The 205,367-nt window shown below is 37.0% G+C and overlaps 28 protein-coding genes, 4 long non-coding RNA genes and 1 pseudogene across 51 annotated transcripts; 10 read left to right on the top strand and 23 right to left on the bottom strand.

Annotated features, from left to right (window-relative positions):
- The first annotated feature begins 1,485 nt into the window (after positions 1-1,485).
- Positions 1,486-10,656, top strand: FAC1 (AMP deaminase, putative / myoadenylate deaminase). Of its 2 annotated transcripts, none has more exons than XM_086632409.1 (20): positions 1,486-2,303; positions 3,333-3,511; positions 3,648-3,855; positions 4,243-4,421; positions 4,543-4,594; positions 4,711-4,838; positions 4,939-5,118; positions 5,310-5,377; positions 5,464-5,606; positions 6,414-6,475; positions 6,920-7,033; positions 7,506-7,646; positions 8,360-8,512; positions 8,680-8,733; positions 8,813-8,923; positions 9,011-9,184; positions 9,265-9,345; positions 9,478-9,576; positions 10,005-10,111; positions 10,231-10,656. In XM_086632409.1, exons 1-19 carry the CDS (start codon positions 1,880-1,882, stop codon positions 10,071-10,073), a joined length of 2,619 nt encoding a protein of 872 aa, XP_086488535.1. In that variant the 5' UTR covers positions 1,486-1,879; the 3' UTR covers positions 10,074-10,111; positions 10,231-10,656. The 2 variants fall into 2 exon arrangements, with proteins under 2 accessions (XP_086488535.1, XP_086488534.1); XM_086632408.1 differs by having other exon boundaries at positions 1,491-2,303; positions 3,645-3,855.
- Positions 10,657-11,474: 818 nt separating this feature from the next.
- Positions 11,475-33,192, top strand: EMB2771 (E3 ubiquitin ligase). 2 transcript variants are annotated; one of them, XR_015224125.1, is made up of 37 exons: positions 11,475-12,457; positions 12,644-12,707; positions 13,653-13,737; positions 13,900-14,186; positions 14,581-14,686; positions 14,770-14,930; positions 15,450-15,637; positions 15,710-15,779; positions 16,177-16,347; positions 17,205-17,695; positions 18,033-18,489; positions 19,271-19,609; positions 20,150-20,233; positions 20,425-20,517; positions 20,616-20,675; positions 21,155-21,253; positions 21,412-21,552; positions 22,515-22,595; positions 22,967-23,038; positions 23,249-23,320; positions 24,064-24,157; positions 24,241-24,323; positions 24,479-24,535; positions 24,648-24,725; positions 25,022-25,143; positions 25,813-25,973; positions 26,517-26,593; positions 26,675-26,788; positions 26,885-26,986; positions 28,338-28,478; positions 28,750-28,923; positions 29,108-29,392; positions 29,478-29,617; positions 29,812-29,969; positions 30,773-30,851; positions 31,582-31,680; positions 32,317-33,192. XR_015224125.1 is itself a non-coding variant. In XM_086637936.1 (37 exons), the coding sequence occupies exons 1-37, from the start codon at positions 12,219-12,221 to the stop codon at positions 32,701-32,703; spliced, it is 5,490 nt and encodes a 1,829-aa protein (XP_086494062.1). In that variant the 5' UTR covers positions 11,475-12,218; the 3' UTR covers positions 32,704-33,192. The 2 variants fall into 2 exon arrangements, 1 of the variants encoding a protein (XP_086494062.1); XM_086637936.1 differs by having other exon boundaries at positions 29,329-29,392.
- A 2,421-nt stretch (positions 33,193-35,613) lies between these two features.
- On the top strand, positions 35,614-38,908 carry LOC147546705 (asparagine synthetase [glutamine-hydrolyzing] 1-like). The gene is made up of 13 exons (XM_086637933.1): positions 35,614-35,811; positions 35,950-36,088; positions 36,189-36,284; positions 36,399-36,540; positions 36,628-36,818; positions 36,923-37,084; positions 37,191-37,271; positions 37,357-37,578; positions 37,678-37,812; positions 37,900-37,980; positions 38,086-38,172; positions 38,248-38,355; positions 38,436-38,908. The coding sequence occupies exons 1-13, from the start codon at positions 35,732-35,734 to the stop codon at positions 38,661-38,663; spliced, it is 1,752 nt and encodes a 583-aa protein (XP_086494059.1). The 5' UTR covers positions 35,614-35,731; the 3' UTR covers positions 38,664-38,908.
- Positions 38,742-40,716, bottom strand: LOC147546704 (protein trichome birefringence-like 3). 2 transcript variants are annotated; one of them, XM_086637934.1, is made up of 6 exons: positions 40,418-40,716; positions 40,044-40,305; positions 39,803-39,974; positions 39,519-39,718; positions 39,247-39,405; positions 38,742-39,154 (listed from the first exon to the last, which is right to left on the bottom strand). In XM_086637934.1, the coding sequence occupies exons 1-6, from the start codon at positions 40,596-40,598 to the stop codon at positions 38,821-38,823; spliced, it is 1,308 nt and encodes a 435-aa protein (XP_086494060.1). In that variant the 5' UTR covers positions 40,599-40,716; the 3' UTR covers positions 38,742-38,820. The 2 variants fall into 2 exon arrangements, with proteins under 2 accessions (XP_086494060.1, XP_086494061.1); XM_086637935.1 differs by having other exon boundaries at positions 40,044-40,302.
- Positions 40,717-41,367: 651 nt separating this feature from the next.
- Positions 41,368-46,827, bottom strand: LOC147546703 (increased DNA methylation 1-like). 2 transcript variants are annotated; one of them, XM_086637931.1, is made up of 9 exons: positions 46,679-46,827; positions 43,077-45,537; positions 42,840-42,969; positions 42,671-42,759; positions 42,343-42,575; positions 42,153-42,239; positions 41,971-42,070; positions 41,664-41,872; positions 41,368-41,568 (listed from the first exon to the last, which is right to left on the bottom strand). In XM_086637931.1, the coding sequence occupies exons 2-9, from the start codon at positions 44,886-44,888 to the stop codon at positions 41,565-41,567; spliced, it is 2,664 nt and encodes an 887-aa protein (XP_086494057.1). In that variant the 5' UTR covers positions 44,889-45,537; positions 46,679-46,827; the 3' UTR covers positions 41,368-41,564. The 2 variants fall into 2 exon arrangements, with proteins under 2 accessions (XP_086494057.1, XP_086494058.1); XM_086637932.1 differs by having other exon boundaries at positions 41,368-41,580; positions 46,679-46,799.
- A 3,101-nt stretch (positions 46,828-49,928) lies between these two features.
- On the top strand, positions 49,929-52,037 carry LOC147546702 (PHD finger-like domain-containing protein 5A). Its single transcript, XM_086637459.1, has 2 exons — positions 49,929-50,053; positions 51,476-52,037. Exon 2 carries the CDS (start codon positions 51,513-51,515, stop codon positions 51,843-51,845), a length of 333 nt encoding a protein of 110 aa, XP_086493585.1. The 5' UTR covers positions 49,929-50,053; positions 51,476-51,512; the 3' UTR covers positions 51,846-52,037.
- Positions 52,038-52,442: 405 nt separating this feature from the next.
- Positions 52,443-53,201, top strand: LOC147546701 (uncharacterized). Its single transcript, XR_015223946.1, has 2 exons — positions 52,443-52,700; positions 52,811-53,201. It is a non-coding gene; the product is annotated as an uncharacterized LOC147546701 (long non-coding RNA).
- A 1,547-nt stretch (positions 53,202-54,748) lies between these two features.
- Positions 54,749-55,936, bottom strand: LOC147546700 (uncharacterized). Its single transcript, XR_015224124.1, has 3 exons — positions 55,799-55,936; positions 55,564-55,697; positions 54,749-55,338 (listed from the first exon to the last, which is right to left on the bottom strand). It is a non-coding gene; the product is annotated as an uncharacterized LOC147546700 (long non-coding RNA).
- Positions 55,655-57,778, top strand: LOC147546699 (protein ZW2-like). Of its 2 annotated transcripts, none has more exons than XM_086637929.1 (2): positions 55,655-56,362; positions 57,422-57,778. In XM_086637929.1, the coding sequence occupies exons 1-2, from the start codon at positions 55,655-55,657 to the stop codon at positions 57,428-57,430; spliced, it is 717 nt and encodes a 238-aa protein (XP_086494055.1). In that variant the 3' UTR covers positions 57,431-57,778. The 2 variants fall into 2 exon arrangements, with proteins under 2 accessions (XP_086494055.1, XP_086494054.1); XM_086637928.1 differs by lacking the exon at positions 57,422-57,778 and adding an exon at positions 57,160-57,304.
- A 1,908-nt stretch (positions 57,779-59,686) lies between these two features.
- On the bottom strand, positions 59,687-60,906 carry LOC147546698 (protein RESPONSE TO ABA AND SALT 1-like). Its single transcript, XM_086637927.1, has one exon. It carries the CDS (start codon positions 60,865-60,867, stop codon positions 60,142-60,144), a length of 726 nt encoding a protein of 241 aa, XP_086494053.1. The 5' UTR covers positions 60,868-60,906; the 3' UTR covers positions 59,687-60,141.
- Positions 60,907-62,769: 1,863 nt separating this feature from the next.
- Positions 62,770-67,204, bottom strand: ACX4 (acyl-CoA oxidase 4). 2 transcript variants are annotated; one of them, XM_086637919.1, is made up of 13 exons: positions 66,882-67,204; positions 66,189-66,281; positions 65,930-66,036; positions 65,675-65,752; positions 65,475-65,598; positions 65,299-65,372; positions 65,125-65,184; positions 64,884-64,993; positions 64,262-64,421; positions 63,914-63,990; positions 63,655-63,826; positions 63,249-63,341; positions 62,770-63,089 (listed from the first exon to the last, which is right to left on the bottom strand). In XM_086637919.1, exons 1-13 carry the CDS (start codon positions 66,907-66,909, stop codon positions 62,964-62,966), a joined length of 1,302 nt encoding a protein of 433 aa, XP_086494045.1. In that variant the 5' UTR covers positions 66,910-67,204; the 3' UTR covers positions 62,770-62,963. The 2 variants fall into 2 exon arrangements, with proteins under 2 accessions (XP_086494045.1, XP_086494046.1); XM_086637920.1 differs by having other exon boundaries at positions 66,189-66,473; positions 66,557-67,184.
- A 1,215-nt stretch (positions 67,205-68,419) lies between these two features.
- Positions 68,420-70,787, bottom strand: LOC147546696 (selT-like protein). Its single transcript, XM_086637926.1, has 4 exons — positions 70,508-70,787; positions 70,317-70,390; positions 68,769-69,087; positions 68,420-68,696 (listed from the first exon to the last, which is right to left on the bottom strand). The coding sequence occupies exons 1-4, from the start codon at positions 70,751-70,753 to the stop codon at positions 68,571-68,573; spliced, it is 765 nt and encodes a 254-aa protein (XP_086494052.1). The 5' UTR covers positions 70,754-70,787; the 3' UTR covers positions 68,420-68,570.
- A 166-nt stretch (positions 70,788-70,953) lies between these two features.
- LOC147546695 (N-(5'-phosphoribosyl)anthranilate isomerase 1, chloroplastic-like) lies at positions 70,954-73,973 on the bottom strand. 4 transcript variants are annotated; one of them, XM_086637922.1, is made up of 7 exons: positions 73,782-73,959; positions 73,137-73,193; positions 72,654-72,716; positions 72,137-72,510; positions 71,896-72,059; positions 71,598-71,807; positions 70,954-71,323 (listed from the first exon to the last, which is right to left on the bottom strand). In XM_086637922.1, exons 2-7 carry the CDS (start codon positions 73,144-73,146, stop codon positions 71,296-71,298), a joined length of 849 nt encoding a protein of 282 aa, XP_086494048.1. In that variant the 5' UTR covers positions 73,147-73,193; positions 73,782-73,959; the 3' UTR covers positions 70,954-71,295. The 4 variants fall into 4 exon arrangements, with proteins under 4 accessions (XP_086494048.1, XP_086494049.1, XP_086494050.1 ...); XM_086637923.1 differs by having other exon boundaries at positions 71,192-71,323; positions 73,502-73,903; XM_086637924.1 differs by lacking the exon at positions 70,954-71,323 and having other exon boundaries at positions 71,407-71,807; positions 73,782-73,973.
- Positions 73,974-74,689: 716 nt separating this feature from the next.
- On the bottom strand, positions 74,690-77,961 carry LOC147546694 (zinc finger CCCH domain-containing protein 66-like). Of its 3 annotated transcripts, none has more exons than XM_086637917.1 (2): positions 77,774-77,961; positions 74,690-77,189 (listed from the first exon to the last, which is right to left on the bottom strand). In XM_086637917.1, the coding sequence occupies exon 2, from the start codon at positions 77,113-77,115 to the stop codon at positions 75,004-75,006; it is 2,112 nt and encodes a 703-aa protein (XP_086494043.1). In that variant the 5' UTR covers positions 77,116-77,189; positions 77,774-77,961; the 3' UTR covers positions 74,690-75,003. The 3 variants fall into 3 exon arrangements, with proteins under 3 accessions (XP_086494043.1, XP_086494042.1, XP_086494044.1); XM_086637916.1 differs by having other exon boundaries at positions 74,690-77,177; positions 77,774-77,939; XM_086637918.1 differs by having other exon boundaries at positions 77,429-77,776.
- Positions 77,962-83,529: 5,568 nt separating this feature from the next.
- LOC147546693 (protein SMAX1-LIKE 6-like) lies at positions 83,530-88,035 on the bottom strand. The gene is made up of 3 exons (XM_086637915.1): positions 86,158-88,035; positions 85,685-85,931; positions 83,530-85,573 (listed from the first exon to the last, which is right to left on the bottom strand). The coding sequence occupies exons 1-3, from the start codon at positions 87,396-87,398 to the stop codon at positions 83,687-83,689; spliced, it is 3,375 nt and encodes a 1,124-aa protein (XP_086494041.1). The 5' UTR covers positions 87,399-88,035; the 3' UTR covers positions 83,530-83,686.
- Positions 88,036-96,255: 8,220 nt separating this feature from the next.
- Positions 96,256-100,084, bottom strand: LOC147546692 (uncharacterized). The gene is made up of 3 exons (XM_086636463.1): positions 99,023-100,084; positions 98,469-98,932; positions 96,256-96,909 (listed from the first exon to the last, which is right to left on the bottom strand). Exons 1-3 carry the CDS (start codon positions 99,185-99,187, stop codon positions 96,468-96,470), a joined length of 1,071 nt encoding a protein of 356 aa, XP_086492589.1. The 5' UTR covers positions 99,188-100,084; the 3' UTR covers positions 96,256-96,467.
- A 6,808-nt stretch (positions 100,085-106,892) lies between these two features.
- Positions 106,893-110,591, top strand: LOC147546691 (uncharacterized). Its single transcript, XM_086633954.1, has 7 exons — positions 106,893-107,510; positions 107,844-108,717; positions 108,944-109,223; positions 109,309-109,416; positions 109,557-109,835; positions 109,935-110,078; positions 110,230-110,591. Exons 1-7 carry the CDS (start codon positions 107,222-107,224, stop codon positions 110,404-110,406), a joined length of 2,151 nt encoding a protein of 716 aa, XP_086490080.1. The 5' UTR covers positions 106,893-107,221; the 3' UTR covers positions 110,407-110,591.
- Positions 110,592-111,110: 519 nt separating this feature from the next.
- Positions 111,111-114,299, top strand: LOC147546690 (uncharacterized). The gene is made up of 5 exons (XM_086673102.1): positions 111,111-111,869; positions 112,570-112,819; positions 112,897-112,978; positions 113,656-113,809; positions 113,884-114,299. The coding sequence occupies exons 1-5, from the start codon at positions 111,450-111,452 to the stop codon at positions 114,037-114,039; spliced, it is 1,062 nt and encodes a 353-aa protein (XP_086529228.1). The 5' UTR covers positions 111,111-111,449; the 3' UTR covers positions 114,040-114,299.
- Positions 114,300-114,340: 41 nt separating this feature from the next.
- On the bottom strand, positions 114,341-130,764 carry ESP4 (HEAT repeat-containing protein). 4 transcript variants are annotated; one of them, XM_086673096.1, is made up of 30 exons: positions 127,748-130,764; positions 127,359-127,665; positions 127,061-127,225; positions 124,971-125,440; positions 124,572-124,731; positions 124,193-124,285; positions 123,990-124,104; positions 123,725-123,893; positions 122,863-123,037; positions 122,590-122,718; positions 121,762-122,313; positions 121,022-121,630; positions 120,625-120,693; positions 119,970-120,086; positions 119,627-119,872; positions 118,542-118,589; positions 118,316-118,453; positions 118,021-118,173; positions 117,837-117,899; positions 117,630-117,737; positions 117,455-117,538; positions 117,323-117,370; positions 117,115-117,189; positions 116,857-116,952; positions 116,683-116,763; positions 116,520-116,591; positions 115,612-115,656; positions 115,434-115,517; positions 114,953-115,059; positions 114,341-114,870 (listed from the first exon to the last, which is right to left on the bottom strand). In XM_086673096.1, the coding sequence occupies exons 4-30, from the start codon at positions 125,183-125,185 to the stop codon at positions 114,720-114,722; spliced, it is 4,002 nt and encodes a 1,333-aa protein (XP_086529222.1). In that variant the 5' UTR covers positions 125,186-125,440; positions 127,061-127,225; positions 127,359-127,665; positions 127,748-130,764; the 3' UTR covers positions 114,341-114,719. The 4 variants fall into 4 exon arrangements, with proteins under 4 accessions (XP_086529222.1, XP_086529225.1, XP_086529226.1 ...); XM_086673099.1 differs by having other exon boundaries at positions 121,768-122,313; XM_086673100.1 differs by lacking the exons at positions 127,061-127,225; positions 127,359-127,665; positions 127,748-130,764 and having other exon boundaries at positions 121,768-122,313; positions 124,971-125,508.
- Positions 128,022-130,813, top strand: LOC147546688 (putative serine/threonine-protein kinase-like protein CCR3 pseudogene; annotated as a pseudogene). The gene has a single exon (XR_015239676.1). The product of XR_015239676.1 is annotated as a putative serine/threonine-protein kinase-like protein CCR3 pseudogene (transcript).
- Positions 130,814-131,411: 598 nt separating this feature from the next.
- LOC147546687 (phosphoinositide phospholipase C 2-like) lies at positions 131,412-137,068 on the bottom strand. The gene is made up of 10 exons (XM_086673101.1): positions 136,964-137,068; positions 135,395-136,015; positions 134,611-134,807; positions 134,299-134,434; positions 133,972-134,211; positions 133,580-133,815; positions 133,009-133,126; positions 132,480-132,632; positions 132,290-132,376; positions 131,412-131,915 (listed from the first exon to the last, which is right to left on the bottom strand). Exons 2-10 carry the CDS (start codon positions 135,719-135,721, stop codon positions 131,616-131,618), a joined length of 1,794 nt encoding a protein of 597 aa, XP_086529227.1. The 5' UTR covers positions 135,722-136,015; positions 136,964-137,068; the 3' UTR covers positions 131,412-131,615.
- Positions 137,069-147,018: 9,950 nt separating this feature from the next.
- LOC147546686 (F-box protein At1g11270-like) lies at positions 147,019-148,858 on the bottom strand. Its single transcript, XM_086638334.1, has 2 exons — positions 147,347-148,858; positions 147,019-147,050 (listed from the first exon to the last, which is right to left on the bottom strand). The coding sequence occupies exon 1, from the start codon at positions 148,783-148,785 to the stop codon at positions 147,448-147,450; it is 1,338 nt and encodes a 445-aa protein (XP_086494460.1). The 5' UTR covers positions 148,786-148,858; the 3' UTR covers positions 147,019-147,050; positions 147,347-147,447.
- Positions 148,859-151,538: 2,680 nt separating this feature from the next.
- LOC147546685 (putative F-box protein At2g02030) lies at positions 151,539-152,855 on the bottom strand. Its single transcript, XM_086635930.1, has one exon. It carries the CDS (start codon positions 152,853-152,855, stop codon positions 151,539-151,541), a length of 1,317 nt encoding a protein of 438 aa, XP_086492056.1.
- Positions 152,856-153,639: 784 nt separating this feature from the next.
- On the bottom strand, positions 153,640-155,410 carry LOC147546684 (uncharacterized). Its single transcript, XR_015223607.1, has 2 exons — positions 155,259-155,410; positions 153,640-153,835 (listed from the first exon to the last, which is right to left on the bottom strand). It is a non-coding gene; the product is annotated as an uncharacterized LOC147546684 (long non-coding RNA).
- Positions 155,411-159,226: 3,816 nt separating this feature from the next.
- LOC147546683 (uncharacterized) lies at positions 159,227-160,738 on the top strand. The gene is made up of 2 exons (XR_015224299.1): positions 159,227-159,594; positions 159,979-160,738. It is a non-coding gene; the product is annotated as an uncharacterized LOC147546683 (long non-coding RNA).
- A 4,928-nt stretch (positions 160,739-165,666) lies between these two features.
- LOC147546682 (putative F-box protein At4g38870) lies at positions 165,667-167,623 on the bottom strand. The gene is made up of 2 exons (XM_086673581.1): positions 167,263-167,623; positions 165,667-167,047 (listed from the first exon to the last, which is right to left on the bottom strand). Exons 1-2 carry the CDS (start codon positions 167,419-167,421, stop codon positions 165,794-165,796), a joined length of 1,413 nt encoding a protein of 470 aa, XP_086529707.1. The 5' UTR covers positions 167,422-167,623; the 3' UTR covers positions 165,667-165,793.
- A 1,169-nt stretch (positions 167,624-168,792) lies between these two features.
- LOC147546681 (phosphoinositide phospholipase C 4-like) lies at positions 168,793-172,946 on the bottom strand. Its single transcript, XM_086673575.1, has 8 exons — positions 172,210-172,946; positions 171,372-171,568; positions 170,993-171,128; positions 170,717-170,908; positions 170,420-170,631; positions 170,177-170,294; positions 169,502-169,741; positions 168,793-169,309 (listed from the first exon to the last, which is right to left on the bottom strand). The coding sequence occupies exons 1-8, from the start codon at positions 172,522-172,524 to the stop codon at positions 169,016-169,018; spliced, it is 1,704 nt and encodes a 567-aa protein (XP_086529701.1). The 5' UTR covers positions 172,525-172,946; the 3' UTR covers positions 168,793-169,015.
- Positions 172,947-174,147: 1,201 nt separating this feature from the next.
- Positions 174,148-179,246, bottom strand: LOC147546679 (E3 ubiquitin-protein ligase APD2-like). 3 transcript variants are annotated; one of them, XM_086673578.1, is made up of 12 exons: positions 178,970-179,246; positions 178,390-178,767; positions 176,594-176,878; positions 176,383-176,489; positions 176,172-176,297; positions 175,968-176,064; positions 175,719-175,793; positions 175,538-175,620; positions 175,159-175,305; positions 174,938-175,010; positions 174,507-174,861; positions 174,148-174,430 (listed from the first exon to the last, which is right to left on the bottom strand). In XM_086673578.1, exons 3-12 carry the CDS (start codon positions 176,847-176,849, stop codon positions 174,355-174,357), a joined length of 1,395 nt encoding a protein of 464 aa, XP_086529704.1. In that variant the 5' UTR covers positions 176,850-176,878; positions 178,390-178,767; positions 178,970-179,246; the 3' UTR covers positions 174,148-174,354. The 3 variants fall into 3 exon arrangements, with proteins under 3 accessions (XP_086529704.1, XP_086529703.1, XP_086529705.1); XM_086673577.1 differs by having other exon boundaries at positions 177,698-178,767; positions 178,970-179,214; XM_086673579.1 differs by lacking the exon at positions 178,970-179,246 and adding an exon at positions 177,698-178,273.
- LOC147546680 (protein EARLY FLOWERING 4-like) lies at positions 178,352-179,101 on the bottom strand. Its single transcript, XM_086673580.1, has one exon. The coding sequence runs from the start codon at positions 179,099-179,101 to the stop codon at positions 178,673-178,675; it is 429 nt and encodes a 142-aa protein (XP_086529706.1). The 3' UTR covers positions 178,352-178,672.
- Positions 179,247-179,686: 440 nt separating the features above from the next.
- LOC147546678 (smr (Small MutS Related) domain-containing protein) lies at positions 179,687-185,143 on the bottom strand. Its single transcript, XM_086673576.1, has 11 exons — positions 184,080-185,143; positions 183,350-183,375; positions 182,131-182,220; positions 181,957-182,039; positions 181,529-181,761; positions 181,069-181,145; positions 180,902-180,958; positions 180,709-180,776; positions 180,519-180,625; positions 180,347-180,408; positions 179,687-180,138 (listed from the first exon to the last, which is right to left on the bottom strand). Exons 1-11 carry the CDS (start codon positions 184,696-184,698, stop codon positions 180,013-180,015), a joined length of 1,548 nt encoding a protein of 515 aa, XP_086529702.1. The 5' UTR covers positions 184,699-185,143; the 3' UTR covers positions 179,687-180,012.
- Positions 185,144-189,290: 4,147 nt separating this feature from the next.
- On the bottom strand, positions 189,291-192,897 carry LOC147546677 (PKS-NRPS hybrid synthetase cheA-like). The gene is made up of 2 exons (XM_086635929.1): positions 192,486-192,897; positions 189,291-192,149 (listed from the first exon to the last, which is right to left on the bottom strand). Exons 1-2 carry the CDS (start codon positions 192,570-192,572, stop codon positions 189,291-189,293), a joined length of 2,946 nt encoding a protein of 981 aa, XP_086492055.1. The 5' UTR covers positions 192,573-192,897.
- Positions 192,898-194,781: 1,884 nt separating this feature from the next.
- Positions 194,782-197,473, bottom strand: LOC147546676 (DNA replication complex GINS protein PSF3-like). Of its 2 annotated transcripts, none has more exons than XM_086636753.1 (7): positions 197,264-197,473; positions 196,345-196,459; positions 196,177-196,248; positions 195,990-196,090; positions 195,686-195,778; positions 195,304-195,443; positions 194,782-195,220 (listed from the first exon to the last, which is right to left on the bottom strand). In XM_086636753.1, the coding sequence occupies exons 2-7, from the start codon at positions 196,387-196,389 to the stop codon at positions 195,114-195,116; spliced, it is 558 nt and encodes a 185-aa protein (XP_086492879.1). In that variant the 5' UTR covers positions 196,390-196,459; positions 197,264-197,473; the 3' UTR covers positions 194,782-195,113. The 2 variants fall into 2 exon arrangements, with proteins under 2 accessions (XP_086492879.1, XP_086492880.1); XM_086636754.1 differs by having other exon boundaries at positions 197,226-197,390.
- Positions 197,474-198,318: 845 nt separating this feature from the next.
- On the bottom strand, positions 198,319-202,492 carry LOC147546675 (GDSL esterase/lipase WDL1-like). Of its 2 annotated transcripts, none has more exons than XM_086636751.1 (6): positions 202,204-202,492; positions 201,866-201,943; positions 201,643-201,783; positions 201,343-201,419; positions 198,789-198,938; positions 198,319-198,694 (listed from the first exon to the last, which is right to left on the bottom strand). In XM_086636751.1, exons 1-6 carry the CDS (start codon positions 202,456-202,458, stop codon positions 198,481-198,483), a joined length of 915 nt encoding a protein of 304 aa, XP_086492877.1. In that variant the 5' UTR covers positions 202,459-202,492; the 3' UTR covers positions 198,319-198,480. The 2 variants fall into 2 exon arrangements, with proteins under 2 accessions (XP_086492877.1, XP_086492876.1); XM_086636750.1 differs by having other exon boundaries at positions 201,619-201,783; positions 202,204-202,442.
- Positions 202,493-205,367: the final 2,875 nt, after the last annotated feature.

Here is a 205,367-nt window from a genome sequence, read left to right as displayed (position 1 = left end):
TTAGATATTTAATATCACTTATGTGAGATAAAACAAACGAATATCTTAATGAGAACAAAATCAATTTATGAGAATGTAGTAATTCACTAATAAGAACATAAATCACCTAATTTTGAGATATAAGTTTTTGTCAAACTTTGCATGTTTAAGATCGTTGTGAACTTAATTTAAAATGTTACACATGACTGTTAATCTCTTTTAAATTCTTAATTGGAATATTTTCCCATCCAACATAATGTCCGAAAGATTCATAACCATAAAATCAAAATCTAATATAGAACCAAAATTAAGTTTTTCCAAGTCATAATGAGATGTAGCTTTTGGAATGTATTTCAAGAGCATATCCAGTGTAAAACTAAAAAGAATCTCAAATTGCCTGATTTGCTAAATATCGACTGAGATTCTCTTTTTCAGATGACGCTACAAAGATTTTAAATTCAACAGATATCTTCAGTGCAACATTTTAAAAAGTTAAACATTACTTAGGTGTCAATTTTTAGATGAGTAATTTTATTTTTAGTATTGACTGATGAACAAATTAAGAGCATCTCCAACCCAAGACTTATATCCTAAAAATTTAGGTAAGATAAAAGTGCCACCTAAATTATTTTGAGTTTTCACCAAGCCACTATTCAGTGCCGAAACTTAATTGAGTTTTTACCAAATTAATTTGTCAACACTTGGTTGATCAAGTGGTTGATGGTGTTGACATAAACTTCAAAATCCTGGTTGTTGGTTGTCCAAGTAGTTGACACTATTTTAATTTATCAATGACTTGTAACGACTAACTTAGATCGTAGTCGATTTCTCAAAAAACAAAATACAAAACATAATTTGAGTCTTTAAGATGTTGTGACAACATTTAATTTAAACACATCTAATAAAAACTTAATACTTTTTTGTTTGTTAGACTATAAAACTTAATATTTGAGATTTAATTTTGAGATCTCAATTGTCTACTCATTATTAAGTAAAAATGATCTATTTATGAAATAACACCTAAGTAATTTCTAAGTTCATAGGAGTATATCTTTACATTTGAGGTGTCTTTTGAATTGTGGATCTTTATAGTATCATCTAGAAAATATAATCTCGATTAAGACTTGACAACTTGAAAGTGAAACATTCAGATTTTTTTGGATATAGATGCTATATTCTCTTGAAAAATTCAATTAATGAGGTTTTTTTTTTTCAAATATTTTAAAATTAAATAATGTCATATAATCTTGAGACCAAATTGAGTTTTGCATTGTATCATCTGTCCATAAAAAAATAAAAAAATCTTCAAGTAGGAGAGCTTCTCAATTGTGTGCTCTTGCATTGGAGATGATCTAAGTTATAAGCATGACTGTTGATGATCTCCAATTTGGCCCACTAAATAGTGCAAATCTAGTGTATTGAAAAAGACATATCGAGACTAACACAATCCAAAGGTCAAAATCTCAATGTTCATTAGTATAGTTACAGCAACTAGTACCGAATCATGTCTCGTATGTGGGAAATTATAAAGTGGCCGTGTTGTCGCGGAAGAGAAGAAGATAAGCATTTTCGGATTTTCCCACCATTATATCCCTCCCCCAACCCACACCCCCAAAGCCATTAGCAGCAAACTAGAGAGAGAAAGAAACTACACATTACGGGAGCGAATATAAACATTGAGAGAGAGAGAAACTGAGAAAGCATCTTCTCCCACTTCACCCTCTCTCTCTATAAATAATAAACTTAACACAATCTCTTCTGAGAAAATCATTTTCTCTTGTCTATTTGTGCGCGAAAATCAGTAGGGTTTCTGCTTTCGATCAAAACCCATCAAAGATTCATTCACTCACTCAGTACTAGAAACAGAGAGAGAGAGAGTTTCTGAGTGATTGATCGATCAATGGACGCTTACGCTTTACATCTAGCCATGGCGGCTTTAGTCGGGGCTTCTTTTGTTGCTGTTTCGGCTTACTACACCCACAGAAGAACCCTAAATCAGTTACTTGAGTTTGCAAAGACTGTAGAGAGAGAAAGAGAGAGACAAAACGGCGTTGATGATGATGATGTTAATGAAGAAGAAGAAAGAGGCGATTCTCCTAAGCATTTTAAGAAGTATATTGAAAAGCAGCGAAAGACTAGTCATGGTCGTTCTAAAGGGAATGGATATTATCGTCGTCGAGTTTCTAATTCTTCACCTGATGTTACTACGATTGCATCCGCCGCCGGTGAAGGAGAGGTGAAACAGAATGGTCATTCATCAATCGATGATGATCGGAATTTTTCAATCCCGAACGGATTGGCTCGATTACGCAAGCTTAACGAAGGTATAATCTTTTCGGTGACTTCTATCTAGATTGAGATGATTAAAGTTTGGAGCTTTATGTTATATACTAAGGATTCCCTGAATTATTCTGTTTGTTGTCATTCTCTTAAAGTATCTAATCTCAGTCTTAATTTTGTTGATTATCAAGAGGGATTATCTAAAGCTCGTGAGGAGTGGGTTTTCACTGCTACTGAATGCTCATTATAGAAGGACCTCCTTATAAGGGGATTGTGCAATATTAGTGACATAGATAAATAAATGTAGTTGCTTTCCGTAAACAATGTATCTCCTGTGTCATATAAACTCTCTAAACCTTAATTAATTAATTCGAAATCGGTCTATTTCTTTTCTCACCGGAGCAAATGATATGTGGGAACCTAGGATTTTTGGAGGGTGCAAACATGACTCACTTGAGCTGTTTTGGTTATTATCTTCTTATTTGGAATGGTGTACTTGTATAAATATATAACTAGTTCTGATTGGTCAGTGATTACATTACTTATACATACTTGTTGTACCCAAATGACTTCATAATTTGCACACATCATGTGTAACCATGTTTACCAAAGAGTGATTTGGTAACTGTCCGATGAAAATTTGATAGAAGTTTCTCCACTCTTCATATGGGCGCATAGCATGATATGTGTATTCATAAGATCGACGAAACTGATAGTCATGGACTGCTTTTCTTTCTTTGTATATGTGTATATGTTTCCTAACTGTTTTAGTCAAGAAACATAAGTCCTATAACTCGAACAGGGGTAATGAATTCTAAATGAATAACCTTTAATTCACAATTTACAGCACAGTTTTTTCTGTTCTCTGGCAGTCTGGCTTGTGTAGTACTTATATTGTTTTTCATTTCATTGTGTGCTGTGCACTAGTAGCGTCCTCCACATTGATGACATCCCTCGTGGGTAGGACTTGATGTGTCATTACATCCTCTCTGTACTCTCTACTCTAAACAAGTATTTTAACTTCTGTGTAATATGTTAATGAGCACGCGGTTGATGAGTTTATGCTGATTCAGGGCAACCTGTTAGTCGGGTAAGCTCGACCGTGAGAGTTGGAAATAATGTCAGGCCAGCTTCTCCAAAGTCACCTGTCGCTAGTGCTAGTGCTTTTGAGAGCGTAGAAGGATCAGATGACGAGGATATGACTGATACTGCTAAACTGGACACCAGCTATTTACTTGCTAATGGTGATGTTGTAAGTTTGTGCTACGGTAGATTTTCTTAAAAAAATCTCATCTCTCCCTCCCTATTATGTTATATTTTTAAACTGAATTGTTATACGACAGCATGAATTATTTGATGAAATCCTATGTGAAACTTGCTACTAGCAGGGGGCAGAGGGCAAGCACGTGTTACAAAACATGCCTGATCACATTAACGCCACTGCGGAGCAAAATCCTATTCCTGCAGCCAGCATGATCCGGTCTCATAGTGTGTCTGGTGACCTGCATGGTGTCCAGCCTGACCCTGTAGCAGCCGATATTCTTAGAAAAGAACCCGAGCAAGAAACTTTTGTGCGCCTTAGAATCAGCCCAACTGGTAAATATCTATGTTACTCTGTGGTAATGGCACTTTTATGTTGCTTCCTATTACTATATCTTGAAGTCTGTATCGGCGAAAGTGTATTTATGCACATTTGTACATGCATTTCAAACTTTTTAGAAATATTTGTGAGAATGCGAGCATTATCTGCTTCCAGTACAGCTGATCAGCTCTACTAAGCTCATTTGTTATGTGACGCCTAGATGCTTCGCTGGCTTATTAATCATGACAAGTATTGAGAGAAAACATGAGGCGTTGAGGATTCATGCAATATAGGAATTTGAAGTAGGATGTAGTTAATCTAATGTTAAATCTTACATGCAAATTTACGCGTTGAGGAAAAAAATGTTGATTTGTTGTACTTCATTTCATAACTAATACTAGAGGTACCATCCCCTGACGAAGTGGAGGTTTATTTGCTTCTTCAACAATGCCTTGAGTTGAGAGAAAGCTATGTATTCAAGGAAGAAATTGCTCCTTGGGAGAAAGAAGTTATCACTGATCCAAGTACCCCAAAGCCCAATCCAAACCCATTTTCATACTCTCCAGAGGCGAAAACCGATGTGAGTGTATTACTTAGTTCCTTAATAATTGGACTTTATGTTCTGATTGTAATTTTTATATTTTGCTCCTTCCTGTCACTTTATTTTCCCCTCTTAGTAACCTGTCTTTTGTAAATTTCAGCATTATTTTCAGATGGAAGATGGGGTTGTTCATGTATATGCAAATAAAAATTGTAAGTTGTTGATCATCTTTGTTGTTTGCTTGCTTACCCTTCTTTTGTGGTTCAGTAACGCCTTTTTGCTTGGTAATGGTTTACCTAATGATATCTTCATTTATATTGTGTTTCAGCGACAGAAAAACTTTTTCCCGTAGCTGATGCAACAACTTTTTTTACTGATCTGCATCGTATCCTCCGAATAATAGCTGCTGGCAACACTCGAACTTTATGTCATCATCGCCTGCTTCTGTTGGAACAAGTAACCATTTTGCTTTTGTCTTACTTGAAATATGAACTTTTGTATGTTTAAAATGGTATTGCTAAAAACTAAGGTTTTTGTCTTATTTACTGCCATTCAGAAATTCAATCTCCATTTAATGCTTAACGCGGATAGAGAGTTTCTTGCTCAGAAAAGTGCACCACATCGGGACTTCTACAATGTCAGGAAAGTCGATACACATGTTCATCACTCTGCTTGCATGAACCAGAAACATCTTCTAAGGTTTATAAAGTCGAAGTTGAGGAAAGAACCAGATGAGGTAATTGATTGAGTTGTGTGTTGATATTTCCGAGTACTTTCTTGTGGTCTCACAACTTCACCGTGGAGTTTAAAGTATTTGTTCCAAGATAAGATTCTTGCGCCCTGTCAAAAAGTATTACATCCTAACTTTACGTTCTCTTACGAAGTTAGATAATGTTCTATAACCTTATTTTAAATCTTTTCTGTTAGGTTGTGATATTCCGAGATGGAACATATCTCACATTGAAAGAGGTTTTTGAGAGCTTGGATTTGACTGGGTATGGCCATTTCCTCTTCTCTGTCGTCCTTCTGTTTATTATGAGATGCTGGAAATAACTTGATACTGTGTGTTGGGTTTGGACAGATATGATCTCAATGTAGATCTGTTGGATGTCCATGCGGATAAGAGTACATTTCATCGTTTTGATAAGTTTAATCTCAAGTATAATCCCTGCGGCCAAAGTAGATTGAGGGAGATTTTTCTGAAGCAAGATAATCTTATTCAAGGTAAGTCCCATAATTTTTTCTTTTTTAAAAGGTTAGTATTTTTCGAAGAACATAGTGTCTAGAAATGACATTCTGGAATGAATATTTATCTCCTCTTGATGGTATCTCTGCAAAAGTATGCAGTGTGAATACGTAGTGAAAGAACACAGACAACACAGATACCAGCTTATATGACTCCCTCTGTGCTCGTAGATTGTTATTGTACTTGAGAGTTGCAAAGGCAATTGAGTCCCTAATCCATTGTCCTACACTGCTCTTACTTCAGTCCTCAATATGTTTCCTTTATCTGTTTAATTCCCTTGAATATTTGCGTTAATGTATGGTCGTTCTGATGTCCGAGATGTGGCTGCCAACACCCTTGGGCAGTCAGCACTCAGCAGAATTAACACTGCACTAGCTCTTAGGAGTTAGGAAGATCTTCTAGATCAGTAGATCTTTCCTATTTCAATTTAGAACATGAATGTTGCACTGACTGTAGCAACATAAGGCTTTACTGAAATTTAAATTATATAGAGCTTTTCGAAGGCCTTAATAGCAGACAATAGTTATGTATCAGGATATGATTGTAAAGAGAAAAAAGCGGGTGGAGTGGTGGGTGTGCACCCACATTCTAGTAAATAAGACTATATATACTCAATATTGTATAATGTAGTTATTTAATATACATTCCACAAGCTACTCAGTTAAATAAAAATAATAAGCAATATGTTAGTATTGATATTAAAGCTATGGTTATTTACTTATTTGAGAGACCAAGCTTTAACATCTAGTGGAGGTATCTAAAGTTTTTTTTTTCCTTCCTGACAGGTCGTTTTCTTGGGGAGCTGACAAAACAAGTATTCTCTGATCTGGATGCAAGTAAATACCAGGTACATCCTCAATTTCATATTTTAAACTTGCAGTATTAGGTAGAAACATGTAAAATATAATTATTATAAACATATGGATACAACATGAGAGCTAATGGTCATTTCGATATTTATTGGAAATTGGTATTGAAGCCCCAAGACGTATGAAGTGACCCATGCTTGAATTGAAAGAGTAAAGTGCTGACATCCGTTAAGCTCAAGATGTTTAATTGTTGAAATCTTTCACATTTACAATGAAGCTTTTAAGAGTAGACCCAGTTTATTATGTATAAAAGGGCATACCAGCAAGTTAACTTGCTGACAGTGTGTTGATTGGTGAAAAGAGTGGTTTTATTTACTCAGAGGTTATGTATTTATCATGATTGACCTATCAAGTCATCCTCTTCGATATCAGAAAGTTCTTCATGGTGTAAAGATTTCTGATGCCTGACTATGTCCATGCAGATGGCCGAGTACAGAATATCAATTTATGGTCGAAAGCAGAGCGAGTGGGATCAACTTGCGAGTTGGATAGTGAATAATGATCTACACAGTGAGAACGTCGTTTGGTTGATTCAGGTATTTTTCCTTCACAGTTTCTAGTTCCCAAATTTTGTGGTTGATTACTTCATATACTATTTTTTTTTGTAGTTACATATGTTTCAAATTTTAAGATGCAGTTCTTTCGCCTGGATCATCTTCACAAGTAACTCAATAGTTTGACATGCTGCATACCGTGATAAATTTAATACTTAGGTTCGATTTAGCTTTAGATGTTTGCACATAATAGGGTTTGGGTGTCACCTAAATGATGCATATATTAACTGTCAAGGCCATAGCTTGGCAAAGTTTGCTGACTACCGTATCTTGCATTTGCACTAACTTAAACATCATACCCCGAATGTACTTTGTTGGCTACCTTTTATTTATCTTTTAATCCAAATATTAGCAGGCAATTTGGTTTCACTAAAAAAGGAAGAATTTTTTGTCTTCATATGTTGGGTTCATATGCTTATAAAGTCATCCTTTTATTTTTCTCTTCTTTTTTCAGCTTCCACGATTGTACAACATATACAAAGAAATGGGTATTGTGACATCTTTCCAGAGTATGCTCGATAATATTTTTCTTCCACTATTTGAGGTCACTGTCGATCCAGATTCACACCCTCAATTACATGTTTTCTTGAAAAAGGTATCCTTTTTCTGTTTCACTCTATATTTCTGTACTTGTGTCAGTTACCATGGACTCTCCTTTGTGTACCCTGAATGCGTAAATTTATCGGTTGACAGTGTTGTACTCTTCAGTGTGAATATTATGATGTTGAAGCATAAGAAAGAATTAATTTTTAGAGGTTAAGGTAGACTTCAAGAGAAAGAGAGAAGATAGACTAGGAAATCACTGCAAATCTGATGTTCTTGCTTGTGAAAGGTTGAAATTGTATGATGCTATTCTCGAACTTATGGACTTGCAGTAGATTCATAATCTGAGTAGGAACAGCAAACAAATAACAATCAGAAATTGCGAATAAATTAGAACTCTTAGTGTCCGAGACTTGGAAACTTGCAAAAATAATGAAATTCCGTTAATTATGAATCCTAAATCACATAAAGAAATCAAAATATACTCTTCAATCAATCGTAATCCTGGAAGGGATTGCAGGTCACTGAATCCGCAAGTGGGCCTGGATAGGTTTGTATTGTGAGATGTCAGTTTTTGGTGTAAACCTAGTATGGCCATTGGTTTTGAAAATTGGTATATTTATAAGTTATATTTACGTACAAGATAACCCTTATAGAAAGTTTTCAGAATTCAGCAAACTTGTAAGCTTGAGTCAGATACTCGCAGGTTCACTATCATGAAAGTTATGAATTTAAATCCCGTCCTTTCTCTTTTTTGTGCTTCAGGTTGTTGGGTTGGATTTGGTGGATGACGAAAGTAAGCCTGAAAGGCGTCCTACGAAACACATGCCTACACCAGCTCAGTGGACTAATATTTTTAACCCGGCGTTCTCGTACTACGCATATTATTGTTACGCGAACCTCTACACCCTAAATAAGGTCATTTATTATGTTTAGTTATATTTAATGCTCAGAGATAGTATATGTTGTCAAAGGATCACATTTGATGACCTCTGTCTTCAGGATAGTCTTTATTTTATATTTCGACGGCCCACCTATATGAGTTATTTTTACACTTTAAGACATTTACTTTTTCTTATTGGCAGCTTCGCGAGTCGAAGGGCATGACAACTATCAAATTCCGGCCACATGCTGGCGAGGTGACTGAGCTCTTCTTATCCGCTAGTGAACTTCAGTAGTATGATTACCTGAGCCGTTTTTCGTGTTTCCTTTTGTCAGGCAGGGGATATTGACCACCTTGCAGCAACCTTTCTAACAGCTCATAATATTGCTCATGGAATCAATTTGAGGAAGTCTCCGGTCCTTCAGTATTTGTATTACCTTGCACAGGTAACCAACCTAAAATTTTGACAGTGTTCAATGTGGAAATTTATGGCACATAAATTAACTAGTTATGATGTCTATTCTGAATATCAGATTGGATTGGCCATGTCACCACTTAGCAACAACTCCTTATTTCTGGATTATCACCGGAACCCTTTCCCTATGTTCTTTCTGCGAGGCCTAAATGTTTCTCTTTCTACGGATGATCCCCTACAAATCCACTTAACAAAAGAACCTTTGGTGGAAGAATACAGCATAGCAGCTTCAGTGAGTGTTCTAACATCTGCTTCTATCTCTTCTTCAGGATCATTCAGTTCTGAAGTTTGAATTATGTTGTTTGCTTTCAGGTATGGAAGTTAAGTTCATGCGATCTGTGTGAGATAGCTCGTAATTCAGTGTACCAATCTGGGTTTTCTCATGCTCTAAAGGTACGCTGACCCCATGATACATGATATGGCTGACCCTGCAGAAGTATATTTAGCACCATATTGGTGCTCAGAAAGGTAGATGTTTGGTCAAGATTCTAACCGTTGTGTTTGACTTATATTTTCTCTGATCAGTCACACTGGATTGGGAGGTCATACTACAAGAGAGGTCCTGATGGGAATGACATCCACAGGACAAATGTGCCTCATATCAGGGTAGAGTTTCGGGACACGGTATGCACTCAGTGATGGCTTCTCTCCTATTATGATAATGGAATTCTGTATAAATCTTTCACCTAATAGCTATGCCACTTGGGGAAAGTGGTACATGTGCTATATCTGACACCAGTATGAGGTGTCGGAGGCGTTACAGCAATGTGGTTACGAGTATCTAGTTGTTTGTCCGACACGAGTAAATACGTTAGAGCAAAAAGTGCCGAACAAGGAGTCTAGTAATGCGAGCTGTGAATCATGCCTGGCTCCCTTAACTTGCTTGTTATCTTATTTTAATAATCAATATTCTACTTAGACCGTGTTGCACAACTGCAGCTTTCACTTTATTTCTTCTCTTAATATCCTGGCTTGTTTAAACCTATATAGATGTGTTTAAGTTCTTTTACTTGCATCTTCTGACGAAATTAACTAGTCATACTATTGTGTAGATCTGGAGGGAAGAGATGCAGCAGGTTTATCTCGGAAAAGCAAACATTCCTAAAGAAGTGGAGAACTGAATTGAAGATGGATGAATGATTGTGCACCTTTATCTGTAGTAAGCTTTTCTTCTGGTTCCTTCATTTTCCAGCTGCTAATCGTTTTATTACATCCACGACAAGATTCACACCGAGTTTTTAGCTTGACACCAAATACCGTATTGTCTTTTATGTGCAGAGAGTAAGGGCGAAGGATCCAAGTTCCTTGGTCATGGAGATTAGAGAGGGAGTTACTGTGGAGCCGGTGTTATATGGTTTGTTATCCCACACACTGGAGGAAACAACGACAAGGCAGAGAATGGCAAATGTGTACGATAATCGTGGCGTTAGGTTTAGAAGCATTAAGTTTATAATACAATCGTCTAGTTATAAGTTATAATATGACATTTCCCAGTAAGAAGTGGGGGGTGCTTAAACTACACATTAGCTTAAATTTATTATATAATGAGGGGTGCACTAGTCACTAGTATATCCCAGAACTGTAAATCTGCTTTCTCATGCAAGTACAAGAGCTTTTAGCATTGATTATGTGACCGGTTAACTTCCTTAGTATTTTTGATTCATAACTTTAATAAATGCAAGAAAGAGATGCTGTTTTTCTGAATTCCCCCAAGATGCTGTAGTTGGAATTTGGGCTTCGAGATCAATACTCTGGTGCTGCATGAACGATGAGACCAATTTCTGAGCTCAATATGCCTTAATATAACTTGTCAGTGGTTGTGAAGATTCTAATGCTCTTTTAGTATTTTCGATTTTGTTTTCCGTTTACATATGGTTCTGTTGTGGCCACATGTGTTGTCTGTTTGAGATTCTAGATAAAACTCCTGTCATGGGAAACCTCGGTACTTTTGAATCATGATCAAGTGAACAGACCAAAAATGAAAATGAAAGGAATATGAAACACACAACATAGATTTCTTGAGCAGTAAGTGAATTCTGGATCATGTAGTTTATTGAATACGGACGGGTATGATGTCTGCCATTATTGGACAATTTTCCATGGTATACTCTTCTTAATCGGCCGACAACTATTAATCACCACCATCGTATCGGCTTCAACAATGGAGAATTTTTCCACTCATTTCACTAATCGAAGGTTAATCTTTGCTGTAGCTTCAGCGTCTAACGAGCAACATGCCTTAATCCTACTAGTTCTCGCTGTTACAAAATTCCCATTACTGTCCCTACACTGCTGCTGTTGTCGCCTTTCCACGAGTGAGGGCCACATAAAAACTAAATTTCACTCCCGCTTTCGGTGCTTGCCACGCCAATGGCGTCTCTTCATTCTCCTCGATCATAATTTCTCTGTTGGTATCAATATCAACCGACTTAAAAGAATTATGCATCAGCTTTGCTTCATGGATGGTACCTGCTGTAGAAGGCTTTGTTCCTTCAAATATCCATTTATTTATTGTCTTCCATATAAACCACTGGATATAAAGTGTATCCACACTTGCATCTTCTTCTCATAATATTGTTAAGGTTAATACGCTTAAAATGCATCAACACTCATTAAATGGTTGTAATTCCATTGCAAATGCTATGGTTGTATATATAGGTTTTCCAATTCTTGTCATAGTACTAGGCCAGATACTACAAAATATTGATAGACCCAAACTCCAATCTTACTACAAGAATAGTTAAGAATGTGGAAGTATTCGGTCCAATTCGGAGCTCACAGATTTGTTTGGAAAAGGACCGAACCGAACCTAAATATTAATTCAATTAAAAAATGACCGACCATTTTAAACCGGGTTTTGTGGTCCGATTCTCACTGGTCTTTCGGTCTTTAGTTTCACCCCTAATACTGGACTACTCATGGTCCATGGATCCTATGCCTCTCCACGTGGGTTTTTTGTTCTCTCGATCAGCCCCAAAGGTAGTATCCGATTATCCGTAGCAGGCTATCGACTAACAATGGTCCGTGGGTAAAGGATTGGTCTGTTGGGGCACCGATCTTTGCCAGATTCTCACTCGAGCAGTCGAGCAACGCTGACGCGCGCCTCCGTGTATTTGTATTATTAAAACCCATTCCTAGGGTTTAACCGTCCAAGATTGGCGCTCATTTCCCTCACTCGAAACAAATAAACCCCCCCAAAAAAAAGAGCGGGAGAGATAAACAAGGGTCTGTTTGAAATCTCGATTGGCCAGAGTACACTGAGGAGAATGCCGACCAGTTCTCGGCATCTGACAGTGCTTGGGGAATTCAAGCCGTTTGGTTTAATCGCTGAAGCTTTGGATGGAAAGCCTGTCGAAAATGGCCACGGAAAATACGATTACTTCCTCTTTGATCCAAGAATTACTCGCGAAAGAGATTACATCTCCGACTACGATTCATCTGCTTCTTCTTCTTACTCATCTTCTTGTGATCAAAGTGATCACGAACTCTTCATTAGGGGAAACCGGTACTCTTTTTTTTTTTTTAATTCTTGATTACTATTGAACTCGGGTAAACCCTAATTTTGATCATTGGAACTCATGGGTTTGTTAATAACCACAAGGTCGAGTTAAAAAATTTGATTTTTTGACTGAATAATATCGTTTTTTAATTCACTTCAATTAATTAGTCTCGTTTGATTCACTCCTGACAGGATAATATGGAGTTCTGGTTCACGTGTTCAAAAGAGATACACCTCAAAGTCTCCTGTCATTATGGTATGTTTGTTGATTTTTCGTGCCCAATTTTTATTTTATAAACAATGCCTAGTGTACTGAGTCTTAGTGTCAAGTGCTTGAAGCTGAATGTTTTCTGATATTCTTAGTAAATTAGTTGTTTCATTTGATGGGTTCACTTCTTCTACTGCTCAAGAATTATGGTTTTTTTTGAATCATTTGAATTAATATAAAAAAGGAAAAGAACTGTACGAGGGGAGGAAGCTTATGTTACATAGCTAACCTCCCAGTTAAAGACAAAATTAGAGAACGAAACTTAAGAATTATGGGTTTTCACCCTTGCTTGGATGTTCTAGTCATAAAAGAAAAATATTATGGTCTTATACTTTTACATTCATATAAACATAGGAGGTTAAGTATGAAGCAGTTTGTTAATGAAATTACCACAAAATGAGAAAATTTCACAATCTCTCATTTGCCCAACACTCGTAAAACTAAGGGTTGACCGGTTGAGAAACATCATATCTCTGGTTTGTAGTTAATAATTATACCTTGGCCGAAAGGGTCCCTTATCTATTCTTTTTTGTAGTCAAAAGTCCTAGCTTCGAGAAATAATTTTGATATAGAATAGGAATGTTCTTAAAGTGGAGCAATAAGACTGAACTGTAACCGTGCCACTTTTGGAAGTGTTAGAGGTGATACTGTCGGTCCCATCCCTCAAACTTTCGTCTTTGGCTTACTACTTGTCTCCGAAAGCTGCGTATGTTATGACATTTGTATGAGAAGATCTTTGTAGTCTGAATTTTCCTTCTTTCACTTACTTACTTTCATTGTTTACTCTTGGTTATTGTCTGTTCCACGTGAATAATGAAGGCATTATCTTATCTGTTTCATTTGTTACACGTGTCTTTTATTGTTTGCATCATGTAATTTATCACAAAAGTGTGGAACATTGATTTCTGATAAATCTTAGTCATTTAACTTTAGGCAACCTGGTGTCGATTTGGAGCTGCTTCAGAACCAGTTCTTTGTGTTTTGCAAGTTGACACTTTGGCTATGTACAACACGTCTGGTGAGTTAATTGAGCGTTCTTTTGCCGCTTCTTTGACATGCATAGCTAATTGGATCTAGTGTACAAATCTCTGAATTGTGTGAACTGTGTCATTTTGCTACTTAATAGACAGTTAGAAGTTTCCATATACCAAATAATTAGTGACCTATAAAATTTATGCAGGTGAGGTGGTGAAGATTCCACTCCCTCCTACCATCACATCAATCTGGCCTCTTCCGTTTGGTTTAATCCTTCAAAAGGCTGTTGAGGGAAATCACCCAGCCAGTGTACCCTTTTCTGCTTCAAGCTCATCGTTTGGTGTACGAGGTTTATCCCGTCCAAAAAGAGAATCTGGGTACAGTCCACAACATAGTGCCAGTACACTTGATTCATTTGGTAATATTGGCAAGGAGGATGTTGCAAAGTTGTCGTCACACCTAATTTTGGACGACCTGACACAAGAACCTCAGGTACACACCTCCTTGTGATCGCTCCCAGCTCGCATGTCTATGGTACTCCTAATATTGATTCATCTTATTATATACTTATTTTCCTGAATATTGTTCTTCAGCTATGTGAATATGTAATTAGAGTCTGCTTGTTGCTATTCACCCACAGAACACAAAAATTGCTAGTTTACAGCTTACTAATGTTCCTGCCATTGTGTTAAGTACGTTAAAAAGTGCCTGCCCTGAATAATATTTCTGAAGTTAATTAGGCTTGTGGACTGTTTTCTTTGGACTCCAGAATCTGATATGGTCTTCTAACAAGACCTGCATGTTGTGTCTTTTAACAATACTGAATGTTGTAAATGTATCACTATCTATTTCATTTAAGTAATTATTTGACATATCACATTGTCAGGCGACCTTCATTGATGAAAGGGGCCAGCTGAGCATGATGAAAGATTTTGAAGAAAAAACTATTTGGAGTAATGATGTTATTCCTCTAATGGTGTCTTATAATAAAGGTTCTCAGTCCTCCAATCTAAAGTGAAAACTAACTTCAGCAGCAGTGGATGTTATTCTAATATTCCTCATTTTCTTTTGACAGGAAAAATGCAACACTCTGTGTGGCTGGTTGAAACCATTAATTCCAATCCCGAACCTTCAAAATCAATATCATATGAAGTGTTTCCTGATGGGGTGTTATCAAAGCAGTTCTCTTTGCGAAAGATATGGCATGGAAAAGGCGCACAACTTGCTGCTAGTAAGGTGCACCTTCGTCTGTACTATTTATGAAAAATTGTTTTTATTTTTTACAGCGATCAAAAACTCAAAATTCGTTCTAGCCTAAACTTTTTTTGGTTGGAAAGTGTTTTTTTCCCATTGCTATACTGTAGACGGGTTGATTCACTCCATATACGTAATGTACATTTGATTAGCAACATCCAATGCATTTAAGAGATCTTCCATGACAAAAAGCTGAGTCAATTGTGTCATTCGTTTTTCTCTAGACCAGCCCGTCCGTGTTCCAAATATGAAAAATATTGCACATAAAAAGGTCCTCTACAACATGATTGTATTTGTGTAGTCAGTCAGAAACACCAAAATGGATGCATGAGTTTTATATTTAGACTTCTGTTATTCACGTATATATTCACATCTAGTTGCAGTATCAACAAAGACTATACTCACATCTAGTTGCAGTATCAACAATGTCTTTTTCTTTTGATGACATGCACTGTTGACATCTTTATCTATCTCTCATTTGCATTTTATCAATTTGGTCAGGTGTTTCTAGCGACTGAAATTGATGGAGTGCCCATAATCTGTTTCCTTCTCCAAGAGCAAAAAATAATATTGTCTCTAAGACTTCAAATTGTTCATTTAGATAATGACATCCTCAGCGATATCAAGCCTGATATAAGCTGGAGTATCCCTGCAATTGCTGCTGCTTCTGTAATTGTGACACGACCGAGGTAAAATAGCAGTTATATTTCTCATCTTGTTCTTCATACTTGCATGTGTTCTTCATGCCATATTATCTGCAGAGTGAAAGTTGGATTGCTGCCATATGCGGACATCATTGTGTTGTCGCCGGATAACAATGTTCTTCTTTACGTAAGTTGTTTCCCTTCTATGCTTCTTTTCTTCCCACTTAATCTGTTGTGTAAAAGTGCCCTGCATATTCTATGAAGAACTCCGTGGTTCCAGACTCGCCATACAGAAAATATTAGTTGCTACTTACTAGGTAATTCTGAGTTTGTGAGATCAAATTTGTCAGCAGCCATTTTTACTACCCCTTATAAAGTCATCACTTAGACCCGTACCCATGTCGGACTGGAGATCATTTTTTGAACTTCTACCTGTAAATTTTGTTATTGATTCTTTACTTAGCTTGTGGCCATGGAGTACCTGTATCTTTTAGTGGTTATTGGTGATGTAATATACTTTTTTGTGTCAACGGTGCTTCTCTGGTCAGTTGCATTCAATTTGTCTTACATGTTAAACACTGCAGTCAGGAAAGCAGTGTTTGTGTAGATATCTGCTGCCATCGGGTCTGGGCAAAAATCCGTGTTCATCTAGTTTGAACCCTTCAGAATCGTCGATGGTTTGCAGTGACTTCAAGATTATTGGGTTGGCTGATGCTGTTGAAGGGAGGGTTAATGTAATTCTTAGTAACGGTCAGGTGTGTTATTCTTCTTCTTCCTCCAGTGAAAAGTATAACTCATTTCTCACTTGAAAAATAGAACTCGTCTGATATATAAGTTACCACGTGATATGCCTCCATGTTTTCAGGCCACATATAATAGTTCTAGTAGAGCTAGCTTATTGGTTCGTTCATTCACAGACGAATTATTAAGAGCTTTTATCACATGTTTTGTTGATAGATGGAGTTTCCACTTGTTACTAATGCAGCATGTGTTCATTACGTTGATTACCAAAAAAGTAGAACCAGTGAAGGCAGGAAAAATAAAATAGAGCCGATAGAAGAAAACCAGACCATTTCTTCATTTAATAAGTTTCTGGTTTGAGCTGGAAATCATAAATTGATCTTTGACTCGAGGGAGTTTATTACAAGATTTGCCTTGCAGCACGCTGCTTCCCCTTGACATCTTTAACTGCCTGTACATGAAGTAAAGCAATATCTTCACGATTTCGGCTGACTAAAGTTTTGTCTTAGTGGTGACAGCTATTTTGAGTAGCTGCTCTCAAGGCAAAAGCAACACTGTGTTAAAGTATATACGTAATCTTGAGTGTAAGCCTGTAAGGATTAAACCATGTTAGTAGGCGAACGTGGTATGATCCTCTGCCGGTCCATGGTTGATTGCACGTCACTAAGATATTTTGCTAATTATTAGTAATTTAGAAGTATTATAAGGGGAAACAACTATACAAGGTGGGGTGGTTCCTTTCCTCCCCTCCACCTATTGTTCAATATTAGAAATGTAAGAGTATTATATGGGCACATCTCATTGTAATTCCATCTTGGCCATTCTGCATTTCTTATCTTATTTACATGTCTGCCTTTGTAATTCTTAGCAGGTGTTTAGATGTGTGTTAAGAAGAAACCCTTCTTCTTCCTTGGCAAATGACTGCATCTCGGCAATGGCGGAGGGCCTCCAGTCTACTTTCTACAGTCACTTTCTTGTTCTTCTTTGGGGAGATGACAAAGCTGGATACTTGTCAAATGTTGGTTCTTGTGTTGATTCTGAGTGGGAGGCGTTCACTATTATAATAACACAGATGTCTAGAAAGTTGAAGTGCATTTCTCCAAAGAGTCCTGATGCAATGCTTCTCTCATCATGGGATTTTCTTATTAGCAGCAAGTTTCACAAGAATTACTGTAAAAGTATGTCCATTAGAGGATTTTCTTCCCCAAAATACCCTGGCTTGCTTGATATTGATGGTTCTAGTTCAAACATAGAGGGTAAACAAAGTGCAGATAAATCATTTTGCGCACAACTTCTGGTGGAGACTTTGGAGGCCTTACATGCTCTCTATGAAAATTTGAAATTGGATAATCTTCGCAAACAGTAAGCTCTGGATTAATAGTATTGAATTGTTATATCATTTTCTATGAACTTTATTCTCACATACTCCTGTGACTATGGAGCGTTGGATTTCATGAGACCAATAGGTGAGGAAGCTCCTGGCGTGTGTTGACTGTTGCTGAGTTTCTTCATTAACTACTGGTAGCAGCGTCAATAGCTGCTTAGGGTTTTTTAGGCAACCCTTTTGTTATTGTTATTTTCTTCTTTATCTTTCTTATGCAACTTAACGAGCAAAAAGGAGACCTGATTGGACTTGTGACATTCGCTACACTTTTTACTTCACACTGTAACTAATCTTTGGCTCTACCCACATTTTCAGGGACTTGGAGCTTCTAGTTGTTTTGCTGCATGATATAGCTGCTGCCGTGGGCGAGGAAAGCTATGTCGACTATTATACCCGTGATTTCCCTCATCTTTGCCAAAAGACTAGGACCTGTCAGACCTCCTTTTCTCCTAGAACTCCTCCAAGCTTATTCAGATGGTTTGAGTATGGTTTGCAGAATGGATGTTCTGCTAGTATTAATGATCTTCCACCTCTTATCTGCAAAGATGGATGTTCTGTGGTGAGCTGGGCCAGGAAGATAGTGTCATTTTATAGTATTATACTAGGTGCTAAAAGAGTTGGTAAGAAGCTATCCTCAGGTGTTTATTGTGACATCGCTCCAGGAGAATTCTCTACTTTAGAAGAGCTTACTGTCTTGGCAATGGTCGCCGAAAGATTTGGACTCCAACAGCTAGACTTACTACCTGCTGGTGTATCTCTTCCTTTGCGGCATGTGAGTCTGGCACCGAATTTAGTGAAGTATTCGTTTTGTTAATAATTATAGTGGAGTTTCTAAGGTATGCATTAAACAGATGTTAGCTTTGAACTCAACACTAAATGGTGATCCGAACATGTGATACACATCTGCGGTCTTCCATTCAGTTTTGCTCCCGCGATGGTTTAATTTTTTCTCGTTTTTACTAATTGTTGCTTCTCGTCCTTTCACTTCGAGTCTTACTGCTTATGCTCTTCTACTTTTTCAATATCCAGCATAGTAATAACTTGTGCAAATAAAAGTTCCAAAAAAATAAAATGTAATAGTTGGTAGTTGCTATTAGACATGGGTTAGTTGGTGAAGTCTAAGATATTGTGAACTTATAAGCTAAATAAGTTGAGTTACTTGATCCCATTTGGTGCAGCAATTGTTTTGGGAAATGTTTCAGGCTTCATATTTAGTACTCCATATTCTACAAATTTTAATTTCTCAATGACCCACAGATGCCCAATCTGTTTTGCTAAAGTCATATAGCTTTCGGTCTTTGTAATCCTTTTTCTTCTTTTATTAATTCAATTTGTTCATAAGAAAACATCGAAATATGTATTGTCACAAATAAGTTTTACTGGTTACGTACTATGATGGTTACTTGTTCACGTGGAAACTTTTTGGTTAGCTAAGAATTTTAAACACCAAAACATTTTACTAGGAAATTCTGAAACAATTCTGTACAATGCATGATCATACCAATATTTGTTCATTGTCTCACGAAAGAGACCAATCTTTATACCATGTATAGGCTTTGGACAAATGCCGAGAATCTCCTCCTACAGGGTGGCCAGCAGCTGCGTACGTGCTCATTGGTAGAGAAGATTTAGCATTATCATGTTTGGAGCACTCCGGCAAGTTCATGGATCTGGAATCCCAAACTAGTGTTAATTTAATCTCCATATCTACTCCTTACATGCTACACTTGCATCCGGTGACGACCCCTTCCTCAGTTTCTGATGTGACAAAATTGGATGGGTTGAGGAGTGAAGACACAGATTCCCTTGAGGGATCAATGGTGGATGGTATGGAGCATATCTTCAACTCTAGCACAAAGTTGCGGTACGGGCGGGATCTGCGATTGAACGAGGTAACTCTTGACCATCTTCTATTAGCGATCATTTCAGTTAGATGAGAAACTGATAGCTCAAAATTTCATTCATATGAATTATTAAAGGAGTAAAAAAGGGATGATAGGAAAAAGAGGGGTATACTGGTTGCTTGCACGTGTAATATATTTCTCAAAAGGCGTGATATTCTGAAGTAATTTTAAGTTTTTTTTTTGGATACATGAATAATTTATATTTTATGCATGGTTGTTTACCATGGAATATAAATATGCCCACTCACAGAAGGCAGGGATAGCTCCTTCATATAGACTTTGAGGATAACCTTTGGCCTATGTACTTGTCTTATCTTGGTTTCTTACCAAGCATTTCTGAAACGGGCTTTCTTTCATTTCAAATGCGATTTTCAGACATATTTATGGGTAGCAAACATGTTATCTGGTTGATACTTTACTGAAGACATTGCATTTTTCTGTTCTTTGTCGATATTGAATTTGAAATACTATCATCTTATAACTATTCATTGTACAATTACGTTGTAAGTAGGTTGATTTGTTCCCCAGGTTAGGCGTCTTTTGTGCTCGGCAAGACCTGTTTCAGTTCAAACATCTAGCAATCCAAGTGCATCTGATCAGGACCTCCAACAAGTATAGACCTTTTCTCTCCCTTTGAATGTTTTACATTTGTTTGGGATATTGCGAAGAATATTTGTTTGTTAAATGAAGTGTTGTACTGGTATATGCATGTGAAAAATTGGGACCAGAACTCCATATAGTTAGACTTTGTTATATCCTGTAGTTTCTCTCAAAAGCTTTTTTCTTGGTCTTCCTGTGTGAAGGCTCAGCTATGGCAGCTTGCACAAAGGACAACTGCTCTTCCTTTTGGACGTGGGGCATTTACGCTTGCCACAACCTCCACCCTTTTGACGGAGGTACTTTTCTATTGTTATCTACAAACCAATTACCACAGAACAAACTATAGTGCCAACATGGTATTCCGAAGAGATCCTGATTGTGTTAACTCTTGTAGGCACTTGTTGTTCCAAAGCTTGTCTTGGCAGGTCGCTTGCCTGCTCAACAGAATGCGACTGTATGTTCATGTTCACTCCATCTTTTGTATTAATGTTTTTTGATTTCCGTTTAATGTTTGGTTAGTAACTCACTTTAAAATGGCGGCAACTTACTTGCCATAAATAAGTTTTGTTTGGTTCATAACTCGCTTCAAGATGTAGTATTTGTCTTACTGCTATAAAAATTTTAAACCCTCTTTTGGATGCCTTATATCATGTTGTCGATGCGGTCAACGGCGAACCATGATTTATGAATTTTACAAGATAGAGGTAAAATTCGACTCTTGGTTTTGCTCATTCACATGTGCTGTTTCCATACGATGAAAAGGTGACGGATTATAGGTGTCACGATTAACCTGCCTAAATATTCTATTCATTTATTGAGGTTTATTCATCTGTTTGCCTCTTCTTTCTGCCATATTATATTCTCGTAATCTGTTTGTTGTCGGAGTAGTTGCTCTTTGTATGTCAATTGATTTCTTTCCCACCTTATGAACAGGTCAATCTTGATCCAAATATAAGAAACATACAGGAACTCCGATCCTGGCCAGAGTTTCATAATGCCGTCGCTGCTGGATTAAAGCTGTCTCCTTTGCAGGTTTGTTATAGTAGTCTCAATTCCGTTTTCTATCATGGTATACTGGTATGAAACATTTATCTGCTGATGTGTGCATAAGTTTCAAAAACATGTCTTATAATACGACAAACTTGTTAAACATGGGATCCGTAACTATATGGCTTGACTTGTTTTGGCAGGGAAAAATGTCTAGAACATGGATAACTTATAACAAACCAGAGGAGCCGAATGCTACTCATGCAGGACTCCTCCTTGCAATAGGATTGCTGGGACAGTTGAGTGTTCTTACTGTCACTGACATCTACAAGTATTTTTCTCAGGTATATATTCAATATCATTCTGTTGTCCCCAGTTGTGTTTTCCCGTTTTCTCTTTGTTTGGTTTTATTCAAGGTGGACTATAAATGAAAAGGTTACTGCTTGCACTTATACATGTGGAAATGGTTTGAGTGAAGTGGAAGTAATTACCAACAACAATAAAGGATTACATGCACGTGTTTTCCCGACATTGAATTTCATAGCTAAATAATACATATATAGCTAAAACGGAGTTATTTTGACAGGTTTGAGTGCTCTAACGGAAACTTAAATAGGTTCTTGGTTTTCAGGAAGTGAGTCAAAAAGAGAAATGTAGAATCTTTTTTCTAGTGTCGATCAGATCACTAATATACATGCTTGTGAAAAATTGTTTTTAAGGGTGTTACGATATGGCTTCATCAACGTGTGAGTTCTTTACGACAACCACCCTCTCTTGCCACTCATCCATCTTGGTTTTCCTCCACTTTCTCCAGCAAAGCAGTTTCTGGGGAACCAATCTCCATCTAGATAATCTTCATTCTCATTGAATTTAGTGAACAAGGAAATGATCCCTAAAAACTTTATTGCTCTGGTAATATACACCTGGTTCTTGTGAACCACATGCAACTTAGATAGTTAGATCTTAGCTAGAGATTTTGTACCAATCTATTGATCTTTTCAAAATTTGTGTTTCTAAAACATGTGATACAAGAATTTGAGTAAAGGACATAAATATCGCTAGTGGCTAGTTGGTCAACGAGTTGAGTATTTAACTTGTTCACGATCAGACGACAAGAATTGGAAACCATTACCTATAAAATAGTCATACCATTACCTATAAAATGGTACATGTTTCACTATCTGCTTTCCCTCTAATGTCGGCGAGAACTGAATTTAGCTTCTTCTTGTTTTAATTTTTTTTCTCGCCTTTCTGTTTTTTCTTATGTGTTTTTCATGATCAATTTTACCTTTTTTTTGCTCAATAGGAACATGAAAGTACGACAGTAGGAATGATGCTTGGTCTGGCAGCTTCTCATAAGGGGACTATGCAACCTGCTATATCTAAGGTAAAGGCTTGTCAAATTATGCTTGTCGTCTCATTGTAATTTACAGTTTCTTGTCGTTTTTTAAAATATACAGGATGAGATTTTGAGAGTACAAATATCACGACTATGATTTGATCAGCACAGTCTCTTCATTAAACTACTGGTGGTTTATGGTGTTCTATAGGTTTAGCACATTTTTCTATATTAGGCTATCCTGAGGGAGGTTAGAAATTATTAGTTTCATTAGTGAGGTAGAGATTTCATTTTCTGGCAAACAGGGACTATTTAAAGAGAATTTCAATATTAGTGTATCACTTACTATCACAGTGTAAAGTTGCCTGCTTAAGTAAGGCCAGTCAGTTAATGCTAAATATTATACTGTATTTTTGCAGTCTCTTTATTGTCATATTCCTTCTCGACATCCATCTATGTTTCCGGACTTGGAGTTACCAACACTATTGCAGGTAAGAAGCTCTCTATTTTCAAGATATCGTCACCAAAACTGTAATCATTTATCATAGGGGTCATTACCAAAAGGTAGCAATTTAACTGCGGTTTTCGGAGGCATCTTACTAAATTTTGCTATACCACGGAGGACTCTACTGAGAATAAGTTTACAATGTGGTTTCTGAAAGTAACATTGCTTTTAATGCTTCTTTTCTGTTAATCTCCAGTCGGCAGCACTCATGGCTATTGGGATTCTTTACGAAGGATCGGTGCATCCTCAAACACTGCAAATTCTTCTGGTATTCTTCATCCTTCTATGAGAGCAGTTTCAATATTTTTCATTTCAATTATATGTGCGATCAGAATTTAATATGATAAATATGATGAGAAAAATAATATGATAAATATAGGAGAAAATGAAGTAAGGAAAATGCTTTCGACTCAAGGTCCTGTACACATAGCCTCTGTAATCCAGCATAATAAGCACAAAAATGGAAATTGCCCAACATCCTGGTATGATAAATAAATAACTGTAACAACTAACAACTGGTTTCTGGCGATCAATTGTTAGTAACACGCATCACTATGAAATGAAGGTTGATAAAGTGGACATTGACAATATCAGGATGTCAATTCTTAAGGTGACAGATGGGACCTAGACAGTATCAAGTCAAGTTGGGATACTTACACTGATCTTCTTTTGGGCTAAGAGAAGGATTGGCATATAATTGGTGTCATGTAGGGACTTACTCATAGTTTTGAGGCCATGTTTACAGCATTTTTATGTTCAAATGTTTTTTCATAGTTTCTGGTGTGTGACCTACTAGTCTTTTGTTCTTATACATGTAATATCTCGCAGTTTAGTATAGTTGTTCTTTCTCTTGTACAAAAAACTGCATAATTAAGGTTGAGAAGTGACATTAAATAGCTACTCTTCCTAACATTGTGATAACCATTTGCTATGTAACTTGAACGTCGGCATTCCATGTCTTTTCCTTTTATCTGATTGCCTAGGATTTGTTTTTGTTTTTCACTTTTCAAGGGTGAAATAGGGCGAAGAAGTGGAGGTGATAATGTACTGGAAAGAGAAGGGTATGCTGTTGCTGCAGGGTCTGCACTGGGCCTCGTAGCTCTTGGTATGTATTATGTTTGAAAATTATGAATTATATAGGTGGTACCTGCTACTTGTAGTGCTGACTTAGTTGATCTTTCATTGAAGGACGGGGTGAAGATGCACTTGGTTTCATGGACAGTGTGGTGGATCGACTTTTCCAGTATATTGGTGGCAAAGACTTTCATAATGTATGATGTTGGATAAAATTGGTTTATTCAAGTTTTTTAACTGATTGGATTTAAACTGGATGCGAAGAGGGTCTCATCGCGTTTGTTTTCTATTTAATGATTTATTTATTTTAGACTTTCGAGTCTTTAATGATTCTGATTATTTCCTTCTTCAGGAGAGATCTTTTAACGCGGCACCTTCTATTGATGATGACAACCGCGGTGTTGGGCAGGTGAAGTAAACTGCATCAGAAGTTAACTCTGTGTAGTGTAGAGTAATTCCAGCAAGCACTTTTTGTCATTTATGATGTTGACGGGTATGTTTTATACTTTTGGTATGATTAGATGATGGATGGAACACCTATAAACGTCGACGTCACTGCACCAGGTGCTATCATTGCTCTAGCTCTAATGTTTCTTAAGGTAGGCTTTCTCGAAGTAAAGTATAATTAACAAGCGGTGCTTTTGACACGTTCCTTGGCATATGTTAGGTCATAAATTCTTTCTACTTTTAACAATTTAAAGTTCAACTCCCTCTTAGGCTGTATCGATTCTCATGTTTTTAATTCAAAAAAGAAAAAAAATATTATGCCTTATAAGTTTATAACATGTGCCACTAAGGAAAACCAAACTGCACTTCATAGCATGCAAACTCTCAAAATCTCCACAAAAGTGGGAGTCCTTTATTTATTTTTCTTTTGACCAATTTCTTTTTACAGACAGAATCAGAAGTTACTGCATCAAAACTTTCAATTCCCCAGACTCACTTTGCTTTGCAATATGTAAGACCTGATTTCATGATGCTTCGTGTCATTGCTAGGAATTTGATAATGTGGAGCAGGTAATACTAAATTACTAATACGATATATCCACTTCTTCTTCTTTCTATTATATTATAATTATAATTATAATTGTAGTATTATAGTTATTCTTATTCTTTGTTATTGTTATTATTAGGAGCACTGTGCTCTGAGGACGTAATGCGAAAATAGTATATTTTGAGCAAGAGGAAGAAATATGTATTGATTAAGATATCCATTGAAGATCCCTGGCATATGAACAAATAAAGATTAGAATGTTAAAAAAGTAACATCCCATTCCAACATGAAAGTAAACTTCCCATACGAAACCGATGTTTTCCTGTTGTTCCTCTCAGCCGCAAAGTAAATCAAGGATAAAACAACCACATAATATTCTCAAATCAATTTTCTCCCCCCTTTGAAAGACCCTTTTGCAGCTTCCAGCAAACCCCATATCACTGCATAAGGGATAAGAAATACAAACATTTCTTTTAGGAATTGATGCAGTATCTCAAGAAGAAACTACACTAGTTAGCATTGGATTCCAAACTCTTCTGAACCAGAGGAAATTTAGCAAGAAGCAATTTGTGGACTCATTAATTTTTCACATAATACAACTATTTTCGTTGTTGTTGTTGTTGCAAATTAGCCAAGTCTTCTAAACTAATAGTAGGTCAATGTTAGATATAACATGTATTCCTTTCATGTAGTGTTCAGCCATCCAGAGACTGGATTCAGTCCCAGATCCCTGAAATCGTGAAGACTTGTGTTACAAACCTTGGTGATGATAATGACGACACTGATGAAATTGATGTAGAAGCACTCGTTCAGGCTTATGTCAACATACTAGCTGGAGCATGCATTTCTCTTGGTAGGCCCTCTTCACGCACTACGAACTGACATACATGTATTTTCCTGTTTATGTTATAGAAACAAACGTCTGAATTCCTGAAAGTTACTGAATATGTTCATGTGGTAACAATAAAATCAGCGACATTTTATGCAGCAAACTCTTAGACAGTCAATGGACATGTTCTACATAGATGCCTTAGCTGTTGTTTGCTTAGGTAACACACATTGTCGGCGTAAGATGGGGTTGTCAATGGTGCACTGTATGTATAAGATGTTAATATTTGTTAAATAAGTGTTGGAATGTTCGAATGGGTTCATGTGTAAACCTTGTACGTTCATCACAACTCACAAGTATAGCTCGTTTTGATAATCCATAAACTTCTTGACTGGAAGCTGTTCAGCTTGTTTCTTTTCGTTAGCCATGAAGAATAATGGAAAGTGGAAGTAGTCGTGTATTACTCTTTGGAGCCCTATGTGAATTTTATGACATCTATTTACTGCTACTCCTCTTTTCTTGTTGTTGCTTGAGTTTGGAATTTATTTAGGTTCTGAGTTTTCGCAGGGTTGAGATTTGCTGGTACCAGAAATGGCAATGCGCAGGAGTTGCTTTATACTTATGCTATCTACTTCTTGAATGAGGTGCAACCCTTGCTCTGGCGTTGCTTTATTCTTCTGTTACTAGGCAAGTTAAAGCTTAATCCGAATCAATTAATCTTGCAGATAAAGCCTGTTTCAGCTACAAGTTCAAATTCCTTGCCTAAGGGTTTGTTGCTATACGTAGATCGTGGCACATTGGAGATATGCTTACATCTCATTGTTCTTTCTCTCTCTGTGGTAAGGAATTCATTTTGCTCTATGTTATTCTTTTGCCCATTGATTTTCCACAACAGAACCGACTTAGTTTCTTAAGCATCTATTTTGTGATGTTAGGTGATGGCAGGATCTGGACATCTACAAACATTTCGTTTGTTAAGATTTCTACGCAGTCGAGGGTCTGCAGAAGGGCATCCTAATTATGGTTTCCAAATGACAGTAAGTTTCTCTTTTTTTATAAATAGACACCTGGTCAAGATATCATAAGAGATGTGATTATATATAGTTGTCTAGGATCTTTTGGTAGCTGATAGGATTTACTAACACAAGGTAGCCCGTCTTAATGACCTAAACAAACAGCCTAACCACTCTTTTAATTAAGGGAGAGAGGAACAACCTTGAAAACATCAAGTTCCCCATATTTTATGGAGAAGAGGAAGAACTGGAGCTTCTCGTTATCCTTAGAGATTTCACGCATAGTTGAGATGCTGTTCTTGCAACCACATATTTTTTTTTTGCTTTTTGAACAAGTAATATTTGGAAATACCATCTTACTACTGATAATATTATTCTTTCCTTGGAAGAAACAGCCTAACACAATTCTGTGGTTCAGCTTCATGTGAGACATTTATCGTCATCACCGTAAGAGTGCATGCTTCTGCAGCTTCTCTTTAGGAAGAATATTAGATGTTTCAAAAGTGGTTCCAGGTGTCTCTATTCTTTAGCAGCAATACTTTGTAGAGTTTAGCCGTTTAGGGTAAGTTTCTTTTGACATAAGTAGTTGAGTTTAGGGCTGTCCTGGTTCAGCTTTGGACAAAGACAAAACTTGTCCATCAATTACAAAAGCTATACATGTACTCTTCTTTTTCCTCTAGCCGAGTCCAAAGTAACTCTCAGGTTACTGTGCAGTTGAACTTAACAGCTTTTATAGCAACACTTGTTAAGAATTTGAAGAGGTATCCTTGCCTTTTGACGAGTACTTTTTTTTCTTCTAGCTAGCTGGTCAGCCAGATTATAGCCGTTCAACACATTGTTCTCCTTTATTTCAAACATACTTCTCATGTAGCAGAAATGCGCTATAGCCCTACTTGGAAGAAACATATCTTGTACCTACTGATAAGTAATTGAACCTCGTATGTCGCCCTCAAATTTCAAAAGAATGAAGTCCAGTAGTGGAGGCTTTTACCTCTATATTAGAGGTTAGCCAACAAGCACTACCTTTCAGGGCTCAGACTTCCCTTCCCCAAATTTATGAACCAGAAAGTCCTAGAGTGAAACGCGTTTCCTGGAAGAGGAAGTGGAACATATGGCATTGTTTCTTTAGAAAGCCTTGGTTCATTAAGCATAGTACAACATTTAGAAGTAATAGCTTAATGTTAATTTCTTATAGAATTAAGCATCTTCAATTTCTGTTGGTGTTTAACATTATGGCATTATATATATATATTATATCCTTTTTTTATGCTTATTCATGTTTGGTTCAAGTAAGCTTAGCTATTTTTTTTTTTTGTTCATCTTTTAAACGGTATGGTTATTTATGGTGTTTCTTTATGCTTCATATTTATTTCAGGTGAGCTTAGCTATTGGTTTCTTGTTCCTTGGAGGAGGGACACGAACCTTTTCAACTTCAAACAGTTCTATTGCTGCTTTGCTAATCACCCTTTATCCACGCTTGCCTAGTGGACCAAATGACAACCGTTGCCACCTGCAGGTAGTTAAGTATCTCGTTCTAGAACTAGCGTCTTACTGAAATCCTTGGGCTCAGATGTACTGGTTCAAGGCTTTAATGGTACGAGTCCAGTTTTCTGGTTTTCTGAAGGGGACTAGCAAAAAGCCACAAATGATACTTTCAACAATTGTATCTTCACTTAATATATATATATATATGTATATATATATATATATATCTGTGTGTGTGTCTGTGCGTCTTGTACTCTTCAAGGCTTTTGTACCTAAATTACTGTGAGTTAAACTTTATCCAGGCATTCAGGCACCTGTATGTGCTCGCAACAGAAGCTCGCTGGGTGCAAACCATCGACGTTGACACAGGTTTACCAGTATATGCTCCTCTTGAAGTCACTATCGCTGAAACGGAATATTATGCAGAGACAAGCTTTTGTGAAGTCACACCTTGTATTCTACCTGAACGTTCTATTGTGAGTTGCATGCAATTCATTGCTCTACTTATTATATTTGGTGTTGTATGTGGGAGATGAAATTGTTTTCCCTCATTTTTATGCACGCTCCCTTCTTTCTCCTTTGAGTTCTTCCTTTTTCAGTCTTTTGACTCCTTTTTATGCTTTTGGGTTATGCGATGATATTGCACTAAATGTGATTCAGGATGAATTCTACTTGAAACAAACTCAGCACCAATAACTGAAATAGTAGCTGTCTAGACTACACTTGTCAAAGAAAAATAAATTAAAATAACTGATTTGGATCAGATGTACCACCGAGGAGTCAGCTAAGTCAAACTTAGTTTACTGGTCTTGTTACATCTGTGCAACTGCTCGCTCACATTTAGAGTACTAATGCGTTGGCTGCCTTGACCCTTCTTGTAGCTGAAGGCAGTTCGAGTTTGTGGACCCAGGTATTGGCCTCAGGTCATAGAACTCGTTCCAGAAGGTATGAGCATTAAACTCGACACTCTTGTTTCACTTTGTACATTTTCTTTTGAAACTTTAAGCAATGTGTATGAATCTTGTTACAGATAAACCATGGTGGAGTTCTGGAGATAAAAATGACCCATTTAATGGTGGTATCCTTTATATTAAGCGGAAAGTAGGAGCGTGTTCTTACGTTGATGATCCCGTAGGATGCCAGTCACTGTTGTCACGAGCGATGCACAAGGTTCTATATATGTATCTTTTTTTAAGACGCTCATATATATATATATATATATATATATATATATATATATATATATATATATATATGTATATGTGTATACAGACATGTGTAGGAATTAGGATATACACATGTATATGATATATACCTGTGTATAGGCATAGGGATTCTCTTCATAACATTCTTTCTGATCACAGGTGTGTGACTTGGAAAGTTTAAGAACTTGTACCAAAACTATCAATGGAGATAATGAGCTTGGTCTGTTTAAAGTTGATCAGCTCGTCAGTACGTTCTCATCTGATCCAAGCCTCATTGCATTTGCACAACTCTGCTGCGACCCTTCTTGGAATAGTAGGCAAGTTTTAGCCCCTTGTGCGTTCAATCATGAGTCCCTTTCATTTTACTATGCTTTTAGTTAATAGTTTCTGAATGGAATTCGCCAGTTAGAGGTAATTTACCAACTAGATTGACACTATTTTTGCGGATTGGGCAACAAGCACAAAGCTTTGAGGCTTCCTTTCCCAGTATGAACTAGAAAGTCCAAAACTTACCCACGTTGAACCTCAGACCATACCTAAGTGGATACATATAGCCTTTGTTTATTGATTATTGAAGTGGCTGAAGGACAGTATTTTGTTAATTTCAGTACCAGCCAGGATAGACTACTTCGATGAACATCTTGGGATATCAATGTAGAGAACTAGGGGGAACATATATTTGGGCAATTTTGGTATTTGATAAAAATGTGCAACACGTTTTCTAATCGATTTTGGGTTGGCAAGTAACTACTGTTATGCATATTCTACGAAATAGTAGATTGAACATATGACATCTCTTCTGGCGTAGTACGGCATGTAACATTCTAACTTTGGTTCGTTAATCATAGTATCTGTATGGCACATAGGATACTAATGTGTTTATTTTTCTTCTGGGATTGATCATCTTATTTTATTTTATTTACTGTTATTATTATTTTTATAATAATAATAATAATTATTAGTGGTAGTTATGGGAAACAGGGTACACTTCATTCATCGTTAATCATTAGTGGTTCCTCTTGTTACCAAACTTTGTTACCATGGTTGGAAATTGCTTCGTTATATGTTTCTAACATATGTAACATAGAAGGTCAGTGTTAACGAAATTTTTTTCTTCCAGATCTGATGTTGATTTCCAGGAATTCTGTCTGCAAGTATTATTCGACTGTGTGAGCAAGGATAGGCCAGCTCTCTTACAGGTAATGGCTTATAAATCCTAGACTAGTTACTAATATGCACATTATAACTTGGATAACCACTTCTGCAACGTAGGATCAAGTGTTCTGGTATTGCATCTTGTACATGTCATGCATCTTGTTGTTATGGACTCAAATCTGTTGAACTTTTGTCTGCTGGCACCATTTCCTTCTCTTTATCCTTTTTTTTTTTCAACATTGAACGAATATATTATAGAAAAAAAGGAGCTATACCAATCCACAATGGGGGTCACGGAAGAAAATCAACAAAAAGAGGGAGTAGAGCCGCCAATGATTTTGAAGGCGAAACCTCCCGCACACTCTCCCAGTACCAAAACTAAAGCTCAAATTTTGAACTTCAATGTCATCAGAATTTGATGCGACTCCAAAAATTGGGCTGGCCTAGCCATTGGCAGAACAGTAACACAAGTAATTGCTGTCAGGCTGACAAATCCTGAATCTTCTCTAGTAAATAGCACCTAGTACTTTAGCGTGACTGCGTGACTGCAATGAAGATGGTAAAACGTTATTAGTTAATAAATCTTATCTGCGAGATTTTTCCATCTTTTAGCCGTAGGTGTTTCCAATTAATCACCTGTTGATCTGAATATGCACCACTTTTCCTCCATGGTAGACTCTCCTATTTATTACTGATTCTGCATCTAGAAAGGATTACTATTGTCTGAAGTCTTGTTTTACCTAACATGCTGATACGATTCTGAATATTATGCAGGTCTATCTTTCGTTATACACAATCATTGGTTCAATGACTGAGCAGGTGACTAGTAATACTCTTATATTTGGTGACTCGATCTTCATCTCAAGTCTAAAGGTAATTATTATCCTATATTTTCCTAGTTATATTTTTTCCCTCTTTAGTTGCTTAAAGGCTTATGTATTCCGTTTTTCTTCTTCATTTCTCTACCTTGACACATGACACATCGAGCTGGAATAACCTAAAAAAACATGCAACAAACTCAGAAGTTCACATGAACTACATAAATGACCCTCAAATAGTTGGAAATTATATTCTTTTTACAAAGTCCTGATTCCCGAATATGAAATTTCTACATGAGCAAATTTGTTTGTTATTTGACTTCAATTGGACCTGCCTTGGATTTCCTTTGCAAGTTTTTTGTCTTTCTATGTATTGTTATGAGTGTATAACCCTTGCCCGTCGGGTACGGACAGTTTGGGAGATGTAATCTAAGCTATTGAAGAGAGTTTGAAGATAAGTTCGGGAGGTGTCATCTCAACTCTTTGAGATAAGTTTGGGAGGTGTAGTCTTAGCCATTGACGAGGGTTTGAAGATAAGTTTGAGAGATATAATCTCAACCCTTGGAGATAAGTTTTGGAGGTGTTATCTTAGCCATTGAAGATGAGGGTATATTCTAAAAAAGACACCCTCGTCCTTTATTATATAGATATGCAATCTCTTATAAGTTAATCAAAATGATAAAATCTGCAGCTTGCACTAGCTTACAATGAGGCTTTGGTTAGTGGGAGGTTGACTAGTTCAAAGGGCGGTATCGTTCAATCTACCTTCATAGCGTCTCTAAAGAAGCGTGTTGAAGATATTCTGAAGCATTCAAGAGCCAGGGATCACCTCTCTAACTATTTGTGTGGAGGAAAGTGGTCTGAAATCCGACGAGATAAAGCTGCAGTTCTTTCGTGGTATCTACAGTGGTATGGGGTGCCACCTCCTTTTGAAGTTACGTCGACAATAGAAAAAATCAAAGCTAAGGTTAGAAAATCATCCTCAATTCCTCTTTTGCGCTTGATGCTGCCAAGAACCCACATTGTTGCCATTGATGAGATAGATCAGCTGCTGCATTCTCTTCACGTTCCTTCTTGATATTCTCGAAAACAATACATGATTAAAGAGCGAGTGTGAGATGCAATTCAGTCATAAGCACCAGCATTGTGATGATGGTTGCTGGGGTTTTCTCGGAGGGAGAACTTGGTAACTCTCTGAGCTGAAGATCAAGAATAGCTATCTCATTCGATCTACAAGGTCAAGGCCAAAGCCGTAGTCTGTCTTAAATTATTCAGAAGGGGTTTCGTTTACTGCATTGAGAATGGTTCATTCTTTGTTTCTGGCATTTTGAAGTCCAGGTTTACAGAGAAAACATCAAAAGCAAGTTTTCTTTTGCTTTGTCATGGAGTAGTCGAAGAGTTTCTTCTTCTTCCTCATGGTGTTGCCCTCATGTTGTATGTTTATTAAATACTATGATGTATTTTATTTTTCCTTCTATGTACTAATATGGAGTATGATGAATTGTACAACCCTGTATCACAACATTAACTTTGGGATTTTTTAATGAAGCATAACTAGTTTCATGCACCTCTTTGAAACCTTTTATCTTATGCGGAAAAGAACTGCGTGGTCCCAGTACCCGCAACCTGATTAGTCCACAGGTTTTAATGGGTGACCTGTGAAAAAAGAACTCAGTAGTCAGAGTACTCGCAACCTGGTTAGTCCTTATGTATAGAATATTCTGCTTCTTTTAAGAAAAATGGGACATCAAGAGTCAATACATTTAATATGTTACAGATATATCATGAATAAATACATGAAGTGAATAAGACTAATATCTATCATTTATCAAAGACATCTTGGACTCTAAAAGCCTAAAAGAAACCCTTAAAGACTATTCTAGGGGCATGAAAATTCATTCATACCTCTACCCACTTACATCAAATTTGTGATTTTTAGATTTTTAGAATAGATGGACAACCAGCTGACTAAGTAGTTGTTGGCATCACAGAAGGATTAGTGTAACTATATTCTGTAACAGAATTTTCAACCACTGCATAGAACAACACCTTCTTGTAACCTCTCTTGAAGTTTATAATAACAACACCCGAATTTTTTTGTTTTGTTGGTTGAGACATTTTTTTTTATTAAAACCACAATTTCATTCATAAGTGATAACAATCACAAAATTACATGGTAGATAAATTTTATTCCTCTGAGAACTACATGAGAGTTACATAAGTAAAGTTCTACACAAAACTTTCGAATGTAAAGTGCTTCATGAAGGGAAATGAATTGACAAGACACAGACTCAAAGAAAAGACCCTGAAAGTCGACAATATAGAATTTTATTACACTAATAATAAAATACTAATTTACATCCTTCTCGACTTCCATTGTAGTAGTAGATTGATCGTCCTTGATAAAGCCGCGAAGTGTTGAAGTAACGAGAGATCGCCTCCCTTTGAAGTGGATGGTGATGATTCCTCAAGTTGTTTATCTATGGCATCATTGATCCGTCTACCATCAAGCGAAGCAATATGTGACTTCGATCCAAAACCTCCTCCTCGATCTTTATACATATCTTATATTTCCTGTCTTTTATTCCTCTGCTTCAGTTTTAATTTCTTCTTCCCAACATATATAAATGGAACTAATACTAACCCTAATATCTGATAAATAAGGGGAAACTTAAAAGAACAATGAATATAGGAATTTGTAGAGAGAATGTTAGTGAAAATTAGAGTTTCGGACTGGGGTATGAAATAATAGATCTAAAAGATAATGAAAATTGGTTGAGACATTGAGAGGTCTAAAGCTCTATCCCAGTCATAAGTCTGTCACAAATACTTTACAATTTCTTTTTCATTTTATTTTTTTAATCTTGAGTTGTGGAAGTCTTAGGTCCTATAGTAACACATGTCCTCCCAGTGAATATGTTCCATAAAAAGAATAATAGGGTTGACGAAAGCATCCATTTTATTGTCTTCTTTTATTTATATAAATGGAGGGACTCTTGACTCTTTAAAGAGTCTTTTTAAACATCTCAGATGATAACACGGTAAAACATGTGCTTAATTTAATTTTCATGTTTGGCCGATTATCTCTCGACGGTTAATTATAATGTATACATTTACACAAGATATTAAGATGTGTATTCTTCGGCAAGATTTCAATTTCTCATTATATGTATAAATACTCCTTTTTTGAATGAAAACACGAATTACTTATACACTTTTACGTTTTAAAGGTCGTACAAACTACTCCATTATTATAGAATAATAACAGAAGTGATATATGATGGATTTTCACCAACACTGTGTTTCGATCTTGTATGGCTTTCGGAGTAGATACACTACCACTGCAACAAGATTGGAAGTGCTACCTGGATACTTAATGGCGTTTCGGAATTAGGAATATATTTTCACCAAATAGCATGTGATAAATTTGAGTTTTAATTAAAGGGGTTAAATCATTGATTAATCCAACAATAGTTGCCTTATTCACATTAAAATAGTAGTAATAGTTGAATTTATTCACAATGTTCACATTAGGAATCATGTTAATCATTTTTATTTCTAATTAGCTTGATCAATATTTTTATGGATATATCCCATCCTTTCAAAAGTATTTTCTACCCAAGCTCTTATACTTAGTTGACAAGTCTCAAAATTGAATGCTAATAAATATTGAGATGTATATATTTGCCAAAATTTTCGGCAAAATTCATTGAATAAGCAACCCACATTGTTAATTTCATGAACAAAAATGAAACGTATTTTCAGACTTTATGATATGATTGACTCAGCAAATACTCATCTTTATTTGAAGAGGATGAGATCATTGGAAAAATATTCATTTGTATTGAATGAATAAATAGAAAAGAGAGATATGTCATAAAAGTCTAAGACAAAGAGTGTCTTAGTGGATAAGCACTTGTATTCGATGCGATAATTGTCGCCGCTTCAAAATAAATAAATAAATATTTTCTTTCATTTTTTTCCTTAGTCTGTATCTACTAATATTGGAAGTCTATAAATAGGTGCAAATGTGGGTAGCATTGATATCTTATTATTCACTACCTTGTTATTGAGTTTGTGTTCTAAGAGAGCTAGACATTTCAATCATGTGTGGAATATTAGCAGTTTTGGGTTGTTCAGATGACTCCCACACTAAACGTGTTCGCGTACTTGAGCTTTCTCGAAGGCAATCTCTCTCTCTCAAATTATTTTTTATGTTCCATACATATATAATATATTGCTAAACCAATTTATTAGGAACAATATTTTAGTTGGTAATGTGTGTTTGGGTGTTGAGAAGTAATACATGTTTTGGTTATGGCAGATTGAGGCACCGTGGGCCGGATTGGAGTGGGCTATACCAATATAAGAACAACTTTCTATCACACCAACGACTAGCTATCATCGATCCTACTTCCGGTGATCAACCTCTCTTTAACGAAGACGAAACCATTGTTGTAACTGTAAGACATAGTCATACTAGCTAGAAACTCTAATTAGTTCTATATATACAGATGGATGGTCATTTAAGTAATGGGGGTAATTGGGTTTGTAATTTAATAGGTAAATGGAGAAATTTACAATCATGAAGAGCTAAGGAAAAGCTTGCCGAATCATAAATTTCGGACAGGAAGTGATTGTGATGTTATTGCTCATTTGGTATGTGGTTTCCTTCTTCGTTCTTTCTTTAAATTTTGATTTTTCTATTTTAAAGTGATTGTCCTTATAACAGACATAACTATATATAATGATAATCTGTTCTTGCTTTAATAGTACGAAGAACATGGCGAAAATTTCGTGGATATGTTGGACGGGATTTTTTCGTTTGTATTGTTGGATACCCGTGATAACAGCTTCATTGTCGCTCGAGATGCCATTGGTGTCACCTCTCTCTATATGGGTTGGGGACTCGACGGTGAGTATCATCGGTCTTCTCTAAGTTACATTGTTTTCAACATTTTTAATATAATTGTAGTAACATTTTTCCCCTGTTTTTGTTTAGGTTCGATTTGGATTTCGTCCGAAATGAAGGGGCTTAATGATGATTGTGAACATTTTGAGTGCTTTCCTCCTGGTCATTTGTACTCGAGCAAACAGGGAGGGCTTCGTCGATGGTACACCCCACCTTGGTTCTCAGAGGCTGTCTCTTCTACTCCATTTGATCCACTTGTTCTTAGACAAGCATTCGAAAATGTGAGATCTCACGATCATGCCTCAAGAATTTTGCCCTTAAGACTTGATGAAGCTCAATTTGATATTGTTTTTTACTGATATGTTCGTTTGCAATCTTGGTGCAGGCTGTAGTTAAGAGGCTAATGACCGATGTGCCTTTCGGGGTTCTTCTCTCGGGAGGCCTTGATTCATCCTTGGTTGCATCAATCACGGCTCGCTATTTAGCTGGGACAAAAGCTGCCAAGCAATGGGGAACACAACTCCACTCCTTCTGTGTTGGCTTAGAGGTGAATTAGTCTTCTTCTCTTATGAGAAGAAACAAATAGAAATTCCTTTTAGTCCTAAAGGGTGTCTTGGCCTCATGTCACATACAATTTTCGCTACGATTTTCAGGGATCACCCGATTTAAAGGCCGCGAAAGAAGTTGCAGATTATCTGGGCACTGTTCACCACGAACTCCATTTTACTGTCCAGGTGTGTATAACATCGAAACTAAAATAGCACTAGCTTTATGTTTTCTATACAAATATGAATTCTCATATGTTTCGGTTTGCCATAGGACGGAATCGATGCCATTGAAGATGTTATTTACCATGTAGAGACTTACGACGTGACAACAATCAGGGCAAGCACACCAATGTTTCTTATGTCTCGGAAGATCAAGGCACAAGGAGTAAAGATGGTGATCTCAGGAGAAGGCTCAGATGAGATATTTGGAGGGTATTTATACTTTCACAAGGCACCTAACAAAGAAGAGTTCCATCAAGAGACATGTCAAAAGGTAATAAGTAATGACATATTCAATCAATCTTGATTCTTGCCTATCGTTGATAAAAATTAGACTTATGAAAACAAAATCTTTGCTCTTCCAAAATTGCAGATAAAGGCCCTTCATCAGTATGATTGTTTGAGAGCTAATAAATCGACATCTGCGTGGGGTTTGGAAGCTAGAGTTCCATTCTTAGACAAAGAATTTATCAATATTGCCATGGATATTGATCCAGATTGGAAAATGGTAAACATTGTTCAATAACTTTATGTGAAGTTTTCGTTCTTAATTATGAAGATCTATAAGACGCTAAGTGTTTATCGTTTGTGTCAGATAAAACGAGACGAGGGTCGTATTGAGAAGTGGATCCTAAGGAAGGCTTTTGATGACGAAAAACACCCATACTTGCCGAAGGTCCAACACGAAATCCGTCTTTCTCAATTGACATGATTCTCATTGTTTCTTTCTTAATTTCATGGAAAGATTTTTAACAAGACTTCCCTGTTCATTGTTCTACAGCATATTCTGTATAGGCAGAAAGAGCAATTCAGTGATGGCGTTGGATATAGTTGGATCGATGGACTCAAAGCTCATGCTTCAGATAATGTATTATCTTTTATCTCATGTCTTAATATATATTTACGAATATCATATGACTAAATACTCAATTTGTCATTTCAGGTAACGGATAGAATGATGTTCAATGCTCAGTACATTTTCCCCCATAACACACCTAAAACAAAGGAAGCCTACTACTACCGAATGATCTTTGAACGATGCTTCCCTCAAGTGAGCCACTATCCTTGTTCATAAGAATATGAAGTTTCTTTGAGTTATTGCTAATACAAAATGTTCTTGTTTATATGCAGAACTCGGCAAGATTAACAGTCCCGGGTGGTGCTAGTGTTGCTTGTAGCACTGCAAATGCTATTGCATGGGACTCTGCTTGGTCAAACAATCTCGATCCTTCGGGGCGAGCTGCTTTGGGTGTTCATGCTTCAGCTTACGAGCCCGTAAGGAACATACCAAATGAACATGTTGATAAGATGCCTATCAAGTTAGAAGTTAGCACCCCGAGCCTCACAATTCGAAGCTAATCTCACTAAGGATTGAATTATTTAAGTGCCTTAAGATAGAACTATATTATATTATATATATATAAGGCACAAAGTGTATGTTGGAATAAAACTATGTGTAGTTTATAAGATTGGTTTACTGATACACAAAGTTTTTATGTTTTTTTCTTCTTTTCTGTTACAAGTATGCATAAAACAGTTGATTCCATGTATCAGGTATTCCCGGCAAACACCAATGTATACAATCTGCGTAGCTTTTCGGGTCTTGTTTTTGTTCATCTGTCAACACTTTCCCTTGGTGTTCTGTGTAAACTGATACATGACCATCAATCCGATATTCTGACATTTGAGTTATGTTTATGAAAGAAACAGGAACTTTCATTCTTTGTACCACACTAGATACCACATTCATCATTCTTCGATCCGATCCACTTCCCCAGTAGCCCTTCTTTAGAATCGGTTTAGTTTCGTTATAGCATCGAATCCCCTTCTTATGATTCCAATCTGAGCTTCTGAAATGAGTTAATGATGATCAAGAGCTTTAACAACTTAGGTTATTTAGATGTTAGTGAATCTTCTGATCTATTAGAAAAATGAAACAAACCTCATGTGGGTTGGGGACATTGTAGTGAAGAAGACCCTAGTCTTATTAGGATCAATGGTAGAGTCTACCCAATTTGCCCATGTTTTCAAACCCATTCTGTAAGCAACTGTTGCCTCTAACTCCTCAGACCCTTCTTCCCCATTGGCAAAATCACCCCATCTGTTCTCAGTCAGACAAAGTTCTTCAAACGTGCCCATGTTTTTCGATAAGTTATCGAAAATGCATATAATATTAATGATATCCATCTAAGTTCAGAGATAAGATCAACTTACAGAGATTTGATCTTTAAGCCACTCATCCACCAAACATAAGTATTAAAAACAATAATATCCACTCCTAGCCAATATTTTGCATGCTTTTTCACGGTGTCAACTCTTAGTATTCTTTTCTTAGGATCTCCTATGATTTTGAGATCGGAATTTGACTCGACAAGAAACGGAGCCCAGTAAAACTCGACCGTGGCATTATACTCCTATATTTGGATTAGAAACCACCCATTAGCTTAAATGACACTTAACTATCACTTTACTTAGAAGAACCAACTCTGGGTTGTTACCTTGGCTTTGAAAACAGAGTGAGATCGGCCACGACGCATGGATTTCTTTTCGGGGGGTATAACTGACTGAACCATACAAACAAAAGATTGCCATTGACCTCTCTGTAGAGAGTCGCCGACAAACATCAGCCTCTTACCTCTGAGTTTCTCAAGTGCAGTTGCAGGATCAAACCTGAAAAATTTATACAAAATCATGCAACTTACGTTATATATGTATGTTTTAGAGTAGTAAATTTTCTACCTAGGGAGTAGGCATTCGTGGGGTTGCCATTCCCAATAGCGGTAATCAAAATCCGGCCTCCCATTCTTTCTGCATACGACTTGCTTATCGAGATACGGGCAAGTCAAGTCTGAGTATAAAGAATTAGCTTCACCATTAAACACCCATTTCCCATTAACAACATTGCACTTATTTGGATCAAACTCTTCTTTTTCTTCTTCTTCGATATCATTTAGATTACTACTTTCTTCAGCAAATGAAGTAGTAGAAGTTTTTTCGCCTACTGTCCAACAGAGGTAGTAAAATAGTGGTTACAATTAAAGGAATACTAAAAACTAAAAAACAAGTATAAATTTCAGAAGATTGGTATTGTATAGAACTATCACAAGTCATACCCTTTGAAGACGTAATGGAGTTGTCGGTCGACTCATTTTGTCCGGAACAATCTGTAAGCTTGAGAAGATATGCAGAAGAGAGAGAACCAGTCTCTTCAGTATATAGGACACCGAAAAAGGCGAAAATGCAGATAACAATTGCGACGATTGAAAGAGGTAGCTTCCCTCTTGAAGGTTTCATAGTGGATGTGAAGAAGAAGGTGGCATAGGCTTAGGAAGTGGGAATGAGCTAAATATGAAATCAAGGGTATAGAGGAAGAAAAAGAAAGACAAGGATCTATTGGAACAAGAGTGATCATGAGGTGTGAGAAAGAGAATATGTTGATTATTAAATGGGTTTTGGAGTAAGAGTGAAGTTAAAGACAACTATTCAAATGGTGGGGTTTTAGTGTATTGTTTGAGGTGGGGGTTAGAGGAAGAAGGTAGAAAGCTAACATCTTGGGCAACTAATAAAAAGTGCAATTTGCTTTATCTCCTGAGACAACAATAGTCCCATATGGGATAAGGGGGAAATAGTAGCCTAAAATGTAATTCCTAGGTCCTCTCCAGCCATGTCCATCCGTGATAGGTTTCAAAAACAACTTGTTTGACGTCACTTTTTTTTTTTGTTGAACATTGTTTGACGTCACTTGAAAAAAGAAAGTGTTACTCAAAGAAGCCCACACGTGAGGGGGCGTGTGAGAATAGAATCTCGTAACCAAGAATATAATTTCTAGGTCCTCTCCGGCGGATTGGTTTGGAGTTAGATGAGTACAAACTCAATTTCTCTCTCTCTTTCATCAAGATGACTTTCATTTACAGTAAATACTAATTAAAGAACATAAAGTCATACATCATATTGAGTTAAATGAAAAACAATTGAAGAATCCTTTCCTAATATGTCAATCAAATGTTGAGTAAGTTTCTTCCTAGCTAAGTTTCAAAATGAAAATGACATGAAATTCCCCAAGTTGTTTGAAGATCAAATCAATAACTCATCTTCCTAAAGAATCAAACAAATTAGAATTCAACAATGAACTTTACAATCTCCTTCCAAGATCCAATCTTTATTGTACTTCCCCACAAAAAAGAAAAGAAAAACTCTAGATATGTCAAGATCAATGTTTCCATCATTCTGGATCATAAATCATTACCCAATTTACATCTGTTACCTGCAAAATTAGCTAAAAATTCAATATCAGAACATCAATCAAGAAGAAAGCAAGAATTTTCTTTTCCCCAACTTTCTTGAAAGGACTATACACACCTCTTGATTCTGACTGCATTTTCTGCAGGTGAAGTTCTCAAGATTTTTTGGCACATTTTAGTGTTTTGGAAATCCAAGAATCTGTACTCAAGAAGCTTCAATCTGTCATGGTTTGTCATCACTGAGAAACTAAATGTCTTTGTCCATGGAAGTAACATTTCAAGAGTAGTAGGCATTATCAATTTCTCCACTCCTAATTCCACAAGTGCCTAAAATAGCAAGACATAAAATGATTATGGTGAGAGAGATGATATATATATATATATATATGTATATGTATGGAAACATAGATAAAATGATGAAATACCTTTTGAACAACATCCATTAGAATGCGGCACATGCCGTGTCGACGATATTGAACGCGGGTACAAATAAGGGGTACTTCGGCGACATTATGACCAAACACCCTGCCACAGAGAAACAAACAAAACATTTCTACTTAAGTCATCATCATAACAAGAGGCTGTAAATTCAATTGTGTAATTGTACCTCATTATAGCTACAGATATCAACTCATCGTCTCTTTGCAGTACCAATGTATAGAATCCATGAAAGTTCTGTCCGTCCGCTTCCGACCTTCCGAATTCATGATCATATCAATGATATTACAATACTAGACTAGAAAAATAACAGATACGAGGGGTTCCCCAAATGTAAACGGTACAAATGAAATTCTCACCGTCTATTGAAAAGAACATCTTTGACGAGATCTCTTTTGGTATATGATTGTTTCATAGGCTCAAAACATTCATCAATAAGACAACGAGCTACGTTAAGTTTGCTATAATGCTCCGCCATGGTCTCAATATCAATATTATAGTCATTACTCGAAAATTTTAAAAGGGTCCACGTCAAGTTAAATACACCCACAGGCAATGATTTTCCTAAAACTTTATGAAGCCCTTCAAAGATCTGCAGAAAAGAGACTAAAATATCAGGAACTGCGTTATCTTTTAGTATCTCATTTAGGTCAATAATTTAGTGAATCCTTATAGACAATGTATAACCTTCTCACAAGTTATACTGCAAAACCATTTTCCGGTCGGACAGCTCTCTAGTTTCACCAATTCTTTTTGCCAAATACACCCCACATGATCTACGAAAAAGTGAACATGAGTATTACTTAAAGAGGACAAATATGAGTTTTGGATAGATATGATTCGAAGTTAAACTAACATTGTCGTTCGCATTGATCACAACAGAGAACTGTTTTTTCTGTGAACTTTTTAATGTCTCCATTGAGATCTCCCTCTTCACATATCCCACATCGACAAGATGGACAATACCAGTTTTCTTCTTGCACGTCCTACAGAAACATCAAAAGTTCAGAAACTTTGACTTCCTCTTTGATAAAATTTTAGTGATTAATATATGTGTATGAGCGAAAGAAATCGAAATTGAAAAGAAAAGCACCTTCAAACCAAGGCAGCTAAGATGAAATGAAGATGGGCATTGAACACACTGTAATAAATTACCGCCGATGTGACATAAAGAGCATATATTGTGGTTCTTCTCGGGTGGAGTGTTTCTCTTGATTCTCTCAAGTGGTTCTGAGTTGAATCCATTGATCTTCTCAACCTCCATCATTTGCATTTGACATTTCCATAGAGATCTAGCATCTTCGAGGAAAATACTTGCAGATGGTCGAGTACTAGTATTACCAGCATGAGCTTCAAACTTGGGTAAGCTGAAATACTTGTGGCAACAGTTGCACAGTATACCATCACGAGATATGATCCCTGTAGTCGTCGGAAAATTTTCATTTCTATTTGTGCAGTATACTTTTGTCTTTGGTGACACGATATTACTATCTACCAGCCAAGATAGAACAGTTAGTCGAGTATTGTCCACGGAACTCCCAATAGTGATCTGTCGTGCACTTTTGCTAGGTCTCAATGGCCCAAGTTGATAGCCTTCATCACTCCAATCTCCTTTATTAAAAGATTTAGTTTCTCTGGGTTTCTTCTTCTCCAGAGAACTCTTTTTCGGTTGCCTACTAACGAGTGAGGAAAATTTCTGCCTATTTGGTGGCAATTTTGATTTCGCACCGATAACTAAGAGTTCTTCATCTTCTAAATATCCTTGGCAAGCTCTTACAAGAGATATATAAGTTTTACCTTTCGGAGATATATATCGTAGCTCACGCCTATGTTTTTGTTTTATGACATGCGAGAACTTCCAACCAACAGATAAAAGGTGCTTCTTTACCTTCAAAGTCATTGTCCTCGTGCATCCACTCTCAGAATCTGTTTTCAGCTTCTTTCTTTTTCCTCCATAATTGTACCAATCCATCACAGCTTGAGGACAATATTCAGGTAGGAGTTGACTAATTTCGTCGACAACAGAAACAAGATCCTTCTTTGATTTTTGCTTTCGATTGTGTCCTACAACTTGAGCTTCTGAACTCAAAGAAGAAGAACCACCACAAATAGATTCTCCATGGGTCAAATTTCCATCTAAATTGTGGCCACTAATTTGAGAGCTCTGATCAGTAGTTCTCGTCAAATTCTTGCAGATATCAACAAGAGAGTACTTAATCTTCCCATTAGGTGAAATATAACGAAGTTTAGTACTTCGATCAGTATTCTTGCACTCAAATTTCCATCCCAATAACGAAAGATGCATTAGAACTTGTTCTATTGTATTTTGAGAGACTTTACCTTCTGGAGAGAGCAAGTAGTTCACTAGAGCATCAGGGCAGTACTCGGCTCGAGGAACTAAATCGGAACTAACACGGACCCAAGTTCCATTATCACTAGAATCAGAATTTTTACTATCTAGGGTTCTCAACTTCGAATTGTTTCTTCTCCTACCACTACCGTTTGTACTACTAGGAACATGGGTTATTCCACATCCATCTTCTTGAGTTAATACACTAGCATTCATATCGTCAGTCCCAGTAGTTGTATCAATCGAATTAGTAAATGGTGGGTTCACTAATCCATCTAGAATTAGGGTTTTACTTAACCCATCTTCATCAACTTCTAACTCATCAATAAAAGAACTTTCATAACAACGTGAAACAGAGGATTGTTGTGTACCATATTTAGGTAAGATGAAGTCATTATTATTAATATCTAAACAACCATGAACATTAAATTGAGAGGTAAAATCTAAAACATGATTAGGGTTTCTATCAAAAGAATTACCAAATACTAACATATCATCATTAACTAAGAAATTATTAGGGTCAGAGAGAAAATCACCTTGTTCATTATTCAACATCACTCACCTTTTAACCACTTTTTTTTTCTTTTGGAGAAGAAGAGAAGAGTGGGTAAGTTTGTTTAGGATTTTAGATATCTTAGGAACAGGAATAAAATCCTAACCGTTTCCGTTGGCGTCAGGCCCTAATATTCTGTTTTCAGAGAAAGGTAGGCCTTTCTTTGAACGTACAAAAAAAAATAAGGAAGGTAGGCAGGCCCTAAAAATTCTACCAAACACGTGAAAATATAAAATTTGGGGAGGAGAAATTTGGCGTAACAAATTAGGGTTTTAGTTAAAAAAGATCTATCAATTTTTCGTAGGCTCCTTCAGAAATTTTTGTAAATAATCAAATACATGAAAAAGACTAAAGTAATCTCATTCTGGTTTTATGCTTCTTTCTACGCACACCAAAGTTCAAAAGCTCGTCCTCAACATTTCTGTTGGAGAAAGCGGTGATCGACTTACCAGACTGCTAAGGTCTCCCTTTCTCGCTTGATTTGTTAAACCCTAACTAGTAGATCTTGTGCTAAACTGAATAAAGCGTAACTAGTAAACTTGATAGAACATTCAATCTGGAGAAATAGTATATGATCATAAATCATATGTTGGTTTTGATTACATTTTGATTTTGTTGTATAATAATTCATCAATTTCTTCATACATTTCACTTTAGGCCAGCGCTTTGGGGAAAGCTAAATAGTTTCCGGGGTATGAAAATTTAAAGAGAATATGTAGAATTTTAGAAATTTTCCGGGGAAATAAATTTTAAGGGGAAACAAAAAAAAACACTCCACCTCAGCTCACTCTCTCTCCACCTCACCTTTTTGTCTTCTCCGATTAGGTCGCCGGCCGGAAAATTTTCCGGCCGGCGACCATGAAAAAAAAAAAAGAGATGGCATTCTTAGTAGCATCTCAGTTCAACATGAAATCATCAAGTAATTTCTCAATTTCCAGCTTTCCAAAGATCTCACAACAGTTTTACCGATTTCCTCCATCATCATCGTTCCGAAGACCAAATCATCAAGTAATTTCTCGCCGGCATAGAAGAGGACTAATGACGACGGTGGTATCTTGCTTGAAGTCAGAAGAGCAAAATGCATTTGGCAATCAGTGGGGTATTAAGGTCTTAGCTATTCTATTCGACATGGACGGTGTTCTTTGCAACAGTGAAGAGCCCTCTAGAATGGCTGTCGTCCACTTGTTTGCTGAAATGGGCGTCCAAGTTACAACTGATGAATTTGCACCCTTCACTGGAACTGGTACATACACTTCTCTCTCTATCTATATATGTGTTTTAGGTTAAATGTTTTTAATTTGTTTTTTGATCAAATGGGTTATCAGGGGAAGCTAACTTTCTAGGAGGAGTTGCTGGTTTAAAAGGAATGAAGGGATTTAATACTGAGGCCGCAAAAAAGAGGTTTTTCGAGATATATCTAGACAAGGTAATCAAGGTTTTTCGGGACCTTCAACAACTTCTCTCTCTCTAGATTTGTTCTAGAGAGAGAGAGAAGAAAAAAAAAAGTTTTTTTTTAGAGAGAGAGAGAGGAGGGAGAGGATGTGATTTTTTTTTTTTAATGATCGCCGGCCGGAAAATTTTCCGGCCGGCAACCTTGTCGGAGAAGAGAGAGAGTGGTGGGGAGAGAGAAGATGAGGTGGAGAGATAGAAGTGAGGTGGAGAGAGAGAGAGAGCTGAGGTGGAGAAACTATTTTGCTTTCCCCCTAAATAAAATTGTCAAACAAAATTGACCAATTTTTGACCAAGTCTTCACACCCCGGAAACTATTATGCTTTCCCCAAAGCGCCTTCACTTTATCATTACTATTATTGTGCATTTTAATGGTAAAAGGAGTTAAGTTGGTAATCACTTTCGAATTATTGGAAACGTCTAACAAGAGTACCTCGTACTTGTAGTGGAGCGTACCACGTCTCAGGTAACATTGAGTCAAATCTAAATACAGACCAATTGCTGGTTTCATAAAAATCTCACTGGATTCCATCCTCAGTGAAATTTTCTGCAATTCATGTTGTGTCAGGGAACACCATTTGCAGATATTTGTGAACTTACCGATGTTCCAGGAGGCCTGATTGTGAGAACTATTGTCCAACTAAATGAGACATGCCGTGAATTCATAAATGACCAGTCGACTTTAAAGGGCTATGGGATCATTTTCTGACCCATAGCCAGATGACCAATTGGAAATCGATGTGAATACAGTAATGGTTACACTCCTGGAAAAAAAAAAAAAAAACTTTTGAAGAACTTTAGCTTAGTTTCTATAATTTTATTTTTGGATTTCTTGTTTCTTTTTTCAAGAAAGAACAAGAGTTGAGAAAACAATGGTATGAATAGATCAGTAAATTGGAAACAAGAAATAAACTCTAAACCATTTCGGGAAGCTAATCTTGTCATGTGAGCAAATCCTCATAGGGAGGTGCCTTTCATCATAGGTTGGGAAGTGTGACATGTGTGCCCCCAAAGACTACTGGTTTGATTTAAAGTTGATCTTACCACATTTTAGTTTCGTTTGTTAATCATCTGTGAGCGCTCGTGCCTAGTTTTTGGCATTGCAAACCAAGATATACGTCCCTTAAGATTGATATAGGCACCCAGAGAGAGAGGGTGCCTTTTGAACTTCCGAGGCTGAGTATTGGTTCTGTAACAAGCCCAAGACATGTTGTTTGTTGACTTTGTAGTCTAGTTTGGGTGTCTTGGTGCTACCAGGAGTGGGAAAAGGGCCACGTGCCCAATGAATCCAAGGAGTTTGACGAGGGAGTTGTGCATATGCATCTGAACCACTATTCCTGGTCAGTAAACCCACCCTAATTCTTAGACCAATTTATGTTATGTTAGGCCTGAGTTAAGCCAATGGGCTATGACCGAACACAAAATGGATGCATTTGGGTTATTAGCTATTCTTGTATTAAGAATTTGAATAAGAATCGTAGTAGTATGAGTATATCTAAAGAAATTACAAAGTAAACCCACCCTAATTCTTATATGATTCTGAATTTCCCAAATCATGAAAAGTAAACCCACTCTAATTTTTCCAAATTACTAAGTAAACTACCACATTCCACATTCGTATAGGAATAAGAAAATCAGTGTAGTATCAGTATATTAAAAGAAATTACAAAGTAAACCCACCCTAATTCTTATATGACTTCTGAATTTCCCCAATCATGAAAAGTAAACCCACCTTAATTTTTCCAAATTACTAAGTAAACTCCCACATTCGTATACGAATAAGAATCACAATAGTAGTATTAAGAATGACAATTAGCTACTCTACCAATAAGTAGTAATAAGAATCACAATAGTATCAGAATTTGAATAAATATCAGTGTAGTATCAGTATATTAAAAGAAATTATATAAAAATCAGTGTAGTATCAGTATATTAAAAGAAATTACAAAGTAAACCCACCCTAATTCTTATATGACTTCTGAATTTCCCCAATCATGAAAAGTAAACCCAAAATTACTAAGTAAACTCCCACATTCGTATACCCAATCATGAAAAGTAAACCCAAAATTACTAAGTAAACTCCCACATTCGTGTACGAATAAGAATCACACTAGTAGTATTAAGAATGACAATTAGCTACTCTACCAATAAGTAGTAATAAGAATCACAATAATAGTATTAAGAATGACAATTAGCTACTCTACCAATAAGTAGTAATAAGAATCACAATAGTAGTATTAAGAATGACAATTAGCTACTCTACCAATAAGTAGTATTAAGAATTTGAATAACAATTATCCAAATTACTAAGTAAACCCCACATTCGCATATAAATAAGAATGACAATAGTATCAGAATTTGAAAAAGAATCACAGTAGTATCAGTATATCAAAAGGAATTACAAAGTATACCCACCCTAATTCAATAAGAATCACAATAGTATGAGAATTTGAATAAAAATCAGTGTAGTATCAGTATATTAAAAGAAATTACAAAGTAAACCCACCCTAATTCTTATATGACTTCTGAATTTCCTCAATCATGAAAAGTAAACCCACCTTAATTTTCCCAAATTACTAAGTAAACTCCTACATTCCTATACGAATAAGAATCACAATAGTATCAGAATTTGAATAAATATCAGTGTAGTATCAGTATATTAAAAGAAATTTGATTAAAAATCAGTGTAGTATCAATATATTAAAAGAAATTACAAAATAAACTCACCCTAATTCTTATATGACTTCTAAATTTCCCCAATCATGAAAAGTAAACCCACCTTAATTTTTCCAAATTACTAAGTAAACTCCCACATTCATATACGAATAAGAATCACAATAGTATCAGAATTTGAAATGGCAAGAGTTAAATGAACATACATACCTGAAACAGTAAGAAAAATCCAAGAAAACTTCAGATATTTGGAGAATATCATGAATCTACTACTTTAATCTTGCAATATTTGGAGAAAGATCATGCATCTAGTTCTTTAATCTTGCACTCCAATTTCCTTATATGTAATTGATGATAAATAAGAATCTCCAAAGTTAAGCCAAATTACTCTACCAATAAGTAGTATTAAGAATGACAATTATATTAAAAGGAATTACAAAGTATACCCACCCTAATTCAATAAGAATCACAATAGTATCAGAATTTGAATAAAAATCAGTGTAGTATCAGTATATTAAAAGAAATTACAAAGTAAACCCACCCTAATGGCCTAAAGCTGTCGAATTCATGGCCTAAATCTGACGAATTAAAAACATTGATACGCACGATAACTGCTGAATTACTACTAGCCTAAAACTCAACAAAACTAATGGCCCAATTGCCTAAAATTCGTCGAATTAATGACTAAAACTCGACGAATTAATGACCTAAAGTCCAGAAATATTAACGTGAAACCTCCCTAGATGTGATTATTAACTGGGCTAATAGTAGTTGCCTTGGATTGTTATAGATATAAATAACAAATTTGTTGGGCTTTTCCAAAAAAAAAAAAAAAACAAATTTGTTGGGCTTTATCTTTCTTATAGTTTTGGGATTTAGGCGCCTACTTGTCTCTAAAGCAAAACTTATTGAAGAACTTGTCTCTCTCTCTCTAAAAGCAGCAATAATTTCTCTCTTGTTCTTTCTCACTCATCGCCTCATCATTATCACTCTCTGAATCACCACCACCGCCGGTCCACCACCATTTCTAGACCCCATAGAGAAGGTACGCAAGGTTACTTATTATTTTCTGTCTTCCTCTATCTAGGGTTTTTACAGCTTACCTTCTGTTTCGGGTTTTCAATTTGAAAATCTTCGCCTCTCAAATTGTCAGAGCGTATCCCTGCTTCTTTTTAGATGTAATCACCAGTTAATGCTCTCATCCTAAATCGAAACTAATAAAGAACTCCTTTTTGAGTGGAAAATTTTGGGTTTTTTTTCCTGATAGACGAGTTTTGATACTTGAAACCCTAATTAGAAACACTAGAACACCTCATTTGTAGATTCACAAAATTGCAACTTGTTTATCTGTTTGTTATTGCTTATTAGAGTTGGGTTTTTTTCTCTTTCAGATTTGTGGAAACTGAACCCTATAGTTATGATAAACTAAGAATGATTTTGTTAGTACTCTATTATTGTAGGATTAGTAAACCCTTTCTTGAGAAATATATTATTGAATGAATTGTTCTTAGTAACCCAAGATTGGATAGGCAATGGTATCTGTCCTTGGATGCGCGTTTCTTGAAATTTTCTGTTTGAAGGCCGCCTTCGTTTTGTGTTCATTATGGAAGAGATTTTGATTGTTAGATGCCATACTATATTTACTAACATCTTTATCTTCTTGCTAGCTTATGTTGTTCCATGTTCTGGTTTTAGAACTCTAGTTATCACCAAAGCATATTTTGTTCTTTTGAATAATTTGATTGAATTGATAGAGGCGAAAAAGAAATTACAAACCTCTAGGAGGTTAAGGACAAAAAACGGAGAAAAAATTACAAAAGATAGGTAAAGGAATCCCAATTGTCCACCATGTCTATGAAAGTTTTGTCTTGCCCAAGCAAATTTTCTACTCCAATGATATATGAAACATTTCGAGGAGAAGAAAATTTGGTCACTAGAGAAACTTCTGTTGGAGAAGATGACTTCATTTCTCGATTTCCAAATGGCCTAAGTGGGAGCCTTAGGGATAAAGAACACATATCTTGTTTTCTTTAGGGGTCAGAACTGAAGTATTAGGAGTTGAGTTCACTATTTCTAGATGTTTGATATCATTATTTATGACTATAATTTGCATATTCTAGGAAGTTTTTTTGGCTCTCTATTTCAAATAATCATTCAGGACGGTCCATAACCCCATATGGAAAGGCATTACTTACGCTTACCTGTGAGATTATAAGCATATAATTGTGCTTCTCGTATAATTGCAGCAACTATATGAAATAGAAATAGGCTATAATCTTCATGAGTTCAGACCTTCATATATCAATTAGTTAAAATGTTTAGGTCGATCAATTTCTTATTTGTATCCATTAATCACTGGGTTTCTTTTTATCCTCTTTTCGTGACTTCATATGTACTAGTAGCCTAGTAGGTGTATAATTACAACAGATGGAACTATCGAACTAATCCGTTTATGTAAACTTTTCAGTGTGTTTCTGCCTAAGCAATAAGGTAGCAGAGGAAGTATGGCCAAGCATCATCCCGATTTGATTATGTGCAGGAAACAACCAGGGATCGCCATTGGTCGTCTTTGTGAAAAGTGCGACGGAAAGTGTGTGATATGTGATTCATACGTCCGTCCTTGCACTCTTGTTCGGGTATGTGACGAATGCAACTACGGTTCATTCCAAGGTCGGTGCGTGATCTGTGGAGGTGTGGGTATCTCTGATGCATATTACTGCAAAGAATGTACTCAGCAGGAGAAAGATCGTGATGGCTGCCCGAAGATTGTGAATTTGGGAAGTGCGAAAACCGATCTCTTCTATGAACGCAAGAAATATGGTTTTAAGAAACGATAGAAGATATTTGAGTAATCTTCATGAACTTCCAAGTATTATGAGATCTTCTACTTGTAGTTTATATAATGGTAATTAAACATCGGGAGTTAGGGTTCTTATTGTCCTTGTAGTTGCCAGATTCTTCTGTACGAAATTAAATGAGGTCAACAGTTTAAATTTGTGATAAAGATAGCCACATTATTCCGTCTTAAATTTGTTTTGCCTTCTCAAATTAGTCACAACCACGATCATGAATTCATGATAGTAAAAGACCCATTGGAAGTAGTCTATTACCAAAACGGCGATACTTAGCCCGACTTTTATGTTTATGCTTAGGTGGACGGGTATGATCCGAACTTCTATGCTTAGGTGGACAGGTATGATTTATGCAGAAAAACGGATTTCACTTCTCTCCAAATCTTGTTCGTCCATTTCATTTAATCACCAATCTGGGAGGGGCCTGTAGAATGACATTTTGGTATCTACAAATACCAAGTCAAGAAGAGAAGGACAAACATTGAAGGAGATAGAGGTAGTTGACTAAGAGGATTGAGAGGATCCAGCAAGGAGCCGTTCCCAAGCTATATAAATTATTAACATTACCAAGTACTATAAAATACCTGCAGGTAGAGTCAACTCTATCGTCGAATAAGGCTCCTCCACGTGTACCTTTGACTTCATCTAGGTTATACTAGTATATATATGTAGATGCAAGCTTGTTTTCCTAATCAAAACATTAGTAAGTAATTAACAAGAGAGAGAGAAAGTGAGAGATGGGGGGAGGAAGAGCAAGTGGAGTGATGAGGTTATGGTGGTGTTTCTTCTTTGCACTTTCATTCATATCTTGTTCAGCTCGTTTTATTGAAACCCTTCCAGGTAAAAATACAATATCTTCTTTCATTCTAAACCTTAATTAACTTCATGGTTTAGAGTGTTTACCGAGAAATTACGAAACTAAAGATGAAGTTTGTTTGTTTATTTGGTAGGGAAGGACATTATGGTAGTAAGAGGAGGAAGGTCATTGAAAGCGAATTTAGACGACTATGACAGTCCATCCGCGAATAGAGAACACGACCCTAGAAACAGAGCAAGTTACTCTAATGGTGGCCGAGCATAACCTAACGAAAAGTGGTGAAATGATCATAGACGACATTACGTAAATGCTACTACTACGGAAAGATTGAATAAGTAAGAATATTTACATAATATGAGTGTGAATTGAAAAATGTGTTTACTAGGTTGGTTTGAATTTGTGAAGATGAACTTAAGTTATTAGAGGTACCTCCAAGTTGATGATTATTTGAGTATTTGTAGCAGATGAAACTGCATGTTATATTGTTAAGTTACTCTTATATTTCAACTATCTTGTTTTGCTTAGAAGTGTCAAATATATTTGAAGAATTAGGCTCTTTATTTATGGGTTTACCAATGATTATAAGTTTTGTTGTTGGTATTTATAATCTGCCCATGGGGTTTCTTTATTTATTTTTGCTGTTGATCTATTTGCTCCAAACAACAGAAGAAATTAAAAAACAAAGTTAATATTCTTTGCATTTCAAAACGAAGTAACAAGGAGCACGAACTCAATTATCAGTTCATGAAAAATTCAATAACAAGTCAACAGAATAATCCACTAGTAGTTTTTTATGACAACAAGCAACACATAATAGTTGTTATTGGCTAAGATCGAGATAAGTAAATAAATAAATAAATAAAATATCTAAAGATTATATAATATTAACAAACTAGTTAATTGTCATTCTTTCCCCTAACATGTATGAAATAAAAATAAAATGGGTACCCTACTCATAGTTTGTCAATGATCAATTCTTCTCACTAAAGTTGGCTAAGTCCTAACCCAACTCATATTGCATCATTTAAGGATGATTTTTCTTTCTTTTTTTGTTGAAAGAATCAATGATGAGTTTAAGGTCATCCATTCATAAACTGATAAACTTCTATAGATTTTTTTAGCCACAGTTTTAGTGATGAGTTTAATGATAAGTTTTCAACCCTATAAACCATAGCTTTGGAAATGACCACCAACTAGTTTTTGTATTTAATTAGGACCTATCTTAATTTAAAGATTTTAGTTGGTTTATATACTTCCATCTTGCACTTACCTTTTTTATGCAGGATAGTAGATTCTCCACTCAATTACTAATTAGGATTCACATTTTAAATGATTAATGACATCTAAATATGATAATATAAGAAACCACAAGTGACATAAACTAGCTAGAACTCATTTTCTTTCAACAAAAAAAGAAATGGAATACCCTCATAATTGTTTTCACATATGGGCCAAATGTTGGAGGCCCCAAGCTGATTTAACATTTGGGTCTCCTATAACGCATGTATATAATTTAAACTTTTAACTACTGATCTACGTCTTAAATCACCTTGTAAATCCATTCAAAGTATTATTATTTCTTCAAATCTAATATGAAAAATACGAAAATGAAGCCCTTTGCCATGTTGGGGCCAGAGCCACCAGTTTGATGGCTTTGGATCTGAACCGCACATGATCGCTCTAAACTATTTTGATCGTATTTCTAAATGTCATACAAACTATTCTATATATCGTTGTTTATAGTTTTAATAACCCAAACTCGAGAAATGACTGTATCTATAAAACGAAAACGGGGCATCTAGAATTTCAATACAAAACTATATTAAGTAGTTATTTTTTGTTGCAAGTAGTGGTTATATATAATAAGTTTGCATTCGTAGTTCTGCAAACAATATACTTTAGGGAAGTCTCGTAGGCAACACACATACTTGCTAGATGCAATGTGATTTTACCGAAGACTTAGTCAAAAGACTTTGGCCAAGTATGGTTTGAAGCAATTCCTATTCTTGGTTTTTCTTTCGAACTATTCATTTCGCTTTTTTCTTTTTCTCTCGGTCTCACCACCTTATCATTTTGCTCCCGTAAAAAAACCGTCCCATTGACTTTAACAACAAAGAACTTACCTAAAACACTCCTCTGAGCACAATTACATTTTCGTAACTAGTTATAGACCCTTTCAACAAAAAAAAACTAGTTTTAGACAAGCAAACAGTTGAAGTTGCATGTACCAATGCACAATTCACTTGAACAAGGATTTGGGGAGTGACTAAACTTTTGTTCCATACAAAATTTTCCAGGTAGAATTCCCTTGATGAGTAGGAAACGGCATATACCCAATTCATGAAAAAAAGGGCCAGCCAGCTCCCAATGATCTGACCGCCATTAACAAACACTGAAGAGGTGTGTGTGATTCATGTGAGTTGGTAAGGATTTAGTATTTTTTTTCTTCAGGTGGAAGAATTTTACACCGTCATGAACTTTGGTAGAGAGAAAAAGTCGATTCATCTGAACCTTTAAAAAACCCTTTCACTTTTATCCCAAAAATTGACCAAATTCATACTCGGTTAGGGCTAACCGTTTCACTCTGTCCCCACCTTTGATTGACACCTTCCCTCTGTCAACCACCGCTTCACCAAATTTGTTCCTAATTCCCTACCAAAACTGCCCACGAGTCACTTAATTAGGGTTCTTCAGTTTGTCTATGCCTCCTCTAATTTACACCCCCAAATTAAAATTCAGAATCAAACAACATTTGGCAAATTAAAATGTACAAAAATTATAATCAAACCAAACAAAACTTCAAGAAAAATTTTAAAAAAAAAATCAAAAAAAAGAAGAAGAAAAGGACATACTAGTTGGAAACCCTAGAAAGTACTAGAATAATACCTCTCTCTCTCTCTCTCTCAAGAACACCCACTATTTAAGCACTTCCATTAAAACCCACCTGGTTTGTGAGAAATTTCTAGAAACAGAGAGAATGGCTCCACCTCCACATCCAGGAGGACGATCTTCATCATTATCTGGTGAAAACCAACAACAACAACAACAACAAGAAGAAGGTCATGATGAGATTTCATTTGAAGAGTTTTTCCAAGGTTGGTTAATTCGACAACAAGATTACCTAAACGAGTTATTAAACGCAAGAGCAAATTCAAAAGATCGAACAGAAGACGAATTAAAAACCCTAATTTCTCAAGTACTATCACACTACCAACAATACTACGAAGCAAAATCAATCGCATCTCATCGAGATGTTTTCATTTTATTCTCACCGCCATGGTTCAGTTACTACGAACGAACTTTCCTCTGGATCGCTGGTTTCAAACCAGGTCTCGCTTTACGAATCGTTAATAACTCAGTTAAGGATCTGAGTAATGAACAAGTGCTGAAAATTGAGAGGATAACGGCTGAGACAAGAGCCGCGGAGAGAGAATTAACGAAAGAGATGGCGTCGGTACAGGAGAGAGTAGCGGGACCGTCGCTTGTGGATCTGGCAAGAAGAGGGGGGAGATTAGTTGATGGTGAAACCCTAGATATGGATTCGGAGTTTCAGAGTATGAAAGAAACAATGGAAGCTTTAGTGGTCGGAGCTGATTTTCTAAGAGCGATGACGACGAGGAAGGTAGTAGAAATGTTAAATCCAATTCAAGCAATCAATTTCTTAGCTGCTGCTACTCAACTTCAAGTAAGAATTCGAATAATAGGAGTAGGTAATAATAATCATAGATGATAAGATGAATTCCCATTAATTTATCACTCCTACTACTCTTTGTGTTTGATTTGATTTGATTTGCTTGTTAAAATTCAGAAGAGAGAAAAAAAAGGAATGGTTAAGAAATTTCGGAGTACTAGTTAAGTTGTGGGTTCAAAATTCCCAAATGAATGATGGAGCATTATATAGCTCTAGGAAATTTAGAATTAATGTCTAATATTTTGGGGTTTTCTGTTTTTGTTTTGAAATTGGTACGATGATAAATTAGATAAGAGAAGTAACTTATGGTGTGTTTGGATGGCGGAATCATGAATCCGCAGATTCATGAGTCCTTGGAATTCATGATTCCACGGATTCATGAATCCAAGTAATAATTTTTGGCTTGTTTGGCAACTAAGAATCCTATGATTTATTATTATTTGTGTATTTTTAAACGTCTTTAGAAAAAATATGATTTTTGAAAAAAATAATGATTTTAGAAAAAAATAATGATTTTGTAGAAGGAAATATTTTTTTCTTGATTTTAAGTTTGAAATTTAGGTTCATTAATCCAAAATCCTAGCAAATCCTAAGGGGTAGGGTGGGATTTAAGTCCAATACAAATTTTGGAATTAAGAATCCTTAGGATTCAAGAGTCCTAGGATTCTTGGTAGCCAAACAGACCAAGGATTCATGATTCCTACCAAATTCCACTTTTGATAGGAATCCTACTTAGGAATCCTGCAACCAAACACACTATTAATGTATTTTGAATTTATGTACTTTTGCAGTTTTGCTTCTTCTATTCTAGTACTATGTTGTATGGATATAGGAAGCTCCAAAGAGAGCTAAACTATTGTGGGGCGCCTGTAGGATTACCCTTTCTGGAAATAGAGATAACTCCCATAACTTAATGGTGAAGTTTCATCTTCTCTTTTCTATTTTACCTGATAAGGTGCCCCAAAAAGGGGCGCGCCAAACCCATTATAGACTATCATATTTTGCCTTTTATTGGCGGAATCCGGTTGATCTCCTAGTTTTGAATGTCAATAGGTGGATTGATTGAGATATAATTTCGGGGTCCACCACCCTTTGGTGCAGCAGTTGGACATGGACATCCCTCTTAATCTCATGAGATAGTGGGTTGTAAGATCGAGTCTTGTTGGCAACAGTTTGCCATCAAGATTTATAATAAATTTGTCGGATTTTAGGTCTCTTTCATGCTACTGGATTTTTTTTAGGCTTCTTTCATGTTGTTGGATTTTTTAGGTTTCTTTCCTGTTGTCGGGTTTTCAGTTTCATTCATGTTGTTGGACTTTAGCCTCTTTCATTATAGTTTGAAATATTCATGATGTATCAATGTCTTGTAATTTTATTTGAAGAAATAACACTATAAAAAGTTACAAATAAGAGTTTATCCCAGATGGAGATGAGAAAATCAAATTCCTGAGTGAAATAAAATATATGATTGGTCAGGATTGAGAGTGGAAAAAAAAATATGGTTGTATCACTCTCTAATCCTGACAAAGATTCAAATGTGTTTGTTTGTTTGATGAAGATACTTACCACAAAATGACATAATTGATGAGGAAGGGAAAGTGGGGTTGATTTGAACATGGGACTAGATACCAAGTCTCCCTGAAAATGAATCTACTATCATCTGTTTAGGCACGTGTTGAATGGAAAGGATTTTGAGGGGGCGGGCGATTTGTTCTCTCTCAACGGTTGTGCCACTCACTAGTCACTAGTACTAGTAGTAGCTAGACTACTAAATCCAAACACCCCCAAAATTTAGACCATGACCAATCATCATATGGGTCGGTTCCCCTTCTGGTCCCTCTCTCTCTCTCTCATCAGACGGCACTCTTCTCTCCTCTTCTCCGCAAAGCAAGATAGCTTCAGACCTTCCGTGTATGAGTGGAAAAATATCTGCGTTATGGAAAGACGAGGGTGTAACCCGTGCCCATAGGGTACGATATATTATTCTCTTTCAACCTCGGGCAGTCCTAGCACATTCTATAAATACATGGGTTAGGACTACAAGATTTCTTCGTGAATACACCTATTAAGATGTACGTATTGAAAAATTTATACGTAAATCATAATCTAATCATGCTTCTACTCCGATTATAATCAAACAAAATATTATACATAGACATATATACATAACTCCATTAGATTCAAAGAGATGACAAAAAATGAAAGCGGAAGCGCACTTTTTGATCTTTAGCTTTATGTCAATGACTTTATGGGATTGATATGATCTTCCATTTGGTTCTTCTTCCTTTAGAATTTCTCTTTGTGATGAAGGCATATCACACGAATTAGAGAGCTTTGGAAGAAGCCCAAATGGGGACCATAATCCCTATTCATAGATTTTTATTTCTAATTTGGTCCGTCATCAAATTAAAAATCAGTTAATGGTCTCTACACGTGTATTCCATGACACTTAAGATACCTTTGGTCAATAGTTAACCGTATTAGATCACAATTTGACTTGCCATACATTAAGATAGCCATACACACACCTTTACATGTGTGACTCCATATATGTTGGATTTTTCCAACAGTATGTACAATGCATTATTGGCTTTCAACCTCGGGCGGTCCTAGCTAACTGCATAAATGCATTAATATTAACGTAAGCAGCAGCGTATTCTGTTTTGACTACCTAGCATATGTATAAATACATCAAGGTGTATGTAAGCTGTATTCTCCTTCAACTCCTTAGCAAATGCATCATGAATGTATGGAGATGTTTGTACAATCTACACTCCTTCAAATGGCTAGCAAATTCGTCATGAATGCATCGTGATGTTTGTACAATCTACTCTCCTCTAGTTAATCCAGAGCACTTGTTCGAATGGGCTCCTAAAGTGTGAAAAACTTCTTACGTAGTCTTCTGAGTTTGTGTAATTGTCGATATAGTCCGCTACTGTGTTTTTTGACGCATTAATCAAAAAGTTAAATTCTAATTTTTGTTTACTCTTTTGTCTTTTTATTTTCTTTAGTTTTGTGTTAGTTCTTTATATTTCTCTCTTTTAATTTTTTATTTCAATCTTTTTTATTTTTCTTATTACCTCCGATGGCGGTTATTAAGATTTAGAAACACTCGCTTTCATGTAAAGTACTTAGGTAAATCTAGAAAGCCACTTAGGAAACTGGTCACACTTTAATGAGCCAAGTTGAAAATAACTTAATTTATACTCTCTCCGTCTGAGTCTCACTTTAGAACTCCAACTTTTCTTCATATATTTTGTTCTTCTATTTGTATCGTTATTTATTATAGATAAAATTCTTAAATTTAAGAGAGATTCATTTTTCCACCTCACTATGCATCTAATAATACGTTCTTCTAATTTAGGATAAATAGGAATAAAACACAAATACTCAAAACATTTTGCAAAAAAAAAGAAAAAATTAATATTACAAAAGCATATACTAAGAGAATAAACAAAATACATACAAGATCTTATAACCCAAGACAACCCTCCCTCAAATCAACCCTAAAAACACCTAAAATTCTAACCATCCAAAATAATTTTGGTTCAATTTGGGGCTTAATGAACTCTCTGCGTTTTATCATTGCTGAGAGAAAACGATACAAATCTTGCCCGAACATAACTCGAATTTTGCTGACATGGTATTTACGAAGTAGAACATAAACACGACACTTAAGTAATCGGCCTCTGTAACGACAAACTTTTCGGGTCAAGTAGCTTCCACGTTGCTGAACGAACGAAAAGAAAGACACTTGGCAAAGAAAAGTAAGTCTAACCAAGTGTTGTCCTGCTGGTGGTGGTCCTCCTCCTCCTCCGGCCATCGGCTTCACTTTCCAAACCCCATGCCCTAAGTTTCAGTTGAAGCTTAGTAGCAGCAGCTAAAAACTTCACCGCCTGAATAGGTCTCAATATTTCCACCACCTTCCTCGCCGTCGTCATTCTCACTAAATCCCCACTTTCCACTAACCCTTCCATCATTTCTCTCACTATTCTCATCCCCTCCTCCTCAGCCACCTCATCTCCTCCACCACCACTACTCAATCCAGCCATATCTGAAACCGGAGGGGCCGCCACACTTTCTTGAACTCTTGCCATCTCATCACTTAAAGCTTTTTCAGAAACCCTAGTTTCAACCATCAATCTATTAACTCTCTCTAACTGATCATGAGTAAGATCATCTCTAAGAGAGTTATTAAGTATCTTAAAAGCTAAACCAGGTTTAAATCCAGCTACCCATAAGAATGTTTTTTCGAAATTAGTAAACCATGGTGGTGAAAACAAAACAAATACATCTTGACGAATCACAACTGATTTAGCTTCATAATATTGTTGGTAATGAGATAAAACTTGAGAGATTAAAGAATTTAATTCTGATTCTGGTTTATCAAATGACATGAGTAGTTGATCAAGGAAATATTCTTGACGGATTAACCATCCTTGAAAAAATACTTGAAATGAATTTGCATAATTTTGTAGATCTGGCCTTCCTGGTGGCATAATCTTCTTGATTCTTGATTTTTGATGATTACTAGTAGTTTGTTTGACAAGTCATGGTAGACAATGGGTAGCTTCAAAATTTCATTTATAGGTCTAAAATTAAAACTTTCTTGTATTTGAGAGGAGGGTAGTCTTTTTTGTTTATTCCTTTTCTTGTCTCCTTGTGTTCTCTTAAATGGATTGATTGTTTTGAGACAGAGAAAGTTTATTAGTAGTAAGTAGGGGGTGAACGTTTTTGTTTTTCTTCTTTTGTATCTGACATGTCCAACTTACATGATATAAAATTAGTTTAAAAGACATTTGAATCAGAGTTTTTCGTCTCAAATTAACTTAAAACGAACTCAATTATGTTATTCAGACGAATCAGACATCACATCCTAAGTCAAAAACATATACTAGAAAATCTTACTCACAACCAACTTGGGCAAGAAGTAAGTTTTTAGGTTTGACTCAAAAATACAAAAAACAAACACTACCTAAGTCAAAAATATCTTGAGGAGAGATATTTAATTGGGGTAAGATTTGCTTAGATGGAAAGGACTGAGGTGTGTGGTGGAGAAAGTGACACATAATGATGGTTTGTAAAAATTACACATGGAATGAGGAGGAGGATAAGGGCCTAGGGTTACAAATAAGCCAACTGACAAGTGGGTAGTAAAAGTGTAAAACTAATGGACCCACTCTCTAATTGGCATAACACGACAAAATTCAGCTTGACAAATGTTCTTAATAGAGAGAAAAACAATCTCTTCTTTTACTATCCAAACAAAAAGTTACACATCCTTGAACCCCATTAATTAATGGTTGAGATTGCTCGACGAACTAACAATAGTTTACTTGACAAAACTATCTATTTGCCACGTCACTAAATGAAAGTTCCCACAAGACATCCTATTGGTTTGAAATTTGCTAAGTCGAATTTTTAGTGGTCCATCCAACTACATTGAATGTAAATAGAGTAATAATTTTGGATGTTTTGACGAGGTCTCACTTCAATGTGGAGCGAGAGAATTTTCAACAAAAAAAAAAAAAAGAAAATGTGGAGCGAGAGAAAATATATTCAACGAAATGTCGCTTCAGAGGGTGAGAGAGAGAGAGCACATAGAAGGAGAAACAGGATTTTTGCTCACTCTAGTCTTTTAGCTGACGTGACGACGTCTTACTTGAACGTGGAGCAAATGGAGAGAAAATATATTTATTGAGACATCACTTCATCAATCTGAGGGTTCAGATAGAAAGATCAAATATAGGAAGATTTGCTCGTTATTTTAGTCTTTTAGTTAATGTGACGACATCTCATTTGAACGTAAAGTAAATGGGAAGAAAATATTTCAAATGAGACGTAACTACATCAGCAGGAAGGCTGTGAGAGAGAGAAAGAGAAAATAGAGTGAGAAAAAAAAAATTTACATATCTTGTGTCTAGACACATAGAAAAATGTTTCTCATATCTTTTTCTTTTCTTTTGTTTTTTTTCAAATTATCTTCTCCAAGACATCTCATTTGAACGTAGAGTAAATGGGAAGCAAATATTTCAAATGAGACGTCACTACATCAGCTGAAAGGCTGTGAGAGAGAGAGAAAATAGAGGGAGAAACAAATTTTTTTACATATCTGGTGTCTAGACACATAGAAAAAAGTTTCTCATATCTTCTTTTTCTTTTGTTTTTTTTTTTAAATTATCTTCTCCAATTGTAGATTTGTTATACTGTTCATATAGTTTCACTATTAATCAAAACCTACTTAGAAAGGTTGAAAGCAAGGTATACAAAGATACAGAATCATGACTTTCTTGAGTTTGTCTCGGGCAACTGGTCGATCTGTTCATAAGTGCCATCTTACTACTACCTCACAATATAAACTTTTTCGAAGTAAGAGGTCGTGCTTAATATCAAAGGGGGGATTCACAATTGTCTTACTCTCTTATCATTACCTTAAAGGGTCTACTAAGAAATAGTTCAATCAGTAAAATTCATCGTTTATACACCGCAGTTTACTCGTAATGAACTAATTCTTGAACATTTTACTATTACATTTTGTTCGGCCAAAACAAACCGATTATTGACAAATACATCAAAGAACACAGAGACTCAGCTTTTACATCCTACTCTGTTTTATGACTGGTTTGAAGCTTGCTATACCCGTTACTTCCCGTGCTGTCACCAGACTATTAATATCATAGGTACCTTCGTACGTGTAAATTGGCTCTATATCACAGAATGCCTGAAAGGAAAAGAGATGGTCGATCAGTAATGCAGGATTTTGTCATTTGTATTAATCAAAATAATTACTACTTCGAATTTGAAAAGAATATCCAAATTTGTAGTCATAACATGCAGATTATTGATAGAGTTTAACATTAGCAAGAAACTTAGCACAAACCTTTGCGACTAGAAAGTCCGCCAAAATCCCATTGCCACCAAGTAATTCTCTGCCAAGGGCGACAGTTTCTCTTGCTTTTGCACTAATCCATGCCTAACCATCAAAATTATGTTATTACTTGTTTCTGTGGATTAGCATAATGTGAAATGGAAGTTTCATGAGCAAGGCACTTAGTCCCACAATGTTTAGGAATCCAGACTTGAGTTATTACACAACCCCTTGTCTTTGATAAAGCCTAGGCCTTGGGTGGGTCCTACTCCTACAGCTAGATTGGTCCGGTGGGAAAGCTCAGAATGATCTACATCTTGCCCATATCAGAAAAAAGATCTTCTACCATGTGGAACTAGGCTAGTGGTGCATAAAACAGAGACAGTATAGATACACGGCTCCGATGGAAAATAATTACCTTCCCCATGCCAGCCTGACCGATAGTCATCTTCCCTGATTCATAAAGCTTGCACAGCCGCCAACCGATAAGAAACATTGCTTGAATGTTACCCAACATCCGTACGAGTTTCTCTTGGTTGAGTTGAAATGCAGCTAATGGAGCTCCAAACTGTTTTCTCTCTTTCAAATATCTAAAGTCCGAAATCTTTCAAATGTTAGAAAATGGAAATACCAGGATAAAAAGAATTAGAGAAAACGAATACCATGTGTTGTACTACCTGTGGCACATGTCATAGACCCCCATTGAAATGCCGATCGGTTGCCATGCTACCATGACACGGGAAGCAGCAAGCACCTGTTGCAGGTTACTGTTAAATTGGAGCAGGCCAAAACCAATAGACCAAAATAAAATTAAATAGCGCAGCAACTAGCAACTAGCAACTAGCAGAAGTGCTTCTACTAAAGCAGATAATCAAGATTTGTTTCTATATGTTCCTTGAACCGGCCCTAGTGCTGACCCGCGTTTCAATAATAGGAACAAATCTGCAGCTCAGAGAAAATCACAAAGCTAATTTGCAAGCTAGAAAGACTTCAAATATTGGAGGAAGGGGAAGTAATCATCATACCTTGTTTGTATCTTGAAATGAATTGACACCAGGCAATCTGTCTTCGTCAGGGACAAACACATTATTTAAGATGATATCCCCATTCTGAACAATCCTCAACCCAATTTTGTTTTGGATTTTCGTAGCCGACAAGCCAGGTGAACCCTTTTTCACAATATACCTGACAGAAGAGACAAGAGGATAAAACACATTTTGAGGAGTTGGAAGACTACTCCAAAAAGGAAGAAGCTTACTTGACCCTGGCAAGTATTACTGGAATTATAAATGATTAACAAGAATGACCAGTAAAAAAGTACATCGATAACCATATGATATTTTGTATGGATTGTCTCCGGGATGACAGCATGACCCTTCCACGTTAGTAACTGACTCAGCATACAAGAAGATCTGCTTTGAGCACTCCTTTTCAGGGGACTATTTACCAACTGAGGGAGGGTAACTCAGATGGGGGAGTTATAAGTATCTAATTATATTTGTAAAACAGCTCCATCACTGATTATCCTTGAGTGGTGGTACATCATGTATTTGCATGATACCCCCACCCCCCCCCCCACCCCCCCACCCCCGTATACTAAGGCAGCAATCAGTACGACAGAGAAAATCAAATCAGATTCAAACGTACGAATTTATCTGGTTTGTGGTAGTGTTTCGAGCAAATATCACCAAGACGTCTGCAAAAGTACTATTTCCTATCCATCGCTTTTGGCCATTAAGTATCCAACCTCCAGATATCTGTTCTTCACATTCCAGTTGCCATAACAAAAATGAGTAGTATGATAATAAGCGGGCAGTCTAGATACTAAGATAAAATAAAACTAGTAACCAATCCAAGCACCAGAAGAATAAATTATTAGAAATTTGACCTTTTCTGCAGTTGTTCTTAGAGAACTTGCATCACTTCCATTATCAGGTTCTGTCAAAGCCTATGGATAAACATCAATTGATCATTTGAATGAGATTCGATAAATAGATGTTTCAAAATTACAAGGAAAGAATTTTTTTTTTTTATTCGGGGAACTCCAAATAAAACACCATACCCAGCAGCCAATCATGCGCAGCTCAGCCATAGAGGGTAAATATTTCTGCTTTTGTTCTTCTGACCCACACAGTCCTATTCGGTTTAATCAAGGAATTAGAATCCATTTTACTACTATCAAATGCTTGTAATAAGAAAAAAGAGTGAGGAATGTGAACAATTTTATGAAGACGTTACCAATTGTGAGCATAGCCAAAGAAGAATGCACCAAAATAAATGTTGAACAACTAGCATCAACCCTGGCAATTTCGGCTGTTGCAATAGCACTTGCAGTAATGGAAAGTCCAGGACAACCATAACCCTAATAACTGGAAACATTAAGTAAAGCACAGACACGAATTTTAACCATAAAGAGAAAGTGAAAACGTTTAAGCTACCTTGATGGTGCTACCAGCTGCTCTCAGGGTAGCAAGGTTTGGAATAATATGAAATGGAAATTCTGCTTTCTCCCAGTACTGAATAAACAAAATCCAGCTAGTTAAGTTCATAGAAAATACTTCATGCTCGAAAATGAAGCTAGTAAGCTTACAATAGGTGTAAACGTAACAAGTGAAAAGGTTGTTTTTTTTTTTTTGCAAAGTCAAACAGCTGTATTTCGACGTTTAGCAGGAGAAGATATGAAAGAGTAATACCTCAGTCATTACTGGAGCAATTTCTCTCTCCATGATATCTCGGATTTTTCTTCTGAGGGCTTGTTCCTCGGGGGTCAATAGATCATCAAACTGGTAATAGTCTGAAACTGCAAACAGGATAGCAGAAACACAATATAGTCAGGAAAATTGCAATTGATGCGACAAATTACCATCATTTCAAGTAAAAGAGACTTGCGATTTAACTCGACCATGATGTAACTAAGACAATGCAAGTTAAATATTTATCAATTAAGCTTACCACATGGAGGGAAGGTAGATGCTGGAGTAGCCTGTGGAAATGCAAGGGAAATATCCAAAGCTGGTAATCCAGCACTCTTTCGAACATCGTCATCTATATAGCAGAAGAGAAAAAGTTGCAACTCCGATTACGAAAATAATGAATCAAATCCATGAAATCGCAAACATAATTTGAAATCAACACCCACAATAAGGAAAACAACATATGGTAGGTAAACACAATAAAAATATACAGAATGAAGAATCTCAACAACAACAACAAAATTCAATAGTAGTATAGATGAATCTATACAAACCATTTTTTCAACATCAAAAGTAGTAAAAACCAGCAGCCTCCCCAAAATTTTGTCTTTATTGACTTTGTCTGACCCAATTTAGGAGGACCCAAACAGTTAAGAACAAGATCACACTTGGGAGGAGATTTGTTCATCCCCCTTTCTAATATACTGTAGAGGGGGAAATTTTTTAGGTCAATTTTTAAGGTGTAATTTGAAATCAGACAACCGAATCACAGTTTAGGGTGAAACTGTTTAAGGCTAAAATCTTTTTTGTTTTCCGTTTGAACACTATTTGATTGTATAAAGCTTGGGGTGATGGGTTTTCATTCCCTACTGATGTAATCTTAATTTTAAAAAAGAAATCAGTCAGCAGGATCAATCTAAGATACTAGAACAAATTGAAGAAAAATACATACCGTGCTTCTGAGATGAAGAGATTGTCATGCTTATTTGAGTTAGAGAGAGAGAGAGAGAGAGAGAGAGAGAGAGAGAGAGAGAGAGAAAATGGAGGAGAGGGAAGAAAACGTATTAGTTAGGAGGAAATTGTGTGTCGTCGGGTAGTGAGAGAGAGAGAGAGTGATCACGAAGGGTATAAATATAATAAGCAGTAGTTAATTCCAAAACGGGCACGCAACTTTAGGTTGACGGACCAACAGATAAGCCTTGTTTACTAACACGTCTACAAAGCCCTTATGAACAATCCAAATGGATGCGTAACACTTAAAAAATTTTATTTCTCGTAGGGTCATATCAGAGAGATGTTCTTAGTAGTTTTTTTTACTTGCCCTATGTGCTTAAAAGTAAAATAATGACTTGTCCACCAGTCTTTGGTGCAGTGGTTGGACACCCCTCTTAAGTCCACGAGTTTACGGGATCGAATCTTGTTGGAAGCAGTTTGGCATCAAGAATTATCCCATGTAATTTAGACTATAAATAAAATTAATAATGTAATAAATTGGTCGGGCTTTAGGCCTCTTTTATTCATGATTTAAATTACGCGGTTATCGTGCGTATCACATCTTCATGATGTATACAATGTCTTGTAACAACTAATTAGTAGATCGTAGTCTAATTAATAGATTTATTTTTTTTCTTGGTCACATGAACTTCCTCTGAATTATAAACTAGAGCAGTATGCCGACATATGCCGCCCTTGGGCCTAGTATGACAATAAGATTAGTGGTAAAAGTTGATTAGTTACAAAGGTCTAAATTGATTCTTAAGATACACTGAACTGAGGAAGCAGTTTTATAGCTCGACTAAGGTAGTAAGGTCCGACTCCTCAAAAGCATTTCCAGAAAGAAAAAAGGGATAACTCACTGGGACCGAGCAAGCTGAGATGACACAACAATGAATATTTACGACACCTAGTCTGATACTGCACGATATAATGTAAGAATAAAAATTGATTAGAAAAACCAGGTTTATTTTCAGTTATTCCTTCTGATACCCACATCAATGCCCTTAGTTTTCCGAGTTTATTTTCGAAACCCATGGAGAATGATAGAGCTTCTCTAAACCAACTTTTTCTGAGAGTACATCCCAATTCTTCCAACAAGGATAGAGAGTGACTAGTTGACTCAGACGGGTCGAAACAGAACGATTCGGTATAATTGATCATCCTTGTCAAAATTGAAAGGTCGTATTTGGGAGAAAATTTCTATTTTGTCGCGGAGAGGGAGGTTGAACAGAAAAATATATTTGAGCCCGCCGGATAAAGGGAGTTGGATAGGTATGTTAAGGTTAATGAGGTGGAAGAAAGTGAGGTGAGGAAGGGAGGAGAGAGAGAGGATTGGTGGAGGACACTTGCGATTGTTTGAGGAGAGACGAAGGGAGGCGTCGTGGTGGTGGGAAGAGAGGGGGAGCGAGAGGAAGAGGGAGAGAGTTTTTATAGCTTTTTAATTCATTTTAAACCCTCAAAACATGCTCACTCCAAAACTATGAAACCCGGAAAAGTCTGAACCTAGTCTTTTGTAGTTCAAATGTTCCAATTGTTTATGAGTTCTGACCTGGACAAAACTATGAAATATAACAAGGTAAGCAAGTGCTCTTGAATTTCAGCTGTTTACGTACATTAGATCAAAGACTCCCAGAGTTTCAGCAAACTAGGAAGACCAGATACCTCCTGCTCCAAAACCACTCACGATTCTTGAATTAGACAATCTTTTGCTAACAACCTCTCTCAACTCAAATTCGCTCGGGAACCTCTGCTCCTTCAATTTTGAGAAAATCTACAACCAAAAGAAAAAGAAAATGAGAAAACAAAATAAACAATCACTCTTCGAAACTTGAAGTTCACTTACCAACTCATCGTTGCAGTAAACTTCAAAAGCTCCAGAACTCTGCAAGAAGGATTGCACGGTATTACCAAGAAGCCAAGCAGTTGCAATCGTTCCAAATCTGTTTTGGCGCATTGTGAAGTACCAAGGAGGTGGTGTCACAAAACCCAGCATCGGAAAAATATGTTCACCTGCCATAACTATCCCAAAAACCCCTATTTGAAATACGGGTACCATTTTGCTGAGTAGGCGTTTTGGAAGTGCTGGTGGATAATTTGCAAGAACAACATTGATTCCAGGAAACGAAGTTTCGAGCATCTTCTTAATCGTCATTGCAGTTCCCCTGCCCAACCGAACTAGGTCTTAGAGCAAATAAAACAATAAGATATCAATTATTTACTTCACAGCGAGCAGTCAAGCATGACTATATATGATGGTTTTTTACGTCGATGAATGGAACAGGACAAGGTCTTCGTAGCTACTTTTTATCATATTTCACATCTTAGCAGGAGTCTATGCATGTACTCAATGAGTTGATTTAGGTTTCAACGCCAAACACACAACAAAGAGAAAAGGTGTCCTTGAACAATGGCTTTGAAGATTTTGAAGAATGTCGATGACAGTCACAAAAAGTTTCCCACTTGCCCGTACAGCCACTTGATGAAGTTCCATAGAACACAAGAATCAACGAATCTAACAAATACAATTGATTTCAAGATTTCAATACGCACTTAGTTGAGACTAAATCAAAATTGCAAATACGACAAATTATGAATTCATCGCTTCAACGAAGTGAAATGTTAAAAAGTGCAGTAAAAGATATGGTCAGTCATCCCAATATGTATAAAACCAGCAAGATAAAGATAGCCGGCTAAAGATGGATTAGTATAATGACATACTAGGACGAAAATTTCATCGTCTCATTATTCATTAACAAACTCTACTTCATCCATTCGTAAACGAGGGTATTTAATGAAGAGAGTAGCCAAGTTCTTAACTTGTTTGATGCTTCCATTGTAAGATCTGACTTCTACCAATAACATTATGAGTTCTTCCACATTAGAAATGAGTTTTATTATTGTCTAGTTCGAAAAAGAGAACCCTCACATTTTTAATACATGTAACTACGGAAACAAGATCCCGCTAACAAAAAAAATGCTAGTAAAATCGAAACTTCGATCAATAGGAACACAGCCAACTTTCCTCAAAAACAAAGAAGTCTTTGCATCTTCATAAACAAGTATTTCTAAGTTGTTATACCCAAAATAGAAGAGATTCAAATTTCTACATACCCATGGATTTGGAAAACTATATTTCTTTTTCAATCAGTAACCAATTGTTAAGTTTGTGGTCATCCAACTCAAAGCCAATTGGCGACGAGCGAAGAGGACCCAGACATTATAATATTGGTTGCTAGATCACCCTTCTCCCGTGTGGGACTATTCTCACAGCAATACTAAGCAAATGGGAAGAAACAAAATCAAATTCAATTAAAAAAAAACTCAAAGTTGGAAAACAATTTAAAGAGCCAATAGAACTGAAAAAGGAAAATGGGGAGAAGAAAAATGAAGCCTGTAGGAACAAGAGGAGCAGAAGTTGATAAAAATGGTGTTGCCAAGACCAATACCTCCTCCACCTGTAATTGTCTGCATCAAAACACCAAGAAGAATATTCATTACATGAAGAATATTATGCAATTCAATTATAGTATATAAAGTTTCCAACTTTGTCAGAAAGTTAGGGTTTTTTTATGATTCCAAAACCTGGGTAGGCATATTTAAGGGTTTCTGAACGGGAGGAATTATTTGGTGGTGGTGATGGTGCTGGTGAGTATGAGAAGGCTTGGGAGGTGGTGGTGGGGTGAAGATGTTCAGAAGGTCTGACCAGAAGAGGAACAATGGTAAACCTAGAACAAGATGCTGGATTCGGTCCATTCTCCTTCTGATCTTCTTCCTCACTTCCCAGAGCTCCGAAGAGAAATAGAGAGAAAGAGAGAAGAAGAAGGCCATAATAGATTATCATAAAAAGTAAAGTTCTATAGGCGCACTTGATTTCCTTCAGGCCCTCGTATTTATGACCTCAAGCCCAATTTTACTTTCAAAATTAACTTTCTCTCATTAGATCATTCCCGTCTAAGTATCCCGGCCGAATAATCATACCCGTCCAAGTACCCCGGCCGGGATTCGGCCGGATACTTGCACGGCATAGCATCACCATTCTTTTACATTAACTTTTACGGGCACTTCTTTACCTACCAACCCCTAGTGCCACATGTGTAGTGGTGGCCAACGTACCGTCCAGTGGCTTGTCCACGACAACGGCAGACACAATGTTAAGTCATGTCATGTTGTCCTATGCGTAGAAAGTCTGGGTACACAAACGCCCAGCCATTTTAAACGAAAATTTGGGATGGTTGGAGAGAGGATTGTAGTTTTTTTTTTCCTCACATGAAATCTGACTCCAAATCTCAATTTACTCTAGTTGGATTTTCAAGTGTTTGTTTTTGTCTGAGCCCATAACGCGTTTGACTCCTCTATTTGCTGCTTAGGTTTTATTTGGGACCCACCACATTGGATATTCTGAGAAAACAACAGGCACCACCATAACATTAGAAGAAAGGAATCAGTTCCAAAATGAGTGAAGTTTTTAAAGATAACCATTCTTTTAACTTCCATGGAGAAACACATCATATTAGATATTTTTCCCAAGACTTATTGAAGTTTACACTGGTTTAAGACGACAAAGAAATCTTACTAAAAGTCGGTGAAGAACAGAGCACCTGATATTTCAACAACAAAATTAACTTATGCAAGTTTGGATCTAATCTGATAACAATGTCAATATGTTACAGACCTCACTGCATTCATAAACGATGATATTCGGGATGGATCTTTCTGAATGCCATCAGAGCTACAAATGCCGCTACTTACATCAACTCCATTTGGTTTTAGAGTAGAGAGGGCATCGTGCACATTCTCGGGGTGAAGTCCTCCTGCGAGGAGCCAACCTCGTTTGCTTCTAATAGGCGGTACCTTGAACTTGGCCCAATCGAAACCTTTGCCACTATCGAATAAGGACATTTGACATTGAGAACACAAGCATAAAAATGAAGACGATAAATTGAAAGCATATGATGAGTTCTTTTTTTCACCTGCCGCCTGTTGCAGAGTCCACAAGAATCCAATCAGCTAAAGAACAATCCTCGTCGGCAATTTGGTTCAAAAGTTCTCCATGTTCGTTAGCATGAAGAACATATATTACCCTTCTATCTCGCACCAAAACTGGAAAGGCCTCTCTAGAACTCTGTCCATGAAGCTGCAAAGCCTTCACTTGTCAAAATATTAATAGTATCAAGTAAGATGCATCATTTTTTACGTTCGACTTATATTTACCTGCACGAGATCAAGTTCTGATTCTTCAGAAGCTCTTAATATCGTATTTACGTCATCGTCTACGAATACACCAACAGATTGGGCCCCGTATGTCTTTGCAACTTTTGAAATCTCTCTAGCGACAGAGGTTGAGATAGAACGTTTTGACTTAGGCCAAAGAATCATACCAATAAGATTCGCACCTGCTTCTGCAGCCATGGCAGCATCTCTAGCTGATGTGATTCCACACATCTTGACTGAAGGGATTTCCCTATTTGGAATACCAAGAGCCTCATGTTGAGTGGATAATATTTCGGTTGATCCAGATGAGATATTTGATTGTATTCTTGACTTCAACTTGTTTCTCGAGAAGCCAAGTTGTGTCACTTGGGAACCTGCAAAATTTGTGATATGTCTTGTGTTATGCAATGGAAACTCGAAAACAAGAACTCATCGGAGATGCTTCTATACCTGTTATAAGTAATAACATTATTTCGATCGATCTAGTCAATACGTAGTTTATTTCTGCAATACTTACCATTGTTTTGTTTTCTGTAGACGTTGAAAACATTGGGCTTAAGATTGTTTCCTGCAGTTAATCCTGAAAAACAATGAAAATAGTCGCTAATTTAAATAAAGGAAGTCACAAAAAACCATAGTACAAAACAGAATTAGGACTCTAAAAAAAGGAATATGAAGTTATGAACTCAGATCCAACTTGGAGATTCAAACAGAAGTTTCCAATAAGATAAGATAACCAATTCTTTTAAAAAGAGAAATGGCAATTGTGATTCGTAAACCTATGTAACGTCAAAACCAAAAGCAAAAAACAGTCTCAGACTTAGAAGTATCAAAGACCATTTATAAAAGTGTAAAACCTACTAACCATTTATAAAAGTGTAAAACTTAAAGTGTAAAACTTAAAGTGTTTGATTTAGATATAAATGTAGAAAACCTCAAGAAAAACCCGAAAAAAAAAATATATCATATATGTCTAAAGAGATAAAGAAGATTGACAAACCTGTGAGCATATTTCTCAATATTTGTGCGATTACTACTTGTACCCGTACCAAGAAACCTTTCAGAAACAACAAGAGACATAAAAAAAAACTTCATCTTTAGCTTTTGTTTTTGGTTCATATGTTTGTGCCCAGTGAGTGCATTATTTACATTCCTGGAACTAAGTTCCTCTAGAAAACGTTCCCCATCTAACAATTTTTTTTTACCAATTTCTCCGTAAAGCATTATTACACTTCATGTTCTATAATTCCACATCTAAAGACGCAGGCATGACATTGCAAAACCAAAAATTCTTGGAGAATGTTATTTCACTTAGACATTTCCACGAACACATAGCAAGCACAAACAAATAGAACGAATACCTACCTGTAAATCAAAAACTCCAAACACCCAAAACCAACTTTTCACTCAAATTGACAATTACATTCTCCAACACTCAGAATTGAGATCGAGACATCCGTCCAGCAGGTCAAGTTCATAAAGAAAGTTTTAATAACTTTTCACTGAATCACCGATCAGTGAACGGAAAACCCCACACAAAATCTCATAAAAAGAAAAATTCGTCAAAAATTGAAATAAACTTGGTCTGAAAACATAATTACTTTGAGTGAAGTAGTGATAAATGGAAGATTGGAACAAATCGTACCTTGAAATTACAGGCTTTTAAAACTTGGGAGTTGGAGAAGAGAGAAAAATAATGAATGATTTCTCAGAGAGAGAGAGAGGGGGGGAACCAAGGATTGATTTACGAATCAAAAGGAAAGCAACGCTAGAAGGAGGGGTCGAACCTCCGACCTTGTGGTTAACAGCCACACGCTCTAACCAACTGAGCTATTCCAGCTGCTTGTGATGCTAAAGGTCTTTATATTCTATTGGCCTTACAAGAGACTCACGTGTCGACACTGTCCCCACGTTTACCACCTCACACAGTTACGGGATTTTGTTCCTGGTAAAAACTCCATGAGCCCCTCCTAACGGCCTTGACACTAACTAAGCTTAAGCGTCCTCCTATAGTCCAGACTTCGGACACTCTCCTGAGCAATGTGGGACTACGACATCCCCCCGCTCTCATCAAAGAACCGTCCTCGACTCTGATACCACTTGCGACACGCCAACCCTTAGCATTTGTCGATATTGTCCCTGCTCTAACCACCTCAGACAAGTACGGAGTTTTATTCTTGTTGAAGGCTTTACGAGCCCACGAGAAGGCGCCGTCACTTACTAAGCTTAAACATTCACCAATTGCTAAGGTTCCAGACACTCCCGTGAGGGGTGTGAGACTATTACAATTTGTCTCTCATCCACTTTAAATCTCTTTCTTGTTTTGTTTGCCCTATAAGACATTAGCTTCATCTATAATAAAGTCTGTGGAAAGCTAGTTAATAATATTCCAGAGAAGAGGCTACTGAGTTTTTCTTTTTCATTTTTGGTAATATATAGAGATCAAAATACTGCAATAAGAAATGTTTAAGATTAGATACACTTTTTTTTTTTTTTTTTTGATGAAAGGGATTAGATACACTTGCTAAAAGAAAGTAAAAAAAACTCCCAACAAATATAAACAATATATTGTTAAGTCCCTGAATCCAAATGTTTATTCAACATGTATACATCTAGCTATCTATCTTCAATTGTAATGGAGAAGATTCGCCTTTCCATCTCATTCCACTTCAAACTCTCATCTCATTATACAATTCTGAGCTCTTACCTGTACAAGACTCGCCCCTTTCTCCATAATAAGAGGTCTCCACAGGATAAATCAGTAACTTCTTCATATAACAACAAATTTAAATAATAAATTTAAAAAATTGGCTTAGTTAAGGCTAAAATCGAACAGCCGAACAAAGTGGTTGCCAAGTGAAACATGCCTAACCCACTGTCTGCTCCTGCTCCATGTACAACTGCTCCACAAATGGTGAAAGTATTTCCATACCTCCACTGTTTAGTTCATACTGCTGCTTCTGGTGCTCGTCAAAAGTAAATCGCCGGTTAGGAACCACCTGGGATGGAACATCTTTCACCAGAGATTGGACCCAAGATACATCTGGTCCATTTACGGATGAAGCATCAGAGATTGGCTCTTTGGGAGAGGCAATGCCAATGTTACTGCTTCTGAGCCCAAAAGACGCGGACTTTCTTAGCTTGTTCAGTTCTTCACCTTGAATGGCCCAGTCTAGCTTCCCACTAGGGGAACCCCAACCAGAACGAGTACTAGTCGTCATACCAGCTGAGCTCATTAGTCCAGTATGATGGCTTACTGAACCACGTTCGATGAAGCTATGGCTGCGTGTGGCAAAGGCAGAATACCTCGAGTTCATGACAGCAGCAGCTGCTGAACCAGATGAATCCAGACCAAAAGATGATGTCCTCACCGGAGAGGACGAGAGGTTGGTCGGGTAGCTAGCTCGAAGCTGCCGCGGGTTTATATTTTGGCGCATCTGAATTCCAGTAGGAGAATGAACCAGGGAGTTTGGACTGTTTAGAGAGAAGTCTTGTAATTGTGACAGTACAGAATGATCAAGAGATCCAAAAGCGTCATCTAGGTTAGTAGGTTTCATCCCACCAAGCCGGCTCCCAGCCGGAGCTGCAAAGGCTGTAGAAGTCGCCAAGGAGTTACTCCAGCTAGTCGGGGAAGAGACGTTAGATATTTCATCCATCAGTTGTTGCTGCTGTTGCTGGTAATGATATGGACTTAAACCGATCAAATCCATGTCTGAATCCATATTTCTTGCATTAATTGCAGTCTTGAGCCTGCTACCAGGGAGTTGCAAGGTAGGTGGCACGAGATTTGCCTGGTTCCAAAACCCAATTCCCATGGGTGAGGAACTGGCTGCTAAGGGAGAAACAGGTGGTGAGGAAGTAGAGTGACCCATAAAAGAAGAAGATCCACGAGTAAGAGGGCTAGCAGTTGTCATATCAAATGGAGAGAAATTGCCTGAAGATGATCTTGGAGATGGCACGGCTGACCCAGTCGAAGCGTAAAGTGGGCGAAGCTCTTCAGGCTTGTGAGCAAAGAAGCAAACTCTCCGGTTGCATCCAATCTCATCCTTACAAAGCCGAGTCTTGTACTGAGCAGGATGGAGCCAACACTCAAAAACTCCATGTGCATACTCGCAAGCATCTCCTTGCCTGCAACTTCCCTTTCGAAATTCTGGACAAGGGACACAGCTGTAGTTGTATTTTCGCAGGTCACGACGCCTTGCGTTTTCACCCGGATGAACAAATGGGCATTCAGTCCAGTCATGAGAGTAAGCTCTTGAACAAGGCTTCACCTTGAAGGTATACATCCTGAATTCATCTGTACCATAGATACCGTTGTTTATATCAGGCAGAGTGAGATCAATTGGATAATCTTTCTTCTCACTCCCATCTTTCTGAGATGTTATCATCAGCTGTTCAAGTTCTTCCGGCAGGTTAGTAACCCATCCATCAAGAGAATTAATACTATCACCACCCTTTAGCATCATCTGAAGTGTCTTCTTTCTCAATACACAAGAAGGTCTGGAACCTGGAGCAATTATGTCTCCAGGTTTGTTCCCTTTAGCATCAACTGAATTAGGATCAGCAGACGAATCAAGTAAGATCTTGACGATCTCGGGTGAAGCTGAAGATCCACCGGCAGCAGCACAGTGAAGGGCAGTTGCTCCATCAGACCCACAAGCTTGGTTAACATCAACACAGCCGAGACCAAGTATATACTTCAGAACTTCGGTGCTCCCGAACATGGCTGCAATCATGAGGGGAGTTCTCTCATCAAGACCCATCTTTCTCGACCCAATACTTCTCCCATACCAAAGGTTTGCTTCATTGACATTAAAACCCTCTTCTTCAACAGACTTTTTGAAACCGATTAGATCGTCAGACGCAGATAATTCGAGCAGAGCAGAACTTTTGTGGCAAAATCCTTCGTTTTGATCAAGTGATTCGCCTTCCATGACAAAATCAGTTGGAGATAGTTTCCTCTTCGACCCACTACACATGGAGCTTTGTATTTCCTAGCAAGATCACTCCTTTTACGTAATAATTCCGAGAAACAATCAGCCTGAAATTAATCCTATAATAATTATATTAGATATCACATATAGATATAATTGTCCCATAGTTATGAAAATTAATATAAATCAAGTACTAGAATGAAATAGTAAAAAAAAAAAAAAAGGTTCAACCTTTGAAACATAAACCTAAATTGGCAACCACCAAATACTAAATCCCCACAGATTCCATCTAGGATCCAGAAATAACTCTAAAATCTAGTAGGTTGATTGAAACATAAACTATAAAAATTTCATATACCAGTCAAATTCTGAAACAAAGCTTCAACTTTTTTAACCATCAACCCTAACTTGCACTTGATCAGTCAAAAACCTCATTAAAACAAAATCATAATCTATTACTAGCTAGCGTTTGAACAGCCAGAAATCGGAGTCAAACCAGTCAAACTCACAAGGAGAATTTCAAAGTTTTAACCATAAACCTTAACATTTTCCACTCAATCACCGAACAGTAAACAAACAAAAACCCACAAAATCTTCAAAAAATCACTCATAAATTGAATTAAAACCTAGAGTTTCAAACCCAAAATCACTAGTTATCTTAACTAGTACTGAAGTAATAAAAGGAAGATCAGAACAAACGTACCTTGTAATTACAGGGGGAATGAAAAAGTAATCGGAGCGGAGCTTCTTTTGTTTGAACTTATTAGTGGGGTTTTAGAGAGAGAGAGAGAACGGAGGCTCCTCTAGTCTTCTTGTTGCTTTTTAGGAAGTCAAAAAAGGCGAGAGAGACATCTTCTCAAATGAAACTCAAATGATATCGAAATGTTAAACTAAATTTAGTAGGCCCACCACCACCATAATTACAGTATCTATCTGACTGGATCGACCGGGAACGCGACGCCGCGTGTCATGAGATATTAGGAAACGACATAAAAAAGTGGTAACCGGTAAAAGGTGAGAACCAGTCACGCCCAATAAAGATCTTTTGAGTGGTTGATTTTGAACCATTTCATGACTCATCAAAGTCCAATATCATGGGTTGGATAGGTCAAAATAGTCCACACCAACCAAGACAACTTTTTTTTTTCTTTATAGAAAGACAAACTTCTTTACGAATTCCAAAAATGAATTAGTAATCCCACCATGAATGATTTTTCTTAAATGAGGAACCTTAAACCACCCGATCTAGGGAGGTATGTCTACCGCAATCGATTTTGAATTTGATTACCACAAACTTAACATGATACCAGAACTAGTCCCACACGTGATAGGCTTATAAAGTCATACGTGCTCCGCGTCACTCGAAAGAAAAAAGAAAACACGTGTTAAGCTCAAAGAATCCCACACGTGAGGGGGCGTGTGAAGAACGAATATTTAACAACCAAGAATATAATGTTCAGGTCCTCTCCACTCATTGTCAATTAGTTACAAATTTATATAAATATTGATTGGTTATTAAAAAAATAAGTTAGGCGTATTTTTTATAATTTTGTTAAGATTAAATCTAATAAGGAAAATTTCTTAAAGTTTTAACTATTTATTATCTTTTTATCTAATATTCTTTCAAATTATAGTGTTGTTCATTTACTATAGACTAGGTTTCCTCCCCGTCCTACGGACGGGGAAGATCCCTCTTGGCTAACACCTTTGAGGAAGAGAAAAATAAATTTAAATTACAACATAAATTACATTAAAGATGAGAGAGGGATAACTGTAGTTTCTAAGATGTAATCCGTGGGAGGAAAAAAATAGGGAGAGAAATATGTGGGTAGTTATTCTAACCAATTTTGACTGATTTACATAGATACCCTTCTTTTTTTAGTCTATTTACATAAAAAAAATTTATATCGTCCGTCGGGTGTGTTCCCAATCAAATCTCTAAAATAAAATGGACAGTCGGACTTATCCCCTGAAAAACCGACCGAGCTGTTTTAATATAATAGATATTATCTATTGTCTTAATATACTTTTATGCACAGATGCACTAGCCGTTATGATTATCTCGATAAATTGTAACAAGGAATGCGGAGCTAAAATAGATTTTGACATGTTTTTTTTCTTTGTTATTTTAGTTACATGTGTTTGCTCAAGTTTTTGATGGACATTGTTGTTATCCACTTTACAATAAAATAATAAAATTCAAAGATTAATTAAAAAAAAAACTCATCAAATATAAAGCCACATATTTACAGTTCAACTAGTCTTAAATTCAATTAGGGATAAGTATTTTTGACTTCGAATGACTCATTCAGAAACAACAAAGAAACCTATAGAAGATCAAATAAGTTAAATGTCATTATGTTGTCAAGTACATATCAGATGGTTATGGATTTTGATATACAATCCACACGTCATGAACTATATAGTAATAAATAATGTCTCATACGAGGACCCTAAAGAAAACGAACGAGGCTGTGACTACTCAAGGTCTCATAATAGAAAGGAGATTCCATCTAATATATAATGGGATTCTATTCTATCAAGCTAAAATAGGATTTGTTGGTGTGAGGTGTAAAATTGGGACAGTCTGGTTTATGTACCTTAAAAGAGTTGGACTGTTTGGACACTTGTACCAGTGGGATCCCCACTAAACCAGCTAAGTTCAACCTTCTTACCAAACAAGTCATTATCAGAGTATCTACTAACTGTAAAAGTGGGTCCCATTTCACTCAGCCGTCCAAAATCTTTTTGTCTCCCTCTTTCACCCACGTCATCACCTACTCAGAGTCTCTTTCTTGTTAGAAATCTATCACATATCAGATCGAACGGTTGAAATTCATTATGAGGACATCATTCTAGATTCAAGCCCAATTTGGAGGTAATACGGCCCTGTGTTTAGAGGCGGGCTTCAATGTATTTGAATTGGTTCACCTTGCAACAAAAAGAAACTTATAATTGATTGAGGCCTGGAGTGAAGGTACATAAATTATGGCTTTATTTGTCCTCATTTTTATTAGATATTATGAGATATGTCAACTTCTAACAAGTTAACTGTAAAACTATTTTGGCATGGGTGTGTCTAAAGGGGCCTCCCCCAATTGCTGTAGGCGCCTCATCAGAGGGTTTGACCAGTTCGAGGCCCAAAGCCTAGTCTCGGACTGGTCCAATCTGAAAGAAGTCTCAGTCTGAGGCCATGCATTGGGTCTTGAACAAACGGGTGACATGGCCGAGGGTTTTTCATACCGAATTTCACAAAACTCGATTCCTTCGTACTTAATCTAAGGTTTCTTCAACCCCAAATCTAGGATTAGCTTTTCATCCCCAAATCTATGGTTGATTTTTCATCTAAGGTTTCTTCAACCCCAAATCTAGGATTAGCTTTTCATCCCCAAATCTAGGATTAGCTTTTCAGAATTAGTTAGAAACGGAAGATCGCCCCTCGGTTGAAACATTGTCAATCTACATTATCTAACTGCATTTTAATTATATACCATAACAATTGGAACCAACCGGATTAAATCGCCCACCCTAATAATGGAATTGCAAAAGGCCAAAACTGAGTTGTAATAATTATAATTATAACTACAGCACTATTATACACTTTGTTACTCACAAGATGTGTAAGTCTAAGTTTCTATCAAAAATGTCCACAGCCTGATCTTACTCTTTGTCTCTCTTCACATTCTGATCCAGGTGCATGGTTTAACTCTTCTTCTCACGGACGACCAAGTCCCTGGTCTTCAAGTTCGTCAAGCCGATATCTGGGTTACTAACTTACTATAAAACCTAATCCGGATACCATTGTCGTTAACATTGGGCGATCAAATTCTGGTTATCATTAGCACTATTCTCTCCATTTTCATGAGATAGATATGTTACTCTTTTTATGGTCTTCATAGCTATGTTTGTTAGCCACTTAGCCTATCTGCCTATGTATGAAGTTTTGTAATTTGAAGTTGTATTTAATCTAGTGTCATCCTGTGCACAATTAGGTACTGACCAATGCAATATACAGGAGTGCAAGGCATAGGGTTATACTTAATCCAACAAAAAAAAACGTATTCCACCGCTTTTTCTATAACGCTAGAGGTAGTTTGCTCATAGAATCAACAAGAGAGCTTGTGACACAAGAGCAACCAGCCTCATACAAGCCAAAATCTCATCGAGAATCATGAGAACTTGCGCATTAGTTTAACATCACAATTATATGTAAATGGCACAACAAAGTGTTAGGCGAGTTAAGATTGTGTTTGATATGTTAGTTCTCATTGGAATCATTAGAAACCTTCCTTTTGTGGAAAACAGAGGGTTTCGAAAAGATAAGCTTTTATGTTTTTGAAATTTGAAAAGATAAGCTAGTTTTCGTTATTATTTTGAGAGTTTCAAAATCTCACTCTCTATTTTGGTTTTGTTAAAATAAATTTTTTATTCTTATGTTTTCAAGTGATATTTTTAGTTTTACTTCAAAATGATGTTTTCGTCCTTCTAGGTTTGACAAAAGGACATTTACTTTTTTATGTAAACAAGATTTCTCCTTTTTGAAGAAAGTTAGAGAAAAAAAACTTAGTTTAAATTTGTTTTTCTTTTCAGTTACGGTGACTGACTGTCTCTGCGAATAATGCCTTTACAAGGGATTGATATCCCATTCAGATAGTTCTATCTTCCTAAGTTTGCAAAACATGTATTTTTCAATTTCCTCAAACATCTTATTTATGCACTTGATACTCTTTGTCTATCAAACATCTTAGTTATTCATTTGTCTATCTAAAGGGTATTTTTGTTAAGTTACTCGCCGGAAATATAAGTTTTGTAGTGAAACAAATTTAAACGGTGGTATCTTTGGTAGAGAGACATGCATATTAACACACCTTATTATAAGGGACTTCACAATATAGAGATAAATTATCTTAATACACGAGGCAACAAAATGTATAAACCATGATTTTGTCTGGGAAAATTTCCATGCTTGACGAAATATGTGTGACGAAATATGTGTGACTGAAATAAAGTGGGTAAGAAAATCGATTTTCCACTGTTTGATTGGAACAAAACATGGGAAAGTCGAATTCTCGTGGTAAAAAAAAGTGGGCAAAAGGCTTGATATTTTTACCCACTCAAAAGGTAGGAAAACAGATTTCTCACCCACTCAATGTTGCGCTCTCTCTCCTCGAGACTTTCTCTGTCTAAAAACTCTTTCCATTTCTTCCTCTCACAATCAGACTCTTCTCTCTCCTAAAGATTTCTTTCTCATTCGCTCTCATCTCTGTCCAGCAAATTTATGTATCTCAATAAAGCTTTTTATCAAATCTATTTAGTATTTTGAATAAAAGAGAAGATGAAACACAAACCAGGAATCTCTGCCACATAGTAATAATCCCCTAATTTGTTCAAACCAGAAAACCCTACCCTAATCTCTATAAATCCTCAGTTATTTAGAACTGAAAGAACCCTAATTTCTTCAATGGTTTATGAATCTGAATCAATTAGGTTTGACTTGAATAAAAAGCAATGAACTAATAAACCCTAATTTCTTCAATGGTTTATGAACTAATAAAAAGCAATGAAAACCCCACCCTTATTTCTTCAATGGTTTAAATCCAGTTATTTTGATACTTGTTTATAGATCCGAATTTGTATATGACTTGAATGTTTTTGTTCTTGGATGTGGTTTATGAATCACGAATCATGCAGTGATTAGGGCTTATGAATCATGCAGTGATTAGGTTTATGAATCGATTTGAAGAAGAAGAATTGGAAGAGAATAGGATTTGAAGAATAAGAAGAAGAAGAGATTAGGGTTCGAAGAATTTGAAGAAATAGATCTGAATCGATTTGAAGAATTAGAAGAAGAGGATAGGGTTTATCAATCATGCAGTGATTAGGTTTTTAGGTCTTATGCAACTCTTTCTCTCTCTAAGTAAATCGATTTGAAGATATGAATTGGACTTCCCAAAGGCACCTCAAAGAAGTCCAATAATTTCATTGCTTTTTAAAGGCACCACATAATTTCCCATAACCTTACCAAACACTATAACTTGAATTTCTAATGTGAAAGAATATGTTCTCTTTCCCATCAGAAAATGACTGTTTTCTTACTCATCTATTTTCACACGTATCAAACGGACCCTTAGTAACACTCAATTGAACTTTCAAGAATTTGTTAGAAACATCCTTTTGTTACTAGCCCTTTTGGACTGTCACTTTACATTTGGACGAGTACTAGTCCTTTACTGGCTCAACTCCGGTTCCGCGGCTTCTGCCAAGTTTTGTCAGTCAGAACCAATTTATTAACATTAGTACTTTTACCGAAATTTCATGAACACCCATAGGCCGTAGTCAAAACTGTCAATCCATCTCTCCATATAGATCGTCTCATACGTAAATGTGCTGTCACAACCATCAACGAAAAATCGACCCTTGTTTGAAGAACCATGATTCATGAAACATTACCAATCTACATTATCTAACTGCATTTTAATTATATAACATAACAATGCGAACCAACAGGATTAAATCCCCCAACCTAATAATGGGATTTCAAAAGGCCAAATTAGAGTTGTAATAATTATGACTAACTACATTACTATTATACACTTTGTTACTCACAAGATGTTTATCAAGGAAGAATGATTCTTGCAGGAAGACAAAGTCCAGGTGCTTCTTCTTTCATTTGGAGTCCCTCGCAAGTAACAAGTTTCAGAATTGATCCTTCTTCGATACCATACCTTTTTCGAGCCTCGACTATGCTACTAATAAGAACTTGCTCCACCCAATACTCTATAGCTTTATCGTTATCCGATAACCATGAAGCTGCAAGTATCTGTTCCATCGCTTGTGAATCGATTTCCAGCTGACACTCAAACCCAACAATGCTTTCCTCAATATTTCTCCTGATCTTTTTTAGTACTTCCTCGGCTAGACAATCGAAATCAAAGGGTTCGAAAACAACTCTTTCGTCTACTAATTGAAAGAAACTATTCATACATTCTGTTGAGGTTTCAGATACAGAGGTAGTTTCAATAGTGTCATCGACTTCGTCAGTTGCTTCGGAATCTTCGATGGGTATATTCAAATCTAGAAACTTATTCGATGTCTTTTGAACTCGTTTCGAGGGGTTACCAGTTCCAATAAGCTTCCTTTTGTTCAGAATCGCCAGACTAGAAGCTGACTTTCTTGAAGATATAAACACACTTGGTTTTGCTCTTGTAATGGTGCATTCAGGATCATATTTAGTTAACAACTTCATTTCCCACCTTTTTGATTCTAGAATATTTTCTTCCGAAAATTTAGTAGGTCCGATCGTGGAACCGAAGTTTCCATTACCCCTTATTCTTTGTGATGTAATTACAAATGTGGTATTGTTGATTCCAACTTCTCTTCCATACGAGTCGGTGAATTTACCAGTTTTGATAGCTTGAGATAGGCAACTCTGAGTCAACGTATCCGCTTTATCTACATTTTCAAGCAAAATTACCGATAATGGTCTTTTCCTTATTTCTGCGGCGATATAATCAATTATTGTCTTCCCTCTGAAATTTACATCATAACCATTTATTTCTTCGAAATCAAATATTGTCTTTGGTTGGTTAACTCGCTCTGGGGAAGCTAAATCTGCATAGATTAGGCTATGTCTACTGCCATATATTACCTCTGCCAGGGAGATAGCAAGTTTCTTCTTTGCAACCCTATCGGGTCCGAGGAAACTGAACCATATATCTCCTTTTAAGCTAGCGCCACGATATCTTTCTTTTCCTGTTTTGCAGCAAGCGATAGTTCGACTAACAGCGTATAATGCTTCATCCTGTCTACCAACCTTTTGTTTCAGCGTTTTCCAGAGAATCTTGAAATCTCTTAGATAAAACTGCCCATCTGAATCCAGCCCAGAGCTGGAAGAAGATCGAATTGGGTGGTTTGGAATAGTTTCATTGGCCAGACCAACTTCTGCTGAAAAACAACCTGACGAGTCCTCAAGGTTTTCTCTATGGGATTCATATGTGGGTGCTTTTGATTCTCGACCAATGGATGAATAGAGTGTTCCAAGCCCTAAATCTGTTGTCACCGATACTCCAGAGGAAGGAGATGCATGTTCATCAGGTATAGTAGTAGTGGAAATAGTGCACGGCCGAGACTGCTCACCCATTGAATATCTTGTGTGCAGTTTCTGTGGAGAATTACCGTTCCGGGTTTTAGAATCTCCAGAGTTTGAGAGGTTTGGGCCCTCTTCTGATGCCTTCTGCAACTCCAATGACAACGAAACGGCTAAGCTTTTGCTTCCATTTTCATTCGGTGATGCATTTAGATCGCTAATTTGGCGATTATCAAATCGGTGGTCCTTCCTTTCTGCAACAACAGGAAATCCCACAACACATGGAAACACTTGATGCCCTACTCGACTAGCATCTATCGGACCACGAAAGCTTTGGTGAAGACGCCCGCAAATGTCATTCCATTTCTTTTGTAGTCCAGCAACTTTAGTATTTAATACAGTTTCATCATCTTTGGCCTGCACTTGAGACAAGTAAATGAGGTTTGGACAAATACTGCCGAGAAAACTTTCGTGCTATTAGCCTCGTACTCAGGGGACTAATACTTATGTTTCGACACAGATTCATACCTTTGTCACATTCGATCCATTGTTCGTATTGATTTCAGTCGACTGAAGCCACGAAGGTAAGTTTGCTCGGTATTGGTCTGTCACTGGGACGGTGCTGTCCCCAGTTAGAATAACCGAAACTTCTTGCTTATATTTCTCGTTGCATAGGTGACAACGAGTTAAAGATTGATATGTGCTGCCTAATAAACTCTTCGAATTTGATGGAGTCGAATAGAACCCACCTAGTGGAACAAATGATTCCATCAAGCTGCAAATATATCATAAACAAAAACTGTGAGACTAACTCGAAAATTAAACGCAATTCCTCGTGAGAGATGTGGCTACAAATCGTACACATATTGATGGGCTCGTCCGAAAATTTCAACTTATTTAAGCATACAGTAGGCAGTAGCTCAAAATAATGCGGCTTTAATGGAAAGCAAACAAAAAGATTGCTAAGAAAACTATCTAAAGTTCAAGATAAAGCGACCGACCTTTGGGGTGGAGCGAAATATCCTCCTCCCATGGAAGAATGTCTGGAAGAAGTGATTGGAAGTAGCTGCAAATCCCAATCTTTCTCTATGGATGGAAACTTAGTTATGAATCTCAAATATGTCTCATAACTTGGTGTTGTTCCCATCAACCATAATTTCCCACTTTGAATATGAATTTGGACCAACTTTGTCAATTCAGAAATCAAATAACTAATTGCATCTGAACAACCATCTTCAATGAAAGCTTTCAAATCTCCATAGCTAATAACAATACCAGGACCAGAGCAACTCTCAACTAATCGACCTAATTCTTCGAACTTCATACCCAATACTTCCTTGTTTTTAGTCTCTCTAACAAATTTTTGAATCTCGTTTTCGATACAAATGAAATCCAACCCAGAAATCTCAATAGGTAAGACTCCATTCTTACCACTTTCAACAAATTCTTTAAAACTTCTAATTGTGTCAATTGCACAAATACCCACAAGCAATGGATTCCTATTCTTTTTCCTACCAAGAATATCTCCAATTCTTCTACAATTCTCATCTCCATTACTAATTTCAGAACCCCCTGAGAACGGAAAACTAAAACTCCGGCGACCCGGTTCAAAATCACCACATGAACCGGCCAAATTGCATAAAAACAGAGGTGGGTATGAAGAAGAAGAAGTATACCTAATGAGTGATTGAGGAGAAGGACGGAGAATCGAAAACTTTATATCAGTACTTCGAAAACCCGCATCACCGAAAACTCTACTAACAACTGGGTCATCAAGTATAGAGAGTATAAATTGTTGAATTTCAACTTTGACACAAGAAATAGAAGACTGGTTCTGTTGTTGTTGTTGTTGTTGTTGTTGTTGAAGAAGATGAAGATGAAAAGTTTCAGGGTGTCTTCTTTGATTAGCTTGAGATCTTCTAATAGCTGCCATTAATGAATTAGAAATGGGTGGTTCATCAATGTTGTTGTTGTTGTTTTTTGAAGAAGGAAGACGATCAAGAGCAACATTAAAACAGAGTTCAAGTGCTTTAAATTGAAGACGAGAAGAGTAAGAAGAATTTCTAGTTCTTGAACAAGCTTCACGAAGTATTGAAGAAGGTAGAGAGAGAAAAGATGAAATAACATGTAAAGAAGTTGTCTGCGCGTGAGATCGTCGATGAGCAACAACCACCCCATCGTCGAGAACACGCGCAGCCTCTAGTGTTAAACATTGTCTTGCTGTACTAACCGGAGTCGGCATAAATAATAACAAAGCTCTGTTTTTTTTTTTCTCAGGGTCGATTCAAACTTCCCAAAATAAAATATTGTAATTAGAGGAAGTGGGTTTCCTTTTAAATTATTTTTAGGACTAACTGTGTAGTCGTGTAGAGAGAGAGAGGGAGAGAAAATAAACAAGGGTTTTTCTTGTGTTTGTGAGGTGGAGGGATACTTTCAGTTTTAGTGATTGAACCAACAAAAACTTAGAAATCACTCACTCATTCACTGATTCCCCTGTTACTAGAAAAGAAAGATACTAGTGGAGTACTAATATCTTTGTTTCTCTCTCTAGATTCTACATCAATGTGTGTGTGATATTAGGGACCAAGAGAGATAGAGAGAGAAAGATGCTGCAACCACTAATTCATGAAATGGGTCATTTGGAGGGACACTAAAAAGTTACATCTGACTGGATCGATATGAAAGGTAGAGAGAGAATAAATCTTGAGATTTTTTGCAGAGAATCTAAAAGGTTTGGTTTCATAAAAATGATAAATGTTGGTTTTTTTTTTTTTTTTTTGTTAAGAAATGATAAATGTTGGTGGTGGAGAAAACAGGAGAAAGAAAGTGGAGTGAATAAAATGTACTAGTAAATATACTCTCACAGTCTCAACCACTATAAAATACTACTACTCCTTAGAGAATATAATTTGGAAAGAAAAAACTGTAATATGGGTCCTCTAAAATTAGTACTCCACATATTAGCAAATTGTTTTACAATTGTTCATTTACATCACATCATACCGTCACAAGTATTCTCAAAAAAAAAAATCTCAAAGTATATCTTACATAACCACTATTGCTATAGACTATTAAAACGTCCATTCGACTATATTTTTAGTCATTTTTTTTTTTACAAAGTTCAGCAGACTATACGAATCTGGACCCAAATTTTTATGTTAATTTTACTACATAATTAATTATATTACAAAGTAATATTTCATGGGCAAACCTTGTAGATTTATTTATATTCTTTCATTACGAGAATCTGACTCTAATGGGTCAAGAAAACCTATAACGAAAATCACGTTAAACCTCTTAACTTTAATGAGCTCATTGTTTTGCAAAATAAAATTGATAGGAAAAATATATAGTAAACCCATCCACGTATAAATAAGAATTAATTGTCTATTAAAAGTGAAAAAAATTATAACAAGAGAGAGAAAATTGACTCAAAAATAAAAATCTTTAGTTTCATTTACGAGAAATGATATAAATCAAGAAAATCTATACATACATTCTATGTGGCTTGTCGTAATTCGTTGTCTAGTGAATTAGAATCATTAAAAAAACGAATCACAGCAAGCCACATAAGATGTATGTCTAGAGTATGTCTAGAAATTCTTGTTCTCTATCATCATTTTTTTTAAGTAAACTTTGATTTTTAGTTTGTTTAGATTGTTATCTTCACGAAAAAAAATTAGTGGAATAAAGTGTACAAGTGGGCGACAACGAGTGACAAGTGGCAATAATTAGGAAAGGAGGAATAGGGATGAAAATTTGCCTTTGCTCCAGGAGGGTAGGAAGTCTAAAAACTTTTCTCAATAAAGTAGATTCTCATATAAATGCAAAGTTATAAAGGTGTTTGATGGTTACATCTTTCTTTGTTTATGGAGTATCTTTTTCTTTCATTCTCAATTCCACCCCCAAAAAAGAAAACCTAATAAAGAAGCCAAGTCTCTCTCACATCATCAAAGATGATGCCAAAGAGAAAGAGTTTGCCCTTACCTAGGCTCAAAGGGACAACACCCAACCTCCCCAAGGGTTTCAATAGTTGCCCTCTTCTATTCCTCAACCAAAACGAGATTTTGCATATTGAACATTAAATGCCATTGTCCTAGTAAAACCTATTTCATATCTAAATCAATTATATGAATCACCATTTGAGGACCATTCGATTTGTTTCTACTATTATTGTTTTTCCACTTTTGACTAATTGAAGGTTACTTACTCAATCATCTTGTTCAAATATATTAATGACTACAAACAAATTTTAGTTACTTAACTTTCAACGGGAGCATAAATAGTTGACTTAGTTAGAATTATTGTATCATATTTGAACCAGATACTAAATGTGTCAAATACAAATATTAGAAGAAAAATATTTTATTTGAATTTAGACATCCTTTCGTTGTTGAATCCTAATCGTTACTCATTTTACAAGCTTCATATGTTTGTTTTTTTTTTTTTTTTTTTTTTTTTTGTTGAAGATACAAGCTTCATATGTGGAAAACACATTATTTTCACTCAAACTTTTTGTTTTAAGTCATTTGAAAATAACCTAAACATCAACCCAGCGAGACCCCTAATTAGACTACAAGCTACTGTGTCGCGTCACAAAATCAAGTGGTGGTTTGTCTACATTTGTAGAGGTAAATAACAAAACAAGTACTTGAAAAAGATTCGCTCTCTATTGAACGATCTATTCGGAATATCACTTTATTAACTTTTAGCATAAAAGAAAAAGAATTCGCTACTCTTTTGCTTTATTTCCACCCATTATTTTCACGTTTAAGCACTACTCATTTACGCTTCCATATACTCCAACAGGGTCTAACATCTTAGTGTTAGGAAAAATAACCTAATTAACTTGTTCAGGAATATGAAGATAAACGATGCGAAAGTAAAAGTAGAGACACCAAGATTATTTAAAGTGGCAAAAAACCCCTCCAAACTAGAAGGTAAAAAAACCACGGGACCTAGTCCAGAAATCTTCCACTATAATTAAATAATGGGTTACACAACTCTTCACCAAACCTATGGTGGATAAACTGAACAAAGAAACAAAGAAATAAAAATCTCTTACTCCTTAGGATTTGAACAAATCCTAGATTCCTAAAGGTTGAAGAAGATAACCACAAACTAAATTGCTTCACAAGATTAATAATCTTCTTTTCTTCAAACCAATATTCTACTCTTTCAATCTCTCTTGAAAGAACCACTTCAGAAATCTCTCTTTCTCTGGCTTCTCTTTGTTCTGGAAGTTGTTGTGTATAATCTCTTCCCTTTCATTCCCTTTTATAATGATAAATAGGGAGGTTTACCAAAAGAAATAGGAATTCCTTTTTAGGCTTGAAAAAATAGAAACTTCTATTTTTTCCCCAAACAAGGAATAAGGGAAATCCTATTCCAACTAGGAGTCCTTTTATTATAAGGAGGGACCCCAACAAACTCCCCCTCCCGACTTATGAAGAGGGACCTACCATCCCCAAACCTGCAACACTGCTACATAGCTCATGTTTGCCTTTGGGTAATGGTTTTGTCATCATATCTGAACCATTGTCGTCAGTATGGATTTTCTCGATCTTCAAAACCTTGTCTTCAAGAACATCTTGGATCCACTGGTATCTCACATTTATATGCTTGGACTTAGAATGGAAACTAGAATTCTTACTGAGGTGGATGGCACTCTGACTGTCGCAATGAATAACATAATTATCTTGTTTCATACCAAGTTCTTCTAACAGCCTCTTCATCCATAACATCTCCTTGCAACATTCTGTAATGGCAATATATTCTGCCTCTGTAGTAGATAAAGCTACACACTTTTGTAATTTAGATTGCCATGACACTGCTCCCCCTGAAAATGTAAATAAGTAGCCTGATGTGGACCTTTTAGAGTCTACATCTCCTGCCATGTCTGCATCTGTGTAACCGACTAATACTGGCTTATCATTACCAAAACATATACGAGCTTTAGACGTACCTCTAAGATACTTCAGAATCCACTTCACTGCTAACCAATGCTCTTTGCCTGGATTAGCAAGAAATCTGCTTACTACTCCAACTGCAAATGCAATGTCCGGTCTTGTACACACCATTGCATACATCAAGCTTCCTACAGCTGAAGCATAAGGAATTTTCTCCATTTCTTCTTTCTCACTTCTAGTTGATGGACACTGATCACGAGTCAACTTGAAGTGACTGGCTAATGGACAACTCACTGGTTTTGTCTTGTCCATATTGAACCTTTCTAGAACCTTTCTAGAACCTTCTCAATGTATCTTTCTTGTGATAGCCAAAGTTTTCCAGCTTTCCTATCACGAGAGATATGCATGCCAAGAATTTGTTTTGCTGGACCCAAGTCTTTCATATCGAAATACTTGTTTAGTTCCTTCTTTAACCTGCTAATTTTATTAGCATCCTGACCAACAATCAACATATCATCAACATAAAGTAGAAGTATAATCAAATCTCCATCAGGAAATTTATGAACGAAAACACAATGATCTGAAGCCGTCTTGTGATACCCTTGATCCTTCATGAATGATTCAAACTTTTTGTACCACTGTCTTGGTGCTTGTTTCAGCCCATATAAACTCTTCTCTAACTTACAAACCAAGTGTTCCTTACCTTTAACTTCAAACCCTGTTGGTTGTTCCATATATACATCTTCCTCCAAGTCACCATGAAGGAAAGCGGTCTTGACATCTAGTTGTTCAATTTCTAGGTTCATACTTGCAGCCAATCCCAATACTAACCGTATAGAGGACATCTTCACCACCGGAGAGAAAATCTCATCAAAATCAATACCCTTCTTCTGCCCAAATCCTTTCACCACTAGGCGTGCCTTATACCGTGGTTGTGAATTTCTTTCTTCGGTCTTGATTTTGAACACCCACTTATTTTTAAGAATTTTCTTATTCTTAGGTTTTTCAACCAACTTAAAAGTGTTGTTTTTATGCAACGATTCAATCTCATCTTCCATAGCTTTCAACCACTCCTTCTTGTGTTCATCATCTATGGCTTCTTCATAACACTGTGGTTCTCCACTATCTGTAACCATCACATACTCGTGTGGAGGATACTTGGTAGATGGTGCTCTATCCCTAGTCGATCTTCTCAATTCAACTGGTGGTTCATGTTGAACTTCCATTCCTTGCTCAACATCATCACCCATAGGAACATCTTCATGAGCTTCATCTTCATGATTTTGTTCTTCACCTGCATTACCATGCATAACCTTAGAAGAGATATGTGGATCTAGATCAATGAGATCATTACTATGATTCTCATGCTTCTCAACTTTCCCGAAGTCCTCAATAGTTTGATTTTCAAGAAAGATCACATCTCTACTTCTAATAATCTTCTTATCGACTGGATCCCATAACCTGTATCCGAATTTCTCATCTGCATAGCCTAAAAAGATGCATTGCTTGGCTTTATCATCAAGCTTTGCTCTTTGATCTTTAGGTATATGCACAAAAGCCCTGCAACCAAACACCCTTAAGTGTTCATAACTGACTTCTTTCCCAGCCCACACTCTCTCAGCTACATCTCCATCTAATGGTGCTGAAGGTGATAAATTGATCAGATAACATGCAGTACACATTGCTTCACCCCAGAAACTTTTAGGCAACTTAGCTTCTGAGAGCATACATCTGATCCTCTCCACAATAGTGCGATTCATGCGTTCTGCTACACCATTTTGTTGTGGAGTTTTGGGAACTGTCTGTTCATGTCGAATACCATGGGTTTTGCAATACTCTTCAAACGACCCGATGTATTCTCCTCCATTGTCAGTGCGAATGCACTTCAATGATTTTCCTGTCTCCCGTTCTACCATGTTGTGGAAATTCTTGAAAATTGCAAGTACCTGATCTTTGGTCTTTATGGCATATGCCCAAACTTTCCTGAAAGCATCATCTATAAAAGTAACGAAATACAAAGCACCACCAAGTGTTTTGACCTTTAAAGGTCCACAAACGTCAGAATAAACGAGCTCCAAAACACTGGATTTTCTTTCAGATGCATTCCTTTGAAAGGAAACTCTATGTTGCTTTCCTACTAAACAATGAGAACAAGTGTTTAAATTTATACCTTTTACGTTCGGTAAGTCTTGTCGTTTAGCAAGGATTTGAAGTCCTTTCTCGCTCATGTGCCCGAGTCTTCTATGCCAAAGATCAGTGGAAGAATCTTTTTCAACTGCATTCAATTCTCCTTTACACAGTTTTACTTGAGTCCTGTATAAAGTACAACACTTCTTCCCTCTTGCTATCACCATTGACCCTTTTGTGAGCTTCCACTTTCCATCACCAAAGTGACTGTGGTACCCTTCATCATCTAATACTCCGGTAGAGATTAGGTTATATCGAAGATCTGGTATATGCCTCACATTCTTAAGAATCAATGTACTCCCTGTGCTCGTCTCAATTTTCACTTCTCCAATTCCTACGATTTTTGAGAAACCTAAGTTTCCCATCCTGACTTTGCCAAGGTCACCAGTTCTGTAAGAGTTAAAGAAATCCTTACATGGAATAGCATGATACGAAGCACCTGAGTCAACCAACCATGTTGTTTCTGGTTCTGACTCAGCCATACTTAAGCAAGTGTCTCCACAACCTGAGAGTAAGATAATGTCATCACCTGAGGCAACTGCCGCAACATTATCTTGTTTTTCATCATCCTTTTTATTTTCCTTCTTTGGTTTCCTGCAATCACTCTTGTAATGACCCATTTTTCCACAACCAAAACATGTAACTTCTTTCTTTGGTTTTGATCTCCCCCTTGACTTATCACGGTTATGAGGTTTTCTACTTTTACCTCTCCCCCGTCTTTCTGTAACAAGTGCCTCTGAATGAGACTCGTCTGACGATGATTTCCTTCTTGTTTCTTCATTCAACAAACTACCTGTTACGTGATTCATACGCATTATGCCATCAGGAGCAGAATTGCTAAGAGACACCACCAATGTCTCCCAACTATCTGGTAAAGAATTTAGAAGAAGTAAGGCCTGCAACTCATCATCCAAAACTAACTTCATTGCAGAAAGCTGATTTACTAGACTTTTCATCTCATTCAAGTGTTAGGAAAAATAACCTAATTAACTTGTTCAGGAATATGAAGATAAACGATGCGAAAGTAAAAGTAGAGACACCACGATTATTTAACGTGGCAAAAAACCCCTCCAAACTAGAAGGTAAAAAAACCACGAGACCTAGTCCAGAAATCTTCCACTATAATTAAATAATGGGTTACACAACTCTTCACCAAACCTATGGTGGATAAACTGAACAAAGAAACAAAGAAATAAAAATCTCTTACTCCTTAGGATTTGAACAAATCCTAGATTCCTAAAGGTTGAAGAAGATAACCACAAACTAAATTGCTTCACAAGATTAATAATCTTCTTTTCTTCAAACCAATATTCTACTCTTTCAATCTCTCTTGAAAGAACCACTTCAGAAATCTCTCTTTCTCTGGCTTCTCTTTGTTCTGGAAGTTGTTGTGTATAATCTCTTCCCTTTCATTCCCTTTTATAATGATAAATAGGGAGGTTTACCAAAAGAAATAGGAATTCCTTTTTAGGCTTGAAAAAATAGAAACTTCTATTTTTTCCCCAAACAAGGAATAAGGGAAATCCTATTCCAACTAGGAGTCCTTTTATTATAAGGAGGGACCCCAACACTTAGTTCTAGCAACTATTCAATGTAAGACCGTATGTAACTGATTTTCCGTGGTTTTATACGTGAATATAGACAAAAACCATGATCTTATATATTATGGCAAAGAAATCGCCTCGACAAAAACCATGCAAATTTTCTGAGTTGTTCGAATAAATTCATAAAGATGATTAGTATTATGAAGGAATCTTCATGCGGGAGTCATGAGGCTATAAAAATAGCTTAAAGAATTAGATAAAAATTTGTTCTATTTGTTATTTGAAGAGAATATAGACAAGAACAACTTAAAGCCCAGGCATATTCTCACTCAAAGATGCCATTCAAAGATGATGCAATAGCTAAAGCCAACTCTAGACCAAAATCATTTTAGACAACCAAAATCTTCCATTCAGCTCTCTCTAAGATGGCCCCAAATCCTGGCCGTCTATGAGCAACTTCCGTCCAAGTCTGTTATCGATTTTCGGCCCATTTGTAATTTTGAAGAAAATGTGGCTATGTATTATTTCTCTCTCTCTCTCTCTCTCTCTCTCTCTCTCTCTCTCTCACACTGTTTGAAAAGTAAATCAATTGTGTATGTGATGGTATTCCACTAGTAAAAGAAAGAAATCACTTTTTAGTGAGTGTCATAATTTGAAAATATTCAACCTTCCCACTTAATATAGAGTTGAAATTTGGTTAGCAACATAAAGTAGTGGAATCCCCTAAAATAAAGTTGTTCTCTTTGTGCATATTAATCGTTGACAAGATTCCACCCCCTTTTTCATATTCTTCATTCAAATGTCTCATTTTCACTTTTTCGGTCTTCTTTTAGGGTTTATTCGTGGAAGAAAGTGTAGTGGAAGAACGACTACGAACACAAGAGTTACTTATTCATCTCTTCCACTTGAGTTTTCACTTATTTTTCTTGATTAAATAGATGCATTACATTTAATTAACTAATTAAAACCGATTTGGCTGATACAATGATGTAAGGTTTGTCGGCGTAAAGAAGGAAGTTCGAAGATTAGTGGGGGGCAGTTAGCGATCAAGTCTTGCCAACTTCATACGAGTACTTGCCCACCCAAATATTTTGCTCGACAATTCTATTGCGTCTGAATCCTATATCGAATCCAGACCTGAAATACTACATGAATAGCAATCAGACAATTCATTTTTTTTCTCAGCTATCTTTTATACGTCTTAAAAGGATAGTAGTTCGTCACAAAAACTACGATATCAATGTTCGGGCCAAATCTAGGCAAGTAGTTCGCTAGTCATGTTCACCCTTATATTTGTGTTGGTATAAAATTCACCATCATTTCCTATAATCGGGAAAAAAAAAGATGCAACCATTGCTAAAATACTAAAAAACCCAAACTACAACTCGAAAACCCAGACTAACAAGGACAAAAACTTGTGAAGGTTTGTTCGGCGATTTAGGGAGTGCCAAAATTGTTGTACTAGAAAAAGTTATTCATTGATATGTATAAAATTATTAAACAATAAGATTATGCTACCAGGGCTACTTAATCCTGCAAGTCTAAGCTAACAACTGCCCAAACATGAATCTTGCTAATGACTGGTTTGTATTTGACATTTTGCAGACGATTAGAAGAGCAGAAACACGCACAAGCACTTTTAATTGTCGGTAGAGAAGAAATACCGTTGATTCATGAAGATGTCAACAACCGCTTCATGCCCGTCATCTGCTCGGATGTGAGTTTGGCTGGGAACTTGATGGTGAATTTGATTCTTAAGTTACCTTTCTTGGATGGGTCCTTTGGGATTGGCATGCCTTCTCCTTTGACAACTTCTTCATAGCTTGGACTGATGATAGAAGTGATAGGAATGGTTAGATTACGTCCATCTAGAGTTGTTATCTGAGTCGTATATCCTGTCAGAGCTTCCACGAGAGTTATCTTCTGGTTCACGATTAGGTCATTTCCGTCCCTTTTGAAGATAGCGTGAGGTTTCTCATCAATGATGAACACCAAATCTGAAGGAATCAGACCTCGTTTCTCGTTGCCCTTCTCTGGAAATGTGATCTTGGTTCCCTTCTTCCACCCTGGTTTGATCACAATAGTGAGAAGTTCCTCCACTGTTGTGGGTCTCCTACAAAACCAAAGAGAAAGGAAAGACGGGAAACATGAGATTTCTTTGATGTCTATTTACTATTTCAGTAATTTCCCTCACCAGATACCTAAAATATCGATCAAGTTTCCAACCAGCAACATCAAGTTAGAGAAGTGAACTGTCAGCTGTCATTGAGATTCAGCAGATTGATCTCGGAAGCAAGAAAACAATGTCATACCAAAATCTCTTATCTCTCAAGTACAACCCTAGGATCCACTCCACGATACTAGTATATACTACTACTAGCATTGCCTAAACTTATCTCGGCATAAAAAAACTAGCTATTTAACATTTTCGCACTTATGCAATCTATAACGCAAAACTTCAAACTTAGAACCTGACGTCACAAAAACACGCCCATCAATATAAAGATGTAAAAATAGGGGCATTCTAAGCTAGCACACAAGCAAAACTACAACAAGATCCTCCATCTGAATCTTCCAGAAAACAAGGATCGAACCTGAGACATAAGTTACGATAAAATGTTTGTTGATCACTAACCATCACAATGTTGGTAATCTCATATTCTCCCAGTACCTAGGAGTACCACATGAGGGTGACGACTACGAACATTACCACCAGAATTCCCACTCTTACAAGCCAAGTTACATTGTTAATTGAAGACCCTCTCTTACCAAATAAATTTTATTATCAAAAAGCGTGCTCCCCAGTCATAAAGCAATCAAAAATCAACCCTTTAACTAACCAGATATCTTATAATTACTCGAGATATGAATAAACCCCACGGGCCCACAGGTCATACCATTAAGACTTTTTTGAGAAAAACGGTCATGGACTCAAGGGTACATAAGCATGAATGACATCATGATTACCCCTTAATAAGTAGACCTGATATTCTTCTCACTCTTCATCAAAACATTGATACCAAGCAATCATATGGAAATCCATCCACATATGAGATCATGACTATGCGTAAAAGATAAAATTCAATAGCTATCTTCAATCGACAAATCTAACCTATAAATTCATTTAAACACTAACGTCAAGTAATTGTAACGTAATATACACGTGAAGTAATATTACGTACAAACGAAGATCAATAACATTCGTAAATCTACTGAATCTAACATCTAAACCATAATTTCAACAAAAAAGAAACATCTAAACCATAAGTTTATTTAGACCACTAACATAGTAACATCAAGTAAGAGTATTGAGATCACACACGTGATACAATGACTGCGCATACTAAGGAAAATTTGAATTCCTTCTCCAATCTACATACCGACACATTCATAAGAACATCGAAATCAAGTAATCATCTAGAGATCACACAAACCATGAAGGATTTTCTTTCGTGGCATTTCCTATCAGAACCAAAATGCAGCATATCCAACAGAATCTCAACTAAACCATTATATTGAGTTATCAAACTTTCAGCATTTCAAATAGAGCAATTAGATAGCAAGCTAAATTGTAATCCAATCAAACGAAGTTATTAAATAGACATCAAACACGAAATTAATCGAACAACTCAAGTAGTCAAAAATCTGTATATCAGATGAAGAAAAACTTACCCAGTAGAATCAGTAACTTCCCTTGAAATCTTCATCTTCTTAGTCGTTCCTTTATACAAATCCTCCAAACTACAAGATAGTGTTTGTTCAATTGGAGAATCCTTCCTCATCGGCATATGACCAGAACCCTCACCACCACCACCACCATTACCACCTCCACCCCTAAAAGAGGCAAAAATGTCTTCCCCAAAAATACCCCTTCCGCCACCACCGCCACCACCACGAGATCCACCCATATCTCCCATCCCACCACCATAAGGACTAGAGAACCCAAAAAACTCAGAGAATATGTCGTCGGCGCTTCTTGGGTTGAACCTAAAAAACTCAGATGACCCACCATTGAAACCAGCATCAGATGCACCATAGAAGCCACCACCACCAGAACCAGGCGGTGGGACTTGACCATTGAGACCTTCTTCACCATATTGATCGTAAATGGATCTCTTTTCTGAGTCACTCAAAACCTAGAGAGAGAAAGAGAGAGTGATTAGCAGACAGATATGAAACATGGGTAAGTTGAAGAAGAAGAGATAGGGAAGTAAGTAATCCCTTACATCATAAGCTTGGGAAATTTGTTTGAATTTAGCTTCAGCTTGTTTCTTGTTGTTAGGGTTTTTGTCAGGGTGCCATTTCATAGCAAGTTTTCGATATGCTTTCTTCAAGTCATCTTCTTTAGCGTTTCTGTCTACTTCAAGTACCTTGTAGTAGTCCACCCCCATCTCTCTCTCTCTTCTCTCTTCTCTCTTCTCTCTCTAGAGTTTGTTTATCTGCTACCGCTGCTGCTTATCAGAAATGGTTTTGACCGGCCGTTTACTGCGATAGTACATTCACTGCCGACGCGCCAAAGTAAACTCCGCCTAATCTGCTCCAAAAAACAGTAGGCCAAAATCCACCGGAGCTAATAACTAGAAAGGTCAAAAATAATATTGGAAATGTTTCATGTGAGAAAATGTGTAATTTTGTTTTTTTCACTAAAGGGTCTGTTTGATGTGTGAAATTTTTTTTCTTCCGAGGAATAAAAGTTGTTTTTTCTGACAAAAATTTAAATTTTTATGTTTTATACACTATAAGAAAATATAAGAGGAACATCTAAAGGTATCCGACAAATATTACCGTTGGCATCTTTTCTAGTACATAAAGGGTTGCCAATCAATAAGACATGAGAGGTGAGATTCAAGAAGAGTGAGAGAGTCTCGAGAGAGAGAGAGAGAGAGAGAGAGAGAGTTGTGGGATGATGGAGGAGAGAGTGTTTTTCTTTGAAGTGTGGGAAAATCGTTTCTATATTTTTTGTGGGAAATACTCCTGACCTTTTTCCCGTCAAAATCGATTTTCACACTGTTGTGGTCGAACCACGGTAAAAAATCAATTTTTCATAGGAAAATCGACTTTCCAATCTGATTTTCACCAGTATCAAACAGACTCCAACATTTTGTTAGTTTTCATCTTCAGAACATAACCTAACTTGAGTAGTCTAATGTCATGTTTGTATACGCGAAAACTTAAAAATTGATCCAATTATCACTAAATACTCTGGAGTATGCCCTTGAATGTTGATAGATTCTTGACATAAGAGTCAAGCCTCAATATGTGGTGACGGTACACTTTTTTTTTTGGTTGAAATGGTACATTTGTTTGTTGGTTGGTTTATTTGAAGCATATATTAAAACCCTATGGACATCATATATTGAGATGGGTGGCTCACTCTCACGTGTTTATGTTGTGTCATTATCACCTCTAATGACTTTACACCCAAAAAAGATGGATCATGCTTTTACCATGTTAGGTGGACATCCCATGATTCAAATTGATCAACCACATAGTAGTAATGGGTCTTTAGTCAATGGTGAGACTACTTTGATGCCTTTTGAGCCGAGAGGTCACATGCACTAGTAAGAGAAAATGAGAAAATTGACACTAGACATCTTCATTCTCTAGAGGTGTACACAGTTTATCAGTGAACATACCTCTCGTTTTTCTGCGAGAAAAGGTTTCGAAGTGCTTACTCTAAATACGTGGATAGAGTCGAACTAAAAACAATTAGAAAGAATTTAGACATAATTAGCTTAAATGAGTAAGACAACAATAGAAGCAATCTGTTAGAGAGAAGAAGGTGTACTCGAAGTGTATGAAGAAGAAGGTGTATTCGAAGTGTTAGAATAAAACTAAGTATAAGTATTAGGGGCCTTTATGTCTTTTCCTTCCTCTTGTAATTCTGTTAGAATTAACAGAAAAATGAAAGTTTGTTATAATAACAAACTTTCACATTCTCTCTCTCTAACGAACTTTGTATTTGGTCTATATAAGGAGATGATCACTCCTGAGTTTGGTTAATGAGAAAATACAATTACTCTCTCTATCTTACTTGAGTCTCTGATCTAACATGGTAACAGAGCTTCTAGGTTTTTAATTTGCTTCCGCAACTATATTCTAGAGAGAGAAACCTTCGTCGATCATGGAGTCGTCTTCATCATCATCTTCTTCATCACAACCTTTAACTCTTAATATCACAAATTACATCTCTGAAAAGCTTGATGAGAATAATTTTTTGGTGTGGCGTGATCAATTCGAATCAATTCTAATTAGTAATGATCTGATCGGTTATGTTGATGGATCGATAGCTCAACCAGAAACCTCGATCATCGATTCAGACGGAAGAGAAATTCTCAATCCTGCCTTTCAAGTTTGGCGTAAAAATGATCATTTTGTCAAATCATGTCTCAAAGCTACTTTTTCAAGATCAATTTCAGCAGATGTTCTAGGTCTTCCAACCTCTCACAAGATCTGGAGTTATTTGAATGAGGTTTATGCTGAGGAATTTGAAGCAAAGCAAGATTTTCTTCGCAAACAAATTCAAAATATCCAAAGAGGTAATGCTTCTATCAATGATTATCTTCGAAAGATCAAATCCTTAGCTGATTCTTTAGCTTCAGTCAATGATAAAGTTACTGAAAAAGAGATGATTCGAATTGTTTTGGCTGGCTTAGGAAAGAAATTTAGTCAATTTGTGATTGCTATAGATAATCGAAATGATAGAATTCGATTTCCTGAATTAAGATCAAAATTACTTCATCATGAACAGTGGCTTCTTTCTCAAGAAATTGATGAACAAAATGCCTTTTATGTTAATCAAAACTCAAATCGAAATTCTACATCCTATAAACATGGCTTGAATCAGTCAAAATCAAATTATCAACATAAACCTATGATCTCTAAATCTGTGCAACCTAAAGGGTTTAAAAACCAGATAGAGTCTAAAAATCAATCTTCCTCACAACAACAACAATCTTCTCATCCACTTATGAACCAGAAGGCAGTGAATTTTGATTTCACTTCGATTCCTTGTGGTATCTGTCATAAATGGGGACATCAGGCAAACAAATGTAGATTTAGGTATACTCCTTCAAAACCCCTAAATTCTCAAAGTTTTGCTGGTCTTCATATTGAAGATAATATAAATTCAGAAGAAACTACTGAACATTCTCAAGAAGAATGTAATGTTGCTATTGAGGAATGTCAATTAGCTGAGGCTACACCTGTCCCTTCGAAAGTTTGGCTTGCTGATTCAGGAGCCTCAAGTCATATGACAAATGATCCTAAGGTACTCACTCAATCTGCTCCTTATCTAGGTCATGAATCAGTAATGGTTGGTAGTGGTTCTTCTATACCTATTGTGAGCACTGGTCATTCTCATTTGAGTACTATAGATCATGATTTTGACTTGAATAATATTTTAGTTGTTCCTCATTTGAAGAAGAACTTATTGTCCATTGCTAAGTTTACAAAAGATAATGATTGTTCTGTTGAGTTCTTTCCATGGGGCTATAGCATAAAGGATTTGCTATCAAGTGATATTCTCACAGAAGGTCCAATGGTTAACAACTTATACCCTATTGAGTGCATCACTGAGTCTTCTCCATTGTGTCTTAACACTACCTTATCAGCTTCTCCTTCCTTATGGCACCATAGACTTGGTCATACTGCTAAAGGTGTGTTAGAGAAACTAAACACAAGAGGTCTTATTCAACTAGACTCAAAAGATTTTGTAAAGGTCTGTCACTCTTGTCAGCTTGGTAAGAGTAAATGTCAACCTTTTACATTATCTACTAGTAGCACATCTTCTCCACTTGAGATGATCCACTGTGATGTTTGGGGTCCAGCTCCTGTTGAAACAGCTAATGGGGCAAGGTACTATATTCTTTTTGTGGATGATTACAGTAGGTTCTTTTGGATTTATCCAATGAGACAAAGATCAGAAAGCTTGACCTGCTTTAAGAAGTTCAAAGCTATGTATGAGAATCTCTTGTCCACTACTGTTAAAATTTTTCATAGTGATGGAGCACCTGAACTATCTAAAGGTGATTTCAAGCTATTCTTAGATGAAAATGGTATTCAATTGAGGTGTTCATGTCCTTATACTCCCCAGCAGAATGGGATTGCTGAAAGGAAGAATAGACAGATCACTGAGGTTGGGAACACTCTATCCTTTCAAGCTTCTCTTCCTAAGTCTTATTGGTTTGATGCATTTGAGGCTGCAACCTATGTCATAAATCGATTACCTTCTAAAGTTCTTGATCAAAAGTCTCCCTATGAGGTATTATTCTCTCATACTCCTGATTACTCTTTTCTCAAAGTGTTTGGGTGCACTTGCTTTCCTCATTTGGCCTCTACAAGGCAAGATAAACTCTCTCCTAAGTCTGTTAAGTGTGTTTTCTTGGGCTATAGCCTTACTCACAAAGGTTACAAATGCTTGCATCCTGAAACTTCTAGGGTATACATATCAAGACATGTTATATTTGATGAGGATTCATTTCCCTTTGCTGAATCCTCTCCTCCTCCTGCCAATATTTCTCAATCCACACAAGTGGTATTACCTATGCTTACAACTTCTTCTGCTTCTCCTCAAATTCAGAATACTCTTGTGCCTGCTCCTTCCCTTTCAAATTCTCAAGTTCCTTCACATTCTCAAGCTCAGACTACACCTGTGTCTGTTCCTTCTCCCTCTAATGTTCAAATGCCTATTCACACAGAAAATGCAGGTTCATCATTGGTTCCTAATGTTCCAATTCATCCTATGACTACAAGATCAAGGACTGGCACTCTAAAACCAAGAAATCTTTCTGACTTTGTCACCCATCATTCTGTGTGTCATCCATTACCTCAATGTTATTTGACCCTACTTGAGCATCCCACAGATCCTACTTGTTATACTCAGGCTTCTAAGTATCCTGAATGGAAGAAGGCTATGCAGGAAGAAATTGATGCTTTAGAGCATAATCAGACATGGACTCTTGTCCCATCAACTCCTTCTATGAATATCTTGGGTTGTAAATGGGTTTTTAAAACAAAACTAAAGGCTGATGGTTCAATTGAGAGGTATAAGGCTCGGCTGGTAGCTAAGGGTTTCCATCAACTTGATGGTTTGGATTATTCAGAGACATTTAGTCCAGTTGTGAAGTCTTCTACAATTAGGGCTGTTCTTACTATTGCTGTGACAAATCATTGGCACATCAAGCAGTTAGATGTGTCAAATGCTTTCCTCCATGGTGTTCTAGATGAGGATGTCTTCATGACTCAGCCTACTGGTTTTGTGGATTCCTCAAAGAAGGATTGGGTTTGCCATCTTCATAAGTCCTTATATGGACTCAAGCAGGCTCCAAGAGCCTGGTATACTAAGTTTGCTTCTTTCTTACTTGATTTTGGGTTTCAGAAAAGTGCAACAGATCACTCCATGTTTGTTTATCAGGCTCAAGGTGACACATTGGTCTTGCTTCTTTATGTGGATGATATCATTCTCACTGGTTCTTCCACTGATTTGCTTCACTCTTTGGTGTTATCACTTCAAGAAGCTTTTGCTATGAAGGATTTGGGTAGCTTGCATTATTTTTTGGGGATTGAGGTGTCTTCTCTCCCATCTTCTTCAGGACTTTTGCTAACTCAAAACAAATACACATTGGAGCTTCTTCAAAAAGCAGAACTTCTTGATTCGAAACCAATGGCTACACCTATTCCTTTTGGGAAAAGACTCTCCAAAGATGATGGTATTCTGCTAGAAGACCCAACTCATTATAGAAGTCTAGTTGGTGGACTTCAGTACCTCACCATGACTAGACCTGATATAGCTTTTGGGGTTAACTATGTGGCTCAATTTATGCAAGCTCCAAGAGATGTTCATCTTCAAATGGTTAAAAGAATATTCAGGTATCTTAAAGGCTCTCTTGGCTCTGGCATTTCGATTAAACCAGGAGATTATACTTCTCTTACTGCCTATAGTGACTCGGATTGGGCTGGGTGCCCTGATTCCAGAAGGTCTACATGTGGATTTTGTGTTTTCCTTGGCTCCACATTGGTTGCCTGGTGCTCCAAGAAGCAACCAACTGTGGCTCGATCCAGCACAGAGGCCGAGTATAAGGCTCTTGCTCTTGCCTCTTCTGAGCTTCTCTGGCTCTCTTATGTGCTAACTGAATTGGGTGTCAATGTTCATACTCCTTATGTGTTGAAATGTGATAATCTTGGAGCTCAACATTTGGCAACAAACCCTGTGTTTCATGCTCGAACCAAGCATGTTGAAATTGACTACCATTTCGTGAGGGAATTGGTTGCTTCAGGAACACTTCGTTTGGATTATGTTTCTTCTCAAAATCAACTTGCTGATGTGTTTACTAAGGGACTATCCAACCCCTTGTTTCTCTCTCTCTTATCCAATCTGATGATGTTTTCCTCAAAATCATCTTCAGCTTGAGGGGGAGTGTTAGAGAGAAGAAGGTGTACTCGAAGTGTATGAAGAAGAAGGTGTATTCGAAGTGTTAGAATAAAACTAAGTATAAGTATTAGGGGCCTTTATGTCTTTTCCTTCCTCTTGTAATTCTGTTAGAATTAACAGAAAAATGAAAGTTTGTTATAATAACAAACTTTCACATTCTCTCTCTCTAACGAACTCTGTATTTGGTCTATATAAGGAGATGATCACTCCTGAGTTTGGTTAATGAGAAAATACAATTACTCTCTCTCTATCTTACTTGAGTCTCTGATCTAACACAATCTTTCATAGAACCATATACTGCCACTTTGATTAATCATAATGTTTACAAATCTAACACATCTTAATAAATACACTTACTAGATATTGTAATGATGGGAATGGAAGAGAGAACCTAACTCTTACATGGTTAGATCTCAAATAACCTCCATGCATGATCATTCATACATACACTAAATAAACATAAACACTCAAGTATCATAATAAAGTTAACTTCAAATTCAAATTAAATAATCAAAGCTTGTAGATTATGTCTTTGAATTGTAATGAAACCAACCCCATTTGATTATTCAATAATCTCCTTTTTAATGTCTATGAACATGAAAGCAATAATAGTGAAGAAAAGATGTATATGTCAGACCTCTTTTAGAAAACAAAATAATGGTTTGAGGTGGGTCACTAGTCCTCCTCTGAAATGAGGTTTCACCCAACAAAGTAAAAATCTAGTTTGGATTCCTCACTAAATCATTCTGATATGTTCTCATCCTTCACCTAATATTTCATTCGAGTTTTATTTAGATTTTTATCCCAAATGAGATCCTATTTTCTTTAATATATATTTAATATTTTACCAACTATTTGTTTTGTTACTATTTTTCTCTTTAGAAACCGACTACGATCACCATTAAAAGACATTGGAACATCATGATTTGTGAATTGAATAAGCATTATAACCATCTGATATAAGTTTCTCGAAGGGCATTTTAAAAAGGCTAAAAGCCCAACTAGATTACTTCGTCTATACTCGAGTTCGGTAAAATCCTAGATTCATGCCTTCACAAAATCGAACCTAGGACCTATATTTTGCAGAGTAGATTCCCAACTACTACACTAGAAAGTGGCAGACATCCAATTACTACACCAGAAAGTGAAAAACATCTTTTACCAATCTAACTGCCTACAATTTTATGTATAATTCCAAACATATCAATAAGTAAGACATTCAACTACTGCCCAGAAAAGTGATATGGGTCTTTTACCAATTTAACGGTCCACCATTTTACCTATAATTCCAAACATCTTAAAATAAAAAAACAAGGCTCCCAATGTAATTCTAGACTCTCAATCAAACTCTATGTAATTAGGCCCTTTATAAATTATAACCAACAAATTAATTACTTGATTAGAAAATTTTTGTTAAAAGAAGTAGGTAAATCAAACCTTATCAGGAATGATTCCCATTTGATTTCCCACCAAAACCTAATACCATATTCCCCAAGGTAAACCATCGTCCACTATGTGACCATAGTTTGAACGGCCGAGATATACTTTATCAGAATCTACTTTGTTTGACCTAGAAAAATCTAAGGTCACAATCTAGAGATAGATACCATCCGAGCTGACAATAGTCAAACTACAAAAATGAAATGCCACTTGTCAACATAAGCATCTTTTTTTGGTTTGGATGTTCATGTAACTGGTCCTACACAGAACTAAAACCCTAAAAAAACAAAACAAAAACCCTACCTTTCAAAGTTAGTGAAGTGAGAGAAAGTTAAGTCGTCCCCTGTTTAGCTTCAGATTTACGGCAGATGAAGAAATAGAAAAAAACCCTAATCTTCAACCATGCAAATCTTAATTTCTTCTTTTGACCCTTTTTCTCTCACAACAACAACTTCACTTTTTGGAAATGGGTTTTTATTATTATTATTATTATTATTATTTACTTTCTCTCTCATCAATCTCTGTAGTTTCATTAATTTGAATACTCAATTCCATGGCGGTGGTTTCAGATATCGAAGCTGTCATGAATTTCTTGACGAAAAATGGGTTTTTAGAATCTGGGTCAGCTCTAAAAGATGATATTTACGAGAGAGGAGGGGATTTAATTTCCTTTGATTTTGAGAAATTTCAGTTTCCTATCAATCCGCCGCTTCCTCCGGTTAGAATTGTCCTGGGTCAACGGAAATTGGACAATTTTGTCTGTTCTAGTTCTTCTACTTCCGATGACGATGATGATGATTTTGTGAGCATGGGTTCTTCTGGAACAATTGGGTCTTCAGCTGGTATGAATTAAAAATTCCATCTTTCTTATTTTTTCTCTCATAATTCAACTTCAATTTTGTGGATTTGATGAAAATTTTGATAATTGCAAGTTCATTGTTTTTTTGGATTGTTTCTGTTTTAGCTGGAAAACTGTAATTTCTTCAATTACAAGTTGGTTAGTTACTATTTTGACTGTGATTAGTTGTCGATCTACTACAGTTTCTCTGTAAATTTTCACTACCCATTGTTTTGTTTGATTTTCTCTTCAAGTAAGTCCATTTTTACAGGAGGTGAATTTCTTGACTTATTGGTAGTAGTTCATGATTGATCATATTGATTTGCATTTCTAACAGGATTTACTAATCCGTATGGGGTTCGTTCAACAAATCAGACTACGAAATGTGAATCTGATACTTCATCTGATAGACTCTCTCAATTCGGTACTGCTAGAAACTACCATGATTCTGATATGCTAAATGACATGTTCTGGTATGATGAGAATAATGAGGGTTATCTCGAAACAGACTTCTTTAGTCCCCGAAGTGAAGACAAGTTTATAACAGCGTCGGAAGTAATCGGAGAATACGAGAAATCATCTGGTTTGAGTTTTGCATCTGAAGGGTTTCATTCTGTGACAAGTATTAATGGCTCAGGGAAGCCATTTTTACTTCACAATGACTTGGTAGATGATGCAGATGATGATATCTTAGTCAAAGATTGTTATCACTGGTATGAATCTTCCCAATCTGGAAATGGTATTGAAGCTAGGCAAGATGATGGAGCTGAAAGTAATGGTTTAGTTCCTATTTATGACGGTGGGGAATTGGAGGATGATGAGAGCCTGAAAATTGTGAGAGAACCCAATCTAATCGAAGAATTTCAGTTTGGGAATGTGGGTGAAAACCCTTTGGTTCAGGAATCTACTTTAGAGGATAAACGGAGTAGGAGTTTTATACCTTTCCCAGATAGGGATTTGGATAAATCTGATGGAGATGGTGTTCCGATAGTATCTGGTTTACAACTTCAAGTGACCGACCAACCATATGAAGCATATGAAGATGATCGTTATGAAGTAAATGATGATAGAGAAATTGCCGAAGAACCCAATGATCCTGAAACTGTCGGCAATGGAGAGAATTCCCGTGCCGAATATGAGCTGCCAATGTTTGAAAATCATGAGGATGAATATGAAGTATTTGATCTCAGAATTATACATCGAAAGAATAGGTACATTGCTAAATTTAAAGCTTTAAGGTTTCGTCGAGTTAGACGTTCTTGATGTTGTGTATTGATTCAACCAAATCTAATACAACTAATCCGAGTCTAAACTCTAATTCTGTCCTACCCTTCGAAGGTCTTGGCTAACTTTTGCCCTAGAGTTGTGATTAAACTTGATTTTTGCCCGAGTTGTTGTAGTGAATGATTTTAACTGATATATAATATACCTTCTCAGGACCGGATTTGAGGAGAGCAAAGATCTGCCCATTGTTATGAATACTGTCATAGCAGGGAGATATTATGTGACTGAATACCTTGGTTCAGCTGCTTTTAGTAAAGTTGTCCAGGCACTCGATATGCAGACAGGAATAGACGTCTGCTTGAAAATAATAAACAATGACAAGGATTTTTTCGATCAAAGTCTAGATGAGATCAAGCTTCTAAAGTTTGTCAACAAGCATGATCCTGCTGATGAACACCATATTTTGCGGCTATATGACTATTTCTATCATCAGGTATATATCTCAACTGTAACACGTCGTGTCAGTTTTCTCAACCCAATTGATGTTATTGATGAATAATGTTTTGGATTTTGTGCAGGAGCATCTTTTTATTGTATGTGAACTCTTACGGTCAAACCTATATGAATTCCAAAAGTTTAACCAAGATTCGGGTGGAGAGGTTTATTTTACGTTCGACAGGCTGCAGGTTTGTCTCAATAGCGTCTGTACTTTTCATTTCGAGCAAATAGTTAGTCGAAGATATAAGATAAGAAAATAAATTATTTGTAAAATGAAGCAGTTTACTAATTAACTAGTGAGGATTTGATTTGTTTCCCCTTTTCTCAGAGAATTACTCGACAATGTCTGGAAGCCTTAGAATACTTGCACAATTTGGGTATCATCCATTGTGATCTTAAGCCGGAGAATATCCTCATGAAAAGTTATAGCAGATGTGAAATAAAGGTTATTGATCTTGGAAGTAGTTGCTTTCAATCAGACAATTTAAGCTTATATGTACAATCTCGTTCATATAGAGCACCTGAAGTTATCTTAGGTCTTCCATATGACGAAAAGATTGATCTTTGGTCTCTCGGTTGTATCTTGGCTGAGTTATGTTCCGGGGATGTAAGTTATCTGATTTCGAAACTACCTATATGGATATATGGTCATGGAAAAAAACGTTTGGTTTGTTACTTAACATGGGTGATCTGGTTTGTCCGACAGGTGCTTTTTCCGAATGAAGCATTGGTAATAATACTTGCACGAATAATCGGGATGCTTGGTCCTATCGATATGGAGATGATAGTGAAGGGACAGGAGACACATAAATACTTCACAAAAGAATACGAATTATATCATATGGACGAGGTTTCTTTACAATCTCCTTCTTCATTTGACGAAATCCGAGTTTCAAAATACAAAATATGATCACATACTGTTTCTATTTTTTTGTATCTACTTGTCAGTTGTTACTCGCAAATCTAGATACTAAAATCGAAATAAATCGTTTGTATTTCAGGAAACAAATCAATTAGAGTACATAATTCCAGATGAATCTTCACTGGAGCAACATCTACAGGTTTCTGATATTGGGTTTATGGAGTTCATAAAGGACTTGCTTGAGACAAATCCGGATAGGCGGCCAACTGCAACCCAAGCACTACAACACCCATGGCTCTCTTACTCGTACCACTGAATTTCGATTTCTTTTCCTCGAAGATGAAGAGTAAAATTTGGGTGTGATTCTGTTTTTTCTTTTTTTGTGTGTATGAATGTATAGCGAACGAACTTCACACAGTGATTACAATCTACCACTTCAATTGTCGAAATTTGTATGTAATAATGGTTTTCTTCAATGAGGTATTTACTGTGTTAGTTCGAAAACAATCTTATGAAATTTGATGATGATCTAGGAGTAACACTAATTTGAGAGAGAGAAAACAGTAAAACTGAATTCTAGTAGTAAACATGGCCCTGCCATTTTGCATCTGATTGTCAAAAAATGTTGAAGTTGGACAATTTCAAAACCGAAAAAGAGCATAAAGTAAGACCTCGGAAATTCTCAATATACCACCCTCTAAGTAGCAATTTCTAAGTCACTCTATCATTTCCACCCTCTAAGTACTAATTTCTAAGTCACTCTATCATTTCCCTTCAGCAACGGACAGAACTACTGCCTCATCTTTAGTAGTAGGATAATCAGCAAGAGTTATCTTCTCTAATTAGGTAGCGGGACTAAGTTGACCGCTACTCTACTAATTTACGCCGTCAGCGCAAGTTATCTTCTCTAATTTACGCCCTTAGCCCACTTTAGATTCTCTAATTTACGCCGTCAGCGCAAGTTAGAGGTAGTCTGTACAGCGCATGATAGCATTGCTATATTCAATCGTTGTCCGAACCGGTGGGGATCAGTCGCAGAGAAAAGAGAAGGATATCTCTCTATGTTTTTTTTTTTGGCTGTCGTGGGACCGAGCAGAGAGGAGGAGGAGGAGGAAAAGAACGACGACCCCCATCCGGATCGCCACCATTACCCAGTGGGTGACATCCACCACACATCTACAAAGAAAGAGAGAGAGAGAGAAAAATGAGAAAGCGAAGAGACTGGGATTTGGGGATTTAGCCTCACTCTCTCTCTCTCTCTTGATGATCATTAATTTGGATACAATCCAATCAGTTGCTTTTCTTACACAAACACACTCTCACACTCTCTCTCTAGAATCTAATAACAGTTAGAGGGGGATGATGTGTGAGGGAGAGCAAGTGGTAATGGCAGCGGAACTGTCCCCTTCCCACCCTCCAGCTGCAGAAGTATACAACACCCCAACAACTCCTAAAACCCTAATAAATGTATGGAAATCTCTTTTAAATTGGTTACTCTTCTTCTTCCATATCTTCATTCAATTACTCAAACTCACTCCTTCTCTCCTCACTACTCGATTTCTCTCCTTCACCGATCTTCTCCGTCACCGTTTTCTTCTCCCTTCTTCTTCTTCTTCTTCTCCTTCTTTCACTCCTTTGCCCCTCGTCGAACTCTCTCCTCCTCCTCCTCCTCCTCCTCTTCATTCACCTCCACATCTCAACCTTCACGCCACCGTCGCCGCTGCTAACAACAACAACCACGACGATGATGACGACTATCAAGGCATTCAAAAGCTCACGGTACGTTCATTTGATTATTATTAGATCTGATATTTCATTTCTGTTTTTTTGGTTCCTTTATAGTACTAGTAGTTCAAATTCAGATGATTTTGTCCACACTTTTAACTTAAAAAATGGTTGATTAGTTCTTCTAGTTGAATTGTCATTTTCCATCTTCAGCCCAATTGAGAAAACAGTTTGCAGAATTTTAATGTGAATTGATCATTATTATTATTAGTATTATTAGTTTCAAGTAGTAACTAGTTAGTTGCCTAATCCTCTTACAATTAATCTAGATTAGTCTCTCGACTAATAACCATCCAATAGCATTACAACAAATTCCCCTATAAGAAAGGTTAGATAAAAACTGGATAACATCAACCACTGCATATAAGAAAGGTTAGAAACTTCCCCGACTTTACAACGTTTCAAACTGCAATTACTTGTGCAATCTCTAATATATGGATGAATTATCAAACCGTTGTTTGCTTTACTTTTTCTAAAAGATCTAACTTGGTATAGTCCTAGACAAATGTTTTTTCTGCTACTAATTTGAAACCTAAAGAAAGGCTTACCCCTTTGATTATCCAAATTTGGTAATGGAAATGTCGGGGGTATGGATATTATTTCGTGCAGAGTCGGTAAGGATTGACGTAACAGCCTAAACATATTTATTTCTTCAGAATGTACTGGATCGTGATAGATGCACCTTTGTTTGCAGGTAGTTCTTGACTTGGATGAGACTCTGGTTTCTGCTTATGAGACGACAAGTTTGCCGGCCACTATTTGCGATAAAGCTAAAGAAGCTGGAATCATTTGTTTTGAGCTAGAATGTGTATCTATGGAGATGGATTTTGATGGAAAGCCAAAGGTGAATCATGTCACGGTGTTTCAGCGTCCTGGTTTGAAAGAATTCTTAAAAAGGACAAGTGAATTTGCTGATCTTGTTCTATTCACTGCCGGCCTTGAAGGTTTCAACTTTCTCAATGCCTTCTAACTGCTGAGTTCATGATATTCCTCTTTACTGATTATCTCTTTCCATCTACAGGTTATGCTAAACCACTTGTTGACAGAATTGACATTGAAAATCTATTCAAGCTTAGATTTTATCGGCCTTCTACAAGTAGCACGTAAGCTTTGTTTCACTTAAATTAGTAGGGCGTATAATTCAGTTCTGTACAGATTGAGATTGTTTTAGGACATGGTCATGCAGTTAGATGTTTATTGGAAATGCTTTCAAGAATACATTTCTTGCTATATCAATAATCAATGTAGAAAAACTGCATTGGCATGTCACTTTTTCCCCTGTGCAACTACCTGATCTATTTCGGAGTTCAATTTCATCCTATTAATGAAGTGGCGGTCTAGATTTTATCGTTTTATGCCATTGCGAGATCTGATTGTCAGCTCCTAATAGAATCTCTGCCTACCCATGTCTGTCTAGAACTTTATCAGAACTAAGTAATTAATCAGCTACGCTTAATTTGAATTGAGCGTGATTATAGACATGTATAAAGTGTATCTAGGCTACACGATTTGAAAGTATAGTTTGGTGCAACGATCTTGCTTTGGTTAATAATGATTAGCGCGTACTACACCATGGTTTTTCATCTGGTTCTCGTGTAAGATGGGTTCCATTAATTGGACACTTTTGAGCGCTTATGTAGACGTTCCGTGCAGTTCCTTTGCCACAACAATGTTTGTGAATTATTCAATAACAGCAACTCCTGTGAATCTTTCTAACTGTTTTATCGTACGTGGAGTCTGGTGGTTAATAAACTTGCTGCTGTTGTTTTAAACTCAACAGGGAATATAGAGATCATGTAAAAGATTTGTCCTGCATATCAAGAGACCTCAGTCGAACTGTTATCGTTGATAACAACCCGTTCAGTTTCTTATTGCAACCACTCAACGGGATCCCATGCATTCCGTTCACTGCTGGACAGCCTCAAGATGAGCAGGTAGCAGTTTCGTAAATCTTACCCTTGTTGCATCACTTTCCCCATTATTCTAACTGTTTTCAATTGGTATTCAGCTTTTGGATGTTCTTCTTCCTCTTCTTAGACATCTCTCTACACAAGAAGATGTAAGACCCGCATTGTATGAGAGATTTCACATGCCTGAATGGTTCGAAAAGCACGGGATCCCAGCTTCATATTTGACATACAACTCTACTTCTCAAGGCAACTGAACAGACAGCTACTATATACGCACACAAAGCTATCTCTTTTTCATCTCATTTCCTTGTACATTATCGACGACAGTTTATTCATGAGAGGAAGTTGCTCCATCCATAGCCTTTGTAAAAGAAACCTTAGCCGTCTATGTCATGATGGATGGTTCAACACCATTTTGTTTATATGCTTGGAGATATTGAACTCTTCTGTAAGCAGTTTCGGCCTTTATAGCAGTTGGATAGATTCTAATGAAATTACGAAAGTATTCAAATAAGTCGGCAACTTAACTTTTCAAACTATAAAAGTGTCATTAGCTTTTCTTTGAAGTTTAAATTCATTGATTTTCTTCCAACTGATCATCTTTACAGGCAAACTAACTTCACTGAGAAAACTCATCTCTTCCCTTAAATCTTACATGCAACTTTATCAACTATTTATTAAAACTAATATTACATTGTTACACGTCGCATCCTACACCAATGACCCACATAAATTCATTTGGTGTACGATAAATTACAGGCAGACAGGCAGGGTGCCTCGGTGTAAACCATATGCAGACCAAACTGTCCGCAATTGTTTTTAGGATTCCTGCAAGTTCTTCTAGTGCAAGGTTCTCACATGTCGCATTTGAGATGCAAAACATCCACCGTTTCCTGACAACCAAGAAATACCTTTGATACCTCTAATACCAGCACTAGCCCACCGATGATGATTCTTTAGGTTTTTCCATCACCGCCTCAGTGCCAGAGACCGTATTGCTAGTTTCTGTTGTCTGATTTGGGCTTTTTTGTGTCTGACTTGAAGGCTGAGAATCTTGTACAAGCCCCAAAACTACCAATGTTGACCTGTATAATAACAATACATATAAATGTCAGAGATTTGTCAATCCTCACTTGGATAGAAACGATTCATAGCTTGTGGATGAACCTCGGTAAAGAGGAGCGGACAGTTGGCTGATCAGCATGAGCAATCAGGGGAACTTTTATTGATGCAGCTGTTCTATTCAGTGCACTTTCCAGTTGTGCCGCAGGTAACTAACACACCACAAAAACAAAAGAACCATTAAAAAGGAGAATCCAATTTCTTTTCAGCTAAAATGGAAAAACCTATTTGCGACCCTGGGCGTGTTCTCGAGAGAAAAAACTGTGGGCTTACAGGAACGAACCTAACGTTCTGGTTCCAGTTCCTTTATATCTTCAGTTTGACTAGTTCACTACTGACCAACTGCTGAAAAACTACGAAAAAAAGAGAGAGAACTAGCCCTGTATTTCTTCAGTTGCAATAGAGGTTGTTTCTTGTCCAGATTTTGCTAACCCACCAACACAAGCAACATGATATCTTATTTGTTGGTTGCCGTGCAAATTCAAGGACCAATATGTTATGATAGCACAAGTATAGGCTAACCCACCTGAAGCAACACACCAAATGACTGAGGTTTTGTAAGGATAGCGCACTTCAAGAACCCAACCCATAACTTTGGGTACTTCCATATCTGCACTCAACCCATGAATAAAATTGTCACCTGAGCCTCCAAGCAACGATTATTACTCATAAGCACAACAGCTAAAAATAAGAAATGATTTCACCTGCTTAGTGACGAGTCGAGAGAGAATCTCCATTATGAAGTCTACCTACAGCATCAGCACAAAAGAAAAATACTATATGAAGTCAAATTATACAAGAAAAACCTATTTTCAGAGATTCCTAGAGGAAAAGCAAAATCAAAATATGGAACTTCTTGGTCAGTTCGCTTAGTCAAGTAGGAAGTCAGCCTGTTTATTGCCAAAACAGAGAAACCCATTACGGCTAGATCCATTACCTAACTAAAGACCGGCCCTGGGACACAGATGCGCCAATTTGCAACTCGTAATGAACCACAGACAGAATTAACCTAATCCTAGGAAACAAGCCTTGATCGCATTACTGTTTTTTTTTTCAACTCAGAAGAACTCCTGAGCTCTATGCTTCCAGAGCTTATACTGTTTGTAAATGCTCTGGGCCCATATGAATGTACTTGTAAATAAACAATATCTGTTGCATGTTTACTCTATAAATACACGAGGGTATACCCCGTGCCCAGTGGGCACAAACAGTTCTATAATCTCAACCGTTGGAGGATAAGTTTGGGAGGTGTAATCTTAGCTATTGAAGATATGTTTGGGAGGTACAATATCTGTTGCATGTTTACTCTATAAATACACGAGGGTATACCCCGTGCCCAGTGGGCACAAACAGTTCTATAATCTCAACCGTTGGAGGATAAGTTTGGGAGGTGTAATCTTAGCTATTGAAGATATGTTTGGGAGGTATAATCCCAACCCTTGGAGATAAGTTTGGGAGATGTAATCTCAACCCTAAGAGATAAGTTTGGAGGTGTAATCTTGACCATTGAAGAGGAGGGTATATTCCAAAAAAGATACCCCCTAGTATATAGATTCAGAAAATTGAAAGTGATAGTGCATTTGGGAAAAGGACATCCAAATTAGGCTCTTACCAAAGCTGGGAATGCACCAATTGCCTGCAAGACTGTACGCATAAAAAGAAGGGGGAGAGGAATCTGCTCAACCTGTAAATTGACATTTTAACCAGAAGAATTAAAACTAGTCATAATTGAAAGTCATGGAATGAGAAATAATCAACTGTCCTGATGTACGTACCAACTGATTCAAGACCTTTGCAATCACTTGCTGAGTGAAGATTTGCCGTTGTTCAAAGCAAGCATTGCAGGCATCGGTAATCTGTTCATCATGGAAGGATTTTTACATGGACGTGCCCATAATTCGTATTCAGGAGGAAACCCAGAAAATAAAACAAAAAACAAAAAGGTGCACCTTCTTCAAAGGTATACCATCTTTATCAGGGTCAATCCCATGTATGGCTATTAACACTTCAGCTGGGCCAAGGACAGTACTGGAATGAGGTGGTCCCTGAATTTGTTTCCGTTAAAAGGTTAAGTACAAGATTGACTAGCAAAAAATACATTAAGTCACGCTAATCTTGGCACGTGGAAATTTAAGAAAATTCTGAAGTTCCAAACAGCTCGAGTAAAGGAAAAAGGAGGGGACAAAAAACTCGAAAAACATATGTACCTGTAGCAAGCGCGCAAGAGCAGCTTGGAACTTGTCTTGAGGAAGGTTAACAATCTTGGGAAAAATTGGCAACACCTAAAGAAAGTAATTAAACAACTTCATGAATCATATAGAATGATCGCAAGGGGAAAGGGAAGACCTAAACCCATAATTAAAACAACACGTGAAAAAAAATATTGCCAACGCAATAAAAGGGAAAATGAAAAACCTCATCTTTTGAAAGAGATGGCAATATCGGAATGAGAATGCTAACATCCTGCAAGCCGAACATGAAATCATGCATTACAGATGAGCTTTTTAGTTTATACGATATTCAAAAAACTGAGAAAAATGAGATTACCTTCAATTTTGAGTCATATAACTTTCTAACTGTGAATACAAGTTCAGGAGAAGGAGTTACTCCATCCGTTAAAATATGTAATACCTGTTCATGGGTCAACAAATGGGGATTGTTAATTTCAGATTGTATGGGTTCAAAAAAGATATAACTCACTTTAATTTGAGTGATCAATAACCTGCATTAGAAGGCTTTCACATCCAGCAGGAGGATCTGAAATAATTGCAAGAAGCTCATGCGATGAACCTATTGTACGAACTAATATTGGAATTTGGCGATGAACTGCCTGCACCATATAATCCATATGATACATTATCTTCTAAGAGAAATAAATGTCAATTGTAAAGTGATCTGCAGAGAGTATCCATCAGATGATGAGCAATACCTCTGTTAAAGTCTTTGGTATGCTCTCATAAATTGCAAAAATTTGTCGAAAAAGGGCATGCTTCTGCATAGCAAATTAGAAAGTATTTCTGAATCTCGGATACATGGCGTAAGCATAACTGGTAGAATGCTCTAAAAATGTTCAAAACCTCAAACCTACATAAAGTGAAGAATTGAAGAAATACCTTTGTACAGAGGGCAAAATAGAGCGACATACACCGCTGTGCTTCAGAGATCAGAGAGGTATTCGTGCTTGAAGTTGAGCATGGCTGATGGGTATCAGAGGAGATGTCCTTAGTGCTCATGCTCACAACTAACTGCTCAGAAGGCTCAGTCTCCTGTATAGATAGCAAGTAGACTATAAGGAATTTCTGGTTGATAAAACGCATCAAAGGCATATATGGAAGGAGGCTACAATTCAGTTAGGCGCTTAATTAATGGCATGGTTGTGGGCGTAGATGATCCATAAACCCACTGTACCTTCACCACTTCTGTAACTGATCCTTGAGCCTCCACTTCCTCTACAGCACGGGCTTTTGTTACTGAAAGCAGCATCTCACTGGCAAAATCTTCTATTTGTTGAGCAATGGATGATATAGGATAAAGCTTGTTCGCTACCTAAAAAGAGAAGAAACATCCAAGATTGTCAAGCCAGAGGTAGAAAGAGTCCAAACTCGAAAGCTTTAAAGTTTTTTTTTTAAATTACCAAGCGTATTGCCTTCATCCGTACTTCTTCCAACTTATGAACTGCACTCTGTGGAGGACGGTAAATAGAATTAGTAGATATAAAAACCATTCTAGATGAAAACAGATGAAACTACAATTTGTATTATACTAGGACTTAGATGCTAGATCTTTTTACTTGTAATAAAAGAGAAATATGAATATTTAGTTAAACACATGGAATTTCATGCAAATAACTAGGTCTCTTTGAAGATCGGACTGTTCTGTAACCACGTGAAGCAATCAGAATGGTTCAAGATCTTGCCAAGGCTAGGATCCAAACAGCCTAAAGAAGGAGGACTGACATATTTATGCCTAATTGGGTTACTCCATCTCCATATATTCGTTTTGAAGTTAGTTTCCCAGAGCTTCTGCAACAGAAGTTTGTTGGAATATTTACATCATCAAAATCCTACAAATTCATAAAGCATATACAATCTGGCCCTGGTTGTGCAGCATTTTCCTAGGTCTTATCTACTGAGGTTTTCTTTACACAAAATATCCGCTGGAGGTAACAAAACATAAAAGAGGAAGCAAATGTATCAACATTTATATCTCGTCTAGGTCCATGATGAAGAGGATATCTTCACACATCATCACTTTTCTGTATCACTACACTTTATAAACAGATGGACAACAAGAACTCGAGCTCCAACTTGGAACAACTATGAATCTGCTCTGAGGAGAAATTACTGATTAAACAAAAAGTAATGGATATCTCACTCAAAGGCAAAATGACCGGCCTATCACAACCCATATTAGTCAGGACTAGGGAGAGATTAGGTCATACAGCAACAAGTGATTAGCTATACGCTCGTCCATAATACCCAAGCAGGAAATGAACAAAACAAATTTCCCTGTAATCAAGTGGCATATTATGTCACTATATCAACACCTCTCATGTTTCAATGTCACTGACCACCCCTAAAATCATTTCAAACTTGTGACATCTAGCCTTTTAAAGAAAAGATATTTCCATCTGGAATTACTGGAGCTCTATGGAACAAGGCGACAAGAAATAACTAAATAAAATATATTTGTGCTATTGCTATGCGTGTGAGAGAGAACCTGTAGAGCAATCTTCAAGCAGGTATCTCGAATAGGGGGGCGCTGCAAAATCAGGTTCCACACAGCACTGAGGCCTTGAGTAACTCGGTCACCACCCTGAAGTTCCTTGTCAATCTTTTCATTGCTCTCTGGAGAGCATAACGACTCTAACAATTTAAAGGCAGGCTTTGGCAGATATGGAACTTCACCAAACAATTTACTTAGAGATTTATCAGACGCTGGGAAAGAGTCACGGAGAGTTTCCGCCTGCACAAGTTATACTTCACTTAGATAAATCAAGAAAACTTGTTGCTTTCCTTTTCTCGAGTTGCAAATAGAATTTGGAAGCGTGAACATTACGCACCACAGTCAGAAGAAATGTTTCATATACTGAAGTTGCAGTTGTGGATGAGAAGAAGTCGTTCTCTTTTTCTGCCTCTCCAAATAACCTGTAAAGTACACGTAATGTCAACTCGTGCCCCTGAAAACATCCAATTATTCAGGTCAGTGATCATGTTTTTAGTAACAGAAACACAGAGATAAAGAAAATCAATACCATCTCACCAACAGGACAGTAATTAAGTATTGCTAATCAAAAGCTTAAAGGAAACTTTGAAGCTTGTGAAAATATACAAATAAAAAAAACACTGAATAAGATTTAATGCATGAAGACAGCGGGGAACCTTTGACTGTTATTCGTTAATGCCCCATGATCCTCACTCTGATTCATAAACTACATCTCTGTGGTATCCTTGTCACTCGTTATTGCTAATGGCTTAAGGTTCATAATTAGAAGTCAGTGGTGCTAGTTGCTAGACCCAAGTAACTCTGACGCACCCATCACTAATTAGTGGCAAAACAAGTACACTTTGTAAGTAGTGTTCACGACAAAATGCAACTAGGAAGCTATAACCAACTTATTTTTTCTTGCAATGCTGCACAATTAGCTTCTTAAGTAAATATTTGTTAATAAGCAGAAACACATGAGAATGAAAACCACAACTGGGTCGAGTGGATACCTCAAAGTTCAAATAATCTGACAATATATGTTTCTGTAAGAGCTTCCACGCATCTAACTCCAATGGATACTGCAAGTTTTACTAGAGTAAATAAGCTTCCATCTGAATAAACAATATAAAGAAATGGTCCTGCAAGTTGCAACTAAAGAAACCAAGCTTCCAAGACTACGACTCTAACATGCCACTCTTTGATTAGCAAACCATACACTAGAAAAACCATGCAAGAAAAAGCATCCAAAACCAGGGAATAGAAGCAGGCATTAAGAATATTATATCTTATAAGAACTAACCGAGTAGGAAAACAAACAGTCACAGAAGTATCGTCGCATCTGGTTATAAAAACTCAAAAACTAAATAAATATACCATGAAATAAAAAACATTTATTATCGGCACTACCTCAACTCCTAAATACGCAAGCAAAGAAAACCGAACATCAGAGCCTCCTGCTATAGCTATTTGCTTGTAAGCCTCTATTATACGCATGAAAGCTGATCTTTGTATATGATCTTTCTCTTCGTCGTCAAGATCAATAACAGGTGCAGAGATCTTAGGAAGGATATACTGACTAGATAAAACAATAGGAGTCGACGTGGACACCACACTGTCAGAAGCAGCTACACTCACACCAATTTCCTCAGACCTATCTACTGACATGGAAACAGACGAAGGGAAGTCCACGAGAACACTGCCATCTGAGCTTGTAACTTGTTCAGAATTTGCTCCTAAATCAATATTAGTCAAATGAGCAACACCTAAACTTTCCGGTATAGCATCTTCACAAGAAGTGGAATCCAGACCGGGTATTCCACTTTCCATTGTCCCCATGTCATGCATTTCTGATGGAATAGCGTCACTGCCATCCATCCCACCAATTGGATCAACAATGGTATATGGAATATTAGCATCAATGAGTACCCCTTCTGTAGTTGAATCATTTCTACAAGAAGAAACTGAAGCTTTCTCCGAGATGGGCGCTGCTAGTTGCTCATTCAACTGATGATATTTCTGCAGTCCCACAGAGAAATGAACATTGCTAAATATGTAACACAACAGAGATTTAATAAACTGTACAAAATTAGAGTTATTGATCCAGCGGAAAGTAAATTCATGTCGCTGAGAGTCGAAGAAAGAATTACACTGACATCTTCTACTCCTGATGATTGAGCATGTAAATGTGATGTGGCCTGTGAAAACATCGTAGAAAGTGAAGGAATATCTGATACGAGCGAGGTCAGAAGTGTCGCAAGGGAATTACTGCCACCTATGTTTGAAAAAGAATCCATGTTCAGCGTTGGTTCTTCATCTTCTTCAAGTTTAGGAGGAAGCCGTCGCATATTAGCCATTACTACTTCAGCGAGCAAGTCGGGAGAGATACTCGAAATAAGGATCTCCAAAGATCCAGCGGCTTTGTCACCTTGAGCTACTAAAGCGCCAAACATGGCAACAAGTTGCTGCACAGGTCCCGTCTCTTCATCCATCAACGGAGATGTTTTTCCAATCAAAGGACTACTCTTATCTAAATTAGGATTGCTATCTCTATTTGACCTTTCTGAGAAATCTCCGGTAGGTTTCGCACGTTTTCCAGGCGTGTTGTTGTTGTTCTCTATATCACTGATCTCTTCAATCACAGATCTCTTCCTGCCGGAATCATGTGCAGATTCACAGGCTTTCATCAAAGGTTTCTCTTCCTGCAAACAACACCACCGTGGTTGCAGAGTTCTGAAGGTACAAATTCAAATAAACATTAAACATGGTGGATCGAAATGGAAATAACTTGCACGATGGGTTTTGACAAGTCATGCTCTTTGCTGAAGATAATCTCATGAATAACCAGATCATATATACCATCACGATCCCAAGTCAATGGCTTCGTCAACCGTATAGCACTATAGCTTATGTATTGTTCAATCACCATACACAAGCATTAATAAGTATGAAACGAGAATAAGAGAGCAGACAAGTACCTCAGAAGGATGTGACTCACATTTTCCAGTTTCTGAACTTCCTGAAATTCCCGCAACTTCAGGAGAATCATGTTCAGCCAAATCTTCAGATTTGATTTCTTTCATTGCACCAACTAGCCGATTGCGCCACTTCAGGAAGCAAACAAAGGTTTTATTGTAATACTTTTACATGCACAATAACAGATAGCACCAACTAGGAAGAATATCTCCACTCCCACCTACAAGCTAAAACTATGTGATGTACTCGTAAGAAAATAAGTAGATGGAACATACCGGCGCAGCACCGGGATGTTTACACTCCAAGCAGGAAAAAAACGCCTTCTTCAAAGCGTGATGCACACCAATACCACGTAGCCCTTTGACGACGGAGTTTGACGGATCCAGACCAAGTAAAACTGGCAGAATACGCCCATAAAATGCAGGTCTTTTGATTGCAATTGTGGAAAGACTGAAAGAAATATTAAAAAAGACACAATCACAAAACACGTAAAGACAATACTTGAACCTCATAACCAATTCGCAGATTTTATGTATATACATGGTAACAGGGAAATTACAGAACAAGAATCCAGACCAAACTTGCAGGACGACAATGTAAATCAAATCTATATGCTGTTGGACAAGTTTTAACTATGATCTGTAAGATTTTGGGAAACCAAAATGCCCGTTGAAGACTTTACTTCGAGAAACATGATTCTATTATTAGGACTTTTTTAATGCTTAGTTTATTATGGATGTCTTTACTCTTTAGATATTTAAAACTCATCAATGTCAAAGCGCACCCAAGAGGAGGGGGAATCTCTTATTTTCCAACACGAATGTCAATTATACTAATATATCTATATTTATACAAACATTCATATATAAAGAAAACATACGCAAGGAAAAACCTACTAGTTGAGGTACTACCAACACTGCCGTGATAGATAACAAACTCCTTAGTTTTTGTGCCGAGAATACTCCTTTAATATCGTTACCATCCCAGATACTCAAATACTGCTTCTGGTACTCTGGTAATAGGTTTGGTAGCATATAATTGTGCTAAGACCATTACATATAACTCTAGCTTAATATCTTTTGCGTATGTTTCATAGATTGTAACAGACAAAATAGGAATACAATACGAAATACCAACCTATTGATGAGAACAATGACTGTCAAGTTACTGAGTGATTTCACCATTGGAAACCTAAGCTGATCGAGCAATAAGCCCAGACTTTGACTGGCTTCAATTGATAAATTTCCAACATTTAGCACTGGATGCCCTCCTCGCAACCATGAAATATTAAATCCTGCTAGTTTTCCTACAAAATATTGGCAGACAACAGTGATGCACTCTTGCACAGCCAGTCTATAATGTGCGTCCAATGTCAACCTTATTTGGGAAAAATCTGTTTTACCTTCAGATGATTGATCAGGGGGAGGCTCCGCAGAACCATTAGGGTCTGGTGTATAAAGAAGAATTATTGTTTCGACAAATTTTACAGCTAACAATCTTCTCCCATCACTTCCAGGCTTGTAGATAAAAGTGTCAACAGCAAATAAGGTAATGCAGTGAATGAAAAACAAATATGAAAATCTCAGACACAAAAGTATCAGGTACCTGAAATGCTAATGGGTATACTGTGTCTTTGAACTTTAACATCCAATCCCACGATGATTCGAGAGACTGATCCAGCTCACTTGCATACAGACCCTGCAACGTTACAAATTAAAAAAAAGAAATTGGATAAGCAGCGCCTTCCCATGTTAAATATTCAAATGCACTCGGCATACAGCGTGTTACTCTACATCCTTTTTTTCTTCAGAAAATTCATAGTATTATAGTACATTCGAAATTATGACATCTGACCATAACTAGTGAGTACTGTCAGTATTTTCGTAGCCTGAGGCAACTCTTAGTGCTTGATTCAACACAACCCTTTTAATTGGCAAAAAATTTACTGAAGACATATAAGAGCTAACAATTTTTATACATTTACCTGAACTGCAACCTTCTCAAGTGTACTATGAAATAAATCTATACCACTGGTGATAGCTTGTCGAGCAACTGGGGGTGTCCCATCTTTCAGGAAAGACATCAAAACAGGTACAATTTCAGGTATGAACTCTGTATAAATCGACCCAATTTCACCAACAATCCTGTTTTTTTTTTAAGTAGACAGAGACAATCGACAGCGAAAGAAAATTTTAGAAATATGGGTAATGAGAAATCAAGGACATAAAGAATGATTGTCAAAATGAAATCTTGATTCAAGAATAGCCAATTTCACCAATTATCCTGATTTTTAGACCCAAACTTGAAAACCCCCCATTCTAATTACATGATTACCCTAATTACACGAAGAAAAATAATGTTTTGCAGAGAGAAAGAAACTTACTTGGCGAGAAATTTCCGAATGGGACTAAACCTATCAGTATGCAATTCGAGGAGATCAGTGATGAATTCAGACAGCAAAGAAGGATCATTGTGCAAGAAAAGGTCCTTCAATTGAATCAAATGATCAAGCTTCAAGGGTTTATCAGTACCAAGTTTGATTGAGTTCAATAGACTCGCGGCCTTCTCCCTCGTATTCGTTGCCATCATTCCCACCATTTTTTTTGTTTCGAAACCCTAATTTCACTCTCACTAGAGGTAGAGGGTACCGTCACCGAGTAACCGAGTTTCAACAGATAAAATCACGCCATTGTATGTGATTTTCGCGCACTCCGTATCTTTATACGCTTTTATATTCTTGTAGCTTTGATCGTACTAGCGGGTAGCAAGTAAGATGGCGTAGCAATAGAAGTAGGCCACACGAAATTTTTCCGGATATAGATTTTTTGTCGACCGTTGACCTTCTCCGGCGACCTTCTTATGAGGTGAGGTGGATAAAATGAACGAAGAAATTAAATTACATAAATACCACAAATGAAGATAGAATTAAAAGGTTAGAAAAAAATTGAGAATTAAATAGGAAACCCGAACACTTATGGAGGCTAAATAGGGAATACAGACACGTGTTGCCCCGCACACAGTAAGTTTGTCACAAATTGGGAGCCGAAACATAATTAACCCGTATTTTCTTTCCTACTAGACCAATTAGAGATCCTATGTTAGAGGATGACACAAGATCGCCCCACGATACATACAGTGATCTTTATTAGCTCATACAATAACTAGTCGAATAAGCCAGGATGCGAACTCCCTAATCGTTAATAAAATTTAGAAGACTAGACAGTGTCTAAAATCTCGTGTTGAAATCCAACATAGAACCAATAAAGAGAATAAATTGGGGTGAAATCAGGAGGTGCACGTTGTGATTTTTTATCTTTTGACAAACAAACATTTTTCAGAAATGAAAATACTTATTTATTTGGAAAATGTCTTTTGTATCGCCTATAATCTCGTTCAAATTTCAATAGGAATATGCGTCCATAGAGAAAGTCTTTCTCTCTAAATTCTATTTGGATGCATACCTTGAGTGTTTTTGCAAAATATAGGGAATGAATTGTATTTTCTCTCTAAACTCTGTTCGGATACACATTTCAAGTCGGATTTAGTGAAAAAAAATAGGGTTAATTCCGTTTTGGCCCCCGATTTGTGACCAACTGGGCGTTTTGGCCCCGAATTGTGTCCGGCAGTTCGTTTTGGCCCCAAAAAATTCCTAAATGTCCCCAAGTTTTTTCCACCTCCCAATTTTACCCCCATGGCATTTCTGTAATTATCTTTTTTTTCTTTTTCTTTGTCCACCTCATCTAACAATCACCACATCACTCTGTCCACCTCACCCTTCTTCTCCGGCGAAAGATTGCCGGCCGGAATAAAAAATTCCGGCCGGCCACCTTTACAAAAAAAAAAAAAAAAAAATTTCTTCATCTTCTTCATTTCTCTCTCTTCTTCATCTCCTTCTTTCTCTCTCTTCTTCATCTCCTTCTTTCTCTCTCTTCTTCATCTCCTTCTTTCTCTCTCTTCTTCTTCTTTATCTCTCTTCTTCCTCTTTCTTTATCTCTAACCCCTCTCTCTCTATAATTCCGGCGAAGGGGCGGAGCCCCTTCGCCGGCGAACCAGACCTTGAAGGTCTGGTTTCAAACCAGATCCCGGTCTGGTTGTAGATCGCCGGAGTTATATTGAGAGAGAGAGAGGGGTTAGAGAGAGAGAGAAGAGAGAAAGAAGGAGATGAAGAATATTTTTTTTTTTTTTTTGGTAAAGGTGGCCGGCCCGAATTTTTTATTCCGGCCGGCAACTTTTCGCCGGAGAAGAAGGGTGAGGTGGACAAAGTGATGTGGTGATTGTTAGATGAGGTGGACAAAGAAAAAGAAAAAAAAATAATTACAGAAATGTCATGGGGGTAGAATTTGGAGGTTGAAAAAATTTGGGGCCATTTAGGAATTTTTTGGGGCCAAAACGAACTGCCGGACACAATTCGGGGCCAAAACGGCTAGTTGGTCACAAATCGGGGGCCAAAACGGAATTAACCCTAAAAAATACCTGAGTTAGTATCACAGTTATATTTAGGGAGCGTTAATAGGCGCCTTGTATAACTTCTATAGGAGCCTCCCGTCTTTAGGGCCCTCTCAAAACTGTACTCGGGCCTCTTAAGCACCCACTCTTCTTCTTCACTTTTTCGTTTGTTCTTGGTTCTCTCTCTATTTTCTATATTTTCAAATATTGGGTGCTTGCTTTGCTTCTTCTTCTTCTTTTTTTCTACACAAAAATTCAAAACCAAATCAAAATTATATATAATCCTGTAAAAGAATCAGAAAAATCGAAAACGAAAAAACCTCACCCTAGAAAAGTAGATGAAAACTCAAAAGAGAACCCTAACCCAAAACGAAATAAAGAATAACAACTTGATGCGAGAGAGGGGGAGAGATAGATCTCAAATGAGAGAAGAACTATGCGATAGTTTGATAAGAGGTCTCAGACTAGCCAGTGTGAGACTTTGCATATGGTTTCGGACCGATCAGTCTGAGTGGGGGGGGGAGCGTACATGTGTGAAGATGTGACTACAATCAAAATACTTTTGGGAGGCCCGTATAGTAGTTTTGGGAAGCCCCTTAAAGACCCACCCTTATATTTTAGTTTGAGTCCAACTGAGGGGTTTTTTTTTTTCGTTGAAATAGATAGCATTAGATTAAATCAAAGCGTTATTACAATACTTATTGACTAGAATACAACTGAGGGGTTAGTCAGTGTCTTCTTTGAAGTTGACGGTCAACGGTGGAATAAAGAATCTCAGAGATTGCTTGACTTTCAACAACAACAACAACAACTACTACTGACCGGAATCAAATCAAGTAACCATCATTTCGAATTTTGAATTCCGAAACATTTTATAGAACCAAAACGGCAAATATCTCTCTCCCCAATTTTCCCCCATTTTCACGCCCACGCGTTACTCCTTCTCCTAATCTTTCTCTTTCTCTCTGCTATTAATTTCCACTTCTTTTCTCTCTCTAAATTTCTCTCTCTCTCTCTCTCTCTCATCCGCCAATGAAGAAGAAGGAACAAGACCTCTGTTTCACCAACCTTGTAAAACCCAAGTTCGTCAGATGACGAAGACCCACTATCCTCTTCCCCTAGTCTTCATCGTCGCCGGTGTCTTTTCAACATTTCTGTTAGTCGATGGACTTGGTTCAGTTTCCACTATCGCCATTACTTATGGCTCCGGCACAGTTTGCGGCATACTAGCCGGCAAACCCAATCAAGCAATCGAATGTTACAGACAAGGAGGATATATAATCAAATTGGAACCAAACATCTCTTATGATTCTATCTCCGGTGGTCGGAATTTCTTATGTGGATTAAGGTCCGGTGGTACTAGTATTTTGTGTTGGAATCATTCTTCAGATACCCATTTCAAACCTAAACGAATTTACTATAATTCATCCGTTAGATTAAGAGATTTAACTGTTGGGGATAATCAAGTTTGTGCTTTAGAAAACGTTACAGGTATTGTTCATTGTTGGTGGAGAGGAAGAGGAGATAAATCAGGGGTTTTTTCTTCACACCAAAAAGGTGAGAGCTTTAAGTCAATTACTTCGGGGAGAGGGTTTTCTTGTGGGATTTTGATGAATACCAATCAAATTGGTTGTTTTGGGATTGATTCTAATAAGGCAAATCAGATTGAAAATGGGTTTAGGAACATTTCCATGTTGAGTTTAGTAGCTGGAGATTCTCATGTTTGTGGGTTGAATTTTCATGGAGTTTTGATCTGTAAAGGGATGAATGATTCAGGCCAGCTGAATATACCTTTTTCTAATTCGTCTTCATCTTTTAGGTTTTCAATTTGGGGTTTGGCATTAGGGGTGAATCATAGTTGTGCAATTAGGAGTTCTAATGGTACTGTGATTTGTTGGGGTGGAAATGAAAAAAATTTCAGTAATGAAATTGAAGGTATTTCTTTTGAATCAATTGTTGCTGGTTCTAATTTCACTTGTGGATTGACAACAAGGAATTTATCTCTGATTTGTTGGGGACCTGGTTGGTTACTAAACCCTAAAACTCCATCAATGGATCTTCCATTGCCGAAAATAGTTCCAGGTTTGTGTTCTCAATCTTCATGTAGTTGTGGTATTTATCTTGATTCTGAAAATCTCTGCTCTTCTGGTATTATTTGTAAACAATGTGAGCACCAAAATGTAGATACATCAATTCTTGTTTCTCCATCTTCACCACCAATATCAAGTTCACCACCACAATCATCACCCACATCGAATTCGATAATTAGAAACAGGGCATTATTAGGTTTCGCCATTGTTGGTTCAGTTGGATTTCTATCTGGTATTTGTACTATTGTATATTGCTTGTGGACTGGAATTTGTTGTAGTGATCAGCAAAAGATTCATAATTCAGTACAACCCACAATCGCCGAAGGTAATCCAAATATTGGTAGTGATAGATTTAGTCCTTTTTCAAGATCATCGACATTTAGACGTCAGTCTTCTCGATTCAGAAGACAAAGAAGTGGGCCTTCGTCAAAACACGCTGACAGAGCCGAAGAATTTACTTTAACAGAACTTGCTGCCGCTACTAATGGCTTCTCAATGGAGAACAAAATTGGGTCTGGAAGTTTCGGTATAGTTTACAGAGGTAAACTCTTAGACGGTCGTGAAGTCGCCATTAAAAGAGGAGAAACAAGTACGAAAACAAAGAAATTTCAAGAAAAAGAAAGTGCATTTCAGTCAGAATTAGCGTTCTTGTCGCGCCTTCATCACAAGCATTTGGTGAGTTTAGTGGGTTTTTGTGAAGAGAATGATGAGAGGCTTTTAGTGTACGAGTTTATGAAAAATGGTGCACTCTATGATCATATTCATTCGAAGAACAATACAGAGAAAACTAGTAGTGTTATGAATTCATGGAAAATGAGGATTAAAGTTTCATTAGATGCAGCAAGAGGGATCGAGTATCTTCACAATTATGCAGTTCCACCGATAATTCACAGAGATATAAAATCATCTAATATCTTATTAGATGAAAATTGGGTAGCTCGAGTTTCTGATTTCGGGTTATCTTTGATGAGTCCAAAATTCGAAGGAGAATACATGTCAGCTATGGCAGCAGGAACGGTTGGGTATATGGATCCTGAGTATTACATATTAAACGTTTTAACTGCGAAAAGTGATGTTTATGGTCTTGGAGTTGTTTTATTGGAGTTGTTAACAGGGAACAATGCTATATTTAAGGGAGATGAAGGACCGACGAGTATTGTGCAATTTGCAGAGCAGAAAATACTGGCAGGAGAGCTAGAAAGAATTTTGGATGTGAGAGTAGGATCTCCTGATATCAACGAGATTGAGGCAGTCGAGTTGATGGCTTATACAGCTATTCATTGTGTGAAACAAGAAGGGAAAGATAGGCCAAGTATGAGTGATGTCGTGGTGAATCTCGAAAGGGCACTAACCGTATGCAATGGAAGCCATGGAAGCATATCTAGTGCTTCCATCTCTGTTGCATCAGAGTGAGGGAAGAAACTAAAAAACAAGGAAGAAAACATAAGAGGACATGGAAATAGAAAAAGAAAATCATAGAAAGAGAAGAAAAGCAAAACCATAGATTTTAGAGTAGAAAGTTTTCTAAGTTATTTCAAATACATGCAACTTTGTTGCATATTGTGAACACAAATTGGAGCTATTTGGTTTACAAGATTGGTTGGTGGTGGGAAAGGGGAAATTCTTGTTCTTTCAGTTCTTGGACATATGGGTCTAATACCAATTATTTTATATTATGCTAATTTTAGTTCTCTTTATGTTTGTTTCATTGAAACCCTACTCCAATTCAAACACAAGTATGAATCCATTTTAATAAAAAAAAGAGAAAAAGATGGATGAACTTGCCACACCCTTTACTCCTTTAGTTAGTAAGAAGATATAAATACATAGTTTGAGTTCAAATAATTCAAAGTGTAAGGTGAGAAAGTTTGGTAGGTAACCTAACTAATGATGTTGGTTTCTTGTGTGATTTTAAAGTTAGGAAAGTATTATAATTGTAATAGTCCCGCACCGCTCATGAGAGTGTTCGGAACCTGAGCTACATGTGAGGGTTCGTCTGAGCTACATGTGAGGGTTCGTCGAGACTTCGCCAAGAACAAAACCCTTAGTTGTGTGAGGTGGTAAGGTATGGACAATATCGACAACTGCTAAAACTTGGGCGTCACAATAATCACCTAAAACCATACCCAATATATTGGCTATACAGTTTGTACATTTGATTTTAAATCTCAATGGTATTCAAAAAACAGTTGATTAAAGTAAGTGATTAGCCAGATTCAGATTCTATCACCTTCCAAGACCAAAAAAAAAATGCTTAAGAAGACTCTAGGAGAACTTGGATATCAGTATACAAGGAATAAAAACTTCATACCATGATAACACAATGGTTGTTCATGTCAATTTAGAGTACCCCAACAATACCATCACTTCAGACAACAGAGAAATTCAACCCAAGAAGCTAAAATAGAGCTATAAAAGAAGCATTATAATACAGGGCAAGCTCTTAAAAACACTTCAATTCTGATACTAGTATACAGTATTACAAACAGGTACTAAATATGTCTAATTTCAAACTGCATAAGAAGTTTTACGTTCTTGTACTTCTCTCCTTTCCGGCTATAGAGTGGTACAGCTCGTATACCTGACCTCAACTCCGATACTGGAAAACAAGCTTGACCTCCGAAATCATCTTTTTCGGACATGTCATACTCGTGTACTTCTATTCTGAGCAAAGCCAACTCTGGAACAGTTAATGGGAATTCAAATGCTTGATTCCAAGCTGGTAGCCAATCATCCTCAATCGTTCTTGTTTTCTTCATTACGCAATCAGCCGGTACTCCAGCAATTCCGACCTACATAGAAAGTGTAAACTTAAGGGATCTGACTATCGGCTTATATTGACCTTTTGACTAGACTTTCTTCCACAAGCTAAAGTAATTGTCGAAATGTTAGAAAATCCGGCATATATTATATAGCTGACTTTATTTGTTTCTCCAGTTTCCGATTTGTTAGTGTTTTGACAGTTTTTAACTTTGTATTTGAGGTTCATTTTAGGTTCTGGGTTTCCGATTCCTAGTTCGCTTCGATGTAAGTTGACTAAGTTCTCAAGCAGACGACGCACGCGTTTAACTCCAAGGACTCAAAATGCATATATGGATAGATATTAAGATATTTGATTCAAAACGTTCGGCTAAGATAATGGGGGTGTTAAATTCTTTGTTCTTACCCTTGTATAGAAGTCGGGAGGGGAGTATAGATCAAAGTGTGTGTGACGGAAATCCAAATACCATCCTTCTCCCATGAAGACTCTTACCTGCAACGAAAAAAATATGAATCTCAAGTTAACACAATTGCAGTCAGAGGATCAAATTATAGGAAACGATGGAATTGCTTAGTGCAGAAGGAGATCAAGTCACCTTCAAGATTTGCTTCACTGGTAAAATCGCTCTAGGATCAAAGACCTCATTATTAGGACCCGTTTTCAAAAGAAAATCAGGCTTTTTCACATAACCACACCCTCCATTAGCTCTGAACATTCCCTGCATCAACCACAGTGACTTCCCGTATCCCTGCAACCATACACTTATGTGTCCGCATTTAGTACAAGCCAACTTCGGATATAAGTCTACCATTATCCAGAGAAAAACAAAGTACAAGCCGATTTCTCCCTAGGATTTCATACAACATAGGTAGGAAATAGGGATGTCTAAGACTCTAAGAGGTCTTCTGATAGTTTATTTTTGACCAGGTAAGTAGTTAGTAGAAGCAACCTCATACACATGAAATGTCCAAAAGTAATTGGCGGTAATAAATAGAACTACAAAATTTCCGAATATGACTCAGTCTAATGAATCATCACAAGTCTCGAGTTGAGAATTATTTCAGGAAGCATACATAGCTAATACTTGCCAAATCATCCTAGTTGCATGCAGAAACTGAACTAACCTGCATATTAAATGCAACCATCTGAGCTCCATGCATCCACCCCACTAGTGGATTATAATTTGACGAGTCAAATCGCGTCCCCTTTGGGTATACTCTTAGTATATTCCTCTGAGTGAATCTAGAACAATTTCAGTTCATTAGATCAAACGTGCAAATTCCTTCAAGAAGCATTAGTATGCAAAAGGACAACAAAAAAGTGCAAATTGGATACTTGTGACGTTCTTAGCATGCAAGTAAGTTGGTCAAAGGTAGGAGCATATGTGAAACTGAAGTCTATGAGAATACCATAAGATCTTTCTTGGGGATTCGAAACTAAAAAGTTAGTGCTTCTTGAAGAATCAAATACATTCCGTGTCTATGTTTAGACGTAAGGAACTTAGCAATAATCCGTAAGCTGTGAAAATGCACTATAGGAGAAATAAGAACATAATTCCTGATAAACAATCTTAGTAGAGGGTGGATTTTTTGTGAGATGTCTCAATACTTCCATGAGTTATATGGAGACCAATTCAATTTCTTATAAACCACAGCTGTATTTTAGCAACCAGATCTTACCAAACCTAATAAATACCTGACAATAGCTTTTCCATGAGTTATTGTAGCTTTCTCGAGCGCTTGTTCACTCATGCTAAGACGCCTGACTTTGTTTGGATCCACCTTCAGTCGTTCTTCTAATCCACCTTTTGGTTTACCGGCATGAATGGCAATTAAACGCCTATATGCAAGTGCTACATCTGGCTGCAAACTCTGGCTTCCATCATCTAAGTCTCCGTCATCCAGCAGAACATCTGCTCTATCTGAAGCGTTCTGCAACCCGGAAGAGCAAAAAGGTAATTAATAACTAAACCCGTGTATTCCTATACTTTGTATTCTCATAATAAGTTTACACATAGAGTACTTCTACAAATTTAAGAATATCTGTGTCGTTGTCGCATAGAGAGCAAAACATTTATTTCCATGTACCTCACTGACGTCTTCAACATCAGGTTTAATTTGCTCCACAATTCCCCAGTTTTCATCATCAGAAGAATCTTTTCTCTTCAGTTCATCATTCTCTTTTTCTGTGATACTCCTATCGAGGTATTCTTTAGGTGGCTTTGTTGAGATAATAATTCTGTTCTTCAATGACTCGGGTGAAGGCAATTCGACCAACCCCTCTTCCCCAGGGGTAAACAACATTTCTCCAAATGTTTCAGTTATCATCTACAAATATATTCAAATCAAGTAGTCAACAAAATGAAAAAGCGAAACCACGAATTAGAATATTTTAACAGAAAAAAAGGTACCCACATCTGCTACTTTAGCTTGAAGATGAGTGGGAAGGTGGTCTTCTAGTGTTATAACAACAGGATATGCAGATGCAGTAAAGGCATGAGCTTTAATTGACCTCAAACATTTGATCATTTCCACAGGAGTCGTCAACGTTCTACACCCATCAAACCATATCAATCAAAATAGATAAAATAAACTTCAAAGAGATCGTGAATGCCTACTTAAACGACGTTTCTTCAACTTTCTAATACAGTTAGTATAAGATCCAAGGCACTTAAAGATCATTTAACATATATGACATTGTATAGTTGAAGATAATCCCTATAATACCTTCCATGAAGAATGTTGACATCATCTTCGTCCGAATTTGGCCACATATCTAGTTCAATCACTCTTACACCTCTCTCCAAAGCTTTTATGATCGGAACATCGCTACAATCACTGCTGAGTTGATTCCCAGTTAAATAGGAATTGTGCCCGGTATATATGTAATAATGAGACAATGGAGCAGTCATATCTTGGTGAACCTGCCATCAAAATCATAGTAATTACTTGACCAAAATAGAAGATCTCCACAACTCACAAAACAAAATCCAACAATTTATATCGCCATAAGTTCATAACCCACTGATACCCAAACCAGCACTAGAGAAAAAAGAAGAAGTTTAAGATGGTAATAATTAACAACAATGATGTCTACTCCTAATTGTGAAGTTTGCTAGATCGATATTCTCCCATGTGGGACTATTCTCACACGAACCCCATCTTTGAGCTTTTCTTTTCAGGGGTGACGTGGAGCACATGCGGTTTTAACCCTATCAAGTGCAGGTGCAACAATGAGTGGAGATGAGGTAGACATTGTATTCTTAGTTTTCTAGATGAACTTTCTCGGATATGGGACTATTCTCACCTTAATGTGAAGACAGATAATGAAAGCCACTAAAAATGTTAACTTTCCACTTTTGGGGCAAATAATTCTACAAATAGAGGTTTTGATTTTATCAGAAAACAAGGGTACTTGTCATATAATCATCAGATCCAAATCAATCATTCAAAACAAGGGTATGAATTAACTTAATAAAATGAAGAGAGAGAGAGAAAAGGGGGGATTTACCAAATTAGCAGGAGGATTTAGAGGAGAATTAATTTCACTGAAGAGATAACGAAAGAAAGAATCAAGATTGAGTCCTTTCCTAGGATTGAAGATATTAAGATGTTTGAAATCTTTAATAGAATCGATAATATCTTGAGCATTTTCTTTGGTAAAAGATTTTTGACCCTGATAATCAGTGATGAAACTGTGTAAGTGATCAACAGTCATGATACCATTATCAGAGTAAGTATCAAAAAGGGTTTTAATTTCTTCAGGTGCTTCAGCTATTGTTAACTTGAATTTTCGCCTGAAACAGAAACAAATCCGGTATGTTTGTTTTGATGTCATCCTTTTCTTTCTCTCACAACAAAGAAAGAAACAGATAGAGATATAAAAAAGGGAGAAACAAACAAACACAAATAGGGGAAGAAAAGAAAACAACTTTATTATAGATATACTAGTACTAATATCATCATCATCTCTACCCTAATACTCCAATTAATGATGAAGTAGAAGAGAGAGAAAACCAAAGACCCCCCCCCCCCCCCCCCCCCCTCTACCAACTGACCCCATCTCACTGTTTGGGTGTCGATACAGGTTACCTACAACTCGACTTTTTACTTTGGAAAATAAACTACACTACTATATACAGGGGTGGGAATCGGGCGGGTATGGACACCCGCGGGTAATTCTGAGTCGGGCTCGGGCGGGTCGGGTAAGTTTCTCCTCTGCCCACTCGGGTTCTCGGGCGGATTCGGGCGGGCTTTTCTGAAATCTCCTATGATCAAAGCCCGCCCATGCCCACTAAAGCATCGGGCAAATCGGGCTTCGGGCAAATCGGGCATCGGATTTCTTTATCTGATATTTTTCTACCAGATCAGGAAACTCTAGAAATTTGATATTGTTCAAATAAGCTTCTCTAAACAAATTGATACCAAATCTTTACAAAACTTATAAATCAAGAACGAAAGAAATACTCAGATTCCGTAACATAAGAAATCAACAACTGATATAGATCTATATATGCAAACATGACTTGGTTGTCTTCCACTTTTTTTCTTGTCTTTGTATATTTCATTAGTTCTTCTTTGTTCTTCCTTCACATCAAAATAATCTTAAAATTTGACCACTACATAGAGATGGAAGATGATCCCAATAACTTATTTAATAGAGAAGAAGGTTGGCACAAGAAGGTCTAGTAAATAAGAGAGAAACGACTAGAGAGACAACGTAGATTCTTTTTCTCTCTCTATGCTACCGAATTTTTCAGATTCAATGTGGTAAACTATTAGGGTTGCTTTAATGTGTAGTTTATATATCTTGGGAGAAACCTTAAATCTACTTTGGACTTTATAGTGAAGTATAATCGACAGTCAAAGTGATTGGCATCTATAGGCACCTGTCGGGTGAGCATATCGGGCTCGGGTATGGGCGGGGTGGCGGGCAGAGCTTTTCACCCGAGCCCGCCCACGAAAAATCATCGGGCTGGGCGGGTAGTACCCATCTTCGGGCGCGGGCGTCCATGGACATTGTCGGGCGCGGGTAAATGTGATGGGTATCGGGCTTTCGGGTAGAATTCCCACCCCTAACTATATAGCTGTCATGAGGCTATTTGGAGATTGACCTCGGGGTATTAAACAAACTTAAGGCTACACTCTCCAAATCCAACTACGCATGACTGTTAACTTTCATTTTTGATTTTTCCATTAAATATAAGTTAAATGGTTTGTGTGACGTCCACATGCGTAATTTATGACAAAAATACCCTTCATACCCGTATTATTTTACTAGAAAATAAGTTATGAGTCAATGTCCAAATAACCGTATACTGTCTGATTTTATTAGAAAAAAATAAGAAATCTTTCCGATTTTTCTATGATTTAGACACCCAACTATAGTAAACACATTTATTATTTAAGTTATGTATTATTTAAATTGACTTTAACTTAAGATTATTGAGTTATTTTGTGAATCACGATTATTCTTGTTCCAATATTTTTGTTTGAGAAATCGGCTACGATTTACTATAGTCGTTACAAGACATTGATACATCATGAAGATGTGATAAACATGATAATTGTCTAATTTAAACCATTAATGAAAGAGGTCTAAAGTCCAACAACATGAAAGAGACCTAAAACTCAATTATTTATTATATTTATTTATTACATGAGATAAATTTTGATGACAAACTTCTTCTTCTTCCTTATTGTTTTATGTTTTTATTATTTTGAAAGAGTTTGTAGTTGGTCAAAAAGAGGAGGTATTTGGTAGAAATAAGACCATAATTTGTGGATGGGTGATACAAGGAGGGATACGGTGTAAACACGGGTTTAACACAATTGTGTTGTGTGAGGGCAACCATTTGCTTTGGAATTAAAAAGATGCCATAAAGAAACCATGGGCCAAATAATCAATGTTAGGAGCTCAGAGCTCTCTTATCTTCATAAAAAGAAAAGCTATCTTATTCTTCACCCACTTTTCCACTCTCTCAAGTTTGCCTCGTGTATTCCTCAAACTTAATTTCTCTTTTGAAATTGACTACAGTAGTCAATTAGTCATTGCATAGGTATTGATCCATCTATAAGATGCGATAAACACGTTAACCGACGAATCTAAATCATAATTTGTGGATGGGTGATACGAGGAGGGATAGTGTAAACACTGGTTTAACACGATTGTGTTGTGTGAGGGCAACCATTTACTTTGGAATTAAAAAGATGCCATAAAGAAACCATGGGCCGCTTTCAACAAAAAAAGAAAACCATGGGCCAAATAATAAATGTTAGATCTCAACAAAAAAAAACAAAAAAAAAAAGATTATCAATGTTAGGAGCTCAGAGGTCACTTCAACAAAAAAAAAAAAAAAAAAAGGAGCTCAGAGGTCTATATTTTTTTCGTTTTTTTTGTTTAGGATAAGCTCAGAGCTCTCTTATCTTCATAAAAAGAAAAGCCCTCTTATTGTTCACCCACTTTTCCACTATGCGAAGATTTTTTTTTTTTGATGAAGATTCCACTATGCGAAGATTGCCTCGTGTATATATCAAACACAATTTCTCTTTTGAGATTGACTACAGTAGTCATTACATTGGTATTGATCCATCTATAAGATGCGATAAACACGATAACTTACGAATCTAAATTATTATACGAACGTACCTAAAACCCACTTAAATTACTGATCTAAATTCTATCTAACTATTTTATTTATATATTTAATAATTTAAGTTCAATAAACTATGAATTTCACTTCTGTTGGAGATCTGATCTCAGACTTCTAAGATTTTGGAGTACATGCACTATCAACTAAACAATTAGTTGTTGACATTCGTAAAACACACTTGAGATTTGAATCTCTTTTTTATTTTATTTAACACATCAATCTACTAACTACAATTTCTTAAAAAAAAGGTCTAGTGATTGTAAAGATTAGACTAGGCAAAGCTTAATTGCACAAATAATGGTCATGACAACTCTCTTGCCTTCCCAAATTATGATTGCTAAAATAAAATTATCTTGTTATTACAGTTGTAATAAATCCATTAGAAAATAATGTTTTATTGAAACCAATAATGAATTTGCTTAAGGAATAATTACAGATCAGATAAGGAATGAGTGTTCAAATTGAGGTATCAAAGAAATTTGTTTATGGTAAACCTAAGCGAGAGGTTCCTTAAAATCTAGGACTCCTTTTGTTCTCTTCCATCTTACTTGGAACCTAAGACGGGAAGCAAAATCCCAAGTTAAGAATAATCAATGTTTGATGTTAGAGTCCACTCCACTCGGCTAAACCGAGTGGATTAGGTCCACTTAATTATAGTAATCCTAGTAGGATTAGGATTCCTATTACTACCAAGATTGATGTAGTTTAGATAAACACATACTTAGATATAGTTTTATATTTCTTAAACACTTCTTGTAAACCTATATAAAGGATTAAATCCATAATGTCAAATCATGTTATTGTGAATAAAGAAAAGGTATTTACCTATCTCTCTCTCTCTCTCTCTCTCTCTCTCTCACGATTAACACTTTGCTATCATCATCTTTGGTTCCAACCGAGAAGACTAGGATCAACTCTCGGGATTCAACCGAGTTCTCCAACCTTCTCTCTAGGTCTCACCCGATTATCTTCATCATCATCCTCTCGGTTTCACCCGAGAGGTCCTGCTGTCCCTCTCGGTTCCACCGAGGGATCAATCTCTCTTCATCTTCCTCGGCTTCATCCGAGTCGATTATCAAGAGGTACGTACCTCTTCACATGGTATAAGAGCTAGAATTCAATTTTTTTTAAAGAGATGACTACTCCCGAAACTTCGGAAACTTCTCAAGTTCATCACAACATCAATAGTGGGCCGTTTGATGTCCACCATTCGGATTCTCCCACTACTATTCTTATCACACCACTTCTAACCGGTGATAACTATCCCTCATGGTCACGAGGAATGACTAAAGCCTTAAGAGCTAAAGCTAAGTTAGGTTTTGTTGATGGAAGCATCGAAAAACCAACCGATCCTAATGAACTAGAACAATGGGGACGATGTAATGATCTCGTTTCTAGTTGGCTCATCAATTCCGTTGATCCACCTCTTCGATCATCCATCTTATATGATGAAACAGCCTCCGATATATGGCACAATCTCTATGATCGTTTCCATCAACGTAATGCTCCTAAAATTTTCCAATTAAAGAGAGCGATTTCTTGTCTTAGACAAGACAACTCCGATGTTTCTACATATTTCACCAACCTCAAGGCTCTTCAAGACGAACTCAATTCCTTGATTATCACCGAGCCTTGTACATGTGGACATGGTCGTTCCTTGAAAGAACAAATCAAGATAGGGCTATGGAATTTCTTCAAGGACTTAACGATAGATTTTCATCTATTCGGAGTCAAATTTTATTGATTGAACCCTTCCCTTCGATTCTTCGAATCCATTCACTTATTAAACAAGAAGAGGTTCAACAAAACTTAGTCACTCCTATGAGTATTGACTCCAACAACTCGACACTTGCCGTTGGAAACAATGAGTTTAATCAAACTCGTTTTAATGGAACCGAGAGACAACGTCCAAAACGTCCTCGTCCTTTTTGTGAAAATTGCAAAATCCATGGACACGATGTTTCCTCTTGTTACAAGATACATGGGTATCCACCCAACTATGGTCAAAGAGGACGAACCCGCACCCGACAAGAGTCCATCAATCTCTCGGTTTCTGACAAAACCGGCCAGGGGGTGCCTCCAGTAACCTCCTTCACTAATGAGCAATACCAAGGCATATTGGCACTCCTTGACCGCAATAGGCAACCGTCCACAACCAATTCTCAAGGCAACACCAACAAGGACCCTCTAATCAACCTTACCGGTAAGTACTACTCTTCTTTTCATCCTCCTTGGGTCATTGACTCGGGAGCCGCCAAGCATACTTGTTCAAATATATCTCGATTCTCCTCTTATTCCCTTGCACCACCGGATTTATACGTCCGTTTACCGGACGGTTCACGGGTAAAGGTTGAACATATTGGTATTGTCTATTTTTCCAATAGATTTTATCTTGAAGATGTTTTTCACATTCCATCTTTTCAATTTAATCTTATCTCTATTTCTCAAATCTCTAAATCACTTCGTTGTACCGTCTTATTTGACCGGAATTTGTGTCTTTTTCAGGACCGAACAACGAAGACGACGATTGGGCATGGTAGTCTTCATGATGATCTTTATTTCCTTCGCACGGAGCGTCCAATTTTTTCGATTTCTAGTCTTACTAAAGATAGTTCTAGTAATGAGTCTTTTGTTTTATGGCATTGGCGTTTAGGCCATCCATCTTTTAGTCGTTTTCAATATTTCCATTCCAAACTTCCTTGTTTGAATTTTAAATATTTATCTAATAAAGTACCGTGCGATGTTTGTCCACTTTCTAAGCAATGTCGTTTACCTTTTCCAACTAGTACCACTTCTTCCTCTCACATATTTGAGTTGGTACATGCGGATTTGTGGGGACCTTTTCCGGTCCCATCCACCTCCGGGTGTCGATATTTTCTCACCCTTGTCGACGATTATTCACGTTGTACTTGGATATTTCTTTTGGATTCTAAGTCCGATTCAAATAGGACAATTATGAATTTTTTTACCTATGTCTCCACACAATTTAATTGTAAAATAAAGACTTTTCGATTGGACAATGGAACCGAATTTATCAATTCCTCTCTACAAAGTTGGGTTGTCGAAAAAGGGGTTACCCACCAACGTAGTTGCACTTATACACCCCAACAAAACGGGGTAGTTGAACGTAAACATCGCCACATCCTTGAAGTGGCACGTTCATTACGACTCCAAGCTCACCTTCCTCTCTCTTTTTGAGGAGAGTGTGTTCTCACCGCGGTTTATTTAATCAATAAATTACCGACACCCATTCTCGATGGAAAATCACCCCATGAAATCCTCATGGGTGTTGCTCCCAATCTTTCACATCTACGTGTCTTTGGATGTCTTTGCTATGCTCGAATTCCTTTGGTTAAAACCAAGTTGGACGCCCGCTCTTCCGCCGGTATATTCCTTGGATATCCCAATGGACAAAAAGGTTATCGTGTTTACGATATCTCCACACGACGAATATTTGTCTCTAGAGACGTCACGTTCGTTGAAAACAAATTTCCAATGTCTCCCTCATACTCTTCGGCTACACCGAACCACTCCGATCCGGAACCATTCCTTTCCATCGAAGATGATGACACCTTCAATTTTCCATCGACCGGCAAGACCTCCACTGTTTCGGCACCAAACAGCAGCACCATCACCGATGGAGCTGCTGTTCCTAACGTCCAACAGATTACCGATGGAGCTGCTGTTCGACAGATTACCGATTCAGGGGTGCCTTCAGACACCCCTGCTGGACCGGGTTCCATTCCCGGTCCATTACAACAGGCACCATCACCCGAGGTGCCTTCAGCGGCTGCTAGTGACACTCCCCAATCAAGAGCGTCTCCAGCAGCCATGGACAGTCCTATACCCGACGTCCCCTCGACGGACCCAACACCGCCCGAGGCTAATTCCGACCAGATGGTTGAGATTTCCGGCCGTCCAACACGATCTCGCCGACCACCGTCCCACTTGAATGATTATGTGTGTTCCAACACAAGTTCCGTCAAGTACCCACTTGAAAACTACTTCTCCATCAATTCATTCTCCACATCTCATCAACAATTCCTCTCCTCTGTATTGTCTACTACCGAGCCTACCTCCTTCACTCAAGCAATGAAATCGTCTCATTGGAAGGAAGCTATGGCCAAAGAAATCTCCGCTTTGGAAGAAAACAAGACATGGTCCATCACTGATCTTCCACCCGGCAAGCGACCTATTGGTTGCAAATGGGTATACAAAATTAAATTCAATTCCGATGGTTCCATCGAATGCTATAAAGCTCATCTAGTAGCTAAAGGTTACACCCAAATCGAGGGACTCGACTATAACGACACTTTTGCCCCAGTCGCAAAACTCGTTACTGTCCGTGTTCTCTTATCTATTGCCGCCGTTAAAGGCTGGTCTCTCCACCAGTTGGATGTTAATAACGCCTTTCTCCAGGGCGATCTCCATGAAGAAGTCTACATGAAACTTCCTCCCGGTTTTTCATCTCAGGGGGAGTCTAAAGTATGTCGTCTTCATAAGTCCTTATACGGTCTTAAACAGGCCTCCCGTCAATGGTTTTCAAAATTCTCCTCCGTTCTTATTGAACGAGGTTTTTCTCAGTCTAAAAGCGACTATTCTCTCTTCACTTTCCGTTCGCACTCCACTCAAATCTTTGTTCTCGTCTACGTAGACGACATAATCATCACTGGAAATAATGATAATGCTATTTCCAAGCTAAAATTATTTCTTAACAAATCTTTTTCACTAAAAGATTTAGGCCGTCTACAGTACTTCCTCGGTATTGAAGTATCTCGCTCATCGCAGGGCATTTTCCTATGTCAACGGAAATATGCTCTTGACATTCTAAAAGATTCTGGCCTAACTGCGGCACGTCCCTCTGAATTTCCTATGGATCAAAAGCTCCGTCTTAGTCCTACCGACGGTATTCCTTTAAAGGATCCGTCGGTCTACCGCCGACTCATTGGCCGATTACTATATCTAACGGTCACACGACCAGACATCACCTTCGCAGTAAATAATCTTAGTCAATTCATGCAGACACCTAGTCAAGTACACTTAGACGCTGCTCATCGCGTTCTACGATACTTGAAAGGAACCCTTGATAAAGGAGTCTTCTTATCAGCAAAAAGCTCTTTTCATATCACAGGATACTGTGACTCAGATTGGGCAGATTGCCCTTCAACCCGTAGATCAACTACTGGATATTTTACAATGATGGGTGATAGTCCACTCTCTTGGAAATCAAAGAAACAACCAACGGTTGCTAAATCATCTGCAGAAGCAGAATATCGAGCTTTGGCCATTCTCACTTGTGAACTACAATGGCTCAAGTATTTATTACTTGATTTTGGAATTGATCACACAGACCCGATGACAGTTTACTGTGACAATCGGGTTGCACTCCATTTCGCTGATAACCCCGTATTCCACGAACGTACGAAACATATTGAAATAGATTGCCACATCGTTCGTGAGAAGATTAAAGACAACGTCATTGCCACTCGCTTCATCACTTCAGACAACCAGTTAGCGGATATCTTCACCAAACCACTTGGAGCAGAACCGTTCAAGAACATTATTGGCAAGTTAGGCGTTACTTCCATTCCCGCTCTAACTTGAGGGGGAGTGTTAGAGTCCACTCCACTCGGCTAAACCGAGTGGATTAGGTCCACTTAATTATAGTAATCCTAGTAGGATTAGGATTCCTATTACTACCAAGATTGATGTAGTTTAGACAGGGCCGTGCCTGAGAATTTGGGGGCCCAGTGCGAAATATGAATTGGGGGACTTGTATAAGTAAATGTAAAAACGTTCTTTTGAAAACAAAATAGCAAAATTTCCAAATAATTTGACCATGAAATGATGAAAAGATAATAATTCGTTTATGTATTAAATCTCAATGTATTTCAGTCGAAATCGATGGCTATATTATAGTGAATTTATTTACTAACATAAAACTACTTTTTTCTTTGTTTTGTTCTTATGCTTTTCCAAATTTCCAGATTTATATTTTTTTGTGCCGAAGATATTAACAGTTATTAACATCTAATAGTAAATATTTACAAAAGAATTCAAATTAGTAAACAAAGAAAACTGATTGATGTATTATAAATAGACTAACTGATTAAATGTAGTTGAAATGTCGAAGAGAAAAAATTGTAGTAAAAAGAGAGAAAGAATCCAAATGTCACACAAAAATTTTCAGAAAACGAGTACACTGAAATAATAGTTAAGTAAGAACCTATATGTTGAGCAGACTATTAAACGTGAAAAAAAAACTACCTTTATATAATATAAATTCTAAATCTTTTTCTATTGTAGAGAAAATAAATTAGATATTTTTAGATAGAGAAACAAATTCAATATTTAGAAAGAGAGTAGGTTGGAAGAAAGAAAGAAATGAAATGAAATGGAAAGTAAGATTCAGAGAAGAAAAAGATGTTAACATTTATTACCTAAGGAGTAAATGTACCTAATAAGCATGGAAGGGAGAGAGAGAGATTGTGGCGTTAGATGCAAGAGGAAAATAGTAAACAAACTTCCACCCAATTAGGGGTGGAAATTGGGCGGGTATGGGCGTCCATGGGCACTTGAAGCATCGGGCTGGGCGGGTCGGGCACAAAATTTCAATGGCTATTAGGGTAAGCGGGTTAATCGGGCGGGCAATTTTAAAATTTGCCTTGTCCATTACCCGCCCAAGCCCATTAAGAAGCTCGGGTAATTCGGGTATGGGCGGGCGGGTAGCGGGTAATCTCATGACTTGAAAAAATTCACTTTTTCCTCTCCTATTATAAAATCTCCAAACACCTTTCCTGATTCTAAAGAGACAATGTGAGATTAAAACTAGACATTATTTGTATTGTTTCTTTTAGGAATTTAATCTCACATTGAAAACTAATGAAGAATTCTCATGAGATATAATAAAACTTATCCCACTTTTTGTTCCCTCAAAGCCAAAGACTACTTCGGTATTCAACTAGGAATTCTCTTGGGCCACTGGAAATGCATTGAGTTCGTGTGATTGCCCTTAAACATATTTGTTTACCATCTCAACTAAGCCTAGCAACATGGACGGTTGGGCTTCATCAACCCATAAAGTTGATGTAATTTGGTTGGTTATCAATGGGTGAGCTTAAGTGGGTGCGGGCATGGGCGGGTGCGCGGGTAGAGGTTTTAACCCATGCCCGCCCACTAAAATTTGGCGGGCTGGGCGGGTTGTGCCCGAGACGGGCGCGGGCGTCCATGGTCCTCGTTGGGCTCGGGTGCCCGTGGGCGGGTTTGGGCTTATGGGCAAAATTCCCACCTCTACACCCAATTAACAATTCACACCTATTTGAATGTTTCAAAATTCTAATTCTAAAAAAAATTGTGGGCCCCATGCAGTGGGGGGCCCAGTGCGGGCGCCATGCCCGCACTGCCCACTGCACGGCCCTGAGTTTAGATAAACACATACTTAGATATAGTTTTATGTTTCTTAAACACTTCTTGTAAACCTATATAAAGGATTAGATCCATAATGTAAAATCATGTTATTGTGAATAAAGAAAAGGTATTTACCTATCTCTCTCTCTCTCTCTCACGATTAACACTTTGCTATCATCATCTTTGGTTCCAACCGAGAAGACTAGGATCAACTCTCGGGATTCAACCGAGTTCTCCAACCTTCTCTCTCGGTCTCACCCGATTATCTTCATCATCATCCTCTCGGTTTCACCCGAGAGGTCCTGCTGTCCCTCTCGGTTCCACCGAGGGATCAATCTCTCTTCATCTTCCTCGGCTTCATCCGAGTCGATTATCAAGAGGTACGTACCTCTTCACATTTGATTCCAAAAATATTGGATGCCGTCTATTTTTCTTTTCTTGTGTTAAGCAAATGTAGGCATAGTAAGACCTCATAAATCCCAAGCAGAAAGCAACACATGATACAACCAAATCATTTTGGGTTTTTGAATATGAGAATAGTCTCACATAAAAGAAGAGTGCAAACTTAACCCTGATTACCCCCAGACTGAATTATAATGTTATAGTTAACATTCCGACTATCGCCATTCTGAACTTTATCTATTACAATGAATGATACTATGAAGTTATTTTGGGAACAAAATTGAGATATGAAACCTGTGTTCGAGCAAACTAGAACTGTATAAGAAGCTTTCCAGACTTGAATGTGTTTGCCTTTTCGATTAAATAATGGGACTGCTAGGATCCTATTCTCAATCCTGATACTGGCATATGTGTTTGTCCACCAAAATCATCTTTTTCTGTTTTGCCATACTCGTAAACTTCTATTTGTAGGGATGCTAGTTTTGGAACAGTCAATGGGAAACTGAATTGAGTGTCCCATATTGGTGTCCATTCATCATACATTTTATTCATTTTCTTCATTACCGAAACAACTGAAACTCCTGCTATTCCAACCTACCATACATGCATACAGGTTGTTGACATATGTGATATTTGTTTTGAGACTAGTATTAGTATTAAATTGCTGCTCAAAGGAGTTAAGCATGTCTTAGATATTCGATTGAACTTATTGATAAGAATTTCTACAGTTTATTCGACGAGGAGCTAGCTATGGTTATTTGACGAGGAGCTATGGTTGTGGCTCGAGGTGATAAGTTTTCACCGTCAATTCTGTCATTTTTTCTTAATAATAGTAACATATTCCTATGAAGTAATAAAGTTCAAAAGACAGAAAATAAGTGATACGAATTTGTGAAAAAAGAGAGACATATAAAATTATAAATTCTCTCTTCGTGGACTTTAGTTATCAGAGTTACACTGGACTACAGTGAAATTCGATGTTTTCTACAAATAAAAAGAACCAATAACTTTACAAAGACCTAACTACTAAAAACAAACATAATAATATTTTATAGAGAGTGATATACCAATGGCACGAAACAAAAGTTGTTACAGTTGGTGGTCACTTGTTTGGTGTCGAAAGGAAAGTTGTTACCGTTGGTAGTATTGTTTGGTGTCGAACTGGATAAATGCTCTGCACGATTATCGAAAACTCACACCAGGAAGAATACATGGGAAAATTCTTTTGGGATTTATTCATTGGGTCAGTGATACTACCGTATTTATTCCACTTCTTCTCTTTTATGTCATAAATATATAAACCAAAACATTTTTCGTTGAAATTTTCATCTTTCAGTGGTCTTGTTCTTGTTGTTATGATTAATTTGTTTGTTCCTGGAATTGATATAAAACCATAAGCATTATCCTTCACATGGCGAGGCAATTCAAATGGCTCTTCAATCCACCTACTCTCCTTCCCATCCTCGATATAACTCCACAGCTTCATCTCTGTATCGGAAGGATTCCCTTTTTCATCGTAACAATATCGCTCTATTAATGCCAAATGTCCGTCAACTTCCAATAAGTCTTCCATAGGATAAACATGAGGAAGACGACTCTTGAAAATATTGTTAGGGTACTTTATCGCTCTAAACTTCTCTTTTCCAACATCAAATCCAAGTATGCTATTAACATTTTCTGGATGATAGGGACTAAATGCATCGTCTATCCAATATAAAGAACCATTTGCATAAATTGGGTGTCCGTGAATATTTTTCATAGGTGTGTCGGTTTCAATAGTTCTCCAAATATTTTCACCAACAGTCAATACCTCACAAAGAGGCATTTCCTCAAAATCTTCATCAGTTATATTGCCCCACATTCTACCCCAGATGAATACTACTTTATGTTTTTGAGTAATTGGGTCGAATCCAAATCCACAAACAGGAATAACGTTGTAATTAGAACGTTTAAACAGATCTTTTCCTTTATTTGATTTGATCCATGGTGTTATTTCTTTAATGCAATTATTGTAAATTCTAACAGAATATTCGTTGTAGTTCACGTAACAAACCAAACCGTAAGGAGATACTAATATGTGTTTTTTCTGCCACTGAGCACCTTTCTCCCATTCACCTATATATTCTTGCACATACTCCTTGTTAGGTTGAAACAAATCTTGGGTGAAAAAACTAGTTCCAAGCCTTTTATTTGAACAAGTAATGAGAAGTTGTTGTTGTTGTGATTTTAATAACTGACAAGTGTGTAAAGACAGAAAGTATTTATCTTCTTCGATCAAATACAACCAACTCTTACGTACACACTTAAAACGCATAAGTGACTTTGCCGGAAGTCTGCTAAGTATTTCTAACATTAATTCATCCTTCACCCAAACTCCATCAAAACAATTTTTATTAATTGTATTTTGGCTTGTTTGTTCTCTTCTCTCTTGCTTCATCATTCTGTTAAGTTTCTATTGAACCAGAAAGTATATCTCTTCCCTCTTGCTTCTTCTCTCTCTCTTAAACCCCAGTAAGTTTCTCTCGAACTAGCTAGCCCCTTTTAACCCTAGTTTAGCCGACCCTAATTAGAATAGGATTTGTATTAGAAATCATAAAAATTTGGAACTTTTAGAAAGTTTCTCTTCGTGAGCTTGAGTCTATTGGTGGATTTTTAAAAGTCTGTCTCAAATTCCTTCTTTTTTAAGCAATAAAAATATTTAAGGTTAGAAACAATTAAATCAATTAAGAATTACCAAAATATCTATATATCTATCTTTTTTTTTTCTTTTGAGAAATCATAAACGATGTACATTAATCGTTACAAGACATTGATACATCATTTTGGATGTAGTTAGTAGTCCTAATATCGCTAAACAGTTGCGAGTCAATGTCTAGATAATCGTAACCGTCGGATTTTATTAGAATAAATAAGAAATCTTTCCGATTTGTTTATAATTTAGACACCCAACTATATAAACCTGTAAAACATTTATTATTTAAGTTTATGTATGATCTAAATTGACTCTGACTTAGGACTACTGCATTATTTTGTGAATCACTATTATTCTTGTGGATACTCCTATTTTGGAAGAGTTTGTAGTCGGTCAAAAATGTTAGGCCTTTGTTAGAAATAAGACCATAATTTGTGCATGAGAGTGATATAGGGATGGAGGGATACGGTGTATACACGGGTTTAACACGGTTGTGTTACTTTGGAATTTAAGATGCCATAAAGAAACTATGGGCCAAATAATCAATGTTAAAAGCTCTCTTTTTTTGTTCACCCACTTTGCCACTCTGTGTACATGGCCTCATCTAATCGTGAACCACATTTTTTCTTTTTGAAATTGATTACGACTGTCATTACAAAAGCATTGATACATCTATAAGATGTGATAAACACGATAACTGACAAATTATAAATCATCACACAAACCAACCTAAAGCTCAGTTATACTAATGGTCTAAAGTCAATTAGATTATTTTATTTATACATTTCATAATTTAAGTTCAGTAAACTATTGATTTCACTTTCGCTGGAGATCGATTACTAAAATTTCTTAAAAAAGGTCCACTGATTGTAAAGATTAGACTCAGCTTAATTGCACAAATAATGGTCATGACAACTCTCTCGCCTTCCCAAATTATGATTGCCAAAATAAAATTATTTTTTAATACAGTTGTAATAAATCCATTAGAAAATAAAATTATTTTTAATACAGTTGTAATAAATCCATTAGAAAATAATGTTTTGATCCTTAGAGAAAAGATTAATTTTGAGTTGGATCATATATATTTTGGCTTAAAATGTCTCTTATTAAAACCAAATATAATGAATTTGCTTAAGGAATAGTTTTTTCTTTTTTTTCTTTTTTGGAAGTCGACTACAATCTACGTATGTCGTTACATTTGGCACTTGATACATCATAGATGTGATAAGTTCGATAACCGCCCATTCAAACACTAACAGAACCGTGCCTATAGCCCAACAAGACATGGCCTAAAGCCCAACAACATTATTTACACCCTAATAACCCCAAGTCAAACAACCAAAGATTCCACCTTCTCTGGGATTCGAACCTGGGACCTCCAGGGATTTCTGGAGTTTATGTCAACACCTTGGAACCACTTGGGCTACCAACTGTTGACCTTAAGTAATAGTTATAGACCAGAAAAGGAAGGAGTGTTCGTATCAAAGAAATTTGTTTATGGTAAACCTAAGCAAGAGGTTCCTTAAAATCTAGGACTCCTGTTGTTCTCTTCCATCTTACTTGGAACCTAGGACGGGTATGAATTGTGAAGGTACAAAAGTTTGAGCATTGCAAGCAAAATCTCAAGTTAAGAATAATCAATATTTGATTCCAAAAATTTTGTCTTCTTTTGCTTTGCAAACGTAGGCATAGTACTACAACGAGAACTAAGAGCGGAATTCTATAAGTCCCAAGCAAAAAAGCAACACATAATACAACCAAATTATTTTGGGTCTTTAAATATGAGAACAGTCCCACAATGAAAAAAGAATACATTTTTAACACAGAATACCACCGAATTGAGTTATAATGTTGGAGTTAAAATTCTGACTATCGCCATTCTGAACTTTAGCTATTACAATAAATGATAGTATGAGGTTAGTTTGGGAACAAAATTGAGATGTGAAACCTATGCTCAAGCAAACTAGAACAGCATAAGAAGCTTCACGAACTTGAATTTTTCGCCTTTCGATTAAATAACAGAACTGCTCGGATCCTAGTTCTCAATTATGATATTAGCAAGCAAGTTTGTCCACCAAAATCATCTTTTTCAGTTCTGTAATACTCGTGAACTTCTTTTCGTAGTAATGCTAGCTCTGAAGCAGTCAATGGGTAACTGAATTTAGTGTCCCATATTAGTGTCCATTTATCATACAGTTTGCTCGTTTTCTTCATTATCGAATCAGCTGGAACTCCTGCTATTGCAACCTACCATACAAGTTGTTGACATGGGTTTTCATCGTCGATTTTGTCATTTTTTTTTTTTAATAATAGTCACATATCCCTATGAAGTAATAAAGATCAAAAGATAGAAAGTAAGCGATACGAATTTTGCTAACATGTGAGAGAAATATAAATTCCTTTGAAGTATATAGTTGTTACAAGTAATAATAATAACATATTCCCACAAAGTAATACGAAATGCTCTCTTCGTCGACTTCAGTCATCAGAGTTACACTTAACTATAGTGAATTTCGAACTGGATAAATGCTCTGCACGATTATTGAAGACTCGCACCAGTAAGGATACATGAAAACCTTCTTTTGGAATTTATTCGTTGGGTCGGTGATACCACCGAATTTATTCCCCTTCTTCTCTTTTCTGTCATAAAAATATAAACCGAAACATTTTTCGTCGTAATCTTCATCTTTCAGTGGTCTTGTTCTTCTTGTTATGATTAATTTGTTTGTTCCTGGTATTGATATAAAACCATAAGCATTATCCTTCACATGGCGAGGCAATTCAAATGGCTCTTCAATCCACCTATTCTCCTTCCCATCCTCAATATAACTCCACAGCTTCATCTCTGTATCGGAAGGATTCCCTTTTTCATCGTAACAATATCGCTCTATTAATGCTAAATGTCCGTCAACTTCCAATAAGTCTTCCATATAATAAGCACGAGGAAGACGACTCTTGAAAATATGGTTAGGGTAGTTTATCACTCTAAACTTCTCCCTTCCAACATCAAATCCAAGTATGCTATTGACATACTTCTCTTCTCGATGATAGGGACAAAATGGCTCGTTCATCCAATATAAGGAACCATTCGCATAAATTGGGTGTCCCTGAACATTTTTCATAGGCGTGTCGATTTCAATAGTTCTCCAAATATTTTCACCAACAGTCAATACCTCACAAAGAGGCACTTCCTCAAAATCTTCAGTTATATTGTCCCACTGTCTACCCCATATGAATACTACTTTATGTTTTTGAGTAATTGGGTCGAACCCAAATCCACAAACAGGAATATCGTTGTAATAAGAACGTTTAAACAGATCTTTTCCTATGTTTGATTTGATCCATGGCGTTCTTTCACTAATGCAATTATTGTAAATTCTAACAGAATAATCGTTGTAGTTCACGTAACAAACCAAACCATAAGGAGATACTAATATGTGTTGCTTCTGCCACTGAGCACCTTTCTCCCATTCACCTGAATATCTTTCCACATACTTATTAGGTTGAAACAAATCTAGGGTGAAAAATCTAGTTCCACACCTTTTATCTGAACAAGTAATGAGGAGTTTTTGGTGTGATTTTAATAATTGAGAAGTGTGTAACGACAAAAAGTATTTATCTTCTTCGAACATATACAACCAACTCTTACGTACACACTTAAAACGCGTAAGTGACTTTGCCGGAAGTCTGCTAAGTATTTCTACCAATAATTCATCCTTCACATAAGAAACTCCATCAAAACTAGTAGTATTTTTCTTAATTGTATTTTGACTTGTTTGTTCTCTTCTCTCTTGACTCCTCAATCTCTTAAGACCCATTAAGTTTCTCTTGAACCAGAAAGTATCTCTTCCCTCTCTCTCTTAAACCCCAGTAAGTTTCTCTCGAACCAGCCAGCCCCTTTTAACCTATAGTTTAGCCGACCCTGATTAGAATAGGATTTGAATTAGAACCCAAAAATTGCAACTTTTAGAAAGTTTCTCTTCGTGAGCTTGAGTCAATTGGTGGATTTTCAAAAGTCTGTTTCATTCCTTCTTTTCTAAGAAATAAAAATAGTCAAGGTCAGAAACAATTAAATCAATTAAGATCTATCTATTTTCTTTTCGAGAAATCGACTACGATCTACGTTAGTCGTTACAAAGCAATGATACATCATGAAGATGTGATTAGTGCGATAACTGTCTAAGTTAAACGTCTAATGAAAGAGACTTAAAATCCAACTACATGAAAGAGACCTAAAGTTGTGACGCCCCGTGTTCCGAATCACGGTTTGCCCGACAGTTTATAAAAGAAACTCGGTCTAATACTAACTCAAACCAGTTTCAAATATAAACCCAAGCCAAAACTCTCATCACGGGTTACAAATCAAGAACAAACACAGCGGAAAATCAAATATAGTTTAAACCTTTTGAAAATATACTCGGAAAATATGTAACCCAAAATAGTTTTCATAAAGAGAAAAACAACTTGAATTATGTTTATGAATAGTTCACAGAAGAGACTGAATTTGGACAGAGTCTCCTCTATAAATTGAACATATCAAACCTGAAAAACCTGTCAAACATTCATACATATCTCACAAACTTCTAAATAACAATAGCATCAAATAAAAAGTGATAATGTGCATACTATTTACATGTGTACAATCGCAAACGAGTGAGAGAACGATCCTAACTATTCTAGATGATACATATATAATATTAACGTTGTGATTATGTTGAAAATATAATAGAAATTATAATCTTACATAATGTGAGCCGTCGAAGTAAACTATGTCACTCCGGGTCACCAATACCTGCAACTGAACAACAACAAATAGGAATGAGATAACCCGAAGGTCAGCTCAGTAGGATACCTAGACATCCTACCCGCACCACACACATCAACAGTTTGATATATCAATAGTTATAAGTGATATGTATATACACAGAGATATCATTATGCACAAGAAGCAAAGCAATATAGCAAGATAATTCTTCTAGCTTACCAAGATCACGACTGAATACGCCCTCAGTCGGGGTCACCTACTATTCGGCTAGGAAGAACCGTTCGGCCTTTGTTAGTGCGTAGGCAGGCGGCGCCTTATCGAACGTTTGACTACTGCAGTGTACACATGGATCCACGTAATACCCCGGTAAGAGCTTCCGTAACTCTCCCTTCGTCATCATCGCCCATCGGGCTGGCTTGTGATCTCAATACGCATCGAATAGTAAATCTCACCCAAACAATGATACGCTTAGAATATGTCATGACTTACCCAGACGACTATAAGAGTATCGTCGCTTAGTAGAGCCATATACCCACGGCGATACAATTATCTCGTCTTGAGGCGCGTCCTATCTCCGGCCAGATCTGACGCTTCCTCGCAAGGTAACTCATTGACCATTCGAAGAATACCCAAACATATGCATGAACCTATAATAATATTAAATGATCTGATAGGCTCCCAAAGCTACAAGAACAGAGCCCTCCTAAAGGTCCCATCAACCAAAAGGAGAAGAGCGTTCTCGTGTCTCAAGGTAGGGTAAACCCTGTTTAAAGCCAAGCTTTTACAAGTGTCCACTTTCAGGGAATTAGTATTTTCTTATTAAGAAAACTCGGGTAAACACCCTCTTTTATTTTGGTGAAAACATTGTAAGTATCATTCATAACAGAATTCAAACCACACACACCAGTGGTTTAGCAGAATAAATAAACAAGCATGGCATTGGGTCAGTCCCCTAATCACTCCAAGGGTCGGAATACCCCAACTCCCATCCTCTCCGGACCCCATTCCGGGTAAACTAGAATGGTCATTACCAAACGGCTGGCCACGCACCGAGTGTAACCCTTGACATAATTCATGGCTAATCCATAACATAAAAATAAACAAGGGGACCAACCAATGCCCGTCGGAAAACAACCATTACACAAAACACAGATCAAGCGATTCCGCCTCCATGTTATACACGCAGCTCAAGCGATTCCGCCACCACGTGTTTACAATTCACACAAAACGATCACACAGATCAAGCGATTCCGCCTCCATGTGATTATTTTTCAGAAAAACTAATTTGTTTTGAAAGGAGAAACATCCATAACATAGAGTACACCACATACATACATATCATACCATATCATATCATAAATTGAACTAGAGAACTATAAAAAGAAGAAAAACGACTATATATATAATGGTGAAACGGGGAATACCCGTGCTCCAAGTAAGATTCGTAGGATCCTACCTCTTCTTGCGCTTTCAATGATGCTCCTGAGTAAGCTCCACTTCTCCTCGAGCTCCCTATTGCAGTTCATTAGTCCTACTGAAATATGAAAGGGCAAAACGGTCATTTGACAGTTACATAACTGTCAAGAGTCCTCTTGCAAAGCAAGAATGCATAAAATAAATGAAACTAAACTAGGAATGTCCTATCGGCACTATCCAGTTCACTGAGACATCCACCGAATAACTGAAATACAAAGAAATCAACCAACCAACTTCCCACAAACTCTATTATACATTTCGGCTTCTTCATAAGCTGACAAATTATATAACGAACCCAATACTATGAAGCTAATACTATCAAATCATAAAATGAACCCAATGTTACGAATTCATAACTCAACCTATCCATTTATGTGAAATACGAAAAAGTTCGGGTATCCATCTCTATTCCAATTCATTCCCAAAACTAGCCCAAATACGAATTTCGAACCGTAAAATAATTCAGCAGCAACCCGTCTATATATAGACACCCCAAAATAGTCCATAATATTCTAAACATGTTTCTGAACACAAACCATTCGAAGAAATATAACTATAACTATCCCAAATAGCTCTAAATTACGAACCCAAGAGATATTAGACCCAACTATACAGTTATCGAAATAACTATCGTAAACCCACCAAAAACGGACGAAATAGAAAATTCTAAACGGATAGATATGTAGAACAAGTTGAGTGGAATTACCTGGAACAAGTTTCATCGAATTCCGACCAACCACCGCGAAGAAATCGACCAACCCAATTTGCTTCTCACTTGCTCACGGTTCTGTTGTGAAATGTGTGTCCGAGTACAATGATAAAATGGGGTTTAAGTGGAATATGGTGGGCACGTGTTAGGCAGGAAAGGAAATGGGTTTGCTATACAAAAGTGAGGGTGCCATGCGTTGATAAGGAAGGTGGCCATGTATTTAATTTACCTTTACGCCCTCAATTAACATATAACTCATAATTAATTTCCACCATCTTTATAAGTCACTCAATCAAGCCCCATCAATTATTTTATGACCCCCGATTTAACATTTTTCTTTCTTCTTCCTCCCACAACCAACCATGAAGAAACTACATGGTTCTAACCGGATCACAAAGAAAACTAACGAATACATAACAATAGCCAAACAACGTCCGATCTTTACATGTGACCAGTCAAAATCTATAATTTTTTTTTTCGAGAACTATCCGATGAGTTGCACTAATCAACTAAAATAAGTAATCAATACCAAACCCCAAAGAAACTACCAAATCCGCTCGACGCTCTAACTCGTCCGATTCTCCGACTTGATGGTCTGGGTGCTACAAAAGTTCTAAATATCTAGTATCTATTAAGAAACCAATTTTACCCATTAATTATATTTTATTGTTAATCAATTTTTCAATCTTTCATAAATTCTTTTTTTTTTTAATCTAAGGTAAATCATTCACATTAACCCGAAAATTATGTTTTTACTCAGTTGCTAAGGCATGTATAAGTAAAGTAGTTTTGTTGGCCATATGTCATAGTTTAGTTGGGTTTTAATCCGTTCTTGTTAGAGTTGAATTTTGGGGGTTATCGTGCTCATCACATATTTAACATAGGCAATTTCCAAAAAAAAAAAACACTATCTACTCATAAACCAATTTTACCTATTAAATAAAACTATTTTATCATTAATCAATTTTTTCGACTCCCTTACCCCTCAAATCTGAGTTCATTTTCGGTGTTAAATCAAGTTTTAGCTCTTTTATTAGGTTCCATCTTATGTTTTTTCTGGACTAAATACTCCTTTCTTCCATTACATTAAATAAGGAATGGACTCAAAAAAAAGCTCATTGAGTAATATACCCCTCAGTCATACATAATTCAGTAATAATGTCTTCATAATAAATATTTTTTACAATAAAAAACATTTCTAACAAATGCACATTTATGGTTGGACTAAAAGAATAATGGTTATTTTCCAAATGGCCCCCAACTTTGTGACCAGCTTCCTGCCTAGCCCCCTACTTTAGCAAATATTTTCATATGACCCCCTTTTTCCGTTATCTTTAACTGTCCGTTACTCTCACTCCTCCACCTCATTTCCACTCTATGCCAAGTCACATAAAATGCCACATCATCGTCTTCTCTGGCAGCGGTCGCCGGTCGGCAAGATTTTCAGCCGGCGACCTTCAAACATTAAAAAAAAATAAAAAATTTCCCACTCTCTCTCTCTAAAAAAAAAGTTTACGAAGAAAAAAAAGAGTTCTCGAATGAAACGATATTTGAGAAGAATAGTAGCTGACTCGGGGTTGGAGTGTGAAACAAGAGCTCTGCTTCTAGCTCTAACGTTGGGTGATGAATTAGGGCAACCAAATCTGATTATTGAGGGTGATTGTAAGGCACTTATAGAGGGAATTTTGGACGGCCAGGATTCATTGGTATGGAGGTTACAACCCTACCTTCTAGAAGCACAAATTGGGCTGGAATTGCACCCGTTATGGACTCTCCAATTTTGCTACAGAAATGTAAATTGGGCAGCCCACTCGTTGGCCCACTCTATTCTACCTAGTTAATTCTACTGTTTTTGTTCTTGTGTTAGCCTTACTGCTTGCTTTGATTACTTGTAACTTCGTGTTTGTTCTCAATCTTCATGAATGAAGTTATCAGTTTCAAAAAAAAAAAATGTCCAAAAGATGTTAAAATATATTAATTACAATATTAATTTCAAAATACTTCATGGTAGACAACAACAATTAATACGAGAAAGAGAGGAAGACTGGTTATTGCTTAAGTTGGTTTTTGTGAAGTCCCAAATGCAATTATGCAAATAGGAGGGATGATAACTGGTACAAAAGTTTTTCTCAAAAAGACAAACCAACTTTTAAAAGGCAAATGGTTGTTGATTTGAGTATTTTAATGATAAAAAAGAAATGGATATTAGGACAGAGAAACTGATTTTAACTATAGAAGATGTTGATCATGGAACTTCTTGGATGCATATGAAGCAATTAAGGATGCACTCTTATCACTTCAATGGTCACACAACTAGTTCCTGTTGAGAGATTTTGGTAGTGTGTTTTGTCCATCTTGCAAGTCCAATTGAATATTGGCTCGAAAGACTTAGCGTGTGTGACAGTGTGAGAGTGGGTAATTAATTTGCTCATATACATATTATGGAATTATAGTTCTATTCTATCAATGTATCCATCTCTAACTTAGAAAATGTAGATCAATCATAAAATGTGGGGGTAATTAATTTCTCATATACATATTATGGAATTATAGTTCTCATAATATTGAGAGACCATACTCCAACATTGTAACAATCTTGATGTGATACTAAGTTGAAGATGTTCTCCAGAAGTGTACATGGGATTGTGGGAGAAATTGTTGGAATCGGAGCCAATTTTGGCTCGAGCCGACTCGTCAAACTCAGAAACGGAACGCGCCATTGCGTTCGTCTCGTCGAGCTCTTCAATTTAGAGCCAAGAATCACTCAAATCCGATTCCGGATGAATGAGAAATTCAAGGTTAAAGTTTGAACGAAGATCGGTTGAAATAGGTACTAAAGCGTCAAAGAGGACAAGTCAAGTTGAGGGGCGTTTGCGCGAAGAGGAAGCGTGCCAATCTGGACGGTCAGCGTTCATCGCGCGGGATTTCACGCGATCTGACGTCAGGCGTTCCTTCCGCGTTCGGGCACGCTCCGGGCTACGATCTAACGGTCATTTGATCAACTGTGGGACAGTTTCGGGACAGATCACGATCATCTAAAGGCTGCTGTTTCACCCGAGTTGTGAAGGCAGATCCAACGGTCTAAAACCCACCCGAAATTCCCAGTTATATAACCAACTCTCCTCAAAGAGTTGTGTCCCTAAAAACCAAGAGTTTTGTCCCCAAAACTCTAGAGATGTGTCCCAAAAGCTTATACCTATTCAATTCCTATATAAACCCACCAAACCCACTTCATTTTCAATCAATTCATTCTCTTCTCTTCTTCTCTTCCCTTCTAACAATTAGAGGTTCTGGTTAGCCTAGAATATCTAATTAAAGAAGTATTTTCTAGAGGTTCTGGATAGACTAGAATATCTAGAAAAGGAAGAAAGAAGTTCTTCATAGGTCGTCTAGAACATCAATTCAATTCATTCTCTTCTTCTCTTCCCTTCTAACAATTAGAGGTTCTGGTTAGCCTAGAATATCTAATTAAAGAAGTATTTTCTAGAGGTTCTGGATAGACTAGAATATCTGGAAAAGGAAGAAAGAAGTCTCGAGTGAAATCTGAATTTCCAAAGCATCTAGAAGATCATCCGCATCAGTCAAAGAGCTCATAATACTGACAAAGGTTCGCCCGCTTTCAGAATATAGAAGTACCATCTTAAACTTCTGAAAGGTTAGTCGTTGTATCCCGAAGGCATTCACCCTAACGTTTGGTACTGTTACGGGGGTGTAAAAATGTCTTAAGGAAAGAGAATTTATTCTTGCCTCGACTACATTAAACACCTATCTCGGTTAGCCCGAAAGAAGGAATATTGACTTATCTTTATTCTTTAATAGTTTATCTCTCTATAAAGTTAGAGAAAGGAAACTCTGTCCGAATCAAGCCAAGACAGAGAGAAATCGACTTATCGATTAATAACCAGAGAACAACAATCTTAAGACATTTTTAAATAGCGATTATTTCTCTGGTTATAAGATATTAATTTGGCTTACTTTCTGTGTGTTTCAGAAAAGGAAATGGCACGAACAAGAACCACCCTACGGGTTCTTCAGCCTAACACCACATACGTGGAAAACCCAGAGATGTTCAAGGGAACTGACTTCGCTCTGAAGCAGAAGCGAGGCAAGTCGAGGAAAAGGCAAAGGCCTGTCGAATGCTACAAATGTAGAAAGCGAGGCCACCTAGCCAAAGATTGTCACTCCACATATGACAGTCAAAGGGAAAAAGCCGATAACCAAGCTTTATTAGCAAAAGACACCGAAAATCGGAATCACCGTCTAATGATTACTGAATTCGAAAAGGCGTTTGATATACTTCATAAGATGAACCTCTGTGCAGAGGCACATGAAGATAACCTGGTTAACAACCAGAGATGGTGGGTCGATTCTAAGACAAATCATCACGTTTGTAGTGACAAAAGCCTATTCTCTTCCTATACAGAGGTAGCCGAAGGAGAGACCTTATTCAAGGAAAACGGCTCGATCACCCAAGTCAAAGGAAGGGGAAAGATCGTCTTAAAATTCACTTCCGAAATAGAGGTGACTTTGGCCGACGTACTCCATGCTCCAGACAATCAAAAGAACTTGATTTCTGGTTCCCTTTTAAGTGAGAACGGGTTCAGACTAATCTTTCTGTCAGATATCGTTATCATATTTAAGAAAACGATGTATATTGGAAAGGGCCACTTATGTGGGGGGTTATTTCAATTAAATGTTACCCATGTAATGCCGAAGGCACCTATTATTAATAAAATTAATAATTATGCGTATATTGTTGAGTCTTCCAATATTTGTCACGAAAGATTAGGACATGTGAATAATAAGTCATTAAAGAAATTAATGAGCTTGGAGTTAAATTCCGAAACTCGAAATTTACTCAAAGACGTACATGTCAAACATGTATATAGTCAAAAATGACTAAAACGTTGTTCAAGTCTTTAGACTGAATTCACAATGAACTCTGTAACCTAAAAACGGTTCAAACATGAGGTGGAAAAAGGTAATTCATTACCTTTATCGATGACTCCACTTGTTTCTGTTATATTACTTACTAAAGTGTAAGAAATCGAAAAGTTCGAGCTTTATAAAATCAAAGTAGAAACTCAACTTTATAAAAAGATTGAGGATTTGAGAAACGACTGAGATGGAGAGTATGAATCTCCGTTCGCCAAGATATACGCCAAGAATGGCATAGTTCATCAAACGGCGACTCTTTTGGTATAATGAAAGCACAGAACATTAGAAGGGATAAAACTCGATCAGTGGAGATTAAAATCGATGATCAATCTAATCTCGATGAACTTTGTGAAGTATTTCACTAAAATTCTACTACTAGCCAAGAACAGAAATAAGGTTCAATCCATGGTGACCAGGAATGTTGATTTAGTTGATGACTCTTAAAATATCTTCTCGATAACAGAGACATCGAAAAACTAAACGACACCTTGACCACCAATTATCGACATAAATACTGGGTGTGAAACCGTATATCGAGAATACAGAGAACGATCAATGATGAATACATGATCCTAAAAGTTCAACTCGATAACGAATCGAAGATGACAACCGCATAAGTTAGCGGAGAAGTATGTCAAGACAAAGATCAAAACCTAAACGGTTAGACAAGGTCAACGACAGAATATTACAAATAGTTACGAAACGATGAACTGTTCGAAAGAAATCATCGGTCTGAGATAATGAAAATTCCGTGAAACATTCTCGAATACAAAGTTGACGAAGAATGCAAAATTCTGAAATCAAACTTGTCTTCGAGAAAGTAAGTTATTTCGAATAACATATTCAGGCGGTAAATACTTCTCTAGAAGGTCCTGAGGCCTGTCTAAGAATTACAAGGAATCCTCAGATGTGTTAAACGGAAGGACCTTGGCTGAAAAATCTCGAAATCAGGAGTTATTACAAATAAATCCTTAAGTCTTTGTAAGGAGGTCCCTAGTTCTGTATCATTACAGAATAGTCCTTATAAATCCTCATGGCAACCTAATCTTCTTGGATAGACAAGAGAATTAAGGTTGATAAGACGTAAAGTTGAATATTACATCATTCGGTCCAGACGTGACTCGAATAATAAATTCAAGGGTCTTGGTAAGATTTTCGATTCAAGAGTATGAACGAAATCTAGAGACGATAAAGGACAAAATAGGTAATGATAACTTTGTTGATCATGTGATAGTTTAAATCTATCAAGGGAGTATATATGATTAAGACATATAACTCAAGAAAGAGTTAAAAGAGAAACTCACCTTGTATTATATCTCAAGGTTCTAATGATCATAAATCATCATGTTATAGAACAAAACTAAACACACTACACTAAAGAAATTGTGTACGAAAATAGTTTTGTCAAAAAGGAGAATCCAATGGTTACCCTAGAACTGTGGGGGCAGATGTTATTACATATCTGAACGGTACCCTATATGGAATAGTATTAGATTCCACCCAAGTTGACGAATAAGAGAAAATACTCTTGAAATGTGGGGGGACCCGAGAAGGAACCGAAAAGCCAAGTATAAAGAAATAAAATGGCATATAGAACTCCAAATTCTCCTGAAGATATAACGTCATAATGACGTAAAAAGAGGGAAATTATAGAGTACCTCGGAAACCAGATTTAACCAATAAGAGTGTTTGGTCAATAAGGTTTCATTGAGTTAAGAACTATGGTTATATTCACTAAGTTGTGACAAGAGTTGGAAATCAAGTGTGTGAATATAAGTAATGACGTGAATTTCCAATTCACTCAACAAATCTGGAAAAACACAAATGGAAAGAACTTCTCCTCCTAATCCTAAACTAAGTAACGAGATTCAACCGTGAATCATCTGTTCAAAAGAACAGACAATACTAGTTAGGAATAAGAAAGTGTTTAAAGAAGATATGATTCGATGCTTTTCCAGATTGAATCGTTACTCATGATTGATAATCTGAAGTGCATGGTTAGACAGAGAATGGTAGAATAACCGCTCAAAAACCACGATAAGCATAAATACTTGAATTTGAACAAATTCAAGAAAGAGTTATCATAGTAACAAATAGTTCTTAAGTATCTGAGCAGACTCGTATTAATTGGTTGTACATATCATAAAGAAAACGAAGATATGTGGACAACACTCGAATCCCAGATACAAAACAGTGGATATGACAAACCACTAAGGGCTACGATATCACAAAATCCTTAGAGGCAGACGTGCATAGATGGATCAACAATGTAATCCTAAAGGCCTTGATGGATACATTGTTTTGGAGAAAGCAAAGGAAGTAGGTGAACTTCCTGAAGGATATTTGTTTGTGATTGAAGCCAGTGCACGCAATAAACATAAGTAGTTGTTGCGTAGGCACTAATACGGTAAGTCTAGAGAATTCAAAATAAAATAGACTAGCACCGTAAAGCAATTGCTCTCAAGGAATGCATAAATTAAAATTATGCTCAATCCTAAGTTACCTGGCGGATCCGTAAAGAACAAGGGTGAACAAGAGAGTTGAAATTGCATCATCAAGGGGAATGTGGCAAAAACGCCTAAAGTAAATGAGTAAAGGCATGGTGAAACCCTACCTAGATGACTGGAGATCCCACGATCTAGGTTCAAAGGGCAACTGAAGCTATATCCTGACTCGACAGTAACACTGTAAGAGATTTCTATCTCTTACCCATTCCTAGGATGATAACAGTGTTGCCTGCATTGAGAGGCTAAGCATTAAGCTTTTAATGAATCCGAAAACTTAGAACTTGATTCTAACGTGAGGTATAGCAGGATACCTTATTACGGATAACCTATATGTGTGTGAATTGATGCCGGTTCCGTGGGAAGGTCGTCTAGGCCGACTTCTCTAAAGCACACATGAATTCGGGATTGTTCAGGGCCGAAATGAACACAACCGAGAACCTAAGTCGGTAAGGGATTAGCTGTGTGATAGCTATTCAGGTTTACAATTTCCAGGACTCAGTTCAAGACGATAAGTTCACTGCCGTCCTTGTAGACCTTGTAGTTATTCACTAGGAAAGGTTCAAAGTCGAAAGACTACCTTCTTCCGATGCAGCGAAGTTCCGCATATGAGCTCTTTTAGTGTCAATATGTCAGTATAGTATGTTTGTATATAGTAAACCTCGAATTTTCATTCATGTGGGGGATTGTTGGAATCGGAGCCAATTTTGGCTCGAGCCGACTCGTCAAACTCAGAAACGGAACGCGCCATTGCGTTCGTCTCGTCGAGCTCTTCAATTTAGAGCCAAGAATCACTCAAATCCGATTCCGGATGAATGAGAAATTCAAGGTTAAAGTTTGAACGAAGATCGGTTGAAATAGGTACTAAAGCGTCAAAGAGGACAAGTCAAGTTGAGGGGCGTTTGCGCGAAGAGGAAGCGTGCCAATCTGGACGGTCAGCGTTCATCGCGCGGGATTTCACGCGATCTGACGTCAGGCGTTCCTTCCGCGTTCGGGCACGCTCCGGGCTACGATCTAACGGTCATTTGATCAACTGTGGGACAGTTTCGGGACAGATCACGATCATCTAAAGGCTGCTGTTTCACCCGAGTTGTGAAGGCAGATCCAACGGTCTAAAACCCACCCGAAATTCCCAGTTATATAACCAACTCTCCTCAAAGAGTTGTGTCCCTAAAAACCAAGAGTTTTGTCCCCAAAACTCTAGAGATGTGTCCCAAAAGCTTATACCTATTCAATTCCTATATAAACCCACCAAACCCACTTCATTTTCAATCAATTCATTCTCTTCTCTTCTTCTCTTCCCTTCTAACAATTAGAGGTTCTGGTTAGCCTAGAATATCTAATTAAAGAAGTATTTTCTAGAGGTTCTGGATAGACTAGAATATCTAGAAAAGGAAGAAAGAAGTTCTTCATAGGTCGTCTAGAACATCAATTCAATTCATTCTCTTCTTCTCTTCCCTTCTAACAATTAGAGGTTCTGGTTAGCCTAGAATATCTAATTAAAGAAGTATTTTCTAGAGGTTCTGGATAGACTAGAATATCTGGAAAAGGAAGAAAGAAGTCTCGAGTGAAATCTGAATTTCCAAAGCATCTAGAAGATCATCCGCATCAGTCAAAGAGCTCATAATACTGACAAAGGTTCGCCCGCTTTCAGAATATAGAAGTACCATCTTAAACTTCTGAAAGGTTAGTCGTTGTATCCCGAAGGCATTCACCCTAACGTTTGGTACTGTTACGGGGGTGTAAAAATGTCTTAAGGAAAGAGAATTTATTCTTGCCTCGACTACATTAAACACCTATCTCGGTTAGCCCGAAAGAAGGAATATTGACTTATCTTTATTCTTTAATAGTTTATCTCTCTATAAAGTTAGAGAAAGGAAACTCTGTCCGAATCAAGCCAAGACAGAGAGAAATCGACTTATCGATTAATAACCAGAGAACAACAGAAATAACCGAACATCAACACCACCTACAGTCTGCAGACTGCAGGTGCAACCTCCGCTTAGGTATACATTGATAGAAGATCATTGCCACCTACCAAGGCCACTACCGGTATCAGTCTAAGAGGAGTACTACTTATTGACTTTTATTTTTGGCCTTTTTATGTTTTTTGTTTTTACAAAACGTTTTACAAAACGTCCAACATTGTTATAGTTCAAATGACAGGGTTGTTAAAAATGTCTCATGATTTTTTACTTTTTTTTTGTAAAGAATGACCCATGAATTTGCTCAAGGAGTTGGCTGAGAAAAGGAATGAGTGTTCAAATTGAAGTATCAAAGAACCAGTAACTTTACAAAGACAAACGACTAAAAACAAACATGACAATATAAAGAATAATATATCATATGTCGAAAAGAAGGAAGCTACGGTTGGTGGTCACTTTTTTGGGGCCGAACTGGATAAATGCTTTGCACGATTATTGAAGACTCGCACCGATGAGGGTGCTTGAAAAACTTTTTTTGGGATTTCTTTCTTGGATCGGTGAGATTACCATATTCATTCCACTTCTTCTCTAACCTGTCATAAATATATAAACCGAAACTTTTTTTTCGGTCATCTTCATCTCCTCCTGGTAAGTTTTTTGGTATTGTTCGTCTTGTTATCATAAATTTGTTTGTTCCTGCAATTGATTTAAAACCATAAGCATTCTTTTTCACATGGCAAGGGATTCCAAATGGTTCTTCAATCCACTTGTTCTCCTTCCCATCCTCCATATAAATCCACAACTTCATCTCTGAATCGGATAAATTCCCTTTTTCATCATAACAGTGTTTGTCTATTAATGCTAAATGTCCATCAACTTCCAATATATCTTCCGAATAATAATCTCTAGAAAGACGACGACTTTTGAAGATATCTTTAGGGTATTTGATGACTCTAAACTTCTCTTTTCCAACATCAAATGCAATTATGCTATCGCATTTCTTTTCATCATTATAGAAGGCAAATGGTTCGTCCAACCAATATAAAGAACCATTAGCGTAAATTGGGTATCCTAAAACATTTTTCATAGGTGTGTCGGTGTGAATTGTTCTCCAAGTATTTTCACCGACAGTAAATACCTCACAAAGGGGCACTTCCTCAAAATCTCTAGATTTATCTCGATTTTTCCTCGGTCTAAGCCACATGAATACTACTTTATGTTTTTGAGTAATTGGGTCAAATCCAAATCCACAAACAGGAATATCCTTGTAACCAAAACGTTTAGTAAAATCTTTTCCTATATTTGATCTGATCCATGGTGTTTTTTCTCTAATGCAATTATTGTAAATTCTAACAGAATAATCCTTGTAGTTTACATAACAAACCAAACCATAAGCAGATACTAATATGTTGTAACTCTGCCAATAAGGGCCTTTCTCCCATTGACCTAAATATTCTTTCACATACTCCTTGTTAGGTGGAAACAAATCTAGGGTGAAAAACCTAGTTCCGCACTTTTTACCTGAACAAGTAATGAGAAGTTGTTGTTGTTGTGATTTTAATAATTGACAAGTGTGTAAAGACAGAAAGTATTTATCTTCTTCGATCAAATACAACCAACTCTTACGTACACACTTAAAACGCATAAGTGACTTTGCTTGAAGCCTGCTAAGTATTTCTAACATTAATTCAACCTAGTTCCAGCAGAAGTCGCCGGCCAGAAATTTGACCGGTCGGCGACCTCTGCCGGAGAAGGTGATGAGGTGGCCTAACAGATGAGGTAGCGTGACATGGCAGAGAGAGAAAAAGAGATGGAGGAGAGAGAGTGACGGAAATTTAAAGTTAACGGTAATAGGGGGCCATATGGGTATTTCTCGTAAAGTAGGGGGCCAGGCGGGAAGCTGGTCACAAAGTAGGGGGCCATTAGGGAAATAACCCTTTTCTTAATTGTATTTTGACTTGTTTGCTCTCTTCTCTCTTGACTCCTCAATCTCTTAAGACCCATTAAGTTTCTCTTGAACCAGAAAGTATATCTTCCCTCTTGCTTCCTCAATCTCTTAAGCCCCATTGAGTTTCCCTCGAACCAGCTAGCCAGCCCCTTTTAACCTAGTTTAGCCGACCCTAATTAGAATAGGATTTGAATTAGAAACCAAAAATTGCAACTTTTGGAAAGTTTCCTTTCGTGAGCTTGAGTCTATTGGTGGATTTTTAAAAGTCCGTTTCTAATTCCTTCTTTTTAAGCAATAGAAATACTTACAAGGTTAGAAACAATTAAGATCTACCTATTTTCTTTTCGAGAAATCGACTACTTAGTCGTTACAAAGTATTGATACATCATGAAAACGTGATTAGTACGATAATTGTATAAGTTAAACGTCCAATGAAAGACACTTAAAACCCAACAACATGAAAGAGGCCTAAAACCCAAAATATCTATCTATTAAGAAACCAATTTTACCTATTAATTAGATTTTATTATTAATCAAATTTTCAATCTTTCATAAACTTTTCTTTTTAATCTAAGGTAAATCATTCGCATTAACTCGAAAATTATGTTTTTAGTCCGTTGCTAACGCATGTATAAGTAAAGTAGTTTGGTTGGCCATATGTCATAGTTTAGTTTTTTTTTTTTTTGTTGAAGGATGTCATAGTTTGTTCAACAAAAAAAGGATGTCATAGTTTAGTTGGGTTTTAATTCGTTCTTGTTAGGGTTGAATTTTGGCGGTTATCGTGCTTATCACATATTTAACGTAGGCAATTTTCAAAAAAAAAACGACTATCTACTCATAAACCAATTTTACCTATTAAATAGAACCATTTTACCATTAATCAATTTTTTTGACTCCCTTACCCTTAAATCTGAGTTCATTTTCGGTGCTTAATCAAGTTTTAGCTCTTTTGTTAGGTTCCATCTTATGTTCTTTCAGGACTAAATACTCCTTTCTTCCATTACATTAAATAAGGAATTGACTAAAAAAAAGCTCATTCAGTAATATACCCCTCAGAGCATCTCCAATGCAACACTAAAAAAAACTCAACATTTACTTTAGATTTACTTTTGATTCTTATTTTAATATATAAAATGTTGATGTGGACCAATTGAGATACAACAATAAATATTGAGATACTCAAAAGAAAACAATTGAATTTTCTTTTGAGTATCTCAATATTTATTGTTGCCACATCATATTGAGACTCTAGTTGAGTGTTGCATTGGAGAGTGTTTTTTGTCAAAAACTCAAGTAGTCATATGTGTCAAATTGAGTTTTGTAAGTTGAGTGTTGCATTGGAGATGCTCTCAGTCATGCATAATTCAGTAATAATGTCTTCATAATAAATATTTTTTTACGATAAAAGATATTTCTAACAAATGCACCTTCATGGTTGGACCAGTTTGACTCAGATATTTGTGAAATTGTTAACATTGCAACTCAATATATCGCCATTCTTAACTGTCGAGATTTATTTATATTTCATGAATACAACAATTTGTTTATGAGTTCAAATTTCTATTAGGAGCTTCAATATAAGAGACCTCTTTAAGCTGGGGAAAAAGAAAACAGCAGCTCTAAAGGGTGCACTTTATGACTTTATCTATTACAATACATGTGATATTTTTAGGTTATTTATAGGGAACAAAAATTGAGAGGCAAAACCTGTGTTCAAGCAAACTGGAACTGCATAAGAAGCTTTACAGACTTGAATTTTTCGCCTTTTCGATTAAATAACGGAACTGCTCGGATCCCGGTTCTCAATTCTGATACTGGCAAACAAGTCTGTCCACCAAAATCATCTTTCTCTGTTTTGTCATACTCGTAAACTTCTATTCGTAGGAATGCTAGCTCTGGAACAGTCAAAGGGAAACTGAATTCTGTGTCCCATACTGGTGTCCATTCATCATCCATTTTGCTCGTTTTTTTCATTATTGAATCAGCTGGAACTCCTGCTATCCCAACCTACCACACATGTTGTTTGGTTAATATTATTTTCTTTTCTGTTTCACTATTAGCCTAATAAAGAAAGTTTGATTATACAAGCAAACTAAACTGGATCTCGTTTTTTTTCATTTTTTATATTAACGGTTTCAAAAAACTTGGGTCGGAATGAAGAAGGAACAAGACATTCAATAAGGAATTTTAGTCACTTACCCTTGCATAGAAATCTGGTGGGGAGTAGGAATCAAAGTGTGTTTGGTCGAAATCAATTCGCCATCCATCTCCCATGAGTACACCTACCTTCAAGGTTGTCTTCACTGGTAATTTTGTTTCAGTATCAAACATCTCCTTATTCAGTTCCCCTTGCATTAGGAAATCAGGTTTTTTAACATAACCACACCCACCATTGGATCTGAACATTCCATCCATTAGCCAAAGTTTCTTGCCATAACCCTGACATAGAGAACTGCGTACGTTAGTATAAACTCTAGAAATGATTATGAAACCCTCTTTGTCCAAATAAATTTCGAGAAAGCTTATTCAGGCAATAAACAGGGGTTGGCTTTGATAACGCCTTCACTTACTGGAAAGAAGTGGTTGTTAGGGCAACAAGTTAATTTCCATTCTGATTGCAACTTTTTAATCCCATGGACATTTGAGCCTATTAATTTATAAGCACGATAAAAGATATCATTTTAATACATTTTCCTGGAACACATTGTGCACCAAGGAATTGTTAATGTGGGACTAATGAGCACAAACAAACATTCACATTAAACAAAACATCTATAGTTTAGGACCATAATAAGAGAAATAAGTAATGAACAGAATTAATATTTGAAGAAGTGTGAATAATAGAAGAGTGATGTGCGATGTTTAGTAAGTAACCTGCATGTTGAAAGCGACCATTTGAGCCCCGTGCATCCACGCAAGTAGTGGTTTGTAATTGGAGGAGGTAAGCCGTGTACCTTTTGGGTAGATTCTCAGCAGATTCTTCTGAGTAAATCTAAAAGTATATCGAAGTCAGATTATGAGGGGGAATAGATAAACATTAAAGATACAAAATATAAAATACTAATGGATTCATTAAGTGCCAATCTTATATCTTGCATGAGAAATATTGATATGTACCGGAGAAGATCAGTTCCATGGGATACTGTAGCCTTTTCCAGTCCTTGCTCACTCAGACTAAGCCGCCCAACCTTATCAGGTTCTATTTTCAGTGACTCAGTTAGCCCATCTTTATATTTCTTAGCATGAATTGCGATTAAACGCTTATACTCTGGTGCTCCTAACTGGCGTGATCCACGATCAGAATCACTGGCATCATCGTCATCATCATCCTGATATTTGTTCATCAACCACAAAATTATACATCAATTTATTTAGTGCACTTTTAAGGTATACAAAAATTATTTCTCAATGCACCTTCTCGTATTGGGCACCACCTTCATCATCAGATGATTCCTTGCCCTTGTCTTTGGAGTTAGCAGCAAGGTATTCTTTTGGCGGTTTAGTTGAAAGCATAATTCGATGCTTCAGTGCTTCTGGAGAAGGAAACTCATCTAGTTGCTTTGATTCAGAAAAATAAAGTGTTTCTCCAAATGTTTCCATGACCATCTATGAAGAAAATTATTATTGGTTGTCGAGAAGAACTAATAAACAATATAATTAGTAAAATCTACAGCAGAAAGTAATAGTCACCTGAGCTACTTTAGCTCGAAGACGTGGAGTAAGGTGGTCTTCTAGAGTTATGACGACAGGGTATGGGGAAGCACAAAACGCGTACTCCTTGATAGACCTCAAACATTTGATAAGTGACACCGGAGTAGTCAGGGTCCTATGATAACATAACAGTTAAATTACTAAAATCAAAAGAAATAACATGAGTTTATCTTTTTTTTTTATGCACTACAATAGGTCTAACTTATGGTACAACATCCCCCTACAATTTTCAAACGTTAAACAGGAGATTTCGTCACCAACCCAACAATTTTTTTGCAAATTAGATCAACAGAAACCAGTTTTCGTAAGTTGTAAGGGAAATAAGTAACTTCCTAAGAAATTCATAAAAAGTTCATACCCTCCATGAAGAACATGTACATCATCTTTGTTGGAATTGGGCCATATATCAAGCTCAATTACTTTGACACCTTTCTGCAGTGCCTTTATGATTGGGACGTCACTGCAATCGCTGCTGAGTTGATTCCCCGTTAAATAAGAATTATGTCCTGTATGTATGTAATAATGGGATAGTGGAGCATTCATATCCTGGTGAACCTGGAACAGAAAAATTTTCTATTAAGTGAAGATATATGGACCTTTATACCTAAATCCTCGAACCTATCTTCATCCAGTCAAGGTAAAAAAGAGGTAGTAGAAAGCATCTACAATACCAAAAGCCACAGATATGTGGCTTTCATTAATACATGTTCAGCTAATAGGAAAGAAATGCACTTATAGCACTCCAGACTTGTGTTGGGCACGCGAAATGAACCAAGAATCGGATACCAAGCGGAATAGGATGTCAAAATAGTCTCACACGGGAGAAGGGCTATCTAGCAACCAAGAATATAACATCTAGGTCCTCTCCAGTCATAGATAGCACAATTGGTTTTGAGTTGGACGAGCACAAACTTTAACATGGTATCAAAGCTAGGCCCAAAAAGTGTTCCTCCCATAGGGTAATACTAGACCCACATAGGGGGTCGGGATTGGGTCGGTCGGTTTGAGATTCCCTTTCCCTCCGCATCGAAAAACTAACACTCCTTCTATCTATCTAATGCAAAGATAATTGGATTTGGGAATCGTAAGACCTCCTTATTAGCTGAGATCTTCCTTGTTATTTACTATTTAAGTAGATTTCAGATACAAGTTGTGATTAAGAAATTGTGATTAAGAAAGGAAATCATTTGTAGTACCTGAGATAAATGAGCGGGATTGAGATCTTCGGAGAAGAGATAATGGAGGAAATCATCAAGAGTAAGAGCGTGTCTAGTGAACTTAGCGATTTGATGACGACGACGCATGATCTGTTCAATGATCCGCTCGGCATCAGATAAAGTAGATTGATTTTGACCTTGAAATTGAATCAAAAATTGAACAAGTTGATCTGCTGTCATAAGAGATCCTGATTCAGTATATTTTGAAAATACAGATTTAACTTCAGATGGATATTCAAACTCATCGTCTTTAAATTTCCTTGTAAAACACATAAACATCTTATAACTTCCCATCTCTCTCTATCTAAACTTCTTTACAACAACAAACAAATAACCTAATTTTGTTTTGCTTTCTCTCTCTAGAATTTAAAAATGGGTTGAAACCAATGGATTTGTCAAGAAAGAACATAGACAGAACATAGACAGATAGAGAGAGAGAGGGGTTTTGTTTGAGGAGAGGGTGGAGCGTGGACTTCTGGGGTCAGTCGGATTCTTCCGATCTCCATGCCTCCTACTACCTTCATCCAACGGTGATCTGGTAGCTAGTTTCATGGAGTCAGGTCTTCTTCTTCTTCTTTTACTTTTCTCTCTCTAGATTTCGCTCTCACACTGATATCATCCTCCCGCCTTTTCCGTCTTGACTTCCATTTGTACGCGGGCGGGTCCCCGCGACAATTTCACCCAGGGTGCGTCTATAGGGCATCACAAATTGCTCCCGGGGCCTCTTTTCCATTAGTGGTTGATATGAACTCCAAGACCCTCTAGGTCCCCGCTTCTATGATCCATGATTACTGAATTTGAGTTATTAAAAGTATAAATAATAATAAATTTGTCGGATTTAAAGCTATATGTTTTGTTGGGCTTTAGGCCCCTATATTATTGGTTTAACTTACGCAGTTATCGTGCGTATCACATCTTGATCATGTATCTATGCCTTATAATGACAAACGTAGACCGAGGCTGATTTTTCAAAAAAGAAAAATTGCTCGTGGGGTTTTCGAGCGCACCCCTTCATTCTTCTCCTTTTTCCCTCTACTTTGTCTCTCTTCAAAGATGTTGCAAGAAAAGTCTAGGGCTTTGGAGCCCGAAGATCCGAGCTTGCTTATGGATCGCGATCTAGATTTGTTGTCATTTTTTTTAATAACAAAATGGTTCTTCTTCTTCTTCTTTGTTTACCTAGATTTGCTTTATGCCCTAGATTTCGAGCTTGGAAAGACAGCATGAAGGTCCGAGACCCTCGGGCTGGCCAAGAAGGCGCCTGTAGGTATCGTGAGTCAATGGAGATCGACCACAATCAATCTCCATTAGGAAGCCCCAAGAGCAATTTTGGTCATTTCGAGATATTCTAAAGACGTCCCATAGAATTGCTTTTGGCACCCCACTTGCACGTAAAGGGCTTTTGGATTTTGCCGTTGAAGAAGTGTATGAGTACAATAACAAGATCATCGTCCGTAATTAAAAAAACTAGAAATATTTGACTATTAAAATTGTGTTGATAAGCATTTAGACACGACCCAGATAATGTCATCAAATCAGATGTCTTAAAGAAAGCAATATATGAACCTGCACCGAATTACCTACACTCATCCCATTTCAGGAAAACGTACCTCCTATAACTGAAGTCAATAGACCTCCCATTACCGAAATGGAACTTACTATCTTATTTAACAGAGCCCGCTTTCAATTACTTCGTGAAGGCTGGTGATGACTGCGGACACTGATTCGCATCATATCCATGTACGGACTATTGTTTTGTTCATTATCTATATCACATGGACACACGTTCCTGCATAATTCATTAAGGAAAATGTGTATTACTTGTTTGGTCTCTAATTTTGTTTCAACTGAACTTGGTCTAGTTGATATATATTTTCTATCAATCAGTAAAAGATGTGACAAATATAGCTTCGGAAGAGGTTACAACCGAAAGAAAAGCCTTAAATAGTGAATAATTCGACATTGTAACATATATCTAGTAAAAATGAGACATATACCATGGCAGAAGCTCAACTCAAAAAACTTTTGGCCCAACCATCAATCTCACAAGTGGAATTATGATATCACAAATATACAGTCAGAGATGTTCTTTAATGAACTCTCTCATTCAAAAATAAAGTACTCTGCTCAAACGGCGAAGATCTTCCTCACTTTCTTCATTTTCCTTCGACATATGGGGCAAATACCAGCCTCCTCCGCAATCCTGCAGAAATTTAAAACTTTAATCTAGTTTGCTTTAAGATGGGCGGAAATGTTTTGATGGGTGGACTGACAAGTACCTTGTTCCACAGGCGAAACACGTCGCACAATGTCCGCAAGGAAGGAAAAAGCAATCCCTTGGAGCATCAAAGCAAATTGCACAAAGACGCCGAGGATTGCTGTTTTCCCCTTCTTTCAGTTGTCTTCCTTCGATCGAATCAACAGCGAAACATTCTTCGATATCATCTTCATCATGAGACACAGAGTCGTAAGAAGAACCCCAACTAGATAGATCATCATCTTTATTTACAAGTAATGGGGTTCTCTCAGATACTGTTACTTGTGGTTGATAACTGGTACTAGCTCCAGGTTCTTCAGTTCCTTGGATTGTCACGCAGAGCTTGAAGACCAATAATATGAATATCGTCACTACACCTAAACATGGAGAAGGTAAGAGATCGACTATAATGCACTACGGAGTATGACTATAAGATGTGACTGAAGAAAGTACCTGAGCCAAGAAAGTAAGATATCCATCTCTCTCCATACGATACTTTGACATACCAATCGTCAGTAGGTGAACCCTGAAACCGGAAAAACCCTTATAGCTATGACGCCATTGATATAACTTGGGAAAGAAAGCCTATTAGTCGATTATACTCATGGTATTCGAGAAATGGTTCTATAAGCCTCAATTGGTCTTCAAAACAAAGGAACTGCGACTATAATTACCTGTTCAGGGGCAGACGAGGTTAGGACAGCAGCATCCGTTCCTAGAAGTCGGAGCTTTACTCCACAAGGACCGATACTTGGAGAACATTTGTAGTATGCCTTTGTTGTATTATACACGAGAGCCCTTATTTTAAGGTTCACTTGCACCTGTTTCATAGTTCAAGTTAGTCACCATTCAAGTTCTTATTATTTTTCCGGTTCTTCCTTGTTCGGTAAAATAGACAAATACTTGTTCAGACACTGCACAATCTGAAACTTTGTGATAAAGTATAATCACACGAACACGAAAAATCAAGTAGGCGTAATCTTCATACACGAGCCTTAGCCATAATACACAAATCCACACAATCAGAAAAATAAAGAGCCCTTTTTTGCTTACCTTAACCTCCTCGGAATTCAAGTTACCAACGGCAACATAATAATCAGAGGACGTTGAGAGTTTCTGTTGAACTGTTCCGGTTCCTACGAAAAAAATCGGTATAAACCCTTAGCAAGATGAAAATGCTAGGGTTTTAGGTTTGCTTTTGCTTAGTGCATAGTTTAGGTTTTCAAACCCTTACCATGAATGACATTCCATGATAGTGTGATATTAGGATATGATGGACTCTGAGTCCATTCTATCAAGCTGTCTTTGCCTGCAATTATTCACGGAGATTGAGAAATGAAGTGGAAATTATGATTGGTCAGATACCCGTGAAGGAAGAAACCCACCAAAACTGAACATTGAATTGTACTATCTAAAACACGATCCATGAGTATCGACAAGAACAGAGCTATTCTTCACAAAAAAGCGAAAACTCTGAGCGTACCTTCAGCAATCACAAGGAACACCTCAGTGGAAATCGGGGAGTTCACGTTGTAATCAATGCTTATTTCCGACCCTTTGTTCAGAAAATATATCCATTCCTGGACAAGAAGTAAACGACGAAAGAGAACTCATTAGGGAACTAACACAACAACTTGAACTGATAATACCAACGAAGAAGAAGATTAGGATGTGGGATAGACTCTACCTCGTGCGAATATGCAGGTAAAGTAACGTTATAAAAATCAAACCAAGTCTTCTCAACATCAAGTGAAGGAGGGCTTTCGAACCCGTATAGCATCAACCCTTTAGCTTGACCATCTAATTGTTGCACCTGGTATTAACCATAACTTAAACCAACATATATAGAAAGTTTTGAACAGATAACTGAAAAAGCAAAAAGAGAAATAAAAGATTACCTTGATTTGATTTATGAAGTATGAATTAGCTTGTAAAAGGCGAGAACAATTCGGGCCTACTCTCAAATCTATAGGTCCATAAAAACCCAAAATCAGGGTCATGGATGCTGCTAATAAGAAAACAAAGAGATATCAACAACAACACAAAGAAACTATAAATTCAGAGACGGAGAAAGAGGAGAGAGAGAGAGAGAGAGAGAGAGAGACGAACCGAAGAACCAAAACGAGGCAAGCATGATAAAGCAGGACCAAGAATCAGATGACATAGCACCTTCTGTTGGAACTTGAAATCCATTGATTTGCCTCTGTTCAGGATTCTCCTGCTGATTCTGTTCTTGGGTTTCTTGAGCTTGGGAGTTTTGAGACGAAGAATGGGAAGAAGAAGATGATGAAGCTAAACCTGAAGGACTATCACTAATGGAAATACTCGGAGAGGATATAGGTAAATTAGGATCAGATTCTTCCATACCTATTGATGAAGATGATGAAGCTAAACCTGTTGGAACAAATTGTAAACCCTAATCAGTTTAGGGTGATTGAATAGAAGATTCAGAAGAGAGATTTGATTGGGGGACACTGTGAATTTTGTTGTGGATTTCACCAAGCAGTCTACCAAATTTTTTCCTCTGGGTTGGTTTGGAATGGTAGGTATGTCATGTGTGGAGACGGTTAGTTTATGTCTTTTATTGTACTACCTGTTGTAGTTTAATACCATGTTACTTCTTATAAGAGCCGTCCGTCCAATTCTAGAGAAAATCACAGTAAGTAAAGTCAAAACCCCCAAAGTGACACCAATTGACCGACAAGTCTAAAAACTGAAACAGAGATCTTCTGAGTATATATTAGAGTTTAGAAAAAGCTAGTATATTATTCGAAAACTTTCTTGGTTTTTCAAATGCAAGTATATTATTAATTTAGAATGTCTTACAAATTTTTCGGATATTAATCCGTAACTAACTAAAACATTCTATTCTTTCTAAGAATTCCTACATAAAAAAGGAAATGATTTCTATTCATTGATTGATGAATGACCGGAGTGTTTGTCAAAACCTATCAATTTTGTGTAAAAATTCGACAAAACTTCTCTAGCGTGATTTCGATTCATTGATGAACAACCTGAGTTCATTCGGTTGAAAATTTTATTAATTTGAGAAAACCAATTTAGGGTGATTCAGATTAGGTGAAGAAAATGAGATACTTTATAATCTGAGGAAGCTGGATCCACCATTAATTCACATTCATTTTCAGGTGTACCAGCAAACAAATCCACCAGATAAATTGCCAACAAAAGGAACACAGAAAAGGCCTATAGAACCTCAAGCATCAAAAGTTCCACATTTTGTACCAAACCATGGTCCTACCTTCTAGCATACAACTTCAGCAAATGTGATATTTTACGCCTTCACAGGAAGCAGCACGGAGGGCGGTGTAGGCGAGAATGTCAAAGACAATATTTCTTGCAAGAGGGACCATTTAAAATAAGCCCATACACCAGCAACCTATCTTTTTACACCAAAACAGAAAAAGCTTGAAAGGAATGAAGCTGTCATTCTTCAAACGTCTTTCGGATATACTGTGATTTCACACCTCCCACGAGACTGAAAAAGGTTGAGAACGAAATAGACAAAACTTATCTCTGGTAGCGGCATGACACTCTACTCGGGCGATCAACAACACCCTCGTTTGAAAACATATCAATCTCTCTGTTGTCAAACCGTTTATCAACTCATTCTATGGCTCATAAGTCGTACCAGTAAAGTTTTTTCGATCCACTTTACTCAAAGCTTTCCCCGGGCAATTCCTGGTAAACACTCCTAATTCTATATCGAAAACCCAGGTTGAGACCTCATCACATCCACAATAACGTATCCGGCCCTAGAGATGTCCCAATCTAAAAAGACATCCAACTTCAATACCTCATCTACCACCATAGATGTAATTTCTTCTCCATATCTAATAAAAAAAAACAAAACAAGCAAGACATATAACATAAATTAACATAAGTACCTCAATTACATCTCTGTGGGTAGAACAAGAAGAAGAAGGTAGAGAGATCCAGCAATCATCATCCTTTACAAGAGAAAAACATAACAAGCACCATTATAAGCACCATAAAACCACCAACAACCCACATCAATACAACAACAATAACTAACTAGAGAGACTTGAGAGAGAGAAACTAAAACCCTAAAAAACTAATAGTCACATACTCACTGAGACATTTTAACAAACACTTAAAAACCTCATTCTTTTAACCACACTAAGAACTTATAATTCAATCAATTCGAAATTACTGAGAGTGATTGATAGGTGGATCAGTGACTTCTCCATTTCCCAACAAGTTGTTATCGTTGTTGATTTCACGGCGATGATGATGAAAGAAACCTGAGAAATTGGTGGAGAGATCAGAGTAAAGAGATACAACTTTAGAAATATTACCATTAATCTCTTGAATCAGGGAAACATTCTTTGCAAGATTATCTGGTATTTTGGATTGGTGATTCTCGTTAACTTGTTGAATTAAAATTCGATTCTGATCTAAAACAGTTTGAACTCGACGGAAGCTTTGACTGATCATCTTCCATACCTCCCTATCTTGTCCTTCTTCTTCATCATCTTCTCTGTCAGGGATGATTTTTCTTACCTCACCTCCGTCGTTGGGTCGGCGGCGAGTTTGAGTGGTTTTCTGGTGGGGGTTGTCGATATCGTCGTCATCCATGCTCGATCAGTACGGAAGAATTGAGAGTTGACGGATTAATCAAACCTCTACTTTTTTTTTTCTCCCTTTATCTCTAGAGAGAGAAAATCGAAAAGTTTAGAAACTTGGTCCATTTGTATACTTCATATTTTTGCCAATCACAAACAAGGTTGCCTGTGTGTAAAGTGTAATAAAAAAGGCCAAGACAAAAATTGTTGGGGGGTTTTGTTGTCCTTTCCTCCCATGAAGAGAATGTGAAACCAAAAATCAGACCCTTGGGCTGGAATCCGGACTGATGTAACACACCCGAGACTGGAGCTTCAAATGAATTGTACCCACTTCATTGATAAGAAGCCGCATCCAAGACTGGTAAGACGCCGAACGACCTACACGCCCAAGATTGGAGCTTCAAATGAAAACTACATCGGATTTCTGTTTAGAATCTACCCAAATGTTGTTAACCAACGGTATCATATTATATGCCAGACTAGTAGGCTGGTAGAATCACGGCCATTAACACGACATTTAGACCATGAAGATTTCTCATCTATCAATTATTGTCCAATAATAATTCAAACGAGGACAAACATAAAAAAGAAATGTACAAGTTGTAAATGTGCTTACATTGTTTAACACAAAATATGTGCTTACAGTCATTAAACCTATGTATGGGGAGAAACCCCAATTTGGAATTTAATTGAGCTTGGTCCTTGAGCCATTGAAATTTTGAATGTAATAATGAGCAATTTCAATCCCCATTTCCGAACTATAATATATCTCTTAACAACATGACAGGATTTCCTACCTGATTTTGAACACTAAAGTCTAAAACGCCATTGCTATTGATGGGTTACAATTACAGTACACAAACGAAATAACTCAGTCAGTCAGGGATTTGGATCCTATTCTACGATGCAGCGGAGAGAGTACCCTTACTCAGAATCACTATCAGATTCTAAAAAGCTGGAATACTCTCTCCCTCCAACTAGCTTGATCAATACTATTCCTTGGTTTTCTTCCTTCCATTCAGCTCCTGCCTTCTCCGCCACGCCTATGACCTTCAACACACAATCAAAAAACAGAACTAACGATATTATGCTGGTGTTGAAAAACCATCCTCAGTAAACGGCACGAGCTTAATAAATTTAGAATTGCACAGGTTACCGAATTCTTTTTTCCTATTTATTATGACTATTTCAGTTCTTGGTAATTCACACGTCTAGAAGAACTAAAAGAACTTCTATTGGGTTCGTTGTTGCAACTTACCGATTGTTTCAGTTTACCTTTGCCAACCCCGCATCCAGTGATGACCCTGAGAAGTTGAACAGCTAGAAACACAAAGGTAGTTTAGTCTAGACAGACTTGTAGGGATTAAGAAGTTGATATACAGGAAGTACTAGTAAGAGTATAGCACTGATTTGCAGCATTTGACACTTACATGATGTATGCATCATGAAAACAAGATGAACTTTCAAAACCCTGATGGCTTGCTTCACATGTTGTCCATGCAAGTCGATTGTTAGTATGTTCTGGATACCTTTATTTCTGCACATAGATATGTTGCTTGGTTTAGAATTTAAAATATCGTGTGTTCCAAAAAACGTGAATAAAGATTAAGTTAAACCAACCTAGCTTCAAATATTCTCTTGCTGGCCTTTTCATCCGCCTCATGGGCTCTTCTGTTTTCAGCTCTCCCCTAACCAAATTCATCAGAGTTTTCATTACAAAAATGTAAAACTACAAGATTAAGAATAATTTAGTATCATGATCTCAACATCAATATCACAGAAGTTTCTCCTCTCTAATGGGTTGACGGGCTACCTGTTCTGAAAGATGAGCTGCATAATCTTTTTCACCCCTCGAATATGCTGTTGCAGCCTAGAGAAGAATTTGATTCAACATTTGTTAGCATTATAATCATCCAGATTTGATGTCTATACTAGGCCAAAGTGTTAATGTCAAATGTGAAGTGTAAGAGTTCATCTTACTTTCTGAAAATAGAATCTCATCTTCTCCCAGTGAAGTCTTGCAGCTTCTCTAAATACCTGATATTCTTCTCCTTGAGCTATAACATCAAAAAGAACGAGCACAAGTACTCGTCTCAATATGATAACATTTGACATTCTTGGTAACTATGAGAAAAGTATAATACGGGAACTGCTTGGAAATTATATTTGAGATTCCTTCGATATGCACATCGAAAGAATGGAACCAAAGATTAACAATCCAAGTTAAATGGTTATTGAAACACAACTTACAGAGACAATCTACGGTTCCGTCAACATAATAGATGGAACTTACCCTTCAAATTTGTAGGGTATTTATAAAAAAAACCTTCAGTCTAGCATAATACATATATAATATGGAAGGGATCCGTTCAGCCTGCACATAATAGGCAATCGGACTCCAATACGTTAACAATTAATTATTGGAGTAAATGTACAGTACCATATTCCCTATTGTCTGGAGGTTGAACAGCACCAGTAGGATGGGAACCCACTTTTTGCCCGAATGACTCTATTTTCTTCACTACGTTCTTCCAGTTCATACCATCAGGGTTTGCTTCAGAACTTTGGGAGATACTAAACAAGGATTCCAGTACCTTCTGCGGGAGATTTGTTTCTGTGGCTGCCGGGTCAGGCCGAGATTGCTTAGGCCCAAGTAAAACTTCAGAATAATTCCTGAAATGAACACAGGATGAAGATTGAATGGATTTTTCGGTTCATTTTATTTTATTGCCCCTCATTTTACTTTATCTTTCCTTTTCCTTGGAATTGATGGGACTGGATCATAAATTTGAACGGTATGTAACTCATTGATACGGGCCAACATAAAATTCAACATGATAAACCATAGCAAACATAAGAGTAAGTTACCGCCTATTATCTGAAGACCGCAGTATCTCCCGATTCTCTCTTTCAAATAAACCAAAACCTGGTTCTGACATCATCCCATTTGACTGTTGCAGAAATTTCAAGAAGTAAAATTACAGAGGTATTGCACGATTTACTTCTCTCGATAAATGCTAATACAAAAAATCAAGACATTACCTGATCTCTCCCTAAGGTACTATTACCATTAATACCATAATTGTTTTGGTCATTCGGAGAAGCAGACAAATCAAGTACTACTTCCAAGGCCTGAAAACATAAAATTCTTCAGTTAGACTAACACTCATGTACACCATTGCCAGCATTAATTCAGATTGTGCTAAATCATACATCTTTGACAAAGAGTGAGAAAAAGTAAAATTTCAAGATAAGCATTCGACATAGTTCTCCAATCAGTGGATACATTTCAACAACGCATGTCCACGTGAACTTTCGAAGGAATTTGTTTGCAATCATTCCACGCCTACCAATTCAAGATATTTCAGTTTCCACCACGCCCACCTCCACCAGTACCCATGTTGACCTCAAGTTACCTAAATATCTGAATATTCAAATCTGCTAATAAGTTAATACCAGAGTATGCTTTGATATTCCCCAGCTCATATTAAGATCCAAGCCAGACATACGTCATAAGCAGAAGGCAGAATCAAGAAAGGACAAATGGAATAAGAATGTGTTGCTTCGTTTGCTACTTTGCTGTGAGTATGATTCACAAGAATTGTATTTATTCATGTGTCTAGAGAACTAGAGACGGCTACTAGGCAGAGTGCAAGAGTATAATGAGTATTTCAATGCTTATTTAGAAAAAATAATATTCACTGTAACCTAAGGCTCAAGACTTGCCATTCAACAGAATTTGAAGATGACAGCAGCAACTGGGTGATAATTCTGCACCAGAAGCAGAAATTAAACTCAACAACCACATATTCTGCTATAGTCCCACATCGACAAAAATCGCACAACTAAAAGGAGAGAGGAGCATGAGGATCTAATGGTTGTGGGCGTTATGAGCACATGGTAGATATCCCCATGGATGAAGTCATTGAGCCATAGGAAATAACAAATGAAGAGTTCCCAATTGGCATAATTACTAAGCTGCCAAATGAAGTACCACCTCAAGCTGAAGAACCTCGCTTATCAGTTTCACTGAAAAGTATTATTCTTTACCTTTTTTCACGCTTCTGCTTGAATATGTTGTTCTTTAGAAGAGAAAACTAGAGTGTTAACAACAGAACGAGGCATAGATAGATTCACAGAAGATACATACTTGTTAAATAGTTTGTCACTTGCATCTATAGTGCCCAGTGACAAATATGATTAGAGTTCATAACAGATAGAAGATAGTTGAAATTTGGAACTACTTAAAATGCGTATATACCTTTTCAACATCATATCCACATTGACCTGCAAAGATGAATTTTTCAAGTTACCATATTATACATTACATAAACCACTGAGTAATACATGACATGGAACACATTCTTGACTTTAATCATAAAAGACGCCTACAATCAAAGAAGAGTAAAGGAAAGAAAATGTGGCTCTCGAGTTCTAGTTAAGTTGTCAATCAAAGTGAAACAAACAGAAAAAAAACTGCACATGAAGAGGGAAAGGTAGAGAAAAAAAACGGGAAACACTTAAAATATAACGAAGATCTCAGAAGAACCAATCTCCATCTTAGATAAGCACACTTACATAATGAGCAACTAACACAAATTGTAAAGTGAGAAAAAATAGTAGCCTTTGATACAATTGGGACACAGTAATCCAACAAATAATGGGAAAGAAAACCCAACTGATACTGACCCACCACCCCAATTATGATATTTTACAACAAAAGCTTATAACTAGACACCAACAAGATCGAAAATGGTCCAACCGGGGGTTGCGTAATGATGAAATCTTAAACCACAAACATTGACAACCATGAAAGGAGCGAAAATCTCCAGATATAGCGATTGCATAAAAATCATGTTCCATAAGTTAACCTAATCTTAGGATTCGAAACAGTCACCATTTGATAGTAAAACTTAAATTCCTAACAAGATCATACATAAAGCAATTTGAATACAAAATTAACATAATAGAGAAGAGGATAGAAAACTAACAAAATACATCTCTGATGACAGCCATGCTCAGCTCACACCCATCCCCAAGCAATGAGAACAAAAATTGCTCGGATTCTTCGTTGCCCACAGAAACATCATTCATTACTCTATGCCCCTTACCCTTTGAATAATTATACCTTCTTTCCCAATCTAAAGAGCTTGATCTAACATATTCTTTCCCTAATACAGTTGAAACAGTACCAGTAGAAGCAACAACCTTTTTTTGTCTATTATCTCTAAAACCCTTAGAATTAGGGATATCAGACTCAAAAACCCTATCCGACGAACTCGAACTAAAATTAGAACTCGTCGTTGGATCTTCACTAGTCGATTCAAAAAACCTCTCAGAAGAAGAAATTGAACTCGAACTTGCTCGAAGATCATCATCTCCATTCAACAACAACAATTCGCTTAAAATCTCAGCGGCCTTATTAGGATCTTTCCCTGATCCTCTATAAGCCGAACTAATCTCGTCAAGAGAAGCCGAAGAGAAAGCTTCGATCAAACATTCCATGTCTTTAACCTCCTTGTTGTCTTCTTCCCTATTAACAGCGTTTTTAGGGTTCGATTGAGGAGGCGAACCACGAGATCTCTTCTTCTTCCTCTTTGATGATTTCATTTCTCCACTACCAATTACTCCTAAATTAGTATCTATCTATCTATGAATAATAAATTTACAAACAACAACTCAATTGAAAGGGATACAAATCGAACAGAGAGATGATCAGGGAATTATTCTAATTACTACTACTACTATTAAGATTAAGATTTGGGAAATTCAAAAACCCTAGAGTTGGACGGATTGAAACCCTATGAGTGAAATGAAAAATTAAGAGTTACCGATAATTACGGATTACTTCACAAACTAAGAGGAGGAGGAGGAGGAGGTGCCCAGAGTGCCGCCCATTTCTGAGAAGTAAAAACGACGATGACAGACAGACAGGACCGTTGTCTTTACCTGCTTTAATATTATGTAGATTTCAGATTAACCAAATATTAGTTTCTGATTTCTTTCTAATTATCGCTCATTAGTGACTCTTGATTGGTATCTTTGACCAAATGTCAACTATCCGATTTTTGGAGTCAAATGAGATATTGACCGGTACTCTAGTAGGAGTAGTATTTTTATTTGAATACAATGTATTTATTACTAAATACTGGTATTTGGTAATGGGAAATTTTAAAAGGCCCCCCCGTTTTTGTTAAAAGGCCTCCCCGCTAAAAGCGCCCCTCATTATAACCCATTTGGTTATAAGGCCCCCTCTGCAAAGGAGCACCCCCCTCTTCTATATTTGACCTAACGGCAAAGTTAACGCCGTTAGGTCAAACTTAACCCAAGACTAAAATTGACCCTAAAACCCTTGACCATCTCCTTCCTAACCAGTTCTCCCTCTCCAAAATCCCTTCTCTCTTTTCTCTCTCCTGCCTTCTCTCTCTCCCGCCTGCTCTCTCTCCCGCCTTCTCTCTCTCTCGTGCTTTGGATCTCTGTCGCCCTCTCTCTCATTCACCATTGTACCAAGGAACAGTTAGTATATAGATCTCTCTCCTTATATCTTTCTCTCTCTATATATATATATATCTTGCTCTAGATTTGAGTTCGAATTTAGGGTTTTTATTCAAAGGGGTTTTTGGTTTGTTGAAGGAGGGATAGTTTCATAACACATAGGGTTTTGTTATTTCTAATGTTTATTTAGGAAAGTTTGATTTTTACATACCCAATAGTATATATTAATAATAGGGTTTTGATTGGATTGAATGTGTGAATTTTCATGATTTTTACATACCCAATTGTTATGATGTTCATGATTTTGGTTTAATTTAGTTTAAGTTAGAATTTTAATGCTTAAAAATCATAATACGGTCGTACCAGACCGTAGAGATAGAAAACCCCCAATTTTTTCTTCACCAAGCATATTTTCGGTCGAACCAGACCATTTTTATGCACAAAATTCGGCTCGAGTCCACCGAAATAATGCACAGTAGCTACTGTGCATTTTTTCGGTGGGCTCGAACCGAAAATATGCACAAAATTCGGCTCGAGCCCACCGAAAAAATGCACAGTAGCTACTGTGCATTATTTCGGTGGGCTCGAGCCGAATTTTGTGCACATTTTCGGCTCGAGCCCACCGAAATAATGCACAGTAGCTACTGTGCATTTTTTCGGTGGGCTCGAGCCGAATTTTGTGCATATTTTCGGTTCGAGCCCACCGAAAAAATGCACAGTAGGTCAAATTTCCTTGTCTTTATTTATGCTTTCTAATGCCATTTTTTCCAAGTTGTTTGACTTTATTTATATATCCTATTTTATCTTTAGTCATGTCTCAACGTGTCGCACAAACTGTAAGTGCGAGAAAGAGGAAGGAGGATGCTAGGAAGCAGGTTGTCGACGGTTCGACAAGTGAAGCAGGTGCGGATCCTTTTCCAGGAGGGCCGACGGACCGTAGCGTTCTCAAGAACTATGAGAACCATATTGCTTACCAAATTTGGAATGGCAAGGTACGTGTATGTTTTTCTATTTTTCGCACTTATGAATGTTTAATATAATATATTGTTAACTTTCAATAAACGTAACTTTTATGTTTGTTTACGTAGGATCGTCCTGTTTTGAAACTACATAATCACGCAAGTGGCGTGCAAGTGGGGGCCCTTGAAAGTAAAAGTATACGGGATTCAAAGAAGGAACATGTCTGGGACATAGAACTAGAGTGTAAAGTAGTTCGTGAGAAGGTGGAAGCATCAGGACTTCTGCAAATCGCCAAATACTCTTACCAGAAACTTGACCGGGTTCTTATCACGGCTTTCACGGAGAGGTGGCATGAAGATACTAACACCTTTCACATGCCATTTGGAGAAATGACGATCACACTAGAGGATGTGCATCGTATTACAGGACTTCAGATTACAGGTCACTCAGTTCATCTTGATAATGATCATGTAAATGAATGCAATCTTCTGGTGAAAGGTTTAGGGGTGACACCTGAGGCTGCGGAAGCAGAATTGAAGACGACTAAGTGCAAGAGTGTCCGAATGTTGTGGTTGAGGGAAATCTGTTCGGGTAGCTTAGACAAAGATGACGCACGGAAGAAAGACTTTTGCGTCAGAGGGTACCTTCTCCATCTTATGGGCTCGACTCTTTTTTGTGACAAGAGTGGTTCGAAGGTGCCTGTTTGCTACCTTACATATTTGATGGACTTGACGAAGGTCCCTGAATATTCGTGGGGCACGGCTGTGCTTTCTTATCTTTATAGGCAGCTCGGTCATGCTTCCACTAAGGGTGGACAAATGGCGGGTTATCTGCCCCTCCTCCAGGTATTTCTCACATTATTATAAGTTGATTAATTTAGGAGTCTATCTTCTTGGTTACTAATTGTTTTCTTGTTTAGGCATGGATTGACGAGCACTTTAAGCTTGGTCTGTCGGATTTGAAAAAGGATTTCGACATTAGGCCGGATTTGCCTCTGATGGGTAGATGGACGGAGCATGATGCACATGGAAATCTAGATGACAGACTGGTTAACCTCCGAGAGATGATCGACGATTTAGAGGAGCGAGAGGTAAAATTCTATATACTATGGTATTTTGCATGTTAATTTGACATTGAATGAGCATCTAGTATAATAATTGTGTTATTTAGGTTATTTGGGACCCATATAGACTCATGGGCATTGGTGAGTCATCTCCCCCACTATACGCCTTCTACAGCGGTTGTATCGTATTTGATGATATTGCCGAGCCGTATCAACCCGAAAGGGTGTTGAGGCAATTTGGTGTGGTTCAACATATTCCGTCTGCCCCCATGAGAGCAACAAAGAAGAGAAGGAGTGAAGCAAAGGATTATGGAGAACATACATGGTATTGGGAGAACTGGGAACATCATGTCCTCAACGAGAAAGATAGGTCGCAACGGGTTAGTTCGGCTTGGGAGGTCGATGATAGATATGCTGAGTGGTTTAGTCGAATTTCACACCCGAAGGTCCAAAACCCAAACCATCGGAAGACGAACCAAGCACAAAGCTCACTCGGTTCGATTGCTTACTACGTAAGTACACATAAAGCATGTAATCTACTTTATTTAGTATTGATGGAAATACATGTTAACAGACTTGATTTTTTTTTTCAGAGAGAGGGTATTCGGCATGCCCTTGCTGCACTAGATTTGTCTGGGGTGGATGCAGGAAAGGAAATACTTCACCAAGTATTGAGGGAGGAGCAACTTCCAGAGGCACCCCAGAGGGTTCAGGAAGAAAATACAAGGAAGAGGACAAAAACAAAGGCCGTGGGCAGGAGGAAGACCTAGAACGGCTTTAGATACTTTTATATTTTGAGACCTATGTCGGAAACTTTTGAATGATGTCGGATACTTTTATAATTTGAACGGCTTTAGATACTTTATCTTTTGATATGTTAAAACGGTTGGTTTTTTATATGGTTGAAATGTTATATTTTGATATGTGTCAAAAGAGAGAGAGATACAAAAGAGAGCGAGAGAGATATGTGCCAAAAGAGAGAGAGATACAAAAGAGAGAGAGAGAGAGAGATACAAAACTCCGCAAAAGAGATACAAAAGAGAGAGAGAGAGAGATACAAAACTCCGAGAGAGAGATATGTGCCAAAAGAGAGAGAGATACAAAACTCCGAGAGAGATATGTGCCAAAAGAGAGAGAGACACAAAAGAGAGAGATACAAAAGAAGATACAACTTTTCGGTGGGCTAGTGCCGTTTTTGTTGCTAAAAACGGCTCGAGCCCACCGTTTTTTTGCACAGTAGGTACTGTGCAAAAATACGGTGGGCTCGAGCCGTTTTTAGCAACAAAAACGGCTCTAGCCCACCGTATTTTTGCACAGAACCTACTGTGCAAAATTACGGTGGGCTCGAGCCGTTTATGTTGCTATAATCGGCTCGAGCCCACCGTATTTTTGTACAGTACCTACTGTGCAAAAAAAACGGTGGGCTCGAGCCGTTTTTTTTGCTAAAAACGGCTCGAGCCCACCGTTTTTTTGCACAGTAGGTACTGAAATTATCGGCTCGAGCCGTTCTTATTTTAAAAAATAAAACTTTACCTTTGATCAAAAAACTTTACGTTTAAAAAAAAACAACTTCAACTAACAGTTAGTACTAAAAAAAAAACAACTTCAACTAACAGTTAGTACTAAAAAAAAAACAACTTCAACTAACAGTTAGTACTAAAAAAAAACAACTTCAACTAAGTTTTCATTCCATATCTATTGCTATTGCATTCGATGATGTGTCCCCTTCCTTCTTTATACTTGATGGAGTTTCTTCCAATTGCGGATTGAAATTATCGCCACTGTCAATTTTATGTTCGCAAATAGTCAACCACCTTCTTGCATCTGAAGTAGCGTATCGAGCCCATTGCCTAGCAATCGGAGGAAGTATAGTTTCGTTTTGTAGCTTAACATTAAGGAAATGACAATTGTTTACATAACCAATGCTTACCATTGTATGTGGTTGAGACAAACCTTCGGAAGATGGTGTTGGTGGACCGGTGATTAAAGGTAAAAATGTCGTTGAATCATGTTTCGCCAAATGAATCAACATTATATTAAAATGAGTGGCAATTAAATAACTCGTCTCTCCGTGGGTATACCAAAACTCATGTTCAGCTGGTATATCAAAATTGTTGGTCGAAACCAACAATTCGTCATAAAAAGACCCAAACATGGCTTTGTATAACTCTGGACGTGTTTCGAGTTCATTAAGAACACCTTTTCGGATCTCAATCCAACCTACCTCCGAGGGATACCCGAGACCAAGAGCGACGGCTCTAAAACCACAATGACCGTCTCCTGGAACGTTTGTAATAGTACTGATAAACGGATAAATCACCTCAGGCATTAGACGTAAAAATGAATCACCACTACCGCGAGATCTCCTGTTGGCTTTCCGTGCACTTTTAACCGATGGAACCGATGTTTCCGGAATACATTGTGCATACTCCCAACGAGAAGGATCTCTCTTAGTAGATATGGCTGCTTCCTTCTCTTTTCTGTTTCTTGGTTTCTTTGGGGCTCCTCGGGTTTTCAATTTTGCCAAAGGTTCTGTCATGGATGTCATTGAAGGACAAACAATACTCCTCAACCTTTCTAATATGGCTTTTCTCTCAGGACCGGTCGACATATCCCACATGGAGTACAACAATCCTAATTCGTAAGAACTCTGAAGTTCGTTATATACCTCAGGAGTAGGAATAATTGAGAGTTTAGTCCATTGTGGGTCAATGAGTGACAAAGATATCACCTCACCGCGTCTCATAATGATTTCCATCTCGTGAGCACAAGGGAGACCATACACAGACCTATACACACATCCACACAAATTTGAATCAATTCCTATAGTTTTTGCCCGCTCCACCTCATCTGCCAACAGGTCAAGTGCATTGTGTGAGACATAACCCCTGAGTTCCCTAAAGGCGTTGATTTGATGAGACATCTTCACTGATGTACGACTTTTCTCGAATGTAGCTTTAATCGCAACAATCTCTGTCTCAGTCATTGAATGTATAGATTCCCAACATGTGACGAAGTTACCCTCGGATGTATCCAAGTTTCTTTTCAGCTTCGCATGTGCACCTTCAACCCTATTCGTTGTAGTATTACCCAAATGCATCACATTATCGGTCCATGCCGTTACAAAATGTTCCCTAAGTGGCAACCAAGTCTTCTGAACATAAATAACATCAATGGCGTTACTCTTCGACCACGTTGTGACGAAATCTTCAACAGCGCGATTATAATCCGCCTCGGTTTCCGCAAACATGATTAGTCGAAACATTGACATGAACTTTCGGAATGGTTTGTTTTTCAAGTGTGGTTTAACCTTTCCAACCACACACTTATCTATATGGAAAGTACATAATAAACGATCTGCATGTGGGAAGACTTCACCTATTGCATTGATTAATGCTTGTTCCCGATCAGTCAAAAATACCTTCGGCATAGAGTTAGGAGGAAATAATGTCCTCAAACGATTCAAAGCCCAAGTGTATAGATGTTCTGCCTCTCCATCCATAAAAACCATAGCCGCGGTGAATGATTTCATAGTCGAAGTCATCCCAACAATCTCAAGCAATGGTTTCCCGTATCGGTTTGTTTTGTATGTACAATCAAGCATTAACACCGTGTGGAAGCACTTCAGCAATTGGATAGATTCCGGGTGTGCCCAAAATAAGTTAGTAATCTCCCCTGTTTCCTTCTTCATTGAATGCCAATAAACATAATTGTGTTGAACTAACAATTTCATCAATTGTTGCATAGGAGTTCTACCTTCTTGTTGACTATGCCGGATTCGTATCCTTTCGTTGTATATGGTACGCATTGTCGAGGTATTATCGTTGAATTTTTTCTTTATTTGAGAAAGAATTTGTCGTGGTTTTGTACCACATTCATATAGTTCTTCAACAAAAGCCTTTTCTTCATTATTCAATCTATTGGCATATGCATGCCCAATTAAGGTCTCTGCAAGTTCATGATTATGGATCCCACACACAACTTCCACCTTCCACTTGTCTCCGTCTATCGGTATTCCTTTTAACTTGAAGGGGCAATTGCATTTCTTAGTACTCGTTTTTCTCTTTTTGGTGGACGGTTCTTTTGTTTTAGGAATTATTTCTGCCTTAAGATGAGAACGATACTCTCCACTTCTTTCACATCGTAAATCCATCTTCGGTTTTTTACCACCTTTCCGCGCAGCAGACTTACCAATCATAACAACCATCTTGTTTTTTATACCAATTTCTTTTGCCCATTTAACTAACTCGTCTCTCGTTTCAAACACTTGTTCAGTTCGAAAATACTCACTAACATCAATGCTGACAAAACCTTCATATGGTCTGTTTTCTTCTTGATTTTCTTCTTTCTTATCTGGAACTTCAATGTTGGATTCTTCTTCTCCACATTCACGATTTACAATTTTAAGACATCCAAATTCCGATGATGCTTCGTTTTCTTCGACTGCATCTTGCCACCTTTCTTGTGTATTAGAACCTCCAAAATCCCAAGTGTCTGTAGTAATTTGAGATGGAAGTTGAGAAGAAGCCACAACAGCAAAGCCCTATAAGGAAAAAAGAGAATTTTAGTAAAAACGGCCCGAGACCACCGTTTTATGTATTACTTTTCGGCTAGCGTCCGCCGAATTTATGCACAGTAGCTACTGTGCATAAATTCGGTGGGCACTAACCGAATTAATTGACATTTTTCGGCTCGTGCCCACCGAATTTTTGCACAGTAGCTACTGTGCATATTTTCGGCGGACTCGAGCCGTAAAATGGCATAAATTCGGTTGGACCAGACCGAAAATACCCTCCGTGTTCAACAACCAAAAAATTTTCATACAACCAACGAATATATCATACAACTTGGAAAAAAGTGTTAGGATATGTTCATATACCTCTTGGGAGACTGAATCTTGTCCAGAAATTGATGATTTAGGATCCTTTGATGTTTCTCCAAAACTTTTGAAACTTGCTTCATCCATGGTGGTTTAAGAGTTTAGAAAGGGATAGAGAAGTGGTTTAGGAGTGCAACAACAATGTGAGATTGTTGCACAACTCCGATGAACTTTCCCCGTCGATGATGGTCGCCGGTGATGTTGACAATTCCGGTGGAAGAAGAGGGAAGAAGAATATAAGAGAGGAATTTCTAGGGATTTGGGATCTAGGGATTTGGGTTTTAGGAAGTTTAATAATTAACAACTAAAATGTTAATGTGGGTTAAATACACCCTTAAAGGGGGTTTTTTTCACCCATTCAAAGAGGGGGCCCTTTAACCAAGCCAAGTCAAACGTGTTTTACCAAGTCAACGATAACATGGGGAGGCCTTTTAACAAAAACGGGGAGGCCTTTTAAAATCTCCCTTTGGGTTTTAGGAAGTTTAATAATTAACAACTAAAATGTTAATGTGGGTTAAATACACCCTTAAAGGGGGTTTTTTTCACCCATTCAAAGAGGGGGCCCTTTAACCAAGCCAAGTCAAACGTGTTTTACCAAGTCAACGATAACATGGGGAGGCCTTTTAACAAAAACGGGGAGGCCTTTTAAAATCTCCCTTTGGTAATTGGTAGGATCTTATAGATTTATCTATTAGAGCATCTCCAATGCAACACTCAAATTGAAAAACTGAAATTGTCTCTTTGAATTTTTTGAGTTTTCGTTAAAACAAATTTCCAATGCAACATTCAATTTGGATCTCAAAATGACGTGACATCATTTAATGTTGAGATATTCTAACAAGAAAATCAATATTTGAGATTTCTTTTGAGGATCTCAATTGGTCACTCAATATTAAAAGCAAACCTAACCGTCTAGGAGATGATACCTAAATTATCTTTAAGTTTTTAGAGTGTTGCATTGAAGATATCTTTTTGAATTGAAGATCTTAACATTGATATTTAAGAAAGAAAAACTCAATTAAACCCTGACACATAGGACAATTTGAGTTTTTCTTTATTTTGCCGTTGAAGATGCTCTTACCATAGACAACAATAATCTTTACGCATTCATACAAACAGACAACACAAAAAAATGTACTGACTTTTGTGATTTGAATAAGCATTATAATAATTCATTTTGAATACTTAAATGTATATAAACTCTTAAAGCCTATCTTATGGGATGTAAGTTCTTCTTATCTATCTTTAATTTATTTATACTCAAATCCAATAAAGCTTAAACTTCAACTTTCATGTATACAAGACTTTGGAGTTACAAGGTAAAAAACCCTAGACTATTGAGAAGCCTTTTATTCTTATAAATAAAACTAGAATATGTGAGGGTATAATGTCATGTGGGCCCAAATTTGATATTTCATACACCTTTTTTGTCTGTTAAGGAATATTACATACACCTTTTCTTTTTTTTTGATGAAGGAGAATATTTCATACACCTAAACAACCTTTTTTTTTTTGGTTAAAAGTACACCTAAACAACCTAATGAGTAGAAGAAGTTCACCAACCAAAAATCGTAATTTTGGCACTTTTACTGTTCATATCCCTATAATTGTGTTGTAACAATGTTATATACTATTGCACCAAAAATTAATAAACTGTGAGAATAGTCCCTTGACGGTGGAAGGATGATTATCTAGCAATAAAAAAATATAATGTCTAGGTATTCTCCACTCATCAACAGACTTAACATGGTATCAGAGCTAGGTCCACATGTGATTGGTTTAAAAGCCACACGTGTTCCATGTCACACGAAAAAAAAAAAACATGTGTTAGGTTAATCAAGCCACACGTGAGGGAGAGTGTGAGAATAATCTCACATGGGATGGGAGAAGGATTATCTAACGTGGAATATAATGTCTAGATCGTCTCCACTTATTGGTAATTGATTTTGAGTTGAATGACCACAACTTTAACAAATTATGAAGTAATGCATATGAAGTGCCCTATTCTGAATTAAGAATCATGTATTATATTGAACTTGAGTGATGAGATAAGAAGCAATTGTTTAATCTGACAAGGCGTATAACATAGAAAAGTTATGAAGTGGTGCATATGAATGTCCACGAACTTAACAAGTTATGTAGCTATTGACTATATAAAGCTGGCAAGTCAGAAAAAGGTTTATCTATACACGTGGGTTCAAAAATCTAGTGGAAGTAGTATATTTCCATCAAGATATTTCAGGGTTCTTGTAGTAAGCCATATCAAAAATCAAATAAATAGTACTCATATTCGAGATGATTCGCAAGAGAATTCCGTCATTTAAATAGGCAAACGAGAAATAAGTAACAAGGACAAGCATCCACAAACATTATGATCCATTCTGAATTGATATATAACAGATATAACTTAGAAATTTAACTAGTTCAAGTAGGAAGATCAGCCCTATTACATCCAGAATCTTGGAAGGAACCTCGTCGACCGATGTCATGATATTGAAACCGATGTATACACAATCCATCCTTTTCTATATTGACTTGTTGAAGACTTCATCCATCGATAATCTGAACAGATCCACTGTGAGAACTGTTTCAGGGGATTGGGGCTAATCATGAGTTTAAAGTTTGTATCTACTCAGTTGGTTTCCTCTTCTTGAGAATCGATGCTTTCTCAAATCTAGGTCCACCAACTCGCCATTTCTTGAAAGATTTCATTGAAGACTGGGCTGCTTCATACACTAAAAAAGAATAACTGATGATTTTATTTTCAGACCCGACAATGAAAAAGGTAAGAAGAAAAATGCTAGTTCACGAATCTCACATTGAATTTCTTCTTTGGTCAGAATTGATAAGAACTTAGGAGCCACAGCAAATGCTGCACTATGCGCCTTGCTCAGGACTTCCTTATACCGACCTCTAAATGCGTATAGGAGGAGAGAGCCAATGGTTTTATCACCAACCCTGTTCACCGCAATAGGCCTTGTCAAATAGTGCTCAAAATTTATAAGCGTATAAACCATAATATGTTATTATAGTGATATTAACTTCATCATCGCATTTGATCATTAAACAAGCGTATATAGAAATTGCAATTGCATCCCGTTAGACGATTTTTATACCTAAGAAACCCACATCTTCATTCAGGATGAATTTGTAGTAAAATAAATGCACAAGGCAACGGTAAGGTAGATAGAGAAACTCACAGCGGTGCAACTTTGCATCCAAACTCATAGAAGTAGGGGCATCGACTTCTCAGATCCACATTTGCAACATCAGCCTGTATTTCCTTCTTCGTTCTGGTAGCAACACAGGCACATGAAGAAAGTTAGTTAACACGTTTTCCGGAACTTCTTTTCACAAGCCATTCTCCGAGCCTGAAACCCTGAACTTGGGTTCGTACTTGATTGGCCTAAGCCCGGTATCATTTCCTCCTGCAATCTAGTTACCGTGCAAGTAGTTCCTTGCTTCTTTTGTTATAAACTTAGAAACAAGAGTTAGGAGGTTTACTTCTGATTGAAGCAGGCAGGCACGTCAACTGATACTGCCTGTCTCATCTTTAATTCCTGCACGAGCCAGAAGGGAAGCTCTATTTTTGCACCTTGATCAACCTTCAATGAACGAAATAGGAAATAATCAGGAGACAATTAACGACACTGTGCTATTATCCAGATGATGACAACTCATAAATACATACATAGTTTGTTTCTGCACTAGGATCGAGCTGTCCAACTCCTCTTGCCCCAACTTGAAAAACAACAGCTAGTCGCTACACACAGGTGCAAAATCAGAATTTGTACACAAGAGGAAGAGCCAGAAAGAACAACATTAGCAGTCTACGAGTGAGCTCAGAATTTACTCTAACCTCCTCTTCCATGAGAATGTCATCGAGATCGTAATACTTTGCCATCTATCAGCAAAATCTATAACTTCTCTTTGTCTGATATTATATCCCAAATTATCACAGCTATACCTCCAAACTGTGGCTCAAGGAAGTAATAGGAAATATATCACAAGTATAATACAAGTCAAAATACTTCGGCGGAAATCTGATACATTTTTTTTCAGATATGAAAATGCCAACTTCAATTTCACATGCTTAGTTGGTAGAACATCTGTCCTATTTTACCGATGAACTGTTCGAAAAGGGTAAATGATGAGTCTTGACATCATCGATACTGTTCGCAGACTACGTCTAGAGAAGAAACGATCCCACTTCCGTCATGATCTGGTTTACTTGATATGGTTTGAACAATGGGTACTACCCAAACCCCATCATTTCCTTTTGTAAGTAATAAAGCTAATAATTAAAACCTCATCGAATCGAAGGATATTTCTATCAATTACTTTCTCTTAGAAGATGACTACCATAATATAAAAGCATTTTGAAACTCAAAATTGTATCTCAAGATGGCCAACTAAAACTATAATGACGAGAAAAAAGATGACTACAATGTCACACTCAACTAATGTTCATTTCTTCATTCTACTACATCGAAATTTTTATTTCTATGGTATTGATAGAGCATGATTAACCCCAATCCACTCAGGCATATTCACAAATAGATTGTGTGCAAACTTAAATTGCAATTGCAACAATGGGTGAAAGATCAAATATACCCTATCAACCAATAATATAGAAAACCCACCAACATATTAGATGAAGAAAACAATTTTCAACAGAAATTAAAAGATTCCTTATCCTTCAAAGTGGAAACCCGCATAATATAACAGATCAGAGTGTACCTGTAAATGGCGGAAACCTTGAGATTAAGGGACTCAGCTATTTCAGGGAAAAATTGCATCAGAGGGAGAAATAGAATCGTCGTTCCATTTTAAGCATCTGGTTTCTTTCCCCTCCACTTCTGAATTCTGATCCAGCGAGTGAAAACGAGAGTGTGAAAAGGGGGGAAATTCAAAATTATGGCGGGAAAGATAGATTTATCTTTATGGGCTAATTCCTATTTGGCCCCAGATATACCTATTTTAGCCCCCTATTTTCTTTAAATGAAGTTTGGCCTCCTAATCTAACAGTTCCATGCAAAGTCCGTTAGTCCGTTGGTTATTTATTTTGTGACTTTCCCATTTTGCTCATTAATGTTATTTGTGTTGTCGCCCCTACCTTTTCTCTCCTCATCTTTCCGTTGCATTCATTTCTATCTGAGAGAGAGAGACTAACTAAACCTTCGCTCGTAGTGTCGATTGTATAGGACCAGAACTAAAAATAAATTAGAATGGACAATTGACAAATGAAAACACCTTCACTAAAATTCTTCGTAGCAAAGAGGTTGCCAAAAGGTTACGAAGACAAAGAACAGAGAGTCGATATAAATGGAGACTAAATGAATTTTAAGACGTAGATGAAGAAAGAGATGGTGATCCAAGAGAATTCGCAAGTATCTAAGGGTCAATGAATGGACCCTTGTCCTTAAGAAGGCTGGTGAAACGTAGAGGCCAAAGATGAAGTACCACAAAGTAGGGGGCCACAATCGAGAAAAGGGTTGAATTTTGATTTGGCATAGTTAGGAGTAGAAAGGGCTTTTGTTCATAAACCAGGAATCATACGTGGACTGTCGCGGTTCGCGTTTTCGATAATTTAAATTCACTAAACAATAAATCACAGCAAACCCCATACGATTTCTTTACAGAGTTCGTCTGGTTTTTCTTATTCTCTAGCATTACTCGTGCAAAAGTAATAACGATTGTGATTCAACACCTGCATTTTCTGTGACATAGCCAGTGCTTCCATTCGGGGATACCTTAAGAGCAATGCTAGAGAACAGAAAATGCAAGTGATAAAACCTAAGCCCACTCAATTTCGCTGTAAAAGTTAATCAGGTAGTTTATCAAATTCTAATATTGAAGATCAGTTTCCAAGTTCAAAATTTTGTGCTTATATTGTTTAGTCATAACACATTCATGTCTTCCTTATTCACTGATCTTCACCCATTTCTTGAAATATGAAAGCCATGAAACTCACTTAACCTCGAAGTGATAAAACCTAAGCCCACTCAATTTCGCTGTAAAAACTCCATTCTGAAATGTTTATAGTGTCTTTCCCATTGGAAGCGACATTGTCATATTCAGAATCCTCTCCAAATTCAGCAGGTATGTTCTTCCAATACAAAGACGGCTCCCACTCCGCTTCCTTCACTACTTTCATTATCTTCGCCACAACTACCTTGCTTCCCTCTGCCGAAAAATGAATTCCATCCCTGGACAAAATGGATTACATGTCAGTACAACTCCACCCAAACAAAATTGATGACTTCTCGTGTTAACTCAAATTGATGTACGTAGTAATCTTACGTGAAACAAACATTCATCCAGTTATCTCGTTTCTGAATCGCAGTCCAAAGATCAACCACCTTCAAACCCATCTCCTTGCATAGCTCTATACAAGCTTCCGAATATAACCGACAGTTCTCATTTGTTCGCACCAGTTGACTAAATATGGTACTGTTCCAAGTGTGAAATTAATAACAATAATCATAGAGAAGAAGGAAGAGGAGAAACATTTAGGAGGCTATGAATCTCATTCATATTAAACTAGGGTTACAACTTAACAAATATATACTAATGATAAAAGACTAAAAGGCCCTTAAAGGGCAAATTACCAAATAACCCCTAACTATTACATATATTATTCTAACACCCTCCCTCAAACTCACGATGCGATTTTGAAAAGTATCGAGAGTTTGCTAACTAAGCAACGAAAGCGTGGAACCGAGTGTGACTTGGTGAACAAGTCACTGCTAAACCAAATAGTGCAAATTACTACAAAACCGCTAAACGAAAATCCAATACTCGCAACCAAAATCGAAAATCCAATATTGCCCACCAAAATCCAATATCCGATACTGCCAACCAAAATCCAATATCCAATACTGCAAACCAAAATCCAATACTGCTAAACTGCAAAAGGAGAAGAGGATGAAGAAGATGCAAATGCAATATTGCCCAAAAGGAGGAAGAAGATGCAAACACAATATTGCCCAAAGGAGGAAGAAGATTCCAATGCAATATTGCCCAAAGGAGGAAGAAGATGTAAATGCAATATTGCCCAAAGGAGGAAGAAGATTCAAATGCAATACTGCCCACAATCCAAATGCAACACTGCCAACATTCAAATGCAGTACTGCTCAAAATTCAAATGCAGTACTGCTCAAAATTCAAATGCCATACTACCCAGAATCCAAATGCAATACTGCCAATATTCAAATGCAAATCAAAACCGCCAACCAATTCACTACCAACAAGTTTAATGACAAATCCAAAAACCACTTTCAAAATTTTCACTAACACCACCACCTCCAAGTTCCAAAACCACCTTATAAAAAAAAAACCACTCAAATCAAATCTCAGCCAAACTACCATTAATACCTCCTGCACCATTCAATACCTCTTAAACCGTTCCATACTACCATTCAATACTACAGTTCAATGCCCCAATTCAAAACTACTAATCAAATCAAAACTACCATTCAATACCATTCCACCTTTTATATTCAAAAGTTTCGTGAAGAGTAACGAAACTAAGCAAACCAACCACCTTTTTTTTTTTTTACACCAAAAATCAAACAATACCAAACAAACTAGCTAAAGAAATACGAAGAAGAAGTGTAAAGTAACAATACCAGATCTGCAACGAGGAAATAATTTTCCTGCAGCAGCCAAATGGTCCCTTGAAGAAAATGATTTTCCAGCGACGGCCAAACGATCCCTTGAAGAAAATGAATTTCTCAGCTAGCAAAAACTTCAACCAAACAAGTCCTTCAAATAACTAGTCAAAACCCATCTTCTCACCAAAACTACCTTTATTATTTCCCATCCAAATACTGCCTCTTCTCAAAACCAAATTCAACTACCACCTTTTAAAACCACCAACAAATCCTTACAAAACCACCACTCTTGATTCCCTCTAAAAATCGTATTCCCCAAACCACCAAGCCAAAACCTCCCAAACTACCAAGCCAAAACCTCCATTGAAGATCTTTTCCCAACAAAAACTACCCACCAATTTGATTAAACCACCAACAATCTCCAAACCTCCAGAATAAAGCGCCCAACAAGTCCGCCAATAAATTCTCAAACCACCACTAAACTTGTGAGCACCCTTCAAAACCGCCAATAGTACCAAACTAAAACTACCTTCTAAATCCAAACTGCCTCTTTATATGATTCCCCCCTAAAACCACCTCCATTAAAACCGCCAAATATAAAACCTCCAAATCATTCCCATACCAAACTGCCAATAAATCCACCTAAATATTTAGCCAAACTGCCACTTTTGCTACTCCAGTTTCTTCCCAAAGAAAAACCGCCCAGTCTAAAACGGGTTCCAAAAAAAACTACCTTCTTTCAATCCTAAAAACCAAAACCAGCCATCTAAAATCCGAACTCAAGAAATCGCCTCAAAACAAAACCATCTAAACCAAATTACCTGTAAAACCACTTCTTCCCCAACAGTAAAACCACTTCACAAAACTACCTGTGGAATACAACCAAAGTAAAATAATACCATCCTTCTTCTCCAATCTACCAAAATTGAGAAAAACTTCAGCAACCATGCTCTGATACCATGTGAAATTAATAACAATAATCATAGAGAAGAAGGAAGAGGAGAAACATTTAGGAGGCTATGAATCTCATTCATATTAAACTAGGGTTACAACTTAACAAATATATACTAATGATAAAAGACTAAAAGGCCCTTAAAGGGCAAATTACCAAATAACCCCTAACTATTACATATATTATTCTAACACCAAGAACAAGAATGAGGGTAGGTATAAAACTAAGAATATAGAAACTAGAAACAAACACAAAGGGAAAAAAAAATACATAATGGTGATTACAATACCTTGTTGATTCACCCAATTTTTCCTCGTTGACGGGAGGGCTAGTAAGATAAATAATGCGTGTTTTCTCTGATAGACTCTGATTATGAAATTTTATTGTTAGAAGTATAAAATTGCAAAATAGTGATTCCAAAATAAAGGATTTAAAAACCTTTTAGACGCACCGTTCTCATTGCTCGTAATATATTATGTATTTATGTTTGTGTGCAATTTAACAATTTGCCTAGGCACTACTCAACAAAGGTGATTTATTCATTACAATCTAGTCGAACTACTACTTTACTTGTTGTGAGACAGATTACCTTGAGATGATTTCCAATCTTTCGCATGTTTTCGACGTATTCTTGCAAAGGAACATGAGGACCTAACCCAGAAGGGTGAGGCCCCATTGAGTCGTTACCACCAAAGTAAACTATAACCAATGACGGTTGCACCAAAGCATCCTTGACAAGATGAAGTTTTGGTGTTAGAACGAACACAATAACATGTAGCAGTCAATATCTTATCTTAAACATCTAAAAATACCTTTGGAAAAACTTGTTCGACAACTTGGAGTGCTCGTCTTGAGTTCCAACCATTATATCCTCGCAACAGTACATCTGCCTGTCTCAATCACGAGCACTTTACTTTGTGAATAAAAAGTAGAGTATTATAAATTGAGAAGAGTTTTTTTTTCATCATGTAATAAAAATTTGGCTATACATCTTGTTCTTGTTCATCATGCAAGAAGAATTACATATCTAAGTAAACTAATCAAACTTTACTAGTATGTGGATCTAAAACTTAACAAAACTAGATTAATTAAAAAGAAGAAACAATCAAAATTGAAATGAGGGAAATTAAGAGAAGAAAGGAAGTACTACTTTTCTTGAGTAAATATCAGCTAGAGTGGCTCCCCAGCCACCATTACTGTAACTGAGCTGCACAATTGAAGATCCAAATAGCACAAACTGAGGCCTGCATTTTGGTCCTACCATTTCTCTCTCTCTCTCTCTCTCTCTCCCTTTAGGATCTCTCTTATGAGACTCCTCAGTTTCTACTGGTTTCTGCCCAGGGAAGAGAGAGAAATTAGTGGAGTGCTTCAAAAAAACAACCTCCATAAATGTATGATCTTCCATAAATGTGCTAAATAATAGTTTTCTTTTTCAGAACAATGTAACAAAAAACAGGTTCTTAGTACCTAAGTGTTTTTAATTTTCTTGTCGTTTTCATTTTGTGTTATGTGATTGTGGCAGTATTCCATTTCAACTTTGAATGTGAATTAGACATATTAGTTATAGAAAAAAAAATTAGACATATTACCAAGAAAATCAAATAACATCTCAAACTTAGAATATGATGGTGTCACATGGAAAAAAAAAAAGTAAAAGAAAATATGGTGCCACATGATTATATAGAGAGTTCCTAATAAAAATTGGTTCTCCCTCCTATAGAATCCTTTTATTTCACAATGTTATTGTTCGCTTTACTAATCATATAATAATATTTGTATTCTCTCGAAATATTCGTCGAATGAATAATATATGTATACATATATTTAATAAATAATAAAATTGCACGGGAACATTTTTATAGACTAAAATATTACGTTCACTACTTTATTGCCAAAATTACATCGGGAAGAATTATTAAAATGACCACCAAATATCATTATTTTCATAATTACGATTCCTTAACTAGCATGCGTGTGCCGGGCTAGCTACTAATTTATTTAAAAAAATATATTTATTCAATGGTTGAGAAAAAACTATACCAAGAAGATTTTTTTTTTTTTGAAACTATACCAAGAAGATATTGCTATCTCTCAACAAAAAAAGAAAAAAAAAATATTGCTATTCAAAAGTAAGAATGAGAATAGGTAGAAAGAAAAAGTTGGTTAAAAGAGTTTTTTTTTTTTTTTTGTTGAAAAGTTGGTTAAAAGAGTTAGTGTATTCAAATAATAATTTGAGCTATTTATTTGCTAATGTGACAGGATGATTCCATGTATTACCAGTCTCTACCATGAGTTGTAAGCCCAACATGGATTAGGGCGCTGTATACTTTCGGACTGCCCTAACCCGCGGGTGCTAAGAGAAGTTGAACCCCAAGAGTAATTAGAAGGGCGCTTATAGACACACCTTTTGCTTATCTGCTTTGAGTGTTTGGGTTTACTCGAACTATGGTAGTATCTTTTTGTGTTTGCAAAATGGATTACCTTGGGATGATTTACCGGTTTCGACATATTGTGGCAGAGGTACATTGGTATCTAAGCCGGCCCGGTGAGGTTCTACTCTGTTGAAGCATTACCACCAAAGAAAGCTATAATCTGAGAAGGTTGAATCCTAGAGAAGATAAAGTAATTTGTCAACAGAAAAAAAGAAAAACAAGATGAGGTTAGCCGTTAGCGTTAGAAAAAACACAATATCCTAGAAATTTTGGGATACCCCCTCGCTAATGTGCAATTAGGACTACTACCCGTCCAACTAGCCAAATCCATTATAATTGGACTTGGTTCATGTTCACGAGACGAAAATGCCCCTGGTTATGTCCTCATAACTTAAATGGGAAGGTCCTCTCCTCCGTCTGGATACGAGGCCAATTTATCTATTTTATATATTAAAAAAAAAAAATTCAGATGAACCAGAAACATTCTTATAGGGGCACTAAATTCTTTAGTTTATTTGCAATATTATATGTTAGGAAAACTTATTAAAAGAAGTATCAAATACTTTTTTTCATAATGTGGATTGGGCAAGTCTACATGTGAGGGGTTGGACTAGCTACTATTTCCTTTCTCAAGATCTTAATTTATTCAGGTCTTCATGAAATCCAATCAAATATCTAATCTATAAACTAACCAACTTGAAAACCTAACCCAACCCGATCAGATATATAAAACTAACTGATTCCGAACCCAACCCACAAAGTTAAATATGTCAAATTAGTATGGTCCTGGACCTACACAGGATACACTTAATCTAGCCACAAGCAGCTCTAAGTTTTAAAACTTAGAAGATGATACACATGACTCGTTCAAGAACAATACGATCTTATGAGATTTTTTATTTGGCAAGAATCCCACCTTTGTCTTTTACCAAGAAGATATCGTAATTAAAAAATCATAATTAGAGGAGGAAGAACTTTTTTTTAGTTGTCTATTTCCGCTAATTATTTACAAATATATACATAAATTTCAAATTAAATAATTGAATTTTGTAAAAAATTATTCAACATAACTTTTGAGGTGTCTTCCCATGATATATTGATATGAGCAAAAAGTAAATCAGTTGGAACTAATAGACCACTTTGAGTGAGAAATCAAAAAATCATCTAAATCAAATACAGTTTTAGGCACAATGTTGGTAATAGAATTTGTTCTTCGAATTAGTGAGGATTAAGAAGTATTCTATGAGAATATATGAAATTGGGTGGGATGATGTTGAATCATTTCATCCATAAGAGTACAATGATTCTAAAATATATTTAAGGAATAAAAAGAGAAGCAAAAGTTGGTAATTCAGGTACTCAACAAAAAAAAAATAATGAAGTGGGGGGTTGGAGAAATTGGAATATAGCCAAAAAGAAGAAGCCTCTACTTGACCAATGACTTCCACGCCTTTCCCCATCAACTAAACCAATCGCATTTTCTTCTCTAGACTCTGACGTGGCACCCACAAGTTTGACTTGACTACTACTAATCTTCTATTTCTATTCATTATTCATATTTTATAGATCTCCAACTTTGTTTGATAAGCTTTCAACAAAAAAAAAAATTGCTTGGTAATTTCAATGTAATCTTCAAACATCAAAGTTTATACACAACACCTAAACTATAGAGTATTCATCATTTGACTTGTATTATTTAGTGTTTTTCTACTTCCTTGTGTCCCACTTAGTAGCATGTGAGTGTTGCTTCTGTATTGTCTTGCCTAAAAAAAAAAATCTAAAATTAGTTTAGACCAGCAAATGAATAAGATAGTAAAAAACAAGTATTCCAAATTTGATTCGTGTTAATTGAGATTGTGAGTCAAAGTTCATATCTGATTTA

This window comes from Eschscholzia californica, unplaced genomic scaffold (genome assembly GCF_041429995.1).
Source record: "Eschscholzia californica isolate CP2 unplaced genomic scaffold, dmEscCali1.0.p SCAF_4, whole genome shotgun sequence".
In the NCBI taxonomy this organism is placed as follows: domain Eukaryota; kingdom Viridiplantae; phylum Streptophyta; class Magnoliopsida; order Ranunculales; family Papaveraceae; genus Eschscholzia; species Eschscholzia californica.
This window is presented reverse-complemented; position numbering and strand designations above follow the sequence as displayed.

Excerpts from the sequence above, each read along its gene's own strand:
- LOC147546699 (XM_086637928.1), top strand. The coding sequence starts at position 55,655 with ATGGCTCCACCTCCACATCCAGGAGGACGATCTTCATCATTATCTGGT. Across the intron at positions 56,363-57,159 it reads CTGCTGCTACTCAACTTCAA|TTTTGCTTCTTCTATTCTAG; the intron begins GTAAGAATTCGA and ends GTACTTTTGCAG.
- LOC147546695 (XM_086637922.1), bottom strand. Across the intron at positions 71,808-71,895 it reads GACTCTGCAACAGGCGGCAG|TGGCAAAGGTTTCGATTGGG; the intron begins GTGAAAAAAAGA and ends CTTATTCGATAG. Across the intron at positions 71,324-71,597 it reads TCGTTTATGAATGCAGTGAG|AATATCCAATGTGGTGGGTC; the intron begins GTCTGTAACATA and ends TTGTTTTCTCAG.
- LOC147546694 (XM_086637917.1), bottom strand. The coding sequence starts at position 77,115 with ATGTGTAGTGGGTCGAAGAGGAAACTATCTCCAACTGATTTTGTCATG.
- LOC147546682 (XM_086673581.1), bottom strand. The coding sequence starts at position 167,421 with ATGGGGCTTAAGAGATTGAGGAAGCAAGAGGGAAGATATACTTTCTGG. Across the intron at positions 167,048-167,262 it reads CCCTAATGGCCCCCTACTTT|GTTGAATTAATGTTAGAAAT; the intron begins GTGACCAGCTTC and ends TGCTGGAACTAG.
- LOC147546692 (XM_086636463.1), bottom strand. The coding sequence starts at position 99,187 with ATGGGGGTGGACTACTACAAGGTACTTGAAGTAGACAGAAACGCTAAA. Across the intron at positions 98,933-99,022 it reads AAATTTCCCAAGCTTATGAT|GTTTTGAGTGACTCAGAAAA; the intron begins GTAAGGGATTAC and ends TTCTCTCTCTAG. Across the intron at positions 96,910-98,468 it reads GAAGTTACTGATTCTACTGG|GAGACCCACAACAGTGGAGG; the intron begins GTAAGTTTTTCT and ends TTGGTTTTGTAG.
- LOC147546687 (XM_086673101.1), bottom strand. The coding sequence starts at position 135,721 with ATGACATCAAAACAAACATACCGGATTTGTTTCTGTTTCAGGCGAAAA. Across the intron at positions 133,816-133,971 it reads ATGTTGAAGACGTCAGTGAG|AACGCTTCAGATAGAGCAGA; the intron begins GTACATGGAAAT and ends TCCGGGTTGCAG. Across the intron at positions 133,127-133,579 it reads CATGGAAAAGCTATTGTCAG|ATTCACTCAGAGGAATATAC; the intron begins GTATTTATTAGG and ends AAATTGTTCTAG.
- LOC147546680 (XM_086673580.1), bottom strand. The coding sequence starts at position 179,101 with ATGGATGACGACGATATCGACAACCCCCACCAGAAAACCACTCAAACT.
- LOC147546696 (XM_086637926.1), bottom strand. The coding sequence starts at position 70,753 with ATGGCCTTCTTCTTCTCTCTTTCTCTCTATTTCTCTTCGGAGCTCTGG. Across the intron at positions 70,391-70,507 it reads CCTTAAATATGCCTACCCAG|ACAATTACAGGTGGAGGAGG; the intron begins GTTTTGGAATCA and ends GTTTTGATGCAG. Across the intron at positions 69,088-70,316 it reads TGCTCCTCTTGTTCCTACAG|GGGAACTGCAATGACGATTA; the intron begins GCTTCATTTTTC and ends TCGGTTGGGCAG.
- LOC147546685 (XM_086635930.1), bottom strand. The coding sequence starts at position 152,855 with ATGGGTCTTAAGAGATTGAGGAGTCAAGAGAGAAGAGAACAAACAAGT.
- LOC147546703 (XM_086637931.1), bottom strand. The coding sequence starts at position 44,888 with ATGTTGAATAATGAACAAGGTGATTTTCTCTCTGACCCTAATAATTTC. Across the intron at positions 42,970-43,076 it reads TTAGCTGCCTTGGTTTGAAG|GACGTGCAAGAAGAAAACTG; the intron begins GTGCTTTTCTTT and ends ATGTTTCTGTAG. Across the intron at positions 42,071-42,152 it reads ATATCTGTAGCTATAATGAG|GGTGTTTGGTCATAATGTCG; the intron begins GTACAATTACAC and ends TCTCTGTGGCAG.
- LOC147546679 (XM_086673578.1), bottom strand. The coding sequence starts at position 176,849 with ATGGAAGAATCTGATCCTAATTTACCTATATCCTCTCCGAGTATTTCC. Across the intron at positions 176,065-176,171 it reads TACCTGCATATTCGCACGAG|GAATGGATATATTTTCTGAA; the intron begins GTAGAGTCTATC and ends CTTCTTGTCCAG. Across the intron at positions 175,011-175,158 it reads CCTCGTCTGCCCCTGAACAG|GGTTCACCTACTGACGATTG; the intron begins GTAATTATAGTC and ends TTCCGGTTTCAG.
- LOC147546693 (XM_086637915.1), bottom strand. The coding sequence starts at position 87,398 with ATGCCGACTCCGGTTAGTACAGCAAGACAATGTTTAACACTAGAGGCT. Across the intron at positions 85,932-86,157 it reads TATTTCGCTCCACCCCAAAG|CTTGATGGAATCATTTGTTC; the intron begins GTCGGTCGCTTT and ends ATATATTTGCAG. Across the intron at positions 85,574-85,684 it reads ATGGATCGAATGTGACAAAG|GCCAAAGATGATGAAACTGT; the intron begins GTATGAATCTGT and ends TCTCAAGTGCAG.
- LOC147546677 (XM_086635929.1), bottom strand. The coding sequence starts at position 192,572 with ATGGATGAAGCAAGTTTCAAAAGTTTTGGAGAAACATCAAAGGATCCT. Across the intron at positions 192,150-192,485 it reads AAGATTCAGTCTCCCAAGAG|GGCTTTGCTGTTGTGGCTTC; the intron begins GTATATGAACAT and ends TTTTCCTTATAG.
- ESP4 (XM_086673096.1), bottom strand. The coding sequence starts at position 125,185 with ATGGTGGGAATGATGGCAACGAATACGAGGGAGAAGGCCGCGAGTCTA. Across the intron at positions 120,087-120,624 it reads CAGATTATTTGAACTTTGAG|GGGCACGAGTTGACATTACG; the intron begins GTATCCACTCGA and ends GGATGTTTTCAG. Across the intron at positions 117,539-117,629 it reads GTGAAAGCCTTCTAATGCAG|GTATTACATATTTTAACGGA; the intron begins GTTATTGATCAC and ends ACCCATGAACAG.
- LOC147546681 (XM_086673575.1), bottom strand. The coding sequence starts at position 172,524 with ATGGGAAGTTATAAGATGTTTATGTGTTTTACAAGGAAATTTAAAGAC. Across the intron at positions 171,129-171,371 it reads GTACATGTTCTTCATGGAGG|GACCCTGACTACTCCGGTGT; the intron begins GTATGAACTTTT and ends ATGTTATCATAG. Across the intron at positions 169,742-170,176 it reads TGGTCGCTTTCAACATGCAG|GGTTATGGCAAGAAACTTTG; the intron begins GTTACTTACTAA and ends TCTCTATGTCAG.
- LOC147546691 (XM_086633954.1), top strand. The coding sequence starts at position 107,222 with ATGGCGGTGGTTTCAGATATCGAAGCTGTCATGAATTTCTTGACGAAA. Across the intron at positions 109,836-109,934 it reads CTGAGTTATGTTCCGGGGAT|GTGCTTTTTCCGAATGAAGC; the intron begins GTAAGTTATCTG and ends TTTGTCCGACAG. Across the intron at positions 110,079-110,229 it reads AATTATATCATATGGACGAG|GAAACAAATCAATTAGAGTA; the intron begins GTTTCTTTACAA and ends TTTGTATTTCAG.
- LOC147546702 (XM_086637459.1), top strand. The coding sequence starts at position 51,513 with ATGGCCAAGCATCATCCCGATTTGATTATGTGCAGGAAACAACCAGGG.
- LOC147546675 (XM_086636750.1), bottom strand. The coding sequence starts at position 202,440 with ATGGAGGTTGTTTTTTTGAAGCACTCCACTAATTTCTCTCTCTTCCCT. Across the intron at positions 201,420-201,618 it reads TCTGTCTCACAACAAGTAAA|AGTCTATCAGAGAAAACACG; the intron begins GTAGTAGTTCGA and ends TTTCATAATCAG. Across the intron at positions 198,695-198,788 it reads TGGATGAATGTTTGTTTCAC|GGATGGAATTCATTTTTCGG; the intron begins GTAAGATTACTA and ends CATTTTGTCCAG.
- LOC147546704 (XM_086637934.1), bottom strand. The coding sequence starts at position 40,598 with ATGAAACCTTCAAGAGGGAAGCTACCTCTTTCAATCGTCGCAATTGTT. Across the intron at positions 40,306-40,417 it reads CTCCATTACGTCTTCAAAGG|TAGGCGAAAAAACTTCTACT; the intron begins GTATGACTTGTG and ends TCTGTTGGACAG. Across the intron at positions 39,406-39,518 it reads GGCTTAAAGATCAAATCTCT|ATGGGGTGATTTTGCCAATG; the intron begins GTAAGTTGATCT and ends GACTGAGAACAG.
- FAC1 (XM_086632408.1), top strand. The coding sequence starts at position 1,880 with ATGGACGCTTACGCTTTACATCTAGCCATGGCGGCTTTAGTCGGGGCT. Across the intron at positions 2,304-3,332 it reads ATTACGCAAGCTTAACGAAG|GGCAACCTGTTAGTCGGGTA; the intron begins GTATAATCTTTT and ends ATGCTGATTCAG. Across the intron at positions 9,185-9,264 it reads AATACAGCATAGCAGCTTCA|GTATGGAAGTTAAGTTCATG; the intron begins GTGAGTGTTCTA and ends GTTTGCTTTCAG.
- ACX4 (XM_086637919.1), bottom strand. The coding sequence starts at position 66,909 with ATGACAATCTCTTCATCTCAGAAGCACG. Across the intron at positions 66,282-66,881 it reads CTCTTCATCTCAGAAGCACG|ATGACGATGTTCGAAAGAGT; the intron begins GTATGTATTTTT and ends TCTGCTATATAG. Across the intron at positions 64,994-65,124 it reads TAAGAACAACTGCAGAAAAG|ATATCTGGAGGTTGGATACT; the intron begins GTCAAATTTCTA and ends TGTGAAGAACAG.
- LOC147546690 (XM_086673102.1), top strand. The coding sequence starts at position 111,450 with ATGATGTGTGAGGGAGAGCAAGTGGTAATGGCAGCGGAACTGTCCCCT. Across the intron at positions 111,870-112,569 it reads AAGGCATTCAAAAGCTCACG|GTAGTTCTTGACTTGGATGA; the intron begins GTACGTTCATTT and ends CTTTGTTTGCAG. Across the intron at positions 113,810-113,883 it reads GACAGCCTCAAGATGAGCAG|CTTTTGGATGTTCTTCTTCC; the intron begins GTAGCAGTTTCG and ends ATTGGTATTCAG.
- LOC147546686 (XM_086638334.1), bottom strand. The coding sequence starts at position 148,785 with ATGATGAAGCAAGAGAGAAGAGAACAAACAAGCCAAAATACAATTAAT.
- EMB2771 (XM_086637936.1), top strand. The coding sequence starts at position 12,219 with ATGCCGACCAGTTCTCGGCATCTGACAGTGCTTGGGGAATTCAAGCCG. Across the intron at positions 17,696-18,032 it reads TTGGATAATCTTCGCAAACA|GGACTTGGAGCTTCTAGTTG; the intron begins GTAAGCTCTGGA and ends CCACATTTTCAG. Across the intron at positions 19,610-20,149 it reads GGGATCTGCGATTGAACGAG|GTTAGGCGTCTTTTGTGCTC; the intron begins GTAACTCTTGAC and ends TTTGTTCCCCAG.
- LOC147546678 (XM_086673576.1), bottom strand. The coding sequence starts at position 184,698 with ATGAAATCATCAAAGAGGAAGAAGAAGAGATCTCGTGGTTCGCCTCCT. Across the intron at positions 183,376-184,079 it reads TGTCATCAGAGATGTATTTT|GTCAATGTGGATATGATGTT; the intron begins GTTAGTTTTCTA and ends TCATCTTTGCAG. Across the intron at positions 180,409-180,518 it reads TTTCATGATGCATACATCAT|CTGTTCAACTTCTCAGGGTC; the intron begins GTAAGTGTCAAA and ends TTGTGTTTCTAG.
- LOC147546698 (XM_086637927.1), bottom strand. The coding sequence starts at position 60,867 with ATGCCACCAGGAAGGCCAGATCTACAAAATTATGCAAATTCATTTCAA.
- LOC147546705 (XM_086637933.1), top strand. The coding sequence starts at position 35,732 with ATGTGTGGAATATTAGCAGTTTTGGGTTGTTCAGATGACTCCCACACT. Across the intron at positions 35,812-35,949 it reads GTACTTGAGCTTTCTCGAAG|ATTGAGGCACCGTGGGCCGG; the intron begins GCAATCTCTCTC and ends TGGTTATGGCAG. Across the intron at positions 36,541-36,627 it reads TATGGGTTGGGGACTCGACG|GTTCGATTTGGATTTCGTCC; the intron begins GTGAGTATCATC and ends GTTTTTGTTTAG.
- LOC147546676 (XM_086636753.1), bottom strand. The coding sequence starts at position 196,389 with ATGGCAAAGTATTACGATCTCGATGACATTCTCATGGAAGAGGAG. Across the intron at positions 196,091-196,176 it reads CTAGTGCAGAAACAAACTAT|GTTGATCAAGGTGCAAAAAT; the intron begins GTATGTATTTAT and ends CGTTCATTGAAG. Across the intron at positions 195,444-195,685 it reads GGATGCAAAGTTGCACCGCT|GGTTGGTGATAAAACCATTG; the intron begins GTGAGTTTCTCT and ends TGCGGTGAACAG.